Here is a 281522-nt window from a genome sequence, read left to right as displayed (position 1 = left end):
ACAAGGGGTTCAGTCTTCTCCAACCTGAAGCCTTCTGCAGCAAAACCTGATGAGACTACAGAGGGCAAGGAGCCAAGCTGGGGTCCTCAGGGAGTTGCTTTGTGTGTAATTTTAGGGGGATGAGCCCATGAGGGTAGGATGTCTCTAACATCCTAAGAAAACCCTGGACAGGTGCATGCCTGTACATACATGTACACACATTTGGAATGGACAGCTGCACATATGGCTTAAGCCACTCTCTGTACAGTTCCTCCCTCTGCTGGTAAAGCTGAGGAGGAGACCCACCACTCCAACCCTGCTCCAGGTGGTCTGCTAGCCTCTCAGAGAGGTGAGAACAAATCCCGAGCTGTGGGAGGCCAGCCCCTCCCTCCTCAGCTTCGTGTCCAATTCAGAGACCTGACTGGATCAGCGAAGACAAGTTTAATTGCCACTCAAGGCCAATTTGCCGCTTCACGGGCCAGCAGTTCATAGGGAAGTGCTGGAGGGAAAGTTAGTGAGGTAGTAGGGAAGAGTTAGGGAATTAGGTGGCTCATCTGTAACTACCAGGATCGTGGCCGAACTCCTAAATGTCTCACGCCTGGCCCTCTCTGAGACAGAACCCTGGGCTGGTGGGTTAGTGGTCTGACCCAGAAATGGCCTGATTCTGGGGCTTACTCTTTGTAGAGGCTGACCAGTCTGGCTGTACCCTGCAGAAGCCTATGCTGGAGATTGTCACAAGTATCAGGTCACTCCTCGGGCTGCCTTCTGGCAGTCAATCAATGGTGTTTCCCCACAACTCTGCCACTTTCAAGGTCCCCCCTGATGAGAAGGCCTTCTCCAGCTGGGCAGTTCCAACCCCCACTACGCAGTACAATCTCTCTCATCTCCTACCTCCTCCCCTCACCTGGAGCTTTGGGAGCCCCAAACTCTCTCGAAGGATTCAGACAACTTCCACCAGGCCCCTAGCTTCCCCCATATCTCAGGAAAGAAGCAGAAGGGGGTAGGGGGAAGAGGGCTGAGAGGGAAGGTGAGGTTGGTGAGGGAGGGGGCAGAGAAACTGTTGGCTTCACCTGCATTAAGTGACTCAATCTGTTCAATTTCCTATTTTCACATCACCTCTGGTGCCCGGGGGGAAATTCAGCTTTTAATAGGCTTAATCCTTGAGCAATTCATTTAATAACACTTAGCATTTATCAGGCACTTTACACTCATTAAGCAATTAATCCACAGGAGCCAGGTCAGTCAGTCTCTCCAACCTGCAAGGGGACTGAGCGAGGTTGGGGGTGGGACACAGGTACCCCAAGCCCAGACCCCTATCAACAAGGGGTGATAGTCCCCAAGTCTGGTCTGTTTCCATCTCTTCTCTTCCTCTCTGGACTCAGAGAGCTCATCCTAAACTCTAACCTCAATCCCTCTTGCTGTAACCTCCGAACTCCTGTTTTCTGAGTCACTCAGCATTTTCCCGGACTAAGATAGACCAATCCTCCCCGCCCCCACTAGCTGCTGGGAACAGTCTTCGGCGGTGGTGGTTGGGGTTTGGGGGTCTGAATCAACGAGTTGGTTGGGATTTCCGCTGACTTGGCTCTTTAATTTCAGAAAGGGGAGGGGTGGGCAGCTGGATTCTCCCTCTCCCTGGGTACCTCTCCGTACCGAGGGCTTCCCTTCCTTGGGATATCCTGGTGGTCTTCCCTCTTTTTGGCAGGGGCTGGTGGGATCTTCAGCCTTTCTCCTGTCAGCACTGTCTCCTTGTGCTAGACATGAACAGGAGGGAGAAGGCACGGTACCTGCATTCAAATCGTTGACAGTTTAATCGCAGGGAAGCACGGTTACGGACAGGCTCCAACTATCAGGTGAAACTCAAACAGGCAGAGAACACAATCCAGGCATAAGGAACATACCTACCCAAGCTATATTACAGAAGCATTCTCAATGCTTGGGGAAGAAGAGGAGGGAGGGCGGAAATTCCAGGCACAGGGAATGACATGAGAAATGGCTTGGCAGAGGAGAGTAACATGTGAAGACTGTGAGTGGGACTCCTCGGCTGGAGTGAAGAACAAGAGTAGAAGAGGAGCAGGAGGTGGGACAGTTAAGAATGGGTTATCGTGAGCGAAAGCCATAATAATGCCCCCTCTCCAGAAGGGGAGGAGGCACTTTTGATGCCACAGCCACACAGTACCACCCCAATTTGCCACTGCTTCCTTCTTCCTGTGGTATCTGTTTCTCCTCTGTCAGCAGGGCTGCTGCCCTCTCCAGCCTGGGGTGGTATGGTGCCAGTATACCTGGGAACTGTCTACCTCTTTCTATCCATTCCGTCCTGGAGCCCCAACAGCTGAAATACTCCTGACTTGGATTCCACCCGCTGCTTCCCTAGTGCCAAGCAGGATCACAGTTACTGCCTTGGGAATGTGTCTGATGTTATACTGTACTCTCCCAAATGCTTAGTACAGTGCTCAATAAATACAGTTGAATGAAGGAACACCGGTAGGCTCACCTGCCCCTCTCCAGCCCAGGGCTCCCGCAGGGCTCTACCGGATCCCCTTTGTGCACCCAGGCCTACAGAGAAGCAGCATGGCATAGTGGATAGAGACGGGGCTGAGAGTCAGAAGGTCATGGGTTCTAATTCCTACTCTGCCACTTGTCTGCTGTGTGACCTCAGGCAAGTCACTTAACTTCTCTATGCCTCAGCTACCTCATCTGTAAAAGGGGGAATCGAGACCGTGAGCCCCATATGGGACAGGGACTGTGTCCAACCCGATTTGCTTGTATCCACCCCAGTCAGTGTTTATTACAGTGCCTGGCACATAGCGCTTAACACATATCATAATAATAATGATAATAATAATTATTATTGTGCTCAGACCCCCTTCTCTGCTTTCTCGCTATTCTGCTCAGAGGCAGGGGAATGTCCCAGATGATGTTTCAGTTTACTCGGGGAGGGGCAGGGGGTCTGGGCTCTCTTCCAAATCGAACTCAAGTGACTTGCAGGTCCGAGAAAGCTTCAGGTTTTCCCCCAGCTCTTCCGGTCGACCCTCCATCCCGCCTGCTGCAGGGGATGACTCGATCAGCGCCGGGGGAGGGGGCTTCTGGGGAAGAAAGAGGTTAACCCCAAAAGAGCGGGAGGGAGCCGCTATCCAGGAAGCTCCGGTCTCCCCGGAGCGACGAAGCCTGAGGCTTTGGAGAAGAAGGAGTTTGTGGTCAAGGAGCTGAGAGGTCGGAAAATACCAGACCACCGGGGTTTGGGCGGCGGCCACGTCACGGGGCGCCACCCCCAAAGCCGGGGGAGGGGGAGGCTCTGCAATATCTTCTCTTAAACGGTCACCGCGTTCTTTTGGGACCTCTCCCCACAAAGTTTCATCCTCTAGGCTTTAAAGGGCCAGAGCCCCCCTCCTGCCCACGCATACCGTGGGACTCAGCAGTGTGGATTGCGCCGTGCTCCGCGACTCCCCCAAAGCCCCCCACCTGGGCGGGAGGAATTGGGGGAGGGCTGACTCGGGACCGGAGAGGAGACAGGGGGTGACAGGGCGGTGGAAATTGGGAGGGGACCTCGTCTAACCGAGCCTGGAGTGGTGGTGGTGGTGGAAGGGGGCGATTCCCACTTTTTCCCCCCGCTAGTTCTTCCAACTGTCCCCCACCACACACACATCCCCGTTCCCCCGCCCCCAGCTCACACCCCCGGTCTGTCCCGGCCCGCCGCCGCAGCTGCCTTTGATTACATTGCCCCGTCTGCGCTCCGCCGGGGCGGGGGGTTGGTCCTGGCAGCGCCCCAAGCCTCTCTCCGAGGCTCAGCCCCTTCTCGCTTCTCTCTCCCGTCAGTCTCGGGCGCGGCGGGAACGGGCCAGGCCGGGCCGGGCAGGACAGAGCAGCGCCATCGGGGCTTTGGGAAACCGAGGCCCCGCTCCGGCCTTCTCTCTCTCCCCTGGACCGGGGCAGGATGAACCGGGCGGCCCAGAGGGACCCCGGGTGGATTGGGGTGTCTGCCTGAATTTGGGGTCCGACAGGTAAGCTGGGGACTAGTTTCCCACTCCCCGCCTGCCCCCCCAGGGGGTCTTCTTCCCGCCCTCCATCCCCGAAGCTGGGCCTCGGATCGCTCTCTTCGTCCACCCCGGGGGCCCTAGAGGGGACTCCAGAGTCTAGGGTGGTGAGGAGGGTAGGGGTTAGGCTGGCACTGCTCTCCAAGGAGCTCGGAGAGGCGCCAGGGGAAACCAGATGTTTGGGGGTGGGGATCTGGGCTGCCAGAGGACAGGAAGACAAGCATGTTGGCTGCCACATGTACACACATGTTCGTACCTCCACACGTATCCACATTGCCCCCCGGGGTTTACAGTCCAACCGTAAGGCGGGCCTCTATTGGCCGGGCCTCTATTGGCCAGGACCCTGGCCAGAAGCCTGGGGCCCCATTCTGGATTCTGCAGTTTTGTGGGGATAGGGAGGTGGAGGATTAGGGTAAGAGGAGAGGCAGGGAAAGGAGTCAAGCAAGGCTGGGCTGGGAGAAAGCAGAAAGGGATCTTGGGTTACTTGGAGAAAAGTTACCTGATGTCTTCTATCTCAACTGAGGGAAGACCAGGAGAAAATCGCCCAAGGTGCAAGCAAGATGGATTTAGGTGAGACCTAAGGAAGGTAAACAAAAGAGGCAGACAAATCCCCTCCCCTTTAAACTCTCTTACTGACTGAATTGAGTGTTAGGAGGCAAGGTGGTGGGCAAAATGACCTCCAGAGCCTTCCAGGGGTCAGGCCAAGAGGGGATTCGGCTCACGACCACTCTCCCCTGGCCTTGTGCACGTAGGACCGCAGGGTGCCAGGGGTGGCCCACGAGGGGCCTCTAGAGATGGAGTCCTGGTTGATTCTGGGTTGGTCAAGCAGGTGAGGAAATGGTGATATATTTATTTTATCGCTGGGCATCAATCAAGGTTTAATAAAACTAAAGAGGTTCATATATCAGGGTGAGAGGGCTGGTAGTGGGGCCTGGCGCCTTCAAGTAGTCTCCCCTCCCCTTCTCACTGCAGGCTGGTTCTTTGTATGCCCTCAGCCCTGGCGCCTGGCCCCAGTGTTCTTGAGGCCAATGCTTGTTGGGCAGTCAGCACTGGGCCCTGGGCAGTGGTGGTCATGGAGCCCCTCTGCCCAAACCCTCAACTCTTTCCAGAAGGCCCTGAAGTGGAGAGCATCCAGTGGGTGGCAGAAACTTGCCAGGGGTCCAACAGGATATAGCCAACCCAGTGCCCTCTCTGGATCCTCTGGGAGAGGCTCCCTGCTGTAGATGGGTTCAGAGGGCCAGGAAGGCAACAGAGTGGAGGGGTGGGGCAAGTGGAGGATCAGAGCAGCAGGTGCCCGGCCTGGCTCCCATGCTGACTTCTGATCCGGGCTTCTGGGATCCCAAGGGTTCTGGGGTTTCTGCCTGATGTTGGCCCGTGTGTGGAATCATGCTGGGCTGCCCGTGTGGGTGAAGCCGGGTACATGTGGCACATGTGCACATACATGTTAGCATGAGGCTGGGTTTGAGTTGGTCTTTCTCTGTCACAGGCCATTCAGGATAGTCTCTGGGCCACCCAGGACAACATGTGGGCCCCGTGGGCACTGGGCCTCTGGCTGACAGGGCTGTGGGGCTGTTGCAGGGCTGAGTCGGCGGTGGCAGCAGCAGCAGCAGGTAAGTGAACAAGCCAACTAGGCCCATCCTCTGCTTTTCTTCTTGAAATGTCTGGTGGAATGTCCTCCCTCCTCATATCTGACAGACAGTTATACTCTGCCCCCATTCAAAGTCTTATCATAAGGCACATCTCCTCCAAGAGGCCTTCTCTGACTAAGCCCTCCTTTCCTCTCCTCCCACTTTATTCTGCATCACCCTGACTTGCTCCCTTTATTCATCCCTACCTCCCAGCCCCACAGCACTTATGCACCTATCTGTAATTATTTATATTTACATCTCTCTCCCCCTCTAGACTGTAAGCTCATGGTGGGCAGGGAACATGTCTGTTTTTTGTTGTATTGTACTTTCCCAAATGCTTAGTACAATGCTCTGCACATAGTGAGTGCTCAATAAAGATGACTGACTGATTGGTTGGTGGCAGGCATGGACTGAAGAGGAAGGTGGGGTGGGGGGCAGGAGAGGGGACTTTTGTCCATTTCCTTGGCCCAGCTGCCAAGGACCGGGCTTAATCTTCAGGAGAGAGACAGAGAGAGAGAGAGAGAGAGAGAGAGAGAGAGAGAGAGAGAGAGAGAATATGAAAATGAATATACATATATCTGGTAGCTTGCATGTATGTCCACAAATGTGACTCCTTGATACAGACATCAATACAGGGTCTATGTATGATGGTGTACACAAATGTGCATATTTGGCAGTCGGGGGCGCTGTAAGGTCTCTGTATGTCGTACACCTTCGACCCAAGAGCCGAATGAATGAAGGGGTGTGTGTGAGATGGAATGCATTTAACAGGGTGTGTGTGTGTGTGTGTGTGTGTGTGTGTGTATGAGGGTGTGTGTGCGTGGCAGAGTGGAAGTGTTCTTGCCCATCCCAGCCTCCTCTGCAGCATATGCCGTTGGTGCCAACAGGATCTGAGCCACCACACATTTTCTTGGGTGGGAGGGGTAGGGAATCTGGGAGGGTTGGAGAGATGTGGGCATTCTCTCTTCTCCCACCAACTCCCTCCCCAGCTTTCACTGGATAGGGGGGCTCCCACCTGACCCTAGGTGGTCACGCCTATGGGTTTCAACAGGGTCCAGTAGCCTAGCACAGAGTCGGAGAGGTTCATGTTGCCAGTATGTTTGGGACTGGGGGAGGGGGCCCAGGGGCTCACCTTCAGCCCCTTGGGCACCAGGGATGGGCCAGCAGAGGGTTAAGCAGTGTCTGGGCACAGTGCCTGGGGAGATAAGATCGGAAGCAGTGCCCACAGGTACTGGAAGTAAGCCACCCCATCCTGTCAGCTTCCCAGATGCCAGTGTAAATGCTTGATTTTTCTGCCTTGCCCGTAGGGTAGGTCTTCAAGTTGCCCTCCTGGGAGGCCAAGAATCTGGAGTCCCGGGTGGGTGCTCTGAGGACCGGGAAGTTGAGCGTATGCCGATGCATCTCTGCCTTGCTCTCTCCTCCCTTACCCGGTCCCCCCAAGGCCCAGAGCCGCTCATTCCCACATCTGTAAAGAATCCGGGCAGCAGGCCAGCCGTGACTCATGCCCCCACACCGCTGACGCCAGCCACTGAGGGGGCGGCACTAGGCCTGGGCCTTGTTCTGGGGCTCCCTCTGATTTCCCCTAGTCATATGGACCCAAGAGACCTCTGCCCAGAGACGAACAGGTCATCACATCCTCTGTTTTCCCCTTGTCCCCCCTCCACTCCTGCCATCTGGGCAGGACCTCACCTGTGGCAGCCCTTATGTGACTTGCCTCTCCTTTTTCTCCAATTCCCTACTGAGTCATTCACCCCCAAGCTCCACTCAATCGGGGTCATCCCTTAAAAAGAGGAAGTCCTATCTGAAGTCTAACCCAGATCCCTTTTGCTGCCGGCAAAGCCCACAGTCCCTTTATCGTATCCTAAAATGGAAATGGAGGAAAGTTGATCTTGGCCTCCCCCTCTGTCGCTGCTCATCCTTTGGTAGGCTGAGGTTAGCTCCCTGCCTGCCGGACATCTCCTCCCCACATGAATGCCCAGAGCCTCCCTGTCCTGGAGCCAGTTGGCTCCACCTCCTTCTTATCCTCCTTTGCCTGACCACAGGCTGGGAAAGCCCAGAAGGAATGATTGGCTCCGGGCCCCAAATAGAGGCAAGCACACAGACAGACAGACACACACACACACACACTCACACAGTGACATGCACACATAGAGATACCAAGAGATGCAGAGAGGATCAAGCAGAGAGAGAGAGAGGACAATGAGGGCTAGAGTAGGAGGAGAAGAGGGGAAGAGAGGGCCAATAAGACAGACACATATCTGGAGAGAGGCTGTGAGGGCTGACTGGGATCTTGGAGGAGGGCATACATGCATGCGTGTGTGTGTGTGTGTGTGTGTGTGTGTGTGTGTGTTTATGTGCTTGGGTGCATGTGCCCTGGGAAGTGGTCTGCAGGAGGGAGTGGTAGGGTCTCCCACCTATGGCCTTAAGGCTTAAAGGTAAAGGCCCTCCTGCAGGCTGGGTTAGGGTGGCCAAGAGCCACTGGACACCTCAGGACCAGGACTGGGCCTCAGGAGCTCCCCTGGTTGGGAAGGGGAGAGGGCTCATTAGGTCCCACCAGAACAGCCCCTGAGAGACTGTCCAGGGCTCTGCAGAGTGGCCCCAGCCAGAGGGCACCCGCCGCACAGAGTGGGATCCCCAAGGGCTTCTCTACCAGAGGGTACCCTGGTCCCCTTCCCTGTTCCCCACCCAGGAAAGGTTTTCCATGAGCCTCGCTACCTCCACCGCCATGGAGATAATAATAATAATAATGGTATTTATTAAGCGCTCACTGCGTGCAAAGCACTGTTCTGAGCACTGGGGAGGTTACAAGGTGATCAGGTTGTCCCACATGGGGCTCACAGTCTTCATCCCCATTTTACAGATGAGGGAACTGAGGCACAGAGAAGTTAAGTGACTTGCCCAAAGTCACACAGCTGACAATTGGTGGAGTTGGGATTTGAACCCATGACCTCTGACTCCAAAGCCCGCGCTCTTTTCACTGAGCCACGCTGCTTCTCTCCTGCTTAGGATCTCCTGCTTAGGCTCTTCTCCCTGCCGGGAGCCTTCCTCACCCCCATGGGGCTGGCGGGGAGGAAGCTGGGGTGGAATATACTTGAGCATCCTGAGAGGAGACCTGGGAAGTTGGTCGTCAATGCCAGCAGGACCCAGGTGGGACAGAAGCTGGCGAGGGATCTTCCAGGGGTGGAGGGGAAGCGGCAATAACAGGAGGAACACATGGCCTTCACGCTGAGGCTGAGTCCTCACCACCCAGGGAAGGAGAGCTGATGGTCCCCTCTGGATGCAGATGTGCACTTGGACCCATGGAGAATGAGGCCCCCTTTCTTCTTCTTCTTTCTTAATGGCATTTGTTAAGCACTTACTATGTGTCAAACACTGTTCTAAGCACTGGGGTAGGTACAAGTTAATTAGGTTGGACTCAGTCTCTGTTCTTTCTGTTCTACTTGGGGCTCACAACCCCCCACTGCCCAGGTGACCCGAACCAGCCGATGTCCATGGGATGCACACACACATTTTGGCCTTCTTCTTAGGGTCAGGGTCTTTAGGATATTAGTGAACAGAATAATAATAATAATAATTATTATTATTATTAATAAAAGGTAATAATAATAGTGATGGCATTTGTTAAGTGCTTACTATGTGCAAAGCACTGTTCTAAGCGCTGGGGAGGTTACAAGGTGATCAGGTTGTCCCACGGAGCCTCACAGTCTTCATCCCCATTTTACAGATGAGGTAACTGAGGCCCAGAGAAGTTAAGTGACTCACCCAAAGTCACACAGCTGAAAATTGGCAGAGTGGGGATTCGAACCCATGACCTCTGACTCCAAAGCCCGGGCTCTTTCCACTGAGCCATGCAATAATAATAATGAGTGGCATTTATTATGAGTCTATCTGTGTTGAATGCTATAGTAAATTCAGTTATCATATCAGACACAGTCTCACAGTCCCAGTCTATTTTATCCCCATTGTACATATGAAGAAACCTAGTCCCAGAGAGGTTAAGTGACTTGTCGAGGGTCACACAGTAGTCCAGAGGTTTTGCTGAGACTCAAGCCTTGGGTCTGCTTACTCTTTTCATTAAGCCAGGACAGGATGCAAACAAGCCTGGAGCTCATCCCCTGAAGAAGGATGGGCTCAGGTCCAGAGTCCTGCTTCCTCCAGGTCTGTGTGGAAGGCCTGCGGGGGCTCTGGGCATGGGCTGGTTGTGGCACTCTGGCACTCCTGACATTCCCCATCCTGCTTCTTTGGTGGAAACTGAGTTTCTGGGATTGAGCCTGCAGCTCCGGGTCCTTTACCTTGGCTCCAGTTCTCTCAGCTTTTCCAGCCCTTCAGCAGTTTTAGCAGCTCCCTCCTCCACTCCAGTCCCCAATCCCTAACTGTATCTCCAAACCCCATGCCCATGCCCACAGACCCAGTCCCTCCCCCAGCATCCATTCTCATACCCCTAGTCCCAGCCCCCAGCCCCTTTCCTCAGCAAGGAGATGAGGGAGTTAAAGAAGATGAGAAAGTGTCCACCCCTCTTTCCTGTTTGCTTCCCCAAATCTCAGTGACCTTGTTCTGTGTTGCCCTTAGTGTCCCATTGGGTGTGCCCATGGCCCTCTGATCTGCCCTGAAGAAGGGGCAGAGGCTGATGTCCACACTGGCTATTTTCCAGGAGAGCGGTGCCCAAGCTCACAGAAGGAAGGATTGAAGTTGGAGCACAGTAGCGATCCCTTGGCCAATGTGACAGGTGAGTGGTCCCTGCTCTCTCAGGTCCTGTGCTACTTCAGCCCTGGCTATGCCTACTGTAGGGAGCAGAAGCGAGGTGCACTTGGGGGGCTGGCCGTATGGTTTCCCCTCCTTTTCTCTTCCCACAGGCTTCAATCTCATCAAGCGGTTTGCCCTCATGAAGACCTCGGCCATCAAGAAAATCCGAAACCCCAAAGGCCCCCTCATCCTTCGGCTGGGCAGTGCCCCGCTGGCACAGCCGACAGAGTGAGTGCCCTTAGGCACACCCAAATGAGGGATCTTTCATGATCCTCGTGTCTGGAGGGGTCATTTTAGCTGTTCCACTGCCTCAGCGCCAGGCAGCCAACCCTCCCTTCCCAAGCCTGCAGCTCCTCTCCTCAAATAAGGGGTGGGGTCAGACTCTCAAACTGGGAATGGAAGGGCACTCAAAGGGGTGCTGGGTGGCTATAGATCTTCTTTTTTATGATAGTTTTTGTGGTCTTGTGGTTGTTGGGGGGCTCCCCCAGGAGCTGGTCACTGAGGGGCTGTGCCTGATTTGAGTGTGGGGTTGAGAGCTGGGAGCCAGATAAACACGAAGCTGCATGCCCATCCCTGACACACCATTCCTGGCCTACCAGGGCCACTGGGAAGGGCAGGCCGGGGTCCCAGTGTGGGCGTCTCCGGGAGTCATTCCCCTGGCAGTGGGGCCCTGACACCACCTGCTGGGCCGCCCGCAGGTGTCCTGTGCCCGGGTCAGTGTCCAGGGGAGTCTGTGGAGGCGGGAGAGGAAACACTACCCCGGTGGCTGGGCCAGGGGCCAGGGGTTTGTGTAAGAGCATCCGGGTGGCTGTGGAGTGTTGGGCCGCCCCCGCCCTGCCCCCAGGGGCCATCGACTCCAGACTTGGCCCAACTCAGGGGTGTCTACACAGTGGAACCTCCACTGTGCCGACCCCAACTCCCTGGGGGCTCTCCTCAACCCCTCCTCCCCCTGCCTCCTGCCCCCCAGCCTGGGATGGAGAGGTCCAGGGGACAGGGCTGCTAGGAGCATTTTTTTTTTTATCACTTCAGGAGCTGAAGAGATTCAAGTGAATCTCTGAGGGTGGGCGTTCCCTCCTGCATGCTGGTGTGTGTGTGTGTGTGTGTTTGTGAATGAACATGGGAGTGTGAGTAATTGTGATTGTAAGGGGACTTCAGCATCCAGATGTGGGTCAGGCTGTGCTTTTGTTTTTCTGGGTGTGGGCTGGCCATGTTGTGGATCCAAGTTTTTGGGCACCAAGAGATGTGTATGTGTCAGTGTCTGTGTGTCTGATTTTATGTGTGTTAGATAATCATCACCATAGTGATGGCATTTATTGAACATTTACCATGTGATAAGCGCTGCATGCAGTGCTGAGGGGAGGTGCAGGAGAACTAGAGAGGACACAGTCCCTGACTACATGGGTCTCAGTGTGAGAGGTTGAGAAGCAGGCATCTCGACTCCATTTTACAGGTGAGGAAACTGAGACTCAGAGACAGTAAAGACATAGTACACCAGGGGCAGGGCTTGGGCTAGAACCCAGATCTCTCGATTCTCATGCCTGCACTGGCTTTGGATTTATATCATTATCATTGTCACCGTCAGTGATATTTATTGAGCACTTACTGTGTGCAGAGCACTGTACTAAATGCTTGGAAGAGTACAGTACAACAGAGTTGGTAGATATGTTCCTGGCGTACTATGAGCTTGTAGTCTAGAGGGAGAGACAGACGTTAAAACCAATTAAAGATGCATAGATAAATAGTGCTGTGGAGCGGGGAGAAAGAGAGAGAGAACACAAACAAAATGACATTTTGATACCTCGGAGTGGGGACCATAGGATGGTATCATATAGTCCTACAAACTTCCTCTCCAGCCAGCCCGGGCTTCCAGAACCTTCTGATACCCTTCTGGGGCTGCTGGGAGCTCTTGCCTGGAAGGGCTAGCTGGGCCACTCTTCACTATGCCCACCCTTCTTCTGCCAGAGGTTGGGGAGGCAGGCAAACTCGGCTCACTGGAGCATTCCTATCCCGCTCACATCTCCTGTCGCCTCATCCTCAAGTGTCCAGCTTTCCAACCAAGGGCAGGATGCAGCAGCTTGGAGCAAAGGTGTCAGGAGGTGGGAGGGTCCAGGACAGTGTGGGCTTCAGGCACAGGCTTGGGGTTATGGGTGGACCTTTAAGAGTCCTACCTTCCCCCCGCCCCCAATAAGCCATCATAGACCTGTCACCCTAGTCTTTCTGCCTTGCCTCTCTCCTCTTCTTCCCTCAATCTCTCTTTCCCTCCTTCCCTCATTCTCTTCCCTCGTTCTTTCCTACCCTCATTCTCTTCTTCCCTTGTTCTTGCCTTCCCTCTTTCTCTCCTTCCCTTGTTCACTCCTGCCCTCCCTCCTTCTCTCCCTCCCCGGCTGGTGCTGAGGTCAAGGGCCTCTCCAGCAGTATAAATCCAGAGTCGTGTCCAGCCTGAGGCCAGTGAGTGGAATTTCCTATCTGCATCGTAGTGATGGATGGGGCTGGGAGAGGTTGACTCCGATAAGAGGCTTCATATCCTCTGCCTGTCACTGGCCTGGCTCACTGCCAGAACCTTCTCCAGGATTCTCCAACTTTGCCATCAGGAGATCCCTGGGGGCCCTGGCTGGAGCTGGGGTGGGGACTGAGGGGGAGGGGGCTCCTTCATCTCCAACCTGGCACTGAGCAGCGTCCAGTGGTCCGCACTTTCTTACTGCCCCCCCCCCCCCCCCCCACCCCGGGCATTTGCTAGATTGCCTGGGAAACTTTGCCTGGCATCTGGGGAAAGCTGAAAGGAAGGGAGCAGAAGGAACAGCCCCAGGGCAGAACAAAAGGGATTAGCTGGAGTTGCAGTGGGAGGGATGGAGGTTAGGCTCCTGGAGGAGACCTGGGGCACTGGGGATCTCAGCCTATATCCTGGTCCCTCCTGCTCCTAGGCAGGTGTTCCCCGAGGGGCTCCCGACTGAGTTTGTCCTGGTGCTGACGCTGCTGCTGAAGAGGCAGACGAGCAAGGAGACTTGGTACCTGTTCCAGGTGACGGACAAGCAGGGCTACCCCCAGGTGAGGCTGGCAGACCCCCTTGTTCCCCCTTCTCATCACCCCACTGTTTTCCCCACTCCGTCTCCCTCTCTCCTCATCCCTCTATCCTCTACACCCCCAGGTACAGAACTGGGAACTCTGACTGGCACAGAGACCTCTCCCCCACATCAGCCTCACCCACCCCCAAGCCCATCTCCCCAAGCCCAGGCCCTGGCTGGCACAGTTGGCAGCCAGGAGGTACCTGTGCTGGAAGGAAGTCAAGGCAGCAGCGTGGGAAGCTTCATGGCCTAGTGGAAAGAGCACAGGCCTGGGAGTTCGAGGACCAGGTTTCCAATCTGTGCTCCATCACTTACCTGCTTTGTGGCCTTGGGAAAGTCTTTTAACTTCTCTGTGCCTCAGTCTTCTCAAATTTAAAATGGAGATTCAATACCTACCCTCTCTCCAACTTAGACTGTGACTCCAATGTGGGACAGGGACTCTGTCCAACCTGATCGATTAGTATCTACCCCAGTATTTGGAACAGTGCTTGACCCATAGTAAGTGCTTAACAAATACCATTGGTAAAAAAAAAAAAAAAGGCCATCTCTGAGGCTGGGTATGCCTAGAGACCAACCCGATAATGTGATGCAGCATAATCTTATGGGGACAGGTAAGGGGAAGCTGCAGGTCCCCTAGCTGGGATACCACCCCAATTTCCCAAGGACCCTCTCCCCAGGGCTAGGCTCCCCAGACTGGTGGGCTTCACCTTCCTGCCTCTGGGTCTTGGCTTTTGCCTCCTTAGTTGTCAGTCAGCTTGCCCTCTCTCGCTGAATCCTGTGCAGGACTGTGACATAAGGCCCCAGGGGGCAGGGGAGGACAGATAGACAGACAGAGAGACAGACAAACAGACCTCCCCCTTGATCTGGCAGAAGCCCTCAGACCCGCCAGTAGCCGGTCGCTGTCGGGAACAGCTAATCTCCTGAATCAAATATCTGAAGTCGTCGGCCGAATCCACCAGCAGTTCCAAAACTCAAACCCAACCTGTCAATAGTTTCAGTTGCTATGGGGCTTGAGGCTAGGGTCAGGGACAGAGATGTGCTATTAACTAAACACTCATGCACCAAGCACTGCACTAAGCAATGGGGTAGGTGCAAGAAAATCGGATCGGCCGCTGTCCCTGTCCCTCATGAACCACAGCCTAAAAAGTAGGGAGAGCAGGTCTATTATCTTTAGTTTTCTTTCGAGGAAACTGAGGCACGGAGAAGTAGAGCAGCCTGCCCATGGTCATGCAGCAGGCTATTGGCAGAGCTGGGGTTAGAATCCAGGTGTTCTGACTCCCAGTTTTGTGCTCTCTCCACAAGATCATGCTACGCTCCCTACAGCTGGGTTCAGAATTGGGGATGGGTTTGTTTTTTTTTTTTATAATGGCATTTATTAAGCGCTTACTATGTGCAAAGCCCTGTTCTAAGTGCTGGATGATGATGAAACATGAGATAAGAATAGTTGGCTCATTGGTTAACTTATTTGTGTCCAAAAAGATCTGGTAAAGATATGATTGAGTCTAAGGGGAGGTGTGAGTCATGGATTGTGCTGGTTTGTTGGAGAATGGGAGTGGTTAATTCAGGAAGATTTCTTGGGGAGGTGTCTGGGTGGTTGATTATTAAAGGGAAGGAGGAGGAAGGTTGTTCCTTGTGCAGAGGGTTAGTGGGGAAAGAGCAGGAAACCAGACAGATTAAAGAACAGGACATCAGAGATGAGGAGACCAGAGCAGCAGAGATCAGAGACCAGGAGATCAAAGACCAAGAGACCAGAGAGTACAGAGATCAGAAAAGCAGAGAGTAGGAGGCCAAAGATATCAGAAAGCAGAGCAGCAGAGAGCAAGAGGCCAGAGAGATTAGAAACGAGGAGACCCAGGAGATCAAAGACCAAGAGAAGCAGCATAATGTAGTGGATAAAGCACAGCTCTTGGAGCCAGGAGGTCATGAGTTCTAATCCTGGCTCTGCCACTTCTCTGCTGTGTGACCTTGGGCAAGTCACTCCACCTCTCTATGCCTGTTACCTCATCTGTAAAATGGGGATTGAGACTGTGAGCCCCACGTGGGACAGGGACTGTGTCCAACCTGATTTGCTTGTATTCATCCCAGTGCTTAGTACAGTGCCTGGCACATAGTAAGCGCTTAACAAATACCACAATTATTATTTTTATTATTAAAGGTCCAGAGAGTACAGAGATCAGGGAAGCAGAGAGCAGGAGACCAGCAATATCAGGGGCCAGAGATGCAGAGAGCAGGAGACCAGAGAAGTCTGGGAGAGCAGGGATTAGGGAGAGGAGAGAGGCAAGGGGCTGGTAAGAAGGCCCCTGTTGGAAGCTGTGTTAGCAGTGAGGAGAGAAGGTGAAATCTCTCTCCTTCTTCCCTTACCCCACCCCTCCCTGATGCCTCCTTCAACCCATCTTCCCTTTGTCTCCTAGATCTCCCTAGAGGTGAACGGCAAGGAGCGGACCCTGGAGCTCCGGGCACGGGGCCAGGATGGGGACTACACGTCGGCTGTCTTTTCCGGAAAGGGTGTGGCCTCTCTGTTCGACCTGCGGTGGCACAAGCTGATACTGAGCATGGCAGGGCGCGTGGCCTCGGCCCACGTGGACTGCAAATCCGTCTCCTCCAGGCCCCTGGGGCCGCGGAAAGGCCTGCTGCTGGAGGGCCATGTGCTTCTGGGTGTAGATGCTGAACGTGGCACTCCCGTGCCTGTGAGTGCCCAGCGGGTGTCTTGATCCATCCCCCTACTCTGAACTCATGGGTTGGGTTGGTATCTCTCCAGTCGGGGGGTGAGGGGCCTACTTCATTTCTGGGGAGGACTGCTGCCTGTGGGCCATGTGCTCCTGGGCATGGACACTGAGTGTGGCACTCCGGTGCCCAAGAATGCCCAGTAGGTGTCCCAATCCATGCCCGTGCTCTGAGCCCTTGGTCTGGCTTGTCATCTACCCAGTCGTGGGATGAGGGGCCTGTTTCCTTTAGGGGTAGTCCCTGGTCCAGTGCTCCTCAATGGGCACATCTGCTCAGGTCCTCTCCTCCCTCCTCATCTCTCACCTCTTCTCCAGTTTGACCTGCAGCAAGCTCACATCTACTGCGATGCTGCCCTGGTGGTGGATGAAGGCTGCTGCGAGATCTCGCCTGCTGGGGTGAGGGTGCATGAGGGCACACGCTGGCAAAGCGAAGCTGCTGGGAGAGGGGGAGAAGTAGTAGTGGTAGTACTAGTAGTACCAGTAGCAGAAGGAGGAGTGGTCAATATTGAGTGCCCGCTGGGGACAGCACTCTGTACCATGCTCTCCCTTCTGCATCATCTATGCACTTCAATCTGTGACCTTTGGACACTTGATGTTCTCTCCATCCCCAACTCCACGGCACTTACGTAAATATCTTTAGATTATATATTATAAATGACCTATTTATTCATATACGATTGAATGAATGAATATCAATGTCTGTCTGCCCCTCTAGACTATGGGCAGTGAGTGTGTCTGCCAATTCTGTTGTATTGTACTCTTACAAGGGCTTAGGACAGTGTTCTGCACATAGTAAGCACTCAATAAAAATGATTTACTAATTGATCGATTGATTAACATTTGGGAAGTACAAAATCAGAAAGCAACACGTCCCCAGCCCACATGGAGCTTCCACTATTGGAAGTTGATTCGGAGGAGATGAGTTGGGGCATCAGAAGGGCCCCAGATCCAGGTAGGTGCCAAGTAGGGATTATACCACCCCAAGTAGGGATTATACCACCTTTCCCACCTTTGGCACTGTGAGGGGAAAGGTTCAGTGAGGGGAGAGGACAGAGGTCCTGGAGAGGCCTAGGAAGTAACTGCTGCAAATCCTGGCCTCTTTGCCCCTCTTCCCCTCCTTAGTGCCCCCCAGAATCCTCCAAGGCTCGACGGGACACAGAAAACAACGAACTCATCGAGATCAACCCTCAGACGACGGGAAAGGTCTATACCCGCTGCTTCTGCCTCGAGGAGTCGCAGGTTGGGAAGGTGAGATGCCCTGTTGAGGAGGCAGGGAGGTGCCCGGGGCTATATGGAGCTCCTGATTAGGGTGGGTGGGCCCTGGGCAGGGGGAACATACCCTAGCAGCAGAAGTGGGGTGGGGTAATTGTATTCTGTGGGGTCTTAGCAGAGTGGGCAGGGTGCACATGGCCCCGCCAGGGGTAGGGGGGATGGGATGTGCTTTCTGTGGGCTTGTGGCAGGGGGTCGGAGGGACCCCAGCTGGTCTCTTTCTTCAGGAGTCGGGAGATCCAGGGAGGCTGGAGTGGGAAGGGAGGGACCAGAGCGATTGCTCCCTTAAGAGGAGGAATGTGGTCACTTCAGTGTGCTGCAACCTTTCTGCAGCCAAGGCGGAAGGACTAGCGGCCGGTGGGACGGAGGCCCAGCCCATCAGAGTTGGGACTCCTCCCAAGCCCGGCTACTGGAGCAGGAGCAGGGAATCCATTGGCAGCCCCTGGCAGGGTGATGCTGCCTTGGGAGGGATTTTGGATAAACAGCAGGAAGGACTGCTCTTGGCTGGGAAAGGGGGAGCAGAGGAGCAGACGGGGTGGGAGGGAGAGTCTGTAGAATCCTTCTCTCTGCAGAGTCTAGTTGAATTGGGTTAGGAGAGGGTGAGCCAGGAGGCAGAGGAATGGATGTGATGACCTCTAAAGGTCCCTTCTTTCTTCCTGATTCTACTTTCTTGTCTTGTTCAGAGTCCCCGCTCCCTGCCCTTTCCCCCTTCTGCTGGAACAGAATGAAGGCAGGAGTCGGATTGGGGAGGGCATGGTGGAGGCAAGCTGAGTAAGTGTTGACTCAGTTGTGCCTTGGAGAATCTCTGGCATTTAATAATAATAATAATAATAATAATAATTATGGTATTTGTTAAGCACTTACTATGTGCCAGATGCTGTACTAAGCACCGGGGTGGATACAAGAAAATTGGGTTGGACACAATCCCTGTAATGGGGTTCAAAATCTCAATCCTCATTTTCCATTTGTCCTCCCACCAGACCTCTACCCTCCTCTTACCTTGGCTGGGAAGGGTGGGCACATGTGAAGCTCCAACATCTATGGTGACATCTGAGAGGCTGGCACCTTAAAGAACTGGCCCAGGTGTCTCAGACCTAGCCTGGACGCTGGGGCAGAGGGATGGGCAAGATGGCTCAGCTGTGCCAGACTATGCCAGGCATCGTATTCCACTGGGAGAGGTGGGACTGGATCTAGAGGCTAACCAGTACCCATTTTCATGTGGGTACCAACCTGCCCAGCTCTGAATGCAGGCTGGCCTCCTTGGCTACCCCTGGCAGCCTGGCTCTGCCCAGTTAAGTCATCAGGAAGCCAGTTCCAGGAGCTGAAACCAAGAGCCAATTTGTGCCCATGAGGGAGCCGGGGTCAGTGCCAGAGCTGCAGGGTGCTCTTTGGACTGAGGTTGGTGCCAGGGCATTCCCTGTACCATCCAAGCACTTCCTCCGGCCCATCTGGGACCAAAGGTGCCAGAGCTGTTGACTCAAGGCAGATGGGAGCCCGAGAGCCTCTCGTTGGCTTTCCCAAATTGCCCAAGGGCCCCCGGGATTCCACTGAACTGGTTGTCAGTGCCCAGGAAGCCAGCTGTGCCTGGGTAGGGGAGGCTGAGGGGTAAGCCCTTGCTGTCTTGGGTTGGAGCAGGTAGGTGTGGGAATGAAAAGAGCTGGAGCTAGACTCTCCCCAAGCCTCAGGACGTGGGTTTGGGGGCCACGGAGAGGAACGTCCAAGAGGAGACTCGAGCCCCTTGACTCGCCCCTGCCTTGCCTGGGCAACACTCCCTCGTCTCCAGCCCCAGCCCCCAGGCACTGTGCCCAGCCTCTCTCTCCCGACAACACAGCCTCTTTGATTCCTCTCCTTGGATGGCTCATTTTTTCCGCTTTGGAATGGAGACATCACGTGGGTGGGGAGGGGAGTGGTGGGGGGTGGCGGGGGATGGGGGGGAGGAGGAGGAGGAAGAGGAGGGGCGAATGTATCCTCAGGAACAGAAGAGGAGAGAGATTGTTCTTGCCCAAGAGTTGGGGGTGGGGAGTGACTGGAAGAGAAGCAGGAAAGGCAAAGGGGATAGTCAGCAGTCGGCCTGAGCTTCGCTATTTTGGCCAATGGTGTAGGCACTGCTCTGGCATGACTGCCAGGTGTCCAACATCCCTGCCTGCTTGGCCAGTAGGGTGGACACTGTCCTTGTGTGACTGCCAGGTGCCCAGTATCACTATCTGCTTGAACAATGGGATAGACACTTTGTGTGGCTACGAGGGGCCTAGGATCCCTACCCGCTTGGCCAAAGAGGTGGGCATTATCCTGGCTTGACTACAAGGTGCCCAGCATCCCTGTCTGCGGCGTTACCAAATTCCTCTTTCCCAAAGACTTGCTGACCAGCAGTGGTGAAGGGTTAGAAATGGCATCAATTCAAGAGACATCAAGTTGGTCCAGACCTATCTCACCCCAGTCCTGCCCTCTCTCCTAACTGACCTTATTCTTTCTCTGCCCAGGAGGTTGCCAAGATGTCGGGGAAAGCTGGAGTGAAGGGAGAGCAGGGTGACAAGGTAAAGGCCCCAAGTCCTGGGCTTGGGCTCCTTTAAGCCTGGTAGCCAGGCCTGGTATTCCTCCAGGTCGGTTTCTCTGCCCTCTCAGCGGTGTTCAGGCTTGCCGCCTCTTCTCCCTCCTTTCCCTTGGCTCTGCTGGCTGCTGCCAGATTTCTGGCTGCAGTGCTGACTTCTCCTGCCCAGGTGCCTCTGGGAGTTCCTGTCAGAGCTGCTGTCAGATGGGGGTGGCCCCACTCAGGGCCTTCTGAGTCCCCACCTCAGCCTTAGTTTCTAGGACTCAGAGCCATCGCCCCATGGCCAACCTACTCCTGCACACCCCCTCCCCTCACCCTGCCAAGTTCCCAGACTGCAAATGGGATTCAAACTCGGGACCAGAAGGTCAAAGATTGGTTCCCTGTCCTCCATCTCTAGCTGTTTGGGCCCCAGGGCCTGGATCCCCCTCCCTCTTACCCCTTCACCCTTCCCTGACCCCCGGGATTGCCTGTGGGTCCAGCTTCTTCTCCTGGTCTCCCACCTACCTGGGCAGGACTGGACCTGACCCATGCCTCTCTCCCCTCCCTCTTGTTTTGCAGGCATCCCAGGGTGCTTGGAGACAACGGGGCTCCCAGGATGATGAGGTAAGGTCCCCTGGGCCATCAGGAGAAGGAGAGTCCTTCATCATCTCAAGGGCACTGGCCCTTTAACACCCCCGCCCCTCCAGAGGAGAGGGTGGGAGGTGGAGCTGGGGCGGGGGGGGGGCGTGGTGGGGAAATCGGAGGGGAAAGCTGCTGGAGGGAGGGCAGACAGACGGGAGCCGCCCAGGCAGTGGAGAGAACGGATGCCCACGTTGGCCTGGCCAGGCTCCCGGGTTCCTGGAGAGCCGCTGTGAGAGTCATGAACCACACCAGGACTTGTTGGTTTGGCCAGGGGCCGGGAGGCTAGTGGGGGCCAAGGCAAGGGGAGGGAACCGCAGGGTTATGGCTCAGAAGGAAGAGCGAGGAAGTGGCTATCACAGCATCACCTGGGGTGCCCTTTCCAACCCTGTTACCCTGAGAGGAAATCTAGTCAGAAGAAGGGGTGGGAAATGAGGCTGAGAACCCTGGAGTGAGGGGGTGAGGGGAGAGCCCGGGATGGGTAGAGGTCCTGGCCCCAGAAATCAACGGTCCACCAGAGAAGACACCCTGAGCAGGAATCGACAATAGGATTGTCTTGGTTTTAGTTGTTTTCATGGAATCAATGAGACCTGAGACCTGGAGAGGGAGGAGAGGGGGGCTTGTTATTTACACACACACACACACACACACACACACACACACACACACACACACACACACACACACACACACACACACACACACACACCACCCCCCACCCCAACCCCCGACCCGGCAGTGCTGTGTTGGTCTTGGGGTATATTTAAGAAGGGAGGTTGGCATGAGGGGAAGGAAGAGTCACTGAGAGTTCCAGGTGGGCATACCAGACAAGTTTCTATTGCCAAAGGGTGGGCACAGGCTAGGCACACAGGGAAATCAGCCCTCAAACACAGCACCTCTCAAAGTAGAGGAAGGAGAGAGGTGCAGGGCACTAGGGGTGGTAAGGAGCAGTGAGCCCAGGCTGCGGTGCCAGGAAAATGGAGAAACTTTTAACTTCTTCCTGACAATGCTGACCTTTGACTTGGTGGTTCTCTTTCAGTGTCCACCCTGTGCCAGTCACGCCCGGGAGAAGAATGTAAGTGTGTATGAGGGTGTCTGGGAGCATGGAAGGGAGAGGTGGTAGCTGGGAGGGGGATGGCCTCCAAGTCACATCTCACCTTCCTTTACCAGTTGGGAATCTCCCTCTCCCTTCCATCCCCCTCCCCTATCTCACCAGTCATCAATGAATGAAATTTATTGAGCTCTTACTTTGTGTAGAACACTGTAATAAGCATGTGAGAGTACAGTAAAATTGGGAGACATGATCTCCGTCTTAAAGGGGCTTACAGTCCAACAGTCTCCCCACATCCCCAGAGAAGCTGCGTGGCTCAGTGGAAAGATCATGGGCTTTGGAATCAGAGGTCATGGGTTCAAATCCAGGCTCCACCAATTGTCAGCTGTGTGACTTTGGGCAAGTCACTTAACTTCTCTGGGCCTCAGTGACCTTATCTGTAAAATGGGGATTAAGACTGTGAGCCCCACGTGGGACAACCTGATCACCTTGTATCCTCCCCAACGTTTAGAACAGTGCTTTGCACATAGTAAGTGCTTAACAAATGTCATCATTATTATTATCCCCATCCCCACCATCCACCCAAACCCTCTGTCTACAATCTCACTGACCCTCATCCCTTCACCATCTCCTTCCCTACCTCCATCTCCCATTCAGCAACATCTGGCAAGTGGATGGATTCCAGATGTGCTTGAGATTACCATGACAATTTTCCTGGCCGGGGAGTAGTGGGAAAGGGGGGCAGAGAAGCTGGATCGAGGAATTTTGGGAGATCAGTGGGGAAGGGAAGGACTTCCAGAAGGAGAGGAGGGAGCCCAATCTGGTTTGGTGAGGCGTGCAGTGGGCTGGGAGCCCAGACACCTAGTTCCTTTGCCATACTCATTGCCAGCATGCTGGATGTCCATAGGTAGGTTCCCGCCCTTCTCTGGGCCTCAGTTGCCTCCCTCAAGAAAGGGCAGTCTTGTCTCTCCTCCTTCAGCTCTCTCCTGGCCTTTTTTCAGGTGCCCCCATTCCTTCCCCACTCCCTACTCACCCCAACTCGGTCCCTATCCTCATGGTGGTTCCTTTGCCCCCTCCAGGTCACCCTGGGTCCAACCGGCCCGAAGGTGAGTGGTGGGAGCCAGAGCCTTGGGGTCCCTGGGGCTCCCTCCCCAGCTTATGTGCCCCCCACCCCTTTGCCAGACCTCCAGGCTGGACTGGGGTCAGCCTCCAGGAGAGGGAGAAGAGAGGGAGCAGACCCCCTTCTACCTCTTCTACCTCCCCTATTCTCTCCCCACACCCTGCGAGGCTCTGCCCTTCCATCCTCTCCTCTGCTGTGGGGAGTGGGATAGGGGATGGGGAAGAAGGATTGTGAGTCCCAAGCCTCCAGCAACCCCCCCCCCCCCAAAAAAAAAAACCTTCAGGGCATGCTCTGTCCGAGGAGAGGGAGGGACAGAAGGGACATGCTCACTGAATGGGGGAGACTATCTCTCTCTCACACGCACACGCGCGCACACACACACAGTCCATTGTGTTTGCATGTGCATGTGTGGGTGTTCCCTAGAAGGAAGAGGGTGGGTTTTTTGCAGGCATGTGCAGGCGTGTGTGCGGCTGGCCCGTGGCTGGGCCGCCCCATGGCTGGTCCGCCCCGGCTGCACTGTGTTGCTTGCTTTGGCTGGGCCTTGGTTTCCACAGCGCCTGAACCATGGCTCTGCTGTCGTCCCGCAGGGTGGGAAAGGAGAACGTGGCCTGCCTGGCTCCACAGGGACCAAGGGAGAGAAAGGTGCCCGTGTGAGTGCCCTGTGCTCCTGATCTGTCTCCCCAATCACTGCCCCTGATCCATGCCCCCCAGGTCCAGTTCCTCAAGTCTCTGATTCCCAGCACCCCAAGTTCCGGCCCTTGGGCCTGGGGCCCAGGTTTGTTACCCTGGATCCCTTCCCTCGGGTCTGTGCCCCCTGGGGTTCACACCCACAGATAAGTGTTGCCTGCATCTTTGCCTCTAGAGGTGGAAGCATTCTGATCTGTGCCTGCTGCTGGGAGCCTGAGAACGGGAGGATCCATTTCCAGACCCTCACACGACAAGGGTGGGGGCCTGGTGGTGGTGCAACTGGTGCCCCCTCAGCCCCCGGGCACTTGGCACCCTCTCCCAGGGTTCAGGAGCCAGAGGGGCGGGAGACAGAGGGTAGGATGGTGGCTGGGAATTCAGCATGCCTGGGTTTTGAGTTCTGATCCCAGCCTCTGGGTTTCACCTGGAGTCCTCCCTGGGCACGAATCTCAGTGAATGGGGATGGGTGGGCCTGCTTCAATCTCTGGTGTATTCCCTACCCCTGTTGCCCAGGTCCTTTCCAGATCCACCAGGGACCTTGACTTCTGATCCCATTTCTTGCTGACCTCCTTTCTTCCCCCAGGGCACTGACTGCATCCGAGCCGCTCCAGATGCTCCTCTCCAGGTGACCCTCCAAACTGACCAGGGAAGGGAGGGGTTCTCCTGGTTGGGGTGTAGTGGGCAGAGACATTCAGTGTCCACTTGGACCCTGCCCAGCACCCCATGGTGGGCACTGCTCCTCTCTCACCCCTACTCTTCCCACCAAGCAGTGTGCTGAAGGCCCCAAGGGAGAGAAAGGAGAGCAAGGGAGCCTGGTGAGTAGAGAAGGCAGGGCCCGGAAGCCAGGCGTGTGTTCTGGGGTGGGGCAGGGAGTGCCCGGGAGGGCAGAGATGGGGCAGCAGGGCCTGCTGTCTGTATTACCCAGCCAGGGGCCTGCCCCACCGGTGCTTAGTGGCCACACCTCCAGCTCCCTGGCCGAGTACCCAGGGAGCAAGCCTCCCTCATTGCATCTCTCATTGCCCCACAGGGACCCACCGGAGTCACTGGCTCAACTGGGCAAAAGGTAACTGAGGTGGGCCAGGCGGGCAGGTCTTTGAGAAGGGTGGAGGGCCATGGGGCCAGGGCACTGGGGCACAGTCCCTCTCCAGGAGAGGGGGGGACAGAATTCCAGGCTAGGCCAGGCGAGGGTCCACCTGTCTACCCTCTGCCTCCAGGCAGGTCTCTGCCCAACACCTCCCTCCAGGTAAGGAGATTCCTCAGCCTCCCTTGGTGATCTGTTCCAGGCTGTTATGCTCTGCACAGTCAGGAAATCCTTCCTCTTGTCTTACCTCAATCCCTTCTGCTGCAGTTGAAGTCCATTCCCTCTGGTTCTGCCCTTCTTGGAGATGGAGAAAATCGGGTTCCTTTCCTCTCCCCAAAAGCTCAAAGACCAAGGCTCTGTCTCCTCTTCTCTCTCTTCTCAGTTCCTTCCCTTCCCCTACCCTGCCAGTCTGCCACTTCTCTCCCTAGGGTCAGAAAGGCGAGAGAGGAGACGGCGGCCTCAAGGGTTCAGCGGGGATCCCGGGTCGTGATGTAAGACACATGGGATGACCCCACCTTTGACCCCACCCTTGACTCTGCCCTTGACCCCACCCTTCTCCTGGTGGAGAACTGGGTCCTTCCCTGGAGCCAGGCCAGGGGAGCCAGACAGGCCTCTCAGCAGAGGCTGCCAACCTTGGGGATGCCCCATCTGAGTGGGCATGAGGGTGGGGCCCGGGGGCGGGCAGGGCCAAGGCGAGCCAGTGAAGCAGATGGTCCCAGCCTGAAGGGATGACCTGTTGCCTTACTGCTCCTCCCTCTCCTCACAGGGCCGGCCTGGAGAGATCTGTGTCATAGGCCCCAAGGGGCAGAAGGTAAGGAGCCAGAAGTGGGCATAGTGGGTAGGAGATGGCAGTGGAAGCATGGTTTAGTGGATAGAGCACGAGCCTAGGAGTCAGAAGAACCTGGGTTCTAATCCTGGCTCTGCCACATATCTGCTGTGCAACCTTGGGCAAATCACTTCACTTCTCTGGCCCTCAGTTATGTCATCTGTAAAATGGGGATTAAGACTGTGAGCTCCATTTGGGAGAAGGGACTGTGTCCAACCTGATTAACTCATATCTACCCCAGCACTTAAAACAGTGCTTGGCACATAGTAGGTGTTTAAAAAGTATCATTATTATTGTTATTATTATTATTAGAGGGGGCTGGGCCCTCATGACTCTTTGTCCATGTCCCAGGGAGACCCAGGCTTTGTCGGACCCGAGGGACTGTCTGGGGAGCCAGGTCCCCCGGGACGGCCTGGACTCCCAGGGATTGGACTTCCAGGAACACCGGTGAGTGCTCCACCCTGTGCCCATGGCTGCCCTCCTTCCTACCTCCTCCTCCACCCCCCGCTGACCCCTCATTGGCCTCTTCTGTTCCCCACTTCTCTGGGCTCCCACTCTGGCTCACCTCCACACTGCTGCCCTCATCTGCTGAGCTTGAAGAAGGGGGAAATGGACAAATGGTTAATTTTTTCAGCTGTTTCGGCAGGGATTAAACACAGGGTTGCTTTAGGGAGGAGATGGAGGGCCGAGGTGTGGGCTTCCAAATCCCCCTAACCCCACTCCCTGCCCTCTGTGCCTGTCTCAGGGTGACCCCGGCGGACCTCCTGGCCCCAAAGGAGACAAGGTAAGCAGCTGCATTTCATAACACTCTCTTGATTCCTGAACACACATTCGTGCACACGCACACAAACACACACCCACACACACACGTTTGCTTTTCATTCCGGGGGGCTGGTTGGAGAGGAACTGGATGAATTTTTAATACAAGGGGAAGATGGATTTTTCTCTCCATCTGGGCTTTCATCTTTTTCCAGCTTGCGGCCAACATCTCTTCCTGGCCCCCGCCTCCTCATCCTTCCACTTCCTCCCCTCCCCCCTACCTATCCTCCCTCATCACCCAGAAGGTGGACTCCTGGGCCCATTTTCTTTAGAGCGGTGAGCTCCCAGGATGTAGTGGGCAGGTGGGCAGCACTGTAGGCCTCAGGTTGGATTGGTGGAATGAATGGGCAGAAAGCCATCCCATCAAGAATCAGTTTGGCTCCATTGGCTGCCACGGCCTGAATAATTCAGCATCCGTGTTCATTCTGGCTTCCTGGGACTGGGAATTCAGGGCTACAAGGGCAGGGGGAATCAGCAAAGCCGCCCCCATCCATCTGTCTGTACAGCTGGGGTGCCACCTCTCCCAGTGCCAACTTGGCTCCTCTAAGCGGGCACTGGAGGCTGATCCAGGTGCCCTCCTAGGAGAGGCTGGGATCACCTAAGCTCCATATTGGGAAGGGGAAACAGGTCGGGCATCTCTAAGTCATCCCAGTCCCCAGGGCTGCTCAGGGTGAGTGGCAGCTACGGATGCTACCTGTTTAAAAGATATCTTGGCATCAGTCATGTTAAAGTTGGAGGTGCTGCCACCCCCTCCCCAGCTGGGCTCCCATCAACTCATCGACCAGGAAGGCAATTTGGGGCAGAAATGTTGGGGAGGAGAAAGAGGAGGAAGGGATAGGCTGGAGAGATGGAAAGTTTCTGGAAGTGAATCAAGGAAGGCAGGTTTCCCCCAAACTGAGCAGCACCCCCTGAGCGGGCTTTCCTCTCCTCTTCCCCTCTCCCTTCTCTCCCCTCCCTCTCCACTCCCGTCTGCCTTGGCAATGGCTCCTGGAGTTTACTGAACCAAGCCGACTGAAGCACTTGTGGCTTTTGCCTCCTTCCCTCATTACTCTCTGCCTCTGTCTTTGCGGGCCTGTGGAGGGGCTTAAACCGCTGCAGCAGGAGGTCCTGAAGGTAGATATCAGGTGGGACTTTCTAGCAATGAGGGTTGTTAGACAGCAGAACAGAGAACCAGGGAGGCTGTGAATTCTCCAACCTTCTCCAGAAGGGCAGGGTGGGTGGGGTGGGGGCTCTTCTCATAAATGCTTAATTCAGGGGTGCAAGAGCAGGGAGCAGGAAGTGAAGTGCAAGTCCTCTCCAATCCTGGGGCACCAGTAGTGCTTTCTGGAGGTGGGAGACTTAGGCAGCTGGAGTGACCTGAGACTCAGCCAGTGTTTGCTCCATCCGGGTGCCCTTTGGTTGCCATCACTCCCTCCCTGACTGTGGGTAGTGGGAAGGTGGGGGACAGAGGTGAATGGGTTGCCATTAACCCCTTCTCTTATGGTGCTCTTCTGCCTGCAGGGTAACTCGGGGACTCCAGGCACGGACGGCTCAGTAGGGAAACCCGTGAGTGCCATCCACAGCCCAAGTTCCAGCCTGACCAGTGTGGCAGCTGGGAATTGGGGGAAAAAATTGGCCAGCCTTGAGGAGGGACCCTTGGAGGTTGGGTGGCTTTCCACAGGCCCTTCCTGACTTCCTCTACACTGACTCTGACTCTCTTCTCAACAGGGGAAGCCAGGAAGCCCAGGGCTGAAAGGAGAGAAGGTGAGTCCCAGGCAGCTGGAGAGTCTGGAGCCTAGAACTCTCTCTGGGGATGGGGGAGAAGGAGGGAGGAAGGTCCATAAGCTCCTCTGGAGCTCCTCCTCCACCTCTCTAAAATAACCCCCTTTGCCCTCCTGGCAATGCCCTGGATGGGAACTCCTGACATCTCTTGCCCAGAAAGGAATATCGAGCTGACACTCCCAGGGTAGCAGGGGTAGGTGAAGGGGCCTATCAAAGGCCCAGAGCTGCATCCTCCCGCCAACCACCTTCCACCATCACAGGGATGGAAGCAGTGGGGAGGGGAAGGAGCTATGGGGCCCAGGTACATAGCGTGCCCCCTGGCCCTCCCCTCATGGTTTCTCTTCTCTCCCCCAGGGTGACCCCTGTGAAGTGTGCCCCACTTTCGCCGAGGGCTATAAGGACTTTGTTGGACTCCCAGGAAAGCCAGGGCCCAAGGGGGAGCCAGGGGTCCCTGGTCTGGCCAAGGTTGGTACCTAGGGTGGGCTGGGCATGGGCTAGGGCAGGTCTGAGGGTAGAATCATTGAGTTGGGGACAAGCTAGAGGACCTAACCAGGTGGCCATGGTGCCCAGAATCTCTAGCTTCACAAGAAGTCCCACCCTCCTTTAGGACTATGAATTAGGATTGGCTGTGGTTCGCACTAGCCAACAGGCACCATCTAATGAGCCCTGCAGTCCTCTCTCAGGCTTGGGGGAGGGGTCATGTGGGCATATGGGTGGGGGGAAGGGCACCTCTTTGGCTTTTTTCCATTCCTGGGACATGGGCACAGGAAGGTGGCACTTCCAAAGTCCTATTAGGGACAGAAGAGGGGGACCCATGGCCATCTTGGGTCTGGGGAGATGGTGCCTAGGAAGTTTGGTGCCAAAATTGGTGAGCTCTGGGCTTGTGAGCTGGGGCTGCCACACACATGACTTCCCCATTCTCTTGTAGGATCTGTTAGGTGGTGTTGGGCACAAGGGAGACCGGGTAAGTGGCGAGGAGTGGGATGGAAAGGATGGGGAATGGAAGAATCCTTGGCTCTGTTCATCCCCTGCTCTTTCTCTCTGCACAGGGAGACCCTGGCATCAATGGAATTAAAGGCGAGAAGGTTAGCAGGGTCATCCCACGCAGTCCTGCCCCAGCCCCAACCCCCTGAGTTCACTCTATTCCAGCCCCCTTGAACTTCTGGATCCCATCCCCAAGGTGGTCTCTCTGATGCCTACCTTGGCTTCCTCCCACAGGGCGAGCCCTGCCTGGCCTGCAGTCCAGTACTGGAAGCCCAGCTCCACGGAAACAATGGAGGCTACAGAGCCACAGGAATCAGCCAGCCTGGCCTGCCTGTGAGTAACTCCAAGGAGGGAATTTTGACTTCCTGCCCCTGCTGTTTTTACAAAACCCCAGGTCACCCAGGGTTAAGGCAATGGGGCCTAGCCAGAGTCGGGGGGAAGTCAAGACCTGATTCTATTCTTGCTATGCTGTGTGACCTTGGGAACATCATTCACCCTCTCTGAGCCTCTGTTTTGCCATCCAACAGGGAAAATTCCCCCAAGCCAATCCCAAACTCTGGCCAATGGAGAGTTCCCAGGATCTTTTGGGGACTCGTATTTCCTCCATAACAGCAGGACCAGAAAACTTTGGAAGAGCCTTGGGAGAAAGAAGGGAAAGAGGGGGGGAGGGAGGAAAGGATGGAAGGAAGGAAGGAAGGAAGGAAATGACCCAGGGAAACTGGTCCTGCCTTGCTCACTGCCTCCACTGGTCAGGCAGTCCAGGAACCAGTCTCTCTTGGTATCTTGCAGGGAAAAACTGGCACCCCAGGACCAACAGGGCTAAAGGGGGAGAAGGTAAGAACTGTTGGGGCAGGGTGGGGTGGGTAGAGATGCCAGCTCTGAGCTGGAATTTCCAGGGAACATGCATGGGTGACCTCTGGAATGCCCACCTGGGGAGGGGGTGGGGGGGAAGGGCACAGCTGCACTTTGCCACAACATCCCCTACACAGCCCTGGATTGCCTGCTCTCCTTTCTCTTCCAGGGTAATTTTGGAGACATGGGGCCCACTGGGAACCCGGTGAGTGTAACTGGCTTGGCTGTCTGCAGGGGTGGGGAGGGATCGTCGCCTGTCCTGAGCCTGTGGGGTTCGGGGTGACGGAGGGGAGCAGATGGAACTGCAGTTCTGGACCCTGAGAGCCATGAGATTCGTAATACACATTTGTGTGTATATATGAATGCATGCCGATGTCAGGTGCATGCCTGCAGCCATGGATTCATTTGGAACATGTGTTCTCATAGCAAGTACAAATACATGTGTGTCAGTGAGAGAAATGATGTGTGCATGGAACATCAACATTGTACACACACATACACATGCACATAAGTACATTGTGAACTTATGGGTTGCCGTTGGATGTGTAGGTGCAGGAATGAGTTTAGAGTTGCTTATTTGTGTTTGGGAGTGTCTGCAAACGTGTGCCTAGATGAAGGTGTGCACAAGTATATTTGGCATATTGAGTTGCCGGTATGTGGACACATGTGTTTGTGGGCCTTGAAGTTGATTTCACCTTAATGACTGGCTTCTTTTCAGGGAATTCCAGGGATACCTGGGGCCACAGGGCCATCTGGACTCAAAGGAGAGAAGGTAAGGCTACAGGCGGAGGGCTTTAGAGGAGGGCCATGGCGGAGGATCCGGGGGTGGGGCCCCTGACTGAGGGGAGGGGGTATGGGGAGCTCCAGGAGTTGGCAGTCTTCATCTGGGCTGGGGCTGTCCTGTCCTGAGGTTGTCTCCCAGGAGGGAGCCTGGCTGATCACCACATGGGCAGAGTCTCCCTAGATGCCCCCATGAATGGGTGATAGCCATCCCTAGGGATATCACTATGGGAAAAGAATTCATCCTTGACACAGTCCAGGAGAAACCTGGGAAGCAGCCTGGCAGCCCTGTCCAGGCTCCATAAACAAGAGCCCCCCCAGGCCAGCCTGGACCCTCTGATGCCAGCCCTTTGCCAGTGATGGCAAGAGCCATCCCCAGGGATTTACTATTCCACATTTTTGTGAGTTACCTGGCTCCTAGAAACCCTCTTAGAAGTCAGGAAAAGAGGGTAATATACTGGTGTCCACCTGACCACAGCCCATGCTTGGCAGGGGGAGCCGTGTGAGCAGTGCCTGAGCCCACTGGAGGCTCGTGAAGGAGACCGGAGAGTTGTGTCTCTGCCAGGGGCCCCTGGAGAGAAGGGGGAGCCGGGGCAGCCAGGCATTGGCCACCCAGGGAAAACCGTGAGTAAACCAGCCCCTGAGCAACCCCTCTCTGGCCCATTGGCATGCCCAGACACTGAGGCAGAATGGGCATCCCCAGTGCCCCCTATGGGGGCCGGCCAAGCACCAGTGTTGCAGAACTGCCCAGTGAGCTGAGGTAAATGGGAACTGACCCAGTAAGGGCCCCTCTGCCCCGGCACTAGGAGGCCACAGCCAAAGAGGTTGGCATCTCCTCACCTCAGGTAATGTTCCTGCCTCTTCCTCTACACACTGAGTTTCTTTCTTTTTGCAGGGCAAAGTTGGAGAGCCAGGCTTGAAGGGGCAGAAGGTGAGAGAGGGGATCTCAGGCAGCATGTGGTGGAGAGGTCATGATTGGCATGGCAGGTCTGACCCAGCCCTGTTCATTCCCTCAGCACCCTCTCCAGCCCTAGTGGGGGTATCCTAAGCTGGCACCTCATCCTCAGCTCCTCCTTCCTTCCATCCACTTCTGTGTCCCCCTCTCCTTCCACTCCACCCTCCCAAAGCCATCGCTCTGTGGGCAAAGCCGAGGATGCCCAGGGAAGGTAGGTGAGCCACCATGGGTGCTCTTGTATTTTTGCCATCCCACAGGGTGACGCAGGAAACCCAGGAGATGCAGGACAGCCGGGAGCCACGGGGCAGCCAGGGCTGGCGGGAGAGCCCGGGGTCCGAGGCCCCTTGGGACCCAAGGGGGAAAAGGTAAGTGGATGACACCACCAGCCATTCAGACAGTTGGTATGGTGCCAGCCAGCAGAGGATGACCGGGTCTCAGGGAGTCCGGTGCCTGCTGACCCCTCGGTGGGTTCCCCCCAGGCCCAAGCGGCTGCCTTCCCACAGTGTCTGGATGCCAGTCACCCCGACAAATTGGCCCTACAAATTTACCTATAACCAAAATCAGGCAGGAGGGCCTAACCAAAATTAGGCAATGCAGCAGAAAGACAAGGAACACCCACCCCCAGCCTGCGCTGACCATGCGGTTGCCTGGGGCTCTATTCCTCGGGATGGGGAGAGGTGGGGCAGGGCCGACATTGGGTGAAGGGAAGGAGGCACCGCCTCGACCTTGCTGCCCACTGAGGTCTCCACCTGCCATGCCCTCAGGGAGACGCCTGCGACACCTGCCCCACACTCCAGGGAGAGTTTGCTGATGTCATCGGGATCCCGGGAAAGCCTGGAGCCAAGGGAGATCGTGGCCCCGAGGGTGTCGGCCAGCGAGGCAAAGCGGTGAGTCTCCCCTCATCCATCTGAGGCCTCCCACCCCTGCTTCCACCACCTCTTTTGACCTCCCCTCTATCCACTTTGTTCTCCCCTCCCTCCCACTCGGGCCCTGGGGTAATGGAGAGTGTGTGTGTGTCTTGCAGGGCCAGCCGGGCCTGCCGGGGGTACAGGGGCCCCCTGGCCTGAAGGGGCTACAGGTGAGAAAGGGGAGAAGTGCGGGTGGGGGTGCTGTGATTAGAGGTCGGGGGAGTCCAGTCCAACTACTTCTGCTGTGTCTTCAGGGTGAACCAGGGACCCCAGGGATTGGAAACCAGGGACCACAGGTGAGTGTACCCCACCCCCACCCCTCCTCCCATCCTTTCTGAGTTGCAATTCTTTGCAGTGTCCATGAGTGATTAGATCGGTGAAGCTAAGAGACCTAGGTTCTAATCCTGCCTTCGAAATGCTCTTTGACCTTGGGTAGATCAGTCATCTCTTCAGGGCCTCCTTTCTCCATCCAGCGGGTTGAATCATCCTGCCCATTCCCTCTGTCAGGACACTCAGAGGATGAATGAAATCAGACAGGGGAAAGAGCTTGGGTTGGGGCTTGGAAACTCCAGGGTTAAGTGTTCAAATCCTGTCATCTTCACTAATGCACTGTGTGACCCAAGCCCAGTCCCCATCCTTTTGTGAGCCTCACATCCCCTTGGGGAAGTCTCTTGATAGGGATGTGGAGGAGGCAAAGACCTCAGACCAAGGATGGGGGAGGGGACTGGGCCTGAGGCTACTCCCTGCTGACTGACCCGTTCTCTCTCTGTTGCAGGGAGAGCCTGGAGACCGGGGTTTTCCTGGCACCCCTGTAAGTCCGCCCCATTGGGCTTAAGGGCAGGGCTTTTTTGGGCAGAATGAGCTGGGGAGGGGCAGGCAGGATGACAGGAACACTATGCTTCTGGTTTGCAGGGACCTCCAGGACCCCGGGGACCACCTGGATTCACTGGTGAGAAAGGTGCCAAGGTAAGCCAACACTCCCATCCCCAGTGCCCATCATATTCCTGGGGCCTCCGAAGCTGACTCCTGGGGCCAGAGGCCTGCCTCTCCTACTTTTCCCGGGCACCAAGGGCCCAAGGACAGACTGGCACCTGGCAAAGAGGTGCCTTGGGAATCTGAATCCAACTCTGCCATCTTAGGCAGGGCATGGAGATGGCCCCATCTTGCCCCAGTCCAGGAGGAATGATCGTCAATGCTTGACCCTTGAACTCTGCTCTTTATTTCCCACAGGGCTCCACTGGGGTGAAAGGTGCCATAGGGCCAATGGGGCCATCTGGACTCAGTATCACTGGTCCTCCGGTAAGAGCCTTGCTTTTGCCTCCTCCAGGGTTGGCCAGTGCCAAATGGACACAAGAGGGGCACAGATTTTGTCCTGTGCCTTATCTGCTGTCAGAAAGAGCATGGCACCAGCCTCCCCAGTTGGCTCATCTGCTCTCTCTTCACAGGGACGTGATGGGCAGCGAGGACAGACTGGGATGCCTGGAGCCAATGGGATGCCGGTATGTACGATGCCACCCTGGGCATCTCCCAGGCAGGGGACACCCAGCTCTGTGCCGGGGCCCGGACCCCCAGGCATCAGTGGGATTCAGAAATGGACTGGTCATGGCTTATGCTCCTAGGGGGAGAGTTTGAATGTCATTGAAGAGGTCCCCTCTGCCTCTAACTTATATCTCACTGTTTCCCTCCTCCAGGGTGAGAAAGGAGCCCAGGGAGAGAAGGTGAGTCCCCTGGGTGGGGCTGGATTGTACAGGGTTAATCTGCTCCCAGGGAGCTGAGCTGATGGTGCCCACAGAGCCTGCTGCCATCCGTGGTGATCAGTAGGTGCCCAGCGCCAAGTGCCCAGAGGGTTGTTCAGAGGGGTCATAGCAGCATGCACTGGGAGGGCGAGATCTACACCCAACCCAGACCTACTCTCTTCCAGACCTACCCCCGCAGGGCTGAAGGCTTCTTTCAGATTGGCCAGAGTAGATGGGGGAGGGCGCTTGGGCCAGGGAGCCTAAGAGGGGAGAGGAGGGGGATGGGGATGCATGACAAAGGTGGGAAGAGGGAGAGGGTGGTTGGTTTGGGGGCAGAAGGGGGATGAAAGTGATGGGTTCTAAGCTGGGGTTGTGGGTCCTCCCTGCATATTCCACGCCCCCTTGCATTTCCAGGGCGACCCTGGAGAGTGCTCCTGTGCCCCTGGCTCCCGGGGGGAGCCCACCTTCTCTGGCATGCCGGTAAGTGAAACCCCCAGGAGGCTGTGAGCTGCTGTGTCCACCCCACCCGCCCGCCGCACCTGCCACCAGAAGGGGGGCACTGGGCTTTGCGCTCTCGCCAGCCACCTCCTCCTCCTCCTTCCACCCTCCCTGCTCTGCTTGGTGTGTGGACATCTCTGACTCTTCCCTTCCTTTGCCTCTCTGCCTCCCTCCCATCCCTCGTCCCCCACCAGGGTGCCCCAGGACTGTGGATCGGAAGCTCCTGGCAGCCGGGTCCGCAGGTGTGTCTGCTTATCCGCTTTTCTGTATGCTCGCGGCCCACCCAGCCCCGTGCAGCCGGGCTCAGCTTCAGCCTCCCGCTGCCCCTTCCGCTGACTTTTCCTTTTCCTTCCAGGGACCCCCTGGTGCCCCCGGACCTCCAGGGCCCCCTGGGATGCCCGGACGCCAGGTAAAGGGGGAAAAGATGGGGCTTGGGTGGGCATACTGGGAGGCTGGCAGGCAGTACTCCCTGCTGGCCACTGACTGGGCTGTGGTGCATCTGGGACTTAGTTTCCCCTGCCTCTCAAGGGTCCCATGCCCCCAGTAACCCTGAGATGGGTCACATCTGCAGCAGGTACCCTATGGCGCTGTCTCCTGGGGCAGCCGGAGGGGCTGGTGGTAGGCTGCAATAGGAAAAGCATCTGCCCAGGCCAGGGAGATGGAGCCAGCGACTTCCCAGGTTCCTTCCAACTGAACTCTGAGGCTTGAGGCGGGTTACGGCCCTGTGAGACCTCGGGTCAGAGCTAGGCTCCTCTGCGGCTCCTTCTAAAGGACCACCAGAATCAACTTCTTCCTGGGGCTTTGGATGGACGATCCCCCCCTCCCACCACTCTGACAACTGCCCACATCTTCCCGGACATGCCCCCCACTGCTGTCTGAAAAAAGGAAAAATGCTCTCTTGTGTACTTGTATCTCATTAACCTTCTACTCCAACCCCTGCTCTTTCCCTGCAAACTCTGCTGTTTCCTCAGCCGCACCTCTGGGCTTCCGCTTCTCCTGGGCTTTGGAGGTCAGAGATTGGGAGGGCCGGCAACTCTGGGGCCAGTGGTTCCCAGGATGGGATCGGAGGGTCTCCGTATCCCCTGCCCCCACGGATCTCCTTGCCCTCAGGTGGAGCGGAAAGGAGAAAGAGAACTCGTGTGCAAGGGGCAGCCAGCTGGCAGTGCGAGGGGGGTGGAGGGGGCGTGTATTCAAGCTTTCTCCTTGGCTCTAGGGAATCCCCGGACACAACGGTCTGCCGGGACTGCCCGGGCCAGCCGGAGACTTGGTAGGTACGGGGCCGGTCCCCGCCGCCTGTCCGCCTCTGTGTCCATCCTGCCCAGAGCTGCGCTTGCTGTGTTGGTCCTTGTCTGCCGGGGGCTCCGCCCCTGCGCCCGGCCGTCGGCTCTCCAGTGCAGGGGGAAGAGGCTCGGACTCGAGGGAGCAGCCTGTTGGACTCTCCGTCACGCTTCTCACGGCTTCCGCGGTCACCCACAGCTCCCCCTGGGCCTCCTGCTCTCCCCTCTCTGGGCCAGGCCTGACTCCACCTCCCTCCGTTTCCTCCCACAGGGTCCCCTGTCGATGGTAGCTGAGAGGAACATCCAGGTCCTCAAGGTGAGAGGATCAGGAAGCCTGCTGGGAGAAGCAGCAATTGGCATCTGGACCCTAATTATGGTTTTGCCACTTGCCTGCTGTGTGACCTTGGGCAAATCACTTGACTTCTCTGGGCCTCAGTTTCCTCGTCTGTAAAATAGGGTCACCTTCTCTTTCTCCCTCTTTATGGGCTAAAGACAGCATCCCATCTGAGTTTCTTTACCCCAACATTTAGCACTATGCTGGGTATAGAGTAAGCACTTAACAAATACCTCAATGTATTATTATTCTTAATACTACTACATGATCCCTGCCCTCAAGGATTTTATAATCTGATAGTAACATCATTATGATTAGGAGAAATGGAAGGAAATGATATAGATGTTTGAGTTTCAAGATTCCTCCAGTTGATCATAGAGACTGAGGAAGAGGATCTCACAATAGGTGTGAATTGCTGAGGGCTAACTCTAGAGCAGATAAGCAGGCATTAGTCAGGAGCCCAGCGTGAAGTAGAAAGAAAGTGAAGTCAGGCCATTTGCAAGCAATAATTGGAGTCTGGTGAGACAAAGGCTGAGGGAACAAAGTCATTCCAGATTTCAAATTAGAGAAAGATTACTGGGTCGCTCCGGTGGCCACTGAAACAAGAAAGGGGTTTGTGGTAAAGGGAGAGAGACTGAAGAAGTATGGCAAGGACTTCCTGGCCAGGTGAATCAATCAATCAATCGTATTTATTGAGCGCTTACTGTGTGCAGAGCACTGTACTAAGCGCTTGGGAAGTGAATGTGAAGGAGGGAGGAGTCAGTTGCCTTCCCTCGGCGGCTGGCAGGGTGGGTTGGAAGACAAAGAGAGAAGCTATGATGGAAAGGGAGTGTGGGGTCTGGGTTTTGGGAGCCCTCAGACTTCACGCTCCCCCCACCTCCCTCTCTCCCTAACCCTAACCACCACCTCCCTGTCTCGATTAGAACATCTGCGGGGACTGCGCCCAAGGCCAGACAGGGCTATCAGCCCACAGCGTGGTAAAAGGGGAGAAGGGTGACCAGGGCATGCCCGGCGTGCCCGGCTCCGACAACTGTGCCAGGGTAAGTGGGCCACTGGTGCCTTAGGGAAGGCGAGCCCCTGGGCCCGGCTGTGTGGATGCCCCAGGTGTGCACTATCCAGATGGGCATTGTCTACCCGGGCCCTGTCTTGATGTACACTTTTCCTCAACAGTGCCTCACTGAGTATCCTAGAGAGGAGGAGGCACGGGTGAGTCAGATGTTCTTCCCCTCCGTCCACCCTCTGGGGCTGCGCTGACAGGCTCCCGGTCCCCTTGGTTGTGGCCACTTGTTACTGTCTCTGGTGACCCCAGGGAGGGGCTCCTGGTCAGGGAGGGAGGTGGGGAGATGGTTTGGGAAGCAGTACCTTGCCCAGCTGAGCCTCTTCTTGCTCCCTAGGGGGACAACAATGAAAACGAGCAAGGCTGCATGGGGACACCAGGCCATCCAGGGCCCCCAGGGCTACCAGGACAGAGAGGAGAAGAGGTAAGCTGGGGCCTGGATCCCACTAGTGGCCAGGGCCCAGTCCATCAGGCAACAGCCTTGGACTGGGTGGTTGGGAGTCAATGGGAGAGAATGGCTCTGGGCCCTACCTTCAGGGAGCACCCCAGTCTCTCGGGGCGCTCCCCGGAAGGCCAGGGCAGATGGGCATGGGCAACCCACAGAGATGGGTCTGTTTAGGTGTGGTGAGGATTGAGGAGAAGGAGCGGGTTGCAGGCTACAGGAAGGGTAGGAGCGGGGGAGCTAATCAAGGTCAGCTTCCTGGAGGAGGTGACTGATTTTGGAGGGAGGGAGGGAAGGACAGAGGAACGGAAGGAGAAGGAGGAGGGCTGGAGGATGAGGAAGGCTTTTCCTTATGTGGTGGGTGGCTTGGACGAAGACTTGGGGCATAAGAGGGAAGAGGGAAGCCTCAGGCTGCAAAGAGGCAGCTTGGCTGGAAGGGCGAGAGTAGGAAGTAGAGCAGGCAGAGAGAATTAAGTTCCACTGTGCCAGCTGAGCCCAGCAAGCCCTGGTTGGGTTCAGGGGCTGATACCCTCACCATCCTTCTCTCTGATTCCTTTTCAGGGTCCACCTGGGCTGAGGGGCTCCCCGGGCCCTCCGGGTCCTATTGTAAGTACCCCTATGCAGGACCAGATGGAGCTGGTGTTGATGGGCCTCAGTTGGGGTTGGGGAGGGATGGGCAACTTACCCCAGTGCCCAGCCCTGGAGTGGCTGCATCTCATGAGAGCTCTACTTGGGCCGTGCCCAGTGGTGGGGCTGGCGTGGTTGGGCTGGCATGGTGGAGCCAGTAGGGTGGTCTGTCGTGGTGGAGTTGGCAGAGTGGGGCTGGCTGGCTGGAGCCTGCAGCCCTGCTGGAGATCTCATGGGGGGCTCAAGGTGTTCCTGAGAACCACAGGCCCCCAGTCAGGGTGAGATGGGGGCAAAAATCACTCCAGCTGGCAGGAAAAGTACCTGAATCGGGGAGAAGTACCCCAAGCTAGAGAGCGGGAGGGCTAGAACTGTGTTCTGAGCATTGGATGTGAAGTAGTAGTAATAGTAGAGAAGCAGCGTTGCCTAGTGGATAGAGCCTGGACCTGTGAGTCAGAAGGACCTGGGTTGTAATCCCAGCTCCACCTCATGTCTGCTGTGTGACGTTGGGCAAGTCACTTCACTGGGCCTCAGTTACCTCATCTGTAAAATGGGGATTAAGGGTGTGATCCCCATGAGGGACAGAGACTGTGTCCAACCTGATTGACTTGTATCTACCAAGGTGTTTAGAACAGTGCTTGGCACATAGTTAGTGCTTAACAAGTACAATTGTCATGTGCAGAGCACTGTACTAAACACTGGGGAAGAGTACATAGAGAGCAAAGTGGCCCATGCTCCGACCACCATCTTCTTCCCATCCTCTGCTGAGATTCCAGAGGGCAGGGCTTCAAGGCCCCAGGCCCAGGAGCTGGACCCTGAGCCGTTCAGCCTTGGGATTGGGGGGCAGGGTTTGACTGCAGTGATGAAGCCAGGGATCAGGACCAGAGGATGAGGAAACTGGAGTCCTTCAAGTTTGGTCAAGAGAAAGCTAAGAGGGGACTTCAGAGCAGTCTTCAGGGAGCTGGGGTATGGAGTGGGACTGATTGGCCTTCATCCCCTCTGAGGTCCAAGTGAGGAGAAATGGACTTCCCCTGCAGCTGGAGGGATGAAAGGTTAGACATCAGGAAGAACTTTCCCGTGGTTCAGGCACCAGATGGGTCATTGTGGAACTTCCTGTCCCAGAACTTGTTACAAGCAGGAAGGGCATCCAAGTATGCTGGTGGAGGGGCCTACCCGGAAGCGGGAGGATGGATGACTTGACCCCCCCACCCCTGTCCTCTCCAGATCTCTTTAGGCCAGAGGAGTCCGAGATGTTCTCCTTCTTGGCTGCGGCCCCCCACCCCCAACCTCCTGGCCCAGCTGTCTGACATGTGACTGACCTGTTTCTCCCCCCAGGGCCCCCCGGGTTTTCCTGGTGCCATTGGCTCCCCCGGATTGCCCGTAAGAACCCATGCTGCCCTCACCCCGGCAGTGGTCTGTTGCACTTGCTTGTCTGGCTTCTTTGTCCCCCGTGACTCTCGTCGTTCGCTCCCCAGGCACTGTAGCTAACGACACAGCCCCCTCCCCTACTCCACGCACCCCAGCTTCCTAAACTGGGGCTGCCCAGCTGATCCTGTCCAGGTCTCTCTCAGGCCCTTCCCCTTCCGGTCCCTCGTCACCGTCACCATCACCTCATTCCACATGTCCGTCCTGCTGCATCTGCCTTCAAATCCATTCCACCTCCCACCTACATTCACACCCCTCATCTGTTGGTTCCCCTGGGGTCTCCTGTTCCCTCTCCACTGCCTCCCATCATTCTACCTTGACATCCCACCTGCTTGACATCCCACCTGGTCATCTTTCCCCTTGTCATCCCACCTGGTCATCCTCTGTTCTCTTTTGGTTTTCCTTAAAGATTCCTCAAGGTGGCCCTAGGGACCCCCACCAGGTCTCGGACTGCAAGCCTGGCAGAGGTGCCAAGCTCTTGGGGTGAAAGCTGATGGCTGGCACTAACCTTGTGTCCAGAAATCTCTGGATGTCCTCTTCAGAGGTGCCTAGGGATGCCTCTTTCATCAGGGTGATATGTTCATCATCCATTTTCTCTGCTCTCTCTCTGTTATCCATCTTTTCCCATCTCACCTTCATCCTTGCCTCCTCAGATGAGGGGAAAATTAACAGCTTGGATCTCTTGGGTCTGCTTTTAACACATTTGATATCAGGGAAGGCCTCGGGCCCAGGAACTATTAAAAGCAACTGCTGTCAGGTACACATGATGGCCCTTAATGTGATTGGTTGGTGCCACCTCCCTTCAAATCACACACCCTCCAGGTGAGGGATTCCTTGTCTCCCCAAGCTGGGTGTCGTACTCTGCTCTGCCTTTGGTTGGATGACAAAGTCACGGGAGAATTGAGCACCGGCTTCTGTTGTCCTTTGTTGACTCCTGGAAACTAATCCAAGCTTGTTCAGGTTCACCTTGCTGGAGGGATCCACCCTGTTGATTTGGAATGGAAGATCAGGGGCGCTGGCCCCTGTCTCTAGCCATGCATCTTCTCCAGCAAGAGAGGCCCCCTTGCTTTCACCTTGTCTGTTCCCGCTTGCTTGGGTGAGAGGGTCTGTCTGTAACTACCGCTCGTCTTGTTTCGTCCTGTGTTGTGGAGATGTGTTGGTACCGTATGGTTGGGGCGATGCAGGAAAGGAGGAGGAGGAGGAGGAAGAAAGGGCTGAATGGAGGATCTCATTAACTCTATGCTGGAGCCAGCTGTAGGCGAGGGCAGTTGGGGAGCACCCATGACTCAAGTGCTTGAGGCCGACACCATCCAGAATGCTCTTCCTCCTGTGAAGTGTCAAGTCATCGGGCTGGAACCTTGGTCTGTTTCTGGGTTGGAGGCTGCTCCTGGGGCTAACTCTCCTCCACCCTCTGGTATCCTTTCCCTCCAAAATCACACCCTGCTTTGGTATGGAGATGGGTCAGGTAAGTTCTTCCCTGAGGTGATGTACCCACATGCATGTTGATGACCTTTCTGCCTATTCTTGATTATCTGGGGGTAGTCTCTTCAGGGGCAGGGTATTCAGGCTCCTTTGCCTCTCCTCCTCCCTCTGTCTTCTGCATTTTCACTGTTCTCCAGCACAGTGAATAGATGGGGAAACTGAAATCACTCTGAGGCAGAAGATTGACCTGAGGTAAAATCAACCGTTCGGTGGAAATTTAACAGGGAGTAGGTCGGAACTTTTGTTGACGACAAGTTCAGTGATCCAGGCAGTCCCTATTCTCGCCACCCTGCCCAGGGTCTCCTCCTGAGCTGAGAATAAACCAGAGTTGGTACAGAAACCTTTGTTGTCCAAGAGCCCTGAGGAGCCAATTACAGGCTAATAGAGGGGAAAGATGTGGAATGTGAGATGGCACAGATGGTGGAGGGGCCAAAGGAGGACCCAAGGTGGCCAGCTGAGACTATAGGGGGACTCCTCAGTTTTAGAGCTGCCCTCCAGTCCTTAAGGCCTATTAGTAACGACTGCAAAAACTCCCACTCCCACCTCACAAGGCTCATGTTCAACCCAGTCTGCCGGCATGAGGGGGCCTGGTGTCTGACATAGGAGGCAAAGGGGGTGGGAGGCCTAATCCATTCCCAACGAGTCTTCTGTTTTCTCCTCAAGGGCCTTCAGGGGGAGCGAGGACTCACAGGACTCACGGGAGAAAAAGGGGAAATGGTGAGTGGGGGCCAGGGCAGGGGGAAATAAAGCAGGGAGTGGTGATGGTTTCACAGAACTTGGAGTCCCCATGGTGCTGCAGGCCTGGCCCAGACCTATACAGGCCGACGAGGTCCTACCCTCTTGGGGCCCTGAGGAAGAAGGGTGATCCAAGGTAAAATTAGCTGTCAGCCACCCATGGACTGATAATCCATTTTGTGGATTATCTACAATGTTGCATTTAAACTCTACCCTGGGGCCAAGAGCCTGTCTCCTCTCCAACCCCTGACCTCATCCTGGCTCCCGTAAGCCACAGCATAGGGTCACTTCTGGGGGTTGCCTGTTTGCATTTTCCAGGCCACATCTCCCCTCTGTGAATCCAGTGGCATAAGCGCAGAGTTTTGAGGTGTAGGAATGAGAGAGATTCTAAGATCCCTGAGGGCAGGGATTGTGTTTATCAAGTCTATTGTATTTTACTCTCCCAAGCCCCCTTAGTACTGAGTGCACTCAGTAAGTACTCAATAGATGACATGGATTGATGTGATTAACTGGTGGAAGGGTGATCCCAGTGAATTGGCAGTGGACATGAGCTCCTAGAGAGGGGACAGTCGAGGGTGTACTGGACAGTGACCTTGTCTGAGTTGCTCCCTTTGTGTCTTAAGACTCAGAGTTGGAGGATGGTCATTTGACAGAAAACATTGTGGGCAGGTTGGGATCTGTTCTCCAGCCTTCTTGCCTCTGTCCACCCCAACTCACCTCAGCTCACCCCCACTCAGCTCTGGGGGCCCAACCCCTCTCCCTCCAGGGAGCCTGTTATCCTGCAACTGAGCTAGCCTGAGGCTCTGAGGGTCTCCAACTGGAAACAGAGGTGGCCAGATGGCAGGGGCTTCCACAGGTCTCGGGGACCCTTGCAACACTGATTTCAAACCTGCCTGCCCTCTGGCAGCCAAGACCATGGGCTCTGTTTCTGTGGGTTCCCAGAGAAGGGGACACTTGGCCCGGGACAGTATGAGTGATTTGTGTCTTTTCTCTCTTGTCAGGGTCCTCCAGGGCAGCCAGGCTACCCAGGCTCCATGGGGCCTCCTGGATTGCCCGTGAGTATAAGCAACGATGACCCTTGGTAGCTGGGTTGGGGGAAGTCGGGCCAGGGTAGGTCCTGGACCACCAGACGGATGGGCAACAAGCTTGGGCCCAGAAGAGGGGCAGCTGGAATCTCAACCTCATTTTCCTGTCCAAGTCCAGTTTTGGGCATGGGGCGGAGTTGGGGTGAACACTCATCACCACCCCTGACTGCTACAGCCCCCTTCCCTTAACCTTCACCCCCAAAACACACACACACACACACACACACACACACACACACACACAGAGTCTCTCTCTCTCTCTCTCTCTCTCTCTCTCTCTCTCTCTAACCAGTCCCCTTGCCGGGGACAACAGGTTGTACTCCCACTTCCGCTTCTCCAGCTGGCTTGGGGAGAACTCAGCTCAGTGCCACTCTCCCCTGGTGGGGGGACTTGGGTTTTGCCAGGTTAGGTCAGCAGTGCCCAGAGACCCAAGCAGGAGAGTTCTCCTTTCGAGATGGCTGCTGGGACCAGTTCATTCATTCATTCACTCGTATTTATTGAGTGCTTACTGTGTGCAGAGCACTGTACTAAGCGCTTGGCAAGTTGGCAACATATAGAGACGGTCCCTACCCAACAATGGGCTCACAGTCTAGAAGGGGGAGATAGACAACAAAACAAAACATGTGGACAGGTGTCAAGTTGTCAGAACAAATAGAATTAAAGCTAAATGCTAAGGTGACACCTCTCCTCCCTCCATACCCAGCACCCTTATCTACTCCCATCCCCTATCTCCCATTATGGGTTATCTCCTTTCCCCTGCCCTGGCATGAGTGCTTGGATCTGCCAGTGGGATAATTCTACTTTCTCTACTTGTTCAACCAGGGCATCAAGGGGGAGCGTGGGTACACGGGACCCTCTGGAGAGAAGGGAGAGTCGGTGAGTACTGGCATGTAGGAGTCACAGGTGGCTGGGGGCATCACTCCTGCTGGGTTGCAGCAGCCTGTGCCAAGCAGGGGATGCCTGGCAGCCCAGGAGCTGGTGGCTTAGTCGATCTAGCTGGGCCTCAAGCTGGGGGCACAGTTAGGTCTTTGCCGCTGCCCTGAGGGCAAACACTTCTATGTGGGTAATGGAATCCTCCTGGCCATGGCTGGGGGGTGGCAAAGAGGGGGCTCTCAGTGCTTGGATCCCTGGTGGAAAGAGGGAGAAAGGACTAAGGGGAGGATGAAGGTCAGGGGGAAGAAGGGATGCAGGGGAGGGGAGGAGGAGGAATGGTTCTTTTTCTGCCTCTGAATGGACTGGACTAGCCTTCGATGGGATTGTGCGGGTTGTCCCCATCCTTCTGGATGCTCCCACGAGTCCCTGGTGCTCCAGCCGTAGCCCACTGCTGAGTCGATTGTCTCTGTTTCTCCAGGGCCCCCCGGGTACTGAAGGCCTCCCTGGCCCCATCGGCCCAGCGGTAAGTGGGGGTTTGACCCAGAGAAGTGGGGTGAGAAAGGCCGGGTGGTAAAGGGCACACTGCGAGGGGTGGTGGGGGTGGGGGTGTCCAGGACCTCTCCTGGGCACTGCCCAAGTGGAGGGGCAGGGAGGATGGGGTGCGAGCTACTATGTTCTATGTTGGTGGCAGGGCCCAAGAGGAGAGCGTGGAAGCCAAGGCAGTTCCGGCGAGAAGGGAGACCAGGTGGGTGACAGGGCCTGACGGGTTGGGGGTCCCCCTGCTTTGTCCTTGTTGCTCCAGGGAAGGCGGGGAATATGGGAACACCGGTTATGAGGGAGCCCATCAGTGCTCCAACATCCAGATCCCTCCAGCTGGCCAGTGTCTCCAGCCCGAGCCGGCTGCTCCCCCGGTGGACCATCCCCAACCAACCTCTGTTTGCTTTCTCTCGCAGGGTTTCCAAGGACAGCCAGGCTTCCCAGGCCCCCCCGTGAGTCCAGGATGAAACTAAGGTCCAGCTGATTTCCAGCTGGCTTCCAGCTGGTTTGGACAAGGAGTGGGCTGGAACTCATCTGGGGACTGGGGGAAGGGGCAGCTTCCAAGGGTCCAGGAGAAGGATGGGGCCATGGAAGGGGGAAGCAGATCTTGTAGGGGTTGGGGATTGATGAAGCTGGGGCCAATGCCACCCGCCTGGGATGCAATGTGGGCACCAGTGACCAGTCCTCACTCCAAGGAAAAATGGGCCTAGGTCTATAGCCCCCCAAGGCCTTGGGGAGCAGGGCTGAAATCTAACAGCTGGCTTCACCCCACAGGGCCCCCCAGGATTCCCAGGCAAAGCTGGGCCAGCTGGTCCCCCTGGGCCTGCAGCAGAGAAGGTGAGTGGAATCCCCGGAGGCTGGAAGAGGCTGTGGCAGCCCCCAGGGGCTGTAGGAGTGATGAATGGGACTCCTTTTAACCCCTTCCCCTCCCCATCTCTCCCCATACTCCTCCTTCCCCCACCACCTGCCTTCCATGCCAGCTTTTCCCCACTTCTGCCCCACTGGCCTCTAAAGTCCATCATGCAATAGTATTGATCGAATGCCTGCTGCATGCAAAACACTGTCCTAAGCGCTGGGGAGAGAAGGGTAGACTTAGTGGAGGCGGTCCCTGCCCTCTGGTCTAGCAGAGGAGCCAGAGAGGAGAATCTGGGTATGGAGTTCTTTGTTCCCCCCATTCATTCATCCATTCAATCGTATTTATTGAGCGCTTACTGTGTGCAGAGCACCGTACTAAGCACTTGGGAAGTACAAGTTGGCAACATAAGGATGGTCACAGGTGTCAGGCCTGGAGGGGTCCGCCCAAGGTAGCAGGGTGGGGGCCCAGGCCAGGGGGTGTGGCTAGTCCCCAGCAGGAAAAGATGCCGAGGAGTCCTGGGACTTCGTGCTCCATCCGCCGCCGACCAGAGTTTGGCTGGCATTCCTAGAGCTGTCCTGGCCCCTTGTGTTTACTATAAGCATTACCACTGGCGAAATGCCATCCTCCCTGGATGGATCGAGAACCCGTTCCGACCGGCCTGGAGGCTGAAGGAGAGGAGAGAGGACATCATCATCATCAATCGTATTTATTGAGCGCTTACTGTGTGCAGAGCACTGTACTAAGCGCTTGGGAAGTACAACATATAGAGACAGTCCCTACCCAACAGTGGGCTCACAGTCTAAAAGGGGGAGACAGAGAACAAAACCAAACATACCGACAAAATAAAATAAATAGAATAGATAGGTACAAGTAAAATAGATAAATAAATAAATAGAGTAACAAATATGTACAAACATATATACATATATACAGGATATACATATATACAAGACATCTCGGGCCATACATAGTGGACCCGTGGCCCAGAGAGGCCCGGGCTATTTACTCTGGCCCCATTTCCCAAGTGGGCCAGCGCGGCCTCCTTGAGAAGCAGTACAGCCTAGTGGTTAGAAGATGGACCTGGAAATCAGAAGGACCTGGGTTCTAATTCCAGCTCCCCCACTTGTCTGCTGTGTGACCTTGGGCAAATCATTTCACTTCTCAGTGCCTCAGTTACCTCAACTGGAAAGTGGAGATTGAGGCTGTGAGCCCCCTGTGGGACAGGGACTTATCAATCTAATAATAATTCACAACTGTGGTATTTGTTAAGTATTTTCTACTTGTCAAACACTGCTCTAAGCACTGGGGTAGACACAAGGTAATCAGGTCAGACACAGACCTTGTCCCACACGGAGCTCACAGTCTTAATCCCCACCTTCTCTCTGCCTCATTCACCTCATCTGTAAAATGGGGATTAAGACTGTGAGCCCTACGTGGGGCAACCTGATAACCTTGTGTTTGCCCCAGCACTTATAACAGTGCTTGGCACATAGTAAGTGCTTAAGAAAAACCGTCATCATCATCTCAGGGGCCTTGGCTCCCAGCACCTCCCCCTGCTCTAGCCACCGAACCCCATGGGCCCTCCCCTCTAAGAGGCCAACTGACTGGCTGTTGCCGTTAGCTCCTTCCTTCCTCACCTGTTGGCAGCAAGGGGGAGAGATCAGAGGCTGATGGGCCGCAGCAGGCTGACACTTCTTCGTGCTCCTTTGTTGCTTTCCAGTAGTAGGAGACAAACCCCTGGCCACCTAGGGGCAGGGGTGAGGGGGAGGCATATTGCTCAGAGTCCAGGATGTCCCGGGCCCCACTACCACCCGCTCAGACAGTGGAATTCAAGAAGAAGGAACTGGACCCTTCTCCTTTCCCCTTCTTCTGGGCCGACAGCTCCACGTGGCATCCAGCTACCCCTGGCCGGGTGTCTGGTTGAGAGCTGCGAACTGGGGGAACAGCCGGTCCCTGGGTCTGTTTCCTTGGGTGGGAAGCTGGGAGGGAGGTCAGACTGTTTGGCCTTGCTGACCTGGGCCTTGTTTCTGCAGGGCAGCGAAGGGGTGAGAGGAGCATCCGGAATGCCTGGACCCCCAGGATCCCCGGGGCCTCCTGGAATACAGGTATGTTTTTGTGCTGCTGGGGTGAGAGGCGGGATATGATGAGATCTGGGACCCAAGCAGTTTGCTCATCCTGCCCATCAAAATGCCAGATGAGGTGGGGATGGACTGCTCATTGCTCTGCTCTTCCAGGGTCCTGCTGGCTTGGAGGGTCTGGACGGGAAAGATGGGAAGCCTGGAATCCGGGTAAGACAGGGAGCTGCGGGATGGGGCGTCGGGGAGGGAAGGATGGCTTGTTTTAGGAACCCCTATTTGGTCCCCTAAAACCAAGCCCCAGAGCAGGTGACTGGTGTCTCAAAGTGTCGGTCAATGAGGAGGAGGTGTGAGGTCACATGCTGGAGGGATCCCACTGCCCGGCTGTTCTACCAGGAAAGGACCACCAGGCAAATTTAAGGCTAAAAGAAAGCAAGCAGTGGACCTAAGGGAAATCAGGTGGTGGGGTTTAACCCTCTGGATTTTCGGGGTCCCTGGTCTGTGACAGGAAGTCGGGGAGGGGAAGTGTTGATTGCCCTTGCTGCAGATAGGCCCACAGAGCTCCAAACTGAATGACTCTGGGAACCAAAAGCGGGGAGGTTGGACAGTGGGGAGGGTGTGCTGGGAAGGGCGATATGCTGCAGGGCCTGGGGGGACCTGGTTTGGGGAGGACCAGACCTGGCGAGAGAGGGTCCTGGGGGCAGGGGGGACCAGGCCCAGGCTTTGACTCTCTCAACTTCTTCCTCAGGGAGATCCCGGTCCCCCTGGTCCACCGGGACTCATGGGATTGCCGGTGAGTTCAGACCACATCCAGGATTATGCTATCCATCTCATCTTCCCTCTAGGATCCCGGGAAAGGGGACTCCCTCCTCTATCTTGTCCCCCGACTCAGACTGCTGGGCTGCTGTAAGCTGGCTCAGCACCCCTCAGTTCAGAGTGAGGGATGCAGGCTGAAGTTTTCTTGGACTTTCAGAATTCTTGCCCTGTTTTCCTTCCTAGTAATGACACCTTGAATTTGTATAACCCTGTTATTTTCCCGAAGTGCTCTCACATCAGTCATCTCATTGTATCTTCACGACATCCTTGGAGGCAGGTCAAAGCAAGCAACCATCTCTCCATATAATGAATAAGGTCCACAGAGGTTGAGTTTCTGAGGTCTAGTGGCAGAGCTGGGATCAGAACCCAGATCTCCTGACCCCCAGGAGCGTGTTCTTGCCACTAGGCAATATTACCTCCTTAAGAACCTTCCTTGTCTATCTTCCCATTTCTGTCCCAAACATTCCTGGAGGATCAGAGGGGAGGACAGGAATCCCACTTTCCAGAAGGGGAAACTGAGACCCAGGGCAGTTAGGTTACTTGCCCAAGATCACCCAGCATGTAATTGGAGAAAGCGGAACTTGAGCTCAGGATTCCTGGGTTCTCGGTCTAATGGCAGCTCTGCCCAGGCCTGTGATGCAAGGGAGAGGGAGGAGGGGCAGCTCCCAATAAGAGGGAAGATCGACTCTAGGTGGCTGTGGGTGCTCAGGACATTTGAGTGGCTGCCTGCCTTCTTGCCATGGGATTATCAACCCCCTCTGGGCTTGGCAGGGACCCCCATTGACTCTGATGGGGCACCAGGAGAGGTGTGAGGATTGAATGGGTCTTTGGAAGAAGGAGGGAGGATGAGGGTGGGAGAGGGCAGGGAAGCTCAAGCTCAGCCCATAGCTGGTCAGGACTGGAAGGAGTCTCTGTCCTGCAGGGCTTCAAGGGGAAGACGGGACACCCAGGCCTCCCGGGACCCAAGGTGAGTGGATCTCTTCTGCCAAGTGGCAGGGTCCAGGCCACAGGCACTGACTCCAACCCAAGGTACCTGGGCACCGATACCAATCCAAGCTCCTGGGAGGGAGTGGCCAACCTCTCGTGCCCTGGCTGGGAGGTCTCAGTCACTGTCATCTAGATGTGGTGTCATGCAGGCAGCTGGGATCCCATTGGCTGGGTCTGGAGTTGGGGCTGGGACCTCATTGTCTGGGGCTGGAGCTGGGGCCCCAGGGGATGCTCGGAGTGTGCAACCTGCACCCAGCTGCTCCTCTTCCTCCTCCTAGGGTGACTGTGGCAAGCCAGGGCCTCCTGGGAGCAGTGGCAGGCCAGGAACAGAGGTGAGCCCCACAGCACAGACACTGGCCATTCCAGGAGCCTGAAGGGTTGGTGTTGACAGCAGGTTCTTGGGTTCCCAGGCAGGATGTCCCCCGTCCTCTGGGTGCCAGATTCTGCTGTCCCCAGGGCAGTCCTCAGCCTCTCCCAGGGCAAGGAGGACTGTTCTCCCTCCTCTCTGCTAATGCCAGTTCACCCGGAACCCCCTTCCTGAGGGGGCAGCCTAGCCCTTTCATGGACCCTCCACCCCTGAAGCCCTCTGTCCCCCTCCTGGTCCCTGGGCCTTGGCCCTCTCCCCTGCAGCCGTAAGGTCCCTGGGCCCCTCCATCTGATCTGCTCTTTGCCTTCCCAGGGAGAACCTGGCCCCATGGGACCACCAGGAAGGTTGGGTCCTCCTGGCAATGCGGTGAGTTGAACCTGCTGCCTGTTTGGGAGAAGGACTCCAGGGGCCAGTCGTCTGCCTGATCAGGGTCTCATGGCCAAGCTGGGGCCAGGCAGATCTTTTCATCCGCTGCCCCGTCGAAATGGTCAGGACCTGAGCCTTGAGCTCTCCGGATCTCTGCCTCTTCCTGCCTCCTTCAGGCTTAAGAGTGACTCGCTGGGGGCTGGGTATCTCCTGCTGCTGCCCCTGAATTAGGGTCTGCTCTGAACCTCCTTATTAACCCAGGCAAGGACCCCTGCTCCCCTCTTCACAGTTACTCCTGGGCCCCCATCCAAGCTCTCACTTTGCTCTTGTTCTTCCTAGGGCCCACCTGGGTCCCCTGGTCAACCTGGCCCAGCTGGCATCGCTGGAATCGTAAGTACCAGCCCAAGCTCTCTCGCGCCAGTCCTGCCTCCCTGGTACCCCCAACGTGGGAGGGATGTGCTGGAGTGAGATGCTGATTTGCCAGGCTTCTGGCCTAGTGCCACCTAACCGATGAGCTCCTGAAGGCTTCCTGATTAAGCCCTCCTTTTCTCTTCTCCCACCACTTTCTGCTTCACCCTGACTTGCTCCTTTTATTCATCCCCACTCTGAGACCCACAGCAGTTGTGTACATATCTGTAATCTATTTATTTATGTTAATGTCTGTCTCCCCCTCTAGATTGCAGGTTCGTTGTAGACTGGGAATATCTGTGTTTAGTTGTATTGTACTCTCCCAAGCGCTTAGTACAGTGCTTTGCACACAGTGAGCGCTCAATAAATACAATTGACTGACTAAGGTCAGCACCCAGCCTGGGGAAAATCCTCTCTAGGCGGGGAGGGAACCCGATTGCTCCCTGGGGTTGGCACCGGGGTGGAGGGCTGGAAGTGTGGGGGTCCTTGGGGAGGGGATGGTGTTGGCATACCCATGGCTTTGAAATCTGAATTACAGACTGGAGCCAATGGCTTCCTGCTCTCTTTTCTCCTTTCCCCACCCTCCAGGGATTGAAAGGAGAACGAGGAGCCACAGGAGAACGGGGACTCGGAGGGCTCCCTGGACAACCAGGGTCACCAGGACACCCCGGCCCACCGGTAAGTTCAACTGAGGGGTGGGACCGATTCCCACTATAATAGTCACTAATAATGAAGATGGTGTTTATTAACTGCTTACTATATGCCAACCACTAAGATCATCAGATTGGACACAGTCACTGGCCCACAGTAGAATAGGGAGGGAGAGCTGGTATTCCCAATGCACAGAGGAGAAAACTCCAGCCCAGAGGGATGAAGTGACTTACCCAAGTTCTCACGGCAGGCCAGTGGCAGAGCTGGGTCTGGGAGTGGAGTCTCCTGATTCCCCATCCTGGTGGACTCTTTCCACTGGACCACACTTCCCCAGTCAGGAAGAGGCACAGGGAGCCTGGAGCTTGGCTGAACCTGGCCAGCAGCTGGATCCCGGCCCCTCTGCCCTGCTGACCCACCCTCCTGCTGGAACTTGATTATGGGAGGGGAGCAGGCGAGTAGGCACCTGAGCAAAGGGACTGTCCAGCCTGGCATCTGTGTGAGTGGGCGGGTGTCTGTTTCAATGGACTTGGGGCTACGGGAGAGTGGGAAGCATCCAGGAGAGTTGGAGCTACCCAGGAGGTGGGTGCCAGGTACAGGGGAGGGACCAGATCCTGAATGTTGCTGTGCCACGTGGAAGGCACTGAGGGCATAAGGGGTGCGGGGATGCAGAGGCATGGGTCCAGCAAGACACCAGTGCACCTCTTGTCTCCTCCCTCATCTTCTCAGGGCGAGCCGGGAGCAGATGGATCAACAGGAAAAGAGGTTCGCCATGGGGGTCACGTTTCCCCCTTCTCTGAGAAGAACTTCTGGCTCACTTGCTCTACTGTGTCCCCCCCACCAATCCTCCTCCCTTCCATGCCCAGCATCCTTGTACCATGGCTAACAGCTAGGACTTCCCCTGGGGCCTGGGGTGTACCCCTGTCATTGAGACTCAGAGCCCAAATTCAGCCCTCCTGTTCCCTTCTCTCCCTCTCCCCTCCCTTCACAGTTTAAGATCTTGTAGCCGGGCAATTCTCCCCTCTCACCCCACGGCTTTGGTGCCAGAGCCCCCTGCCAGGAGGTGGGGCACACCTGGGAGGGAGAATGAGAGGCAGTCACCTTGGGGTCAATCTCCTATGCTAACTTGGATTCTTCTTTTCCTTAGGGAGCCCCAGGGAAACAAGGCCCTTACGGACCAGCGGGGCAGAAGGTGAGGGTGGACCAGCCACGCTGTGGGGCCCATCGGGAGGAGGGGGAGGAATAGGGGGAGGTAGAGGGAACTCTCTGGGAAAGAAATCAGCCCAACATGAATGCTAGTTCTGCATTCTGAGTCCTCTATCGGGTACCAGAGTACTGCAGCCAGGAGGAGCTGGGGGTCAGTCAGTCAATTGTATTTATTAGTGCTTACTGTGTGCTGAGCACTTTACTGAGAGCTTGGGAGAGTACAATATAACACTAAACAGAGGCATTCCCTGCCCACAACGAGTTTACAGTCTAAAGGTTGGAGCCCAAGGAGGGGAACAGAGAGGCTTTGGCCCTATGGATGAAGGAAGCTGAAAGTGGGAGCACAGCCCCAGGCTCAGTTTCTAGAACTCAGCTAGAGTTCCTGCCTGCAAAGAACCGTCAATCAAGGGGGGAAATGCATCATACAGAGATGACCCATGTTCATCTGGGCAGTTGATTCCATCATTGAAAGAGGGTGTTGGTGTGACTAGTGACAACAACAATAATAATAATCAATCTATCAATCAACAGTCAGTATTTCCTGAGCGCTTTACTGCATGCAGAACACTGTACTAAGCACATGGGGGTACAGTAGAGTCAGTAGACACAATATCTACCCTCAAGGAGTTTCTAGTCTAGGCAGGGAGACAGACATTAAAATAAATTACAGGTAGGGGAAGCCACAGGGGAAGCTGTGGGACTTGGGGTGGGGGTGGGGGTACCAAAATTGCTTAGGAGGAATGGATTTAAATGTAAAGGCAACATAGAAGGGATGGAGAATAGGGTGAGGAGATGAGAGGTTAATCAGGGAAGGCTTCCTGGAGAAGATATGATTTTAATAGGGCTTCAGGGATGGAGAAGGTGGTGATCTGTTGGCTATGAAAAGGGAGGGACTTTCAGGCAGGAGGGCAGGCGTGAGCAATGTGTTGATGGAGAGAGAGATGAGAGTGAGGCACCATGGATAGGTTGGCATTGTGTGGCTGGGACTACCGATGTCGACATTGCAAATTGAGCACTGGCTATGTGTAAGGCCCTGTACGGCAGGATCTGGAGAACAAAAAGTGGAGGAAGTTTGAGACTTGGCTCCTCCCCTCGAGTGTCTTCCCATCGAGAATGACAGCTATGCCCACGCTGAGAATGAGAGCAGAGGGAACGTAGCTGCACAAGTACATATCCAGGGTGGATGCCAGGGGCAGATCAGAGGTTGGAAGGGAAAGGTGTCAGACGGGAGGAAGGGTGTCAGACGGGAGCCCTGGAAAATAGTCGCTGCCTCAGTTGCCCCATTGCAATTTTCGGATTCCACACCAGCCCAAGGTTCAGAGAGGAGCAGGGCCCTGGCTTGCTTGGTTACAGGACATCTTCTTGTTTTTCCAGGGTGATGTGGGCCCCACAGGCCTAAGAGGCCAGCCCGGAGAGAAGGGGAGAGCTGGCATGCCAGGGGGGCCTGGCAAGAGTGGCTCCATGGGTCCCATCGGGCCTCCTGGCCCCGCTGGAGAAAGAGGCCACCCAGGGTCCCAGGGGCCCGCTGGCAACCCAGGACTCCCAGGACTGCCCGGCACCATGGTAAGGATGGTGGTCAACAGCCTCAGAGCCTGGTGATGGAGTCAGAAAAAAGGCAGTGCCTGAGCCCCCTGCCCTCCACCCCCCTGCCTCAATCACCCCAAACTTGCCTGCCTGGGGAAAGAGAATGGCTTAGATCACTGCATTTCAACAGTGGTCTAAGAAGAGAAGCCCCTTCCTTCCTCTCCCCCTCGTCCCCCTCTCCATCCCCCCATCTTACCTCCTTCCCTTCCCCACAGCACCTGTTTATATGTATATATGTTTGTACATATTTGTTACTCTATTTTACTTGTACATATCTATTCTATTTATTTTATTTTGTTAGTATGTTTGGTTTTGTTCTCTGTCTCCCCCTTTTGGACTGTGAGCCCACTGTTTGGTAGGGACTGTCTCTATATGTTGCCAACTTGTACTTCCCAAGCGCTTAGTACAGTGTTCTGCACACAGTAAGCGCTCAATAAATACGATTGATGATGATGATGGTGAAGAGAAGCTGTTCACTGCTAAAATTCATGGGGTTGAGTCCCCTCAAGCACCTGAGCCAAGAAGGAAAGGATGGAGCTGGGGTGGAGTCTCCAGGGCCATACTGAGGGTAGGATGGGATCCTACAGCATTAAGGTGGAAAGCCTGGATGCTCACAGTTGGAATTCTTGTGTCCCCTTCTCTATCCCTGCCTTAGAAATTACTAGATAAGATCACTGGGTTGGGAAGGTAATCGAGACCTAATGGTAATGGAGTTGGGGTTTTCTCTCTTTTCCTCAGGGAGACATGGTGAATTATGATGAGATCAAGAGATTCATCAGACAAGAGATCATCAAAATGTTTGATGGTAGCTTGTACACTCCTGCATGTTGTGCGTGTCTTGCCCTACCCCTTCCTCCTTGATGGGATCAGCCCCTAGCTACCCTAAGCAATTATCTAGATGCCCCTGCTGTTCAAGACGTCGGGGAAGGAGGTTTTTCAGCCCCCCAGAATGCATCACTCAATTCCTGGCAGTTCTGCATGACTCTCTGCTGCTGCATTTAAAGACCGTTTTTTCCTTTCTTGGCCCCAGTGGAGATGAATAAAGCTGGGGCCTAAGAAAAGTCCAGGAGGAGATGGGGGAGAGCAAGTGCCAATCTGGTACCGGCATCTTGGCCCTCATCTTTCCAGGGAGGCTTCTTCCCCGTGTTTTCTTCCAATCTCAAGATGCCCCGACTTTAATTCTTGTTTTCCCTTGGGGCTTTCTGGAAAGGCACTCAACGCTGGCCAAAGACTGCGGGGCAGCTGGAGTGACCACTGCCTCTGACCTTCCCTCTTCTTCCCGCTCAGAGAGGATGGTGTACTACACTTCCAGGATGCAGTTCCCCGTAGAGATGGCAGCGACTCCAGGGAGACCGGGGCCCCCGGGCAAGGATGGCTCCCCAGGCAGACCAGGGGCTCCGGGGTCCCCCGGACTCCCGGGACAGATTGGGAGAGAAGGACGGCAAGGCTTGCCCGGAATGAGAGGTAGGACAGCTTGGTGGTGGAGTCCCTCTGGCCATTCTGGAGAGGTTGAAGGATGATTTCCTGTTTCTGACGAGGCCTGGCACTGGGTGGGGGTGGTGACAGGGGCATTCTGGAAGATGGACAATGAGAACCGTGAGTTTGGGAAGTCTCTGATGATTAGATGCCCTACTGGGTTTGTTTTGAAGTGGCTTCTGGTGCCATGTTTTGGCATATTGGGTTTCTTCAGGCTCCCAGCTCTCCCACAACAAATGTGCTGGGAAACTCTTCCCAGGTGCCGATCCTTGGGGGAGTGCCGAGCCCATGCCAAACAGGCCACCTGGGCTTGTGGTAGCCCACCTGGGTGGGTGGGTGTCTTCCACCAGGCCCTTCTGCTCCAGGTTTTCTCACTTCCATGTCCCCTGTGACAGGTTTGCCAGGTACCAGAGGGGAAAAGGGAGACACTGGCATTGGAATTTCAGGAGAGAGCGGCTTGCCAGGCCCCCCAGGTAAGGGTTTGAGCCTGCTGGCGCTTGAGCTACCTTAACCCGTGATACCCCCAGACACAGAATCACCCCTCTAATTTACCTGGCCCTTTGCTTTTTCCAAAGCACCTTCACATCACCCATCTGGTTCTGTCCTCTCCGTGGTAGGGAAAGGCAGATATTATCATCCCCACTCCAAAGGTAACCAGAGAGGTTAAGTGACTTCCCTGAGGTCACACAGCAGGTGTGTGTGGGGCGGAGTGGGATTAGAACCCAGCTCATGTGATTTCCCGGCCCTTTCTGCACAACTACAACCTTGTGTTTTGTCCTACTAATGGAATAGACTGAGCACCCAATGAGTGCACAGCACTGCACCAAGCAGTGGGAAGAGGACAGCAGAAGCTGGACACCGGGTTCCCTGCCCATAAGCCACTTACATTCTAATGTGGGGGGACGGGTTGGTTTTCAGCAGGCCAACAGCTCTGCCCCTTGCCTCCCTTCCATGCATACTGACCTGTCTTCCCTCAACCCCCGCTCCAGGTCCCCAAGGACCTCCTGGATATGGGAAGCTGGGTCCCCCCGGGCCAATGGGCCAGCAGGGCATCCCGGGGATTCCTGGGTCCCCCGGTGCCACTGGACAGCCTGGCAAGACTGGCCACTGTAACCCATCGGATTGCTTTGGGGCAATGCCCATGGAGCAGCAGTACCCCCCAATGAAGAGCATGAAGGGCCCCTTTGGCTGAGCGGCTGCCCCGACCTGGGACCCCATCAGAAAAGCCATGGCTAAGTGGTTTCTTGTTGGATTGATGTTGATATTTGGTTTGGTTTGTTTTTTTTAAAAAAAGAAAAACTCCCAGTGGGTTTTACCTCTTGGGACAGAGTTTCGGTTTGTACTTGTCTTCTTTTTGCCCCTCCGTCCTGCATTTGGAAAGGGAAATTTCTGTTGTCATCTGTGGCCCAAGCAGCAAACGTTTTTTGTCTTGTCAGTGCTCCCTAGACTGGCCAGCCCTCCGTGTCCCAGACTAGCCTCTTCTCTGTCTGCCTTTCAGCTTCCATTGGGCCATCTAGAAGCTTTCCTGGGTCTCCCCTTAACTACTCTGGTTCTGGAGGTCCAAGATGCCACCTCAAACATTTAAAGAAAAGTCCTTCCTCTTCCCCTCCCTGTGGGAGCTGGTCAGCTGCATGCTATGGGGGCCAAGGCCGCACTGTCCTGAGGACAGAGTTGACATCAGACTCCTTGGAGGTTTGCATCAGCTGCTTTCTTGTCTGGTGACTCTCAAATGATCAAGAGTGCAGGCGAATGGGGAGCTCTGTGCCTTTGGCCTCTCCTCTGTGAGGAGAGGAGATGGCCCCTCCCTCCTCAAAAGGCCTCTGGACCTGTCATCTGTGCACCATCGGTGACTCCCCTCCTGATCAGTGGTGTCTACTGGGCTTCCGTGGCTCATTGCAGGGGTCTCCGTGCCCCAGCCCAGATCCGGTTAGAATGCCAGCCTTCGAGGAGTCCATTCCCTCTCAGAACTACCGGATCATTCCAAGCACCAGGACTCATTGCTTGGATGCTCCTGGAACAGTCCAGCCCCAGATTTGCATGGGACCAGCAGGCTGGCATTCTGAGAGATGAACTGGAGGGAGGCTCCTGGGGCGGGGGGATTTATTGGGAAAACCACATCGAAAGATTTATCTGGAATAGGTGGACTTGAAAGGGATCAGAGGGACTGGGTTGTTCAAGCTTCCCCAGACTCCAGTGCCTCTTTCACCCCCTGGGGACCGCCAAGTTGGCTCTCTGTCACCTGAGAAAGTGATTCTCAAGAAATTTCTGAAGCATCCCAATGAGAACAGCTGTCTTGTTAGTTTTCCAGTCTCCCACCCATTGGTTTTTTCCTGTCAGGAGCAACGGACCACCCACGGCCAGACGACGGAGGTCCATCAACCCTTTCAGAGAGCTGGAGGGCTTCGTTTGATCTCTGGATTAAGATCTAGTTGGTGCTCATTTCACCCCACTTAACCCAAAAGTAATACAGCACATTGCCGCCTAAACACATCATCTCTGCATCTGAGCACAGGCCTTACTCACAGGCAGGCTGAACGGAGAGAACAGATGTTAAAGGGCTCCCATTGTAGGGCAAGCCTCTCCTTGCCAGCGGAGGCTTATGGTCTGCCGACTGAGGATTTAGCAGAAACGGGAATAGAGGGATTTGGGTACCAGCTGCTGCTGCATCCAGGAAGTTAGCAGAGATGTTATGGGCAGAAAATCTCCCGGTTCCATCCAGTCCAACCCTTTAGTGGGGTGAGTAGAGAGAAAATATATTGGTTCTTGGCTTCATGAATCAGGTCCCTTATTAAGTGATTAAACCAGCAGTCTTCACGTTTAAGATTTGGTGATCTGGCGATCACATCCCTAATATCTGTAAAAATCCCTGCCTTTGAACCAAGTGGGACCGTAATTGGAAACAAACCCCAAGGGCCATTCGGCTAAAACATACAAAATGTTCGGGTTAAAAACAGCAGCAAATTGCATCCTTTGTCTTGTGGGACAGCCATCCGAGCTCCAGATAGGTGGTAGTGGGCACCGGTGGAGTTGGGGAAATCCTAAGAGCACCTTGATCCCTAATCTCTTCATGGCAGCTCAGGTTGAACTGTGGCATCCACGCTCGCTTTCTGCTTTGTTCTTCGTCCAATGCCCTGTCACGAGTTTTAAGGAGGTGGACACGTTACCAAGGGAAAGAGCCCCGCTGTTTGTTCCAGTGGATGGAGCACTGCTCTGAGAACCAGGAGACCTGGATTCTAGTCCCAGTTCAACCTGAAGCTGGCTACTGTGGACATAAATGGCACAAGCACTTGGCAATATACTGCGCTCCTGCCTGCCAACTCTTTCGCCGCACCCTGGCTGATCACAACAAACAGGGACAAGAGAGTGTAAGCAGAGCTGAGCATGCCACTAGTACTAGAATCAACTCCTCCGTGCAGGTTCTCGGCCCAGAGGTTTTAGGATTGAGATTCATCAGCAGTTCCTGGCAGGCGACTCCATCTCAGAGGGGTAGGCCAGTCTGCTTTTGTTTATCCATCATGCTCTCTGGCAGAGGGCTTTGCTCCTTAAAATTTGAGACACCCAAATTTCTCCTAATGCTCAAAAAAAATGGAAGAAAGACCGACAGCTGGGTCATGGCCTTTTTGGAGAAAGATATTGAACCTGATGTCTTGTGACAGCAGCCTTCTCCATGGGAGCAGGAATCATTTTCACGGTCATTTGGAACCAAAAGTGTTTCTTAAGCTTTGTTCCCACCTTTTGTCTGTTAACTTCTTGCATGTCTATCATCTCTACTGGATCTATGATTTTTGCCATAACAATTTTTTGTCAGGGAGAACTGCATAAATTTCCTTTCCATTCCCTTTCTTTGTGGAAACGTATAAATTTGCTTTCCACTCCCTTTCTTTGCAGAAATGGAGTTTTGTGAAATTGACAACTACCTTATGTCATTGTAATCAGATTAGAACAGTAGACCCGCTATTCAATCCAATCAATAGCATTTATTGAGCACTTACTGTGTGCAGAGCACTGTGCCAAGCCCCTGGGAGGGTACAACACAGCAGATTCGGTAGACATATTCCCTGTCCAAAAGGAGCTTACAATCTAGGCACATACCCTCCCTTTTGAATCCCTCACTCCAACTTAAGGAATTTGATCTTTCATTCTTGAACTAAATTTAAGAGCTGGCTGGGTAATCGTATTTCCTTCTCAGAAAGAAATGCTGAGAGAAGGAGCTTAGCCAAAAGGGTTATTGTGGGCTCAGCAACAGTGATGGATCTCTAAGGGCTGGCAGTAATTTCCAGATGGTGAAGCTTCCATCATGAAGCAGGGACTGACCTGCAGTGGGGGTCGACGATGAAGCCCTCAGTATGCCTAAAGCATTCTCTAAGCTATAATAGATTTAACTGCTAAAACATGCTCTAGCCATAAACTACTGGCAAAATCGGGGGGTGAGCACTGGGAGTCTCACTGTTTTCCACCTTTAAATGTCTCCTCCTTGCCTTCGATTCCTGTGGAAATGAGTTGATCTTTTCCCAACCTGCCATGAATGCCAACTGGCCCTCACAGTCATTGCCCAGTGTTCATCCTACACCTGGGCTACCCGCGGAGCCATTTCTGCCTCCAGAACTGAGGAGATGGTGGGTGAACCTGGGGCCTAGGGTTTACAGAATCCCCCGTCTGGAATGGTGGATGGGCATGCAATTCTAATGGCTTTCACAGCACGTCACACTCTCCCATCTTGGCCTGTTCCATTCCCAATGAGGCCCAGAGCATAGTGAGTGGGTAGGGGAGCAGGGGGGCAGCACATGTGGAAGCAGCATGGCCTAGTGGAAAGACGATGGGCCTTGGACTCAGATAACCTGGGTTTTAATACTAGTTCTTCCACTTGCCGGCTGTGTGACCTTGGGCAGGTCATTTAACTTCTCTTGCCTCAGTTTCCTCAGCTATAAAATGAGACTTTAGTACCTGTTCTCCCTCCTACTTAGACTTTGAGCATCACATGGGATAGGGACCATTTCGAGCCTTATTAATTTGTGTCTAGCCAAGTACTTAAAACAGTGCTTGACACCTAGTAAGTGCCAAATACCATTATTATATTATTATGCTCCCTGCTCCAGATAGTCTCTGGCTTGGTCAACTTCCGCAAGGAGCTCCATATCATCGATCGTCCTTTCTCCTGATTAATTGTGTCCTCTAAGATTTCCAAGCCCTATCCCCCTATCCCTTTGCTAACCTGGTGCCCTCCCAAGGCCACCTTATTATGAATAATAACAATAATAATGTTATTAAGTGCTTACCATATACCAAGCACTGTACTAATTTGGTCAGGTACAGTCCTTGTCCCACATAGGGCTCACCATCTGAGTGGGAGGGAGAACAGTATTGAAATCCCATTTTAGAAATGAGGAAACTGAGGCACAGAGAAGTCAAGTGACTTGCACCAGATCACCCAGCAGGCAAGTGGCAGAGCTGGAATTAGAACCCAGGTCATCTGAGTCCCAGGTTTGGGCTCTTTTTACTAGTCCATACTGCTTCTCCAGATTCCAGAACAGGCAGGCAGCAGCATGAGAAGGGCAAGACAGAACCAACAGTGCTCTCAGTTTTGAGTTGAGTGGACTCTCAGCCTAAGTGAATGACTTGTAAAAGAACACAATCACCCAACACCAAGTCTCAGTGATCATGGGCTGAGCCCCAGTTTGGTGCTGAAGTATTTGAACTAAATTTACTATCTGCTAATCCCCTTTCGATCTGAGTGAAAAGGAAATTTGTCATAGCTGCAACGCATAGTTTCAGGACTTGTTTTGGGAACAAGGTGGATTTTGAGCAGATTTCACTTCTGGGTAAGTATCTTCATTTTAGTGGCCACCTCAGGACATGCAGATGCCACCAGAGTCCTTTGCCCTCAAGAGCCAAGACCATTTGCCTTGCCATTCTTCTTCAGCAAGTGACCTTCTTTCTCTTCACCACCCATTCCTCAGTGAGTTCTATCTACCCAATAAATGAACTGACATTTTCCAAGGTCTACAGAGGACAGAACACAGGCTTTAATGGCATTTATTATGTTTACTATGCACTAAGCACAGGGATAGATAGAAGATAGCCAATTTGGACGCAGTGCCTGTCCCACAGGGGCTCACAGTCTAAGAGGGAAGGAGAGAAGTTATCATCTCTCCTTTTTTAAAATGAGTCAGATAAACTCTCATCAGGTAAATGCAACACAAGGGTGCCCTGGTGGGACATTAGAGAGGAGAGATGATGATGATGGCATTTATTAAGCGCTTACTACAAGCAAAGCACTGTTCTAAGTGCTGGGGAGGTTATAAGGTGATCAGGTTGTCCCACAGGGGGCTCACAGTCTTAATCCCCATTTTACAGATGAGGTAACTGAGGCACAGAGAAGTTAAGTGACCTGCCCAAAATCACACAGCAGACGAGTGGTGGAGCCAGGATTTGAACCCATGACCTCTGACTCCAAAGTCCGAGCTCTTTCCACTGAGCCACGCTGATGGAGGTCAGACCCAGGGCTGACTCGGGCCATTCTGGTGCTTTGTGTAAAATGGACAAGGACGGCAGTTTAACCTCTACGTGAGAAGCGGAAACTGGATAGAGGAAAGGGGCACCCCTGGCCAAATAGCACTGTAATAATAATAATAATAATAATGTTGGTATTTGTTAAGTGCTTACTACATGCAAAGCACTGTTCTAAGCGCTGGGGGGAATACAAGGAGATGAGGTTGTCCCATGTGGGGCTCACAGTCTTAATTCCCATTTTACAGATGAGGGAACTGAGGCACAGAGAAGTGAAGTGACTTGCTCAAGGTCACACAGCAGACATGTGCGGGAGGTGGGAGGCATATGCAAAGTTGTCCGTATTGTTGTAAGCAGGGAACGTGCCTACCGACTCTGCCATATGGTTATACTGTACTCTCCCAAGCACTTAGTACAGTGCTTTGTATACAGCGAGCTCAATAAATACAGCTGATTGATTATATGTTAAGGACAGCCTTGGTTGGGACACAAGACCATGAGCAAGGCCATTACTGGGCTGGACAAGTGGTCCGTCCAACCCAGTGTTCTGGCTAAGGCGGTGGCACAGGGGCTTAGGGAGGGCTAGGTGCCTTTTTGAATATCGGAGGACATCAGGATAATAATAATAATGGCATTTATTAAGCGCTTACTATGTGCAAAGCACTGTTCTAAGCGCCGGGGAGGTTACAAGGTGATCAGGTTGTCCCACGGTGGGCTCACAGTCTTCATCCCCATTTTACAGATGAGGGAACTGAGGCTCAGAGAAGTTAAGTGACTTGCCCAAAGTCACACAGCAGACACTTGGCGGAATCGGGATTTGAACCCGCAACCTCTGACGCCAAAGCCCGGCCTCTTTCCACTGAACCACGCTGCTTCTCTAACCGAACCAAACCCTCAACCCGCCCGCGCTTCGGGACCCGTTGTCATGACAACTCCGGGGGGCGGAAGTGACGTCAGCGTCCCTTTTGCCAGGATCCAACATGGCCGCCGAGGCGACGCCCAACGTCGGTGTCCATTTGCAGCTTCCTTTCGCCCGATCCCACTTCGGGAAGGAGAAGGAGGGGCTTGGGGCCTGGGGCAGAGGGCAAAGTCTCCATTCCTAAAGGGTGGTCAGAACCCGGACAGTGACCCGCCCCCTCCATCTCCGGGCGGCGCCTGCCCGCGCTATGGCGTCACGTCCTCCGGCCGCTCCCGCGATTGACGGCCGCTCGCGGCCAATGGGCATCCGGCCCCGCCCCTGCGCGGACCAATAGGCAGCGGCTCGGGGGGAGGGAAGGGAGGCTTTCCCGCCCCCCTGCCGGCGTGTGACGTCAGAGGCGCCATGGCCAGCTATCCGTACGGCCAGGTGAGTGAGACGGGGGCCGCGCCCCCGGAGGAGGGGGTCCGGCGGAGGTCGGGGCCTTGTCGCCATCTCCGTCCTGCCCTGCCTCAGTTTCCCTCTCGAGCAGAGGGTGGGGACTGAGCGGGAAGTTCGCGGGGGGGGAGAGAGGGGCCGAGAGACACGCCCCGCGAATGACGTCATACCACGACGCCCCCGTGCGTCGCGGTGACGTCACGGCCTGATGCCACGCAAAGCAGGCTGCAGGCGTTTAGGGGGCATCGCTGCCACGAGAAAAACGTTAAGCATCTGCCCCCCCGGAGAGTCGGCTCGGTGCCCCCCATGCCTAAAGGAAACCACAGGGTTGGCATCTAGACCGTGAGCCCGCTGTTGGGTAGGGACCGCCTCTAGATGTTGTCAACTTGGACTTCCCAGGCGCTTAGTACAGTGCTCTGCACACCGTAAGCGCCCAATAAATACGATTGAATGAATAGACTGTGAATGAATGAATAGTCTTTTAGACTGTGAGCCCACTGTTGGGTAGGGACTGTCTCTATATGTTGCCAATTTGTACTTCCCAAGCGCTTAGTACAGTGCTCTGCACATAGTAAGCGCTCAATAAATACGATTGATGATGAATAATGGTGGTATTTGTTAAGCGCTTACTATGTGCAAAGCACTGTTCTAAGCGCTGCGGGGGATACAAGGTGATCAGGTTGTCCCACTTGGGGCTCACGGTCTTAATTCCCATTTGACAGATGAGGTCACTGAGGCACAGAGAAGTTGAGTGGCTCGCCCAAGGTCACACGGCTGACAAGTGGCGGAGCCGGGATTCGAACCCAGGACCTCTGACTCCCAAGCCCGCACTCTTTCCACTGAGCCACGCTGCTTCCCGGAATGAATGAACTTGTACTTCCCAAGCGCTTAGTACAGTGCTCTGCACACAGTAAGCGCCCAGTAAATACGATTGAATGAATGAACTCGTACTTCCCAAGCGCTTAGTACAGTGCTCTGCACACAGTAAGCGCTCAGTAAATACGATTGAATGAATGAATCGGGGGGAAAGAGACGTCTGCTGCTGAGCCAGTGTAAAGACCACGGGGAATCAGGGGATCAAAAAAATAAATAATGGTTAAGCGCTTACTAAGTTCAAAGCACTGTTCTAAGTGCTGGGGGGATACAAGGTGATCAGGTTGTCCCGCGTGGGGCTCATAGTCTTAGTCCCCATTTTACAGATGAGGGAACTGAGGCACAGAGAATAATAATAATAATAATGATGATGTCATTTATTAGGTGCTTACTATGTGCAAAACACTGTTCTAAGCCCTGGGGGGGATACAAGGTGATCAGGTTGTCCTGCGTGGGGCTCACAGTCTTAACCCCATTTTGCAGATGAGGGAACTGAGGCACAGAGAATAATAATGATGGCATTTATTAAGTGCTTACTATGTGCAAAGCACTGTTCTAAGCACTGGGGGGGGATACAAGGTGATCAGGTTGTCCCGCGTAGGGCTCACAATCTTAATCCCCATTTTACAGATGAGGGAACTGAAGCACAGAGAATAATAGTAATAATGATGGCATTTATTAAGTACTTACTATGTGCCAAGCACTGTTCTAAGCTCTGGGGGGGAAACAAGGTGATCAGGTTGTCCCACATGGGGCTCACAGTCTTAATCCCCATTTTACAGATGAGGGAACTGAGGCACAGAGAATAATAATAGTAATAATAATGGCATTTATTAAGCACTTACTATGTGCAAAGCACTGCTCTAAGTGCTGGGGGGGATACAAGGTGATCAGGTTGTCCCGAGTGGGGCTCACAGTCTTAATCCCCATTTTACAGATGAGGGAACTGAGGCACAGATAATAATAATGATGGTATTTATTAAGCACTTACTATGTGCAAAGCACTGTTCTAAGCGCCGGGGAGGTTACAAGGTGATCAGGTTGTCCCCTGGGGGGGGCTCACAGTCTTCATCCCGATTTTCCAGATGAGGTCACTGAGGCCCAGAGAAGTTAAGTGGCTTGCCCAAGGTCACACAGCTGACAAGTGGCAGAGCCGGCATTCTAACCCACGACCTCTGACTCCCAAGCCGCGCTTTTTCCACTGAGCCACGCTGCTTCTGGGCCCGCTTGTCCGGAGGACCTGCTTTATAATCCTGGCCCCGCCACTTGTCTGCTGAGTGACCTTAGGCAAGTCACTTCACTTCTCTGGGCCTCAGGTACCTCATCCATAAAATGGGGATTGACTGTGAGCCCCATGTCGAAGCGGAACTGTATCCAATGTGACTATATCTACCCCAGTGTGCTTAACAAATACCATTTAAAAAACAAAAAAAAGATTTTGCAGGTGAGAAAACGGAGATACCAAGAAGTTATTTACTTGCCCAAGGTCACGTAGCAGGAAAGGGCCAGAGCAGGAATTAGTCCTCTAGACTATGAGCTCATTGTGGGCAGGGATTGTCGCTCTTTATTGTGGTACTGTACATTCCCAAGCGCTTAGTACAGTGCTCTGCACACAGCGCTTAATAAAAATGATTGAATGAATGAACCCAGGCTAGTTGAAAGAATTGTTGGTTGAATGGACTCCAGGCTGGCACCCTTCCCACTGGGCCATGCTGCAAATGTCTGCCAGGCGCTTTGGCACAAAGTGGACACTGTGCTATGGATACATTGGCCATGAAAGATCCCTGTGTGTATTTTTCAGTGTGTTGCACCCCTGTCCGCCTACTCCTTTGTTGAACTCTGCCACAGTGGGATCGCAATAAGTGCTTAGTACAGTGTTTTGCAAACAGGAAGCGCTCAATCAGTATGATTAAACGAATGAACGAACTGGCAGTAACGAAGGCATGAGTGGTGGTACACCAACCTCTAGCATTAGAATGATTTCCTGTGCACAGGTCTCAGTCCTGGAGTCTGAGAGCTGAGTGTGGTGTGGTGGGGGAGTGGGAGGAGAGAGAGAAAAAGAAATAATGATTGACTGACGCTGGGAAGTCTAGGGGCTGGGAAGGCTGAGCCAGTGGAGTAGCCCAGAAGCTGATTTTCTTTGCAGCAGCAGTGTCCTTTCCAGTCAGTCGATCAATGAATGTTATTTATAGAGTGTTCTATTAAGCACTTGGGAGAGTACAATAAAACAGAGTTTGGTAGGCATGTTCCTTGTCCACACGGAGCTTACAGTCTAGAGGGGGAGACAGACAGTAAGGTAAATTATTGTTATGGGCATAAGCCCATAATGAGGGCTTAGTTGGGAAAGGCCTTTGGAGGAGATGTGATTTTAATTAGGCTTTGAAAGTGGGGAGAGTGGTGGTCTGAAGGGGAAGGATGTGGACAAGAGGTCAGCAGTAAGATGAACCTGCTATTAGCATTCAATTTGGTGGACTTGCTACCTGCTAGGAAGAGCACAGAGTCCATTACAGTCCCTATCTCAGGAGCTAGGTATGATCATGGGTATGATCATGAAGAAAGGGCAAACGGAGTGATAGTGGTGAGGTTATCTGTGCTGCTTTATTCCTCAACTATGCCTGTGGGTCTTGGAGAATCCTGCAGCGGTGAGCTGAGGAGTTGAAGTGAAGAGGTTACGATTGCTAACCCTGGTTTACAGAGTTTTCTGTTATTGGGAGCATGCTGGAGTGAGTGCATTTGGAGAGCGTGACTTGTGTCCCCATTGTGCAAGAGGAAACTTTATCCTGGAATTGCAAGATGGGGAACAAAAGAATAAATGATTTGCTTTTCTTCGCAGTGGCTGCTCATTGTCTCCACTACTCGGTAGCTTTTGGCGTCCAACACATGAATGCCGTTGTTTCAAACCCCACTTAATCACAGTCACTGTCCCCTGGGGCAGAGTGTGGTCTTGATGGAGAATTCCAGTGTACTGCTGCTGCTGTTGATGCTCTGGCCAGAAGCTACTCTGTTCTCCCTGGAAGTTTCCACTCCTCAAACCTGGAAACTGCCCTGGACGATAGGGCAGTGGGGTTCGCCCTCCTCCAGACGTGGGAGTGGCTTTGCCACTTGTCGCTGTGTGACCTTGGCCTAATTACTTAACTTCTCCGGGCCTCAGTTACCTCTTCTCTAAAAAGGGGAGTAAGACTGTGAGCCCCATGTGGGACCTGGACTATGTCCAACCTGATTAGCTCGTTTCTACCTCAGGACTTAGTACAATGCCTGGCACACAGTAAGCACTTGATACCATTAAACATCTCTGTGTTCAGTTACCGCATCTGTAAACTGGAGATTAAGACTGTGGGCCCCATGTGGGACCTGGATTATGTCCAACATGATTAACTTGTATCTACCTCAGTGCTTAGTACAGTGCCCAGCACATAGTAAGAGCTTAACAAATAACATTAAAAAAAAAATATCCAGGGAGTTCATAGGGGGAAGGCTGGTAACAGGTGGAGAGTTGGGGACTTGGGGCGATGATGTGACAGGATGAGAGATTTAGGGGGTTCACCCTCCCCGACCACTGCCCTCTGTGCTTGGAATCTCTGATTTTTATTTTGACCAGTGCCGTGAGTCTGATTACCAGAGCTGCAGCAGCCCAGAATTGAGTGCCTTGAGGTATATGCAAGGTACAAAACACTGGGGTGGGGTTAGAGACTAGAACAGGCTCATTTTACAGATGAAGTAACTGAGGCCCAGAGACATGAAGTGACTTGCCCAAAGTCACACAACAGACATGTGGTGGAGCTGGGATTAGAACCCAGGTCCTTCTGACTCCCGTGCCCATGCTCTATCCACTAAGCCATGCTGTGGGAAGAGCTGGAGGAGGAAGAGGAGGAGAGTAGAAGGATGTTATTGGCTGCCCTAGTGTGTGAGGGAGGCACAGGTGGGCTTAACTCGGAGGTTCACAGTAGCAAATCAGGGTGAGCTCTGCTGAGGGAAATCCAGTCCGTGGCCCTGGATGGTAGCTTCTTTTGGATCCTTTGGCTTTCCAGCACCTTGCAGCTTGCTCCCCCAGCCCTCAAGGAGGGCCAGCCACAGCCCAGTAGCCATGAACACCCTCGCCTCCCAACAAGCTGAAATTTGGGCAGAGAGCGAGGCTGCCCAGACTGTGTGGCTGCTGCTGCTCTCAAGACCCCACCCTTGAGGGGCGGGGGGAAGCAGAGTTTCTTTCCAGGCCCTCGAAAGAGGAGAATTTGCCACTGCCCACGTCAGAGTTAGGGAAATTCTTCCCTAAGCCTTCCAGCTTCAGGGGAAGTCCACTTCCTCATGCCCAGCCCCTGGCAGGGCACTGGGCCTAACATGCATTCCTCTGGGATGCTTGGGTCATGAAGAGCTTGGGAAGAGCCTGGGTCGATTGCATTCTGACCATCACTTGCCCTGTGCTTGCCTCTGCAGGGTTACCCAGGATCTGCCGGACAGGCCCCCGGTGCCCCCCAAGGCAGCTACTACCCGGGGCATCCGCACTCCGGGGGGCAATATGGAGGGGGACTACCACCCGGCGGCTCATACGGAGGCCCCGCCCCCGGAGGGCCCTACGGACCACCGACTGGCGGAGGGGCATATGGACACCCAGCCCCAGGAGGCCTGCCCTTGGGGGCTCCCGGAGGACCTTATGGGGGTGCCGCTCCAGGTGGCCCCTATGGGCAGCCAGCCACAAATCCATATGGGGCCCCTCAGCCTGGTCCCTATGCACAGGGCCCACCCGCTGGTGAGTACAGGCGCTGGTGGGTAGGCGGGCGGGCGAGAGCAGTGGATCGTGGAGCTGGTGGCCTAGAACAGCGGGCCGGGGTGGTCATCCTGGGTTCTGTCCCTGGCTCCAGCCTTGGTTTGGTGAAATGGGCACACAGCCCTGGCCTGGGGTGGCCTCCCCTGAGCTAGGCACTGAACAGAATGGATGGGCACGCCATCCCTCTCCCGTGGAAGCCGACTAACCGAATCTCCCCTCATGCTTCCATTGCAAAGCCTGCTGGGAACCCCTCAGCTGAGGGCAGTCAGACCCAGCCCCACACTGTGCCGTGTCTCTCCTGTCTCAGAACGGCATCACCTTATGCCCCACCTTGTGTCCCACACTCTCCCCTCAGGCAGCATCCCTCCCGGCGTGGACCCGGAAGCCTTCTCCTGGTTCCAGACCGTGGACACGGACCGCAGTGGCTACATCTCCATGAAGGAGCTCAAACAGGCCCTAGTCAACTCCAACTGGTCTTCTTTCAACGATGAGACCTGCCTCTTGATGATAAGTGCGTCCCCGGGGGGTTCTTGGCTCCCCCCATCTCTGCACCCTCCCCCTTCGTGTCCTGTTCTGAGCCTCTCCTCTCTGCCTCCTGCCCCCCACCACGAGCTGCTCTGCTGCTCAGGCCCTGCTGGTGGGGGTTGGGACAAATGTGCCAGTATGCAACCAGTCTAGGGGTTGCCGAGGAAGCAAAGCAACTCTGAATTCCCTCCTGAACACCCTGCAAGCTTCTTAGTGGTAGAGTCCAAGGCTGGGCTCCCGGGCTCCTGGACTTCTGTCTGGAATGAGTTCCTGCTGCCCATCTAGTGGAGGGAGGGTGGTCAGTGTCACTTGAGTACCTTGGGGGTGAAACGAGTTTCCCTGGTGGATTCCCTGTGACAAGAGGGGCTGTTTGGGTTGTGAGAGAGCCCTAAGGCAATGGAACCAGGATTGTGAGAGGGAAAGGGCAGAAGGGAAGAGGGGCTGAGGACTAAGTTGAAAGAGCAGCAGGTTAGCGGTGGCATTGGGTGACTGGGAATCAGACCTTCTGATCCTCTCTGCCAAGAGGGGTTTGGGGGAAGAGGTCACCACTGTTCCTGGACTCCCTGGGGACCCTGCCAGGGCTCTGGGGTTCAGGGGGTGATGCCCCCCTCCCCAGCTCTCTGTCCACCCGCCCACCATTCCTTTCCAGACATGTTTGACAAGACCAAGTCCGGGCGGATTGACCTATTTGGCTTCTCGGCCCTGTGGCGGTTCATCCAGCAGTGGAAGGGCCTCTTCCAACAGTACGACCGGGACCGCTCCGGCTCCATCAACTACAGTGAGTTGCACCAAGGTGAGGAGGTCGCTAGCATGTGCACAGACATGCACATGTGTTCATATTATCTCCCCCTCTAGATGTAAGCTTACTATGGGCAGGGAATGTGTCTGTTATATTGTTATTATTGTCCTCTCCCAAGCACTTAGTACAGTGGTCTGCACACAGTAAGTGCTCATTAAATACAATTGACTGGCTGGCACCCCTCACCCCCCACCCCAGGCTTCCATGGGCTCCCTTGGCACTGCCAGACCACATGGTTATAAGAAAGCCCCCACCCACAGGGACTGAGCAGATCCAGTACCAGTTGACCCGGGGTCGCCGGCATCTTGGGCCACCCCCTTAACTAGGTGAGGAACGGACTGGGCTCCAGTTTGGTTTCCTCCTCCCCTGGCCCCATGCTTCTGGTTCATTTCCTGTCCTGGCCACCATGGGGCAACCCCAAGGCTATTTTTTTAAAAATTGGTATTGTACTAAGGGGAGGGGTAAGTACAAGGCAGTCAGATTGGACACAGTCCCTGTCCCACACGGGGGAAGGGAGAACAAATATTTAATCTCCATTTTACAGATGAGGAAAGTGGGGCACCTAGAAGTTAAAGTGACTTGCCCAAGATTAACAGCAAGCAAGTGGAGGAGCCAGGATTAGAATTCCAGTCCCCTGACACCCACGCCCATGCTCTTTCCTCTAGGCCACAGAGCTTTGTGCTCTGCCCGCTTATTGCCCTGAGGCCCAGTACTCCAGCCACTGGTGGGCAATCCCTGGGGAGAGTTGGTTGGCTTTGCCAGCCTGGGCCCTGCCACCGTTATAATGATTTTATGTGTTACAAGCTTACTGTGTGCCAACCACCATATTAAGCACTGGGCTAGGTACAAGACAGGTACAGGAGGCCCACATAGGCCTCACAAGTCTAGGTAGGAGGGAGTAGGATTTAATCCCCATTTTACAGATTAGAAACAGAGGCACAGAGAAGTTGTCACTTGCCCGAGGTCACACAGAAGAGAAGTTGCAGAGCCGGGATTAGAACCCAGGTCCTCTGACTCCCAAGCCTGTGTGCTTTTCACCAGGCCCCACTACTTCTTCCCTCCACTTATCTCTCCCCTAGGAGGACCCCTGATAGCTCGGGGAGCTAAGCAGAGAAGAGGGGTAGGAGGCAACAGTGACGTGAGTGGCAACAGTGATGCGAGTTTAGAGCCCTCCTGATAGAGGCAGGTGGTCCACTCAAGCCAGGCTCGGGCCCGTGACGCAGACAGAAAGGAGATGTTCCCCTACACCCTCCCCCCTGCCCTCTCCCCCAGCACCGAGAAAGATGTTCTCTGTGGAAGACAACCGATTGGCATTCGGTCACAAGGCAATGACTAGGGAGTTTGTCTTGTCTCTCCTGTCCCTCCAGCTCTGTCCCAGATGGGCTACAACCTGAGCCCCCAGTTTACCCAGCTCCTGTTGTCCCGGTACTGCCCCCGGGCCGCCAACCCCACCATCCAGCTGGACCGCTTCATCCACATCTGCACCCAGCTCCAGGTGCTGACCGAGGCCTTCCGGGAGAAAGACACGAGCATGCAGGGGAACGTCCGGCTCAGCTTCGAAGACTTCGTCACCATGACCGTGTCCCGTGTGCTGTGATTCTGCTGCGCCGGGCACCCCCTTCCCCAAAACAGAAGTAGAATCTCCCTGTGCTCACGCACTACCGTCCTCCCAGGTGTGTGTGGTGGGTGGACCGGACCTGGGACGGGACTGGGCGGGTGAGAATCGAGCCAGCGAGGAGGCGCCGAGCCGGAATCCCAGTGCCCCCACCACCCCCTCCATTTTGGGGCTCAGGGAAGCCAACCCTTCAGTCCTGCTCCCACTTCCTTCCCTCCAAGCCATTCAAAGCACCACCTATGCTTACGCTCACCCCAGAGTGAGTTCCTGGGGCCTGTTGCCGAGGATGGTGCCAGACGCCAACGTGTTTCTCTTTGGGCCCAAGCTGCCCAGGCTAGTGAGAGCAGTTGTTTAGTTCCTCCAAAAGCAGAAACTACGCCAAGGGAGAAAATGGTGCATGGAGCCAGCAAAGGCGAGTTTGCACAGGGTCATGCTCCCATGTCCCCTGCCGGCCTGTGCCAGGGCAAGACCAGCCATCCCTGTTTTGCTACGGGGCCTGGTTATTTTGGGGTGGGGGCCGACCAGACCCCCGTCAGCCCCCAACACCTCACTCCACCGACCAGACGCCTCCTTACTGCCAATGTATCCATTTTAACCTAAAGGGCCAAACCTCCTATGTGGTTGTAAGCTTCAATAAAGGGGTTCTACCTCAGGGTGCTGGAACCAAGTGTCGTCTTTGTGCCCGGAAGGGGGTCCTCTAGGAAAGGGGACTTAATGAGCATCCAAGAGAGGGGGGGCCCCAGACAACTGGCTGAGCTAATGCTCTGGCTCAAAAGTCCATGCCAAAGGGAATGGGAGACCATGTTGTGCTGTGGGAAATAGCAGTTTAGAGTAGTGAAATGTCAGCCCAGACCCCAACTCCACTCTTTGCCTTATCCCAGGAAAATGCTGTGCAACTCAACCCCTTTCATTTTCCCCAGGGGCCGATCCCTCTGTCTCAGCTGAATCATAGGGACCATCTAACCTTGGTGGCCTTGCTACCTTTCTGCTTCCGAGATTTTATGCTGGGGCCATAGTGGACAGGACACTGAAGTCTGAGAACAGAGACTACGGGGAAGCTTTTGGCAGCATGTCCAGCAAGGGCCTTTGAGAAAGAAAGAGCCGATGGGAGAGAAAGGCACTTCATTGAGCCTCTAAGTAATGAGTCACCCCTACTTCCCACCGTTCTCGATAACACCGATTCCCTGTGCTGGTTGGAAATGAGAGCAGAAAGCAGAACTTACCGAGCCTTCATTTACAAAGTTTAGCGAGGCGCAGGGCATGGAACCGTCCCTTTCTCTCACTCCACTGGGAACCTGCTGGTCCCTTACTCTGGATCCCCAGCTCGAGGGGGTGGCAGGAGTAGGGTCGGGGGGTAGTGGACCAGTAACCCTTCCAGGTGGAACCAAGGAGGCTGGGGCCCTGTGGGGCAGGGGCTTATGTCCCCCTTTGCTACTACTACTTTAATTGGCTGCCCATTCACGGGTGGGGAAGGTGATCCGTTCCCCCAGACTGGACCCCACTCTGGGCTCCCACTGACTGCTCACAGTTTCCATGACTCAGACAAGTCCTCAGTTTCTTCAATTGTAAAACAGAGATAAAATGGAGATTAAACCTGTTCTCTCTCCTACTTAAGACTATGAGCCCCATGCAGGACAGGAACTACACCTGACCCAATTAACCTGTACCTACCCCAGCGCTTAGGAAAGTGTTTGATAGTAAGCACTGAAGAGCAGCGTGGCCTAGTGGATCTGGGAGGCTGAAGGACCTGGGATCTAATCCTGCCTCCGCCACTTGTCTCCTGGAGCGCCTTGGGCCGGACGCTTCACTTTTCCGTACCTCAGTTACCTCACTGGTAAAATGGGGGTGAAGACCGAGTCTTCTGCGGGACAAGGGACTGTGTCCAACCTGATTAGCTCGAATCTACCCCCGTGCTTAGAACAGTGCTTGGCACATAGTAAGCACTTAACAAATGCCAGTAAAACAACAACAACAACAAAAAAGACCCTGTCGGGGGAAGGAGTCAGCAGCACTGCCCGATGAGGAGGACTGCGCTCTGTGGGGTGCCTGCTTCACAGCCTCTACAACCTGCAAGGTGACTCAGGCCCGGATCTGAGCCCCTGCCTGCTCCCCCGCTCCTGGTCTCTACAGGGCCTGGGGGACGGGGAACGTTCTGTACCGCCCGTGGATTAGGAAATGGTTGGCTTCTAATTAAAATCACATTGGGCCGGTGGCCAACAGTCTAGCGCCAGGGTTGGGAAGAAGTTTTATCTCACTCACCGTTCATATCCTGAGCTTGTGTCGAGGTTTCGTAACCTGGTGGAGGGTGGGAGGATATGAAGGTATCTTCATGGAAACGCATCTGAGGGCAATGCCGTTCCTGGAAGAGGTTCGGGTCCGAACTTATCAGGCGCGTGTCATTTCGGCATAAGGTTTGGCACACTTTTGAGATGCAAGAACACGATGATGCAACTTTATTCCTCCTTGGACCTTCCAGCCCACCCCCGGAAGCCCCCCATAAATCACCTTAATGGTCATCGGCTGTTGCTGTTGCTTTTAGAACAAAGCCAAAGGCGGCTGTTTCTTCAGATTGTTCAGTTCTAGAAAGTTGTCCTACCTCCAGAAACCCGGTAGGACACAAGGGTTCGGTGGCAGGAAGATTCAGCTTGGAGCAGATCAGGGGATCCTAGAACTGGAAGGGACTTTAGTGGGATCAGGTGGGCCAGCCCCCTGCCTCAGACCTGGGTTAGAGAGAGATGCCACAAGGTCCCAGTTCTGGTGTTTTCCTACCCTGACGTCTAACTACGGCTTCCTGTTGTCTCACTGTTTAGGGTCTCGGTGAGGCGGTGAAGAGGGGGAGGCCCCTCCAGTTGCCTGAAGATGGCTACTGTTCACCTGAGCCATTTTCTTTGCAATCACAACACCCCCAGCCCCCACCCCATTCCTTCCAAATTTGGGCATTTTGACTGCCCCTCCCTAGCCTTCCTTCTCCTCCTCCTTTGGCTTGGAGAGGTATATCCAGTTGTAAAGAGGGGGGGTATCAAAAGGACAAAGGAGAAGGCCCAGGGTCAGGGGTGGGGGCCAGGCAGGGATGGGAAGAGGGGAGGTGGTGGTGTCGAGCTGCAGCTCTCTCTAGGGCAGCACGGTGGTAACGCTGGTGAGCACCACGTGCTCAGAGACTTTGGAAACAGTGAACTTGCTTTGCAGGGACAGGGACTTCTGACTGGTGGAGCGGGAGCTGGGCGTCTGAAAGGAGCCAAAGGTAGGGAGGCAGCAGGAGAAAGCGGCTTTAAACTGTTCTCGGAACTTGCCTTAGGGAGAGAAAACACACACACACACATACATACGTGTGCATACCTAAGCGCAAGACATCACAAATGGGTGGGCACACGCATGCCATCACACATTCATGGGCATGCACACCTGACAGTTGGGCTGCACACATCATCACACACATTGACGAAAACACACAATTTCATGCTGAATCAACAAGAAGCCAGTCGGCTGTGAACAATTCTTTGATTTTTCTCCCAATCCCCTCCCCCGCCACCTCCCCCCAAAACCCTGACCCCCCCAAACCCCAGCTCCCCCCACCCCAGCCCCCTGAGGGAGCCCCCCGCCCCCCCTGGAAACGAAGCTCTGAAAACATCGTTGCTGCCGCGGCAGAACCAAAGAATAAAGCAACTTCCCCTGATCAGGTTTCCCCAGACCACTGCAATTTCCATCTGATTTCCTGGCCGCCGCTAGCTTCTCTCCGGCCCCGGCTCAAATCTCATGGTAGGACGTGTTGTCTGGACCTGAAGACTTCAGGAATGACCCCTCCCCCTCCCTCCACAGGTCCCTCTCCCCTCCACCCTGGGTGGACAGTTTGCAGAGCAGACAGGGAGGTGGGAGGAGGGAGCTTTCCTGCAACTGATGTCTGGAGTTCCCCTACCCTGGCTGATTTCCCTGTGAACATTCCTAGGGACTGGAAAGGACTTAAGTAGGTCATCTTGGGCAGTCCCCGGTTTCCAGACATGATGGGCAAGTGGATTTTGTGTTTAAGAACTCCAAAAGGAGATATCTCATTTCAGAAACTTACTAAAGCATCCCTCCCCCTTCTCATCCTACTTCTATTAAGGGCTCTGTCCCTCCATTCTCCAGTGGTCATCCCAGGAAGTCTTAAGCTGTTTTGACCCAATCAGTCATAGTGCAGACTAACCACTATCCAGGCAGTGGGAGGGAGGGAGGCAGTTTCTAAATCCAGCTTCCTTTTTGATACCAAGGGAGTGAATCAGTCAAGGTTGGCTTTGTCCTATGAGACCCAAACCTTTGGGCTTCCAAATTCATCCTGTTGGGAGTCAGGACACTGGGGCTCGAGTCCCAGTTCTGCTGCGGTGAGTGACTTTGGGCAAGTCACCTAACCCCTCCAAGCCTCCATTTCCCCATCTATTAAATGGGGAAAATAATCCTCCCCCAACTAACAAGTATTTGTTAAGCGCTTACTTTGTGTCAAAGTCTGTTCTAAGTGATGGGGTATTTAGATATTAATTAGGTTGGATTCAGTCCCTGTCCTTCATGGGGATCACAGTCTAAGTAAGAGGGAGAACGAGTATTTAATTCCCATTTTACAGTTGAGGAGACAGGCACAGAGAAGTTAAGAGATTTGGTCAAGGACACACAGCAAGCAGTTGGCAGAGGTGGGATTAGAACCTAGGTCTTCTGACTCCCATGCTCTATCCACTAGACCACACCGCTTCTCCGAGACATTTGAGGACCAATGAAGGAAACGATATGAAAGCATTTTAGGGAAATTCCAGGCACTGTCATCTCACCAGGCCCAGAGAATCCAACCCCTCTCCCAGGAGACCACCTTTCCTGCCCAGCGAAGTGCCCGCTTACCACTTAGGAAGTTGTAGATGATGGGATTGGCAGCGCTGTTGGCGTAGACCAGCCAGTGGGAGAAGGTAAACCAGGCATAGATGGACTCCCGGTCACTGGTGTTGGCAAACATTCCAAACACCCTGCAAGGAGGAGAGGGCTGGTTAGACAGGCCCTGGCCTTCACCTCGCTCCAGCTCCAAGGTTCAGATCCTAGAGCTGAGGGCAAGTGGGAGCTGATATTCAAATACTAGGACGAGGGGCAAGTGGCAAATCCCTAGCTCTAGCACTGAGATTCAAGTACTAGAGCCAAGAGCGAGGAGGTAGACCCGGCTCTACCACTGAGATGGAGATACTAGAGCTGGAGGTGAGTGACCAGTCCTTGGCTCTAGCACCGAGATTCATTCATTCAATCGTATTTATTGAGTGCTTACTGTGTGCAGAGCACTGTACTAAGCACTTGGGAAGGACAAGTTGGCAACATACAGAGACGGTCCCTACCCAACAATGGGCTCACAGTCTAGAAGGGGGAGACAGACGACAAAACAAAACATGTGGACAGGTGTCAAGTCGTCAGAATAAATAGAAATAAATACTAGAGACTGGGGAGAATAGCTGGTTCTTGCTCCAGCACCAAGATTCTGATTCTAGAGTTAGGGGCAAGTAGCCAGTTTTTAAGCTTGTTGTGGGCAGGGAATGTGTCTGTTTATGCTTGTACTGTATTCTCTCCAACACCTAGTACAGTGCTCTGTACAATGTAAGTGCTCAATAAATGATTGACTGCTCAAGTTTTTGAAATTATTATCATTAATTACTATTATCATAAATAGTAAGAGTGGTATTTGTTAAGCGCTTACTATGTACCAAGCACTGTATTAAGTGCTGAGGTAAATACAAGATAGTCAGGTCCTACAGTCTAACTAGGAAAGAGGACAAGTACTGACTCCCCATTTTGCAGGTAAAGGAACTGAGGCACAAATGACTTGCCCATCATCACACAGCAGAAAAGTGGCAGGGGCGGAAGTAATAATAATGATAATAATGATAATGATGGCATTTATTAAGTGCTTACTATGTGCAAAGCACCGTTCTAGGCGCTGGGGAGGTTATAAGGTGATCAGGTTGTCCCTCGGGGGGCTCACAGTCTTAATCCCCATTTTACAGATGAGGTAACAGGCCCAGAGAAGTTAAGTGACTTGCCCAAAGTCACACAGCTGACAAGTGGCAGAGCTGGGGTTTGAACCCATGACCTCTGACTCCAAAGCCTGGGCTCTTTCCATTGAGCCACGCTGCTTCTCATGAACCCATGAAATAGAACCCAGGTCTTCTGACTCCCTACTCTACCTACTAGGCTGTGCTGCTATTTTAACAGGAGAGTTGCGCTGGCAATGAGACAGGAACTCCGGCAGACTAGGGGTCGTGCCGTCATCCTGGTCAATGTGGGGACAGAAACACTCTCAGTTTCTGCACATAAAGCAGCATGGCCTAGTGGAGAGAGTATGGACCCGGGAGCCAGAAGGGCCTGGGTTCTAATCCCGCCTCTGCCACTTGCCTGCTTTGTGCAAGTCATTTAACTTCTCTGGGTCTCAGTTACCTCATCTGGAAAATGGGGATTAAGACAATGAGCGCCAGGAGGGAAAGGGGACTGTGTCCAGCCCAATTTGTTTGTATCCACCCCAGAGCTTAGTTCAGTGCCTGGCACATAGTAAGTGCTTAACAAATACCACAGTTATTATTATCCTCCATTGGCATTCTCTTTGAGCCCTGACCCTTCCCCAGTGGCCACAGAGGATGCAACATGGGAAGAGTCTTACCGTTTAAGGACATTGAGCACGCTGATGGGCAGGTAGCAGAGCGCGAACACGGTCAACACCACCATAAGCATCTTGGCCGTCTTCCTCCGCGCTCGCATCTGCTTGACCTCGGCCAGGAAAGCGCTGGCCCGAGCAGGGGCCGGGGGTCCCGGGAGCTGCACTGAGCTGCACTTCCAGTTCCGGACCAGGGCGGAGGTGGTCCCAGGAATCTGAAGCCAGCAGTGGGGCCCAGGGAAGTGGGGTCGGGGAGGGAGAAGGGAGGAAAGAAAGAGCTTGGATCTCAGTGTGGAGTCCTTAAATCAAGAGAGATGGCACGGCTGCCCTTTAAGAAGCAGCCTAACCATGATGCCCCGGGGCCCAAGTGCCTCCTGCTGCCCCTCATGCCCACCAGTGGACCCCAACATCCTCCACCCTCCAAAACCCCATCAGGGCTTTTGTTTCTCTCCCTCAACGGGCCCTTTCTTCACCCCATCCCCCTGCCTCGGGCGTCCCTTTGCCACCACTGAGTCATTGCCCAGCTGCCCCGTATGCTTGGGACAGTGCCTGCGCCTCCCCACTGCCTTTAGAAGCCACAGTCTAATGCTGCCACCGCCTCCAGGAAGCCTTCCCAGGTAACCCCCAGCCTTACTCTTATATCAGTATCCTTCCCCTACCCCAATCCATTCTTCTTCTAATGTACTACTTAAGTGCTTACTACGTACCAAGCACTGTGTTAAGCACTGGGGTAAATTCAAGATAATCAGGTCAGATTCAATCCCTTTCCCACATGGGACTTACAGTCTAAGTAGGAGGAGAACAGGTATTTAATCCCCCGTTCTATAGATGAGGAAACTGAGGCACAGAGAAGTTAAATGACTTGTCTAAAGTCACAGAGCTGGTAAGTGGCAGAGCTGGGATTAGAACCCAGATTCACTGACTCCCAGGCTCATTTTCTTTCCACTAGGCACGCTGCTTCTAATTATTCCTGTCATTTCTGTCTATACCCCTGGGGTGAATAAAGTAGAGTGGGGGTTTGTGTGTCTCTCTTCATCCCCCTGTTAGACTGGCAGCCCACTTGAGGACAAGAATCGGGTCTGTTCTTCCACCTGGGCTGAGCACACTTTAATGTATGTCTCCCCTATAGAATAATGGCCCGACTGCCTGCCCATTTGCCCACCCATCCACCTGACGGCCTTCATCACACCCTCCTGCCCTCACCTGGTGCCCCCAGAGCTTCCTGAAGATCTGGAAGTAAGCCATGAACATGAGGCCGAGCGGGGCCAGGTATGTGACGATGAAGAAGCAGCTGTGGTAAATCTTGGGATACAAGTCATCTACAGCAGAGACCGGGGGATGGGAAAGAGAACCCCCGAGCCCTTAATCAGGAGGAGCAGCCAGAGGAGAGGGCCTTTGGCTCCCCCGGGGTCTGGGGCAGTGTTATCTGGGCTGGGGGAGAGGAGAGTGATTGTAGGGAGGTTGTTTTGGTTGGCATGGACAGATGGGCTACTTATGCAGGGCTGGGAAAGAGGGAAAAGCTGCACGTTCCCGAAGGGGCAAGGGAAAGGAGTCAAACGTCACCCAGGGCCAGCGTGGTCCACCCGCCCGCTGACAGAGGGAGCCCCTGTGAGGTGCCCGCTCCCGGTACCTGCCCAGCGTTCATCACAGACGGAGAAGAGGAGGGTGCGGTTGGCCAGCTCGGGCAGGATCGTGCTGCGCTCCATCACCACGGCCTGGGGCACCATGATGGCCAGTGAGACGGCCCAGATGCCCAGGATGCTGCCACGGGCACGCTGGGCCGTGCTCTTGAACAGCAGCGGGTGGCAGATGGCATACCAGCGGTCCAGTGCGATGAAGCTGAGGGTCAGCACGGACACGGACACGGACACCGTCTGCAGAGAAGGCAGAGGTGGGTGGGGAGAGACTCCAAGTGGCCCCTCCGGACAACCTCTCTGTGTCCTATGGCAGGCAGTGTGGGGGACTGTTGGGTGGATTTGCCCCAGGACTGGGAATCAGACCCCCTGGTTTCCCTGACCTGGCTTCCTGCCTGGCCTCGGTACCACGGGAAACCCAGCCAGGTCAGAGAGGGGCAATTGTGCTTGTTTGTATCCATCCCAGCGCTTAGTACAGTGCATGGCAAATACCATAATTAACATTATTATTATTATTATTACCTGTGATGCTCACCTGCAAATAGGGGATGATCTTGCAGAGGGTTTGGCCAAAGAACCAGGACTCTGTGATGTCTACAAGCAGGCTGGCCGGCAGGCAGATGGCCGTGACCAGGACGTCGGCCAACGACAGGTTGACGATGAAGTAGTTAGTGACTGACCTCATGTGGTGATTACGCCACACAGCTAAGCACACTGCGAGTTAAGAGTGGTTAGGGGGCTGAGAACCATTATCTCCTCTCCCCTCCTGCCCCCATCGCCAACCCGCTGGAAGGACAAGCTCTCAACTGTTGGGCAGGGAAGGGGGAGAGCATGTTCCAAGGAATTCTGGGAACTGTGCTCCCTCCTCACAGCTGATCAGAAGTCCTGAGTAAGTATTCCATATCCCAGAGAAGGATTGATTTTTTTCAGCCCTCTCTCTTGTCCTCCCCTAGTCTGCCCACCATCATCAAGGTAGACCAACAAGTCAGACCAGTAGACACTAGCCCCACCAGACTACTATTAGCAGTTAGTCCTGGCCCAGGAGCACTGGCTTATAGCCTCAGATCCTTTTCTCCTGCCCCTTGCCATCTCATCTGTAGCTGAGTTGATTTTTTTTAACATTGACCCTCCGAGGCTGGGTCTACACGACACCAATAATTCACTGCGGGGCCACTGAAGTGACCCGAGTGGTTAAACAGCCAAAGGGAGTTTATACCCTGTAGTCTGTACACTCCTGTTGGGTAGGTATCTCAACTACCAACTATTGTATTGAACTTTCCCAAGCACTTAATACATACAGTCCTCTGCACACAGTAAGCACTCCGTAAATACCACTGACTCATTGATTACAATTAATCATGTATTAAATCAGACTACTTCTCTGGAGCCAACAAGGCCCTTGTTGGGTCTGGCCTTCTGCCCCTGCCCCATCTGTTGTACTGTTACTACTACTACTGTTGGAGAGGGAGGAGGATCTAACCAGCAGCTGTGCCTCATGCCCTTTCCATTAAGACTACTTTGCCAAAAGGTATTTGGCAAATTGGGGTGATCCCCACAGGCAAAATGTTTACTGCCCTGAGGACCCCCAGAAGAGTCCTCGTTGGATTTATTCTCAAGGCACAGACCTGGCAATGATTACCCTGCTCTCTGGCCCTGGTGAGCCAGGCTTTAAAGCAGGCAGGGCTACCACGAAGGCTTCTATCTCTCTGCTGGGACTTGTGAATCTCCCCAGTGGGCTCCCAGGGAGCAGGGGCTTCCCAGGAAGCACAACCCCCTCCCACGGCTCCAGGAAGGGCAGACTGGGCAAGCACAGACTGGTGGGAAGGACCCCGCAGGGACCAGGAAAGAAGAGTGGGTCAGGGTGGGGAAGCTTTGGGCCTGGGCCCAGGAGGACACCTACCCAGCACGTTGCCCACTAGGGCCACAAGGAAGACAGCCACGTAGGCCACGATGAGGGCCCACTCGTACTGCTTCGGGTAGAGGTAGTCACGCCAGAGGTAGCGCAGGAACTCATCATCGTAGTCATCTGGGGAGAAGGGGCCGCCGGGGGCTCGTGGCCTTCCGCTGCTGTTGGCTGGGAGCGCCTCCATCGGGGTCATTCAGGGGCTGCTTCCGGAGGGCATCGTGGGCCAGGGTGAGGAGCAGAGGCTTCGAGAGGAGCTAGCAGCTGGCAAGGGGGGACGGGGAGCCTGGGAAAGGAGCAGGTTTAATGCAACATCTAAGGCAGGGTCAGGGAGCAGGACTTCCGGCTCTCTGCTCAACATGCCCCTGTCCCCAGGGACCCCTCCAACCATGCCCCTGAGATGCATGGATGGAGGGATGAGGTCTGGAAAAATGGCAACAAAAACACAAGAGAGAAAAGCAGTGTGGTCTAGTGGAAAGGGCCTGGGAATCGGAAGACCTGGGTTCTAATCCTGACTCTCATTTGACTGCTGTGTGCTACTCTGTGCTTCAGTTTCCTCATCTGTAAAATGGGGATTAATTCCCTTTTAAGCACTTGATATTCACCCCAACTGTAGCTCAACAGCACATAGCTACATATCTGTACTGTATTTATTTTAATGGCTGTCTCCCCTACACAAGCAAGTTCTTTTTGGACAGGGAATGCGTCTACCAACTCTGTTGTACTGTACTCTCCCAAGTGCTTAGTACAGTGCTCTGCACACAGCAAGCACTCAATAAATACCATTGCTTGACTGAATTGCACTGTGAGCCCCACTCAGGACAGGGACCGTGCCTGACCTGAGTATCTTGTATCTACCCTAGGGCTTAGTACAGTACTTACTAAATATTAAGCTCTTAACAAATACCACTATTATTATTGAGCCTGTTCCCATCAGCCATCCCCTAAGTCACAACGCGGCCACTTCCTCCAGAAAGCGTTCCATGTTTAGGCCCCTTTCCAGCCCTCCTTCTCCTCCCCCTTTCAATCCAATCCTTCCTGCCATGTCCTTGTCTACGTGGTATCGGGGTGGCTGGCCCGTCCCCTCTCTCCCCGCAGCAATTGGACTGGAAACTGCCCAAGAGCGGACTCCACTGGGCTCTCCCTTCCTGGTTCAGCACAAGGCAGGGAAGAGAGATTGGGCCGATTCAAGGAGCATCTCCAGGGTTGTTCTCTCCCTGGCTCTGCTGAACCAGGGGTGTTCTCATCCCTCCATGTGGAGAGGGTACTGGGGAGTGGGCGAGCCAGTCCTCGCTGCCAGAGGTGGCCCATACCAGACGACTCGGTCTAGGCAAGTGTATGTGTTGGAAGGACCGAGGGCAGCTGCCAGGGTGGGGGGTTGGGGGGCACGGTCCCTCGCCCTCGCCCACCCCGGAGACCCCCGAAGCAGTGTTTGCAGCGCTCTCGGTACCACGTCCAGGGCTGCCGTGACGTGTCGTTCCCACGAGGGGGCGTGGCATCTCTCCATGAATGAACCACGTTCCCATTCATAAAGCTGGGGCCCGCCAGGGAGGAGGAGGAGGAGCAGCCTCAGACCTCCCCGGGGCGGGAACTGGACACAGGACACCCCAGTTTTCCAGTCTCCTCAGCCCCCCGACTCACAGAGAGATGGGGACGGACCCTACTCCTCCCCGAGCCTTTGTTTCCCACTCCCTCCCGCGGGGTTGAGGGAGGGTAAAAAAAGGAATATGCAGAGGGCTTCGAAGTCCTTCTGGTTAAGGACAGTAAAAATGATCCCCGTTATTAACAACAGTTTATTATCAATTATATATTATTAAAGTGTCGTCTCAAGAGCACTAAGTCAAGCCTCCAGGGTGGAGGTCGGGTTCCTGGTTGCCATTAATAATAGTGATAAAGCATCATTATTAACAAAGCAGGCGGTGGAGATGTGGGAGAGAAACGGCAAAGTAAAGACCCGCGACCGGCTCGGTGACCTGGAATCATACATTGCACTGAAGAAATGGTGGCGGGGGGAGGAGGGGGGGGGCTCTCTGGCGATCTCAATTGAATTAGGCGGAATTCTCTGGATACCTGTCACAGGCGGTTATTTTCATCTCCCCAGGAGATGGCTGGGATGCTTTTGGTGGTATGGTCCGGCTTGCTTTCACATACAAAGACCACATGAACCGGAGAAATGGTTGGTGATGATAATGATGGTGGTGATGAGGCGGATGATGGTGAGCGGGAGGAGACCAGAGAGGACCTGAAAGGCTTCGGAGAAAGACCCACGGCCTCTAAGTGTAGCCTAGGAGGGAGTTGCCGCCCCACTTGAAGGGACCCATCCTTTCTCAGAGCCGACAAGCCGGCAGAGGATCTGGTGGTCGGGGAGATCTGGGGTCTCCCAGCTCCTTCCTTCCCACGGAGTGAGAGAGAGAGAGAGTGTGTGTGTGATTGTTCTAGTCTGCAAGGTCGCTGAGGTGGTCACTTTGGGGACCCAGGAGAAGGGTGGGGGGGAGGCACTGGAGTCAGACAAGGGCTAAAATCTGGTCGAATTGGGCAGAGACAGACACCTGTTCCCGGAACCTGCCCCTCCTCGCTCTCCTTCCCGCCGCCTTAGGTCTTTTCCCAGAGACCACTCATTTCTCCCCGTCCCCGGCCCGGGTCCTAGAGAGACCCCCGCCTCCCACCACCACCACCACCACCACCACACACAGACAGACACCCAGAGCCCTCCCGCCCAGTCCCCATCTCCCGGCGAGGTGTCTGCCGAGAAGGGGGGCGGGCGGACCCTCCCCAATCTCCCTGCCCGCCCGGAGTCAAAGATGAGAAGTCACCGCCTACCTGCCGGGGCGGGGGGAGGCCTGCAGGCCAAAGCGGTCCCGGCCCGGGGAGCCGCGGCCACCGGAATGACAAAGGGGGCCAGCGAGTCCCGGGGTGAATGGAGCGGGCGGGACGGGGGCGGGGGCGGGCACAAAAGGAGCCACGCGATTGGCCGGCGCCGGCTGCCCGCCGACGCTCATTGGCTTAGGCCCGGGGGAGCCGGGCTTCTCAACGGCCCGACCACCGGACCCAACCGTCCTGCGGGGCTCAGGGCTCCCCCGCTCAGCTCCTGCAAATAATAATCACAACAACTGTGCTATTTGCCAAGCGCTCACCATGTCCCAGGCCCCGTACTAAGCGCTGGGGTGGATACGAGCAGGTCAGGTTGGACAAAGTCCCTGACCCACACGGGGCTCACAGTTTCAATCAGGATAATAGCCGTGATCCAATCACACTTGGATTTGTGCCCCCTATTCGCCCCTCCCTCAGCCCCACAACACTTAAGTACATATACTTAATTTATTTATACTGATGTCTGCCTCCCCCTCTAGATTGTAAGTTTCTTGTGGGCAGGGAACGTGTCCACCAACTCCGTTATACTGTATTCTGTGTGACCTTGGGCAAGTCACTTCACTTCTCTGAGCCTCAGTTATCTCATCTGTAAAATGGGGATTAGGACTGTGAGCCCCACGTGGGTCAACTTGATCACCTTGTATCCCCCCCAGCGCTTAGAACAGTGCTCTGCACATAGTAAGCGCTTAACAAATGCCATCATCATCATTATTATTATTATTATTCTAAGCGCTTGGTGGAGTGCTCCGCACAAGTAAGCGTTCCATAAATACAATTGAATGAATACGCTTTCTACCAACTCTGTTATATTGTACTTTCCTAAGCGCTTAGTAAGTTCTCCGCACACAATAGGCGCTCAATACAATAAAATGAATAGAACGTTTCTACCAACTGTTATATTGTACTCTCCTGAGCGCTTAGAGAAGCAGCGTGGCTCGGTGGAAAGAGCACGGGCTTTGGAGTCAGAAGCTATGGGTTCGAATGCCGACTCTGCCAATTGTCAGCTGTGTGACTTTGGGCAAGTCACTTAACTTCTCTGTGCCTCAGTTCCCTCATCTGTAAAATGGGGATTAAGACTGTGAGCCCCCTGTGGGACAATCTGATCACTTTGTAACCTCCCCAGCGCTTAGAACAGTGCTTTGCACATAGTAAGCACTTAATAAATATCATTATTATTATTATTATTATTATCACAGTGCTCAGCAGGCAGTAAGCACTCAATAAATAAAACTGATTGATTGATACTATGTGCTAAACGCTGGGGTAGATGCAATACAATCAGATTAGTCACAGTCCCTATCCCGGATGGGACTCACTGTCAAAGTGGGAGGGAGAACGGGAATCTAATACCCATTTTGCTAGTATTCATATATACATTTTACTTATGTACATATCCATAATTAATTTTAAAGTCTGTCTCTCCCTCTAGACCATAAGTGCTTGTTAAGTGCTTACTGGGTACCAGGCACTGTTCTAAGCGCTGGGATAGATACAACATAATCCAGGTGAACACAGCTCCTGTTCCACATAGGGCTCACAGTCCTAATTTTACAGATGAGGGAACTGAGGCACAGAGAATTTAAGTGACTTGCCCAAGGCCACACAGCAGACAAGTAGCTTCAGTGGCTACAGTTCAGGGGTAAGGTCCAGCCAGGAGAGAAAACCCCTAATCCAAGGACATCAGGGCCCATAGTTTTTGCCACGAAGGACCCTACCTTAGACCCAAGGAGTCAGATTCCTCTAGATTGTAAACTTCTCCACTATTTTAATGTCCATTGTCCTCTCTAGACTGTAAGCGCCTGGAGGGCAGGGAATGTGTCTGCCAACACTGTTGTATTGTACTCTCCCACATCCCAGTCAATCCCACGTGCTTTATACAGTGCTGGGCTGGACACACAGTAAGCACTCAGTAAATATCATTGACTGTAAGCTCCTGGAAAGCAGGGATCATGTCCACCAACTCTATTGCTGTGCTCACCCAAGTGCTTAGTACAATGCCCTGCATACAAGGGGCACTGAATATCATTGATTTATTGATTGATGTCCTCCACCAGGTGCAAATCAACATGCCCATCTCTCAGTCTGTCATACTTCTCTCCAAATATATCTAACCTCAAGCCTACCTATAGTATCTCAAACCTGTTTTCTTTTTTCCTTCCTCAGTGGAAATGAACAGCAGCAGAGCCCCATCCACTGAAAATTATCTCTAAGGACTTAATTCCTTTCTCCCCAATCCTTGGCACTTCCCCATCCTGCCTTCAGTCTTCTCTTCTCTGATTAATTCTGGCATGTAATAATTATTGCCAGCATCTACTAAGCATTTACAATATGCTAAGAGCTGGAATAGATACAAGATAATCACATCAGACAGGGTGTCCCACAAGAGGCTCCCTGCCTAAGAGGGAGGAAGAGCAAGAAAGAACTGAGGCACAGCAAGGTTTAGTAACTTGTCCAACATCACACAGCAGGCTAGTGGCAGAGCTAGGATAGAACCCAGGACTTCTGATTCTCTCTCTTCAAGGGCACTATGCCACCTTTACCCTTGCCTCCTGATTCTCAGCCCTTTTGTTATCACCAACTCTCCCTGCTCAGGGCTTGGGGAAGGGCAACAGCTTGGCACAGAGAGAGCAGTGTTTGAGGAGAAACAGTTGCCAGTTTACAGAGCCGAAATGTCTGTCCATCCAAAAGCTCCCTAGGTGGGCAGGTATGTCTGTGGGGGTGCCCTGGCCAAACGCTCATTAAGAGTGTGTGCCAACCACTCCCCCAGCACAAGAAATGGCACAAATAGTTTTTTATGGCATTTGTTAAGGGCTTACTCTGTGCCAGGCACTGTACTGAGCACCAGAGTAGAGATAGTTGATAATCAGGTCAGATACAGTCCATATCTCACATAGGGCTCACAGTCCTAATCCCCATTTTACAGACGAGGGAACTGAGGCACAGAGTAATGAAGTGATTTGCCCAATATTACACAGCAGACAAGTGGCAGAGAGTGTGGCAGAGCTAGCGCTTAGAACAGTGCTTGGCACATGGTAAGTGCTTAACAAATAGCATTATTATTATAACTGGAACCTAGGTTCTCTGATTCCCAGACTTGTGCTCTTTCCAGGAGGCCATGCTGCTTCCCGCTACCTTTTCTCGAAGGCATTGGGAGGCAGGAGATGACTCAGCTGCCAATGACCTTTTCAGTCAGCCTAACATCAGCTCTTCCCTGTCTGAGGAAGAACCTGCCCCAGCCCACCAGCAAAGAAGAGAAAGTCCAAAAGATGGGCAGGTGGCAGGAACTACTTCAGCAAGGTTAAAGGACCTGGGATTATTTAGGTGAGAGAAGAGAAAGCTGAGGGGAGAAATCTTTAAGCCTGTAACCCACTCTCCTCCCTCCCCAGGGGACAGCTTACAAGCTGGATCCAAGGCGGTTAGCCCACTAGCCCTGGGGTGTTGGGTATGAGCACTTGTGAAAAAGACCAGAGAGGATTCAATCCATAAATTTGGGTGAATTCTCCCCTCTGCTCCCTTAGAATAGACCTGGCCTGAACCTAAACCAGGGCCCTGGGACAGCTGCTTGGCTTCAAGTTGTGCTGCAGGGTTCCATTGGAAGAGGAGAGCATAGTGGAAAATTAATTAATTGCGCTATTTGTTAAGCACTCACTAAGTACACCAGGCACTGTTCTAAGTGCTGGGATAGGTACAAGATAATCAAAAAAGGCCTGAGATTTGTAGACTGGGAACCCCATGTGAGAGAGAGATTGTATTGGACCTGATTATCCCTTCTACCCCAGTGCAAGCAGAGTGCTTGGCAAATAGTAAGCACAAATACCACAATTATTATTTCTACATGCTTGACTTTATCAAGGTTTTGCTTTGATGTACTTTCCCTTTGCCTCATGCAGACCTATGCTTCATGTCCTTCCCCCTGCCTGGAAATCCGTTCCACTTCAAATTCCCCAGACCTCAGCCCTCCCCATCTTCAAAGTTCTTCTTAAATCACATTTCCAGGAGGACTTTTTGTACATATTTACTATTCTATTTATTTTATTTTGTTAATATGTTTTGTTTTGTTGTCTGTCTCCCCCTTCTAGACTGTGAGCCCGCTGTTAGGGACCGTCTGTATATGTTGCCAACTTGTACTTCCCAAGCGCTTAGTACAGTGCTCTGCACACAGTAAGCGCTCAATAAATATGACAATGAATGAATGACTTCTCTGATTAGTTATTAAAATTTTCCACTTTTATCTCCCCATCTGCCATTTCAGCACTTCTACAAATAATAATAGTATTTACTAAGTGCTTACTATGTCCCAGGCACTGGACTAAGTGCCGGGGAAAGTACAAATTAATTTGGGTACATACAGCCCCTATCCCATTTGAGACTTACAGTCCTAAGTAGGAGGGAGTGTAGGTAATAATACTAATATAATAATTGTGATATTTGTTAAGCATTTACTATGTGCCAGGCACTGTTCTAAGCTGGGATAGATTCAAGGTAATTGGGTTGGACACAGTCCCTGTCCCAGATGGGGCTCACAGTCTTGATCCCCATTTTACAGATGAGGAAACTGAGGCCCAGAGAAGTTGTGACTTGCCCAAGGACTCACACAGTAGGCAAGGGGCAGAGCCGGGATCAGAACTCAAGACTTCTGACTCACAGGCCTGTGCTCTTTCCATTAGGCCACGCTGCTTCTCACCCATATATAGCTCTCCTTGCTGTTAGAAGATGCCACTGATGGTGAAATTCACCTCCCTGGGCTTTTGTGGCTGAAAAGGCCACAGTCCTGGCCATACTGTGTGCCCAAAAAGACTTTCCTCTGTTGAGTGGTCATGTTTGATGTTTGCAGCACTTGGCACTGTTTTCACTTTCCCCTCCTTGTTTCTCGGTCCTCTCAAAGCTTTTGCTCAACAATCATCAATCTGGCTTAGAGAGGACCAGGGAAGGGGGGCCCGGGCATTGGATCAAAACAAGCTGTGGTTTTGTGCAGTCCTTGTGGTTTTCTGAGCTGGGAGCTGACAAGGAGTGAGGTGGGGAGAAGGAAAAAAGTTCCCCTCCTCCCTCCCCTAGTGCGGACTGGAGAACATCAGAGAGAGAGAGAGGAGCAACAGTTGGGAAGGACTTGCGGCTGTTTGGCCTCAGATGAACCAAGTGCAAATGAGGCTGTTTCTTCCTGCTTCCTGGAAATAGCGACAGGAAACACAACTTCATTGGGGTGAGAATGCTCATTAGATGGTAAGTTGTTCGAGGGCAGAAACGGTGCCTCATGCTTCTCTTGCACTTTCTCAAGGTCTGAGTACTTTGCATTGCATTGGGTAGGTGCTAAATCAATCCCAGTACTTCTACTAATAGAATTGAGAAGCAAGATGGCCCCGTGGGTAGTGGATGTTTACTGTTTATTGTTGTATTGTACTATCCAAAGTGCTTAGTACAGTGCTCTGCACCCAATAAATACGACTGAATGAATGGGAAACGGAAGTGCCTGGGCATCAGAGAACCTGGGTCCTAGTCTCAGCTCTGCCTCTTGGGTAAGTGATTTATCCTCTCTTTGCCTGTTTCCTCAGTTGTAAAGTGAGAATTCAACACCTGTTCTCCCCTCTTCTTAGACTGTGAGCCCCATGTGGGTCAGAACTTGTGCCTAACCTTAATATCTTGCTTCTCCTCCAGCACTAAGCATAGTGCTTGTCGCACAGCAAGTGCCTAACAAATACCACATTTATTATTATTTCTTCTGATGTGAACCCCTATGCCAATTCAAGCTATTTATTAATCAATGATATTTACTGAGTGCTTACTGTGTGTAGAGCACTGTGCTAAACCCTGGGAGAGTGCATCGCAATAGAGTTGGTGGATACAGTCCCAGCTTCTCTGTTCATTTCTCTGATAACTAAGGTAGGAATAGCTGGGCAGAACACTGAGCACTGGGACAACAGGATGCTTGGAGGAATCATGATATGGTGGCCTTCCTGGACCCCCGTCCTCATGGTTAGGAGGCACAGGTGGCAGCCAGTCTAGCCCTTCCTTTATCGCTGGCTTTCCTAGAATTATTATTATTAATCATTATTATTATTATTAATCATTATTATTATTATTATATTAAACACTTGTGTCAAGAACTGTTTTAAGCCCTGGGGTAGAAACGAGTTGGGCAGGGATTGTCTCTTTATTGCTGAATTGTACTTTCCAAGCGCTTAGTACAGTGCTCTGCACACAGTAAGCACTCAAATACAATTGAATGATCAGGTTAGACACAGTCCTTGGCCTACATGGGCCTCACAATCTAAACAGGGGGTATAACAGGTAGTGAATCCCCATTTTACAGATGAGGAAATTAAGGCACAGAGAAGGGACTTACCCAAGGTCGCATAGCAGACAAATGGCAGAGCAGATTAGAACCCAGGTTCTTTGACTCCCGGGTCCAGTTTCTTTCCACTAGGTAATGCTGCTCTTCAATCCAATCAACTCATTACCATCCCATCGCTACACCCATCAAGTCTCTTCCTAAATGCCAGTCAACAATGGGGCAGGGCGTGAGGAGGAGGAGTGAGGATCTAGGTGGGGATTAAGGGGAGGAGGGGAGCAAGGAATGAGAGGGAAGAGAGGAAAGGTAACCCCTTTGTCCTGGAGGAAGGTGGCACACAGACTGCACATTAGGCAGCAAGTTGGGCTGCTTTGGGGGGCATGACCTTCTCAGTCGCCCCAGTTTCCCGGAGAGCCTGAAGCCCTGTAAGTTCCTGAAATTTTATCTTATTTGAGGGGAAGCTGCAGGAGGCTGGGTTGCATTAGAGTGAGATCACCTCCTCTCCCTTCCCGCACCCTCCCTCTTTCCTTCCCCCTCTCTCCTTGCACCCTCCCTGCACCTTCCCACCTCTTCCTCCTGTGTTCCCCCTCTTCTCTCTCGCCTTCCCTTCCCGAATCCTCTCTCCATCCTACCCTCCTCCTCACTCTTGCACTTCCCCCCACCCCCCTGCTGTTTAAAGGCACAGGTCCAAAAACGCATTTAGGGAGAGGAGCCACGAGAGGTGTGACTTTTCGGGTTCAGGGCACGCACTGAGATCCATCGGGTCAGGTATCTGGGCTGGCCCCGGGACGGGGTAGGGGCTCCAAAGAGCTCCTAGGGCAGACAGGCCCAATTTAGAGGATTTCAGCCCGCTGGGAACTTTCCGAACCTTGTCTAGAGGGCTCCCAGCGCCCTTCTCTCTGCCCCGCCAAAGGGCAGGGGACCAGACAGGGCGTCTGGGAGGCCGGGGAAGGCCCTGGCTATGTCTCATCTCCCCTCCTTCCCCCAGCTCCCAGGACAAGTTCTTCCTATACCCATGCTCTCCCCCAGCCTCTGCCCATTCTGCTCCCCAAACTCTGCCCATGGCTCACCCTTTCCTCTCCCCATGGCTTCCCCACCTCTGTCCATGGCCCCCTCCGCTGCTTACATCTCCCCCCATCACTGCCCATTCCCCTCCCCCAACCCTGACCATAGCTCCCCCTCCTACGCCCTCTCTACTGCGCAGGCGCCCTCGGCCGCCCCCATTCCCCGAGGCCCAGCCGGACCCGCTGATTGAATTCCCCCGTCTCCAACGTGTCAGGCCTAACTCATCCATCTTCCTCCCTACAATGACACAGCCCCAGCCTGGCATGAGCAGAGACCGTTAGCCTGGGGGCGGGGTCCCTCCCCCAGGCTCGGAACAGGGCCAGGAGCTACCGGAGACCAAAGAAGATACTATTATCTTCTCGCCCCCTCACACTCAGACTGTCAGGAAGTTCCTCCTACTGTCTAACCCGCATCCTACATGCTGCAGCCGAAGGCCATTTCGTTTTGTTCTGCCTTCTGAGGAGATGGTAGTCAGCAAACCCTTAGATTACTGACCTTTGGGTTACTGGCACCATGAAGTAATAATAATAATAAATGCATCGTGGTATTTGTAAGGACTTACTATATGCCACGAGTATGAGGCAGATACAATATAGGCAGAACAGACACAGTCTAAGAAGGAGGGAGAACGGGCATTGAGTAGTTAACTGTTAAGTTAACTTAACAGACAGTTAAGTGACTCACCCAATAAGGCAGATCAGATACAGTCCCTGTCCCACAAGGAACTCACAATCAAAGAGGGAGGGAGAACAGGTATTGAATACCCATTTTACAGATGAGAAAACTGAGACACGGAGTAGGTAAGTGACTCGCCCATGGTCTCCCCACAGGCAAGCGATGGAACGGGAATTAGAACCCAGGCTCTGGCTCTTTCCACTAGACTACACTGCTTCTGAAGTCCTAGTGTCCCACTCAATCTCTCCTTCTTTAAGAGGATACAGCCCCTCGGCCCCTCCACTGACCCTTGACAGCCCCGGGGCACCCTCTCTCCGGCTTGGTGGGTTCGGAAGCCCTACCGCGGCTGAGGCACCACCGGCAGGCTGGAGGGGCCGGGCCGGGTTTGTTGCCGCCAGCTGTAGGAGTTTCTCCTCCATGCATTGAGCTCTGCATAATTAACAGCTGAGCGTGCATATCATTACGGCATTAGAGGATGCAAATGAGCCCGCTGCCAGGAACCTGGAAGAGGACCTCCCGCGGAGGCCGAGGGCAGGTTTGGGCAGGAGCCGAGGACTCGGGCCCCCCGGAGTCTGGGATGGGGAGGAGCTCGGTTTTAACAGCCCCGGATGAACCAGCCTGAGTGCCCCTGGGTCTGGCGATTTATTTATTCATTCAGTCGTATTTACTGAGCGCTTACTGTTGCAGAGCACTGTACTAAGCGCTTGGGAAGTACAAATCGACAATATATAAAGACGGTCCCAACCGAACAACGGGCTCACAGTCTAGCCTTGTGCCTTCCTTCTGCAAGAGAAAGAGCAGGACAGTGGAGTCCTGGAGAGGGGAAGGGAGACTGAATCTCTCTTTGGCTGCCCAGGGATTCCGATGTTGGCATTATCTGGTGGCCAAGTTGACATCGCCCCATGTCAGTGGGATAGCAGTGCAGAGAGTAACTCCAAAGGAGCTTGGCGGGAGGCACGCATCCAGAAAATGCCATGTCAAGCTGCCTGAATGGGCTCCCAAGCTTGGGGGAGTGGACACAGTCTTGGCAAAACCAGGACCGCTGCTTCCTGTGATCGTTTCCTGCTGCTTGCTTCGGTGCCAGCTGCTGCCCGGTAGCCCAGAACCCATCCATTGCCCCCACTCATATCTGCAGTGTCTCTCTCTCTCTCTCCCCCACCTCTCTGTCTCTGTCCTTGGGTCCCCTTAGGTCACTCAGGCATCAAAGATCTTTTATCTTCCTTGGACAAAAGACTGGGGGGCTATACCTGTGCCCAGAGTGCCCCCTCATGCTCAATATACAGGCTGCAGCCCAGGAAATCCAGATTCCTTCTGCTTCAGGTTTCTCTAACCCATCGAGGAAGGCGAGGGCAATGTCAGCTCTATCAATCAATCAATCAATCAATCGTATTTATTGAGCGCTTACTATGTGCAGAGCACTGTACTAAGCGCTTGGGAAGTACAAATTGGCATCACATAGAGACAGTCCCTACCCAACAGTGGGCTCACAGTCTAAAAGGGGGAGACAGAGAACAGAACCAAACATACCAACAAAATAAAATAAGTAGGATAGAAATGGACAAGTAAAATAAATAAATAAATAAATAAATAGAGTAATAAATATGTACAACCATATATACATATATACAGGTGCTGTGGGGATGGGAAGGAGGTAAGACGGGGGGATGGAGAGGGGGACGAGGGGGAGAGGAAAGAAGGGGCTCAGTCTGGGAAGGCCTCCTGGAGGAGGTGAGCTCTCAGCAGGGCCTTGAAGGGAGGAAGAGAGCTAGCTTGGCGGATGGGCAGAGGGAGGGCATTCCAGGCCCCGGGGATGACGTGGGCCGGGGGTCGATGGCGGGACAGGCGAGAGCGAGGTACAGTGAGGAGATTAGTGGTGGAGGAGTGGTGCCCACCCCCAGCGTGCACATCTCTGTCGCGGGCACCTTTGGAGTCAGAGGTCATGGGTTCAAATCCCTGCTCTGCCACTTGTCAGCTGTGTGACTTTGGGCAAGTCACTTCACTTCTCCGGGCCTCAGTTCCCTCGTTGGTAAAATGGGGATTAAGACTGTGAGCCCCCGTGGGACAACCTCATCACCTTGTTACCTCCCCAGCGCTTAGAACAGTGCTTTGCACATAGTAAGTGCTTAATAAGTGCTATTATTATTATTATTATTATTATTCCCCAACTCCCTTTACCACAAATAGTTGATTAGCTGATCTTTCCCCACTACAGTGAGAGGGAATTGGGGTAGACCCAAGGAAGGGATTCCTGACCAAGAGGTGTTAGACTTCAGAAAAAGCAAAGCAAGGAGGGTCTGAAATCCAGAGACAGAGGGATGGATAATATGATCTCTTCATGTTCCACTTCCCTGAGGAGTTTCTTTCCCATCTGAATGACCAGGTCATGGTCACGTTTGGCTTTCTTGCTTGGGAAGCAGTCTCTCGGCATTATTAGGAACCAGATCCTCAATCCACATCTCAAAGAGATCTCAGCCTGTAGCCACTCTTCACTTGCCCTGTTATGCTCATCTCCCTCCTGTACTTCTTCCTCCACTCCAAAGACACTGCTCACTGTCCCTCCACACGACTATTAAATACAATAAAAACAAAACAAACAACGACAACAATAAACAAATCCACTGACCAGCCGGACCCTAAAAGGTGTAGTGAGCATGTTTTTCCACCAAGTGGTGCTGTCCTCCTTGCTTTGCCGGCCAGGATCCCCGTTACTTTCCGCCGGACTTCAGTTTTAGCAGGAAGGTAGTTCGACTCTCCTCTCCTCGGGAATTCTCCTCGTCGTCCCTATTCTCTTTCTCTCCTTCTCCTCCAAATCCCATGCCTTGTCCTGGATTCTGGGCAGGACCCTGTCCGCCCTGGCGCACCGGGCTGGACGAGAATCGAGCCCCTCGCACAGATGGGGACAGTGACCTGCGTGGGCCTTCCCCGGGACTTGTCTTTCAGCCTCCCCTCGGTCCCCCTCCCACCAGGAGCATCTTGGCTCCGACCGGGGACATGGAGTTTTCCAGACTCGGTTCGTCCTGGCAAAACAGGAAGCAAGACAATGCGGCCCCGGTATCTCACTCCTGCATTCCTTCCAGGTGATGCTACCACGCAATGCCCTCGGGACCCGGCTGGGAGGGGAGGGAGGGTTTGGGGGTGGGCAAGATGAGGGGCAGCGGGCACTGCATACCCCAAACCCCTGGAAGGGGAAATGGGGAAGGACGCGGCTTCCCATTTAGCCTCAGCTAGACTGTCAGCTAGCCTCTAGACTGTAAGCTCGTTTTGGGCAGGGAACATGTTCGCTAATTCTGTTTGTACTGTCCTCTCCCAAGCGCTTAATGCAGTGCCCTGCACATAATAATCATCACCATAATAATAATCGTGGTATTTGTTAAGCACTTATCATGTGCCAGGCACTGTATTAAGTGCCGGAGAGGAGACAAGAGGTCACTTAATAAATACCATTGATTGACTATAATTAGAATGCTTCGCTTTGAAAAGGTTGTTTAATTCATTCCCCTGCCTCCAGGCAAGCCTGCCCCGCCCCGCGTTAGAGATGTTCAAGGAAGGAAAATTCCACTGCTTCCCTCCGGCGTCTGTCCGGGATGTCCTCCCTCGCATCTAACCTCCAACCCTCCTGCTATAGTGAGTGGTTATTCTGGCCTCTGTGTGCAAGAAGAAAAAAGCCCAAGCCGCCCTCTATCCTCGGTCCTTCAGGCTTCAAGTGACAACCCCTAGCTTTCTCTTCTCCAGGTAAACACATCCCCCAGCACTCTGACCTCTGAGGCGGCCCCTCACTCCAGCAATCAGGCTGCAAGAGGACCCCATCTTGTGTTCCCTCCCTCACGCACCTCTGTTGTCAAATTACACCTTGCTTTGGCATGGGTCAGATTGGGACTGGGGTTCTGAATGGGCAGGTGCTGGCCCTGTGAGAGTTGATTAAGGGCAGAGGATGGCTAGGGGGAGGCTGAGGTTCTATTTCCAACTTGCTAAGCTTCACCTCCCTTGGGTCCTGGCCCAGGTCCCCACCTCCTTAACTCTGGAGGTGAGGAAACCCTCCCCCTGGTTCCTAGACACCTCTCTTTGTGCCAGGGCTGCCAAGCGGGCACGAACCATTAGTGCCCTTTCCTAACCCCAGCCCTCATTGCTCTGTCCTGACCTGGAGCCCTCAACACTATGGACGAGGACGGCCCTCCCGTCGACCTGATTAATCTGGCTCTGTCTGTGGCCGTAGACCACCGGGAGGAGGTGGTACTCCTGGACCCCCATCTTCATGGATCCTCTCACTCCCCTCCCTTTTCCTCTTCTACCCTCAAATTCACTCAAACTCCTCCCGAACCCACTGTAATTACTATTAGAGAAGCAGCTTGGTGTAGTGGACAGATCATGGGGCCTGAGAGTCGGAAAGTCATGGGTTCTAATCCCGGATCTGCCACTTGTCTGCTGTGTGACCTTGGTCAAGTCACTTAACTTCTCTGTGCTTCAGTTACCTCATCTACAAAAGGGGGATTGAGACTGTGAGCCCCACGTGGGACAGGGACTGTATCCAACCCGATTTGCTTGTGCCCACCCCAGCGCTTAGTACAATGTCTGGCACATAATGAGTGCTTAACAAATACCATGATTATTAATGATTATTATTACTAACTTGCGCTGCATGGCGACGTGTGGCCTGCCAGGATGAGTCCGCCCCTGCAACCCCTGCGGCTGGCTGAAGAAGAAACGTCTCCTTGGTTTTGAACTTGTAGCCTTCCAAGTTCAATGGCCGGGGGAAGGGAGAGGGAAGCTGCGTGGGTGGGGTCGAGTTGAGATGCGGGTCTCCTCAAGGGTCCCTCCCCAACCCTGCAGCTCGCCGGCTAGAAAGCTGATTGCTAGGGACGGGTCGTGATTGGGGCAGCCGGGCCCTTAAGCCCTTCGGTTTCCTCTCTGCCCTGCATTTCTGCTGGGTCAGCTAGTTCCTGGGACGAGCAGGGGGTGATGCTGACTTTGTACTGGGACTGCCAATCATCTGGGACTTAGCCCACTTTTCCCCTTCAGAGACTCCATGCCCTCCGTCACCTGTTCCCAGGTCTCTCCCTTCTGTCCTGGTTTAGGAAGTTTTTCCGATGGTCTAACCTTCCTCCCTTCTGCTCCAGCTCCTACCAACTCTCTCCTTGCGCAGCCTCTCTGCGGTAATCGGCGCGGGTTAAAAGGAGACAGCGGGGAGTCAGAGAAGAGGTGTTTATTTCTGGAGGCACCTGGAGGTTTATTTACAAATAAATACAGAAGAATCTGACAGTACAAAGCCCCGGATCTGGGAGGGCGGGAGGGCGGGGGCTGAGGAAGCTGGGCTGCTTTAGACGACTCCTCACCCTCTCTCACGGCCACAGCCCCCGGCTCCCTCGGCCCCTGCAGCCCTAATCCCCTTGGCCTTCGCTGGGAACCTAGGCAGGGACCTGTCTCCCGTTAGAGTCCACCCTCCCTCCTGCCAACCTGAATATGGATCCTCCTGCCCTCCCTGCCCCTAATTTGGGGATGGGGGCAAAAACTTATCCGAAGAGGCTTACTGCTTACCCCTCAAGAAGTAGCCCTAGGCGGCCCTGAGGCAGGGTCGCTGACAGACTGGAACGGGGGAGGTGGGGAGGGAGGTTCTGAAGCAGAATAACCCCACGTGGAATGGGGGAGGGGAGCCCACGTGTGCCCTCTTAGGCTGATCAAGCCAAAATGCCCCAGCCTGGCACTGCCCACAGTCCTGAAACCGGCACACTTCTCCCAACGTGAGAGAGAGAAAGAGAAAGAGAGAGAGAGAGAGAGAAAGAGAGAGAGAGAAAGAGAAAGAGAGAGAGAGAGAGAGAGAGAGAGAGAGAGAGAGGGAGAGAGAGAGAGATTTGGAGAGAAGGTCCCAGCTAGGGGAGGGGAGGGCTTGGTCCCGGATCTTAATAATAATGATAATAATAATTCTGGTATTTGTTAAGGGCTTACTGTGTTCCAGGCACTGTCCTAGGCGCTGGGTGGATACAATCAAATAGGGTTGGACACAGTCCCTGTCCCACATGGAGCTCACACTCTCCATCCCCATTTTGTAGAAGCGGAAACTGAGGCACAGAGAAGTGAAGTGACTTGATCGAGGTCACACAGCAGACAAGTGGCAGACTCAGGATTAGAACTCACGACCTTCGGACTCCCAGGCTCATGCTCGCCAACCCCCAGCCCGGGGCCCCTCGTTCCCACTGAGTCGGCAGAATCGCTACAACAACAGAAGGCGGCAGACAAAGCGCCGGGGAGGATTAGGGTCTCAGCCCCCGGGGGGTTCCGTGCCGGCTCAATGCAGGTTCCATTTCTGCACCAAAGCCTAGGCGGCTTTGGGGAGGGCGGGGTGGGGGGACTCTCGTCCCCATCAGAGTGGCTCTGTCAGCAGAAACAGGGATGGGGATGGGTGGGTAGAGGGGCACTGGATGAGGGAGACCGGGGGGAGGGGAACCACACCCTGATAGTCATGGAGTTGTAGTTGACAGAGGTGGAAGCCTCGATTCTCCCCAGAGGGCTCTGTCCCAGCTCTGGACTGATCAAGTCTGGGAGCCCGAAGCCCACCCCCACCCAGGGGCCGGGGCGGTCACCCTTCTGCCCACCCCTCTGGTGGGGAGAGGTCAGGCTCCCGCCTCTGAGACTTAGCGGGGGAGGAGGGTCGGGAGTCTCTGGACCAGGCCCGGAGGGATGGAGGTAGGGGGGCGGACTTCCTTATTGTTCCCATCTCACCCCGGCAGACCCCGGACCCATCAGGAGGCCGAGAGTCATTTTCTGGAGTAGTAGCGACGGTGGTTAATGTCCTCTGACCCCACGCGGCCCCACACGCCCACCACGAAGCTCTCGATGTCACACTCGTTGCAGCCGCGCAGGATGCGGAAGGAGCCGCCCTCGCCCCAGGCTGGGCCCCAGGAGTTGGCCGCCCTCTGGAAGCGGAGGAAGAGAGGTGACCATCGGAGAGATGGGCTCAGGTCAGCCCTGCCCCGCCCCACGCCCCCGAAGACCCCTGCCCGAGGACGAGCGTGGAGGAGCCCACGGCTGGACTTACCCAGAACTTGACTTTCTGCCCATTGGGCTGCAACTCCTCCCCCCACCTGCGGCAGGAGAGAAAAGGCGGTCAAGCAGGGGACAGACAGGGGGATGGTCAATAGGAGTGGGGGGACCACCCTCTCGGGCCTGGGCTCTCTCTGCCTTGCCCCGGCCCCGCCACCGTTGGAGCGGTTCCCACGGCAATCCCGTGTTGCTTGCTTGCTTTGAGTCCAGCTGTGGCGGCCGGGCCGAGTGGGGGCTTTGCACGGCTCCATTCCCTGCTGGAATGTTCTCTGACCCGCACTCCCAGCCCTCTCCAGAATGGCCTCACCCCTCCCTCCACCACCCTGAAAACCGAGAGTGGGAGAGGGCCAGATGCCAACTCCTCCCTAGACTGTTCATGTGCTAGTTCACTGCCCAGTCTGCCTAGCCCTCCATCCCTAATAATAATAATACTAACTATAATTACCATAGTCCCAGGCCCGTGGCTCTTTCCACTAGGCCGCGTTGCTTTTCCTTCTGGAGGCCCAATCCCCTTCTCCCCAAAGCAGTTCCTCCTGTCTGTCCCCTCTCTCAACCCACCCCTCACCCACTCATTCATTCATTCAATTGTATTTTTTGAGCACTTACATGTGCAGAGCACTGTACTAAGTGCTCTGGAGAGTACAATACAACAATAGACACATTACCTGCCCACAATGAGCTTACAGTCTAGAGCAGGAGGAGACAAGACAGTAATATGAATAAGTAAATTACAGATATGTTCATAAGTGCTGTGGGGTTGGGGGGGGAACAAAAGGAGCAAGTCAAGGTGACGCAGAAGGGAGTGGGAGAAAAGGAAAGGGGGGGCTTAGTCAGGGAAGGCCTCCTGAAGGAGATGTGCCACGCAGTGCCCCCAAGCCCTGCTTACCCGGTAATCTTCACCGAATGGGTCCCACGGCGGCGGAACTGTGGGGGCTTGCCGTTGCTGGCAGGCGTATGATGGTAGACCCCATTCTTGTACAGGAAGAAATCCTCGTGGACTTCCATCAGGGCTGGAGGCACAGAGAGAGGAGAGTGGGGAAAGGAGCCATGAGCATGAGACTGTAAACTCGTTGTGGGCAGGGAACGCATCTACCAAATCTGTTGTGTTGTACTCTCCCAAGCCCTTAGTACAGCACTCTGCACACAGTAAGCACTCAACAAATACCACTGATTGAGTCTCAGGTAGGCAGAGTGGGGCTGGCAGAGTCCTGAGCAATTCACCAGGCTAGGGACCAGGCTTACCCAAGCCCAAAAGGAATGGGCCCTTTATGTCCCCTTCCTTCCAGGCTGCCAAGATACCAGGTTTGCCCCAGCAGACTCAACAAAGAGGGAAGAAGGGACTAGAATTCCTTGAAGGGGCTCTGACTACACCCACCCTACTGGCTTTGCTTTTCTTGGCTCTTCTGCCTGTAGTTGGTGCCCGGGGTGATGTTGAATAAGGTGCCAGCCACACCTGGGCAGCGTGGGTGAGAGGCGTGAGGCCCTGGGCCATTCGACAGTTTGCCTGGAGTTTCTCACTTCAGTCCTGGCCAAGCTGCCAGAATCTGGTGTTGAATAGTAATAGGTTTGTTGGGTGGGGCCAGGAATGTGTCTGTTTACTGTTGTATCCTACTCTCCCAAGCACTTAGTACAGTGCTCTGCACACAGTAAACACTCAATAAATATGATTGAATGAATGAATAAATTCATGCATGCTTCCCAGTTCCTTCCACACCTCCTCCACCCCTCTCTCAGGACCACCCGACCCCACTCTGGGCAAGGGCTGGCTCCTCGGGACTCTGGAATTTCCAGAAGGCCTGGTAGCTCTGGCAGGACAGGGAGGAAGAGGAAGATGGGGTGGGAGATCCATAAGCTGGTTAGAAAGAGGAGACTAAATGGGTGTGACCATCTAGGGAGGTCGGGCCTGCCGAGCTAGAGGCCCACCAGGCTTCAGGAAAGCAGCAGGGGCAGTGCATTGCCTGAACTCCATGAAAATAGTGTGCCAGATAATTTGAATAAAGTTCCACTGGCTTCTTCAGGACACGGGAACTCTGGACACTTCTAAGGAAATGGGGGAGAAGGACTCTGTTCCCATTGGCACTGCCAACCCCTTGTCATCACCCCCACCCCCCCTGCCCAAACACACACACCACTGCCTTCCCCATCATCCCTTACCTTGCACGGGCCCATTCTCCATTATCTCCTTCATTATCTCCTTTTCCTAGGGGAGATTTGGGGAGAAGTGAGAGACACCCCCACTGGTCTGGCCCCAAGTCAAATGGCATTAACCCACTTGGCAGCTGAATGCCATTTCCTGGACAGGGAGTCCCCGGGGGCACTGGGGGCGAGAAGAGCTGCCTCCCTCCCCGTCTCTCTCCCTCCTACTCCCACCATTCCCCAGCTCGAGTGTCACATGCCGGAAGCTGTTGCTGGCAGCTGAGGAGAGAGACTGGCTGGGTGCCAGGGCACAGTTTGGGGACTGAGGAGGGACAGCAGGGAGATTCCACCATCTGCCTGGTGAGCAGGGGACTCAGTTCTGGCCAGACAAACCAGATCATGGATTCTCCCTTTGCTTGCCACCAACCAGCCCCCCCACCCCGACCCCCACCCTTTCCTCTCTTGCCCAGTTCTCCCCTCCCAGTGCCCCTCAGGACCCGGGACGTAGCTCTTGCTCTTACGTTGGAGGAGAGGCGGTAGGGAGGTGTGGACTGGTAGATGTGGTTGGATTGGCTGAAGCTGTTGGGGCAGGGGGCGGTGGCCTGGCGCTTGCCTCGCCCCATGGGGCGGCTGTACATCAAGCAGGGCTCCGCAATCGTGTTTTGGTTGGCCAAGGGGTAGCAGTTGTTGGAAACCAACCTGTGAAGTTGGGACAAGAAGGAGCGTGGTGAGGCCTGAGGGAAGGGGGCACCTGCCAAAAGTACCCCCATCGTATCCCTGGGTTCTAATCCTGGCTCTGTCACTTGTCTGCGGTGTGACCTTGGGCAAGTCACTTCATTCTCTTTGCCTCAGTTACCTCATCTGTAAAATGGGGAGTAAGACTGTGAGCCCCATGTGGTGCGGGAACTACGTCTAACCTGATTAGCTCGTATCTACCCCAGCGCTTAGAACAGTGCTTGACGCATAGTAAGCACATAGTAAGTAATAATAAAACAATCATAATTATGGTGTTTGTTAAGTGTTTAACAAACACCATAATTATGATTGTTTTATTGTTATCCCAAGCTGAGGGCACATCACCAATCACAAGAGGGAGGGAAAACCAGGGTTTCATGCGTCTCCCGCCCCCCCCCCCCACCCCCCACCCCACAAACCACACCAATCCCCAGAGGACTGGCAGGGTCAGAGCCTGGGGGTCCCTTCCCCACTCACCCCCTCCGCCGCAGGAAAGACCAGGCCCTATCCAGACGCCCACCATTGCAGCCCTGCTGGTTCCGGGTGTTACAGGAGAGAAGGTTCTGGGGGGACAGCAAGGGGGTCATGTGGCCCATGGAGTGGATGGAGATTCGGTCCGATGCCACAGCTGCAGGAGAGGGCAGAAGGCAGGGGAGGAGATGAGGGAGAGAGACTCCTGGTAGGGGAGGGGAGGCCTAGGGTCTTCCACACCCGGTTCTCCTGCCCCAGGGTGGACCTACCTGCCGTGGAGAAGGCCCACGAGCCAGCACAGTTGCCCTGGTCTAAGGGTTCATGGATCAGGCCCGGCCACTTCTGAGCTGCATCAAAGCTACGGGGCAACACCACGTTGGGGCCCATGTTCATCTGCAGAGACAGTGGAAGGTGCAGTGTCATCTTGGCCCTTCCCCTGCCTCTGTCCCTCTAGATTGCAAGTTCACTGGGAGCAAGGAACATGTCTACCAACTCTGTTAGATTGTACTCTTCCGAGCACTTAATTTGGTGCTCTGTACACAGTAAGCACTCAATAAATGTGATGGATTGATTGAGCCTGGTGACCTTCTCCTCTGTCCTAGGCTGCAGGAAGTCCTTCCTCCAGTCTAACCTCCCTCCCTCCTGCTCCAGTGAAGCCTATGTACAATAGGTAAGGGAAGGCGGGTGGGGGGGAAGGGCCACTCTGAGTGCACTGGTCTGAGCTCTTCTGCTGCCCCTTTTTCTTTTTCTAAATGGTACTCATCAAACACTTTCTATATGCCAAGCTTTGTACTAAACACTGGCATGGATACAAAATAAGCAGTTGGACACAACCCCTGTCCCACAGCCTAAGTAGGAGGGAGTAGGATTTAATTCCCATTCTACAGATGAAGGAACTGAGGTAAAGAGAAGTTAAGTGACTTGCCCAAGGTCACACAGCAGACCAGTGGCAGAACTCCCAGGCCTGTGCTCCTTCCACTGGGTCACGCTGCTTCCCCTTAAGGGCCTGTCCCTTTGTGCTTTGCTTTTCCTTCTTCCCTGCTCCTTATGGTCCCTTCTTGGCCCTGTGCCGGCCCTTGACCCCATCCGAACCCACCAGGGGCTCCGGTTTAAAAATACTCCGAGGCCAACCTGACCTTAGCCTTTGGAGAGTCGGGTGACGGGAGGGGCAAGGGGCGGTGGGGCGACAGGGGTGGAAGAGGGATGTCGGGGGACTGGGCTGCTGGCCAAGACAAACAAAGGGAGGCAGAAATAGCCACCTCCTCCTCTCTTCCCCCAAGCCTGGCTGGGCCTGGGAGAACAGGAGAAGGGGAGGAACTGCCCTGCCAGGGTCATCAAGCCTGAGATTAGGGCACAGATCAGACCCGAGGGTCACTTTATCCATCTCCCCATCTCGCACCCTCCCAGCTCTGCTGGGCTACAAGGAGACCCCGCAGTTTTCCTGGACTCCCCAGTCCAGGGATTTTCAGTAGAAAGTCCCCTCCGGAGTCCTGCCTAAATCCCTCACACTGCAATGCTGGAGACAAGTTGGCCAGTCAGGGGGAATCAGTTGGCAGAAGTGGGGTGCTCTTCTCTGAAATCATCAGGAACCATATTGCCAACATCTGCCCCCAACAATCTACTCGCTCTTTCCTCAGAGGGTCCCGTGGGGTTGGGTACTGCCCAGAAGATTCCTATCGAGCCCTTCCACATGTGCCCATGCTTGCTTCCCTCCTGGATCGTGTTCCTCTCCCATTCTGCCCTCTCTCGCCCTCTCCCCCAGAAAGCAGCCATTGGGTGCTTCCCCCGATCCGCTCAGCCCTTGAGGGAACAAGACGTCCCACTCTTAAGACTGATCCGGATCTCCGGACCCACCCTGCCCGCCGCCCCGACCCTGAAACCCTGGCTGCTCTCTGCTCCAGCCCAGCCGCTTTGATGCGAGAGGCAGGCACGGCCTGTAGCCGGGGCCCCAGAGGGGCCGGGTTTCCGACGGGAAAGGAACATTCCCAGTTTCCTGGATGGATCCGCTGAGCCTGTATTTCCAAGAAAAGCAGGCGCTCCAGCTCCCGGGATACAACCTCCCCCAATATCCACCTGGCCCGGCCCGCCTCTCAGACCCTAGGGGTTTGTGGCCCGGAATGCAAGTCCTGTCTGGTGGGGAGGGTCTCCCCGAGCCTGCCCCCTTGGTTCTTCCCAGGTGGGGCCAGATGACTGATGAGTTGGGAGCTCGAGTGGGGGAGCAGTGTGGCCTAGTGGATAGAGCATGCCTGGGATTCAGAAGGACCTGGGTTCTAATTCCAGCTCCACCACTTGTCTGCTGTGTGACCTTGGGCAAGTCACTTCACTTCTCTGTACCTCAGTTCCCTCATCTGTAAAAATGAGGATTAAGACTGTGAGCCCCATGGGGTACATGGACTGCGACCAACTTGATTAGCTTGAATCTACCCCAGCACAGAGTACAGTGCCTGGCACATAGTAAGCACTTAACAAATACCATTAGAAAAAAGAAAAATAAAAATGAGGGGGCCCTCCCGGCCATGGTATGGAAATGATATGGAAATGAACATCTGTGTCAACAGCTTTGGCATTTGGGGTTGGGTGGGGGTGTGTGTGGAGCGGGAAAGGGGACCCTGAGACCTGAGACTCACGTGCATCTTGTTCATGTTCATGACGGTGGGCGAGGGCCGGATGGTGCCTAGCCGGTGGCGGATTCCTTCTTCCAGCGTCATTCCCCAGAAGGAGCTGTGGTTCCCAGCTCTCCAGCTGCGGAAGGATGCGGTGCTGGACACGGGGCCGAGACCCTGGCCCGCCCCACCCCCCCGGGGCCCCCACACTCCCCACCTCTCCTCCCTAGAAGGTGGGGTACGGGCTAGTCTTCCTCCATGTGGATCCTTTGCCCACCCTCACATACGCAAACGAACTCCAACACTCACATTCATACCCCCCGTGTCTCGGTCTCCAGCCCAAGAACCCAGCTCTGGTCCTCGCCTCGCCTCCCCCGGCAAGCCCCCTACCCGTAATTTCCCCCGTTGATGGCGTTAATCAGCTCTGTGTTCACCAGGCAGGGCTCCTGCTCACAGTCCCAAAAGTTGTCTTCCCTGCAGGTGCTGGGGAGGAGAGAAAGAGTTTATGTCCCTCAGAAAACCCCTGGGAGGGGGGGGGTCTCTGGGCTCCCTAGACTCCCTGGGACAGGTAGGAGGCACTATTGCACGCGCCCCCATGAATCCTGGCCGCTGTCCGGGAGTTCAGCCTCCTTTTAAGGTGCTGAGGCAGGGGAATGCCAATTAAGGCCACATCCCGGCTGTCCAGAGTACCCGGGCCCACAAACCTCCTCCTTAACTCTTCTCTGGCCGAGGGGAGATGGGCCTGGGGCTAAGAAGAAGGGTCCCTGTCTCTGAGAGCAAGGAGGGGATGGACAGTGCTCTGCACACAGTAAGCGCTCAATAAATACGATTGATGATGATGATGATGAGTTCAGAACTGTGCACACCCACACACACACAACCCCCTCCAGCGCTTAGAACAGTGCTTTGCACATAGTAAGCGCTTAATAAATGCCATCAAAAAAAAAAAAACCGCACATGACCACCGACTTCAGGTTCACCCATCCTATGATGCAAGCCACCTCTTGTTTTCCCCCTCCTAGACTGTAAACTCATTGTGGGTAGGGAACATGTCTATCAACACTGTTATAGAGTACTCTCCCAAGCGATTAGTACCGTGTTCTGCACACAATAAGCATTCAATAAATGCCTGACTTTTCCTCTCCATGAACATGTATAAAGCCTCATTCCTTCACAGCTGCCCTTTCTCCTCTCCCCAGGATCCCCTCCTGTAGACTGCAAGCTCGTTGTTGGCAGGGAATGCATCTGTTTATTGTTGTATTGTACTCTCCCAAGCGCTTAGTACAGTGCCCCGCACACAGTAAGCGCTCAATAAATACGGCTAAATGAATGAATGAATTGAGTGTTTGCTATGGCCTCATCAAGCAAGTGGGAGGCATCATTGTTCCTCCTATTTGCTCCCTCTGCCCCACCCCTTGCCTGGCCCCCGGCTGCAGGAACAGGTCCGAACAGGGCCTAGAGATCAGCCTGGGGAGGTCCTGCATTCCGGGGGCAGGGGACTTCATTCCCTGCCCCCTCACCCCACCCCCTCCCTTTCTCCCAGCATCACCCTGGACTGGTTCTGCTCTGGAATGGAGCACAGTGAGCCCTCAATAAATACAATTGATTGACTGATTGATTGGACAGGCAGGACAGCTAAGTCAGGCCCTGGAGCTACCAGGGCCAGGCACTGTGCTGGAATATTGGGCCCATGTCCCATCTCCCCACGGCTTCTGTTCTCCAGGAGGTTAACCCCTGGAAGCCCACTGCCCTCAGTCTGGTCCCCAGTCTGCCTGGAAGGAGAGGGCTAGGTGCCAGCGGCTGGAACAACCTGTCCGGGCACAAACACAATGACCCGTTCTCTCCGGCCCCCCCAACCCCCAGGATCAGTTTTATAGTCTTTGCTCCTTTTGACTGATCCTAATCCAACTGCTTCCTCCGCCTCCCCCCGCCCCTCCTCCCCCCACCCCCCAAACCCGGCTTCCATGAGGCAATGGAAAAAGCCAGAGTTCAAATTCCAAGAAGTTCCATCTCCCAAGTCTCTCTGCTGCTGTCTGGTCTCTCAGAGGCTGGAGAGTGTGTGACCATGTGTCCTCGCTGCCACCCCCTCCCCCCCAACCTCTACCCCCTCCCCTCCACTCCCAGTCCCAGGGATTCCTTCCATTCCAGGGGTGCAGCCCCGTGACCCGCTGCTGGGCTGGGAAAGGCTACCATCCCAGAAAACTTTGGCATCTTATTTGCATTTAACAGCAGAAGAGACAGTCATCTGGCCAGCCCTCCCCTCCTAGTAACCTCCAGCTCCTTCTTCTGCTTCCCCCACTGCCCCCAATTCCAGATTATCTCCCCTCCCCTCTGTAGTCAGCCCCAAGTTGGCTGAAGGGGTCCAACCTGGACCAATTTCTCTTTAGGCACTGCCACAGCCCCCAGCCCCACTACATACAAATCTGTCCCTGCCCCCCCCCACCCCCATTCCCGCCCCCAAGGCTGGAGGGAGAAATCAGGTATCATCTGATACTTTAATGTCCCCCAGAGATGCTGCTTCCCTGCCCCTCCCCCAAATCTCCAAACCACCAGGACATCCACCAGCAAATCTCAGCTGTGCCCTGGGCAATGCGAGTTGGAAAAAAAAAAAGGAATTTGGCAGTGACACGGGGGTGGCAGGGGTTGGGACTTGGCTGCAGGGAAAACTTCACAGGTCCTGCTGTCTTCTGGGACTCTGGGGCTTGGGACTAGCATGGATTGGAGCCAGGTCCTCCCGAGATCACATTCCAACTGAGATGGGGAAATTCCAGGGAAAGGATCTCTCCCCATCCCTCTCCCTCCCCAGAAGAGATCATTCCCTTCCAAGAGGTCAGAAAGCTTGACCTTCTGCTTCCTCTCCATCCTCTCCTTCTGGCAAAAATATACAGAAGGCTGTCTCCCCATGCCATCTGGGGCTGCTCTGGGCACTCAAGAATAAGGGGGTGGATGGAGTTGAAGAATAGCACCTGACCACCTCCAAGAGAACCCCAGCCCTTGGCACACCTGCCCCACCCATGGCCCGGGACTCACCAGTGGTTACAGTTCTCCTTGTACATCTCTGAAGGATGGTACATCCGGCCCTCATGCTGGCAACCTATGGAAGAAGGTGGTGGTGAAGAGGACAAGAGGGTTGGCACAGGGAGGGATATCTAGGCCCTGCCTATCCTAAGTGGATTTAGGGTTGCCCCTTGTGAAAGCTGACAGCTGGCTTTCCTCATCCCCCATTCCCTTCTGTGTCGCCCTGACTTGCTCCCTTTGCTCTTCCCCCCTCCCAGCCCCACAACACTTATGTACATATTTGTCACTTTATTTATTTGTATTGATGTCTGTCTCCCCTCCCTCTAGACTGCAAGGTCATTGTGGGCAGGGAATATAACTGTTTATTGTGGTACTGCACTTTCCCAAGCGCTTAGTATAGTGATCTGCACACAGTAAGCGCTCAATAAATATGATCGATGAATGAATGAATGAAGTCAGGCAATGGGCCTCTGTGGTTGGGAAGATTATTCGAGTGTCTTGGCTTCAGCAACAGGCTGGAGCCATGGGAGGGGGAGGTCTAGGAGCTGGAGGTCCAGCGCTTAGAACAATGCTTGACTCATAAGTCTTTAATAAATACCATTATTCTCACTGGCAGGAAGACTGCAGGCCGGTACAGTTTAGGAACCCGTCTGCAAGTCAAATATAAAAGGGGTTGGAGCTGAGGGAGGGAGAGTGGGCTTAGAACCTTCATCAGGAAATTTTGCCTTCGTGCCAGGGGAGTGTTAGACTGGGTTGAAGGAGTGGTCTTCCTGCAAGTGGGTGTGGGGGGAGGGTCCGGGCACTGGGTCAGCTCAAGGACTAAGGGGCAGAGGCCATTGAGACACCCACGGGTCTGGGCTGAGGCAGGAGTTGTCCTATCCAGAGGCAGGGACATTGACATGATGACATCCAGAGGTCCCTGCCAACTGGGGAATAAAGGGTTCTTTCTAAGGGGATCTGGGATATTTTAATTGCCCCCAACTCCTGTCACTGATGAACAGACAGGACCCCGATTTCCTGGGGGTATTGTGTGTGGGGGAGATTCTGAAGACGTATTTCTCCTCCAAATTCTGGTTGAGAAAGCCACTGGGGCTCCCCCAAATCCAGGCATTTTGTCAGCTGGGTAAGTTAGCAGGGCAGGACAGGGCAGTCCTAGATAGAGCTCTGGGAGAAAGGTCACAAGGGGTCATGGCCCCTGGCTATGCTGGACGTCAAAGAGCTCATTTACTTCAGCCCACCCTGCTGGGGAGAGCACCCAGGCTCAGGATCCCTCACTTCTTGAAGACAGAGTGTTTGATGGCTGGGCAGTAGGTTGCGAGGGGGGCTAAATTGGGTGGGTGGTCAGTGCAGCAAGACAAAAACCCACGGGAATGGCCCTTGCGGTCTGTTAGAACACAGAACTACCTGCAGCCATGGTTCACCTCAACAGCAGGAGAGACTGAGGTTAGACACCAGGAAGAATTTTTACAAGCCAGGTAGGGAAGAGGAGAATAGGGAAAGGTGGAGCAGCGTTTCCTCCCTCCAGAAGTTAGACAGCAAGAGAGTGATTCCTTGTATATTTAGGCTGAAGGCGGGGGAAGGATGGAGAGCCACACGCCAGGGAGGCAGAGGGATGGACTAGATGATTACTCAAAATCCTTTCCTGCCTCCAACGTCCGCTCCCCCGGTACCCTTCACTTTCTTCATTCTCCGCTTTCTCCCTCGGCCACGGGCTCCTTCCAAGCCAGACCCTGACCCAACCCTGCCCTCGCCCCCTCCCCAGCTTTCTAAAATTCTTCATTTTCATTTGGAGTTTCGCTCTTAGGACTCAGAGTCCCTCGAACCCTCGATGCGGCCCGAGGCAGGGGGATGGGCCGGTTGGTCTTCCAGTCTGCGGACGTTACTGTGCCCCTTCCCTCGGCTCCCTTCCTCCCCCCGACCCCCTCCGGGTGTTTCCAGTTGGTGGGTCGTGGACCTCCCTCCTCCTCCTCCTCAGGGAAAGTCCAGGCCGACCCGGGAGAGACGTGGAGGGGTTGGAGGGGGCGGGCTGGCGGGGGCGGGGAAGGGTAGGCGGAGTGCCAAGGGTGGCCCGCTGTCAAGGACGTGAGTGCCCGCTGGGCGAGGGAGAGGGCTGCTCCCTCTCGCAAGCTGGCCAGGGGTCCCCCCTCACCTGGGTGCGGGGGGGGACGTTTCCCGCCGCCCTGGCAGTAGTCCCAGTAGTCCGGGCAGCAGTCGGGGACCTCGCGGTTGCAGAAGATGTCGCAGTAGCACATGGTGCCCATGTAGGGCACGGCGCAGTCGTCGTCGCGATCATAGCAGCACCGTCCGTGCCTCTGGCAGTAGGAGCCCCCGACGTCCCGGATGCCCCGCACGTGCAGCGCCGGGGCCAGCTCCCGCCGTGTCCGGCCCCCGCGGACGGCCAGGGCCCCCTGGGTGGTCAGCAGCAGCAGCAGCAGCAGCGAGGGCGGCGTGCGGAGGGACGGGTCCGGATTCATGCTGGTTCTCATGCGGGGCTGGAGGGAGGTGCGGGCGGGTTGAGGCGGGGGCTGGCGCCCCGGCCGCCAGGTTCGCTGCCCTCGTCCGTCCATCCGTCCGTCCGTCCGTGGGTCCGTCCCCCCGGGCCGAGCCCGGAGCTGGGAGCACCCCCTTCGGCCTCCCCGCCGCACCTCAGTCCCGCGCTCCGGGTCCCAGCCGATTCCCCGGCCTCCGCAGCCCCTCCTGGAAAGCCCGGTTCCATGTGTGAGCCCGCTGTTGGGTAGGGACCGTCTCTTTATAATAATAATAATAATAGTAATAATGATGGCATTTGTTAAGCGCTTACTATGTGCAAAGCACTGTTCTAAGCGCTGGGGGGATACAAGGTGATCAGGGTGCCCCGCGTGGGGCTCACAGTCATCAACCCCATTTTACAGACGAGGTAACTGAGGCTCCGAGAAGTGAAGTGACTTGCCCAGGGTCACACGGCAGACACGTGGCGGAGCCGGGATTCGAACCCACGATCGCTGACTCCAAAGCCCGGGCTCTTTCCACTGAGCCATGTTGCCAACTTGTACTTCCCAAGCGCGTAGTACAGTGCTCTGCACACAGTAAGCGCTCAAGAAATACGGTTGAATGAATGAATGAATGTGGATGCGGCCCCGCCCCTGGGCACCCCCTCGGGGACCCTGAGAAGCAGCGTGGCTCAGTGGAAAGAGCCTGGGCTTTGGAGTCAGAGGCCATGGGTTCTAATCCCGGCTCTGCCAATTGTCAGCTGTGTGACTTTGGGCAAGTCGCTTCACTTCTCTGGGCCTCAGTTACCTCATCTGTAAAATGGGGATTAAGATTGTGAGCCCCCCATGGGACAACCTGATCACCTTGTAACCTCCCCAGCGCTTAGAACAGTGCTTGGCACATAGTAAGCGCTTAACAAATGCCATCATCATCATTATCATTATTATTCATTCGTTCATTCAGTCAATCGTATTTATTGAGCGCTTACTGTGTGCACAGCACTGGACTAAGCGCTTGGGAAGTACAAATCGGCAACAGAGACGGTCCCGACCCAAAAACGGGCTCACAGTCTAGAAGACGTCTTGAGAAGCAGCGTGGCTCGGAGGAAAGAGCCCGGGCTTGGGAGTCAGAGGTCATGGGTTCTAATCCCGACTCCGCCACTTGTCTGCTGTGTGACTTTGGGCAAGTCACTTCACTTCTCTGTGCCTCAGTTCCCTCATCTGGAAAATGGGGATTAAGACTGTGAGCCCCATGTGGGACAATCTGATTACCTTGTATCCCTCCAGCGCTTAGAACAGTACTTGGCACATAGTAAGTGCTTAACAAATGCCATTATTATAGAAGTGGGGGCTGGGAGTCTCCAGCGTTTAGTACAGTGCTCTGCACACAGTAAGCGCTCAATAAATACGATTGAATGGGTGAATGAATGAGGCAGGATTCCCAGGTTCGTTTCCCCGGGGGCGGCAAACAGCAGGGTCCTCAGCCGGGGTCCTAGATAACCACCTGGTATGGGACCCCAAGACCCCCAACCCCCCCAGTCCCCGCCCCACCGCAACCCAGGGCCCATGGCCAAGACCCCCTCTCCTCCCTCCCTCAGGCTCACATGCTGGGAAAAGAGTAAACAGGAACTGAAAGTGACCTGTCACCGGGAGGGCCGGATCTGGGGCGCCCCGGCTCCGGAAAGCAGACCGACCCATCCCCGGCCCTCTAACCAACCCCAGGGTTCTCCCAGCCCGCCCAGAGAGGGCGGGAGTTCCCCGGGAGCCACACAGCACCCACGGGTGACTTGAACAAGGAGGCGCCCTTTCCTGTCCCCTCCCTGCTTCCTGGGCGGGGAAGCACGAATCCAGGTGAAAAGGGAAGAGGTGCCCGGGCAGCCCAAGAACTCTGACTCCTGCTTTTTTTTTTTAATGGCATTTGTTAAGCGCTTACTAGGTGTCAAACACTATTCTAAGCGCTGGGGTAGGTACAAAATAAGTCAGACGCAGTATGGAGTAGTAAGAAACAGCAGGGTCTAGTAGATAGAGCATGGGCATGGGAGTCAGAAGGTCATGGGTTCTAATCCCGGCTCTGCCACTTAATAATAATAATAATGATGATGGCATTTATTAAGTGCTTACTATGTGCAAAGCACTGTCCTAAGCGCTGGGGAGGTTACAAGGTGATCAGGTTGTCCCACACGGGGCTCACAGTCTTCATCCCCATTTTACAGATGAGGGAACTGAGGCACAGAGAAGTTAAGTGACTTACCCAAAGTCACACAGCTGACATTTGGCAGAGCCGGGATTTGAACCCATGACCTCTGACTCCAAAGCCCGGACTCTTTCCCACTGAGCCACGCTGCTTCTCGATTGTCTGCTGTGTGACCTTGGGCAAGTCACTTCACCTCTCTGTGCCTCAGTTACCTCATCTGTAAAATGGGGATTGAGACTGTGAGCTCCACTTGGGACAGGGACTGTGTCCAACCCGATTTGCTTGTATCCACCCCAGCGCTGAGTACAGAGCCTGGCACATAGTAAGTAGTAGAGTGCCTGGCACATAGTAAGCGCTTAACAAATGCCATTTTTTACTTAAAAATACTATAATTATTATTATTATGGGGCCCACAGTCTACGTAGGAGGGAGAACAGGTATTTAATCCCTATTTTGCAGTTGAGGAAACTGAGGTACCGAGAAGTTGTGACATGCCCAAGGTCAGATCTGTCTTCCTCCCGGCACCGTCTCCCTCACTCCAGACCCCCTTCTGAAAGGTCAGCGGGAAAGCTGGGAGAGCCGGGGATCCCCCCGCACCCGCGAATACACCTTGTCATCATTCTCCAGGGATGGGGAGACGGAGGTACCAGTGGAGTGGCTGGACTCCACCTGAGATGGGCGGCGGAGGGGCTCGTTGCTGTAAGCGGGGATGATCCAGCCCAGAGCTAGCTGCATCCCTCAAGCAGAGGGAGCAAATCATCCGAGCCAGGCACCCCAGGGGCATCTCGTGGAAGAGCTTGGAAACGCTACACCCGCCCCGCCCGCCCCCATCCCTCTCTCCCAACCCTGGGCTGGCAGCAGCCCTGGCATAGAGGCTGCGATTTGCAGCCCCGAGGGTCACCCTGGGCCTGGGCCTTTTGACCAGGAATAGCCCACCGACCCCCTCCCTTCTTTCCCCCGATTCCCCCACCGTCCCTCATCTTTCCCTGGGATCAGAAGAGTTAAAGTCCCCCAGTGACCGCCTCTTGCCACAAATGAAAGTACTTGCTGCGGTGGGAGGGACTGTGCCCTCTTCGTGCCCCTTCTAGGCACCGTTCCAGTTCCTGATCGAGCCTCTATTCCTCCAGAATGGTCCCCTAGAGCCCGCCTGCCGATCCTCTGCCCCCCAAAGAAGGCAGAGGGCTCGGGGGCGCCGCCCCTCTGATGCCCAGGTGCCTAGGAAAGAATGGTACCTGGTTGAGTGGCACTAGCTTCTGAGGGGCAGCGCTGGGCAGCTCAAGCCCGGGGACCGGGCGAGTGTCCGGGCGCTCCCCCGTGAGGCTCCCTCGCCGGCCGGTCGCTTCGCTGGCTCTGGAGAGAGCGCAGGGAGGCCCCTCCTTTAAGTACCGGCTACGACCGCCTCCTCCTCCTTTTATCCTGCCTTCCAGACGGCTCCGCTCCCGATACGAAAGGCAAACAGCAGAGGGGAGGAGAGCACCTGAAATTATCTCATTTCTCCTGGCCCCCAGGCCCCCCAGCCCCCGCCCCGGCCCTTGGGGGACAGACAGGGAAGGACGGGGACAGGTTAAAAGCTTCGGGCTGAGGAGCCGCTTAGTAACTGTCTTTAGGCCTTTGAAAGGGGGGAGCAGGTGGACAGGAGCTCTGGGGCAGGCCAGGAGGAAATGGGCAGGTATGGCAGTAGGGGGGATTTGGGATAGACAGCAGGGAGAACTGGATGGACTCCATAAAGATGATGGCGGGGAGGGTGGGATGCCGCCTGGGAGAGGGAACATCCTGCTTGGGGTCTTGGAACAACCTCTTGAAAGTTGGGGGTCTCGGATGATGCTTCCCATTTTACAGATGGGGAACTGGAGGCCCAGAGAGGGTGAGTGTGTGCCCAAGGTCACACAGCACGGAATTTCAGCTCCCAGCTCAGCCCCTGATCCCTAAAGGAGGGATCAGTCTTCACCATATCTGGTCACCTGGACATGCAGCCCTGCCTTCGATATTGTCAACCAGCCCTTTCTCCTGGAAACATTATCCAACCTCGGCTTCACTGACACTGTCCTCTCCTAGTTCTCCTCCTGTCTCTCTGACCACTCATTCTCAGTCTTTTTAGAGGGTTCCTCTGCCTCCCACCCCCTAACTGTGAGGGTCCCTCAAGGCTCAGTTCTGGGTCCCCTTCTATTCTCCATCTACACTCACTCCCTTGGAGAACTCATTGGCCCACATGGCTTCAACTACCACCTGGTAGTTAGATTTGGATGACACCCAAATCTACAACTCCAGCCCTGATGTCTCTCCCTTTCTGCAGTCTCTCATTTCCTCCTGCCTTCAAGGTATCTCTACTTGGATGTTCTCCCATCACCTCAAACTTAATATGTCAAAAACAAAACTTCTAATCTTTCCACCCAAATCCTGTCCTCCCCCTAACTTTCCCAACACTGTAGATGGCACCACCATCCTTCCTGTCTCACAAGCCTATAACCTTTATCCTTCACTCCTCTCTTTCATTCAATTCACAAATTCATTCCATCACTAAATTCTGTTCATCCCACCTTCACAACATCGCTAAAATCTGCCCTTTCCTCTTCATCCAAACTGCTAGCATATTAATCCAATCTCTTATCCTATCCCATCTTGATTACAATATCTGCCTCTTTGCTGACCTCCCTGCCTCCAGGCTCTCTCTCTCCACTCTAGTCCATACTTCACTCTGCTCCCTGGATCATTTTTCTACAAAAACGTTCAGGCCATATTTCCCCACTCCTCAAGAAACTCCAGTGAAACAAAAACTCCTCACTATTGGCTTTAAAGCACTCAATCATCTTGCCCCCTCCTACCTCACATCATTGCTCTCCTACTACAACCTAGCCCACACACTTTGCTCCTCTAATACTAACCTTCTCACCATACCTCGTTCTCATCTATCTCTCCATCAACCTCTCGCCCACATCCTAACTGGACGGAATGTCCTCCCTCCTCATATCCAACAGACAATGACTCTCCCTGTGCCTCAAAGCCTTATTGAAGGCACATCTCCTCCAAGAGACCTTCCCTGACTAAAGCCTCCTTTCCTCTTCTCCCACTCCCTTCTGCGTTGCCCTGACTTGCTCCCTTTGTTCTGCCTCAACTCCCAGTCCCACAACACTAAAGTACATATCTGTAATTTATTTCTTCCTATTAATGTCTGTCTGCCTCTCTAGACTATAAGCTTGGTATGGGCAGGGAATGTGTCCGTTTATTGTTGCATTTTACTTTCCCAAGTGTTAGTAGAGCACTCTGCACACAGTAAGAGTTCAATTAACATGAAATGAATGAATGAATGAATAGTCCTCAAACCAGCCCAACCTCCACACTAGGAAAAATTGCTTCCCTTTTTTTTATGATATTTGTTAAGCACTTCCTGGGGCCATTTGAAGTTGCTCTCCTCATCTCTCTCTCTCTTTCTCTCTATCACTCGCTCATTCTGTGTGTGTGCGTGTGTGTGTATTATTTGTTTAGCACTTAGTATGTACCAAGCACTGTAGAGATTAGGACAGTACTTGGTATAATGTAAGTTCTTAATAAGTACCATAAGTATTATTACTAAGCGCCGGGGTAGATACAAGCTAAACAGGTTGGACACAGTCTACATCACACATGGGGCTCACAGTTCATCCCACATTCCCTGCCCACAAGGAGCTTACGGTCTTGAAGCGAAGACAGCAATTAAAATAAATAATTTATGGATATGTATATAAGTGCTCTGGGGTTGAGAGCGGGTGAATAACAAATCCCCAAAGGGCAGATCCGAGTGCATAGGTGACCCAGAAGGGAGAGGGAATCAGGGAAAAGACATCACTAGCAACTCCCACCCCTAGTCTCTCCTCCTCTGGCAGCTGGAGGGAGACAGCTGCAACTGGTGGCCCTTTTTGCCCTTCTGCCCCCCACTGTTGGCCTTTCCTCTTTTTCTCCCACCACAGAGCCTCCCTCCCCTTCCCGAGAGCCACAAGTATGGGGAATAGATGGACTTTGTGAAGAGCCAGAACTTCTGGGACCCCTTCTCCCACCTGCTACACCCTCCCTGCTCCCACACCCCAACTCTCTGCCTCAGTTTTCTCCTCCAGTCCCCAGGGAATACAAGCTGGAGAGAGGGGTGTGTGTATATGTGTATGTGAGTGAGTGAGCGAGAGTGTGTGTGTGTGTGTGTGTGTGTGTGTGTGTGTGTGTGTGTGTGTGTGTGTGTGTGTGTGTGTGTGTTGCAGGAAGGGTGGGAGGAGGGGGCCAAGGGTCAGGATCCAAGGGTCTGCCACCCTGTCCTGTGCATGAGCAGGTCTTTTCATTAAACTTCTCCTCCTTCTCACCCTCCTACTGAACCCAGCAGAGAAGGGATGTCCTTTATCTGCGTCACTCAATCCAGACACCATCTGGAATGGGAATCAAATTCACTCTCCTCCACCTTCCCTCTCCCATCCAGCATTCTAGGGTTCCTTGAGAAAGGCCTTCCGGTTCAAGGGCAGACCCTCTCCTACAGGCAGGGCTCATTCAAGCAGGCCTTGGGGCAGAGGTCTGGTGCAGAAGACTTGCTCTAACCAACTATTTTCAGTCATTCAATTGTATTTATTGAGTGCTTACTGTGTGCAGAGAGCACTGTACTAGGTGCTTGGGAGAGTACAATATAACAGTAAACAGATATATTCCCTGCCCACAACGACCTTACAGTCTAGAAGGAGAGACAGACATTAAATAAATAAATTATAGATATGTACATAAGTGCTGTGGGGCTGGGAAGAGGGATGAATAAAGGGAGCAAGTCAGGGTGATGTAGAAGGGAATGGGAGAAGAGAAAAGCAGGGCTTAGTCAGGGAAGGCCTCTTGAAGGAGATGTGTCTTCAATAAGGCTTTGAAGACTGGGGAGAGTCATTGTCTGCTGGAGTCGAGGAGGGAGGACATTCCCCATCAGAGGCAGGACGTGGGCGAGAGGCCGGAGGCAAGATAGATGAGAACAAGGTACAGTGAGAAGGTTAGTGTTAGAGGAGAGAAGTGTGCATGCTGGGTTGTAGCAGGAGAGTAGCAAAGTAAAGTAGGCAAGGGCAAGGTGATTGAGTGCTTTAAAGCCAATGGTGAGGAATTTTTGTTTGATGTGGGAGGTGGATGGGCAACCACTGGGGTTTATTGAGGAGTGGGAGAAACAAGTCCTGAACATTATTGAAGAAAAACGATCCGGGCAACAGCATGACCTCTCTGAGCCTCCCTCTCCATCCATAAACTTCCCTTCTGGTATTGCCCCAAAGTCAGGGGAGGGATGTCAGCCGAGGGTTCGGTGGGAGATAGAAGGAGAAGCAGCATGGTCTAGTGGAAAGAGCATGGACCTGGCAGTCAGAGGACCTGGGTTTTAATCCCAGCTCTGCCACTTGTCTGCTGTTTGAACTTGGGCAAGTCACTTAAATTTTCTGTGCCTCGGTTACCCCACTTGTGAGCTGAGAGCCCTATGTGGGACAGGAATTGCATCCAACATAATTATCTTATACCTATCCCAGAGCTTAATACATTGCCTGGCACATAATACGTCCTTAACAAATAACACACACACACACACACACACACACACACACACAGAGCAGCTTTAACTGGCCCCAGGAAGCTTTGAGGTTGGCACTGCCCTCCTCCTTGGCATCACCTCTGCCCTTGCAGTGCCATGCTAACTATTCCTGCAACTGCTCAAACCAGCCAACCCCTGTCTTGCTCCCCAGTGCCAGTTTTCATGGTAAATCAGTAGGAGTGTGGGTCGGAGGTGGTGCAGGAGAAACTACAGCTCAACCCCCTTGAGCAGAGGGGCAAGACCATCCAGGGTCAGGACTGATCAAGGGCAGGACTGACAGGGGGCAGGGCTAAACGGGGGCAGGACTGACCAGGAGCAGGACTGTCCAGGGGTAGGGCTGACCAGGGGCAGAGCCATCCAGGGGTAGGACCATCTGACATGGGACAGCCCTCAGGGCCTTGGGGGATTGTGCCAGAGACCTGGCATGCTCTGGCAGGGGAGAGGAAAGACTGGAAGCAAGACTGTAAATTCCTTGTGAGCAGGGAATGTGTCTACCAACTTTGTTATTCTGTACTCTTCCAAGTGTTTTGCAATCTGTACAGTGTTCTGCAGTCAATCAATTGTATTTATTAAGCACTTATAGTATGCAGAGCACTATATTAAGCACTTGGGAGAATACAACACAACAATGTAACAGACACATTCCCTGCCTATGTAGAGTTTACAGTCTAGGCAGGGAGACAGGCATTAACATAAATAAATAAATTGCAGATATGTACTTAAGTGCTGTGGGGCTGAGGGGGAGTGGTGAATAAAGGGAGTAAGTCAACTAGAAGAAGAAGAAGGGTGTGGGAAAAGAGTAAATGAGGGCTTGGTCAGGGAAGACCTCTTGGAGGAGATATGCCTTCAGTAAGGCTTGGAAGGTGGGGAGAATTGTCTGTCAGATATGAAAAAGCAGGGTGCTCCAGGCCAGAGGAAGGACATGGGCCAAAGGTCAGTGAGCACACAGTAATCACTCAATAAATATCACTGATTGATTGACTGATTAAAGGGGAGGGGTGGGCAAAACTCCTAGGAAATTTTGAATGGACTTTTCTCCTGGGGTCCTTGGGGCTGGTGGTCTGCTAGGTCTCTTCTGGAGATGCAGGTCCCACTTCGGGGAGCAAGGACCACCCTAACTCAGAAGCAGGCCGTAGAGGCAGAAAGGGAGTCTGGACCAAGGAAAGCTGAGGAGAAAAAGCGGCATGGCCTAGTGGAAAAAGTCCAGGGCTGGGAGCCAGAAGATTTAGGTTCTAGCCTGCCTGTGTCACTTACCTGCTGTGTAAACTTGGACAAATCACAAAGCTTCTCTGGGCCTCAGTATCCTCATCTGTAAAATGGGGTTTAAATATCTGCCTTCCCTTCCTCTTAGATTGTGAGCCCCATGTCACTCTATCTTCTATCTGTTCCAGCGTTTATCACAGCACTTGGAACTTAGCCCAAGATAAATCCCATCATTATTAGAGGGGAGAGCAGAGCCGATGACTCCCCCATGGACCCCATAGAGCTCCCCATCTCCTTCCACTGGAACACAAGTAGCTTTGCCGACTGGACTCAAGGGACCAATACACGTGGTGAGTTGGTGACCAGTGGAGAGTGCCAAGCCACAGCCTTTTCTCCTGCCTTCTCCCCTCTCTCAGCACTATGGCAGCTTGGACCAAGGGGCCTACCCCGAGGCTGACCCCAGCGGGGCGATTACCGAACAGTGGGCACAGGACACTGACTCAGGCAGAGGACACAATGGGGCATGTGTGAGTTTGGGGAGGCTGGGAGGAAAAGGGTCCCTAGGAGTTCCCGGGAACAGGGTGGCTGGGAGGAGAATGGAGGGGCACAGGGAGTGTGAATCACCGGTGCCGTGGGGAGGAGACGGGTTGTTGGTGAGTCATGGGGACGGATGAGAAAGAGGGTGACAGGCTCTGGGTGGTGGTCAGGAGGTGCCTTGTGCTCCTTGGGGACTGCCCACTCAGCACCCCAATAGGGCAGGAGCACATGACATCCCAGCCCGGGGCTCAGTGTGTGAGGGTTGAACTAGGGGGCAGTCGGAGTCTGAGGTCGGCATGAGGCCAGTCTCGAAGGTTGGGGCTGGGCCAGGCTTGGGTAGCCTCCAGCTTCAGTCAGTCATTCAATCATATTTATCGAGTGTTTACTGTGTGCAGAGCACTGTACTAAGCACTTGGGAGAGTACAGTATAACAATAAACCGACACATTCCCTGCCCACAATGAGCTTACAGTCTAGAGGGGGAGACAGACATTAATAGAGAGAAAGAAATTATAGATACGTACATAAGTGCTGTGGGGCTGGGAGAGGGGGATAAATGAAGGGAGCAAGTCAGTGCAACGCAGAAGGGAGAGGGAGAAGAGGAAAGAAGGGCTTAGGAAAAGCCTCTTGGAGATGTACCTCCAAAAGGGCTTTGAAGATGGGAGAGAGTAACTGTCGGATTTGAGGAGGGAGGGCACCCCAGGCCAGAGGTAGGGTGTGGGTGAGAGGTTGGTGGAGAGATAGATGAGAACGAGGTATAGCGAGAAGGTTAGTATTAGAGGAGCAAAGTGTGCAGGCTAGGTTGTAGTAGGAGAGTAGAGAGGTGAGGTAGGAGCAGGCAAGGCCATTGAGTGCTTTAAAGCCAATGGTGAGGAGTTTTAGTTTGATGCGGAGGTGGACGGGCACCACCTTGAGTTTCTTGAAGAGTGGGGAAACACGGCCTGAACGTTTTTGTAGAAAAATGATCCTGGGAGTAGAGTGAAGTATGGACTGGAGTGCAGAGAGACTGGAGGCAGGGAGGTCAACAAGGAGGCTGCTACAGTAATCAAGGTGGGGTAGGATGGGTGATTGGATTAATGTGGTAGCAGTTTGGTTGGAGAGGAAAGGGTGGATTTTAGTGATGTTGTAAAGGTGGAATCGACAGGATTTAGTGATGGATTGACTCTATGGGTTGAATGAAAGAGAGGAGTAAAGGATTATGCCAAGATTACAGGGTTCTGAGACAGGAAGGATGGTGGTGTCATCTACAACATTGGGAAAGTTGAGGGGTGGACAGAATTTGGGTGGGAAGATAAGAAGTTCAGTTTTAGACATATTAAGTTTGAGGTGACAGGAGGAAATCCCAGTAAAGATGTCTTGAAGGCAGAAGGAAATGCGAGACTGCAGAGTGGGAGAGAGATAAGGGCTGGAGAGCTTCCTTGAGGAGCAGCGTGGTTTAGTGAATTAAGTATTCATTCATTCAATCGTATTTATTGAGCACTTACCGTGTGCAGAGCACTGTACTAAGCGCTTGGGAAGTACAAGTCGGCAACATATCGAGACGGTCCCTACCCAACAATGGGCTGGACCTGGGAGTCAGAGGACCTGGGTTTTAATCCCAATTCTTCCACGTGTCTGCTGTGCAACCCCGGGCAAGTCGCTTAACTCCTCTGGGCCTCAGTTTCCTCATCTGTAAGATGGGGATTAAGAGTGTGAGTCCCATGTAGGACAGTGACAGTGTCCAACCTGATTAACTTGTATCTACCCCAGCACTTAGAAAAGTGGTTGGCAAATAGTAAGCACTTAGCAATTACCATAATTATTATTAATGGGAGCTCACATTGAGGGGCCTGCCCTTGGCTGGGGGCTGAAGTCACTGAAGCTTGGGAATGGGCAGCTCTGGAGAGTGAAGTTCCCCATGCCTGCCCATCTTCCCCCTTTCCTCCCTCCCCCTACCACCACCACTCCCTCCCTGCCTCCTTCTCTTTGCCCCTCTCCCTACCTCTTCTAAAATGGCCAGGATTCTGATCGTGTGATCCACATCGTGTTTCAGAAGCCTGGTGCCAAGAAATTGGCTTGGGCAGGGGGTCTGGGGGTAGAGAAGCATTGTGGCCCTCTCCCAGCAACCCTTGGGGCAACTGCATCTGCATGGTGATGGCCCTAAAGTGAATCCTGAACCTCTTTGGGTTTGGCCTGGATTTGCTTCCTATTCAGCGATTCCCCAGCCTCTTCATCAGGACTAGATTTCCAGCCCAAACAGAGTAGGATGGATCAGTCATTCAATCGTGTCTATTGAACAGTTATTGAGAGCAGAACACTGTACTAAGCATTTGGGAGAGTACAATATAAAAGAATTGATAGATACAGTCCCACCCCACAAGGAGCTTATAGTCTAGAGGGAGTTTATTCATGGCCATGACCAGGCAGATAGGAAACTCAGGTGTGTTCCATCTCTCAGGCCCTGGTACAGGTGGAACTTCTACTACAGCATGGAAGATACCTTGAGAGATCATTAGATCCAGAACCCTGACTCTGGACTGGCTTGTCCTCACTCTCTCACAGAGATGTTCTCTTGGATATAATAATAATAACAAGGATACTTCGAACAAGCTTTCCCTTGTCTTATGTTCTGATGTCTCCCCTCCAGCCTTTCTGTTTTTAGAACCTTATATGGGCCGGCTCCTTGTCCCCTCTCTGCCCATCCCCCCTAGAGGAGGCTTCAGACCAGGGCCTTTCCTAGAAATCCATGCTCCCCTGGAGGCAGGGGAATAGACGAGATGAACTCTAGAGGACCCTTCTGGCCCAAAAAGCCTCAGATTCCAAGAAACTCGAAGCTGTTCCCCACTTCCTGTCCCAGGAACCCCTGGGGCTATGACCCAGCAATCAGTTTAAATGGTTTTGGTTCAGTGTTAACACTTTGCGCTACAGTACTGCAACCCTGTCTTTTCCCCAACCCCCTCAAAAATAGGGCACAAATTGACCCTGATGAATCTGACCTGCGGGCAATTTTTATTTTAGAAAAGATCCCAGGCTGTTGTGGGGCTTGTGGTTTGATTCTATTTATTTTATTTTGTGAATATGTTTTGTTTTGTTGTCTGTCTCTCCCTTCTAGACTGTGAGCCCGCTGCTGGGTAGGGACCATCTCTATATGTTGCCAACTTGTACTTCCCAAGCACTTAGTACAGTGCTCTGCACACAGCGAGCACGCAATAAATATGATTGAATGAATGAATGAATGAGGAGCCTGGATGAGGCCCAGAGAGGGCAAGAGTTTCTCCCAAGGAGCCACTGTGAGGCAGAGCTGGAGCCAGCAGGCCCCGTCCCGTGCTCAGTACTCTCCCCAGATTGTGTCCCTCCCCACCCCGGTTCTCTGTGCTCCCAAAGAGCAAAGCTGGCAGTCATGGAAATTGGGAAGGAGGCTCCTAGCCAAGTGAAGCCCATGCAATGCCAGCCTGGCCCTGGGGGCTGGATTTGCAGCTGGGTGTCCACAGAGGTAGATTGGAGGGCAGAAGGAGGTAAGGCTATGGGTCTTGGCGGTGGCAGCCGCAGTGTAACAAAGAAACTGAAGGAGGTCTCCCAGTCCCTGCAGGGACCTCACCACATACTTTAGTGGTGACGGAGAGGGAAAGTGGAATCCGCTGTGAGTCATGGGGTCCTCATATGCCTGATCCTTCTGTCCGTACATCCGTCCATCCATCCTCCAGGAAGGAAAGGAAGCGAGCCGGACTCCACTTTCCCATTAACCCATGGGGTCCTCATGTGCCTGATCCTTCTGTCCATCCATCTGTCCATCCATCCTCCAGGAAGGAAAGGAAGTGAGCCGGACTCCACTTTCCCATTAACCCTCTCCCTGCAGCTGGCTTCGTTCCAGAGGCACATATTGGCCCAGAAAGGCTGGCTCAGGGCCACGTCCCACTGCGGCCCCAGAAGGTTGGCATCTCCATGCCCACAGGAACCTCTGGTACTCAGGACATGGGGGCATTGCCACAGTGGGTCCAAAGAGCAGGAGAGGAAATCTTCATGCAAGTGCAAGAAGCAGAAGAGAAGCAGTGTGACTTAGTGGATAGACCATGGGCCTGGGAGACAGAAGGACCTGGGTTCTAATCCCGGCTCCACCACTTGTCTGCTGTGTGACCTTGGCAAGTCATTTCACTGTCACGTGGGACAGCAGCTGTGTTCAGCCCGATTATTTGTTTACGTATTTATTTATTGATTGATTTATATTAATGTCTGTCTCCCCCTCTAGACTGTGAGCTCACTGTGAGCAGGAATGTGCCTTTCTGTTGTTATAGTGTACTCTACCAAGCGCTTAGTACAGTGCTTTGCACACAGTAAGTGATCAATAAATACGATTGAATGAATCAATCAATCAATTACTTGTATCTATCCCTGTGCTTAGAATAGTGTCTGGCACACAGTAAGAGCTTAACAAATACCATTAAAAAAGTGCAAGTGTGCACTTGGATTTGCACCCATTCTTCACCCCTCCCTCAGTCCCACAGCACTTATTTCCATATCTGTAATTTATTTATTTAGATTAATGTTTGTCTCCCCCTATAGATTGTAAGCTTGTTGTGGGCAGGGAATATATCTACCAACTGCTATACTGTACTCTCCCAAGCACTTAGTTCATTGTTCTGCACACAGCAAGTTCTCCATAAATATGACTGATTGATTGACTCATCCGCTCCGACCTCACCCTTCACCTAGCCTCCTTACTCTACAGCAAAAGGGATTTAGAATAGATCTGGGTGGGCTCTCCCCCATGCCCCATCTTTGACTGATTCAGGACAACCACCCGTAGCTCACCCTAGCTCCCTTTGGCTCACTTGTCATGCCCATCTCAAGGGCCAGATGCCCAGAGGGTGGGAAGGACTGGTAAAGAGGCAGATTGGCACCAGAGGGTGGGAGGAGTTGGGTGAGGGACTGACACTGAGGCAGAGTTAAGGGAGTGGGGAGATGGGGGCTTTGGGGAAGAGGTGAAACGGCTCCTTCAAAGGGCAGGAAGACTCACTGCGGATGTAGGTCATCCCTACTTCTTTCTGCATTTGTGCCCTACCCTACTTCATCCAGTCCACAGCTGGACTGGGATGGGGAGGGTCTGTGGTAGTCTGGTTAACCCTTCATGCATGGAACAGCCCCAGGATACTCACTCTGCCAGGGTGGTATTTTCAGGGATGGATTTGGGGCTGACAGGCCCACCTCCCTGCCTCTTCCGCAGGCACACATCAGTGGTCTAACTGCTGCCACCCAGCTGGGCTAAATCGGACACCCAAATCCCACCCCCTTTAGGCCTCTCCTAATGACTCAGGCAGCACAGCTGCCCGGGCAGCACCATACAGCCAGGTGGTGATAGGCATTGTCCGGTCTCTCCTGGCTCTGTTTCACTTTTAGTTTCCCTTTTGGGCCCAGTCCACGAGGTGCAGGGAGAGTGACTCCAGCCACTCGGGTGCAACACAAAATTGGGCATCCAATGAGCACTGAGACAGACCGCCACACCCCCACCATTGCCATGAGGTAAAAGCGAATTTCGCTTTCTACTGCCAGGACCCATCAGCAGGAGTGACCACACTCCTAGTGCACAGATAGCCCGTGGGCAGCTCCCAGATGGCCTTTGAACACTGAGGTGGGAATTGCCCTTAGTGGAGAGTTCAGGAGTGCGGGGTATCCCACTTCCTTCACTCCCCTTGGCGGGCAGACTGTGCGTAGGGCCTCTGGCACTGGACCACAGATCCTGGGCTCTTTCCCAGGCTTTCCAGGAAGCTGGCACAAGCACCCGCCAGCATGGCCCATAGCCACTCCCCCTCGGTCAGCTTCAGCGCTTTGGCCTGGTCCTGAAAAGGGGCAGGGAAAGCAGAACTGGAGGGACCAGCAGATCTGATCAGAGGGGATCACGGGCAGGGTCTTTGGCCTGACACTGGCCAGGACTCCACCGCTCGGTGTGCCCCACCTCAACCGACCAGGGAGGGTCAGTGTCCGTACTGGTCCCATCTATCAATAGCATTTACTGAGTGCCTTCAGTGCTTGGGAGAGCACAACAGAATTCCTAGAAATGCTCCCAACTCTCAAGGAGTTTGCAGTCAAGCAGGGGAGACAGACACTAAAATAAAGTATAGATAAGAGGGAGTCATAAAGAAGAAATATATCTACAAAGGGCTACGGGGGATTGTGAGTAACTTCAGTGTTTAGACTGCCCGGAAGTGTTGAAGTGGCAGTAGAAGAGAGGCATATAAGTTAGTGAAATTGATCAAGGAAGGCTTCCTAGGGGTGGTGTGAGTTCAGAAGGGCTTTAAGGATGGTGGAGAGAGCAGTGGACTGCTAGATGTGAATAGCAGGGGAGCTTCAGGCAGGAGGAAGGGCATGAGCAGGAGGTGGCTGATGCAAGTGAGTAGGTGAGACTGAATGACACAAAGCGTGTGAGCTGGGATGTAGTGGGAGAAGAGAGTGGCTAAGTAGCGGGGGCCGAGATTTACCCAGTGTTTCCCGGTGCCAGGGACTATCGTTTTGCCAGTTAGAAGGGGAGTCTAAGACGTCCCAAGTTCCCCCTCCCCTTCAGACCCACCCACTTTCCACTGTGGGCACAGCTGCTCTAGGGCACTCAGAAAGACACCATTATCCTAGCTCTTCAGGGAAAGGTCATAGTTACTCTGAACACAGGGAGCCATTGTGACTGACGCCCCCACCAAATAGCCCTGCCTCACCTCAGCCCTGGCCCAGGGGGCTGGCCAGGCCTCTGCTCTCAGAGGGGTAATGCCAACTGGGGTTTCCCTACATGAGGGACCTGGGCCAGTGGGGCTTGGGAGGGAAGAGGGCAGAGTCTGGGCTCAAGTGTCCCAGGGGCAGGGTGATAGCCTGGGGGTCTGTGGGGGTCCCCGAGGCAGGACGTTGGTCCATGGTGTAAGTTTTAGTCTGTGTGCTGAAGTGGAAGCTGGTCTATGTGGTGGCATGTGGGCCTGAAGGTCGGTATGTTGAGCTGTGTGGTTGCATATGGACTGTGTTGGTGGGGTTATTTAAAGGGCAGGCCAGGCAAGCCTCCAGGGATAGTATAGCCCAGGGGTGCCTCCCTCTTCCTCCCTCCTCCCCTTTCCCCCTGCTTGACATAGCTCCTGATGCTCTGTGCTGGGCCATTGAACCCTTTTTCATAGCCCAGAGCTGCTCTGACAGGTCCCTGGGGAGGGAAAGAGAGACCATACTAAAAGGGCAGGAATGTCCTTCGGTGAACCAGATGTTATCCTCACCCCGCCATCCCCCTCAAGTCCTGGGAATGTTGCTGATGGGGGTTTGGGCACCTCCAGCCTAGGGTTGAACACCCCCAGTAGGGTCGGTTGGAACAACTGTAATTCCACTGGCTGTGTGTCCCCCACCGAAGCTGATAGCAGGGTTGAGGGGCGGTGAGAGAGGGGGCCCAGGACACGTGGCTGATTTGGGTTTCTCAAGCAAAATCTGGGTGAGGGGCTGGGTCTGGGGGAGGGAGGGCAGAAGAGGGGCCCGACCCGCTCTGGCCTCAGTTTCTCCTTCGCCCTTGGGTCAGTGGATGCCTCATCCCCCTGCCCTGGTGAGCTCATGTCTGCACGGTTCCCAGATAAGAGTCCTGGAGCCGGGCCCAGATCCAGGACAGATAAGGGGGCCGGAGGAAGGGAGGGAAGGGAGTTGGGAACCGAAGCATTGAGCCCCACGGCTGGGGGTGTACGGGAGGTGGGCGGGGGCACAGCCAGCCAAGGGCGGGCATTACCTGGGCACTTCTTGGCACCAGCCCCCCGCATCCAAGCTTCTTGTTCCTTGGAGATGTCAGGTCTGCTGTCAGGTGTGGGCTTTGCCCAGCACTCGGAAGAAGGGGAAAACCGGGAGAAGGGGAAAACCGGGAGAAGGGGAAAACTGTAGGGTGCGAGGAGCAAGAAACGAGTCCGGGGAACCCCCAAATACCCCCGCCCCTCGCCAGGGTGATCCGAGGTGTCCGAGGGCATGGAGCGCCCTCTAGTGGCTTCTGGGAGGCAGGGCGGCCCCGCACGGGGATGGTCTCGGCCGCCTCCTATCGGAGACGAAGGGAAATGACAGCGGAGCCCAGCCAGGCCGGTGTCCCGTACTGAGGTTCGGGAAAGGGCGACCCAAAGCCCCGCAACAGGCCGGCTTGGGAGCTTCATGGGTTTCGGGGATCCCCAAGAACAGGAACCCGGATTCCTCCACTGGGGCGGCTGGATGCCCCAGAGCGCCTAACTCGAGCATCCCTCTCCTCCCTGGAGCTCCAGGCCTCTCCCGACCCTAACGTCGGGCCCGGGGCTTAGGGGAACCGAACTCTGACCCGAAAAAACAGGGACCAAATGGCCATTTGGATGCGGCTCCCAACTCTCGTCGGGCTCGTATGGGTGCCTTCTCACACTCAGGGGTTCGGCTGCTCACGTGTTAATCAATTCATCAATCAATCGTATTTATTGAGTGCTTAATAGGTGCACAGGACTGTACTGAGCCGTTGAGAGAGTGCAACATAACGGAGTTGGTACATACGTTCCCTGCCCATAGCAAGCTTACAGTTATCCAGTGCCTGGCATGTAGTAAACGCTTAACAAATATTAGTAATATTATTATTCGTCTTATATCATCATTATTATCTGGTTCTTCCATCCGTGCATGCACCCACTTTTATGGCTATTATTACACCACTTTCTAGGACATCACTTTATGTCTGCTTTTCCTCTAGACTTTAGGCACCTGGTGGGCAAGGAACCAGTTTTCCACATCTGTTTTAGTCTACTATCCCAAACGCTTAGTACAGTGCTCGGCACACAGTAAGTGCTCAATAAATACGATTAAGTGAACCCAAGGAAACCCTTCTTACCTCAAGAGGTGCTCAAACTGTGGAATTTGTTCCCACAGGCAAGTGTTCAGCAGAAGCTATGAGCTGGTTTGCAATTTTTCATGGACAAGTGCCTACAGGAGGGAAATCTAGGGCTGATAATAATAACAATGGCATTTGTTAAGCGCTTACTATGTGCAAAGCATTTTTCTAAGCACTGGGGAGGATAGAAGGTGATCTGGTTGTCCCACGTGGGGCTCACAGTCTTAATCCCCATTTTACAGATAAGGGAACTGAGGCTCAGAGAAGTTAAGTGACTTGCCCAAAGTCACACAGCTGACAAGTGGCAGAGCCAGGATTTGAACGCATGACCTCTGACTCCCATGCCCATACTCTTTCCACTGAGCCACGCTGCTTCTCCACTGAGCCACGCTGCTTCTTATCCACCCCTAAGCCTAAGGAAGGGAGGGGTGGAAGTGTCCGGGAGTAAGACAGCACACAGTCCTCATCCCCGCCCAGAGTCTCTGGGGCTCGGCGACTGAAATCCGGGCTGGGTCCGCCAGGAAGGGCGCTCTAATGATAATAATTCATTCATTCATTCAATCGTATTTATTGAGCGCTTACTGTGTTCAGAGCACTGTACTAAGCGTTTGGGAAGTACAGGTCGGCAACATATAGAGACGGTCCCTACCCAAATAATTATGGTGTTTGTTAAGCACTTACTATGTGCCAGGCACTGTACTAAGCACTGGGGTAGATACGAGCAAATCGGGTTGGATACAGTCCCTGTCCTATGTGAGGCTCACAGTCTCAATCCCCATTTTACAGATGAGGTAAATAACTGAGGCACAGAGAAGTAAAGTGACTTGCCCACGGTCACACAGCAGACAAGTGGTAGAACCCATGGCCTTATGACTCTCAGGCCCGTGCTCTCTCCACTACGCCTATTTCCTGCAGCAAAAAACCAGAGACAGGCAGCCCACCTTCTACGTAAAACTTTAATGAAACAAATAAGTTAATAAGTTAATAAAGTGAGGTACTTGCATATCTGAGACCGGGTCAGTTGGAAATCCATTGCAGGGGCGGTTGTTCTTCATTTGGTCAAAGCATCCCCCACCCCAGCTTTCCCTGCCCCGCTCCCGAGGTGGGGAGTGGGGTAGGGGAGAAGAGGGAGGGGAAGGTGTCTCGGGGCCAGTGCAGCTTGGGGCTGCGAGGAGGGGACGAGGTCTCGGTGCATACGCCGGGTCACACATGCAGAGAGCATGCAGAGCGGGGCGGCTAGGCCGGGCCCAGAAGCCTGGGCATGCAGATACTTGAGCCTGAGATGCAAGCGGCTTGGCGCCCTGCCACCCCCTTCTCTGGTGCGGGGAGGAAGACCGTCAGGTCTGGGGAGAGGGGAGGAGGGGAGCCGGTCCGCTGGGCTCTGTCCCCTGTCTTCCCAGGGGGGTCCTCCTGGACGGAGGGGGAGGCTATTCCGTGGTTGTGCTGGCTTTTGCAGAGAAGGGTGGGAGAGAGACGGGCGATGCGTTGCCAGGGTGGCAGGTACCAGTAGGGCACCGGAGGGGTGGGGGAGGAGAGAAGGGAGGGGGTGGTTTTGTCTCCTGAGAAGGAAAAGGAAGGAGGCCAGGGGCGGGGTGTGGGGGAGGAGAGAGTGAGGTCTGGGGTAAGGAGTGGGGGGGCGTTTGAGGGGTGGGGAAGTCTATGGGGATGAAAGGGACATCCCACTCCCCACACACCTGCCCATCATCCATAACGTCGAGAGGAGAGAGCTCTGGGAGGCCGCTCCCCATCAACTGACTCTCCCAAACGATGCCAACTTCCTGTCAGCTAGCATTCCCCGTTGAGTTCCCAACCAGCCCCATGGTGTGGCGGAGATCCCCTTTGGTGGGATCCGGCCTCTGAGAAAGGAAGAGAAACCTTGAGGGATAGGAAGAGCCGCCCGTCCCCATGGCAACCGGGGATCTCAACCCCCCCCCCCCCCCAACAACGGAGGCAGGCAGCAACTCTGAAGGGGGGAAAGGGCATCAAATACGGTGGTGGGGGGGGGGTGTTGTGAAACGGATTGAGGTGGCCCTGGGAGAGAGGGCAAGATATGGGCACAGCCCAAGAATGCCCAAGGCCCAGGTTGGGGGAGAGGGACAGGACAAAAAAGAGGCACAAAACCTGAGGCTAGCGGGCACAGCGCCAACCACCCCGGAGGGTGGGGGGCTAGAAGGCAGAAAGCGAGGCAGCAGGTGGGGGGGAGTAGTGGGGAGGGGGGCATCCCCTCGGGATGCTCGTGGCCTGACAGGAGGGCAGCCTGAAGCCCGCTCCAGTGACGATACAGTAGTAGCCCCCACTCCCCCAATTCTCTGGCTGGGCATGTCTCCCCCCCGGGAGTCTCTCCTTTCCCTCAAGGGTCCGGAGATTGCATATTCAATATAATTTGCATATTTGGTGTCGACAGAGTCACTGTGCTTTGAATCGCCCCCCGTTGGGGGGGAGGGTTGTGGGAAGGGCGGAGGGATGGGGCGGTTGGGGGGGGGGAGAAGGGGGGAAGGGGGGCTGCTATCGCCAGCAGACATTAGACCATCGCTTGAGTTGAGATCCTCCGAGTTTTCCTGACCCGAGAGAAAACACATTCGGCTGAAACGCAAAATGCCCCCTTGTTCTGCCGGGCAGAAGAGGGGAAACTAGAGATCGAACCTTGCATAGCTGTTGGATAAGATCTAGGCTCATGGCCCCGGGCAGCCCAGGGGTCCTATGGCTGCAGAGGGGATTGGTTTAAGGGGATCCCGACTTCCCCGACCCCCACTTCTCCCGTCTTGGCGGGTGGCGGCAAGAGTTCAGTGTCTTGGGCAGGAGGGGGCATAGATGCCCGGGAATTAAGGTCTGGGGAGCCGGCCCCTTGGCAAAGGGAGAGGCGGGGGTGGGGCACCGCCCGCCGCCCTCGCCACCCCCTGCCCAGGCCCGTTTTCCAGTGGTGGGCTAGGCGGGAGGAGGGGGAGAGGGGGTGCCCACCGCTGAGCAACGTCCTAGGGTCCCGGCCCGGGCACTCGGCTGCCCGCAGCTGTAAGCCACCCGGGCTAGGAGGTGGGTGCCGGGGTGGGCACGGCCCAATACTGCGTATGTTCTTCGTTCCCCTAAGGATGACACGTTCAAGTAAAACCAGAGTGAGGATTGGGGGGGGGGGGGGACGAGGGGGTCGACTATTCTAGTCTCTCATCCCAAGGAGGTGCTGCCCAGAGCCCCCAGCCCCTTGGGGGATGGACAGCGGGGAGCGGCCGCTCAGTCCATGTTGGCGCTGGCCGAGCGGGAGATGTTGAGCGTCTGGGCGGATACGGAGATGTCCTCAGGCTCCACGGGGCTGTGGTAGTCAGAGGTGATGTCGGGGTCAAACAGCGGGATCTGCGCGGCCCCCAGGCTGACCGAGTTGACCGAACCCTTCCGCAGGCACTGGGAGTAGAAGCCCAGCAGGAGGTCCAGCTTGTGCTCGATGGACTGTACCTGAGGGGGGCGGAGAAGCAGTGCGGCGTAATAACTGTGGTATTTGTCCAGCGCTTACTATGTGCCGGGCACTGCACTAGGCGCTGGGGTGGACGCAAGTTTGGACACAGTCCGTGCCCCACGTGGGGCTCACAGTCTCTGTGCCTCAGTTACCTCATCCGTAAAATGAGACTGTGAGCCCCAGGTAGGACAGGGACTGATCTGCTTGTATCCACCTTCTGCTCCTCTGCCGCTAACCTCCTCACTGTGCCTCGTTCTCGCCTGTCCCGTCGTTGACCCCCGGCCCACGTCCTCCCCCTGGCCTGGAATGCCCTCCCTCCGCACATCCACCAGCCTAGCTCTCTTCTTCCCTTCAAAGCCCTACTGAGAGCTCACCTCCTCCAGAAGGCCTTCCCAGACTGAGCCCCCTCCTTCCTCTCCCCCTCCTCCCCTCCCCATCCCCCCGCCTTACCTCCTTCCCCTCCCCACAGCACCTGTACATATGTATATATGTATATGTTTGTACATATTTATTACTCTATTTATTTATTTTACTTGTACATATTCATTCTATTTATTTTATTTTGTTAATATGTTTTGTTTTGTTGTCTGTCTCCCCCTTCTAGACTGTGAATCTGCTGTTGGGTAGGGACAATCTCTATATGTTGCCAACTTGTGCTTCCCAAGTGCTTAGTACAGTGCTCTGAACACAGTAAGCACTCAATAAATACAATTGAATGAGTGAATGAAAGTATCCATAATTATTATAATAATATCACTATTATTAACTTACACTTAACAAGCGTACCATTATGCTTAACAAGTACCATAATTATTATTATTAATAAATACTTTCATCCACTCTGTCCTGGCAGTGTTACTCCCCACAACTCCCCTGCCATGCTGTTTCACTTGGAAGCTAATTCTGGCTCTGGTTCCGGCCCATCCAGAACAGACTGACCCAGGCCTGGTGAATGAACCACCCCCAAGACTGTGCACCTGTCTCACTGTCACTGAATTGGACTGGACCGAAGATAAACCAATCACACTTATAAGTGGACTCCCTTGCTTCTTCCTGAAATTGATCCTCTCCCTTCAGAGAAAGATTAGCCGTCACCCCTGACGCTACAACCTCGCTGAATATAAATTGACCTTCGGTTCTGCTGCCATTCTATCCCAATGCTAAATCAACGACGCTGGGTTGATGATGAAATGTCAATATTGATGAATTGACCTTGTCACAAGACGCCAGTTAGTCTCCCCTTAGGTATCCCGGGACGGTTTGCAGGTTCTGCCCAGGAGTCTTCTCTCTCCCTCTGTCTCTCTGTCTCTCTCTCTCTCTCTTCTTCTCTCCTTCCTTCCTTCCTTCCTTCCTTCCTTCCTTCCTTCCGTCCTTCCTTCCTTCCTTCCTTCCTTCCTCCCTCCCTTCGTTCTTCCCTCCCTTCCTTCCTTTCTTCCTGTCTCTGTCTCTCTCTGTCTCTGTCTCTCTCTCTGTCTCTCTCTCTGTCTGTCTCTCTCTCTGTCTCTGTCTCTCTGTCTGTCTGTCTGTCTGTCTCTCTCTCTCTCTCTCTCTCTCTCTCTGTCTCTCTCTCTCTCTCCTAGCCAGCTTTTGTGATTGGGAAGGACCAGCTCCATCAGAGCTGGGAGGACCACTTTAGACATGAACAGTGGTTATTTTTTATCATCCACACCCCACCAAGACTCACCTGTTTCTCCACCTTGAAAACTCGCCCCATCATGCTGACCTCATCCACTGTCTCGGCTTCGACGGGTCCCTTGTCAGCCTTCTCCCGAGTCTTCTTATCCATGCCCATGCCACCCCGGCCCACGATCTGATCCACCCTGCCAGGGAGGAGAAGGAACGTAGGTTTTGAAGCTGTAAGCTCCTTATGGGCAGGGATCAAATGGACCGACTTTTGTATCTTATTCCCCCAAGTGCTTCGTACAGTGCTCTAAACATTGTAAGCACTCAATAAATACCACTGAATTCCCTGTGGCTTTCACTGAGCCTGAGCACTAGCTGAGACCAGTCCCATCCCTGCCTGACCCGGGGGGAAGCCCTGGGCTGGTGGGCAGGGGTCTGGCTCGGCTAAGTCTGGGGCAGTGGTTCAGAGGACCCCTCCTCCTTCCCCAAGACTAGGGCCCCAGCAGTGGGCAGCAGCTCACCGTGCCTGGAGGCTCTTGATCCTGCCCAGCATGTCCAGATGTCCGGCCGAATACTGCTCGATGACGTCCTTCACATCATAAGGCCTCAGCGTCTCCTTAAACTTGCGCTTCGCCACCAGGAACTTGAGGATCCTGCCGACGGGAGCCCGGGGCCTCAGAGGGAGGTGTGGACATTCTGGCCCCGCGATCCCAGTGACCCTGGTGACCCGAGTGATGCTGGCCCCATCCCAGGAGATCACTTGGTTAGGGCTTTGAGGGAATGGAAGACTCTAACACACTCTCTCTCTCTGCCTTTGGGTTTTGGTGGGGAGACGGTGCCTCTCGAGGACAAGAGGGGTCAGCACTTTGTGTTATTTGCCCCCCACTCTGCACCCCAGCAACTCACTTCGCTCCTCTAATCCCAACCTATTCACTGCACCTTGATCTCATCTATCTTGCCACTCTTTGTATCCACACCTTCAAAGCCACACCAAGAGGCCTTCCCCTACTAAATTCTCATTTCCCCTACTCCCACTCACCCATCAACCATCTGTATCCTTTAACCATTTGATATTCACCTCACCCTCAGCCCCACAGCACTTATATACATAGCCATAATTTATTTTAATATCTGTTCCCCTCTCTAGACTGTCAGCTTCTTCAGAGCAGGGAGCACATCTTCCAACTCTTGTTTTATTGTACTTTACCAAATGCTTAGTAAAGTGCTCTGTACACAGTAAGTGTTCAATAAATACCATTGATTGACTGATTAATTGATTTCTTTTTCTGTTTTCTGTGGACAAGAATGACTGGGCTGTGTTGGTAATGTTGGTAGTAAACTGCTCAAGGGCAGGGATCGTGCCCCTCAACTCTACTGTTCTACTCTCCCAGGTGCTTAGTACAGTGATCTGCACACAGCAAGCACTCAATCAATAAACTGATTATCAGTGTTCCCTTACTCTCTCTCTCTCCTCCACCCTTCCAGGCCACTGAGCTCCATTTCCCCAGAGGATGCCCAACTGGCAGCAGCAGCTCAGCCAGGCTCCCGAGCACTGGACAGCTGGACCCTTGGCTGGGGTGGGAGCAAAGCCGTCCAGCTGGAGGAAGAACAGTGGAGAGGGAGACAGGGTGGACGATTACTGGGGTCAGACAAACAGATGGGGAGGGGCCGGGGACACGCACCGAACGGAGCGGATGAGGGTCTTGATGGCGGGCATGATGTCATCGACGGTCAGCTCACACTGGTAGCTCTTCTCCTCGGGATTCTCCTCCACTGGGCCGTCTACTGACCAAAGAGGGCAGGATCATCTCAACTGGGTGCAGGGGTCCCCCTGTTTCAAGGAGGCTCCCTAAATCCTACCGATGCTGAGACCCACCCGACTCATTTCATTTCACCTAGTTACCTGCTCTCTGCTCCTGCCAACCACCCCTTCGACCAGATCAAGTCCCTCCAAAGATCTTTCCATCCCCTACTTCCCAGCCCCACTTCAGGCACAACACCGGCTTCTGTCTGGGACCTGCAGAGCTCTTTCCAGCTGCAACTCCTAAGTAAATCACGCTCTGCTTCCATTTCCCCCTCCCCAGTCTGCATCCCTCGCCCCCCCATTCCAGCTAAGCTGTTTTCCTCTCAACCCATCTTCAATCTACAAGCCTTTGAATCTTGAGGCTGGACTAACTTCCCTGATCTTTCTCTTTCCCTTTCTCTCTCCTCAGTTAATTCATAGCCCAAAGCCCCCTCCCACAGGAAGGCTGCCCTGATTAACCTCGTCCAGTCTCCAACCTGTAGATATAATCATCTCAATTTTGTTGCAACTGGATCTTTGTAAATTTAGATGGCCTGGAAGCCTGTTCCATCTCCCCTACCAACTAGGAAGCTCCGTGAATGTAGGGATCCAGCGCTTACTACAGGGCCTTGCACACAGTAAGTGCTCAATAAATATGATTGAATGAATGCCCAAGCCGGGGCTTGGTGCCTTGAGGGCTAGATAAAGTTTATGCCAATGGCCCCAGGCCCACGACCCCCACCGGACGTACCCTCTGCAGAGGCCCGGGACTTGAGCCTCAGAGAGGCCCGGAACCTGGTCCGGTCATTGAAGCTCCAGCTCTTCTGGACCTTGGTAGGGCTGGTGGCCTCATTCACGTTCTCATTGCTGGGGGAGGTGCGGAGAGGTGGGGCCAGGTGTTGCTTCCCACGGCTGCCCTGCCGCTGGGAGCTGTTCAGGCGAATCCGGTCTTTGATGCCCATTTTATTTCTGGGGGTGTCCAGGATGGGGGAGAGCCGGGAAGAACCACAGATGTTAGATAGAAAGGAGAGAGGGGAAGTCTCTTCCTCTCCCAGAGAAGAGACACTGTTGGGGGCGGCCTTTCTAGGGAGGGACTGCCAAAAGCCGGGGGAAGGGGGAGGGAATAAGGGGTCCTATACACTTCAGGTTACTGGGGACCGATTGGTTCTCAGAGGGCTGTGGGTCTTTTTCCACTGCTCCAGGCCAGACTGGCAGGGAGGGGACCTCCTGGGTCTCTCTGAGGATTCTGAGATGGGAAGAGGGGAAGGGTGATGAGTGCAGGAGGTGGAGTGGGGGCGGGAAGACCGAAGGTGCGAGTCTGAGGCCAAGTCAGCAGCTGTTGGTGGAAAGGAAGGACCGAGAAGGAGAGATAGATGTGTGGAGATGAGGAGTCAGGGCAGAGGCCAGGAGTGGAGAGGAAGAGCCCAGAGGAAAACACCAAAAGGTGAATTACAGGAGGAAACTTGGGAAGGGACAGAAAGCACTGGGCCAGGAGCCCAAGGAAGAACAGAAAACATCGACCAGGCCGGACCAGCCACCTGGACCCAGCAGGAGCCCACCAAGTGAGGGCAAATCCTCAGAGGGGAGAAGAAAGCAGGCCGCTCCTCCCCGCCAAGGAGGAGAGGGTTTGAGGGAGGTGGGGTCACAGGTGGGCTCTTAGCCCACTTCCTGTTTGTACCTTTATTCTTCCTCTGATTCCCATTATTTGGAAATGATCTGTGTCTGTCTGCTTCCTCCACCCCATTTGTTTAGAAGCTCCTTGAGGGTAGTGACCATGTCGTGTGCTTCTGTGGTGCTCTCCCATGTAGTTTATTCAGTGTTATGTACTCATTGGGCACTCAACAGATACTTTTTATTGATGGAAGACTGATCCAGAGTGGGATGGGCAGGAAGAAGAGGTTGGGTTCTAGGTCTTTCAGTTGGAGTCTGGCTGGGGCTCCAGTTCCTTCGCAGTGGGGACCAGTGAGAGAAACATCACCCACCGATATTTTCCATACATGCCCATCTCCAACACTATTCTCACTCCTGCACCCAAAAGACGCCTCTGACCAGGGAGAAGTTATGGTGTAGCGAGGATTGCGGGGGGTCCTGTAGTGTGTTTTGCTCAGAAATATGTTTGTCTCGAGCCCTCCAGGCAATTCACCCGCACCCAAGATTCCATTCTTCATAAGCTTGGACTCTCCTACCTTAGACTGAGGCAGGGACCAAATCTGAATTGATTGCAGTTCATCTACCCCAGTGCTTAACACAGTGCTTCACACATAGTAAACACCAAACACCACAGGCTGCATTCTGTGCTCAAGAACAGCTGTCTGAAAGTCATCGCTCATCTCTGTTTATCTAAGACCTACTTAAATGAAGGCTCTGTGACCACCACCCCCTTCTCACCCACCTACAGGGCTCCCTAACACAACGGTGGTTTTGTCTGATGAGGGAGAACAGAGGGCAGAGATCCAGAGAAGGGCTCAGTGCATCCCAGCCTGACCCACCACAGATTCTCCCACTCTGCACCTCTTTCAGTGCCAGCTACAAACAAGGTGGGGGGACCAGACACCCCGAGCGAGGTGTTTGGGCGGAGAGAAGGCCCCCAGACTGCGGTGGGAGAGAGATGAGCAGTGACGGGCTTGAATGCTTCTTTGTTGGGGGAGGGAAGAGGCCGGGGAGAGCATGGGGGGGTGGGGGTCTGGTTTCACCCAAGTGATGACAGGGATTCCCTTGGTGTGGGGGAAGTCCCTTGGAGGCCCTGGGGGCCAAGCGCTGGACTGGGGAGCTGAAACCAGCAGGGATCGTTGGCGGTGGTGGCCGGATGTCTTATCCCTGGGAGGCTGAGGCAGGGAGCGTGGGGTGGGTTGGAGAGTTCAGATTGGGCCCTGCTGAACTGAGAACCCGGCAGGAGCGGAGAGGCTGCCAGGCTAGGGTGAGGGAGTGGGAAGGAAGGGAGAGACGTCGGGCAGCCTCAGGACCCCCACACCAACATGCAAGTTTCCTCCATAACGCTCCTCGCTCCCCACAGAGCTCTGTTGCTCCAACAAGCTAGGAAGGTTGGGGTTGGGTGGTCCCCAAACCCTCAAACTTCTTCCGGTTCTGCCATCTGCACTGGGCTCTTCACATGCCAAGCAGCACCTCCTGCTGGAGACCATGCAACCCCTCAGGATGGGCAGGATCCCCAAACTCACCCCTACCTCTATTTACAAACCACATGGACAGGACACCCGAGGCTGGGTTGTGGCAGGCCTGTGGCTATTTCCCAGGCTATTTCCCAGGGCTTCGAGTTCTAGGTTGGGTGAAGGACCTCGAAGCTTGCCAGTCAGAGTTTGAGTGTTTGGGCTTATACTCAAATTGTGTTCTAAAAATTAACCTAGAACCTTGCAGGTGTGGAACCCAGCAGCCCAAGCACTGGCTTCGTGGGATTAAAACCACAATGGCCAATCCCTTTCATTCAATCATATTTATTGAGCACTTACTGTGTGCAGAGCACTGTACTAAGTGCTTAGCACTTAGGAGGGTCAATCTTAAGGTCAGGGGTGCAGGGCAGAGATGGAGAGTAGCCCAGAGCTGCCATACCCCTGATCCAGGGTTCTTTGGTGGGGCAGAGTCCAGACTTCCCCAGAGGTAGATTGGACCAGGTAACCAAATAAGCCTATTCCAAGATCAGGCCCATTCAGCTTGGACCCATACCAGATTGGTAATTCATTACCAGATTGTAAACTCCTTGAGGGTAGGCATCATGTCTACCAACTCTACTGTACTCTTCCAAACACTTAGTACAGTGCTATATGCACAGCAAATACATTGGAAAAATACCCCTCTAAAATACCCTCTAGACAGCATGCTCCCCTTCTAAGCTGTGAGCTCATGAGCAGGGAACGTGTCTACCAATTCTGTTATAGCATATTCTCTCTAGCATTTGGGACAGTGTTCTGCACACAGTAAGCATTCAACAGTATGATTGATTGATCGATTTGGGGGGCTCCCTGACTGTCTACACAGTAGGGCATCCCTACACTGCCAAAGTACACCTCTTTGACAGTCAAACCTCTCTGGAGTGGCTGGGGGGAGAAGAGAGGGGATAGGCTAACACCGATGGGGTAGGTTCGACCCCTCTGTACGACAGAAGACTGCAGCAGATGGTGCGGGCTCCTGCCCTGCTTCACCATCCCCTCTGCAGATTCCATTCTTTCCTTCCCCACCATCCCTAGTTCTTCACAGCATCCCCGCGGTGGATTTTCCACCCTAGTGTGTGATGGGAATTTGGTCCCCAGGTCCCTCACTCACAGGCACCAGGGTGGAGATGCACTGCTGCGACCCACGCCCACGTTTAGCATAACCGCAAAGCATTCTGGGGCTGGAGGCAGGCGACATGCACACTGCGCCTGGCACCGAAGGGACGGGGGCACTCGGCCGTGCCCTGCGAGGGAAGTGGAGGAAGAGGATGAGAGTGGGTGGGGAGAGAAGCAATTCCAAGCCTGAATACCTCGGCCTCCAGCTGGCATGGATCCGAAAGAAATTCCGCTTACTACTTAAGAGCTGGCTGGAAAGTCGAGAATGAGACACAAGAGTGATTAGTGTGGACGTTGGAGGGAGGATGCAAGTGGCTCCAGCTGAGGGTCAGAAAGAGGAGGACACCTGGGGAGCATGGCCCGATGGCCCGGCGGTCGGTAGGTGCTAATGGGCTGAGCTCATGGCTCATTCGAGCCCACATCTTGTGCCCTTCGATCCAGTGTTTCCCGTCCCAAACACGTGGCTCTCCCACCTTTAAGCCCCTGCCCACGTCATTCCTCTACCTGGAACTGCACCAAAACGCTCTGCCTTTGTTCCACCTCCTCCAGGAAGCCCTTCCGGAATAATCCCTCCAGAGCTGGTCATTCCAGTCATCCCAGCTCCCCCCTAGCCCCTACGCCTATCTTATTGATTTCCTGTATCTGGCTCTGTCCTGCCTCCCATGTTAGACTGTCACCCTCTTGAGGGCAGGGTCCAGGTCTTCTCCTTCCTCCATCTTCCCCGTCGTGATCTAGTATTTTGCCCCCAATGAACGCCTCCTCTCGGGGATGGATAATGGTCCAGCTCCTGGAGCATCCCCTGACCCAGCTACAGCACCATCCCCAAGGCAGGGGAAACAGGTACCTAGGAATGAATCTGAGCTGGGTAACGTTCAGAGCCTAAGTCAGCTTCTCTGTTCCATCTCTCCACACTCCACTTTCTCCATCAGCCTCTCTCTGCTCTCCCCCAGCTTAGACCAGTCTTCTTCAGGAGTCCCAGCTGTCCTGTCAGCCCACAGGCACCCCAAGGATGCCCTCCTCTCTACCTCTCCCCTTGCCCCTCCCCAGGAGATTCCCCTGCAATCCTCAGTGGTACAGCCCGACGTGACTTGGAGAATAACCCTAAATGGCTGGCATCTCTGGGACAGGATGTTCTCTGATCCTTCTCCTGAGGACAGTCAGGTCATCCTGCCTCTGATCTAGACCCTCAGAACATCGCAGGGCAGTTTCCCCATCCAACTCCATCTGAAGCCAGGCAAGTTCAACCACAGGCATCAGGAAGATGTTGACAGGCACCTCGGGTACCCAAAGGCTCTTGAGTACGCAAGAAAACAAGCCTTGGTGAGTCTGAATGGCAGCCATCATCATGGAGAACGATAAAAATTCTTATCATCATCTCTGGGATAGTGAAGTCACCCAATCTTTATTCCATTGTTCAATGCTTCAGAAGAACCAAAGATACAATCGCCCTCGAAGGTGACAGAGCCATGTAAGGTCAGAAATGCCCTTTAACTTCCTCCACTGCTCATCAGTGCCACCAAGCAGCATGGCTTAGTGGATGGAGCACGAACCTGGGAGTCAGAAGGTCATGGGTTCTAATTCTGCCTCTGCCACTTGTCTGCTGTGTGGCCTTAGGCAAGTCGCTTTACTTCTCTGTGCTTCAGTTCCCTCATCCATTAAATGGGAATGAAGACTGTGAGCCCCATGTGAGACAGGGTCTGTGCCCAACCCGATTTGCTTGTATCCATCCCAATGCTTAGTTCAGTGCCTAGCACATAGTAAGCACTTAACACATACCACAGTTATTGTAATTATTAAGTAGGTGAATCGTTAAAAACCTCAGTTGGATTTTGAATTGATATTCGTCCCTCCTTAAATCCCAGGACCCCAGAGCTGAAAGGCACTATAAGGGACCACCTGGTCATCTGGAGGCAGGGGATGTCTAATCCATCTGGGACTCATGGTTGTCTCTTTTAATAGCAAAGTGCCATTCCCCTGACAGGAAGTTCTTTCTTATGTCTAGCTCAATTCCTTCTTGCTGCAACTGAAACCCTTTTCCTTTGGGAAAAGAAGGAGCAGCTTGTTACAGCCCAACTAGAGACCTTTGAGAAAGTTGAAGGCAATTTTCTCTCTTCCACAAAAAATCCCCAATTCTTTCAATTTAGTCCATTAGGCCCACAGCCCATTTCTTTAAAGCCAGACTAATTTCTTCCAGGGCTCTACGCCTGGGTTGACCTTCATGGTAGCCTGTTAGGGTGTCACTAACTACATCATCACTATAAGGGGGACAGTCATGCTCCCCCTCTGGCCCCTCTCTTCTCGGATCCCAGAGGCAATTCCTTCTGGAGGTCTCAATGCACTTTAAATTAATCTCTTACCCTAATGCTCTTCCCGATGATAGGGTGGGGAAACTGAGACATAAAGATGTTTACAATGCCCAGAGAGGTTTAGCAACTATCCTTAGGTCACCCAACGCATTGGACCAGGGAAGCCAGGAGAAGGCCAGGGGAATGCAAATCCCCCTCCTGTTACTACCTGGTGCTCCCGGAAGCAGGATCGGAACCAGATGGGAGAGGGTTGGATGGGTGACAGGGATGGAAGGAGGAAAGTTTGAGGGAAAGGAGAGATGTGAGGCCAACACAGGCCAGAGGTGTGAGATGGTTGATGAATAAACAGTGAATTCCAAACCAGCTGCTCAGTGTGGACAGCACACTTAACTCTCTCCTGGCCCTCGGGCATCACTGGACTTGAAGCCCAGATGTTAGACTATAAGCTCCTTAAGGGCAGGGATTGCAACATCTACAGTGTACTCTCCCAAGTGCTTAGCACAGTGCTCTAAATACAGTAGGCTCTAAGCTCCTTGAGGGCAGGGATCATATCTACTAACTCTACTGCACTCTCCCTAGCAATTAGTGCAGTGCTCCATTCAGATTGAGAGCAATAAAAATCACTGAGTGACTGATGCATATAGAAGTCTTGGATTCAGGAAGCAGGGAGGAGCCATGATCTCCAGGGAGAGGGTCCAGGGACTGGAAGCTGTCATTCTGCCCGCTTAAGCCTCAACCTCTCTCTCCCTCTCTGCAACAAGTTTTGCACCAAGCCCCCAAGTTCTGCGTTAGGAAGAGAGATAGAAGGGGCAGTCCAGAGCATGATAAACAGTGTTGAATCTGTAAGTCCTACCTAAATCGAAGAAGCTTATTTAGTTAGCCACAGACCTCTGGACAGAAGCCTCTTTGCAACGGACGGACAGAAGGAGGGAAAATCCATCCATGTCACTGCCCCATCTGTGCCACTGAGAAGACTTTGGCAGGTCCCTGGGTCAGGGTGGGGACCCCTGAATCCAAACCCCAGTAAAAAGGGTCCGGGCTCGCAGTTACCTGAGCCGTAAGCACTTGTGAGCAGCTGCCTCCTCCTCTCTCCAGCTTCCGGGAAGGAATAAGAATGCCGTGGGGTGGGGAAAGAGGGGCGGGAGGGCGGGCGGAGAGGAGGAGAGACAGAGAGATGACATGGTGTGAACCTGATGCCGTTGGCGGGTGGGGACTGAGGACCATGAGCGTTGGAGAAGGGAGGCTGGGCACAAACTTCACCGCCCCCCACGGGGGGTGTGTGGCAGAAAGCCACCCCACCCGTGCCCACCTCAGACTCATTTGGGGAGGGTCCACCCTCCGCCGTCCTCTCTCCTGGCCTCTCGGTTGGGGACTCACTCTGACTAGCGGTTTTCATGCCCTAGTTTTTGTGGCTCCTGTCCAGTCCAACTTCAGCCCTGAGCATGACTCCCTGGGGGCACACGTGGAGCAGTTATTTCATTTGATCTAGGAGATCAGTGTGGGTCAAAGGGCAGGATTTTGCGTGGGCACAAGGCCCTCTACTGCCCAATTCCTGGCCCTCGACCCAGGCAAGACCCAGAATCCCCCAGTACCACTCCAGAAGTCCTGCCCGTCTCCTGTCCCCGACCTGCCCCCCAGCTTCCAGAGGCTGAGGTGGCACGGCCGTCACTGAGTCAGAGATGGGGTGAGCCTAGAGGTCTTCACCTCCAGGCCCGAGCTGGGGGAGGCCAGAGACCTTGGCATCGGTACCCCAGCTTGCCCACGGTGGATGGCACAGGGTCAGGAGATCCCCTTACACTGGCAAGGCCCGAGGCGTGGCGGGTTCCCCGCCGACACATGCTCAGCTCCTTGTGGTTCCTTTTCCACGCTCACCGGCGTGTGGACACGAGTGTGGGCTAGGGGTCGACGGGGCCTGTCACCCGGAGGCGGGGAGGAAGCGGGACACGCAGGCCGGCCCAGCGCCGGGGGAGAGAAGGAGCGAGAGCCACAATAGCGAGAGACGGAGCAGGAGGAGGAAGAAGAGGAGGAGGAAGAGGAGGAGGAGGAGGAGGAGAGAGCGGGAGAGAAGGCAGGACGCCAGGGCCCCGCCGGCCCCCTACCTTTCCCCGGGGCAATAGGCGGAGCTGCCTGCGCGGTGGCAGGAGGTGAAAGTCGGATAACGGGCCGGCGGTCCATCGGGCAGCTCCCTCACCTCCACGCTCCGGAGCCCCCCGTTGCGGGCGCGGTGCATGTGCTCAAAGATAAGGACCAGCTCTCTACAGGCGGGTCAGATAAAAACGGGCAGGCGTTAACCTCCCTTGCCCCCGGAGGGGCGTGGGGACGGGACCACCCGATAGGCCTCCTGGCCCTGGGGAGCAGGAACCCAGGCGCGTCCGGTCGGAGGAGGGGGCCGGGGGGTTGGGGGGGAGGGGTTTCCCTGGTTGGGGAATGCCCAATAGGGAGGGAGCGGTGGGCGGAGGGGGGAGCGGGGTGACCCTTCAGTTGAAGGCCAGTTTCCCTGGGGTCCCTAAGGGGTCACTGTCGGGACAGGGGGTGAGCTCTCCACAGGAAGACTCCTGGGTGGGGATGGGGAAGGAGGCGCTGCCCTTTCGAGGGTCCCGTTAGCCTCTACCCAGGATCCGGGGGCTCTCCCTGTTGGTGAGGAAGTTTAACAGGGCAGGCTGGTGGCCTTGTGGAGGGCGGGAAATGGGTGACCTACGGGGCACGGGACAGGACAGGGCCGGAGGGATGGATGGGATCAAGTCAAGGGGCCTCCGTCCGGATGGGCTGGACTAACGCTCTGCAGGTGCGGACGCTTTCAGAGTGTCAAAAGTAGGGTAGCAACAAGGAGCCTTGGCCTGGCTCCTTCTCCTTCCCCCTGGACCCCGGGCTCTGGACCCCCGACTCTGAGGGTTCTGGGGAGAAGCGTGGACGGGCCAGGCCTCTGGGTAGGTTGCTTGGCACCCAAGTTCTCTGGGGGCTGTAGATTGGGTACCACCGGTGGGGCAGAGAGAGAGAGAGCAGTGGGGCAGGAGGCTGGGGGGATTGAGGATGGCGTTTTCCCCCTCCCCCGACGCCTCCCCCTGGTGCCGCTCCCTGCTCGGCTCCGGGGGTCCCGCAGCCCGCCCAGGGCTGGGGAGGAGCCCCGGAGCAGCTAACGAGGTAGAAATGCCGGGCGGAGAAAGGGAGAGAGAGGGAAGGAGGGGAAGGGCGGGAGGGGAGGACGGGGTGCGAGGAAATGCTGAGAGCAGCAATCTCGGCTTAATAGCTCTGCGCCGGGGGGACTCAGCAGATGCCCTACTGTGCCAGCGCTGACCCGGCTCATGGGATGGGTGCCCCTTGGGACAGGTGCCCCGTGGCGCCATTTGCCATGAAGCTATTGATGCACCCTAGACCCGGAAGCCCCCAGCGGCCCCTCTCCGCCAGACCAACCCTTCAGCTCGTACGGACACGTTTAACCCTTAAATATCTGCCTGCAGGTCTAGTCCTCTCTGACCTGCAACTCATCCTCCAGCAGCAATCCCCCTTCCAGGCACGTGCATATTCCTGCTTGTATTTTGAGGGTACGTACCTCGAGCCGGGCTGGCCAGGCCCACTGTCTGAACATGAGCCATGGGTACCTTCCTCTCTCGGTCTCTCCTTTTTTTTTTTTTTGCACACACACACACACACACACACACACACACACATATGCACACAAACCCAAACACAGAGACAGAAATCGAGAGGCACATAAAACACAGGAAAGCTCCCACATACACCCGCTAACCAGACACATTCACACGCAGCCCAGATCCACACACATGCACAGACACCCAGGCATTCAATCACCAACCATGAAAACAACCCGGTGTCCCAGGGGTCAATATTCAGCTTCCGCAGCCCCCAGGGTCTCTCATGATGGCACCAGGTCCAGCCTCAGCTACCCACCTGGAAGCCACCTGTCTCCCCACTATGGCCCAGTCACTATATTGGGAAATACTTCCATCGCGAATGTTTTTTTTTCAGGAGCCAGAGGATTGCTGAGGCAGCTTCCACGGCTCTTGTCCTCTCGGCCACAGGGAGGCACCACCAAGCCGACCAAAGCCCATCACTACTTTAGACCTGTGCGGCCCCTCCATAGTTCTCTACCCTGAATGGGGCCAACTGACATTCTAATTCTCAGTCCATCCCAACCCAACCCAACTCAACCCAAGCTGACCCAGGCTAGAGATCAGCAGGGTTTCCGAATCTTCGAATGAAAGCCAGCTCTTAGAACAGTGCTTTGCACATAGTAAGAGCTTAATAAATGCCATCATTATTATTATTGTTAACTGGGGAAGACCAGAGGTACAACCAGTGGGATTTGGAGAAAAGGCCAGAAGTCCATTTGAGGGCTCAGCATCTCCCCCAATGAAAGCCAGCGCTTAGAACAGTGCTTTGCACATAGTAAGAGCTTAATAAATGCCATCATTATTATTATTATCAACTGGGGAAGACCAGAGGTACAACCAGTGGGATTTGGAGAAAAGGCCAGAAGCCCATTTGAGGGCTCAGCATCTCCCCCACACTTCTTCCCTGTTTCAAGATGAGGATGGCCATGCAGCTGGAGCCCTGCCACACATGAGTGATGATTCTGCACAACCCTGGTTCTACTGGAACTACAACTCCCAAAAGCCCCTGGGGGGCAACCACCCCCTTATACAAAACCAGTGCCCCTGTCTAGCCCCAGCTCCGGAGACAAATCACTTTCGCTGCAGCCCAGTCCAATGAGGAAACCACCCTGCACCCAGTTTGCGCTCACCCTATGCCACCCCTCACTCTTTTGTTCAGCCCTCAGACGGGATGATGCAATACCATCTCCACTGGTAGTTTTTGGACCCCAGTGAGCTACAGCCCGACTCAGAACTTGACAGCTGGTTGTCCAGCCCCATGCCCCCAACCCTTCCTCCTCTGAGCAGGGGGCAGGGGCTAAGGATGGGAGTCTGCAGCATACCTGAAGGATGGGAGGATACTGTCATAGTAGTACCAGGTGGCAGTCAGGTAGGACCGGCTCATGTCTGTCGAGTACAGGCGCCAGGCAGCCTACAGAAGTCGGGTGAGGGGGGGAAAAGGAGAGGTGAAGGCAGCCCCTAAGCCTTTGACCATGACATTCCCGCTCCCAGCTAGGATGCCCACCCCTATCATCCCCCAACATTTCTTTCAAAACTACTAAAACCTACTTCCTCCTGGAAGTCTTCCCAGTTTAACCCATCTCAGCTCCAGGCTTTCTTACAGCCTGTGAGCACTTGGGAATTGAGTCATGCTTACGATCGAGTTCCGGGTTTCTTTTTATGTTTGGTTAATTGTGTGTGTCCTGCTTCCTCCATTAAACTGGCAGCTCCTCAGGGACAGGGACCTGGTTTTCTTCCTTTGTCTCTGACCACGCAGCATCCAGTGAGGGCCTTACTGGAGCTAAATCAACCCCCTGCAATGCCACTGATTCATCATCAGGTAGCACAAGTCGGAGGGTTTCCGTGACTAGCTCCTGGGGCAGGATGAAAAAGGACCCACAAGAGTAAGGTTCTAGGTTCAGAAAACCCATGAAGTGTCTGTCTCAGGCTTTTCTGTCCTCCACTCCTGGCTTAGGATCTGACTCCTCTGTGACAGATAAGAGACAGTGTGGCTAATGCCCATGGTAATAATAATAATAATCTGTGGTATTTGTTAAGCCTTACTCTGTGCCAAGCATTGTACTAAGCAGAAAGATAGATACAAGTTAATCAGGTCAGATGCAGTCCCCGTTCCACGTGGGCCTCACACTCTGAGTAGGAGGGAGAACATGTATTGAATCCCCATTTTATGAGGAAACTGAGGCCCAAAGAAGTGAAGTCTCTTGCCCAAGGTCACCCAACTGGCAGAGCCGGGATTAGAACCCATGCCCTCTGATTCCTAGGCCTGTGTGCTTTCCACTAGGTCTCGCTGCTCCACCCATGTCTCGGCATCCACAACCCACACCCTAAGCCTCCTCCAGACCCTTGCAGACGAAGAGGTTGTCCTCAGCAAGGGGCTGGCAGGAAGCCACAGTCGAGCCTGGACACAATCGCTGGAGAGACCTTGGGGGCAGGAGATGAGAAGAGTGGAAGGAAGAAAGGGTTGGAAAACTGGGAGGAGATGAGAGATAAGAAAAGGCTGAGGGAGACCCATGTGGGCAGTTGGTATTCACCCCACCGTCAGTCCCACAACGTTTATGTTCATATCCGTAATTTATTTATTTATATTAATATCTGTCTCCCCCTGTAGACTGTAAATTCCTTGTGGGTAGGGGACGTGTCTACCAACTGTTATATTGTACTTTCTAAGTGCTTAGTATGGTGCTCTGCACACAGCAAGCGCTCAGTAAATGCCATTGATTGATTATTTGATTGATGCTCTGGGATTGGGGTCTGCTTTTCTCCACCTACCCTGAGGGCAGCACCACCAAAGGAAGCTAGCCTTCACTGTAGCGAGTGGGGAGGAAGTTAGACACCAGGAGTGATCTCCAGTCACTGAGGAGTGCGAATCTCTGAAACAGTCCATTGAAGGACATGCCAGAAGCTCCTGTAAATTCACCCCTCTGGGGAATTGTTGCTGCCCAGCTCGGAGGCCGCCGGGAACGGACGATGCTGGAGGGCAGAGTTGAGCCTGGGTGGAGGGAGGGGAATTTAGTGAACCTCTCTCTGGTGTCTCGTGACCTTGAACATCTGTCTTCCACCTCAAAAGTTCATCCACGGTGGGTATATTTATACGTGTACATTTTTTGTTCCGCTTCTCCCATTGTTCAGGAAAGGTTTCAGGTATCGCTCTCTGTGGCGGGGCTCATTAATTAAGGTGGAATCACAATGCCAGTGTTATCAGTGGCCGTGCCAGGCCTCGGCTCTCAAATCAATGAGTGTTCTCCTGGGAACGGGCGTGGGCCGCTGTCATTGTCTCTGGCCCAGGTCGACCAGCCGGCTCTGAGGGCGAAGTGTCGGCCGCCTGGCTCGGTTAACGTGCCTCTGGCTGTGGTAGGGGTGGGGAGAGGGGTTGGCAAGGATGGGATGGGAAGTGGAGAGAAGCTACTGAAGCAGCGTGGCTCATTGGAAAGGGCACGGGGATTAGAGTCAGAGGTCATTGGTTCAAATCCCGGCTCCGCCACTTGTCAGCTGTGTGACTTTGGGCAAGTCACTTAACTTACTCTGTGCCTCAGTTACCTCATCTGTAAAATGGGGATTAAGATTGTGAGCCCCACCTGATCACCTTGTAAATGTTCCAGCGCCTAGAACAGTGCTTTGCACATAGTAAGCACTTAATAAGTGTCATTATTATTATTACTATTATTATTATTATGGGCAGGTTGGGGGCAGGCAGGACCAGAGGAGGGCAGAGATGGGGTTGATTTGGCTCTGTGGTGGGAGGTGAGGAGTTGATGAGGGGCTGCCAGCATCAGACAAAGGGGGCGGGAGGGGCCCGGGCCTCTATCACCAGAGCTGGCAGGCTGCCCATCTCAAGTACTCCAGGCTGCCACCATACTTCCATTCTTTCATTCAATCATATTTATTGAGCACTTACTGTGTGCAGAGCATTGTACTAAGTGCTTGGGAAGTACAAGTTGGCAATATATAGAGATGGTTCCTACCCAACAACGGGCTCACATTCTAGAAGGGGGAGACAGACAACAAAACAAAATGTGTGAACAGGTGTCAAGTCGTTAGAATAAATAGAAGTAAAGCTAGATGCACATCATTAACAAAATAAATAGAATAGTAAATATGTACAAGTAAAATAAATAGAGTAATAAATCTGTACAAACATATATACAGGTGCTGTGGGGAGGGGAAGGAGGTAGGGTGGGGGGGGATGGGAGGGGGAGAGGAAAGAGGGGGCTCAGTCTGGGAAGGCCTCCTGGAGGAGGTGAGCTCTTGGTAGGGCTTTGAAGGGAGGAAGAGAGCTAGCTTGGCGGATGTGCGGAGGGAGGGCATTCCAGGCCAGGGGGAGGACATGGGCTGGGGGTCGACGGTGGGACAGGCAAGAACGAGGCACAGTGTGGCCTTGGTGGGCCTCACCTCACTTGGTGAGGTGGGGTGGGCACCCAGAGAGCTGGCAGAGAGAGGGCTTGGTCTGGGAATCAGAGGAGAAGGGTTGTCCCCAAGGCACATTTTGGGATGATGGCACCAGGACCCTCGGACATCAGAACTCTGTGCCAGAGTGGCACTTAGTGGTTTCCCCATCCTGATCCCAGTTTGAGCTCTGGATCAATCTTTGTTCCTCCCCGAGACTCTCCCTTTGGCACCCTGGGGAGTAGGAGGTACCTAGCTGGCTTTGCTGGTCCTGGTCCTTCCCCAGAGGGCATTTTTCCACTGTGGGTACTAGCCTGCTTTACAAGAATTCATCCTTTCAGCAATTCCTTTAGCAGGATTCCAGGAACAGGCCCAGGGGAAGGGGGTAGTGCCAGTGGCACCAGTGAGAATCCTCATAGCCTAGCGGAAAGAGTGCAGGACTGAGAATCAGGAGACCCAGGTTCTCAACCTGGCTCTGCCACTTGCCTGCTGGCCTTGGGTAAGTCACTTAATTTTTTTGAGCCTTAATTTCTTCATCTTTAAAAGAAGGATTAAATACCTGTTCACCTGCCTCCTTAGGACTGTGAATGTCAAGGTTGGGATAGGGACTGTGTCCAATCTGATTATCTTGTCCTACCTTAGCACTTAGTGCAATGCTCGGCACATAGTAGGCACTTAACAAATCAGCCATTAATCACTATTATTATTACTATTATTACTGCCCACCTAGCAGATGGCTACCTGGATGAGGTTGGCCGCAGGTGTCCTCCGCTTCTCGAAGTGCTTCTGTCGGTGCTGCTCTTGCACCTTCAAGGCAAAGCCGGACCCCAGGATACCCTGGCAGGGGAGGAAGGATGGGTCAATTCTCAGGCCCTGGGCCAGAGTGAGGTCAGCAGGTGGGAGCAGGGACTAAGTACCCAGGAACTTAGGTACACAGGGACTCGAGTACCCTGGGTCTTGGGCACAGAGAGCCTTAGGCACCCAGGATCTTGTGTACATGGGACTTCAGGCACCCAAGATCTTGGGTATACAGGGCCTCCGGAACATAGGGACTCAAGTACCCAGGTCTTGGGCACACAGAGACTCAGGCAACCAGGATCTTGGGTAAATAGGACTTCAGGCACCCAAGGTCTTGGGTATCCAAGGCTTCAGGGATGCAGGGCCTCAGTATCCCACGGCCTTGGCTATGCAGGGCCAAGGGTGGGGGTGAGCCAGGAGACAGAGACATCCATTAACCAGGCCTAACTGAGGGAAGAGACCCCAATCACAGTCTTCAGGAAGGAGAAGAAGGCCAAGAGAAGCAGCATGGCATAGTGGATAGAGCACGGGCATGGGAGTCTGAAGGACCTGGGTTCTAATCCTGGCTCCATCACTTGTCAGCTGTGTGATCTTGACCAAGTCATTTCATTTCTCTGTGTCTCAGTTACCTCACCTGTAAAATGGGGATTAAGACTGTGAACCCCATGAGGGACATGGACTGTGTCCAACCTGATTAGCTTGCCTCTATCCCAGCATTTAGAACAGTGCTTGACACCTAGCAAGCACTTTACAAATACCATCATCATCATTACCATTATCCTCAAGAGGATCTGGGGTCACCCATGGAGGGAAAGAGGTGCCCCCAGCAAGTCAGAGACCACTCTCAGCGGGAAAGGGGGAATGTGTAGGGATGCTCATAAAGTGTTGAAGAGAGGCCCAGGGGTCTTCACAGAAGCAAAGGGCAACACTCAGGGGTGCTCATGACAGGCAGAGGAGAGCCCTTGGGTACTCACGGCGGGCAAGGCGAAGAAGGAGATGCCCAGCAGGGCGAAGCCAGCTGCCAGCACCCGTCCCAGCCAGGTCTGCGGGGTCTTGTCACCGTAGCCGATGGTGGTGAGAGTGATCTGTGGTGGGTGGGGTGGGAGGGTGGGGGAAGAGAGGGGAGCAGTGAGTTTCCCATGGCCCCAGTCCAGGGGGCGAGCATAGGCAGGGCCAGGGCTCTGGAGGGCTGGAGGGAGGTGGCTGGAGGGATTGCTGCTGATGAACTTACTGTACCCCACCAGAGCGAGTCAGCGTACGAGGAGAACTCGGTGTTGGCGTCCTTCTCCGCCAGGTAAACGAGGAACGAGGCGAAGATGAGCACCAGGAAACCGATGTACCATGCCGTGATCAGCTCCTGATGGGAGAGGCAGGCCCAGAGGGGCAGAGGTCAGGCAGAAGGGGGCCACAGGAGGCAGCGGGAGGTGGAGACAGAAGGGAAGAGGAAGGGGGAAGAGGAGAAGAAGAGGGAGGTGGGGAAAGGGAAGAAAGGAGGGAGGGGAAGGAGGAAAGATAGAGAAGGAGAGGTGGAGGGAGGGGGAAGTAGTCTCCTCTAGACTATAAACTCCTTGTGGGCATTGTACGTGTCTACCAACTCTGTTGTACTGTGTTCTCCCAAGTGCTTTAGTACAGTGCTCTGTACACAGTAAACACTCAGAAAATACCATTGATTGAGTTATAAGAAGAGGAGGGAGTGACTTTCCCAAGTCTCTTGGATGATGGCTTGCTCCAGCTACCCAAGGGAAATGAGCTTCAGTGAGAGAGATTGGGTATAGACTGAAAGAAGGGCTACCTTTAACATTATTGCTATGTTATTGTTATAATTATTACTGGTAGTAGTAGTAGTAGTAGTAGTAGTAGTAGTAGTAGTAGTAGTAGCAGTAGTATTGATTACACTTGAACAGCAGCAAGGCCTAATGGAAAGAGACCAGGCCTCAGAGTCAGAGGATTTAGATACTATTCCGGGTTCTGCCACTTCTCTGCTCTGTGACCTTCGGCAAGTCACTTTACTTCTCTGTGCCTTAGTTACCTCATCTTTAAAATGGGGGATTACTACTGTGAGCCCCATGAGGGACATGGACTGTGTCCAACCTGATTAGCTTGTCTCTACCCCAGGGCCTAGTCAAGTGCATGGAACATAGTAAGCCCTTAACAAATGCCATGAAAAAATGTTTAACAAATACCATAATTATTATCATTAAGCACTTCCTTTGTGGAAGGGGCTCGAGCTGGGCAGGAAGGGGGAGGGGGCAGGGGGCAGGAGGCGGAGGTGAGTCCGGCGGCAGGGCCAGCCCGATTGGTGTGGCCACTTACCTTGCTGTGCGCGTAGACCACGGAGCCCAGCAGCTTCCAGGTGCCCCCGCGCCGGTCCATCCGCACCATTCGCAGGATCTGCAGGAAGCGCATGCTCCGCAGAGCCGAGGTGGCAAAGATGTTGCCCTGCGTGCCGGCCGCAATGACTGCCAGCGAGGCGATGAAGACAATGAAGTCTGAACCAGGGGAGAGGAAGAAGTGGCTCAACTCGACACCTCACCACCCCTCAGACCCTCCCACTTGGGGCCCTGCCCACAAGAGATTGGAAAAGAGTGAGGTTTTGTGGTGGGCTGGGGGGCTGGTGTGAGGATTGGGCTTGGATTTAGGGTTAGATACATTAGGCACATTGTTGGCAGGGACCATATCTACCAACTCCATTGCTGAGAAGCAGCGTGGCTTAGTGGCAACTGCAAGGGTTTGGGAGTCAGAAGGCGTGGATTCTAAACTCGGCTCTGCCACTTGTCTTCTGTGTGACCTTGGGCAAGCTACTTAACATCTTTGTGCCTCAGTTTTCCCATCTGTACAATGGGGATAAAAAACTGTGAGCCCCACGTGGGACAACCGGATTACCTTGTTTCTACTCCAGTGCTTAGAACAGGGCTTGGAACAATAGAAAGGACTTAAATAATGCCATGATTATTATTATTGTTGTGTGCTCTGCACACAGTAATCGTTCAACAAAAAAGCAGCTTGGCCTACTGGATGGAACACGTGCCTGGGAGTTAGAAGGATTTAGGTTCTAATCCCTGCTCTGCCACTTCTCCGCTGTGTAACCTAGAGCAGGTTACTTAATTTCTCTGTGGCTCAGTTACCTCATCTGCCAAATAGGGATAAGACTGTGAGCCCCAGGTGGGACAGAGACTGTTTCCAACCTAATTAGCTTATATCGAGCCGAGTGCTTAGTCCCGGCACCTACTAAGTGCTTAACAAATAGCACTAAAAAACCCCCCCAAAAACCAACAACCAAAAACACCTAATGCATTGAGTGGTTGGGTAGAGCTGGGAGTAAGATTGTAGCTAGAACTGACAATAAAGCTGTGGCTAGAGCAAGGGATAGGGTTACAGATGGAGGGAGGGAGCTAGGGTTGGTGAGGGTTTGGATAGATTAGGGTTGTGGTTGGGGCTGGGGTTACCATAAACTCATTGTGGGAGAGGAATGTGCCTGTTATATTGCTATTTTGTATTTTTCCAGAAGCTTAGTACAGCACTCTGCACATAGTAAGAGCTCAATAAATAGAATTGACTGAAGTTTATGGCAGCCTGCCAGCACCCACCTATGACGCAGAAGGGTTTCCGAGCAAAGCGGAAGCGGCCTTGCCAGCCCCGGTAGCGGCAGCAGCAGCCAGCAGCCCATATCCGGATGATATACTCCAGACCAAACACCACGATCATCACAAACTCCTGGAGAAGAGAGTCGTCCATCATCACCAGGCCCCTGTGGTCCAGCCAGCCAGCCAGCCAGCTCAGACTCAGGCCCCCGGGGGTCCAGAGACCACCAGGGTCCCCATGGGAGCCATCCTCCTTCCCCAGTCCCGAGCTTCACCAAGCCTGGGTCTCACTGAACCTGGAGCAGGGGTGATGCTTCCCTGCTTCCCATCCTTGCCTCCCACACTGAAGCCTTCTCCCTCTACCACCTTCTCCTCAGCCTGTCCAGGGGGCAAAGACTGGTCTCCCCCAGAGGCCAGATAGGGCAAGTGCTTTTCCTGAATCACACAGCATGACAGGGACAGAGATGGAGACAGGATCCAAGGCCAATGCCATCTCCCTCTACCGAATCTTGAATGAGGCTCAGCCAGGCCTACGGCCTCTCTCAGATCACTTCTCAGTTTCCAGAGACTCTAGTGGGTCCTTGACCTTTCATCTCTACCTTCTGGGTCCTGCCTGTCTAGCTTTCTTTCAGTTACTATGGCTATCTCTCAGGCCCAGGCCCTGTCTCTGGTCCTCTTTCAGTCCCTTTCTCTGGCTTTGTCTCTATCTGTAGTCTTGAAAGCTCGTTGTGGGCAGGGAATGTGTCTGTTTATAGTTATATTGTCCACTCCCAAGCTCTTAGTACAGTGCTCTGCACACAGTATGTGCTCAATAAATACAATTAAATGAATAGATGAATGAATGTCCTTGTCCCTGTCCCTGGCTCCCGTCTCTGACCATCTCCATCCCTGCAACCCAGCCAGCAGGTAGTGGGCACTCGCATTTTCTCTTTGTCTCGTTTACACCTCCCTGGAAGGACCCTGCCCCCGTCTCACTCATGGCCATGCCCATGGCCCCCCACCCACAGCCCTCCGTTCATTCGGCTCTTCTCGGCGGAGCCTGCTGGACAGAGGGCTGGGTTTTCCCCGCCGTCAGCATTGTCCTCTTCCCCGTTCCTTCCGCATAAAGTTCTGCTCCTGCTTACTCAGGAGAAAATTCCCAAGGATCTTCCTAATTTAGTCTCGCCCCCACTGGACAGGGTTTTGGAGTCAGCTGTTTCTACATGGGGAGAGCCCACGAGAAGACTGACTTAAGTTTCCTGATGGATACAGGTTCCTGCGCCCACCCACCCCTTGCCCAGGTATTCCCCCTCGGGCAGTGGGGTCCAGATCCCTGTGGACTCAATCCTGCACTTTCTCCCCTCAGCATGCCCAGAGACCCTGATCCGTCTCATTATTCTCTCTCCCCTCTTCTGATAGGCAGGAAAGGGACAGGACCCTTTGCAGGGAATGTGTCAGTTATATTGTTATATTGTACCCTCTCATGCACTTAGTACAGTGCTCTGCACACAGTAAGCACTCAATAAATACGATTGACTGACCAACTGAGTGGAGGAAACTGAACAAATGACGACCAGCAAATTGGTGGCTAAAGGCAAACTCTCTCCTACCCCTTGGGTAGTGTGATGCCCCCAGGAGATGGACACTGGGAATAGGACACTGTGGCAGCATTCCTTATGGAGGCGAGACAGGGAGAGCCTGAGGTGGGGTCTGAGGCTTTGGCATAGATGCCAACCAACAGCCAGAGATTCAGTTTACCCTGTAGCTTTCAACATTCCCCAACACACACCTAGCCTATAACCTGAGCAAAGTGGGCAAACCACTCCGGGACCCCTCACTTCTCCCTTCCCTCTGCCCTTTGAGATACCAGGGCCCATAAATTGCCTCTTGACAATGTTCCAGGTCAGGGAGCTTGGGAAACTTTGCAGATAGCGACTGGCCTGAGACCGTGGGCAAGTAAAGAAACCCCGTGGTGGCAGGTTTGTTCTTCTTTCCCAAGCTGAGTGTGCAGATCCTGAGTGTGTAGGGGGCTGGCATACTCAGTGCCCCTGCCCCTGGACCCACTCCCCACCACCCCTGCTGCCCAGGGCTCCTGCTGGCTACCCCAGACATTGCTTAATTACCAAGATCAGCAGACACTCGTTGGCAAACTCCTGATGATCTTGGATGGTAGAAAGCACAGAGAGCACCAGACAGCCGAAGACCAGCAGGAATCTGAAAGAGCAACAAGATGGAGCATGGTGAGTTGGCAGGTGGGTGGACGGGGGAGCCTGGGGGAGGGTCTTTCTCTGCCTGGTTTAGCCCTGAAGCAATTTCCAGGAAAGACAGGGTAGGATAGGGCTGGGTCCTGGGTTCTAACCCTGATTCTGCCACATACTTGCTGTGTCACATTGGGCAAATTACTTAACTTCTCTGTGCCTGAGTTCTCTCATCTGTAAAATGGGGATTCAGTGCCTGTTCCCTCTCCTACTTGAACTGTGAGCCTCCTATGGACATGTTCTCGCCTGTCCCGCCGTCGACCCCCGGCCCACGTCATCCCCCGGGCCTGGAATGCCCTCCCTCTGCCCCTCCGCCAAGCTAGCTCTCTTCCTCCCTTCAAGGCCCTGCTGAGAGCTCACCTCCTCCAGGAGGCCTTCCCAGACTGAGCCCCTTCCTTCCTCTCCCCCTCGCCCCCCTCTCCATCCCCCCATCTTACCTCCTTCCCTTCCCCACAGCACCTGTATATATGTATATATGGTTGTACATATTTATTACTCTATTTATTTATTTATTTATTTATTTTACTTGTACATTTCTATCCTATTTATTTTATTTTGTTGGTATGTTTGGTTCTGTTCTCTGTCTCCCCCTTTTAGACTGTGAGCCCACTGTTGGGTAGGGACTGTCTCTATGTGTTGCCAATTTGTACTTCCCAAGCGCTTAGTACAGTGCTCTGCACATAGTAAGCGCTCAATAAATACAATTGATTGATTGATTGATTGATTGATGATTATCTTGTATCTACCCCAGGGCTTAGTTCAGTGCCTGGCATATACTAAGCCCTTAACGAATACCACAATTATTATTAACTCAGAAAGGAAAGTCCTTCCTGTTGTCTAACCTCCTTCTGCTTGTACAACTTAGCCTCATTTCCTGAGGTGGGTGCTCTCCTCTGGGCTTGACTTCCCAGAATCCCTCAGTCTTCTCATTTCTGGGCTAAACCACCCTCAAGTCCTAGGGTCCTCAGAGCCCTGGGCCCAGACCTGTTCCCCTCTCTTGGCCCGGATGGGCATCAGTGAGCCCATTGGGTGCCCAGCTGCAGAGGAGGGTGGCGAGTGGCCAGGGGTGCGGGGTGCTGATCCAATCTGTTCCTGGTGGTCTGGAGGTGATGCTTCTGACAGATGGGTGGCACGGTGGAGCAGTACAAGAGAGAGACAGAGCAGGAAGGTGGAAGCAAAAAACCAGCCCCAGGGGCTGCAGGGGAAATCTTAGAATCAGGTGCCTTCTAGAAAAAATATCTTAAACTCAGGAGTCCACATCTCCAAAGGTCACCTTAGTTATTTCCTTCAGAGCTGCCCCTAATCACAGACTGAATTGGTGGAGCTATATGGAGGTCTGCTATTTTTATCATTTTTTGAGGGACGATTCCAACTAATAATAATAATAAATAATATGTATTAAGCATTTATTATGTACCAAGCACTATCCTCTTTGTACCACTCACACTATACTAACCAAATCCTGCATTGACTGTTGGTTCTTCTTTTTAGCTAACATAAATATTGCTTACTGAAACATGCTCTAAAAGAGATTCTATGCTCACCAGAAGCTAGGATGACAGACTAGGGAAGTTGGGATCAACTAGTCTAGAGGAGATAAGACCAAGGAGAGACCAAATGACCACTATAACATAGTCCATTCACTGCCACCTCTGTCTAAGACCGCCAGGAGAGACAGTTTCCATTGCAGTAAAATGCGTAAAAGTGAGATAGAGAAAGAACTTTCTGAATTCTGATAGGCCCTCTGGGGGAGAGGAGAGCTTCCAGGTTTGGTGGTCCTTAGGACAGACCTGCCCTCCAGCCCTCATTAGATGGATAAGAATATTGAGATTTTTTTTTTCCAGTGGCAAGGGCCTGAAGGAGTTGACTTCACAAGGTCACTACCACAAGGTCGCTTCCACCCCCTAGGATTTCCATGAGAGATCCTGCTGAAATGGTTTTCCAGAATATGCATTCAGTCCCCCAGACCACGGCTGCTCAGAGCCGGGAGAGAGGAAATGAGGGCCTGGGAATCTCGGGAAATGAAGGGGAAGCAAAGGGGAAGGGAAGAGAAAGAAGAGGGGAAATGCAGAGGAAGGAGGTGGGGAAGGGATGGACAAGATGAAGCCCTGGCCCAGAGTATCCTCCTTATCTCATTCCCAGCTCTGTTCTGCTCCTGGACCTCAGTCTCCAGGCCCCGGGGATCACATATTTTCTCCACACAGAACTGAGTGAGTTGGAGGTTGTGCTCTGCTCAAGAAACCCAGACATCCTAGTCCACCAGCAGGCTACTAGACCCTCAACTCTCCACCCTCTTTCCTGCTGAAATCTCTCTGACTTTGGCGGTGGCTAAGATGTCCCCTAGAGTCTCCCTCCAACCCTCCCTTCTTTCTTCCCCACCGTTCTTGGAAGTAAAGTCCGAGGAAACAACCACTTTGACATCCTGACCATCCACTCTTCACCCAGACTTCCACCCTGGGGGTGGGCTCCGTCCCCCCTTCTCTGGACTGCATTCACACCTATATCATCGTCAGAAGCTTTGAGAAAGTTCCCCTCGCTCACTCAGAATGCTGAATGCAAAGAAACTGGAAAAATTTAACCAGAGGAGACTCTCCAGGGTTGCAAACCAAAGGGATCCTGTTAAATATTTAAGAGCATAAGATTTGCTGCAAGAAGCCTCTAGGGAGCTCCCGGCAGTTCGGCTCACCCTCCTTCCTCCCTCCCCACCCACGCCCCTTCTTCCCTCCTGACCAGTGGCCCCAGGGAAAGATGTGAGGTTGTGAGCAGGGAGGAGAAGTGGGCCGGAGAAAATTTTTACCACCTCTGCTATCTTTGGGACTCAAAGAGCTGGAAGGGTACTCCAGAAGTCATCAAGCCCAGCCCCCTGCCTCCAGTCAGACTGGAACCTCAACTATTTTTGTCTAATAAACTCCAGGCTCCAGGCAGTATAGCATCTTGGCACGACCCAGACTCTTGGGAATCTGTAAGTCCTTCCTGATGTGTAGCTTAAATCCTTCTTGTTGCCACACAAGACCATGAAAGAGAGGAATGTAAGGAGGAAAAAATGGAGGAAGGAACTGTTTCCCAAGGGCCTTTTAGAATAATAATCGTAATAATGGTAATTAATAGTAATTAGTAATAGTGCCTATTAAGCACTTACTATGTGCCAAGCACTACGCTAAGCACTAAGGTAGATACAAGACAGTCTTATCAGACACAGTCCTGTCCCTCATGGGGCTCGAAGTCAAAGAGGGAGAGCAGGCATCTTATCAGCAGTTCACAGATGAGGAAACTGAGGCACAGAGATGTTGAGTGAGTTGTCCAGGGTAACACAGAAATCCTGTGACAGAGCTAGAACCAGAACCTGGGTCTTCTGACTCCCAAATCAATCAATCGTAGTATTGATTAAGCACTTACTCTGTGCAGCACACTAAAGTGCTTGGGACCCAGCACATTCACTGGGATTCACATTCACCACACATTCCGAAGTTCTGCTTAATACAGGGCTCAGCACCCAATAAATACTGATAATGATGATTTGGGCCTTAGTTTCCTCCTCTGCACCCCACAACTCAGGACTTTTAGGGAAGTGATGAAGGTGGGAGAGAGCAGACTATGTTTCTGCCTTGTTCCCTTCCATCACCTCCCTCCCCAGAAGTAGCTGTATTTCCCTAGGAACCAAAGGTATTTTCCAGCCATAAAGCTTGCAACTTCATGGAAAAATACCTCTAAGGGCACCATAAGGGGCTTTCTCTAGTCCCTGATTATCCTCCATCTATCTTGGAGAAGCATTTTGCTCCCTTTTTGCTGAATATCAGCATGAGTGATATAAGTTAGACCTACATTAGAGAGACTGGGAAGCTGGGACAGAAGACCCCCAAGTAGGGGAATCTCCTTCCTGGAATTTTACAAAGATATGCCCAAGGGCTGGCTGACTTCCTCTCCTCAGTCCCCTGCCCTTTAGCTCCTGTTGAGATCCCTAACCCCCCTACACCCCGAGAAGGGTCCGGGGAAGAATGAGAAGTGTCAGAGACCAGACCCGCAGTTCTCTGAATACCTGCTGGATCAGTCAGGGCAAACTACAGGTTCCAAGAACAGAGACCTGGGGTTACCCCATCTTCCTGCTACCTCAGATTTCCCCTCCTTCACTCTGCACACTTCCCCCTTCCTGCCCTCCAAATCAATCAATCAATGGGATTTACTGAGCACTTACTGCATGCAGAACACTTTCATATATGCTTGGGAGAGTATGAGACAACAGAGTTAATAGACCCCTTCTCTACCTACAAGGAAATCACAGTCCTTCTGGTAATGAGAAGCAGCATGGCTCAGTGGAAAGAGCCAGGGCTTTGGAGTCCGAGGTCGTGGGTCCTGACTCCGCCAATTGCCAGCTGAGTGACTTTGGGCAAGTCACTTCACTTCTCTGGGCCTCAGTTACCTCATCTGTAAAATGGGGATTAAGACTGTGAGCCCCCCGTGGGACAGCCTGATCACCCTGTAACCTCCCCAGTGCTTAGAACAGTGCTTTGCACATAGTAAATGCTTAATACATGCTATCATTATTATTATTATTATTAATGGCTCAGAAGTGGCAGAAGAGAAGATTGAGAGGGGGTCTGAACACATCTGTCCTTCTCTGAACAGTTGTCAGAAGCAGCGTGGCCTAATGGAAAGAGTCTGGGAGCCAGAGGATCTGGGTTCTAATCCCGGTTACACCACTTGTTGGCTGTGTGACCCTAGGCAAGTCATTTAACTTCTCTGTGGTTCAGTTTCCTCAGCTGCAAAATGGGAATTCAATACTTGCTCTCCCTTCTATTTAGACTCTGAGCCCCATATGGGACAGGGACTGTGTCAGACCTGATTAACTTGTATCTACCCCAATGCTTAGAATAGTCCTTGACTCATAGAAAGAGCTTAACAAATACCATAAAAGATAAATAAAAAAAGATGGAGTGCCTTGACCATCCTGGAGCCAAACTCGGCCTCTGTTGTACTGCATGAACTCAGGCATTTTCTTAACCTCTCTGATCCTCACATGTGGAGCAGAAGTAACCAACCTGGTCCCACCCCCTGCCCCCAAGGCTGATGGAATGCCCAATGAGGTCAGAGCCAGAAAAGGACTTTGAGTTTTCTGGGAGAAGGAGTTGGGGGAAGACATGCTTTTGCTATTCTAATCCCTCTGATTAATAATTATTATTTATTCATGAATGGCTATTGATTTGAAATAACATGAATTATTAGCAGCAGCCGCTGCAAGATGGGGGTTCTAGGTTGGAGATTAGCCAGTGTTGGGGTCAGGGGGAGCCACAGTTCAAATAAACAATGTGCTTCAAGTCTGATAGGTGTGTTTTTTCAATCAGATTATACCATCAGCAGACTCAGTTGCCAACATTGGAGTTAAAAAACAGGGCCAGGGCCTGGGCTAGGATTGGATTCAGAATCAGAGTAAGAGTTAATATTAGTGATGGTTTAAGGGAACATCTTAGCTGGGAGAGGAAGGGGTTCTACCTGTCCCTCCTCCTCCAGCCCACCCACCCTCTTGCCATCGCTCTTCCCCAGCAGGGCGTCCTGAGAGGAAGGAGCCAGGAGCGCACACTCTAGAAATACGTGTGTGAGTGTGTGTGTTTGTGAGAATGTGTGTGTGCGTGTATGTGTGTGCGTATATGTGTGAATGTGTGTGAGTGGGTATGAGAGTGGTGATGATGATGGCATTTGTTAAGCGCTTACTATGTGCCAAGCACTGTTCTAAGCGCTGGGATAAATACAAGGTTATCAGGTTGTCCCATGTGGGGCTTATAGTCTTAAGCCCCATTTCACAGATGAGGTAACTGAGGCACAGAGAAGCTAAGTGACTTGCCCAAAGTCACACAGCTGACAAGTGGAGGGGGTCAGGATCAGAACCGGCAACCTCTGACTCCCAAGCCTGTGCTCTTTCCACTAAACCACGCTGCTTCTCCTGTGGGTGTAAGGGAGAGTGTGTGTGAATGTAAGTGTGTGTGTGTGTATTTTTCCCCTAATCCAGCAATTCTAAATATGGAAAGCTCGAACCAAGCACTGGGGGGGAGGGGGAAGGCTCACGTGACTTCAGACAAGGCGTCTGTCAATGCGTCTCCCTGGTGGGAAGACAGGATGGGAATATTGGATGGAGCTGGGCGGCAGCTCTGGTTTCCATCAGGGGGCAGCTTGGTGGGGCAGAGGCAGCTCTGCAGGGATGAGCAGCTCGCAGCCGGGCCAGGGCAGTTTGACCTGGTAGGGTGGGACAGGGGCATGGGCAAGGGCAGGGGCTGGGCTCTCCTAAACCTGGGACAGACTGTGTCCCTGAGCTGCTCCTTCAGCTCACTCCCTCTTTCCTCCCCCAGATCCCAGCCGGGCCCCGGTTGACCCCAGCCTCATCATCATCATCATCATCATAATAATAATAGCATTTATTAAGCACTTACTATGTGCAAAACACTGTTCTAAGCGCTGGGGAGGTTACAAAGTGACCTCATGTCATCCAGGCTCCAGGGACCCCGGTCGCACACTGACCATGCCCCCGTGACAACTGGTACCCATATTATTACCAACTTGGGCAGAGTTGGGGGCCAAAGTCCCTCCTCTCCCAGCTTTCTCCCTCACCCCCGTCACTCTCCCTGGTCCCCGGGGGTCTCCTTTCCCAGGAGCAGAGAGAAGCCTGAAAGGAATTGGGATACATTTGCCAGAAGAAGAGAGGATTGAGGGGGCCAGAGGAGGCCTCTCACAAAGGTCATTATGTCTCTGCGAGACTCTTGAGGAACTTGGAGTTTAGTGGGGTTCAGGGGACAGGGCACCCTCTCACACTAACAGATAGACAAAACTAGGGAAGAAATACTTATACATGTGAAAAATCAAGACAAACAGGAATGGAGAGATCTATTATTTAAGGGAATAGATGCAGTCCAGGAGGGATTCCTGAGGAATCCTTTGACCACACTGAGTCAAAGGAGGGAAGGTAAGGGACTTGGGGAAGATGAGTGGAGAGGTCGTTCTGAGTAGGGGGAATGTTATGGGTAATGGGGTATGAGTAGGACTAGGAATGGGGTCTATTTGTACTTCCCAAGCGCTTAGTACAGTACTCTGCACTCGATAAATATGATTGAATGAATGAATGGGGGTGATGAGTGTGAGCCCGTTGTTGGGTAGGCATCATCTCTATATGTTGCCAACTTGTACTTTCCAAGCGCTTAGTACAGTGCTCTGCACACAGTAAGCACTCAATAAGTACGATTGAATGAATGAATGATGAGAGCAGCTGCTAATGGGGCCTTGGAGCTTTTAATGATCAGGGAAGTCCGGGAGGAGATGGAAGGAAGGTGCCAGGACCCAAATTTCCACTTCTAAACCCTCCCCTGAAGCCCCAGAATTAAGTGCCACCAGGAACTCCGGTGGATGAATAGAGACACGTCTCTGCCGACCCGAAATTAGCAGGTGAATGGGCCTTCCTGGAAGATATACAAGTTCTAGAACACTTAATGAAACTATGCAAAACCTAAAGCATTTTTTCAGGGGCACCCCAGACCTCCCCATTCATTTCAGAGTCAGTGTGCCCCGCTACTGGGTCCCCAAGAATGCCAAGGCTGAGGGAGGCCAGTTGTTGAAAATGAGAAAATCCATACCATCAAGGGACAGACTAGCTGGGAAGCCAGACAGATGCTTTCCGGGAGATGCAGCCGGAAATGCCTCAGGGCTCTAGGTGCGAGGTTTAACTCCTTGGCCAAAGATGCTGCTACCTTGAGCCTTGCAGAGGTCAAGGCCGGGCCCGCGTCAAGATCCTGGTGCCAGCCTTCCCAGCCTGTCATTGGAACATGGACCTGAGGCCTCCTGAGGCCTCCCTCAGGGGCCTGAGGGAGGTGGGGAAAGGAGTCGACCAAGGGGGTGGGGTGGGCCTGGGGGAGGGTTTACAAACAACGCCGAATAGGTGGGGAAAAGTGGGAAACTTTTTTTCTTTCTTGTCCTCTGTTCTTAAGAAATCGAACGCCGAGTGCTGACGGTGGGGAAAGTGAGCAGGAGCTGGGGGAAGGGAATAAGAAGAGCTCAGCAGAGAGGCTTGTTGCAAGGAGGTGAAACCCCAATCGAGGTTTTCTTTCACAGGCTGGCCCAGAGGCAGTTAGGGAAGAGGGGTGGACAAGGCTGGTGGGCTTCCAGCTCCTGCTCATCCAAGGGCTGAGCTCAGGGCACTGCACCTGAAGGCCCTCCGTCAATTTGGTGGATGATGACGACAATGTGATGTAAATGCTTCGCAAGCCCACACTCGTTAGCTGCCACTCCTATGGAATCAGCTGTGCGGGCGCTTTTCTGCCAATCACTTCCCAGGCTCAACTGGGCCCTGGAGCCGGGGGTTGTCCTGAGCTTGCTTGGCCATGGGGTTGGCAGGAGAACCCAGGCATCCTACCCTTCAGTGGGTAGGCTCCATCCTCCCTGCCTTGGCACCAGCCTTCAGCTCTTCTGCCTCCCAGAAGCCCTGGCCAACCCGGGCCAGTCCTGCCCAGGAGCCCAGGGCAGGCATATACAGGGGGCGAGGAATGGAGTAGGGGCGTTGCTGGGGGTCCGTGTTGGTGTTCGGCCTATGGCAGCAACATCTTTGTGGTCAGAAAACGTGTCTGCCAACTCTGTTCTATTGTCCTCAGTTGAGGATGTTAGTACAGTGCTCCACATGTAGTAAGCACTCAATAAATATGATTAATAATAATAAATATCATTGGTGATGGTGATCTCTGAGTACAGTATGGTCCCTATAAAGAGCCAGATGAAGGATCCCTCTCAACTTCAGCCTGGGGTCACTGGGATAATTTTTCCAGGGGCTGGGGGGTGGGGGGAGTTGCTGAAAACATCACCAGAAGATATCAGAAAGTGGATACCCATGACGTGTGCCCTGAGTGGACAAAGCAAAGAGGAACCCTTGGCCAGATCAGTTGAGCCCTGAGCATGCTTGCTTTAAACTTTTTTTTTAATGGTATAAGTGCTTTCTATGTGCCAGAAACTGTACTAAGGGCTGGGATAGACACAAGCTGATCTGGTTGGACACAGTCTGTGTTCCACATGAGGCTCACAATCTTCATCCCCACTTTACAGATGAGGTAACTGAGGCACAGAGAAGCTAAGTGACTTTCCCAAAGTCACAGAGCAGACACGTGACAGATCAGGATTAGAACCCAGAGAAAATTTCCAAAGCAAATGACCCCAGTTTGCCTAAAAAGACCCAGGATTAACAGGAGACCTGACTATTATTTAAAGCAATCGACAGAGCAAAAAGATTACCTTCCTCCTCCCTTAGTCCACACCCCTTAAAACGGACTTCCTAAATTTCTTGGGCAGAGAACCAGCCCGTGAGTGCATCTTCTCCCACCGGCTGAAAGGGTCATCGGAATTTGGGCACTTGTTGGGGGGGCAAGGTAACCTCTCTTCAATACCCATTCTCCCCAGTTGATGAAGGTGGGGGAGATATTGACTACGTGGTCCCCTCCCCTGGCTTTCCTCCACCCTCCAACCCTGTCCTGGCTTAATACTTTGTTTTCTCCCTGGAATGAAAAGACAATCTCTTCCTCCATGAATTATTAACCACCGTCCTTTCTCACCATTCAGCATTTCATGGCAGGAGGTTAAATCGGCCCTACTGCCCCCCATCCCAGAGAGAGCCAGGGGTCAGTGCCCACTTACTGTGATTCTCTCCCTGGACTGGGTACCCCAGGCCATGGTCTGGTACACCCAAGTCTCACCCAAAGCGGCAGAACCCGTCATTCTCCCTGCTCGGCCTGGGCCGGCTCCTCCTCTGCCCCCCTGGGTGGCTTTGGGACTCACATGTTTGGCCATAGGGACTGGGCTGGGGCTCTGGTCCTGCCTCTCCAGCTCCATTCCAGATGGAAGAAGAGGTCAACAGAGCCCGTTCCAACCCAAAAAAATGGAGGAAGGGGGACACGGAGCCTTGGAAATCAGCGTGGCTTGGTGGCAAGATCCCAGGCTTGGGAGTCAGAGGATGTGAGTTCTAATCCCGGATCTGCCACTTTACTGCCGTGTGACCTTGGGCAAGTCACTTTACTTCTTGTGCTTCAGTTACCTCATCTGTAAAATGGGTTTAATAGTGTGAGTCCCACGTGGGACAGGGACTGTGTCCAACCTGATTAACTTGTATCTGCCCCAACGTTTAGAACAGTGCTTGGCACATAGCGTTTAACAAGTACCTTAATTATTATTATTGGCTCCAGCACTACAGAAGGCAAGCCAAGCCCCTCCGGGCTACCTGGATCTACTCCTACGGCTTTGAACTCCAGAGGAAGGATGGACCAGGGTGGAGCTGTGACCAATCAAAAGCTCCCTAGAGGTGTACTTACAACTCCAACCAATCCCTAGCATCCCTGCTGGCTCAGAGAAGAAATGCCTTATTTACACACTGTTTGCATCTAATTTGCATTAGTACCTACAAACCTCCCCAGCCCCCTCTTTTCTCTGTGACTTTAGCCTCTGCCCCTCTCCTATCTATGCCCTCAATCCAGGCTCCTTTCTTCCTTGTCTCCAGAAGGATTATAGAGCTATCCTGATCCTGGTCCTTCTGAGCTTATGGGTCCATCCCAGCCTAGAAAAGCTTCTCTCTCAGCTCCCTATGCTCTGACAGGGTAGTGACAGTCCCTTCCCCAGGCAGTCTCCTGCTTTCTTCCTCCTTTCTCTCCCTGTTCCCTTCCAGTTTGCTCTCCACTTCCACCCCAGCCAGGCAAAAGTGTCCATTTGCAGGGAGTGGGATCTGAGTTAGATTTGAGGAAGACCTTCCAGCCAGGAAAACAGCAAAACAGACTAGAGACTGAGGACCTTCCTTTCCTGGGGACCTGCAACCCCGGTCTGCCTGGCGTGGGGTAAGGGCAACCTGCTCTGAGGCTGGGGGAGAGGTTTGATGATCCCCAGAGGGCCCTGCCAAACAGAGGGGTGGAGAAACAAGCTGACTACCGGCCCAGGGGGTGAAGGGACCCATGGAGGAGGGCAAGCCAGGAGAAACTGTTTTGTGGTCACAGTGAGGAAGGTGGGGGCCTGTCACGGAAAGGGCAGACAAGCTCCAGGTCTTGCCCTCCATCCTCCAGCTCCCTCTCCCCTTCCCCTCCTCATTCTTCATCCCAGCCAAGCTCCAGACCTCTGTGCCAACCCAGACTCCCCAGCTTCTCTCTCTCTCCCTTTCCATCCTCTCTCCCTTTGGAGCAGCCTAGGTCACCAATGAGCCCCCTCACAGGAAGAACTCGTGGATCTCAACCACCTCAAAATGATCACGTGCTTAGTATAGTGCTCTGCACACAGTAAGCGCTCAATAAATACGATTGAATAAATGAATGAATGAATGAATCAAGCATTCCACACTCCTCCCTTCACCAGTCTCAGTCAGGAAGGTCTGGAGGCAATGTGGCCAAATGGAAAGAGATCAGGACTGGGGCAGAGTCCCAGTTTGGGCCACTGGCTATCAAGTGACTTTGGGCATGTTATCTAACCTCTCTGGACCTCAGTTTCTTCTTCTGTAAAAGAGAGATAAGATAGAACGGGAGCCCCACATGGGACAGAGACTGGGTCCAATCTCATAACTTTAAGCACTGAATAAATGCCATAATAAGAGTTATAATTATCCTAACCCACCTAGGTACTTCTTGCTGCAGTCCAAAAACTCATTTCTGCTTGTTCTTTCACTGGGGGAGACAGGAGCCGGTTAGGCAGTTTTCTCCAAGATGCTAACTAGAGACCCACCCGAGAATTTCTCTTCTCCAGGCTGAACTTCCCAATCCTGGTGGCTCCCGCACCCATTCTCCGGGGATGGGGTAGGGGAGTGCCTAGGGCATTATGAGGACCCAGACAACAGCCAATGGGAGGCCATAGTAGGTGAGGAGGGACCACCTGCTGGGGCCTGGGGGAGAGGAGGCTCAGAAGGAAGAGCCCGGGATTTGGAGTCAGAGGTCATGGGTTCAAATCTCAGCTCCTCCAGTTGTCAGCTGTGTGACTTTGGGCAAGTCACTTAACTTCTCTGTGCCTCAGTTACCTCATCTGTAAAATGGGGAGTAAAACTGTGAGCCCCCCGTGAGACAACCTGATCACCTTGTAACCTCTCCAGTGCTTAGAACAGTGCTTTGCACATAGTAAGCGCTTAATAAATGCCATTAAAAAAAAGAAGAGGCCTCAGAGGGCTGAGAGCCCCCTTCCTCCCCTGGCCAATCACAGCCAGTACAGACCCCTGCTCTAGGCATCCACCTCACCCAGCTTCTCTGGGCTCCCCGTGACCCTTGACACAGTGCCTGAAGGCTGGAGAGGCCACTTTCTGGATCCCCGGCTCCGGAAATCGGGAGCTCACAGTCCCAGACGAGCTAATATCATACCAAAAGAGGTTCGCCCCTATCCCTTTCCCCCTACCTCCCCCGTACTCCCCATCCCCAGAATTGGCCCTGGGGAGGCTTGGCTGATTCATTCTTTCATTCTATCTTATTTATTGAGCGATTATTGTGTGCAGAGCACTGTATTAAGCGCTTGGAAGAGTACAATACAACAATAAACAGTCACATTCCCTGCCCATAACGAGTTCACAGTCTAGAGATATCACGTGGAACTGCGGCTTGGTGAACCCCAGCCCCTCTCCGTTTCCCCGACCTGCCCAGGTGGCTTCTTTCGTCTGCGCTCCCGCGGGGACATGGGGATCAGGGTGGGGGAACGGCGGGAGAGAAATCTGGTCCCGGGATAGTCAGATGCCTGGAATTAACGGTGAAAACCGCCGGGAGGCCAAAACAACTCCAAGCTCCGGCAGACGCTAATCCGCCCCCCCCTCCCAACACCGGGGCTGGGAGGTGGGGGGTACTCAGTGACCCTGACCAGATTCTGGGATATCCAGCCGTCACAGTCCCGGGGAGCTGAGGGGCCATTGTCCCGGGGAGGGGGGCTCAGGGGTCAGTGACCCAGGAAGGGAGGGGGAGCTTCAAGGGTCACTCAGAGAGGGGGGGTCACTGTTCTGGAGAGGGGGGATTCAGTGGTCATTGATCCAAGGAACGGGGACTCAGGGGTCACTGACCCTGGAAAGGGGAATTTAGGGGGTCACTGACTCGAAGGGGGATTCAGGAACCACTGAGAGAGGGAGGGGGGCTCAAGGGTCACTGACCCACGAAGGGAGACTCAGTGTTCACCTTCCCCAGGGGGCTCAGAGTTCACTGCCCTCGAGTGAGTGGAGCTGATTGTGAATGAGGGAGCCAGATGGCCTCTCTGACGACCTCCCCCTCCTCTCCGGGCCTGGTCCCGATGCCCGCCTGGCCGTGTCTGGACCGGCAGGAGGGATGGATCCCGCACCAGGGGCGTCCGTGCTGCCTCCGCGCCCCCACCCATGCGCTGCCACCTCCCGGACCCGCAGTCCGTCCCCCCGCCCCGGCCGGGGGGTGGGGAGCGGGGGAGGGTCAGGTTTCCCCACTCCTGCCGGCTGCTTTCTTGGTTTTCCTTTTCCAAATTAACAATTGACGAAGCCCTGGGCCGCGCTTGAAAGCCGAGCGCGGAGCCAAATGGAAAGTGCAAAAAGGTCGACCGTGGGGTCCGGGGAAACGCCGGGTGGGTCGGGAGTGGGACCGAGCCCAAGGTTTGGGGGTCCAGGTCCCACTTGGACTAACTTCAGCCCCACGCCCTGCTCCCCAAGATCCGGCGCCCCAAGCGCACAGCTCTCCCCTCCCCGCCCTCGAAGAGGGATTTGTGTTACTGCCCACTGTGCTTCCCTCGCCCCTCATCGGGAGGGAGAGATTTGGAAGCAGAAAGGTGTTGGGTGTTTGCTTATCAGGGTGCTAATTCCCCCCACCCCCGCTGCCCATCGCGGACACCGATACAGTGGCGCTTGGATCCTCGCCCTGCAAAGAGCAAAGAGCCCAGCGCCGTCCCGCGCCAGCCCGGCCTCGTGGCGGGGAGAAGCCACGAGGAAGGGATCAGCTGGCCTCGACTCCTCCCTTCCCCCCTCTCCAGGGAACACTGGCACCTCCCTCCCCAGGGATCGGGCACAGAAGGAGCCTCCACGAGTCCTGTTAATCCCTGGCGAGGGCGGGGCTGGGGCCAGCAGAAGGGCAGAGGGCCTGTGGCCAGGCCCCGGGCACGTTGGAAGACAGCAGGAGGAAGGCGGGCATCTTGCAGGAGGGAGAAATACTATCCCTCTCGACTGTAAGCTCTTTGTGGGCAGGGAAAGTGTCTACCAACTCTATTATATTGTACTCTCCCAAGGCCCAGTACAGTGCTCTGCACACAATAACCGCTCAATAAATACCACTGATTGATCGACTGATTGACCCCAAGGTATTCTGTACTCCCCTGGCCTGGCATAATAATAATAATGACATTTATTAAGTGCTTACTATGTGCAAAGCACTGTTCTAAGCACTGAGGAGGTTACAAGATGATCAGGTTGTCCCACGAGGGGCTCACAGTCTTCATCCCCACTTTACAGATGAAGTAACTGAGGCCCAGAGAAGTGAAGTGACTTGCCCCCAAGGACACATACTGGTCCATACCCCAGGGGCAGGCCAGACAGTGGAGAGTGGGGGAACTGTCCCTCTAGCCCTGCATCAACCACCCCAGTCTATGATCCTGCTGGGCTAGGTGGGTGTGAATGAGGGGAATTGACACTCAGAGCCCACTAGTGGGAGGGTGGTTTAAATAAGGTGGTGGGTAATGGGGGCTGGATGCTCTGGGGATGGGGCTGATAAGGGCAGTGCAGAAAATGCCCCATGCACAGCCAACATAAGCCAACAGCTTGAGGTCCTTAAGGGCACGGTTTCTAAAGGTGAAGGAGGGGCTCAAGTTTGGAACGGGGTTTTTTTTAAGGCCTCTTCCTCCAGGTATCCGAGGGCCCCACCCCCTACCTGCCTGGCCAGTGACCAAAGGATCACACTGACTCCGGAGACGTACAGCTGAAGTGCAGGCTGTAACGGATTAGTCTCTGAGCTTCAGTCTTGGGAGTTCTCAGCCGCTGGGATAAACAACTCAGCTGGAAAGGGTTCTCTGAGTACAACTTTCAGGGAGAAAAGTGGAGGGAAAACAGGGGAGAGGGACAGAGCCAGATGGACAGACAGAGAATTAGAAAAGACAGCAAAGGAGGGAGGGGGCAGGCAGCTCCCTCTTTTTTCCCTCCCTCCCGCTTTTTCCCCTTCTTTCCTTCCCTCCCTCCCTCCTTCCCTCCATCTCTGTGGCAGGGTGAGGGGTATAAATAACCCAAGGAGAAGGACGCTGTTTGGGGCTTGGTAACCATGGCACAGGCCGGGACCGTGTTTATAGAGTGGGGAGCGAGAAGCATATGCTCTCTCTCTCTCTCGCTCCCTCTCTCTCTCTCTCTCTCTCTTTCTCTCTCCCCCTCTATCCTCACTCCCCCCCCCCCCCCCGCCCATCTTCTCTTTCTCCTCCTCTCTCCCCACCGCTTTCTCTTTCTCCCTCTTTCTCCAGGACACAGAAGAACATTGCCCTCGATTCCTGGGACTGATTCTTACAGGAAGAACAGGCTGAGGGGGGAAGCAGAAACTAATGACAAGCAAGTGCCGGAGAGTCAGGGACCAAGAGCAAGGGCTTAGCTCCCACTGCCATCCTTCCTGCCTCAGCCCCACCCCACCCCCAGCCAGAAGAGGGGCACACAGTCCCAGGTGGGCACTGCCAACCTGGAGCAGGGCAACTTGGGCTGGGACAAGTGAACTGTTCCTGAGGGGGGGCGCATCTAAGTGGGTTTACCTCATCTTCCTCTCCTCCCTGTCTCGGCCTGGAGGTGGGAACAAACCACCCCCACCTCAAAGCCACCAGATTTAAGCCTATTTCTTCTGGGCAGCACCATGATGATGGGGACAGATGCCACAATCCTAGGCTGTTCCCTCTCCTGGACCAGGGTTCTGGAATTCTAGGGAAGCCTGGACCTTGAGGAAGACTCTCACAAGCCCAGCTCACCAACGTCTCATGCCTTTTCTTCCCTGCACTGGAGGATTCCAGGGCTCAGATCCCAGAGTGCACCTGGTGTCCCTGTGCCCCTTTGTCCAGGCCAGAGAGAGAGAGGAAGGGGCAAGCTGGGTATGTCACCATCCTCTTGGGGACAGGGTGCCTCTCCCCAAGCTGTTAGTGACAGCACATCAATCAATCAGTGCAAGCAGCATGACTCAGTGAAAAGAGCAGGGACTTTGGAGTCAGAGGTCATGGGTTCAAATCCCTGCTCTGCCAATTGTCAGCTGTGTGACTTTGGGCAAGTCACTTAACTTCTCCGTACCTCAGTTACCTCATCTGTAAAATGGGGATTAAGACTGTGAGCCCCCCGTGGGACAACCTCATCACCTTGTAACCTTCCCAGCACTTAGAACAGTGCTTTGCACATAGTAAGCACTCAATAAATGCCATTATTATTATTATTATTAACAAGCACTTACTGAATACAGAACACTACTAAGCATTTGGGAGAGTGTGATAGAGTTATTAGATGTGTTCCCGACCCTCAAGGAACTTACAATCTTCTGGTCCACAGAAACCCCTCCCTTGGGCATCTGTGTCACTGACAGCCCAGAAGACCCCCTTCCTCCACTCCTTGCCCCAGGCCTCCCTCCCCCATTGCACCAGGGAACGGGTCACTGCAGGCTGGAAACAGCCTTTTTCCACCGCTCTGGGCCAGAAATTCTTTGTCTTCCTTCCCTTAGGGTTTAAGATTTCAGTGCCACTGGCCACCTGCCCCTCCTCCATCCCCTTACCACCAGGGACCTCCTTTACTTACAGAGAATACCAGGAGGAGGCAGCCCCCTGCAGCAGGATGAGCACTTAGTACAGTACTCTTCACACAGCACTCAATAAATGCCCATCAATCGATCTATCATATTTATTGGACACTCACTGTGTGCACAGCACTGCACTAAGTGCTTAAAACAGAACAGTATAACAGAACTGGTAGACAAGTTCCCTGCCCACAAGGAATTTACCATCTTGAGAGGGAGGCAGACGAATTACATATATGTACATAAGTGCTGTGGAACAGATGGGGGTGAGGGTGAATAAAGGGTACACATCCAAGTACAAGGGTGACCCAAAAAGGAGAAGGAGGTCCCTGGGTTTGCATAGCCACAGGTGCTTTCCCTATAGGGAAAATAACAGAGCCCTACCCAGTGCCAGCTGTGCCCACAGCAACTGCCGCCTACCCTGGCACCATGAGCAGCTGCTATGCCCCCGCCCCAACTTACTCCCTTGGACCCTCTTTACTCTGGGGGCTGGTGGAGAGGGGCCATACATAGCTGACCCTAGCCCCAGGCAAGGCCGGGTGATCACAATGGCTCACGGAGAGCTTATAAGACTCAGCTTAGAATTCTTCCAGTATTTTCCAGGCCCCAAGCCCCAAGTCCAGTCCCCTCCTCTCCCCTAGATCCTTTCTCTTCAAGAGGAATGACCTTCCACTGCAGCAGGCGGGATTGTGGTTAAAAACAGGGGAAATTTTTCCAACCACAAAAGGCAAAAGAAGCTGGAACAGGTGACGGAGGAGGGGGAAGTTGCCCCTCCCTCAGCCCCTCTGACCTCTCAGTCTGCCAGGCTGGGAGAATTAGGACTAATCAGAGGCAGGGGATACAGTGTCCTCTAGTCACACAGTGATTCTGAGTCCTTTTCCTAGCCTCCCATGGGATCCCGGCCCCAATGGCTCCTCCAGACCTTCCCCTCAGGAGTCCAGAAGGTGGACACTGAAGGCAAGACCCCAGTTCTCTGGGGACAGTGCCACTAGACCACTTGCTGGGGGTGGGGGGTTCTCTCGGACTCCAGACACCTTCTGAAGCTCAGCCAACTGAAGGAAAATGAACAAGAGCTAAGACATCCCCAGCCCCGGCGAGAATTGAGTACCAACTCTTGCTCCCTTCTCAGCACCTCCCCAGTGGGGAGTCAGAGGGCCCTCCTGAGGTCACCTTGACCACTCTCTTGCCTCCATAAAAAGTGACACCAAAACCAGTCCCTCTTCCCAATAATCTGTAAGGAGAGGCCATCTCCTCTGGCAAGCCCCTGCCCCAAGGCCTCATCCCCTATCAGAATTGGGAAGTTCTTCCTGATGTCTCTGTCTCTCCTACTACAGTATGAGCCTTTTATTTGGTTTTTATCCTCAGGAGAGACAGAACAGTTGGTTTCCCTCCATTACACACAGGAATCACCCTGGCACCATCTCAGCATTACACTCTCTTCTTCTTGAGTCAGTGTGGCAAGAGCCAGAGGACAGGAAGCCTGGGCCCTAGGCTTCAGCTGAAGGCCCTGGGGCAGACCAGTCCTAACCTGGGCCTCAATTTCTCCTATGCCACATGGGAAGCAGTATGGCCTAGTGGAAAGAGTATGATCCTAGGGATCAGAGTACCTGGGTTCTAATCCTGGCTCTATCACTTGTCTGCTGTCTGACCTTGGGCAAGTCACTTTACTTCTCTGTGTCTCAGTTTCCTCAACTATAAATTGGGGATTCAATACCTATTCTTCCTTCTACATAGACTGTGAGCCCCTTGTGGGACTGATTAACTTGTATCTACTCCAGCACTCAAAACAGTGCTTGACACACTGTAAGCAAATACCATAATTAATGAATTAAATGACTTCTCTGCCCAGGGTCATCCTTCCCACCAGGTTCAGCAGGGGCTTCCCAAGCCCTGCAGACTAAGAGCCTAGGACCCGGTGCCTCTGAAGAATCTTTCAAGGGTCCGGCAGGTGGGGGGTGGGTGGGGGGCGGGGGCATCTGATTTCACAAGCCCGGAGAGATCATGGCAGGACACGCCATTCCCCGGCGGCCGGAAAAAGCGTCTGAACTCTTCAGCATGCGGAAAGGTCCGGTTACAGGCCCTACCGGTCTGGGCTGCCAAGGGAAGGGGGCAGGCGCTGGGGGGCAACAACCCCCTCCCATTCCCAAGAGGCTGGTGCCCGAGAGCCTTCTCCTCTGCAGCTTGACCTCCCAGGCCTTACCGCACAGCTCCTCTCTCCCTCTGCCTCCCTCTTGCTGCAACTCGGGGAAACCCACTGGTCTCTCTGAGAGAAGAGGATGGGGAAGGGGAGCCCAACTTCAACCAGAGACCGCATGTTGAAGCTTGGGTGTGCAGTCCATCCCAGAGGGACTTCGGGGAAGAAGAGCATCCACAGAGGAGCCTGGAAGGACCACCATCCCAGGAGGAAGGGCTGCAGAGGAGAAGACTCTCGCACTAGCTGAAGAGAAACAGCAGTGAGGGGCGGGGGTGCAGTTTTTCAAGTCCCTTGGGCATGGACTTGGGAGCACCTCAGGAACACAACCCATGGTGGGGAGATGGAGAAGGAGAGTGAATTAGAAGGATCTAACCCTGTCCCTCTCTCTCGTATTTCCAGAGCTGTGGGATTATAGCAAGGGAAATAGTCTGGCCGGGGGTGGGGACAGGTGAGGGGTGTCTCTGCAGTAGTCTTCAGTGGGGGTATAGGAAGGGGGCGGCCCCAGAACCCGGCACCACGGCTCCTCGTGTTGGGGGAGAGCGCGTGAGCTGAGAGCGGATTTGGTTCGGCTGACTCAGCAGTTCCCTCTCTGCCCGGCTCTCCCGGGGGACCTCGATGGAGCAGAAAATAAAATTGTCAAATGTGACCTGGAACCATGGAGAGGAAGATGGGGGAACAGCAATGTCGGGGGGATGGGTAGGGAGGCTCCCCACAACCCCAGCTTCCTTCAGGCCCCCCCAGCAGAGATGAGGAGCAGAGACAGGAAATGGTGCGGCTGCTGTTTCAGAATCTGGATGGAGATTATGGGGTCAGGAGCGGGGGGGTACCTGCCCTGATCCCTCAGGAAGAGACCAGCAGGAAGGAGAAGACATCCTGTGGGCATCCCAGGGGCAGTTCTAAGTCCCCTCTCCTTCAATCACAGCCCCCGCTACCAGACCCAGAAGGTATCCAAGGAGTCATCTGGATGAGCCTACTGTCTCCAGGAAGGTGAAAGCCATCTGGAACATGCCTGTTCTCTTTTTAGAGATTTCCAGAAGTGGAGACTCTACAACTTTTCTCAGTCACCTGTCCCTATGTTGAATTCCCCCTTGCTGCCGGGAAGTCCCTCTGTATGTCTAACTTCACTCCTTCTTGCTGTCACCTGGAGGCCCTGTCCTGTGTTTCATCATGGGAACCGGTAGCTGGAAGTGGGGCACCCGGCTGGGCCAGGAGAAGTGGACGACAGAAGGAAGCTGTTCAGGCAGAGATCTGGGCTGCTGAGGATCAAGGGGAGGAGGTCACTCGGCGGAAGAGGAAGGTCGGGGGTAGAGATCAATTGAGGGTAACCCCTGTTGGAGAGGGGGCTCTGTTCCCTATGCTCCTTACCCCGTGCAGGTTGGGGTAAGTGGCAGTGCCCTCAGCTGGCCCAGCCACTCCAAAAACTGCCGGGGGAAGAGAGAGGTCCCTACCACAAAGTGCCGTCCAGATGTGTTTACAGTTGTTCTAATGCCCTCAAAATGCCCAGCTTCCCTCCTGGGCTTCCCCAAACTACCACTTTTCTCAGGGCTGGGGGAAGCCCGGTCTCTCCCTCAAATCTCCTTCTTAGTGTCTCACCTCCATCCCTCTTGTTGGAGCAGAAGCCATTTCCCCTAGTTCACTCTCCACCGCCCAGAGCAGGAAAGGCCCAGCCGGCCCAGGGAAAGCATTCTGAAGAGTGTGGGGGGAGAGACATAGATGCTCCACAACCCTGCTGCAGGCCCCCACCAGCCAGCCTCTCCAAGACCCCCTGTCTGCCTCCTAAAGAAAGACCAGGGCTGCATTGGGGACTGCTCTGTTGTTCACCTTCCCTCCAACCAAAGCTCCCTGCCCCAGCCCAATTAATCCAGTGCCTGCAGTCTTCTCCTCCCCGGGCTGTATCCCAGTGGGGGATGGCCTGGAATTCACCCCTGCTGTGCCCTGCAGGGCCAGAGCCTCACCTGGCAGGAGAATGGCAGTTTCCTCTCCAGGGGAAACTGAGGCCCAGGCCCAGAGAGAGCCGGAATGGGTGGCCTGGCCTCTCAGACACTTTATCCCTGTAGCCTGAACATGAACTGAGGGGAAAGGGACTGCCTTCCCTGGACTCTGAGTAGGGGAATAAAGGCTTCTCCTTGTTTGTACTTGAGCAGTCAAACATTACTGATCACTTATTGCATGCAGAGCACCGTACTAAGCACTAGGCAGAGGAGTACTATAGACACTCTTGCTTTCTTTACTGCTCTGAGCCGGGCTACCTGCTGCCCTGGAAGGAGGTGGTCAAAGCTGGCTGGGGTTCAGTCACCCCAATCCCTTGACAACCTCTCCCACCACCTCACAGCCCCCACCCCCTCAATGACCCACTATCCCAGGCCCAATCACATGGCTTGTTTTCCCACTCTGTGATCTTGCGATTCCTAGATCTGGAAGGGGTCTTTTGGGTCAGCCTCCTGCTTCCAGGGATGGGAGGCCTAAACCACCCAAAAGTGGGGCCTCTGGGCCATCAGCAGGGGGCACCCTGCCCAACAGGTTGGGTTTCTGTAAAGAGCTGGGGCAGTGCTCTAGGGTGCTAGCTGTTCCTACTGCTTCTGACCTTCTCCTCTCGGGGCCTCAGTTCTCGGCCTGGGAAATGGGCAGAAGCTTCTCCTTCCAATGCCCTGCACGGAGGCTGAGGCGTCCATTGTGCATGCCTATCACCAGATCATAGCGCCACCTTCAGGTGGAAAACTCCACCACAGCGCTCCCCTCTTTCAAAGTCCGGAACCCCTAGACCCTTCTTCCCTCTCCTCCCCATCTTTGAGCCCCTCAGACGATAAAGTCCGCACAACACCCGTCCCTCTTTCCTAGATCATCTGAGGATCTCAAAGCACCATTCAAACTCCTTCTCCCAACCTCCCTCACAGGAAAATTTCTCTACCCATCCTACAGATAAAGTCAAGTGAGGACCGCAGATATGGATCAGCGGAGAGAGGGGCTGGGGAATGACCAAAGAGTCCTGGCTCTCCCCTATCCACACCCCCCTCTCCCCAGCGGGCTGGTCTGCAGTCTTGGGGTGGGGGTGGGGGGGTTGCGTGTCCCAGCCACACAAAGCCTAAGGAGGACATTCTAAAAATAAAGAACAGCAGCTTCTTGCCTGCTCCAGCCCAAGGGCTGTCAGCTTCGATGCTGAGAAAGCCCGTGCATCGAACTTCTTCCAAGTCGGCTCCCTCCCTGCAGAGCTGCCTCAAAGCGGGGGCAGGGGCGCCTGTCCTCTGAGGAGGGGAGAGGAAGAAAGAACGAACATACGCAGAACCCCGCTTCCTGTTCCCTCCTCCCTTCTCCTCCCCATCAATTTCTTCCATTTTTTCTCTCTCCTCCTTCGCCCCTTCCCGCCAGCTCCCTGGCAGGTATAATAGAGAGGGCACAGGGCTAGAAATCCGGAGATACTATGGGTTTCAATGGCAGTTCCATCCCGAACATGCTGTGAGAGCTTGGGACACTCAACCTCTCTGGGCCTCAGTTTTCTCCATCTAGAAAATTAGGAAAATAACCCAGTGGGAAAGGTAAAGGAGATCATAGAGCAGAAGGCCTATGAGCTCTCAGAAATGGTCTTCAGAAACTGGAGGTGGTGTTAGTTTTCAATTCTGTTTTTTCAGGTAAAATACAAACTGGAACAGTGTGGTATCAGGCTAAAATAGGAGGGGCTGCAAGATGCCTGGGTTCCAGTCCTCAGGACTTCAGACAGACTGTGTGACCTAAGAAACTCTCTGGCTCTCACTGGTCCTCATTTCTAAAATGAAGAGCATATTTCCAGTCTCTTAAAGGGGAGACAGGGAGAAGGAGAAAAAGTGAGGGTAAAAGGGGGGTTGTGATAAGGGGCAGGGCTTTGGGGGAGAAGGATCAATAATAATAATAATAATGGCATTTCTTAAGTGCTTAATATGTGCAAAGCACTATTCTAAGCACTTGAGAGGTTACAAGTTGATCAGGTTGTCCCACAGGGGGCTCACAGTCTTCATCCCCATTTTACAGATGAGGGAACTGAGGCACAGAGAAGTGAAGTGACTTGCCCAAAGTCACACAGCTGACATTTGGCAGAGCTGGGATTTGAACCCATGATCTCTGACTCCAAAGCCCGGGCTCTTTTCCACTGAGCCACGCCGCTTCTCTCTATATAGACTGATCAATCAATCAGTCTATATATTGAGCAACTACTATGTGCAGAGCACTGTACTAAGCACTTGGGAGAGAACAGTATAACAGAATTGGTAGACACGTTCCCTACCTACAATGAGCTTGCAGTCTAGATGGGAAGACATTAATTAATATAAATAAATGAATTACGGATATGTACATAAGTCCTGTGAGGCTAAGGGAGGGGTGAATAAAGTGTTCAAATCCAAGTGCAAGGGTGACGCAGAAGGGAGAGGGAGAAGAGGAAATTAGGGTTTAGTCAGGGAAGGCCTCTTGGAGGCAATGTGCCTTCAAGGCTTTGAAAGTGAGGAGAGGGAGACTCGTGGCCAGAGCTGATGGGGTGTGGGAAATCTCTGTCTTGGGAGGGTATGAGTTTGGAGTCATGGGTGAGACATTTGGCACCCCTACACCCCATAATGGCCTGGGCTGCCTCATTGGAGTGGACCTGGAAAGGACCAATCAGATAAAGATGCGCACAACACAATCACACACACACACACACACACATGCACACACACACACACACAAACTCAGATCCTCAAATACACACCACCTTACATGCTGCCTGAAAGTCCACACTTACACACACCTTTGCAGAGACACTCAGGTACACAAACACACCCAGAGCCAGAGAGTACACACATACTTACATACACACAGATACACAAGCACACACAGGGCCAGAGATTGCACAAACTCACACACACCCATGCACAGGCACTTAGAAGATGATGATGGTGATGATGATCGATTTGTTAAGCTCCTATCATGTGCCAAGCGTCGAAATAAGTGCTAGTGTTAGACAAGATAATCAGGTGGGAATCCTGTCTTACGTGGCGCTCAATCTACTGGGTAGGAAACTACGGAAAAGCAGAGAGAAGGGAGAAATAGATACAGACACACGGATGTAAACACTCACTTGTGCAGAACCAAACATACATGCACAAATGCCCAGTCTACTTACCGCCCAACCCTCCTGTAGTATTTATGTCCTTATCTTTTTCTCCTCTTACCTCCTCCTAGCTGCAGTTTATTTTAGAGTCCATCTTCCCCACTACAGTGCAAGTTCCTGGAAGGCTAGGCTAGGATCATGTCAACTTTTTCTGTTGTACTCTCTCAAGTTCTTAGTATAAGGCTCTGTGCACAGTGGACTGAAAGCCAAGTGCTTAATACATTGCTCTGCACCCAGTGGGTGTTCAGTAAATGGTACTGATTGATTGATTGATTGATTGTTCAGGCCAAAGGTAAAACCAGGTTCTGCCAAAGATGCAACTGGCTGTCCCCATCCCTCTCCCACCTCAGAGAGTCCTCGAGCCCTGCTAACCTGTCCCCAACCTGGATTGCAGGCCCGCAAGTTCCCCTGGACCTCAGGGTGAAGGGCTGCAGATTCCCCTGGTCTGCAGGACTATAGATTCCCTGAGACCATAGGGTTGTAGGGCCACAGATTTCCAGGAGTGGCAGGGCTTTCAATTCCCCAAACCACCAGATACAGATTCCCCAGGTCACAGCACTGAAGGGTCATATATTTCCTGGGACTCCAGGACCTTAGGAAGGTAGATTCCCCCAGACCACGGGGCCACGGACTTCCCGGGACCACAGACTGCAGAATCCCTTGGACCAGAAGGCTGCGAGCCCACAGATTGCCTAGGAACACAGGCTGCAGATTCCCCCAGACAACAAGAAATCTGTGGCCCACAGGGCTGTATATCTCCCTAGACCACAGGGTGGGAGATTCGCCCAAACTGCTGGACTGCAGATTCCCATGGACCCCCAGACCACAGAGCTGCGGATTCCCCCAGACCGCAGGGCTGCAGGGCTGCAATGTCTGGACACTCACTTCAATAAGAGCTGTGAGTTATGGGCCTCAGTGTATAGTCAGGAGATGCTGAGAGGTGCCGGTCTCCTCCTGCCAGCCCGGGTTCAGCTGACGGGGCTCTTACCGAACACTTCTCTCCCCTCTCCCTTCCCGGGCTTCCGTCTTATATAATTTGCTCCCGTTCAAATTGCTCTTTTAATACATTGTTCCCTTTGGAAAGGCGATTGTGCTGAGCCAGGTGTTCGCTCACTGGCCGTTTCGTAACCAGAAGCGCACGCCTCCCCAGCTTCAGCCACATGGGCAGCTGTCGGCATAGGGCCCGGGGGGCCAGCGAGGGGCCTGGGGCAGACAGACCAGCCTCCAGACCAGGTTGGTTGCCTTCTGCCCACCCACAGGTGACACCAGCTTGCTTCACCCCAGGAGGTGGGTGGGTAGGGGATAAAACAGGCTAGTTATTGGGCCCATGTATAGAATTACCCCCCCTCTGATCTTCCCAAACATCCCCACGGCCAAAATCTGCTCTGAGTGGTACCCATCAGCAGCCCATTCTCAGGCCACTGAGGGCAGAGCCTGGTGCAGGGAACGTGGGCAGGGAATGTGTCTGTTTACCGTTGTACTGTCCCAAGCACTTAGTACCGTGCTCTGCACACAGTAAGTGCTCAATAAATATCATTGATTGATTGATTGTGTGCCCTCTAGACTGAAACCTCATGGTGCAGGGATCGTGTCTACCAGCTCTGTTGTATTGTACTCTCTCAAGTTCTTAATACAGTGCTCTGCACGCAGGAAGTGCTCAATAACTATGACTGATTGATTGACTGTGTCCCGTAGCAAATGGGTCAAAAGAGGGATGAAATTTCTTGCCCAGGATCTAATGCTCTCTTTGAGAAACCACCGGTAAGGAGGACAAGCCCCAGCAGGGAAGAGGGGCAGTGGGGAGGAGGAGAGTGGGATTTTTGAATTTTCTGAAGGTTCAGAGCGTTTTCAAGCTGATGTCACCGAAGAAACTACAGCAGGAAGGATGGACGTTAGACATGAGGAAGAACTTCCTGGGAATAGGTGACCATGAGAAGCTGCAGAGAACCCACGAATCTTATGACACACATACAGGCTTCTGCTTGGGCTAGGTGAGAGGCCGACTGGCTTGGAGACAAGGGGATGGATGAGTTGACCTCCAAAAGTTCCTTCTTCCTTTTCCCTTGTCATTCTCCCCTCTTCACCCATTCTCACATACCCCTGCATCTCTGTTTCTGGAGGGAATTTCCCACTGCCAATAGTCCTTAAATGGAGAATAAATGGGAGGTTTCCCAGAGTTTAGATAGGATGGCAGAAGCCCAGAGGGTAGGAGGAGCTCTCTGGGGGTCACCAAGAATCCTCATGGCTGACTCTGGTTCAGTCCCCAGTCTTCTGGTTCCTCTCCTGTCAAGTGCCTATCTCACCCTCCCTAGAATCAAAGTCAGTCCTTCTCTCAGAGCCTGCAGCTCCATGGAACCTAACCTTCCCTCCTTGGAATGAGAGTGTACAAGTTGGTTGAGTGTACAAGTGTGTGGGGCTGTTCTGTGGGGATGGTGTCCAGTTGTGCTAGGGAAGTCTGTGAGAGTGATTGTTTATATGTGTGGCTATGTGGCTTTGATAATGTGTGAGATGTGTGCGTGCGCTGTATGGTGGTGTGACTTGAAAGTGTGATTAGGAGAATGTCATCCAGTGACTTGACGATGGTGCACAGGTTTGTGGCACAGAAAGAGGGATTACTGAGCCTGTAATTGATAACACCGGGGGGCCCGCAGGAGCAGCAGGATGGTCCATGGTGGGGGTCTGCTGCTCCCGTGGGTCCAGAGCCCACCAAAAGCTTGGAGATCAAAGCCTTGTCACTTCCCACCCTAGGGAGCCTAGACACTGACCCTTTAATAGTCCACCTCTCTAACAAATCTCAAAGCAACTTGCAGCTTCAGGGTCCCCTCCCAACAGGGTCTGTCCCACCCGGGCCAAGAACACTGAAGTTCCAGGAGGATCAAGGGGAGTAAGGAGCAATACCTTCCTCTGCCAACCATCTCACCTCCTCCTGGTTATTTTTAGTGCCCAGAGCAGGGTGGGCAATGCCAGTGGGAGCCCAAGCAAGGGCCCAGGCTGTGGATGTCCTATTGTTGACCCTCTCATGCTTGCTCTCATGCCCGGATCTCTGCATGGAGGTGCGGCAGAACTGAAGGCTGAGGAGAGGGTGAGAGGTAGGGCAGCCAACAGTTGGAGTCAGCGCAGAATCTGGGTCTGATCAGCTCAGTGTCCTCCTCAGGATGGACTGAGATGCTCAGGAAGGCCTCGTTTCTCCTTACAAGCTGGGGGCACTGGTTTTTCTGACCTCTCTCCTGCCGTAGCCGGGCCCACTACGATGCCTCGAGGTCTGGTGGAAACAGGCACCCGAGCCCAAGGAAACTGGGGAGTAGAGAGGGTGAGGGCCTAAGCCAGAGACATGCAGCATGCCCTTGGCAAACTGGACCCAGGAGTCCTTCCTCCCAGGTCTTTCAGCATTGTCCTCCTTCAGCTGACACTGCCAGTGGCCTATCTGGATCGGGAAAGCAACCTAACCAGGGCCAAGAATTCTAGAACGGGATGTGACCTAGGACAGTAGCATAGGTCCTCTTCCCCTGCCCCTCCCCCATGACAGTCACCTGTGCCCACCCTGGACTCTGCTCCTCCGGCCCCGACAGGCCCTCTCAGCGGCAACGGACACTGCGACCTTGTGACCGTCCCCAAGAGCTGGAGGATTTTCAGATGTCAAGAACCCACAGGAGGGGAAGCCCAGCACCTGCTCCTTTCTGATCTCCAATTCCTCCTTTGGCATCTCCTGGAGGGCTGGGCGGATGGGCTGCACCACTTGAGCCGTCAGGAAGTCGCCCGTCAGGCATCGGGTGGCAAGGCTTGGGGGGGTCTGGGGAGCCAGGAAGGCTGGGTAATTCTTGCCTTGCCCAGTCCTGTCTCCACCGCCCCGCTGACCCCATGACCCTGCTGGAGGTGGGTGGGACAGGGTGGGACCATCCAAGACTGGTGCGGGGTGGGGGGTGGAAACAGACTCAACCACTTCCTGTGGTTCTTCTGCACCAGCCCTCCTGCCAAACGCTCCTCTTCCTCCCCTAACCCCCAACGGCTGGCAAACGGGTAACCCAGTTAGCGGTCGCGGAACACCTGCTCCCTGATTTATGGCTTTCTCTTTGGCTCAGAGAGTTGCTGTTGCAATAGTTTTCAAAGAAAACTTACAGACCAGTGAATCGGGGTGGGGGGGCGGACATCGGGGCTTGGGTCCCACGAGGCTCAGCCCTGCCTGGCGTGCACCCCCTGCCCTCGAGGGGAGTAGTGGGACCCCTTCGTCCTCCCCACTGGGGCTGCTCGTGGGTCACTCCCTGTTTTACAGGGGGAAGCGGAGCCCGGGCAAATGCCATGCCACTCGCCTCATGCTCTCCAGTACGTTCACGACCATAAGTCCATTTATTCCATGAGACGGCACTCTCCCCAGCGTGACCACTCTGGTCCAACCACCTACCTCTCTGCTCCCCTCAGCAGCCTGCTCGCCCACCTGCCCACCACTCTGGCCCATCCAAGCTCCAGCCCCATCATCACCCTACTCCCCATCCGAGACCACCACCATCATCCCTGCAAGGAAATTATATTCATCTTCCAAGCCTGGGCCTAGCGTGATAGAAGCAGCCAGAGCAGGCTAGTAGGGAAGCGAAGGGTGTTTATACAATAGGACAATTTCCTCTTTTCCTCTGTCATCCTGAAACCTCAATACCTCATTCCTCCCCAGTTACTCTGATGGTCCAGGAACAGAGAGACAGACAGATGATGGGCATTTAGCTAGCTAGATCAATCTCTCGATCGATAGCTAAATATATTAGGTGGGTAATGATGATAATAATAATAACAATAACTGTGGTGTTTGTTAAGACAGATAGGTAAATAGATATATAGCTAGGTAATAAATAGACTGCTAGTTAGATGGATAGATAAGAGAAACAGCATGGCCAAGTGAGAAGCGACATGGCCAAGTGGATAGAGAATGGGCCTGGGAGTGAGAAGGTTTTGGGTTCTAATCCCTTTCTGCCACTTGTCTGCTGTTTGACCTTGGGTAAGTCACTTCACTTATCTGTGCCTCAGTTACCTCATTTGTAAAATGGAGATTGAGACCGTGAGCCCCACATGCGGCAGGAATTGTGCTCAACCTGATTTGCTTGTATCCACCCCAGCGCTCGGCACAGTTTCTGGCATGTAGTCAGTACTTAACAAATACTATTATTATTATTATTATTATTATTATTATTATTATCGGTAGATGGATGAACAGATAGGCAGAAAATGGGCAGATGGACAGATCACCACTCAGGAAAACTTCCCTGCCTTAAGTCCCTAACCCCGCAGGGCCAAGCCTTCGTGGCTGGGTGTTTTATATTAATAGACACGACATTTCTCAGCAAGTGGGGGCCCGGACGGGACTCTCCAGGGTTTCAGCTGTGCTCGCTCAGTTCAGCATGCCGGTCCGAACCTTTGAATTGATATCTAAGGAGGGAGAGATGCGGAGAAGGCTCTCAGGTTCAATCCTGGGCCTGTTCCATCCCCTAAGACTCAGCACTCCGGGCCTGCCAAAATTCATTCTTTAAATCGAATCTGTTTTTTTCAAGTTGTAGGGAGCAGGGACGGGGGAGGGGAGAAAAGTCTCTCAAACCACAGAGCGTCAATTTTTCCAAATGAGAGTCAGTCTCTCTCGCTCGCTGGCTCTTGCTCTCAAAGGAAACAAAATAAAACGAGTGTTTCAGCAGGTTGAAGACGTTGCCTGTAAAGTTGTTACACCACGGAAGGAGAAATGCAAGGGTGAAATGGAAACCCTGACAAAACATGAAACAACTGACATACTGGTGTGTTAAGCGGCTGGGAGGTCTTGGGCGGGAAGTTAAAGGGGAAGGAACCTTTTGGGAGAAGTGGAGAAGACTCCATGTGCTAGAGTAGCCTGGCCGTCTGTGGGTCACTCTGTGGGGATCAGGCTTTGCCAGGTGGAGGAAAGATGGGTGCTCGGCAAGGGGGGAGGGGAGGGTGACCGCAGGGGCTTTGCAAGAGATGGGGGAGATGGGGAAGGGGCTGGGACAGTGGAAGGAGCTGGGACAGTGGAAGGAGCAGAGATCAAGGGGCAGAAGATCTGGGGGTGGGGAGAGGTAGTGCTGTCCGGGATCCAGGCCCTGTCCCAGAGTCTCTGGCTCCTCTTGGATCTAATCCTTGGGCCCCATGGGAAGGAAACCAAGGTTCACAGGAGGTTGGAGGTTGGGAGGCAAAGTTGATGGGGCGATGGGGTGATGGGGCACTGGGGGGTGGGGGACAATGGGGCATTGGAGCAATGGGGTGTTGAGGTGTTGGGGCAATGCGGCATTAAAACAGTGGGGTAATGGGGCATTGGGATATTGGGAGCAATGGAGTCATGGGGTGAAGGGTTGATGGGGAGATGGGGAGTCGGGATGATGGGATGTTGAGGTGATGGGTTGATGGAGCGATAGGGGAATGGGGAAGTGGGGTGATGGGGCAATGGGGCTCTGGATTGATGAGGTGTTGGGTGATGGGACAACAAGACTATCGATTTATGGGGTGTTGGGGCAATGGGGTAATGGGCAGTGGGGCGATGAGGGGATGGGGCTGAGGAGCAGGGTTGGTAAGAAAGGGAAGAGGAGGGGGTTTAGAGATGGTTGGCAGAGGAGAGGGCTGGGCCTGGGTATGGAGAGGGTGGTGTGGAATGAAGAGGATGCTAAATAGCTAGGCAGGTGGGCAAGAAGGACTGTCCATCGGGGCTGGAAGGTTGTGGGGGCTGAGAAGAGCTGAAGGGGAAAGGAGTGTTCAGGGCAGGAGCAGAGCAGAGGGGAAAGGCGGGTCCAGAAGTGGGAAGGAGGCAATGATGGTGTCCCCTTCTGAGCTGGGGGGCTGGGTAGAAAGAGTGTGTGTGTGTGTGTGTGTGTGTGTGTGTGTGTGTGTGTGTGTGTGTATGTGTGTGTGAACGCATGTGTGTCTGTGTGTAGGTGGAGGGGCAGCGGCAGGCCAGAGAGACTGTGGGAGAAGCAGGTGTAGAGGAAGGGTCGGGATGGGGAAAATCCGGGGAAAAGGGTGAGAAAAGGAGACGGCGGGATTGGGACCAGGAAGACCATGGGCAGGAGATGGGAACGGCGACGGGATGTTGGGGCACAGGAGAGGTGCGGGGGAGAGGGCACGGGAGGGGAGAGGCCAGGGAGACCCGACAACAGAGGAGGAGGAGGAGGAGGAGGAGAGACGGGAGAGGGGACAGGGAGGGGGTCGGGATTCGGGGCTACTGGGTGGAATTAGGGGTCGGGGGTGGAGTCAAGGCCGTGCCCCCCCGCCCCTGGAGCCCCCCACGGGGAGGGAGGAGGGGAAGGGTACTCACATGAAGACGTGGTAGACGAAAGCCCAGCCGCGAGGCCGCTCGAGCACGTTGTACAGACAGTTCTGCAGGCGGCGGTAGCGCTTGTGGGCGGCCGAGCTGCGCTGCCCGGAGCCGGAGCCGGGGCCGGGGCCGGGGCCGGAGCCGGGGCCGGAGCCGGGCCCGGCCGGAGAGGGCAGCGGGGTGCCCAGCAGGCCCACCCGCTGGGGGCTGCCCCCGGCCTCGCCCCGCTCCGTCTGCACGGCCGTCAGCGCCACCAGCTCGGCGCGGGGGGCGGCCCCGGGGCCCGGAGGGACCAGCCGGGACAGACACAGCCGGTCCGGCCGCTCCGGCCCGGCCATGGCGAGGGGCGGAGGGGCGGAGGGGCGGACGGGCGGAGGGGCTCCGCCGGGGCTCGGCGCTGGGGTCGGGCGGCCTCACGACATGCCGGGGGTGGGGGGCGGCGGAGGGGGCCGGCCGGCTCCGCGCCCCCTCCCCGCCGCCCCCCGACCCTCGGCCTCCCCGAGCCCGCGGCGGCGGACCCAGGCGTCCCCGGCCTCCGCCTGGCGGGGAGGGCTCCCTCCGGCCGGGGGGCGAGCTGGGGGCGGCTGCCCAGGGAGGGGGGCTCTAAGGGCCGGGCCGGGGGGCGGCGCGGGGAGGCTGGACGCCGCCGGAGTCCGCTCTATAGCCGGCCGCTTCTCCTCCTGCTACTAGGGTGGCACTTTCCGACTCCGACTCTCTTATTACCCACTCCATACTGCTCAGTTTTCCACCTGCCTGAGAGACCGCTCACATGTCACCACCCGCCCCCCTCTCCCCTCCCCCTTTCTGGTCTCCTCCTCCTCCTCTTCCTCCTTCTCCCCTCCCCTTCTTTCCCCCCCTCCCTTGCCCCCACTCTCTCTCGCTCCTCCCTCCACCTTTCCAAATCGGGAACGGAGCGCGCGGAGCCAAAGTTGGCGACTCCAACACCGAGGAAGTGGGGGGCTGTGGGGAGTGGGGGGATGGCGGGGGGAAGGGGTGGGGAGGAGAGGAAGAAGGTGCGGGTGGGGGGGGGAAAGGGCGGGAAGAGGGGGAGGACTCGAAAGCGAGAGTCCAGAATGAGTAGGTCTGTGCTCTCCTGGGTGGGTGTGGTGAGTTTGGTGGTTAGCTGTGTGAATCTGGTCTACTTGCTTTGATGCCGGTCTCCCCCCACCCTCTGGACTGCAAGCCCGTTGGGGGCAGGGATTGTCTCTCTTTAGTGCCGTATTGGACTTTCCCGGCGCTTAGTACAGTGCTCTGCACACGGTAGGCGCTCCAAAATGCGATTGAATGAATGAATGGAGTTGGGTGCTCGGTGTTGGCTGTGCGTAAGAGTGTCTGGCGGAGGGGCGGGAGTCTTGGGCGGAGGAGGAGGAGCGGGGAAGAGAAGGTATGTCTGGGTACCTGTGCTTCTGGGGAGCTCGCTGTCCGCCGGATGGGAATGTATACGCGCGTAAAGAGAAAGAAAGCGCGCCTGTCTGTCGGATGTGAATGTATACGCGCGTAAGAGAAAGAAAGCGCGCTATGTGCATATGTGGGGGGTGGGGGGATCTGGGGGGGTCTGTGAATGGGTGTAAACGTGCCCATGTGTGTCTGTCTCTGTGTGACAGGGTGGGGAAGGGGCTGTCGGTGGCGGGTAGGAAGGAGTCGTTGCAAGGTTGGCGCTGGAGAACTTCCGAGTTCCGTCCCTTCCTTCCATCTGCCCATCCGCACCGGTCCTTCTCCCTTCCCACTCCTGTCCGGGGAGGGGACGGCAGGAGGAGAGGGGAAGAAAGAGGGAAGGGGAACCCCCTCCCCGCTCCCGGAGGGGAAGGAAGCCGCCGGCTCTCTACTCGCTTTCTGTTCCCCAAATTTCTGGCCCAGATGACTTTAGGGAGGTCCCAAACTGAAGCGGGGTAAATCGCTTCGCCTCTCCTCCCTGCGCCCGACCCCTGCCCTCAGATCATCCCTCTCCTTTGGGTTCCCCTCTCGGCTTCCTTAGGCTTGAGACCCCCCCCCTCCCTAAGCTCTCTGCCCCCCGGCCCCCAGGCCTCCTCCTCCCCGCCCCCACTCCCGAGCTCCCGGATCCGGCTAACTGGAGATTGATTAAAGATCTCAGATGTATTTGGTCTCGGTCTCTGGGTCCAGCCCAACGACGGAATCAATACAGCCTCGCGGACCCATGAGGGCTGTCAGAGCTTTCAGGAAATCTTTGGAGGCTCCTCCCCCTCGCCCACCTTCTCCACCATCTAGCCCACCCCCCAACACACCGGAGAGCCCCTCCTTTCCACCCTCCACATCCATTCGGGAGTCCCCAGGGTTAGCGAGGGAGGGGGCAACCTGAGAAAACTGTTCATGGGGCTGCCGCCGAAATTGTAACTACGGGTTTTCCTGTCAGTGTGCAAGGGAGGAAATGAACCCTCAGCAAGGTGGAGGACGACGATGATAAGATCCCTGGAGGTTGTGGGGAATCAGGAGAAGGGGAGTGGGGGTGGATGTGGGATAGAGAGCAAGGTTTGCTATGGCCGGGTCTCCAGAGGATGCTTACTTTTATTGGATGCCGAAGTCATTGAATCCTAAACTCTCCAAGAGAGAGGGCCACCCCTCTGTCTCTGAGCAGGACGGTCCCTGAAACCAACGCAATCGGCTGATGAGGGTGGAGAAGCCCCTGCTGACCCTAGATCTGTCCTAAAACGCGTGCTGTCAGCAGACAGTTCTTAGTCTTGTCTAACCTGAGTCCCTCTTGCTGCAATAAAAGCCCCGCTCCCCTTGTCCCAGCTTCGGGGAGGCAGAAACTTTCCGGACCTCTCAGCCTCCCTTCTCGAGGTTAAGTGATCCCAATGCCTATTTTGACGCTTCGATTCAACCCTCTTTTCACAATTTCCCCTCCAAGTCTCCCCCTCTCCCCGCCCCAAACACACACCCCTCCACGAAGGGCTGACCTCCAAACTGGGTGCAGGGAGTTTAGGGTCATGTTAGTGCTGAGGAGAGTAGAAGAGGCCGCTGAAGCCTCAACTCCTCCCTCCTTCCTCCTCCCCCTCCCCAGGGTTTCCGTCGCCTTGGGAGGGAACGGATCAAAGCAGGCGAAGAGGAGGCGCCAGAGGCCGCGGAAGCAGCCCAGAGCCTCCGGGAGCGGCTCTCTCGGGGGACGCGAGGCTGGAGCGGGGTTAGGAGGGAGGCAGGGAGCCGGGAGCGAGCTCAGAACTGAGCTGTCAGCCCTTCTGGAGCGGAGAGAATTGATCTGCTGAGTCCGGAGAGGCGAGGAGCTGCTGGCGGCGGGCTTGGGGACTGGGGGCTGGAGGGGGAGGGGGCTGCTAGGTCTGGAAGCCCCTAGGCACGGACCCTGGGGTGAGCTGCCCCAGGGAGACGGTGGAGGGTGGGACCTCCAGAACCAGGGGAGATTCTCCCCTGGTACACTGGCTGGGGGATGGCCTGGAGGAGCAGGTCTTTTGCGGCTGAAGGATGCTGGAGGAAGGGTCACCCATCTCCAGTCGGGGCGTCTCTGGGGACCATAGGCTCTTCCCTCGGGGGTAACATTTCCTGTATCTTTTCACCTCCTCTTTTCTGCTCTGCACCCCAGGTGGGCCTCTGCCGCCTGGACCACGTTTGGGCTACTTCTGGCTTTGGCTCACCCCTCCATCCGGCCAGATAGAGAGACTACATCAGGAGCAGCAGGGGGTATACCCCCCCAACCTCTGGGAGAAGCTGCCCCAGACCCAGGCCTCTTGGGGCTGCTTCCTGGGCCCTGCAGGGGTGCTGGGGGTTGGGCCCACAGGGGAGACTTCAATCCGGGCGGAGGGGCACCTGAGTCAGGTCGCCCCATCTGCAACTAACCAGAAACCTGGAATGAGACCCCCCCCAACCCCCGCCTCGCCCCCGTCCCGTCCCAGCATCGGGACCAGGGGACGGGGGAGGGAGAGGAGCTGGCAGGACAGACATGGGGATGGATCGGGGGAAAACCGAGGGGAAAGCCGGGCCTTTTGGCCCCCCTCCACCCCGCCATCATTCCCCCGGGTCCCCCGGAGAGGGGAGCGGGTGGGGGGAAGAGGAGGAGAAGGAGGAGGGGGCGGGAGGGCGCCGACAAACAGGAACCAGAGCTTTAGATGCCTCTTAGGTCAGCAGAGTCCTCCGGCCCCCACCGCCGAAGGGACGTACTTTTCTAGGCCCTGGGAGTCATTAACTCTTCCCTCCCCCCGGGGTCCCCGATCCCCCCGTCCTCCCGGAAAGAACGACCGCCCACCCCACTTAATCCGCCTGAAAATTCGGTCCAGTCCGTGGCTCTCTCCGAGCAAGCGGCTGGTAGGGCGGGTGGGTAGAGGGGGATGTGGCTTAGCTTCCCGAGGGTCTCGGTTTTCCCCTCCCCTCCTGGGGCAGATGGAGAAGGGGATTCAGCGGCCCAAGAACTAGAGACAGGCTGGGGAGGAGGTGGGAGTGGGGAGGGTGTCGCAGCTATCCCGGCCCGGGGTGGGGGGGCTAGCTAAACCCCTCTGGAGGGTAATGCCTGCCCCTTTAACTGGGTTCCCGGCCGTGGAAACCTGGCGAGCGGACAGCCCCATCCATCTTGCCTCGGGTGGAGAGTTATTCCATGGAAGGCCCGGCTCCTCCAGGCCCCACCCCCGCCCTTGGGAGCGGCTCCACGCTCGGTTCTCCCTCCCCCCCCCCCCCCCCCCAGGGTCGCCCCCCACTGGGCACCCCCTACTCTTCAGGGCTGCGGGCGAGGGGACAGAAAGGACGGGGCCCAGCCCAACGGGAGAGGGGAAAGTTGGCCTATGATTTTTGGCTTGACTCCTGCTGCTCCGTGGGAACAAAACACACAAAGCCCTTCCGAACCCCTGCCCCTCTTTCCTCGAAAGCTACCAGCTCCCCTCCCCTCCCCCAGCTCTTCTCCCCTGCGCCCTTGTCCCCCCACCCCAAAACTCCCTCTTGCCTCCTCTCCCTCGGTTCTTTCTCCCAGTCAACTCAGCAGAACCTGAGCTCAAACCAACCAGGTACTGATTCAATCTTTAAAAAAATAACCGGGGATTGAAGGTTCAGGATCTCCCACCCTCAGAATCACAGACCAAATCGTAGACGTTGTGGCGGGGTCTCCTTGAGGTCATTCCATCTATGCCCCTGGCTCCATGCTGCACCACCTCTAACCCGTCCTGGACTGATGAGTCCCTCTCCTGTTCAAAGACCTCTGGTTGAGGAGGGCTTCCAACCTCCTTTGAACACCTATTTCAGCGTTTTGCATCCTCTTGCCACCAGGACATTCTTCTAACCACCATCCCTCCAGCTGCAATACAAACTCTCTAGTTCCATCTCTTACCTTCAGCCAGGAGAAATCATTCTCCAATCAATTCATCAATTAATCCATCATGGTACTGTTTGAGCTCCCACGGAGCACACAACACTGTACTGAACGTTTGGGAGAGTACACTACAAGGAGTACACCACAAGCACAGCACATGTTCCCTGCCCTGAAGGAGTTTACAATCTAATAGGGGCAGCTAGAAGGAGGGATAGACAGGGGTAAAGCAGGAAGCAGTACAAATATATCAGGATGAATAAATGGGAAATTGTGTGATCTAATAATGATGGTATTTGTTAAGCGCTTACTAGGTGCAAAACACTATTCTAAGCATTGGGGGGGATACAAGGTGATCAGGTTGTCCCACGTGGGGCTCACAGTCTTAATCCAAATTTTACAGATGAGGGAACTGAGGCACAGAGAAGTTAAGTCTAATGGTAGGAGCATAGGCCTGAGAGTCAGAAGACCTAGGTTCTAATCCTCAGCTCTGCCATTTGCCTGAAGTGGGAACTTGAGAAAGTCAGTTCATTCAATCTTATTTATTGAGCGCTTACTGTATGCAGAGCACTGTACTAAGCGCTTGGGAAGTCCAAGTTGGCAACATATAGAGACGGTCCCAGCCCAACAGTGGGCTCACAGTCTAGAAGGGGAAGACAGAGAACAAAACAAAACATATTAACAAAATAAAATAAATAGAATAAATATGTACAAATAAGAGTAGTAGATACATACAAACATATATACATATATACAGGTGCTGTGGGGAGGGAGGGAGGTAAGGCAGAGGGGATGGGGAGGGGGAGGAGGGGGAGAGGACGGAGGGGGCTCAGTCTGGGAAGGCCTCCTGGAGGAGGTGAGCTCTCAGTAGGGCTTTGAAGGGAATAAGAGAGCTAGCTTGGTGGATGTGCTAGCTTGGTGGAGGGCATTCCAGGCCAGGGGGATGACGTAGGCTGGGGGTCGACGGCGGGACAGCCTCAGTTTCCTCATCTGTAAAATGGGATACCTGAAAGCAGAGGTTAGTGGGGTTTTGGAGGAGTGGGGGATTTCTGCATACCCACGAGTGCCTTGAGAAAAAAGAGCCCATTTGCCTTGCCCTGCAATGAGACCTCTCCCAGTCGCCATTCCAGTGTCACCTGAGCCCTTGGGCACCCACCCTCTCCTTCCCCCTCACTGCACTCAAACCCTAATTTTTAATATGGGGAGGCAGCATGGCACAGTGGAAGAGCCACGGGCCTCAAAGACGGAGGTCCCGGGTTTGAGTCTCAGATCTGACACCCGTTGGCTGTGTGGCTTTGGGAAAGTCACATAACCTTTCCATGCCCAGTTTCCCCAGGTGTAAATTGTGGGTAATAACACCTGAACCCTACCTTGCAGGGGAGTTATGAGGAGTAAATAACTAAAATTAATATGTTGCTTTGGTAATAAAAGCACCACCTAGAAACATGGGTTTTTAGGGGGTTTTTTGCATTGGTGGTTCAGTGGTAGAATTCTCGCCTCCCAAGCGGGAGACCCGGGTTAGATTCCCGGCCAATGCAGAATCTGTATTGAAGCAGCGTGGCTTAGTGGTAAGAGCATGGGTTTGGGAGTCAGAGGTCATGGGTTCTAATCCTGCTCCACCACTTGTCAGCTGTGTGACTTTGAGAAAGTCACAACTTCTCTGTGCCTCAGTTACCTCATCTGTAAAATGGGAATTAAGACTGTGAGCCCCACGTGGGACAACCTGATTACCTTGTATCTATCCCAGTGCTTAGAATAATGTTTATGTAGTAAGTGCATAACAAATGGCATTATTGTTATTAATAATAGCAATAGTAACATTTATTAAGTGCTTACCACATGCCAAGCACTGCACTAAGTACTTGGGTAGATACAAAGACAGTCAAGTTGGACACAGTCTCTATATTTACACTGTATTACCTCCTCCGATCTTTAATCTATTTTAGTGTCTGCCTCAGGGAACATGTCTACTAACTCTATCGCAACCCCTTAGTACAGCGCTCTGCACAGAAAAAGCGCTCAATAAATTTTATTGATCGATGAAACTTACTTTGCTTTTTGAAAATGTAAACCAAGCACTTTCCCATCCTCTGTGTCAGTCAATACCGTATGCAAAGCACTATACTGAACACTTGGGAGAGTACAATATAACAATAAACAGACAAGCCCCAAAATGAGCTCACAGTCTGAAGGACTCTTACAAAATCCCCGTGAGGTATGGAAAAGCAGGTATCTTTCCCATTCTATAGATGAGAAACTGAGGCCCAGAGGAGTTAACTACCTTGCCTGAGGTGGATCACACAGGTGACCAAAGATGGGGTCAGGTACAGGTCTATGTCACGTGACTCTCTCAGGTAGGGGCTCATCCTGGTAGGCAGAAGCGGTGTGTGTGAGTGTGAGAGTGGGAGAGATAGAGATAAATCTGGGATCCTTTAGGATTTTATGAGAAGGGTTAGAGGAAGGGCCGGGCTAGGACTGCTCTAAAGATAGCACCTAAAGATACACATAGGAATACCCGAGGCCTGACAGTATTCCCCGCCAGCACCCCAGAGGCCCCACAGCCAACTTGTCCAGGAAACCCTTGGCATCCTTTCCCCCTCCTCGGTTTTCCCAGGCTGGCAGCACCCGGAGTGGCCCCAGGCACCTTCTCCATCCCAGTTCCTGCCCTTTGCTTCCCCTTCTTCCATGCTCCCAGCTGTCGCAGCCCAGCCCCTCTGGGCCGAACTCAATCAGGTGAGACGGCGTTCCCTCTCTGCCACTTACCTCCGCTCGCCTCAATTACATGCTCCCTGGCCAGCTTGGGGCTGCTGGCAGAACCGCCTGGACCACAGCTGGGGCGAGCATTGCTCTGGCTAGGGCCTCACCTTCCGGCAGCCACTCAATGAGACCTGCTGGCAGGTAGTAAGGTCATCTCATCCCTGCCCCTGCCTCAGAGGAGGGCCACCCATTGGATGGGCTTGCAAAGTTTAAGTCAATCGAATTTACTGAGTGCTTACTTTGTGCAGAGCACTGTACTAAGCATTTGGGAGAGTACAACCTGACAAGAGACACATTCCCTGCCCACGAGTTTACAGTCTAGAGGGGGAGACAAACATTAATAGAAATAAATTGTAGATATAAAGTGCTGTCCAATAACAATTTACCCAAGGGAGTGGTGCAGCGCACCTTTTCTGGGAAAAAGGCAAGTAGGGAGGGCTGGGCTGAGCTTCTGGGGTCTACTTTTCTTTAAAAATCACTACAGGAGGGCCACCCACTTGGAGTCTCCCACTTGATCCTCTCCCTCTTGGCCCTGGGCTAGACTTTCAGCCTCGCTCATTACAGGTGGAGCGAGTCTGGAGGGGTTCTGAGAGGGGGCTGAAAAGAACCCCACGATCTGGCCCTTCAGACTGGGGCACCAGCCCCACCCAACCCCAAACCCCCCAGCTGCCCTGGAAGCCCCCACCCTCCACCCTCGAAGTTTGCACGGGGGAGGCTGGATGCATTCCAAGCTAAGAATGTTTCCGACCCCCTACCCGGAAAAGTCTGGCATCCTACAAAGTCTGAGAACCACTGTCCCCCACGTGGGATAAATTTCAAGGTCAATTTCCACCAAGATGCCAGGGGAGCTGGTTGAGGGCTCGTGCGTGGGTGAACTGTTTCGCACTGCCCCCTAGTGGCCGCTCATCGGAACTGAACTGCTGATGTTCCCGTCTCGAACAAAAGACCGAAGCCAACTTTTTTATTTAAAAAAAGTAGTATTTGTTACGGGTTTACTACGTGCCAGGCATGCCAGGCACTGTACTAAGAACTGAGGTAGGCGCTAACCAGGTTGTACGTAGTCTATACCCAACATGGGGCTTACAGGCCTAATCTACATTTTCCAGATGAGGCACAGAAAGTGAAGTGACTCACCCAGTGTCATACAGCATACAAGTCGCAGAGCTAGGATTAGAAGCCAGGTCCATTTGGTCCCAGGCCCGTGCTCTATCCACTAGGACACACTGCTTCTTAACTTCCCCTTCCATTCTGCTAAGTCTTACCTTCTTTTCAGTAATATTTTGCCCACATCCAGTATCTGGCCTGGAATGCCCTCCTTCTTCACATCCAACAGACTTACTCTCCCCACCTTCAAGCCCTTACTGAAGGCACATCTCCAAGAGGCCGCCCCTGACTAAGCACTCATTTTCTTTTCTCCCACTCCCTTCTGTGCCACCCCTGCCCTTATATTTGCACCCTTTATTCACCACTCCCTCAGCCCCAGAGCTCTTACATACATATTTGTAGTCTATTTATATTGTTGTCTGTCTCCCATTCTAGACTGAACGCTAGCTGTGGGTTGGGAACATGTCTACCAACTGTTATATGGTACTCTCCCAAGTACTTAGTTCAGTGTTCTGCACACAGTAAGCACTCAAATTCATTCAATGCAATAGTATTTATTGGGTGCTTACTGTGTGTAGAGCACTGTTCTATGCACTTGGAAGAATACAAAATAACAATAAGCAGGTACATTCTCTGCCCACAAGCCTACAGTCTAGAGGGGGAGACAAATATTAAAATAAATGAGTTACATTTATGTACATAAGTGCTGTGGGGCTGGGAGGAGGGGTTAATAAAGGGAACAAGTCAGGGCAACACAGAAAGGAACGGGACAAGAGGAAAGGAGGGCCTAGTCAGGTAAGGCCTCTTGGATGAGATGTGCCTTCAATAAGGCATAGAAGTTGGAGGAGAGTAACTGCCCGTCGAATTTGAGGAGGGCAGCATTCCACGCCAAAGGCAGGATGTGGGCGAGGGGTCGATGGTGAGATAGATGACACCACAGTACAGTGAGAAAGTTAGCATCAGAAGAGGGAAGTGTGTGGGCTGGGTTGTAGTGGGAGAGTAGCGAGGTGAGGTAGAAAGATGCAAGGTGGTTAACTACTTTGAAGCCAATGGTGAGGAGTTTATATTTGATGCCGAGGTGGATGATCGATCACTGGAGTTTCTTGAGGGGCAGGGAAACATGTCCCGAACGTTTTTGTAGAAAAATGACCCGGGTGGCAGAGTGAAGTATGGACGGGAGTGGGGAGAGACAGGAAGTTGGTAGGTCAGCAAGGAGGCTGAAACAGTAATCAGGGCAGGATAGGATAAGTGCCTATATTAACGTGGTAGCAATTTGGATGGAGAGGAAAGGGCAGATTTTAGCGATGTCATGAAGATGGAACCAACAAGATTTAGTGATGGATTGATCGTGAGCCCCATGTGGGACAGGAACTATGTCCAACTTACTCTGTATCTATCCCAATATTTAGAATAGTGCTTGACATAGTAAGTGCTCAACAAACGCCCAACTAGTAATAATAATGATGAGCAGTTAGAGAATCGAAGAGTTACTTAAAAGCAAGGGATATTCAGAGTGGTTCTTTTCAAGCACAAGGTTCGAAAGGATGGTGAGAGAGCGACAAAAACGAAAATAGCACCAGGCACTCCGATCCACAGACCCATCCGTCGGCCAGCCTCGCTCACACCCCATGGGCTAACTTCCCATCTGGGTCAACCTTGGTTGGTGGTCCCAGATGGTGATGTCACCACCACCAAGTTCATGTTGTGGATTCCCAGAACCTAAGGTGCCCAAACCAGCACCCCTTCCCATCCCAGCGCCAACTCTTCCCCTAGCTTGCCCTTCTTCCCCACCTGACCCACATCACGACATGGTCTTGTCTGTATCTGTACAAGGCCAGTCAAATAAAATGAATACAGGATATCTAAAAATGAGATTTATTGCATTTCATGCAGTTTGAAGTACATGCAGCGTTGGGGACTAGCATACAAGGTCATTTATAAAATAAAACCTAAAAGAAAAAAAAGTCAAACACAGGGCAGAAAGTTCCGGGCTGGCCCCCTGTGGATGGGAGGTAAGGGTCTTGGGAGTCCAGCATGGGCTAGGACATGGCTGGGCCTAACCAGGGGAAATTCACTCATGTAACATAAGGAATGCTTTTTGCAGAGGATGAAAAGACCCAACATTAAACATGGGGGGAGTCAGAGAACAGAAGGGGAGAAGGGCCAGAAACATCAGACTCGCAGGATGAGACGTGTTTACCTAATTCCAGCCAGGGGGTGATGAGGTGTTGGGGGAGAGGGGTGGGTGAGGTTCAGTCAGAGAGAGAGTCCTGGGGAGGGTGATGGAAAGACATCTCACCAGCCACCGTGTTCAATAAAATGCCAGAACAGTTTTTTATTATTATTATTAACAATGCTCCCCATTTTACCACACTGGACAAACCGCTCGATGGGTTGGAATTCTTGGAATCGCAAATCAAAAATATGGCACCTTTCGGTTGGAGAGATACCCTCTCCCCTGCTGGGCTGGGCACTGCCCCGGGGTTCCGACCGGCCTGCGGGGGCCCTGGGCGAGGCCAGGCGCCGCGGCTGGAGAGGGTGAGTGCGTGGCGCCGGGCTGCTGTGGCCAAGGCCAGCTGGGCTGGCTCAACTCTTCACGCTCCCGCAGCACAGGCTCCCGCCCTGCTCAGTCCCCCGTGACCTGGGGGGTCTGTCCGTCAGCGGGCTGGCTGGCGGACTGGATGAACATGGGCTGGGCGATGTCCTGGCCGGCGGGCATGGTCACTTGCTGGATCTGGTAGAGCTGCTGTTGAGGGAGGAGAGGAGGAGTCGCACGGTCAGGCCCCCGTGCCTGGTCAGGGGGTGGCCGCCGAGGGGGCTGTCAACAAGGGCCGTGGCCGGGCAGAGAAAGGGAAATGCGAATGAAACCGCACGAGCTAGTTGGGCTAGATGTGAAGAAGGACTTTCTGGTCACCAGTGGAGAGGAACTTTGGAGGAGGGGAGAGGCTGCAGGGTCTCCGTTCCACAGGGTCCATAAGGGGAGAACAGATGCCCCTTTGTCCTGGGTGGGCTAGTTGCTGGGCTACCTGGGGGCAGGAGGCTGGACTAGATGCCTCCCAAGGTCTCTTACCCAAAGTGGGAAGCCCAGAGGATGAGACACCTCCTGGGACCTGATTCCGGAGACAAGCCCAATCCCGGCGGTCCCAGAGTCTCCCAACAAGCTGGCCCACTTTTGCTTTCCCCCAGGCATCTCATCCCAGAGGGCGCCCGCCTTGCTCTTGATTCAGGAGCCACAGAGAGGAGACTGTGCTGGGGTGGTCCCCGCCATGACCTGAAGCTCCCGGCTCAGGCCGGCGGGGGCCTGAAAGCATGGCCAGAGGGGACTTGTCTGACTGTGGGATGGGTTTAAGGGGAAGGACCCTGGATTGGCTGGGGTGCTGGGGGAGGGGCCACGCTGGAGCCCGAAGGGTGTTGAGGATACCTGACCATCCGTGAACTGGCTGAACTGCTGCTGACCCTGCTGTACTTCCGTCTGTGTGATCTGCAGGGAGCAAGGAGAGCATGGTTGAGGGTGGTGCCCGACCTGACGCCGATAGCAGGAGAGACTGGGGCCACGGAGGCCCCATGGAGGTCAGGAGAGGCTCCCCAGGAATCTGGCTCCTGAGGAAGAAACAGTCCTCCCCACCGGACTCCTACCCTGAATCCCCAGCCAAGTCTCATCATTGCCTGGGCCCACAGAGCCGGGGTTTGTGCTGTACAATTAGGCCAGGGAGCCTGGGGGTTGGGGCGGGCTGATGGACTCGCCCCAGCTGAAGCCGGTTGTGGAATTAACACCAAGTGAGATGGGCAGCCCTTCCACTCTCCGGTGGTTGGGGAGAGAGAGAGAGAGCGGTTTTCCACCGCTTGTCTGACGAGAATCTGAAACAGCTTGGCAGGTGTGGTGGTGCTGGCTGGGCAGCCATGGTGGCAAACGCAGAACACTGTCCGGGCCAAACCTAGGAGGGGTGGGGGTGGGAGGGCAAGGGGCGGGGCAGGGGCCCAAAGAGCTAGGGGTGGGGTGCGTGGACATTGTCACAGGGCACAGAGCAGGCAGGGTGCCCACCAGACTCTATCCCCAGTGGTCACTTGCTCAACCTCTCGCTCCTCTCCCCGCTGAGGATCTCGGCTCTCATAACTACTGTGAGTGGAGACCACCCTGCTTGGCATCGGGTAGAGAAGGGCACCAGCGGGCACTTCTCTAGTCTGAGGACGGAGGGGGGAGAACCTGCTACCCACACCAGGGCCTTGTGAGGACAGGAGGAGGAGAGGGCAAGACTCCCAGAATGCAAAGGGGGAAGTAACGTTTCAGAAGAAACATCAGGGAAGCCTGCCAAAGCTCTGCTGGCTCACGGCTTACGGCTCCTCATTTTCTGCCTCTGATGCCCAAGAAAGTTCCCGCCTTCCCTTGTCTGTCTAAGAGCAAACAAGACCTGCACACTGAACACGAAGCCTGCCCCAGGATGTGTGGAAACCCACCGAGAAAGGGGGGAGGGCTACCACTGGAGACAAAACCCTGGGCTGGCCGGGCGGAGATGAGGAAGGTAGGAGGACTGGCTGGTCAGCCTGTGGGTGCCACGGCACATACCTGTTGTGCGTTGGTGGCGAGTGTCTGGATCTGCCCCTGGACGACCTGGGTGCCCGAGACGGGCTGTGCAAGGCGGATGTACTGCAGCTGACCGGCATTAAGTTGGACCTGTCAGGGGAGAACCCATGGGAAATGCTGTTCGCCTCAAACCCGGACCCTTCCTGTACAAGAAGGGGGCTCCCTGCCTGCTTTCCTCACCCCGACTCTATCACTGTCTGGTGGCCCCCAGGAAGTGGGGTAGGCAAGGAAACAGGGGGCTTCATAGATAGAATTGCTGCTAACACACCTGCTGGAAGCCTAAGTGAGGCCCTGGACTTCCCTGCAACTGCACTGTTCCTCAACTTGGGACTCTTGGGGCACCCAGAAAGCCTTAAGGTGGAGCAGATGCCAATGCCTGGAAGCAGGCCCTTTACAGGGCATCCTGCCCCCATGTCTGTCCAAGTGCCTGCCTACCAACCGGGGGCTGCCAGCTGCTTTCCAAAAGGGATGGGTTCAGGAGTAGCGTGGGCATTGCTTCCGGACTGGGCCAAAGGTGGCCATCGCAGCCTCTGGTGATCCAAGTTCCGCTTGACCAGGATTTCACTTAAGGAGGCTGGCACAGTGGGTCACCGCCCTCAGGCTAGGCCGCTGGAAAGGGAAGCCCAGGCTGAGGTCAGAGGGCCTGGGTCTGGGGTTCCAAGTGAAATTGCCATGGGTTCTCTGGACCGGACAGAATTACTTCCCAAATACCCTCCCGGCTCTGAGCCCAGATGAATTCATTAGGACTAGCGCCAGAAAACAATGAAGGCACCATTGCCTTCCCCGTACCACTGGATGAAGGCCCAGGGAGGGCGAGGACAGAGTCCCAGAGTCCATTCCCAACCTTCCTAGCCAGCCACTCTTTGCGAAACCAAACCCCACCGCTACCCTTGAGGGGTGTGGAGGGGGGCTCTGTGATGGGCACACTGGCACCTGTGGGCTCCCACCATGCCAACACTCCTGAGCTTATCACCTAAGAGCCCCACCAGTGACCGAGTGCAGATACTGCTGCCCACCGTCTCCCAGAGGGCCTCGCTCTCCTGCCGAGAGGGAGCCTCACTTCCCCAGAGCTCTCTACATCAAGCCAACGTTTGGCAAGAAAAATGCTGATATGGCACTAGGCTTCCAAGTGTGACAATGATATTGAGGGGACATGGGGGGAGATGGGGTGGAGAGAGAGAGCGGGAGAAAGGGAAAGAAAAAGAGAAAGGAGAGACTTCCTCAAGGCAGTAGCAATGTGGTCTAGATGAACCCACAGAAGGAAGCTTGGTGGGACAAAGTGAGGAAAAAGCAGTGGGTGGAAAGTGGAGAGATAAGGAAAGGAAATCAGCAAGATTAAAATGGAGACTGGGAAGACAAACTCTCTTCAAAACCCCGAATCCCACGGTTTCTAGCTGAGTGATGCACAGCTTCAGCAAGGCTCCTATGAAGAACATGACCCCAGGGGCTCGATAAAGAGGGCCTATCATTTTCTACTGGCCTATGTGCCATGAGGCAGGGCAGCTGGGGCAAGAGTGGGCCAACCCCATGGTGTGCTCCCCTCCAGTGGCAGTGCTGCCTGTGGGAAAGGAGGGGCAAATCCCACCTACTTGACCTACTACTTGTGGCGGTCATCTTGGCTCCAAGCAAGGGGCTGCCCAGTGGAGAAGAGGTGGAAGTCGGTCAGACCGGGGGGGGGGGAGGGGGATCAGAGGCCCTTAAAGAAAGCTGGCAGTGCTCTGTGTGCGACCGGAAGCCTCAAGCCAAACACCGATCTGACATTCAATGGATGGACAGGATGAAGGGGAGGGTTGGGAGGGAGGGATGCTGAGCATTTGCCTGTTTCTGCACCGGCCTCTCTCCAGCTTCTGGAGGGATGAATTGTTGGGGCTGCTCGGCTCCTGTTTCTGGGCTACCGTCATCCCTGGCAGAAGCAGCAAAATCTCTGGCTTGGGGAGGAGGCTGACCCAGAAAGACAGAAGGCAACTTATGGAGCGGGATGCAGTGCTTGATTGGCGGGGAGTGGGCGGAGGGGCAGGCGAAAAGAACCTTTCCAGGACTTTCCTGGCATGAGGGGCATCTTTCAGGCTCCCGGCAGGGAAAACCACCAATTGCCAATTACTCCAAGAGACAGCAGCCCTCACCTTCCCCAGGGGAACTGCCCCACCACCCCCCAGAAGGAAGGAACCGGTTCATTCCAAGTCATAAACACCCTTTGCTGCAGGCCCAACTGAGAACGGGCTTGAGTATAAGTTGTCTGTGGCTTTCTTGGCACTCATCTCTGCATCTCAAACCCCTCTGCTGGTTGTCTGGGCCCCTCCTCATCTGTCCCAAGCCCCTCCCGATGCACTTTGAGGCCCTGTGCTAACAGCCCACCTCACATCTCTGCTCTCCTCACCCACTCCTCCCAAACCCACTCACTCTGGCCCTCCCACGTGCACTTCCCCCAAGTGCTCAGGACAGTGTCCAATAAATGACTACTACTATTTGTCCACATCCTCCTCCTGGCCTGGAACTCCTTCTGCTTTCGTATCTGACAGATCACTACCCTCCCCAGTTAATAATAATAATAATGGCATTTATTAAGCGCTTACTATGTGCAAAGTAGTTATGAAGCCCTACTTAAATCATTTCTCTTCCAAGAGGTCTTCCCTGCCTAACCTCCTTCCTTGCCCACGCACTTGGGCCCATGTCCCTTAAGCACTTTGATTTTCACTGCCACTGCATTTATGTACTTATGCTAAACACCCTCTCACTTGTGGGCAGGGATCGTGTCTACCAATTTCACTGGACTGTCCTCTCCCAGAGGCTTAATACAGTGCTCTGCACCCAGTAAGCGCTCAATCGCTACCACAGGTTGACAGGCTGACGACTGCTCTCGCAGTTAGGGTGCCGGATGTGCTCTTACTGGTATCTGCTGGATCTCCCCCGTGTTGGTGATGATCTGCTGCATGACCTGCATGGTCTGTCCGGTTCCGCTCTGTGCCTGCTGCGTCTGGCCCTGTGGCTGCGCCTGGACGATCTGCACCTGCTGCCCTTCGCCCACTTGCATGGTCACCGGGGTGGTCTGCGGGTAGAGGCAAGGCAGGGTGTCAGGGCTGGGGGCCAGGGGCAGGGGCACTGTGGCCCACGGGTGAGAGCCTGAGTGGCAGAGACTGTCCGTGGCTACCTACGTTCATCAGCTCCTCAGCTGGTGCCGTGGGAACCGAGCACGGGATACTGGGAATAGTTGAGGGGACCGGGGATGGCTCTTAGGTTTGGGGAACCATATCTGAGCAGGCCCGCTTTACCCTGCAAAGCTCGTTGGCTGAAGTAATCCAAGAGGAACCAGCCCCACTCCCACCCTGCCCAATGCAATCCTGAATTTGACATCTGGAGGCACGGGGCCCTATTTCACAGGGAGCAGGGGTGCCCCCACGGATCCCAGACCCACCTGTCCCATCTCCCTGCCAAGACTACAGAGCTCCCCGTCAGGGTGATAAAGACCCAATCCGGAGACTTCCTGGCTCCTTGAAGCCCCGAGTCCAGGGCCCCTAAAATCCCTGTGTCCAATCTCAACACAAGATGGAAATGCTTACTCTCCACCCTGAGGGAAACGGAGTCCAGATTCCCCTTTCTTTTCATTTCCCTGAGGCAGATGGCACAGGGAATGGGACCAATGAGGTGAGCTGAGGCGGGCATGTTTCCCGAGACCACTTCCTCCCTTCATGGGGCAAAACTGTCTGATGGCTCTGGAAACAGAATGCTTTCCTGCTGAATCTTGCCTCTACCGTTTTGGGATTCAATCTCCTTGGGGTTTCCAAACGAAGCATGTGATGGGCATAGCATCTGCCTGGGCCTGCGACCGTCTGGAAGGGCTAGCCCTCTGCCCCTCTTACTAGGCTACTGGGCTGCAGCAGGCAGAGAGAGAGAAATGAGGAATGGGGCTCCAAAGAGTGACCTTCAGCAGGGGCCCTGAGCCCCTGAGACCCCCGCCTCCCTCCTGAAAGCTGAACATCGCCAGGGTTCTCAATGAAAACAAGGAGACCGAGCTGGTCAGGTACCAGCTGATGCTGTTGGGGAGAAAGGATACTAGCAGACCACCAGAGTAACTTTCCTGGGAGTGGTTTCCAAGTGTTTCTGACTCCTTTAGGGAACAGTGGTTTGGGTGATCACCAGTGCTGGGGAGGTCCGAGGAGCCAATCGGAAACCTTCCTGGACCTCTCAGTAAAAGAAGGTCCGGAGTGGGCACTGAGCCCCTGCTGGGGTATCGACCCTCTCAACTGGCACCTGTGTTTGTCGGGAAGGTTTCTGAGATAAAGAACATCTCCCTACCTCCGCTAAAGGATTTCTGAACTAGAGGCTCCCTAGAATGGAAATTCCTTGAAAGCAGGGATTGGATCTGCCAACTCCATTGGATTGTTCTCTCCCAAGCATTCAGTACAGGGCTCTACATCCAGCAGACTGTAAGCTCCTTGAGGCTAGGGTCATGTGTGGTAATGACTGAAATTCTTCCAAGCATGTAGTTCATTGCTCTGGCAGAGCAGATTGATTGCAAACTCCCTAAGGGCAGGAATTGGGTCCCCCCCATTTCTACTGTACTACACTCTCCCAAGCGCTTAAATACAGTGCTCTGCACCCAGTAGGTGCTCAATAAATACCACTGATTGAGCGCCTGAGTGATCCCGAGCAGACCCCATCAGTTTGTAGAAGGCTGGGAGGACCTTTGGGTTCCCCATGCCAAGCACGGAGGCCAGGGACACCGCCTCTGCCTCTTCCACAAAGCCCTCCGGGCTCACCTGTCCCTGCTGGGGCTGGGCGATGATGATCTGTCCGGGCTGGATGGTGGTGGTGGTGGTGGAAGTCGTGGTCTGCTGCCCCGGCTGCTGCCCCTGGACCTGGACCGCGGTAGGCTGTTGGGCCAGGGTGAAGTAGTACTGGACGGGCTCGGCCGGAGTCACGGCCTGGCGTACTTCTTCCTGCCGGGCGGGTGGGAGAAGAAGGAAAGGACCAACTTCTCAGCTGTGGCGACGGTGAATTTCCACTCCCCTCAACCCCGCCTCCCGCTCCCACCGAGCGCTGAGCTCTCCACATCTGAAGCCAAGGAGAAAGTGGCATGTGCGGAGTTCAGTTGTGCTACGGCCAGCCAAACAAAACAGATTTCCAGAGGCGCCGGAAAACCGGCCCCCAAAGTTCTGCAGCCCCAGGGCCACCCCCTGGTTCGTGATGAGTTGCAAACAGGCAAATAATTACTGCAGCGAAAACCCGTGCAACATCAGGGCTTGGCAGGAAGCTCCGTCACAGCCGGTTACTGGAGCCCGGCACTAATTGCCGGAGCGCTGGGAAGATGCTAACGAAGCATCGTGTCAGCGGAGCTGCCTCCTTATCCCCCAGTGCTGGGCCCTGGGGGGCTGCCAACGGCAGCCAAAGCCAGAGAGGAAGAAGGAAAACCCATTTCTTTCCCAATGACCCGATGCTGGAATCGGGATGGGAAATGACCGTGGGAGTAAGTCAACTGTTGTCACTGTCTGGCTCATAGGTGGGAGTGGAGGGTGGGAAGGGAGGCTACTCCTCCACATCTTTCCAAGTCCACAGAACTGACCCTATAGGCCACTGTGGCTTCCAACCTGAAAGGGTGTGGTGGCACGTTTCCTAGCTGGTTAGAGAGTGACTCGGGGCCCTGGAGAGTGGGCTGATGAGTGGTTATCCAGACCTTGGGGAGAGGTGGGGAAAGACACTTTCAGAAAACCACTGGGCTCGGGGTGGAGGGGGTGGGTGGAGGTGGGGGGGGGGCGGTGGACGTGGCAGAGTCCCTTCCGTTGGACTTGGCTGAAGTTCTCCATGGCGGAAGGAGTAAACAACCCTCTCCCAGCCTCCTTGACTTGACAGCTGAGAGTGTAGGATGTTTACACCCCCCACGGCACGGGTCCTCAATGGATCAGGAATTGCTGGGCTCCCCGGAGCCACATGGAGCAGGGCAGCAGGGAGGCCGGCGATGGGGCTTTGTCCCCTGGGACCTCCCTTTAGAGCTCAATGAGAGTCCCCGCGGGGATGACCAAACCCAACAGAAGCCAAAGAAGAAACCCTACCCAATCACGGCTCCATGCTGAATTCTGTAGTCTAATAAATTCACTTTCTGGATTTTGGACTTAATGGGGGCAGCAGGGGGGGAGAAAAAAATGACGTCTCTGAAAACATGAAAGAAATAGCTCCTTTGAGGTGTGAGAGGAGTGGCCTAACCCGCCCCCAACCCGTCCTCCTCCCCGTTCAACTGCATGCCCGGCTGGGGTAAGCTGTAAAGCAGAGAATAAAACTCAAATCTCAGAGTGGCAAACTTGGCTGAGGCTGGCAAACGCCCACGCTCAGATCGGCAGCCACCTAAGCTCGGCCCATGCTGGACACTTCTGGCACACTGCTTCTGGGAGGATGGGGGTGGCACTGCAAGCTACAGTAGCAAGGAGGGTCCTATGTGCTCGCTTGAGATGAGAGGACCGGCCACTTGGAAGACCTGGGAATGGCTCTCTGTGAGGCGGGGCCCAGGGCCAGAGGTGATCCAGCTGGCAGAGAAGCAGCTCTGGTCCTTCTCTAAAAAACAAGCTAGCCTGCACCCCAAAACGAGACCCAGTGAGCGCCTCCCTGGAGCCGGCGCCCAAGGTTGGGGGACTCACTCTTCCTGCGTCGGCAAGGCGGGACCCCGGAGCTTTTCTGAGGCAGCTGGGAAATCTCAATTAGTTTACTTTGCCACACAGTGATCCCGCCTGGGCACGTGAACCTGCAGGGCAGTGGGCCGTGGACCAAGGAGTGGAGGCACAGCTCCGAGGGGAGGCTTCCGGGAGCGGATGGGCTGGAGAGATGGCTGCTCCCAGTAAACCACTGGGTCGGGGATGGGAACTGCCAACCCTTTCCCAATCCTGCTTTGGTTCCTGATGGCTGAAAGAGACTCAGTGATACGGAGGCGTGGGTGAGAGGGCAGTGATGGCCTCTACCTGCTACAGGATTTTGAAGCACCAGGTGGGGAGGAGAGACGTTTGACCCAATTTCTGAGGGAAGCTGGGAAGCTCACTTAGAAGAACGCCCCGCCCGGGGAAATGACAGGAGGACTCCGGCAGGAGTGAAGCCCGACAAGTGACTCCACAGCCTCTTTGTCGCTAGGGTTTGCTCCCTGGCCCTGGCTTGAGGGCCGAGGTCGGCCAGAGGGATGAGAGATTGAGAAATCGACATTAACCCCCAAAGGCCATCCCTGCCGCCAGAGCAGGAGTACATGCTGCCACGTCCCTCCCAAGCCAAGGGGCGGGGGAGAGAGAGTGAGTGTGTGTTTTGCGCCCTCAGAAGTGTGGTGGCAGTGGTCCCACAAGGGTCAGAGAAGGTCCACAGTACCCTTGTAAGAGTGGGCCGATGCCAAGGAGATACCGGGACTCAGGGCATTCTTAAAGAGGCCATCCAGAGTCTCCCTAGAGCTGGCACTGGGCTGGACAGAGAGTCCCAAATGGGGCCATTTTTTTGGGGGGGGTTGGAGGGCAGGGAGTAGTGGACATACGATGCCCCATCCCAGTGGCCTCCAGGTAAAGGGATGAAAAACCTAGCAAAAAAAGATGGACTCAGGGCTCGGTTCACTCAGAAGCAGGCAAACTAACCCGGCTGCAGCCAGTGGGGACCCGAAGGGGAGGAAGTTCTGGCATTCTGGGCCTCTCCCTGCACAAGCTGGGGGCATTTTGGCGCAGGCTGGTGGGTCGGGCCGAATGTGGCAGCCTGCCGCTGTAAACATCCGACTGAAAGCTCCTTCGGCACCTTCCAGCTTCCAGTCAAGGATGTTTACAGTGGCAAAGACTGTCAAGGATGCACGGGGTAAGGCACTTGGTCCCTGGGGAACAAGCTTCGCTCCGTCTCGCTGGCTCCCGAGCGAAAGTGGTGGAGATGGCAGGAGGGGCCCTCTCCAGCCGCCCATCTCTGGGCTCGCTAACAACACACTGTCCACTCCAAGAGTACCAAAACGAGGCCCCTGTGCTCACCTTCTACAATCAATTCTCCTTATCTGCCAACCTTGGACAAGTCAGTAAGACTCTCTGGGTCTTGGTTTCTTCTCCTCTAAAATGGGGATAAGACATTCGTTCCCCCAGCCTCACACCCTGAGCGGCACAGGGATTGGGTCCAACCTGGTGATCTGTATCCTCCCCAGTACTTAACATGCTGCCTGGCCACTCATGTTTAATAAATGTCCTAAGTACAAGCAACGTGGGGGAGGGGTGGGGAGGGATCGGTATCTTGAAGTTGCAGGACAAAACTGGCAAAGTCCAACTGAACTCACAGGTGCCAGCACAACCCACCGACTCACTGGAGCTGCATTCCCCCAACATCCAGTGTCAGGTACCGTGTTGTTTAGGAAGCAGGCGAGGCGGATGGGGGTGCCGCCACCTGCCACACCATGTGTTCGGCTGCCTGTTTTTCCTGGAGCCTCCCAGAGGGGGAAGAGCCGAGGACAGGGGTTGTGATGTGACGGGCCATGAGGCAGTTGAAAAGGTGGGAGTGGTGCACGGTGGTAGGAAGGTACTACCTGGATCCCTAATGCCATCCCTTTAGGGGTCTGTTTGGCTCTTGTTCCTGGTTACTCTACCTTGAGAGGCAGTGTGGCCCAGTGCACAGAGCATGGGGCTGAGAGTCATGAGACCTGGTTTCCATTCCCCGGCTGTGTGACCTTAGGGGAGTCACATATTTCTCTTGGCCCTCAGTTTCTTCAACTGGACAATGGGGATTAGATTAGATTTCTGCCTCCCTTCCTCTTAGATTATGAACCTCGTGTGAGGTGGGGGCTAGGTCCATTCAGATTGGGCTCATACCTACGAGTGTTTGGTGCACCAGTATGTGTCTAATAAATATGGCCACAAGAGTAATTACTATGACTGCTCCACAACTCTGAAGCTAGCAACGGTCACCCTGCAATCAGTTCCTAGGAATGTGGAGCTCGCGTTGGAAATAGCCCCGCCCACAAACAGCTCAACTGTTGGGCAGAGAGCCTAGCGCCTGCAGCCCTGGCTGAGTAAAAAACACTAGACCTTTGACCTGAAGAAGCCAGGGTGAGGGTCGCCAGGGGACAATTCCCTCTCTTCCCCATCTGATAATGTGAACAAAACAGCGATTAAGTGCCAGTTCCCTGTGGGCAAGGGTCAAGTTTACCAACTCCATTTGTGTTGTATTTTCTCAGGCACTTGGTACACTGCTCTGCACTCCATAAGCGCTCAAGGAATACCACCACCTGACTGACGGTTTGCTGGGGTTTCAGAAGGACCGTTCCACCAATTCACCTTTCCTGCCCCTGAGCAATCCCCCATCTGTGCTCCCTCTAACTCTGAGCCAGGACTGGTCACAAGCTTCCTGGGAAAATGTGTATCCCACCCCTTCCCTCCTCTGTCTCTTACTAATCTCCGGCATAACAGGGGCCAGTGGGGCTGGAGCTGGTTTAGGGAAAGAGGAGGGAGAAGAACATTTAGTAGGCTGGGGCTGGAAGAGAAGGTGAGCCTAATAAGAGTAATAATAATTATGGTACATGTTAAGCACTTACTACATGCCAAGCACCATTCCAAGCACTGGGGTTAATCAGGTTGGACACAGTTCCTTGTCCCACATGGGGCTCACACTCTTTAAACCCCATTTTACAGATGAGGTAACTGAGGCCCAGAAAAGTGGCAGAGCCAGTATTAGAACCCAGGTCCTTCTGACCTCCAAGCCCGTGCCCTGTCCATAAACCACCCTGCTTCTCCAACGATGGTGCAGGGGTACTAGTGATGGCACTCTCTGCTCACGGGCACTGGCAGCACCCACCCAACTCACCTGGCGCTTCGGGGGTTTGAGTTCATCCCGGGGAACGATGTCGATGAGGAAATCGAACTGGTCAAATTTGGTGATTGCCATAGCGATGTCATTCCGCTGAAATGGAAACCAGAAGGGCATTCAGGCTGGGGGCAAGAGTCCCCAAGCCCCTATGTGTTTGATGAGAGACACTGATGGGATGCTGGCATCCGCCTGGTGCATCCACTGGCATTCGCCCAGAGAGCTGCCGAATGGTCTGACGGGGCAACCTCACATAAAGAGGGAGGCCTGACCCCCAAGCAATGTGGAGGAGACTGGAGGGCGCAGCCGCTGTTGGAAACAGTACAGGAGGCGACGACAGTTCAGGCCGGTTAACAGACGTTAACTATGTCAGGAATTGGCTTCTCAACTGCCAGAGACTGAAACCGGAGGCAAAACCAGCAATATGGAAGCGGGCTGGTTCCTTTGTTTCTAGCTCTCCACTGTCCTTCAAAGGGCCCAAATCACCACCCAGTGAACATAGTAAGCGCTCAATAAATATCACTGATAGATCGATCTAGGTCTCCTTGAGGGACTGCCTTAAATCCCATAGGGGGCAATCCTGCTGCTTGCAGGCAGAGGCTGGGCTCATCGCCACCTCCCAGACCAAGTCTTTCCTCAATGCTCTGCCTTAAACCTTGATAGCTTGGAGACCTGGGTTTTAATCCCAGTCGTCTCTCATCTGCTGTGTGGCGTCATGAAAGTCTATCTATCCTGGTACTTGGCCCACAGTAGGCGCTGAAGAAATACTACAATTATTAGATCTTCCTGAAATGAGGCCATGACCCGAGAGGTCCAGTGAGCACTTGGAGCTCGGGGTGGTTCTACTTGAGGGTGTGAGAGAGGGCCCGGTAATTTGGCTTTCACCAAGCGCGAAGCTGCCTGTCTCCGGGCAGTGACATGAAAACAGGGTCAAAACCTCAGATGATCCCAAACTTCACGGCATTATGCATGCTGGTTCTTTGGACAAAACAGCAGGTGGATGGAAAATTTCCGTTTCTTCCTTCCGTTGATGCCGTAATGGCCCCAGGCCACTGAAATGCAAAACTCCAGCCCAACGATCCTGCCAACTGTGCTCTTGATAAGATAGCTGTTGGCTTGAATATTACACAGCCGCTCCCCAAACCTGAGGCTGGCCATGACTGGACTCTGACAGAGCTCATGAAGGTGAGAGAAAAGGGCCGGGGGGTGGGGGAGGTTCTCAAATTCTCCATGACGTCAACTGCTCATATAAAAACCGCTCACCCAGGCAGGAGGAAACAGGGGCAAAAACAACAACAACAAACTACAGGAGAGAAAACAAAACGGCAGGACAGGGCAGGACTTCGGCTCTGGATGCTCTCCCGTAAGCATGAAGGGTGCTAGGACTGGTCCTCATCACACCAGAGCTGGACGACCATCACAGAGGGGATGGGGATTTGGCCATTAAACAATGCAAAAGCTGCTTTACTTTTTTATGGTGTTAAGCTCCTACTATGTGCCAGGCACTGATTAAGCACTGGGGTAGATACACACTAATTAGGATGGACACAGTCCCTGTCCAAAATAGGATTCACAGTTCCAATCCCCATTTTACAGATGAGGTAACTGAGGCACGGGAGTTAAGTGGCTTGCCCAAGGTCACAAGTAGTGGAGCTGGGATTAGAACCCAGGTCCCTCTGACTCACTCCCAGGACTGTGCTCTATCCACTAGACCACACTGTTTTTCTGAATGAAAAAAAAAAAAACAGAAGGGCAGGGTGAGGTGGGACAGGTCCGAGAAGTCTGAGACCCTCGGGTGACGGCATGCTCCATCGGGTCTGGGACTGAAAGGCTGCTGGGTTTCCACCGGCCTCCCCTCCGGGGGGGTGTCGGTCCTGGCTTCACTATGGAGACGCTAGGCTCCAACCCAGCACTGCCTCCTTCCTGGGATCACATAAATGGAAGGACAAGCTTTTGCGTTTTGGTTCTCAGTAACTGGAGGGAGCGGGTCCAGGAACCCTGTGGGAATTGGAGCCTCTAAGTCACGGGGGCCAGCGGAATGACAATTATGTCTCTTCAAGAGCCTGAGGACATTACAATGATCCATGGCCAGAGAGGAATGGTAGGGAGACGGGGAAGCCAGTTACCATCCGTCTGCATGACATATCAGAACATTTCTAGCCCTAGCTAACGTGTCCCGCACCCTTACAAGACCCCAGGAAGGGGAAGTGAGCCCCCCTCTGGTTCCCCAGCATTTCCATGCCCTCGCCACTGGCCGCCCCCATCAAACCCCAGGTACCTGGAGCGTTCTGCGCTTGTTGTCTTCTGTGTGTATCCACGCCCGCAAGGTCAGCTCTGTGATGAAAATCTGGGCAGCCTTGGCAAACAGGACAGGGGCTTCGGCACTGATCATCTGCAACAGAAACCAGGCATTGCCCTCAACTGCCGCTGGCCAGGGCAGGCCCCCATCAACTCTCAACTAAATTCCACCCCAAGCAGCCCCTGTCCCTCATGCTGGATCGGGCTGGATCAGACTGGACCGGGCTACAGACGGAGTGGCTCTGAGACCATCCGGGCTGGGGGCCCGGGCCTTAAAGGAGCCCCACTATCCTTCCCAACAGCAGTTTGGGGGCAGAAGACCGCCAGAGGTGGGGTGGGGGTTCCACCCATTTGGTATTCGCCCCACTCCCCAACTCCACATACCTTTAAATTATTACTACAAATTACTTATTCATTAATGCCTGTCGTCCCCCTTAGACCGTAAGGTCATTATGGGCAGGAGCATGTCTGCTAATTGTGCTGTACAATTAGCAGAAATGTTCCCTGCCCATAATGAGCTTATTTTATTGTACCCTCCCAAGTGCTTAGTACAGTGCTCTGCATGTAGTAAGCACTCAATAAACACCACTGATTGACTGGGGGTAGGGAAAGAAAGCAGCGAAAGACTCTTCCCCCTACAAGAAGATCCATCCTACTGGAGTGAGAACCGTGGGGGACACAGAGGACCAAGTTTCCTAACTCCCTCCTCGCCAGGGCTTGAGACCCAAGCACTGAGAGAGGGGGTCTTTGGCTGCGCAATCTGAAGTGTCGAAGACTTTGGGGACGAGCTCAAGCCCCAGCAAGCTGCTGGAGCTACAGAAATGGTTAGCCAGCGTCTTCCTGACTACCTAGAACTGTCCAGACTCCAGCCTCTCAGGGCCTGGCGGGTCTCAGCTGTTTTCCGATCATCAGCGGCTCTTTAGGGCCTCCAGGAAAAGAGACACTATCCCTCACTCACCGGGGAGGAGCAGGGCACTCCCCACCCCCAAATGCAATCATAATCACTCATTTCAGCTCAAGGGACACCTTCATTTCTGAACCAGTTTGTTGGGTTGATTCCACCTCGGGCTCTGGGGAGAAGGGAGGAGTGATACCCACTGGTAAGGTTTTAGGGGGCTGTCATTTCGGGTTCCCCGGGGTCCTGTTGGAAACCAAATCTCAATTTTACCTTCACGTCTTCATCCAGTTTCATGATCTTCTTAATACGGGCCAGTGGGAGCTCCTGCACACGGAAGTCTTTCTGCAATGACCAACGGGAGAGGCATAAACACCCGGGCAGGCCGGCCGGGAGATTTCGACGGCCTTAGCTTTTCTCGGTAGGGGAAGCGGGGAGGAGGAAGGAGCAAAGGAAACCAGGAATTGCAGTAGAATTAGCCTTTGGTGAACCCGCCCAAAGTTCCTAAACTGTCTACATGTCTCAGGGGCCCACTAGACTGAGACAGGGTCTCACTGGAGATGGGTTGGGGGGGAGGAGGGAATAAAAAAAGTCCATCTAGGGAGCATTTCTTTGCTCTCTCCTGGAGGTAGCCCCAGCCCTGGGAAAGCCTAAGTTCCCAAGGAGAGTCTGATTCAAATACCAAGGACGCTTCACTAGGCAGCCACCCCCGGAGTTTGGGGCTGAGTGGCTACTTTGGCAGCAGACGGCCCAACTCATCGGTGGGCGGCTTGGGAAGTCAGTGCTCCCAGCCCAGGCCATTTCCGGGCTCTGTCCCCTCCCAGTCACAGAGCTTGAGGGTTGGGGGAAGCTTCCAAATGCACTGCCACTTGGCTCATAGATCCTCTGGCGCAGCTTTGCCTCTTGCTTCCTGGAGGCGGGTCTGACAGTGGGAGTCAGCGTTGACTTTCGGAGAACACTGTGAGGCCTGGTCCCTGACTTTTGCTCAAAAAGTGAGGCGGAAAAGAGGAATCTCTGCTCTAGATTGGGGCTAGGGGCAGTGGGAGGGGGTTGGGGAAGAAAGCGGCTCTCTTTACTGACCTGGGCTGCTCAATCACTTGAGGTAAAAGGTTTTGGTGCTCAAGAGAAAGACATTTGTGCACGAGCCTGATGGAGGCGATTCTAGAACACGACCATTGCCACAGTGAGGGTCGTGGTTGGGGGCGGTACTGGAAGCTGACCCTCACAGACCCCAGGGGAAATCAGGATGATTGTCCTGGGGGTGAGGTGCCCACACAATGACTCCCTAGGTTGTGGGGCGCTGACTCTGGAATTCTCATTTTTTGTCTCATGGGACAGTGGCTATTGTTTTGAACCCAGTGTCATTAACTGGGGCGGGGGGCGGCAGGAAGCACTTCCTCTGAGCCGCTGGGAAATCACAGCTCGGTGTTGGTGAAAGACAAGTGACTCGTTTCTTATAACACTGCAGACTCTCCCCTCCACAAGTCCTGGAGAAAAATAGAAATGAGCGCCTCCGCCGCTTGACTTCTGCATGTCTTGTGGGGGAATTTTGGACCAAGGGCAAACCCAGCGTGCTGCCTGGCTACCGTCCAGCTGAGCGAACTTTAAACATCAATTCTTCATCTTTTCCTTTCCCAAATTAGGTAGCAACGTTTTCTACGAGACCGCCGGCTAACCCCAGAGAGGCAGAGGCACCGAAAGTCTGGTTCTGGCTACTTCACTGAGGGGAGATGGTTTGGGGGCGTTTTCATCAATTAATAATCACTCCTATGTTTTGTAGAACAGGCTGCACCAGCTCTGGGAGAAACCAACATAACTGGAGGGCTCCACGTATGGCCACGATGACCTGTAGCTTTGGGATAACAGGCACACTCCGGTCGGCTGTTTTGGCACGAATGGACGGAGCAGAGGCGTCGGGGAGAACACAAAAACGTGGAAGGTCCCTGGCTGAACCAGGGACCACATGCTGGTGGGAGGTGACCCTGCTCTTGTTGGCTACAGTGGACTGGGGGCAAGTGGTCAGCTGTTGGTAATTTAAAATCTGATGCTGGGATCAAACGGATAATCCTCTCACGGAGGAGGGCTGGCTTCCTAAGCCATGCCAAATGTACATTGATTTTTTACAGGTGCTAGAGTATATTGTGTTCCTCATTCATTCATTCAATTGTATTTATTGAGCACTTCCTGTGTGCAGGGCACTGTACTAAGAGCTTGGGAGAGAACAATATAACAATAAACAGGGGAAGCAGCGTGGCTCAGTGGAAAGAGCACGGGTTTTGGAGTCAGAGGCCATCGGTTCAAATCCCGGCTCCGCCACTTGTCAGTTGTGTGACTTTGGGCAAGTCACTTAACTTCTCTGTGCCTCAGTTACCTCATCTGTAAAATGTGGATTAAGACTGTGAGCCCCACGTGGGACAACCTGGTCACCTTTTAAACTCCCCAGTGCTTAGAACAGTGCTTTGCACATAGTAAGCGCTTAGTTCATGCCATCATTATATTATATTATTATTATTAAACAGACATATTGCCTGCCCCCAATGAGTTTACCTCCTATTCTAAGCTTCTCCACCCACCCCAAGTAAAGAGCGGTAGTTTTATAGGCATTTGCTGGTGGCCACTGCTGCTTAGTTGTAGGATAAGCTTAACACCAATTAGAGATCAAATCACTTGACTTCCATGACAGGTAATTGCCTGCCTTGGGGAACAGGCCTGGCCACTGCACTTCAACCCTAGTTTTTCTCCAGGTCGGGGGGTGTGCAAAGAAAAATTAAATTCTAGGTTTTTGGAGTTTTCTGGTCTCTAACACTTTTGGGGCATTTTCATAAGCTTCATCTCTGCTTGGGCAGTTCCGAATCACTTCATTTTTTGAATGTCTGAAAGAAATGTTGATTTGTGAGCCCAAACGCCTTTGATAGATCTAAAGAAGTTTGGTTTAGAAATGATGTTGTGAAGGTTTTTTTTGGCGGGGGGCGGGAGGTGCAAAAGTGCACAAAGACCCCAAACCACATGATTATGCACTATTGACATAAGTTCTGACTGTTTTCTAAAAGCTCTGCTTGGTGATGGGGACCAATTTTGAGGAGAAAGCCAAGACTTTAAATTGCTACATTTTATGTGGTCAAGGGGCATGGGACAAGACAGGTAAAATTTATGACCACTTGTCTCTCATGTTAGACTGCAAGCTCTTTGAGGGCAGAGAACACATCTGTTAAATCTACTGTATGCTCCCAAGTGCTTAGTACAGTGCTCTGCACACAATAAGTGCAGTGGATGATGATGAAGAGGGAAATTCAGGTCAATTTTCCTCAGAAGAATGTTCAAGGATATCTTTTTTCCTCCGCTGCCAAATATACAGAAGTCTGGGTCTTCAGAAAAAAGTATTTTTTTAAAACATCTGTTAGAGCCCATCCACCTAAAGATAGACTGGCCCGATGCCTGAATCCTAACAGGCTGTCCGAATCTGCTGGGTCAGCAAACCCGCTTGACAGAATGACAAATCAAAACTCCGCTGGTTGGGAGGGAGACAGTTAAGTGGCCAAGACCACACTCCTGGAGTTTATTCGATCCAAATAATATCACACTCACAAGTTGGCTAATGCTTGGTAGATGTCACTGTACAGCAGAAAAGTGCCAAGCCGGAAAACAGGCGGCCCTGGAGGGCCCAACGGACTGGATTCTAGGATGTTAAGCAATACTGCTGGCAATTAATAAAATAAAGTTTCCTGCATCAAAAGCATTGTGTAGGACTCAGTGGACAGGGCTGGAGCCTGGGAGCCAGAGAACCTGGGTTCTAATCTTGGCTCTGCCAATTGCTTGTTGTGCACCTCTCTGTGCCTCAGTTACCTTCATCTGTAAAATGGGGATTAAATCATACTCCCTCCTACTTAGGCTGTGTGCCCCATGGGAGACTGTGCCCACCCTGGTAAACTTGTATCTATCCCTGTGCTTAGAACAGTGCTTGACACATAGTAAGTGCTTAACAAATACCATAAAAAATGGGGAGATCACCCATGAAACTATTTTTATCCATTGCCCCTTACCTATAATTTATTTTAATGTCTATCTCCCCCACTAGACTTTAAGCTCCCTGAGGACAGGAATCATGTCTACCAACTCTACTGCATTCTCCCAAGCCCTTAATACAGTGTTCTGCACACAATATGGGCTTAATAAATACCACTGACTGATTATGCATTACTTCAGTCTTCTTCTTTGGGACATGCCTGAAGAGAGGGCTACCCCAGCTTTTTTGTCAAGCAAGGGCCAGGGCAAATCACCAAGTCTGCTTCCTAATTTCAATCATCAACAATCATCAATGCAAGTAAGATGTTGGTTGGATTTTAGGTGCTCCTGGGTGTGCGTCAGGAGTCTGAACAATCTAAAACCATCTCACCCGCCACCCCCACCAGGAGGAGAAACAGAAGGGCCGGGGGAAGGAGAGAGTAGAAACAGAGACAGAAGGCAGACACAGAGAGAGAGTGTCAGTCTAGAGAGTGTTGGAGAGGAGGGCTCATTGTGGGCACGGAACATGTCTACCAACTCTCGATACTGTACTCTCCCAAGTGCTTAGTACAGTGCTCTGCACAGGGGAAGAGCTCAATAAATACCATTCACTGATTATGGGGCACAGCTCCAGGGAGATGTGTGACAATCCAGGTTCCCCTCTAGTGGATCTTTCCAGGTCCTTCCCCCCAACCTCCTCCCCACCGGCTGGCTCTCTCCTGCCACTGTCCCCCATCACTGGATAGCATGGTAATACATGACCATAGGCTTAGTAGCCCCAGCCGACAGATCCTACCAGGTGGACCCTGAGTTACCTGAGTCCCTGGGTCACTCTCAGAGCCAGAGATTGCTTCAAATGGGGAGAAATTTGTCCGGGTCATGGAGACCATCGGTGGAAGATCACTGAGGGCTCCAGGGCCCTTAATCCCTGTCTGAAGGAGACCGGACTCTTAGCTCCTCCCCGAATTGCCCTTCCCAAGAGATGGGCCTGCAGGAAGATGGCCACCGAGGCAACTCTGCTCCCATGTGATCCTCTGCTTCTGGGGAATCCAGCCACCTCCCTGACTTGGGCAACGAAGGCTTTTAATTTTTCCTCCTCAAAGCCAGGCCTGAGGGACTTTCCTCTTTCATGGGGCTTTGTTTTGGGAAGCAGGCGTGACACTGAGGAAAAACCTCACACCAACTACTGCCTTCTAGATAGTCCCCTTCGAGATGTTACTTCTTTCCTCAGTTCGTCTCCCCCTGCCTCCCCCCCCCGACTCGGTCTTACCACTGTCAGATTCCGGATTTCTTCCATGACTCGGGGCCAGAAGGACTGCAAGCTTTGCTGGGCATCACTGCTGCCGGCTCCGCCAAACCCGCCGTCTGTGGACATTCTGACAGCTGAGGAAGAAACAACAGAGTGGATTCGTGAGACCATGGGTGTCAACACCAGGGATGGCCCTTGGTCCTGGGGGCCCGGCCTCGCTCAGTTCAGATCTCTGATAGGATCAGAGTGGTGCCAGTTACAGCTGGAAAGATCCCTGATGGTGGCCTAGCCTGTCCCCTCCTGATATCCATCCCCCCTAGACTCTCTACCCCCTCTTGCACCCCCTACACTCAAAGTGAAGAGTTTGGAGGAGACCCCCTTGGCGGTGCAAGTTCTGTGGGGGTTCTTGCCTCATATCCTTATCCTCTGCCGCTTCCCCCACCTGTAATTCATTTAAATGTCTGCCTCCCCCATTAGATGGTAAGCTCCTTGAAGACAGGGGGTGTGCTTACCAGATCTACCCTATTGTGCTTTCCCAAGTGCTTAGTACAGTAGTCCGTACACAGTAAGCACTCAATAAATACGAGCGATTAATAGATTGATTGAAAAGGACATCACAAGCTTCCAGTAGCATTTCCAATGCTTAAACCTCCACAGAACAACCCATATTTTTCCCACATGCTCAAAAGCTACCACTCACCTGTCTCCCTTCCCTCTAAGGCCGCAAAACCATTGGCCTCCACCGGCTACTATCACACCCTAAAAGCTCGTGGAAGAGCAAGAGTTTTGTTCACTTCCATCAGGCCGACTGACTCCTCTCCTCTACGGTCAGCAAACTCTTTCAGACTCTGGGATGAATTTGCTAGATGCCCCAAAAGATCGGGAAGGCCTGAATGCAGGAGGAAAAGTGGGCTGCGGGAAGGAGGAAACCCAAAAAATCATTTTCCACTTTTATAACAACCGGAGGCTTGCTGCCAGGCAGAAGCCAGCTTGGGAAACAGTGTGGTCTAGTGGACAGAGCACAGGCCTGGGAATCAGAAGGACCTAGATTCTAATCCTGGATCCACCACTTGTCTGCTGCGTAACCTTGGGCAAGTCACTTCACTTATCCGTGCCTCAGTTACCTCATTTGTAAAATGGGGATTAAGACTAGGGGCCCTATGTGGGACAGGGACTGTGTCCTCCCTGGGCAGCTTGTATGCACCCCAGCGCTTAGTACAGTGCCTGGCAGATAGAAAGCGCTTAAATACGGAGCCGGGTTTCGAGAGATCACTTTTGGTTGGGGGTGACTGGAAGGGTGCAAAAAGACTGGCTTCGCGTTGTCTGTGTGCTGCTGAGAGTTCTGCGGTCCTGAGGAGAGAAAAGCGAACTTTTCCAGGTGGCCAGAAGTGCTTACCTGGCAGAAAATAGGGCTGCAAAGGAACAGCTTAATTAAACACTAAAGGGTGGGAGAGAGGGGGACCATGAGGGGGCTCCCCACGGAATTCCTGGATTGGGGAGGGATTTGGAAAGCTCAAACGTGCTGGTGACAGAATGCTGGCAAACAGCTGGCTAGCTAGTTAGGAACGGCCTGATCCTGATGGGACGCAAAGAATAAAGCAAATCGCAGCATGACAGGACTTGTTACTCTCCAGGCCTAAGAAGCATTTGTGTGAGGGCTGGGAAGAATCGCCGGCCACCTCTGGTCCGCACAAAGCCAAACAAAGCCAGGGCTGAACTGGGAGAATTACTAAATCACTCTAAATCCTTTCTTGGGATTGGTGGGAGGTAAATGGGGGGGGAGGGGTGTTCCCCAAGATTTCTTTGATGTTTTTGTTTAAAAGCAAACCTAACCAGCGTGTATATATTACATAGTTCAAGGAGAGGAGGGAGGGAAAAGAGGAGGGGCTAGAGCGAGATCTTTAAAAAAATGATTTCAACATGGGTGTCATGGCATTAGTGTGTGGTGATGTAATGGGAAAAGGCGAGTAGCCAATTTCTGCTCCAGGAGCTGCAGGCCTAGCCTCTTTGGAGTTAATGGGAGCTGGGTGTGAATCCCTGAGGGCAGAGGGGGTTCAAACATTGCTGGGCGGGAAGAGGATGGCAAGGCAGCAGCATGGCCTAGTGGATAGAGCATGTGCCTGAGAGTCAGAAGGACCTAGGTTCTAGTCCCACCTCCACGTCTGCTGTGTGACCTTGGGCAAGTCATTTAACATCTCTGTGCTTCAGTTACCTCATCTGTAAAATGGTTATGAAGACTGTGAGCTCCATACTGGGATGGACTGTGTCCAACCTGATTAGCACCCCAGTGCTTAGTACAGCACCTGGCCCATAGTAAGTGCTTAACAAATACCATTAAAAAAAGGAGGGGTGGCGGGAAATGACTTGTTGTGGGCAAGGACTGATCCACTGGCTTTCATCTTTTAGTAACAAGTTTTAGCGAGGAGCAAAGGTGCTCGGGGGTGGGGGTTACCAAGGGAGTCCTGGAAGGACAGAAGGGATGGAGGGGGGCTTAAGCATTGCCCCCCATGTGTTCAGAGTATGGCTCTAAGGCAAGTCCAGACCTTTCATGGGAGGTTTCTTCCCCCCCCATGACATTTGTTAAGTGCCTACTATGTGCCAGGCACTAGGCACTGGGGTAGATACAAGATAATCAGGTTGGACGTGGTCCATGTCTCCCATGGGGCTCAGTTTTAATCCTCACTTCACAGATGAGGGAACTGAGGCACAGAAAAGTTAAGTGACTTGCTCAAAGTCACACAGAAGATATGTGGTGGAGCTGGCAACAGAACCCAGGTCTTCTGACTCCTAGGCCTATGCTCTTTCTACTACGCCACACCCTCTGGAGTTACCAATTAATCATGTTCACCAAGTGCTTACTGTATGCTATGTGGAGCACAGTGCTAAGCACCTGGGAGAGTACAATACAACAGAGTAGGTAGACACATTCCCTGTCTACAATGAGCTTACAGTCAAGGGGGAGCTATTCATTAACAGTGCAAAGGCCCACAGAGGAGCGGTGCCCTCCCCAAGGTCACAGAGCAAGCCAGTGGGCAGGGATGGAAATTCAGGTGTGAAGATTCCTAGTCCTGGGTTCTATTTTCCCCAAGAATGTGTGGAAATAGAGTGTCTCACTGGCTCTCCCCCGCAATTCTAGTCCTCTTAAAAAAACAACATGATGATAATGGTATTGGTGGTTACTAAGCATTTACTATGTGCCAAGTGCTGTCCTAAGTACTGGCACGGTTGCAAGATCATCAGGTCCCACATGGGGGCTCAGAGTCTAAGGAGGAGTGAGAACAGGTACTGAATTTACCATTTTACACATGAGGGAACTGAGGCCCAGAGAAGTGAAGTGACTCGCCCAAGGTCACACAGCAGACAAGTGACGGGACGGGGATCAGAACCCAGGTCCTTTGACTCCCCAGGCCCACCCTGTTTCCACTAGGCCACACTGCTTCTCTGACCTGAACCTGTACGCCCAATGGCAGACGTGCTGCTCATCCCACTGAGGCCAGGGAGGAAAATTTGACTGTTTCTTAAAGGGTGATGTCCTCACTGTGCCTCGGAGAGGTGGCCAGTGCATAGACTCTAGTGCAGTGGGGTTTAGGATTCTGGGAGCCGAGTTTACAAACATTTTGTGATGACTGTTTCCCAGGTGTTGGCATGCCCCAGAGATGCCAAGTAGAAATCCTGCCACCCACCTTGAGCCGGGTCCCCAGTTGGCCCACGGCGGAGAGACTTTCAGAGCCCACTCTGTGAGCTGCACCCTTTCCCCTGAATTTCACCGAAAGGGACTGGCAGCAGCAGGACATCTGTAAAGATGAGCCTGCACGAGCATGAATGAATCCCTAAAATGGTTGGCTTGGAGCCACGAGCTGTTGCAATATGGGTCACATGTAAGAAAGTTACTAAAGCTTTTTGGAAACAGGAAAGAGTTGCTGCACTTAAAAAAGAAAAAAAACACCCCCCAAAACAAAACTTGGTTTGACAGGCTCATCTGCTCAGGCAGACAGCATTAGTGTGAAAAACCCAAGCCCGTTTTCTTTCATTTCAGATTTCTGACAAAAATTCTTTGTGAACTTTAGCTTTTGCTCTCTGATAACTTTCCCTAGCACCCCTCATGGATACTTGGAGAAGAAAGGGGTCAACTTCGCCACAAGGAAGGGGAGGATTGGAACTTGATCTTCCCATACCTTTGCTCAGAAATGAACAGTCCAATATCCTAGACTAGCCCCTACGGATAATAGGTAACAACCACTGGAAAAGTCTCAGTTCCCTGAGGTGAGTGTAGAGCAGCGTGGCCTTAGGGGAAGCCGTGTGGCCTCGTGGCAGGAGCACGTGGCTGGGAATCTGAAGTCCTGGCTTCCAATCCTAGCTTTACCCCCTGCCTCCCTCTCAAGACTGCAAACTTGTAGTGGACAGGGAATATGTCTACCCACTCTTTTGTATTGTATTCTCCCAAGCACTTTGGTTAATAAATACCACTGATTAACAATACTGCAGTTGTCATTATTATTATAGCATGAAACAGTTTTTTCTGCCCCCGCCAAAACAGTGTGGTTCCTCTTGGAGCAGACCTGGGGGGATGACGATCAAACGGTTAAAGAACCAAGACCGCGAAGCAGGAAATCCTAATGGAGAATCCAGATGACTTCATTCTGCTCTCCAAACAAGTGAGCTAACAAAGCAAACAGGAGACGGCATGAAGTGCAGGCAGAGCGCTGTGTCCCTGAGCGTTTTGGCTTTAAGGTGCAGGATTCAGGGATAATTTGTCTGGTTCCATGGGACTATGGGGAAAGGAGAGCTGTGGTTTCGAAAGAGGTGGCTTGGGGGCTAGAGTCCCTGAAAGTGGGATTGGGTGAGGCCCCAACCACCTTCTACTAGGAGAATTGGGTATACGTACTGTCCCTCGAAAGCAACTTCAATCGGAAGTGAGAAGCAGCGTGGACTGATAGAAAGAGCCAGGCCCTGGGAGTCAGAGGACAGGGATTCTAAACTGGCTCTGCCAGTTGCCTTCTGTGTGAATTTAGGCAAGTCCCTACACATCTCTGGTCCTCAGTTACCTCATCTGTAAAATGGGAATTGAATACCTGGTTCTCCCTCCTATTTGGACTAGGAGCCCCATGTGGGCCAGGGACTGTGTTCCACCTGATTGACCTGTATCTATCCCAGCGCTTAGATAAGTGTTTGACACACAGTAAGCGCTTACCAAATTTCATTAAAAAAAAAAAAATCTTGGGAATCACAGATTTTGGCCCCATCTGGTCCTGGAGGGACCTAATATTGCTTTGCTTTGTTGGTTTCGGTTAAATGCCAGAAGGACTCAAAGCCATGACCCCTTCCTAACCCCGGTGAAATCACCACTGGTGCCAAAATAGCCAAAGGTGAGGATGACCAGGCTTGGACAGAGTCACTGTTCACGCTACATTTGCTAAGATTAATTCAATGGGAGACCTTCTTGGATTTGTTTTATTATTCAGCCCACCAGCTGAAATATTTATCATTTGTATTAACTGAATTACTTAACATACATCTCAATGCTAGGACCTGGACAACAGGAAAAGATATTGCTTTTAATAAAAATCCTCAGGGCCGGAGAGGAGGCTGAGAGGCTGATTGAGAAACCAGACCAACCATGGTGAGAATAATAATAATAATAATAATAATGGCATTTGTTAAGCACTTACTATGTGCGAAGCACTGCTCTACGCGCTGGGGGGGATACAAGGTGATCAGGTTGTCTCACGTGGGGCTCAGAGTCTTAATCCCCATTTTACAGATGGGGTAACTGAGGCACAGAGAAGTGACTTGCCCAAAGTTACACAGCTGACAAGTGGCAGAGCCGGGCTTAGAACCCATGACCTCTGGCTCCCAAGTCCGTGCTCTTTCCATTGAGCCATGCTGCTTCTCTTACAGGCCTGGAAGTCAGAGGATCTGGGTTCTAATTCCGGTTCCACCATTTGCCTGCTATGTGACCTTGGGTAACTCACTTAACTTCTCAGTTTTCTCAACTGTAAAATGGGGAACAAATATTTGTTCTCCCTTCCCCTTAGCCCCATGTGGGTCAGGGGCTGTGTTCTACCTCTTTAACTTGTATTTACCCTAGCATTTAGAACAGTGCTTAATGCATATTAAGCGCTTATGAAATACCAAAAAGACCAACAACAAAAAAAACCCCTTTACTCTATGTCTCCTTAGGGTGGGCCAATTTAGGCAAATCCCACTCTGGGCCCAGTTCAATCCAAATTGAGAGTGCTCTTAAAACAAATGAAAATGGTTTACTTTCAAAAACAGTTACCGCATCTGTAAAATGGGGGTTGAAACTGTGAGCTCTACATGGAAGAGGAACTGTGTCCAACCCAATTTGTGTCCACCCCAGCACTTAGTACAGTGCCTGGCACATAGTAAGTGCTTAACAAACACCACGATTATCATTATTATATATAATTATTAATAGAAACCAGACTTAAGCCTAGTATACAAAAATGCAAAACTGCCAGTTCACGTAGTCATAGAGCCTTGTTTTTTTCCTGGCTTACAAATATTCAGCAGACTGAGGAGCAAGAAAGAGAGCTACTGAAATAGGACAACTAACAGTAGAGGTGAAACCAGTCCAAGGGTCTGTCTGACCATAATAAGCGGACCGGGACTGCTCGGTGGAGACCCAGTTTGGGGATGACGATGAGATCCATCAATCAATAGTATTTACTGAGTGCTTATCGTGTGCCACACAAGACAGCATGTTAGCTAATCACAGGGACTTAAGAGGCCTCTCCCACACTGCATATCAGAGTCCGGAAGAGAGCCGGCCCCCTGAAGCTCCCCACCCATCCTGCAGGACTTGGGCAAGTCATTTAACTTCTCTAAGCCTCAGATGCCGTATCTGGAAAATGGGGATAAGATAGAGCCCTGCAAGGGTCAGGGACCATGTTTGACCTATCTTTGTATCTTTTTTTATGGTATTTGTTAAGCGTTTACTATGCGTCAGGAACTATGAGCTAATCAGGTTGGACACAGTCCATGTCCCACATGGGGCTTGCAGTATTAATCCCTATTTTACAGATGAGGCAACTGAGGCACAGAGAAGTAAAGTAATTTGCCCAAGGTCACAAAGCAAACAAGTGGAGAAGTCAGGATTAGGACCTAGCTCCCTGTGACTCTCAAGCCCATGCTCTATCCACTAGACCATGCTGCTTCACCATGTACCTGTCACCGTGTTCATTACAGAGTAACTGCTTAATACACTCTGCCAATATCCTTAGGAGGATTGGGCGGGGGGCAAATATTAGAATGGCTTTGGGGCAGAAGAAAATGAAAAAGACAGATATCCTCTCTGCCCAACAGGAAGAATGGGCCTTTAGGTGACATCAAGAAAGCGGGTTCCTTTTGAAAGCAATTCAAGATGATTGCTAGTGGCCTCTCACCAAAGGCAAGCCTGAGAGGAATGGATTTCTCACCGAGGGCAATCTTTTAGCTGGAGGCTCGTGCCAGTTACCCAGTGCTGAATTCTGTGCCTGTGGCACAGGGCTAGCTTACCTAAGAGAGCATGAGTGGGAGACCAAACCTCTGACCCGATCCTATGTGGGCGTCCAAGGCAGGTTAGCTCAATCGGGGGTGGGGAAAGAACCCATCACCAACAAATACGCTTGGCCTCCAAAATCTGTTCGTGCAAGGCAAGGAAAGATCACTGGGGAAGAAGCAGTAAAATGGGGATTAAGACTGTGAGCCCTATGTGGGATGGGGACTGTTTCCAACCCGATTATTCTGAATGTACCGCAGCACTTGGTACAGTGCCTGGCATAGAGTAAGTGCTTAACAGATGGCACAAAAAAATAAAAAAAAGGAGGCTTAGGCACAAAGTTCGGACTTAGAAGAAACTGCTGCCCCTGACTGGATGGAGGGCATTTCTGGTTTTGGACACTGCACTTGTATCGAGGATGGAGAGACAGCCGGCCCGACCCCCCAGCTCCTGCACCTGGAGAGAGCCGAGGGCACCGAACACAATTAAAGGGATAGAAAAAGGAGAGCCAGCCAGCCCCTTGAATCACCCTAACCACCCTGCCTGACCTTGGGAAAGTAACGTCACCTCTCTAGGCCTCACTTACCCCACCTGTAAAATGGAGATCACATAGATTGTGAATCCAGGGTGGGCCATATAAGGAACTCTCAGGAACTGGCATATTTAGTCTCAAGAACTGAAGAATAAGGGGAAACAACTATCTTTAAGGCTACAGAGGGCTTTTAATAAATAATGGTATTAAGTACAAACACTGTACTAAGTGCTGGAGTAGATAGAAGATAATCAGGTTAGACCCAATCCCTGTCCCACATAGGCAGGGAATGTGCTCATTACGTTGTTATACTGTGCTCTCCCAAGCGCTTATTACAGAGCTCTGCACACAGTAAGCGCTCAATAAATACGATTGACTGACAAGGCATAGACAAGTCACCTGGAGAGCTGACTTACTCGCCTACCTGGTACCAATGGCTTCAACAAGAACAATCAAATCTGCAGGCAGGCTGCATGGTTCTCTGCTACCATATCATTTGCCCTCTACAATCAAAAGCTGGGTGAGTTGCAGGTGAGGTTTCAATTTTTACGATATTGTATTCCTGGAAAGGAGCGACTTATAAAACTCTCTCTTAACCGTGAGCAATTCCAACTCCACTTTCGTACCCTGGGGAGGCATTGGGAAGATGGAAAATGAAGTCAAGTGACTTGCCCACAGGCTAATCGGGCATGGGAGTTTTGGCTTGCGGATTTAAGGAAAAAGGACCTTCAGGTGGCCCTCGGTTTCTTGGTTCACTTGTCCACCACCATGGTCTGAAGGTAGGTGAAGTGAGGAAATCACTGCAGACATTCAGCTGGATTAGTTAGGTGGGTGTTTTCTATTTTTTTTAATGGTCTGCTTTAAGTGGTTACTATATGCCAGGCACTGTTCTAAGCACAGGGGTAGATACAACTAATCAAGTTGGACATAGTCCCTGTCCCACATGGGGCTCACAATCTCAATCCCCATTTTACAGATGAGGTACCTGAGGCCCAGGGAAGTGGAATGTCTTGCCCAAGGTCTCACAGCAGACAAGTGGCGGAGCCGGGGTTAGAACCCAGGTCCCCCTGACTGCCAAGACCGTGCCCTATCCACTAGGCCACATGGCGTCTCTGGGTGGTGCCCCGTGGCTCCCATTCCCTTTCCTAAAGTCGTGCCTAACCTGAGCATCCAAGTTTTCCGGAGAAACAATATTCTGTTTCCAAAATCTCTGCTGGTAAACCTTGGCCTGGTGTCGGCCGGGGGACAAGGTTACATAAATCCAAGAGTGTTCTGGCAGCCGGGAGCGCAGGCTGAGTTTGTTGAGCCACCTGAAATCTTTTCTGAGCACTTCTGCACCTTTCCAGTGCCTCCTAGCCTCATTTTCCATTGCTTTTTCCACTCGTGTTATTGCCTAGTCTCCCTCCATTATGACATGACACACTTGCTCCTTCCGCTGACATTTGATTTCTGATAGGACATTGATTCGGCCTTTGGGAATGACTTCATCTTCTCTTTTCCCACTGCCAAGAACCAATCTAATCATTATATTCCAAGGGACAGGAGGGTAGGGTTGGCCACCCAATTGATTGTCTCAAAGTCAGGGGCATGGAATATTGTACCTGCATTGACAATTGGGGGTGCCACTTTCTCCTATGCCCTGAGAGTGTGTACACACACACACACACACACACACACACACACACACAGAAAATCTCTGCCCTCTTCTTTCCCTCTCTCCCACTCTATCTTCTCTCTCTCTCCCTAGACATACACACACACAAAAAACAAACAAAAAAAACCTCTCTGTTAATAAAGTGCCCAAACAAGAAAGCTCAGTTTGCCATAGGTGACTGCAGGAATACCACATCCTGGACCTGCCAAACTCACAATAAGGTCTTTCTGATCAAAAGGGACGAGAAGCTCATCCATATTTCGATTCTTTAGACCCTGCTCTTCGGCACCATGTACCGAAAAGAGCAAACCAGAACTGCAGGCCAGGAGAATTAAAAACATAACTCTTCAGCCAACATAAAAAGAGGGAACAAAATACCAAAAGAGAGATGAGCACTGCCCTTTAGTAGAACATTGCTCTTCTATGACAAATGTTCTTGGGAAGTACCTGGTAATTAATCACACCAAACAAACATTGAGTCTTAATACAAGATGCTGGAACCACCCCCAGCATCCAGTTGACAAAAGTGGGCTGCCCTCCTACTTGGGTGAACCTTCAAATAATTTCCCAGCTATCATGTCAGATTTGGATCTAGCTTCTTGGGCAAGTCACAACGTCCCTGTGCCTCAGTTACCTCATCTGTAAAATGAGGATTACGACTGTGAGCCCCGTGTGCAACAGGGAATGTGTCCAACCCGATCTGCTTGTATCTATCCCGGCGCTTAGTACGGTGCCTGACACATAGTAAGGGCTTGACAAATTCCACAGTTATGATTGTTCAAATCAATGGTATCCAGTACATCCTTACTGTGTACAGAGCACTGAACTAAGCATCTGGGAGAGCAAAATATTATATAATACAATATACGCGACCCAGGCCCTCACGGACCTACAGCTCCACTCAAGTAATTTGCTCGAAGTTGGGTAGGAGGGAAGTAACGCAGCCTAGTCAGTCAATTGCACTTATTGAGCACTTACTGTGTGTGCACAGTACTGTATTAAGCACTTGGTAAGTACAATATAACAAAATAAGTGACACATTCTTTGCCCACAGTGAAAGAGCAGGGTTCTGGGAGACAGAGAACCTGGGATCTAATCCTGAATGTCACTTGCTTGCCTGTGGGACCTGGGGCAAATCACTTCACTTCTCTGTGCCTCAGTTATCTCATCTATAAAATGGGGATTAAATCCTAACCAGTCCTATTTAGGCCGTGGGCTCCATGTGGGACAGGGACTGTGGCTAACGTGATTATCTTATATTTATCCCAGCACTTAGTACAGAACTGGGTACAGAGTAAGCACTTAATGAGTAGTACTTTAAAAAAAAGGGGGGGGGGGGGGCGAAGGAATGTGGTCCCCCAGTGGCTGAATAAAAGACCTGAATATTATTTTACACTGCAATAAGCAGGCAATTAGGGAACAAGCAGGCCCCCATAGCCCGTAGGGCGACAACCCAACGACATTGAAAATCGAGCCACCAAGCCTGATGATGAAGAACAGGGTCCTTTTCTACAATCGGTCAGTGTTATCTACGAAGCGCTTCCTGTGTGCACAGCACTGCACTAAGCACTTGGGAGAGCACAATACAACAGGGTTGGTAGATGTGTTCCCTGCCCACCAATCAATCCATCAACGGTATTTATTGAGTGCTTCCTATAGGCAGAGCACTGCACTAAGCGCTTGGGAGAGCACAATGTAACAGAGATGGTAGACACATTCCCTGCCCAACAGTCTCTCAATCAATCAGTGATATCTATTGAATACTTACTACATGCAGAGCACTGTACTAAGTACTTGGGAGAGAACAATGCAATAGAATTAGCAGACACTTTCCCTGTCCATAACAAGCTTACAGTCTAGAGGGAGAAATGGACATCATTAAAAATAAAATTACGGTTAGGTACCTGAGAGCTGTGGGGCTGAGGTTGGGTCAGACAGTTAATCGTGTTTGTTAAATGCTTACTGTATGCAAAGCACTATAGTAAGCACTGAGGAGAGTAAGATATAACAATAAAACTGACATATTCCCTGCCCACAATGAGCTTGAATGGCTAGTGCTTACAGGATACAGGTCCAAGTGCAAGGGCGACACAGAAGGGAACGAGCCGTGTTTTTTGACATCTGTCTCAGACCACCAAGCAGCTGAGTGACAACTCGACTTGCTTGCCTAGAAGATACTCAGCCATCAGAACCACCTAGCAGCACAGCCTAATGGACAGAGCATGGGCCTGGTTGTAAGAAGGACCTGGGTCCTAATCCTGGCTCTGCCACTTGTCCACTGACCTTGGACAAGCCACTTCACATCTCTGTGTCTCAGTTACCTCATCTGTAAAATGAGGATTAAGACTGCGAGCCCCACATGGGACATATACAGTGTCCAATCTAATTAGCTTGTATCTACCCCAGCCCTTACAACAGTGCCTGGCACTGAGTAAGCACTTAAAAAATATCATACAAAAAACCAAACTAAAACCAAAAACACCAGAAGTGAAGACCGCTTTCTCCACCCCTGATGGATGTGGCTTGTTTTCCGTGGGACAGTGCTCGGCTCTAGTCCCCAGGGCCCAGCTGTGAGACCACTTTGAAGCCGACTTCTGAGAAACCATTCCCAAACACGGCTTCCCAAGAGGCTGCTGCCGCCTGAACTTGTTCGGCTTAAAGGCCAGCTAAACTTTCAAACTGGCAGCTGACCCACCTTTGCTGGGGGGGAAAAAAGCGCCTGAGCATTGAACGTGTTCCACTTACTATACAAGATGGGGAGAGGGGGGAGAGGATGATGCAAGAGCAGCTACCCTCAACTGGGTACTCTTATCAATCAGTGGTATTTATTGAGTGCTTACTGCGTGCACAGCATTGTACTAAGCGCTTGGGAGACTACAATACAGCAGAATTAGCAGATACATTCCCTTCCCATAACAAGCTTCCACATTCCCCTGTGGCAGGCTTGCTGACTGAAATGGGAAAAAAATAGGTGCCCATAATAGTAAAAATGATGATCAATAATTGTCGTATTTCCTAAGCACTTACTGTGTGCCAAGCACTCTACTAAGCCCTTGGGTAGATACACCAAAAGCAGGTCCCACATGGGAATCACACTGTAAGCAGGAAGGTACTGAATCCCCATTTTACAGGTAAGGGCACTGAAGAATGCAGACTGTAAGCTCCTTATTGATCAATCAATGCTATTAATTGAGCGTTTACTATGTGTAGAGCACTTTTCTACGCACTTGGGAGAGTGCAATGAATTAGCAGATATGTTCCCCGCCCATAACAAGCTTACATTCTACAGGGGGAGACCGACATTAACAGAATAAATAATTTATAATGGGCAGGATCATGCCTACCAACTCTATCAAACTGTACTTTCCCAAGTACTTAGTACAGTGCTCTGCACCCAGAAAGTACTCAATAAGTACTGCTGATTGATCGACTAAGAAGGCAGACTACTTCTTTGGTCCCAGAGCCGATTCAACTCTAACAGCAAAGAACAGCTCTGCCTCTTACCAGGGCCCACATTCACTAGCATCAAGGGCTTTGAAAGCCAGGTGTTCACCATGCTTCCTGAAAAACAACTTGTTTTGGGTACATTAGAAAACTGGAGAAATGTTTATGTTGGCTAGAAGGGGTCCGTTCTGTTTCAACCCCATGGTACCAACTGAGTGTGTATGCTGTGCAGAGCATTATACTTGTGGGTCTTTGGGAAAATACAGAAGAGGTCAAGAGCCTGCTCTTGAGAAGTTTACACTGTAATGTTTCATTCCCACAGGAAGCAGCGTGGAAAGAGCATGAGTCTACCAGAGGACCTGGGTTCTAATCCCAACTCCATCACTTGCCTGCTGTGTGACCCTGGGCAAGCGACTTTGCTTCTCTGGACCTAAGTTTCCTCAACTGTCAAATGAGGATTCAATACCTGTTCTTCCTGTGAGCCCCATGTGGGACAGAGACTATGTTCAACCTGCCTAACTTGTACCTACCAGTGTTTGACATTTAGTAGGCACTTACCAAATACCATTAAAAAACAAAGCAAAAAAAAAAACCCCAACCAAAAACATTCCCAACCTCTCCTTCAAGTCCTTTGGCCCCCAGACGCAACATCATCATTCCCTGTCTAGGATGGCCTTCATTCAGACTTCTGGTGAAATGCCTGATTTTGGGCTATTCCATACCCTGTCCAGCACCGGGTGGGTTGGAGGGAAGACGACAAGTGACCAGCAAAGGGGAGACCACTATTCTTGGGTTGACTTCCCCTGTAGAGTGGAAGCTCCTTGTGGGCAAAGTGTCACTTTGTTATTCTGTACTTCCCAAGGGCCTAGTTCAGTGCACCACCCTGCAAATGAGCACTAGTTAAATTCACTCAATCATGGATATTGAACGCTTACTATGCGCAAAGCAATAAATGCTAACGAATACCAAGATACCTATTAGGGGCAGGGGCTGTGTCTGGCCTGATTATCTGATATCTACCTAGTGCTTAGTACAGTGCAGTATAATAATAATAATACAATTATAATTATTACCACCAGTGAAGCAAACCACTTAGGAGGAGTGTATTGAAAGGAAAGAGATGGTAGACAGATCCTTGGAACTCAGTAAACTTTGAAAGCTTTCAATGGCTTGGATTATTGGCTCAGAAGACCAGCAAAAAACTTGACATTCAGAGAATCTTGCTTGAAGTTTGATTTGAATCAAAGCTGGAGTTATACCACAATAATAACTGTGCTGTTTGTTCAGTGCTTCCTATATGCTGAGCTTACTATATACTAAACGCTGGGGTAGATACAAGAAGATCAGATCCCACATGAGGTTCACGGTCTAAGTACGAGGGAGAACCACAAAGAAATGCAGACTGCTAGACAATCAATGGTTTTTATTGAGTGCTTCCTGTGTGCAGAGCACTGTACTGAGCCCTTGGGAGCGTGCAATAGTTATTAGACGTGATCCCTGCCATCAAGGAGCCTATTTTGCAGAATCCAAATCCTTAATTAGAATGACTGTCCATTTGTCTATGTGTGACCTTGGTCAGGTCACTTCACTTTGCCCTGCCTCAGTTACTTCATCTGTTATGGACAGGGAACATGTCTGCTAATTCTGTTGGACTGTATTCTCCCAAGTTCTAAGTACTGCACTCTGCACATAGTAAGCACTTAATATCATTGATTGATTGATCTTTAAAATGGGGATTAAGACTGTGAACCCTATGTGGGTCATGAACTGTTTCCAACCTGATTAGCTTGTATCTACCTCAGTGCTTAGTATAGTGCCGGGTACATAGTAAGCGCATTACTGTAAAAAACAAGAACAAAAACAAAAAACAACCATCAAGATCAACCTTCTTATCTCCAAGCAAGCCCATAGCTCAATGTGACCAGACAATAATAATAATGGTATTTGTTAAGCGCTTACTATGTTCCAGGTACTGTACTAAGCGCTGGGGTGGATATAAATTGGGTTGGACACAGTTACTATCGTGCATAGGGCTCACAGTCTTATTCTCCACTTTACAAGTGAGTTAACTGAGGCACAGAGAAATGAAGTGACTTGCCTGAGGTCACAGCAGACAATTGGCGGGGCAGGGATTAGAAACTATGACCTTCTGACACCCAGGCTCACACTCTATCCACAACACTATGCTGCTTCCCACTAGGCCATGCAGGTAGAGGACCACCTGCTATTAAACTGTTTTCAGTCCAACATAAGTGACAAAGAGAGATTAAGAATGGAAGATTTTGGGACTTGTATCTGTATCAAACCCTTCTCACTTTCCTAATGGTGAAATCTGCAAAGCAAAGGCAGGCCCAAGAACTTGAAAAGATTTGTTAGAAGTCACGCTACCCTAAACCCCTTTGGGGATTAGAGCAGGTGACCCAATGGCTTTACTCCATCTCTAATTTCAGTGATTTGTGTTGACATGTTTAAAAAAGGGGGAAGGAAGGGAGAAAAAAAAAAATCTTGGGCCAGAGGCATGGAAATATGGTATTTTAAAAATTGGAAGACTGTCTTATCCCCCCTATTTATAAAATAGGGAGTCATTTTTGCCGTCCTTTGAATCTGTTAAATTGGCAAACAAGGAAATACCTCCAAATTAGTGCAGGAAACTGCTAGGAAAGCAAGGGTAGTATGTGTCAGTCCTTCTGGCTGGGAAGGTCACAGTGAGGGTTTTGGGTATTCGCCTCCAGATCATGACATCCTGCATTTCTGTTCTCCCAGGTGCAGTTCCTTCATCACTGCAGTCTCCCCCGATGCAGTTACCTCTAGACTGTAAGCTCGGCATGGGCAGGGAAGGTGTCTGCTAATTTCTCTTTTACTCTAATAATAATAATGGCATTTATTAAGCGCTTACTATGCGCAAAGCACTGTTCTAAGCGCTAGGGAGGTTACAAGGTGATCAGGTTGTCCCACGGGGGGCTCACAGTCTTAATCCCCATTTTACAGATGAGGTAAAAGGCACAGAGAAGTTGAGTGACTTGCCCAAAGTCACACAGCTCACAACTGGCGGAGCCGGGATCTCCCAACCACTTAGGATAGTGCTCTGCAAGTAGTAAGTGCTCAATAAATACCACTGATTGATTAAATGCCCTTGATTGACACCTCAGACCATGGTAGCACGGGGAGTTTGCAGCCTACGGGTCTCCACAGAAAGGATCATGGGAGCAGACGCCGGAGCCGGCAGAAATGCTGTCTCTGGGGAAGGAAGCAGTTGGGCTTTGGCTGGGCTGGGCCTCTCTGTCTACAGCCCTGAGCAGGGCAAAGTTGACCAGAGGCATATGGCAGAAACCTAAATATTAGTGGTAATGGGAGTTGGGGTGTGGGGAGACAGGCTGGAAGTTCTTGAGGATCCCAGGCATCCATCTAGAAGGGGCTTTTCAAGGAATTTTCACCTTGATTTGTAAAAGGGGAAAGGGCAGAGTTTATGTGACTGCATCCCTATTTCCCTATACAGTCACTGATCTGGAATTCCCTGTCCTCTTTTCCACCCGCCCCAGCTTCTTAGTTTGGGCCACCTTGTCTCTGCTTCAGAGGCCTCCCACAAGCCCTTGGCTCTCTCTCCACTTGACCCCCTTCGGCAAAACAACCCTAATCAGAAACCTGCTGGCCCAGAGGATCCCATGTAGTATCAGAGCTACACCACAAAGACTCTGTAGCTCTTTTCCACAGCCTGGCCAACTCCCTGTGGACAAACCTGAGGAAATATTTGAAGGATGAGAGAAATTAGTAAATGAACAAACAAAACTTCTCTCAACTTCTCAACAGAACTTATTTCCTTGTTTTGTTGTCCTGGCAAGTGAGATGTTTTTTGGTTTAAGTGAAACCTCACCTGTGTTAATTTACGTCCATTTCCTCTTGCTTATCCACTATAACTGAAAACTCCTTGAGGGCAGGGACAGTGTCTACTAACTCTACTGAACTCTCCCAAGTGCTTAATGCCAAGAAGGTATTCAAAAACTTCCTTTGATAGATTGATGAACCACTGGTCAGAGTTCCCCACCCAGACAGCCATCAGATATTCAAAAATGTATTTACCTTTTGGCCTGTTTTCAAGTTGAGCAATGCCAGATGGTCTCATCCTTCTCCCAAGGACTCATTCTCTGGGGGCCTCCTAACTTTCTCTCCCATCAGTCTGACAATACACCTGCCTAGAACGTGATTGTTGGGGGCTGGATGAGAACAGATGACCGTGTTTTTACCAAACCTCAAGTGAGGGAAGACATGCTGCAGAACTCGCCCATTTTAATGTCACGCACGCCAAAAGTCTCTCTGGGGATGTGGCCCACTGAGTCCAGAGACGCATGAGCTGCTGCCAGAAGGTTACGCTCCCCAATTCCCTCCTCCCATTCAGGCTGAAACACGTGGCAATAACGCACATTGCGGCGGGCTGGAGTACGCAGAATCCAGAACTGAACACAACAAAGAAATGAAAATTGTGGTATTAGCAAAATGCTTACGATGTGCTAGGCTCTGGGGCAGGTACAAGATAATAAAAGACAGACACAGCCCCTGTCCCTCAGGGGGCTCAGCATCAAAGAGGGAGAGAGAACCATATTGAATCCCCTCTTATGGCATCCTATGGAAGAGGAAACGAGTCGAGAAGTGACTGGCCCAAGGTCACACAGCAGGCGGGTGGCAGAACCAGAATGAGAAACTGGGTTCTCGGACTCCCAAGTCTGTGCTCTTTCCACTAGGCTACTAGATCTTACCGGTGCCAAGTCAAATGGAAGGAAGGATGACCTGAAATTCTTGCAAGTCATACCCCTGTTTATAGATCTCAGTATTGCCAATGATCTAAACCTGGGCTCTATTTTAGGAGAGGGGATTATGCCCGGGGACTAATCCATGTGAAATTGCGGTGGCATTTAAATCTCAACACTGAACATCTTGGCCTGTTGACTTGAATCGACACAATGAAAATAGCCCACAATGTGAGGTGAAGCAGCCAATACAGGCTGAGTTAAAAGGATTCTGCTGACTTATATATCTATGGACACTGCTGCCTTTTGCCCCTTCCTCTAAAATCGGAGATGTGTTATATCATTATCCTTCCTCCTCGGACACACTACGGGTGGTGACATTAGAGATTTTAGTCATGTAGGAAAGGATTGATTGGAAAACCCAATTAAACACCAGCTCCTCAAAAACATAGAGCCCTCTCCCTAGTTGCAATTTGATTTTCTAGCCTGTCTTCCCTGTTAGACTGGAAATTCCTTGTAGGCAGGGATTGTGTCTATCAACTTTTACTGTATTGGACTTGCCCAAGCACTCAGTACAGTGCTATGCACATGGCAGGTGCTCAGCAGATGCTCTTGATGACAAAAGTAGTTGACTGTCACCTGTAGACAGTCTATAGGACTACTTCAAAATCTCCTTGGTCAGAAGTTTTTTTTTGGGGGGGGGGAGGTGTGAAGAGAGACAAACCTTGGGTTTTCACTATCCGAGACTGGTGGCAGCAACAGAGGACAAGAAAAAGACAACAACAAAAGAACAGAGCCACTTTCTACATTCCCTCTTTCTTTCTTCAGATCACTAATTCAAATAGACTATGGTCCAGATCCTCATACTGACCAGTTGGAAAAGTTCTGCAAACTTGCTAGGAGGTTTGTTGTGACCCGTAGTGACGATGAGGATGGTGGCATTTGGTAAGCGCTTACTATGTGCCCAGCACTGTTCTAAGTGATTTCCAGCTGGAGGTGGGGGAGGAGAGGAAGGGGCTTGACATGGTCAAGTCCCCTGAAGCTGCAGAGAATCCTTCAGAGGGTTTCATTCCCTGGCCAGTGTGAGCGGGTCTGAGCCGTGGGGAATGTTAGCATGTGAACACGTGTGAGGCGGAGAGGGGCGGGGCTGGGGAGATCCTGTCTTCTCTCTGGTGGTGAGGTGAGGGGAAGCAGTTTTTTTTTTAAATGGCATTTATTAAGCGCTTACTATGTGCAAAGCACTGTTCTAAGTGCTGGGGAGGTTACAAGGTGATCAGGTTGTCCCATGGGGGGCTCACAGTCTTAATCCCCATTTTACAGATGAGGTAACTGAGGCACAGAGAAGTTAAGTGACTTGCCCAAAGTCACACAGCTGACAATTGGCAGAGCCGGGATTTGAACCCATGACCTCTGACTCCAAAACCGGTGCTCTTTCCACTGAGTCACGTTGGTGCCTTCTGCCTTTATCGCCCTGTCGAATTTGCCATCCCAGGCTATCGAATCCATTTCTACGGCTCCTCTTGAGGGGTTCCCAGGCTAAGTCCCTTTCAAGGGGCTGAGTTTTTCCTCTCGAGTTTCCACGCGACTGAGGCTTCTTCAACCGGTCCGGTTCCCTACCCTCCTCCTATCTCGATAGCAATGGGAGAAGGTGGGTGACGGACACTCGGTACTTCCGGACCACTGGGCAGTGCCACGTGTTGGCAGTTGGAGCGTGATGCCCCCCACCCCCCGCCCAGACTCTCATACAAAAATTTAATGAATACTCTAGCCTAATGGACAGTCACAATGGTAGTGGAAAGAAGATGATTCTGGGGTCAGGCCTGCCACTGGCTTGCTGTGGAGTCTTGGGCATGTCCCTACACCTCTTTATGCCACAGTTTCCGCATCTGTAAAATGGGGATAATCCCCGCCTTTCCTTACCTCGCAGGGATGTTGTGAGGACAAAAATGAGGTACGTAATGAATGCTTTGGGAAACCACGTGCTATGTGAAAATTAAGACATTATTATAAACCACCTATAAAACAGCCTAGAGCAGTTTGGGAGATGCCCAACCTAATCCAATTCTTGGCAGGAAGATTATTTTCTGAAGTTACTGAGGGGGCTGTGGCTAAATTGTCCAACGATGCTTTGAAAGGCATCCGACAAATCAGATAAATAAATCTCTGGGAAGTCAGAAGGCACTGGGTTCTAATCCCAGCTCCACCACTTATCTGCTGTGTGACCTTGGACAGGTCCCTTCTCTGAGCCTCAGTTACCTCAACTGTAAAATGGGTATTAAGACTGACCCATGCGGGTCAGGGACTGCATCCAATTTGATAACCTTGTATCTACCCCAGTGCTTAGTACTTTAACACTTTTAATAAACACTTATACCATAAAAAAAACCCAAAAACAAACCTGACAACTCCTTCTGACAAGAGAGCCCGCTTGGGCTTTTTCTAATACCCATTACCCATTTCCCAGGTAACTTCAAAGCAGCTAGCTGTGTAAAAGTGAACTGCCCAAAATTTACACGCAAGAAAATGCTTCCCAATGTCACTTAGTTGATGAAGGCCATGTATCAATAATAATAATAATAATGGCATTTGTTAAGCACTTACTATATGCAAAGCACTGTTCTAAGCACTTGGGTGGATACAAGCTGATCAGGTTGTCCCACATGGGGCTCACAGTCTTAATCCCCATTTTACAGATGAGGTAACTGAGGCACAGAGAAGTTAACTGACTTGCCCAAAGTCACACGGCTGACAAGCGGCGGAGCCAGGATTAGAACCCATGACCCCCGACTCCCAAGCCTGTGCTGTTTCCACTGAGCCACGCTATATGGCCCCCAGAGATCTTGAGGAGTTTCCAGGAAACAAGGCAGCCCGGCGGAGCCTCGGCCCAACCGCACCTTGACTCAGCCCCATGATGGCCAAAATCACCTGGCAAAGGCAAAATGGGCCGCATTTTGGTCTTTTCTCAAAGGTCCGGGGACCCTAGCAGCAATTACCCAGACCATCAGGGGAAGACCTTCAGTCCACCAGAGAAACAGCGAGGCCTAGTGGATAGAGCCCGGACTTGGGAGTCAGAAGGTCCTGGGTTCTAATCCTGGCTCTGTCACTTGTCTGTGTGACCTTGGGCAAATCATTTCACTTCTTTGGGCCTCAGGTCCCTCATCTGTACAGTGGAGATAAAGACTAGAAGCCCTATGTGGGACAGGGACTATGTCCAACCCAATTACATTGAACAGTGCCTGGCACATATTAAGCACTTAAATACCACAATTATTTATTATTATTATTATTCAAAAAACCCACTTTCTCTGGGAGCTGAATTATGAGGGCCTCAGCACTGATGCAGACCTGATGGAAGTCGTGATATTTCTGCAGGAGTAAAGAGCAAATGATTGGACCTGCCGTGATTTAATTATGAGTCCCCTTTCTTCCTCTGAACCAGAGAGCTCAAGGTCACAAGTTAAGTTATGCTATTTTTAAAAAGTTAAACATTCGCTAAGATTTCTTTTATAGCTCTCCCTTTCTAGGGGAAATCAGCCTCCATTCTAACTCTTACTCCCTCACGCCTAGCTGCTTCAGCTAGTGCAGAATTAATTTCATTGACAGAGAATGAACTGAAAACTGGCTGGCAGCAGAATTTACTCCTGAGACACCTACTTTGGTTGCATTTGGGTGGGAGCTTGTGGATTCTTTGGGGGCTGCTACGATGTAAGATCTCTGAGGCCCAGGATCATGTCAACTCACTGTATTGTACTCTTCCAAGCCCTCAGGACAGTGCTCTGCCCAGAGTAAGTACTCAATCTTACCCAATGAATGCTTCTCAACAACCTAGCAATTCTAAAGGAGTTAAGGGCAGGGGGTGAAGGAAGGTGTAACAATAAAACCACTCGAACAAAATGAATTTCTAAAAACCGTGGGTTCTCTGATGCATTCCATTCAACTATCCTCAACTACAACTTGTAGATGCAGGGCTGTTAAGTGCTGAATAACTGAATCAATTCCCCCAAACGTAGAAGAACAAGGGATCATTACTCAGCTGCAGGAAAACACCTAATCAGAAATGAAGTTAATCAGGTTCACTTGACCACAGGTAGTCCAGGTGGAATTCAATGCTCTGAAAATCTCTCTAAAAACCTGCACGAGGTAGGACCCGATTCGATTTAAAACACATCGGGTCCTACCTCGTTTCGATTTAAAACACACATCGGCATTTGCGGGAGAAAAACCGGCCTGGGCAAACTACCGTTTTGTGATTGCAAGTACTTATGCTACTCACCTCACTGCCCAGCCCCACAGCACTTATGTTCGTATTTTTATACTCAGTGGCTTCCTCCTCTTAGTAATGTGTCAATGTCCGTCTACTCCTGATAGATTGCAAGCTCCTTAAGGGGAGGGCTCGTGTCTACCTACTCTATCGTACTCTCCCAAATGTTTAGTTCAGGGCCCTGGAAAGAGTAGGTGCACAATAAATACCACTGATTGATTGCATGAACTCCACTATTTACTTGATGGTTGCCATTTCCGTCTCCTCTGTTTTAAAATTAAGCACCCTTTTGCCCCTCCAACCAATCAATCAAGGGTACTTATTCAGTGCTTGCTGTGTGCAGGGCACTGCACTAGGTGCTTGGGAGAGGACAACACAAGAGTTGGAAGACAGGTTCATTCTCCCTCCTAGTCAGTCCCACTTATGAACATATCTGTAATTTGATTTATTTATATTAACGTCCACCTCTCACTCTAGACTGTAAGTTCGTTGTAGACATGGAATGTCCCAAGCACTCAGTTCAGTTCTCTGCACAACAGTAAGCCCTCAATAAATACGACTGACTGGACACAAGAGTGTACAGGGGAGACTGACATAAAATAAATTAAGTATACACGTACATACGCGCTGTGGGGCTGAAGAGTGTCTTATGAAACCAAGCCCAATCCTTCTGGAAAACCAGCTGGCCTTGGGTTTATGCTAAACAGAAAATTTGCTCAAGTCTGGGGCAATATGAGAGTTGATTCAGATTCTGTGGCTGCAAAACCCAGAAAAGCCCTCAGGCCTACCTAGGCCAGGTGTGGACCATTAGCTTCTGAACTGATGGAAAGCTTTTTGGAGTACGCAGTTGGCAGATACGGGACACTCACAAACTGCGCTAAAGGCTAAGTGTGCTGCTGCAGCATATTTTATGATAAACAGACTCCATATTTGAGACATTTTAACTTATCCCATGCCCCACTTCCTAGCTCTGCGGCAGCAATTTAGCAGAGAGGAGGGGGAAGCGGACACCAACCCCGTGAAAAGTAACGAAAGAGGGAAAACTCGAATGAATAAACACACAACGAGTGGCTGTCGCTTCCAGTGGGGTGGGGGGGGGGAGGGAAATGGAAGGATGTACGGACATAGACACTAACTCTTGAAAACAACATTCCTTCGAGACGATGGAAGAGAAGTTATCTGAACCAAAAGCATTCAGTTCAAGAAGAAGAAGAAAAAAATGAAACACACACAAGACACTTAGAGGCTGGGACCCCTTTGGGTAGTGAACTTGAGTGTGGAGGGAGGAGGGTTTCTGTGAAAGAGCAACATTGTTTACATATTTCTAACTGGGTATGGCATCTAGCGGGCTCTGTAATAATAATAATAATAGTATTTGTTAAGCGCTTAGTATGTGCAAAGCACTGTTCTAAGCACTGGGGAGTTTACAAGGTGATCAGGTTGTCCCACAGGGGGCTCACAGTCTTAATCCCCATTTTACAGATGGGGTAACTGAGGTCCAGAGAAGTGAAGTGACTTGCCCAAAGTCACACAGCTGACAGTTGGCGGAGCCGGGATTTGAACCCATGACCTCTGGCTCCAAAGCCCGGGCTCTTTCCACTGAGCCACACTGCTTCCCACGCTGCTTCTATAAACAACGGTGGGATGAAACAAGTACACGGGAAAAACTTTTTTAGATGGGGCTCCTATGTTTGTAAAGAAAAGGCTGTGCTGACCGTGGCTACTACAGTCGGGCGGGGGAGGCAAGTACCTCCCTTCGTTTCGGCTCCTGGGAAGCTCTGGGACTCTTAGTAAACTTGGCCTCTACACGAGTACATCTTTGTTGCTCTATTCATTTATTTATTTATTTTACTTGTACATATCTATTCTATTTATTTTATTTTGTTAGTATGTTTGGTTTTGTTCTCTGTCTCCCCCTTTTAGACTGTGAGCCCACTGTTGGGTAGGGACTGTCTCTGTATGTTGCCAACTTGTACTTCCCAAGCGCTTAGTACAGTGCTCTGCACACAATAAGCGCTCAATAAATACGATTGATGATGATGATGATGAGGCCCAGGCCCAATCCGCTTGGGGAAAGGAGGCCCAGTGTCGGGCTCGCCTGGGCTTTAGAGGAAGTGACCTAATAAGATGGGAAGTTATAAACAGATGACGAAATTCCCATCCCCCAGGACCAACATATACATTTATAAAAATAGATGCCTTGAGACCTGTACAGAGAGGGTAAAGACGCCCCTCCCACCAAGGAATTCCCAGCCCTTTTTCCTGGGAAAATGGTCTGGTGGCAGGTGTTGAGTGCCCTTGGAGATTTTGTGCAGATTTTAAACAGAGAGAGAGAGAGAGCGCGAGGGGCCCACTCTAAAAATTTCCACTTCCAGTAATCCAAGGTGATGACCGCTATTAGCGCTCAAGCTCAACTACTGGCCAAGATCAGATCATATGACTCCATTGGCCAAAATAGAGGCATCAGGCCCAAGTAAAATAAATAAATAACCAGCAGCAGGAGCTTAGAGTTAAAACGATTGGCCCGTTTGCTTCAAAAGTGACCTCTGCCAGGCAACCATTATAACCTATGGAGCAAGAGTTTTCCATCGCAGGGCTCAATGCTAATAGATTTACAAGTTTTCCCTCTTAGGAGAGACCCATGACTTGTAGCAAGGGCAAAGAGCAGGGACACTGGGTCCAGGGGAAACTGGCCTGAAAACACACATACATGGAAAAAAGTGTTACTTTCACCCTAAGCTTTTGTACCCAGAGTAAAACAAGGTACAACTTCATCTCCTCGGCCTTCCTGGAGGTGGAGAAAAGGGAAAGGGTAAATGGGAAGGAGGTCACCACCAACAGTATTGACTGAGGGTTTTGTGGAAAGGAAAGTGACGTGGCCTAGAGGCAACAGCACAGGCCCGGGACTCAGAAGACCTGGGTTCTAATCCCGGCTTTGCCACTTGCCAGCTGTGTGACCTTGGGCAAGTCACTAAACATCTCCATGCCCCAGTCTCCTCAGTCTGTGAGTCCCAAATGGGACAGGGACTGTGTCCAACCTGATTATCCTGCATTTATCCCAGAGCTTAGTACAGTGCTTGGCACATCGTATGCAATTAAATACCATAATTACTATTACTAATAGGGACTTGGGTGCCCGATCCAGAACTCCCCTGCCACCGCCCTCAAGTCTTCACAGACTTTTTTTTTCCCCCTGGCCTTCCTGAGGGAAGCCAGGCCAAGCCCTACCTATTTTAACCCTAGAAGTGGTTTAGAATTCCTAATAGCTCCAGGGCCTGATAGTCCCCAAACTTCCAGCAACCAACCCTGAGAATCTGTCTTCCCAAGTTCTTTTCCTTTTGGCTTTTGAGACCGAGAGCTCCCAGGTTGGTTCTCTGCAAATTCATCTTCACTTTTCTGGGAAAGGACCCGGGAAGAGCTTTAACAAGGTCACTCTCCAACCCATCTAACTACACGAGGAAGCACTTTAGCCGCTCCGAACTTCTTCAACCTGTCTAGTTCCTCCTGAAGTTTAAACTCGGTGGTTCTCACTCTCTACAAACATCCCTGTCCACAGCTCAGGTTAGGACCCCTACTTCTCCCTGCCCACACCCCTAAAGCCAGCAGTTACTAGCACTCTTGCCCAGAATTCCCAATCAGTTTTAAATCATGAACAAAATTCTCTGGAGCTGGTATGGCCCACCACGGATGCATTATTTTAAGAAAAAATAAACAACTCTACAGGTTTCTTGGCAAAGTTTAACCTTAGCAAACACTCCTTACCAGTTTGTTACTTAACTTCCCAGAACAATGAGCATTTTCTGAAGTGCAGATAAGCGTTCCAAACACCCCTGTCCCTTCACCCCCGCCCCCCCCCCCCCACAAAGTTTCACAAACACAATTTACTTTGAACTCTTGAAATACCATTCCCAGGCCAAGAACTCTATAGATTACAAAGACCCGAACAGCAGATGAGGAATGCTGAATCTATGTCAGGCAGTTGGCTGGACTGTCATACCAAAGAGATTTAAAATCTTTTTGGCAGGGGGAAGGAAGTGGGGAGCGGGAGAGATTGAGAGCAATACTATTGTCTCCCTGTCGAAAATGCCTTCTCATTCGAATCTATAATCTGTGCTCACTAACCACTGCGTACCAGACATCAGAAGTACATTCCCCTTTCATCTCTGGGGCAGCTATTCAGTCCGAAGCTGTATAAACAAACTTTGCCCTTCATTCTCTAAACTCTCGCAGCAGCGTTTCAAGGTCACTCTTGCTAACGACGGAGGCCTGCTTCTGGCAACTTTTACTGCAGTACCACTCCGAACTGACGAGCCCCATATCCAAACCCTTCTTCGTCAGACTCGGAAAACCCCTTTCACGGGAGAGGGGGACCCTTGCCGACTCCCCGAAAAGACTTCTAAGCGAAAAGGAGCCGTTCTTCTCCTAATTCCAGGACTGTCCTTCGCTGGCTCCCGCTTCCCTTTGGAGCCTGTCTGCTGCGGGAACATTCCAATGACCTTCAATTCTTATTTGCAAGTAAGAAAAAAAAAAAAGAAAGCCCAAGGATGGCTTCCATTTAGGAAGTGTTTGGGGGAACGTTGGGCCAAAAGATGAAAGGCTTTCTTACCTTCTTCTCTGCTCTCGCCCCCCCCCGCCCTGACTGGCTTCTAATAATAATAATAATGATGGCATTTGTTAAGCACTTACTACGTGCGAAGCACTGTTCTAAGCGCTAATTAGCAACCTGTACTATATCCCCCCCGGATCGCAGGACCCCATAAAAACAAACTAACCATTACCTGTAAGGGCATAGGGTGATCATGGCTAACTTTCCTACTCGATAAACTGCGGCCCTCATCCTTGGTCTTTAATAAATCTGTCAAACTGAACAGGAGAGGCGTCTCGCAGATAAAAGAAAGGAATGATCCGAGAGAAATGTGTGAAATTCGTGGGATACATTTCCTTCCAACACTCGAGACCTTGGCGGTTTGGAGGGGAAGCGTGTTCTGGGCCGGCATTCTTAACATTAATGGGCACATCCAAACCGCAATATCATCCCCTACAACAACTGGTGCCCACCCAAAATTGGGGAACGGGTGGGGAGAGCAAAGTTAATGGCAGAATTTAACTTTATGATCTGGGGCCTTCGGTAGGGCAACCTACTTTCCAAGTGCCAATCGCATTTTCACACCAATTCCGAACGGTACGTCAGCGACCTCCTGTCCCCTCTGCAAACACATCTGTCTACAGACATCATCAGGAAACCCCAAACTCCTACACCGTCCCCCTCCCCCAACCGGCTTATTTCTGGAGGAAAGCTTCACTGCCCTTGAACAAAGGAAGATTATTTGAAAAAATAGTTTAGCACTCTGACTGTGTGCCCACCACGCGAAGAGCGAAGTGCTTTTCCGCTGTGTTTTCCTCGAAAATGATTCATTCATTCATTCAATCGCATTTATTGAGCGCTTACTGTGTGCAGCGCACTGTACTAAGCGCTTGGGAAGTACAAGTTGGCAACATATAGAGACGGTCCCTACCCAACAGTGGGCTCACAGTCTAGAAGGGGGAGACACACAACAAAACAGAGAAGCAGCGTGGCTCAGTGGGAAGGGCCCGGGCTTTGGAGTCAGAGGTCATGGGTTCCAATCCCGGCTCCGCCACTTGTCAGCTGTGTGACTTTGGGCGAGTCACTTCACTTCTCTGGGCCTCAGTTGCCCTCATCTGCAAAATGGGGATGAAGACTGTGAGCCCCCCGTGGGACAACCTGATCACCTTGTAACCTCCCCAGCGCTTAGAACACAGTAAGCGCTTAACGAATGCTATCATTAAAACAAACCATATTAACAAAACAACATACTAACAAAATAATTTAACCTTCCCTTCTGGAACCTGCCCTTATCGCTCCTGAACTTAAAAAAGAAAAAACCCCAACAAACCCAAACCTCCCCCCCCGCCGCCGGAAAACAACCACCACCCCACCACCAACCGAAGGGCGTGCAAACCCCAGACGGAGCAAGGTACTGTAGGTGCACCCGAAGGTATGCCCGGAATGTCAAGTGGCCATTTTCTGAAACAGTGCAACTTGTCTCCCCTCCCTGCAGCGAAGCAGTTTCCAACGGCAAACAAAGAATGAAACTTACCGGGGACTGCGTTAATTTTACATGGGGTTATTTACACCTCCTCGGACAGGGAGAATTGAAGTCACTCTCAGCCGCCCCCCACCACCACAAAAGGCGAACAAAAGGCGGCAGGAGAGGCGGAAACACGGTTCAGGCGTGTGCACTGGCGTCGGCAACGGAGAGGCTGCCCTCCCCGCCAACTATTCGCCATTTTTCTTTGTCTTTGAGCTGACCCCTGCCTCGGTCCCAAACTCCGAGGCTCCCAATGCAGCCCCGCAGCCTCCTTCCACTTTAACAGGCAAAGGCATGCAATCTAGCCTGCTATTGGACGCCGAGCCCCGCCCCCGGCGCCTCCCGATTGGCCGAGCGGCGGGAGCGGCGGCCCAGGCCGGGCGCCCATTGGCCGGCCACGTCACCGCGGGCCGCCTCGCTCCACTTCCTGTGTTAAAGTTACCTTGAGAGGCGGAGTAGGGGTCAGACGGCGAGGCGGCCGGTTGAAGGCCGCTCCGCCATGAGGCCTCCCTCCCTCCCTCCCTGGACCATTTTGCCGAAGTCCCCCCCACCCCACCGGGGGCCTCCTTATTGGCCGCCGGAGTTCCGTTGCCCCCCCCCAAAAAAAATTTAAGGTCATTTAGGCTTTTAGACTGTGAGCCCACTGTTGGGTAGGGCTCTATATGTTGCCAATTTGTACTTCCCAAGCGCTTAGTACAGCGCTCTGCACATAGTAAGCGCTCAATAAATACGATTGATTGATTTAGGCGCTCCCCACTGGCCGCCCAAAATGTCCGCATGACATCAGTACTGTACCCTCCGGCCGCTCGTCGGGGAGCGCACGTCGGAAAGTTACTATAGGGGCTTCAACTGATCCGTATCATGATAATGATGGCATTTGTGGAGCGCTTACTATGTGCGAAGCACTGTTCATTCAATCGGAAGGTTACTATATGGGCTTCAACTGATCCGTATCATGATAGTGATGGCATTTGTTGTGCTTCGCACATAGTAAGCACTCTGCTCATGCAATCAGAAAGTTACTATATGGGCTTCAACTGATCCGTATCATGATAGTGATGGCATTTGTTGAGCGCTTACTACGTACACTGTTCATTCAATCGGAAAGTTACTATATGGGCTTCAACTGATCTGTATCGTGATAATGATGGAATTTGTTGAGCGCTATGTGCGAGGCACTGTTCATTCAATCGGAAAGTTACTATATGGGCTTCAACTGATCCATATCATGATAGTGATGGCATTTGTTGAGCGCTTACTATGTGCGAAGCACTGTTCAATCGGAAAGTTACTATATGGGCTTCAACTGATCCGTATCATGATAGTGATGGCATTTGTTGAGCGCTTACTATGTGCGAAGCAATGTTCATTCAATCGGAAAGTTACTATATGGGCTTCAACTGATCCATATCATGATAGTCATTCAATCGGAAAGTTACTATATGGGCTTCAACTGATCCGTATCATGATAATGATGGAATTTGTTGAGCACTTACTATATGCAAAGCACTGTTCATTCAATAGGAAAGTTACTATACGGGCTTCAACTGATCCGTATCATGATAGTGATGGCATTTGTTGAGCACTTACTACGTACACTGTTCATTCAATCGGAAAGTTACTATATGGGCTTCAACTGATCCGTATCATAATAATGATGGAATTTGTTGAGCGCTTACTATATGCAAAGCACTGTTCATTCAATCAGAAAGTTACTATATGGGCTTCAACTGATCCGTATCATGATAGTGTCATTCAATCGGTAAGTTACTATATGGGCTTCAACTGATCCGTATCATGATAATGATGGAATTTGTTGAGCGCTTACTATGTGTGAGGCACTGGTCATTCAATCAGAAAGTTACTATATGGGCTTCAACTGATCCGTATCATGATAGTGATGGCATTTGTTGAGCACTTACTATCATCATCAATCGTATTTATTGAGCACTTACTGTGTGCAGAGCACTGTACTTAGCGCTTGGGAAGTACAAGTTGGCAACATATAGAGACGGTCCCTACCCAACAGTGGGCTCACAGTCTAAAAGGGGGAGACAGAGAACAAAACCAAACATACTAACAAAACTTACTATGTGCGAAGCACTGTTCATTCAATAGGAAAGTTACTATATGGGCTTCAACTGATCTGTATCATAATGATGGAATTTGTTGAGTGCTTACTATGTGCAAAGCACTGTTCATTCAATCGGAAAGTTACTATATGGGCTTCAACTGATCCGTATCATGATAATGATGGCATTTGTTGAGCGCTTACTATGTGCGAAGCACTGTTCATTCAATCGGAAAGTTACTATATGGGCTTCAACTGATCCGTATCATGATAATGATGGAATTTGTTGAGCGCTTACTGTGTGCGAAGCACTGTTCATTCAATCGGAAAGTTACTATATGGGCTTCAACTGATCCGTATCATGACAGTGATGGCATTTGTTGAGCGCTTACTATGTGCAAAGCACTGTTCATTCAATCAGAAAGTTACTATATGGGCTTCAACTGATCCGTATCATGATAGTGATGGCATTTGTTGAGCGCTTACTATGTGCAAAGCACCGTTCATTCAATCGGAAAGTTACTATATGGGCTTCAACTGATCCGTATCATGATAATGATGGAATTTGTTGAGCGCTTACTATGTGCAAAGCACTGTTCATTCAATCGGAAAGTTACTATATGGGCTTCAACTGATCCGTATCATGATAATAATGGAATTTGTTGAGCACTTACTATGTGCAAAGCACTGTTCATTCAATAGGAAAGTTACTATATGGGCTTCAACTGATCCGTATCATGATAGTGATGGCATTTGTTGAGCGCTTACTATGTGCAAAGCACTGTTCATTCAATCGGAAAGTTACTATATGGGCTTCAACTGGTCCGTATCACGATAATGATAGAATTTGTTGAGCTCTTACTATGTGCAAAGCACTGTTCATTCAATCGGAAAATTACTATATGGGCTTCAACTGATCCGTATCATGATAATGATGGCATCTGTTGAGCGCTTACTATGTGCAAAGCGCTGTTCATTCAATCGTATTTATTGAGCGCTTGCTGTGTGCAGAGCACTGTACTAAGCGCTTGGGAGGTCCAAGTTGGCAACATACAGAGACGGTCCCAACCCAACAGTGGGTTCACAGTCTAGAAACTGGCTCACAGCACTGTTCTAAGTACTGGGGGGATTCAAGGTGATCAAGTTGTCCCACGTGGGGCTCGTGGTCTTAATCCCCATTTTACAGATGAGGTCACTGAGGCTCAGAGAATAATAATAATAATGGCATTTATTAAGCGCTTACTATGTGCAAAGCACTGTTTTAAGCACTGGGGAGGTTACAAGGTAATCAGGTTGTCCCACCGGGGGCTGACAGTCTTAATCCCCATTTTACAGATGAGGTCACTGAGGCTCAGAGAATAATAATAATTATGGCATTTATTAAGTGCTTACTATGTGCAAAGCACTGTTCTAAGTGCTGGGGAGGTTACAAGGTGATCAGGTTGTCCCACGGGGAGCTCACGGTCTTAATCCCCATTTTACAGATGAGGTCCCTGAAGCTCAGAGAAGTTAAGTGACTTTCCCAAGGTCACACGGCAGACGTGGCGGAGCCGGGATTAGAACCCATGACCTCTGACTTCAAAGCCCGTGCTCTTTCCACTGAGCCAAGGCAGCAAAAAACCAACTTGGGGGGCCAGAGGTGGGGGAGCGAGCATCCGATGGCCCCACGAGGATGAAGTGGATGGAGCAGAATAGAGGCAAAACTACTTGGAGTCCGGGCCCCGTGGGTTTTGTAGAGACCTCAGAGGGGACTGAGCATAAGTGGGAGGGGGTGTCTTCCCAAACACGGATCTGTCTCTCATTCAATCGTATTTATTGAGCGCTTACTGTGTGCAGAGCACTCTACTGAGCGCTTATTATCCCACTACAGTGCTACTAAATCAAGAGCCAGCAAACCAGGCAGGGTTCTCGGTGACACTTTAAAAGCACTTTAAAAGCACTGGGATATGAAGATGATGATGGTATTTGTTAAGCGCTTACTATGTGCAAATCACTGTTCTAAGCGCTGGGGAAGTTACAAGGTGATCAGGTTGTCCCACGTGGGGCTCACAGTCTTAATCCCCATTTTACAGATGAGGTAATTTAGGCACAGAGATAGGATGTTCTGAGAGATCCTTTAATTTGGGGGGCATGGGAGTAGGCGCCCCCCTCCCAAATAACTGCTCAACAGAGCTTCCTTTGGGACAGTTTAGGATGCTGAAAGAAAATCCAATGAGAAATCAGGGCGGAGGGGGCAGAGAAACGAGAGGAGCCTCTCAAAGGGAGAAGGAACGCTACCTACCACATGATTCCTGAGCTATTAAAAAAAAATGCATTGCGGAAAGTTTCTTTTAAGCCGGACAGATGGAAATATCTGGGCTTCAAGCGCTCAGCTAGAAGATGTTATTGATTGGCTTTTAAAGATTGACCATCTAAGACTTTTTGTTCTGTGATCTCCTCTTTCAGTCCAACTTGCAAATACAAACAGAATCCAAATGGTCTTGCTGCGGGGAGGAGATAGGGGATACGTCTTCTGCTTGCTATTTTGAACTTCTGAGATGTTTGGAGAGCCATATTGTGGCGGGGGGGGGAGATCAGGTCACAGATTTGTTTACTGACTTTATACCTGCTCAAGTTTTAGTGGGCAGGCGCAAACCAGGATCCGCCCAATATATCTGACAGCTGGGCGACACTCCCACTACAGTAAAGTTTAAATCGTGCCAGTTAAAAACAAAACCACACTTTGTTCCCTGAGCTTCAACAACCAATGGTCCCGCAGCAACTCGCAGGAGGAGAGGAGGTCAAAAGATCCCGCTAAGCCGCCCCCAAGCAGAGAAGGGCTGGATCTGGAGTCCAAGATGAAAGGAACTGTTTTTAACCAACCCCTCTAACCTCCCCAAACAGAAGTAAGATGGTAAGTGGGTTCTCCTCTTACGGCTGACAGCTGAAAAAGAACGACATTGCTTCTTGAAATTCTTCAGAGCACAGCCATGAGCCGTCACCCTGGGCCTCCGGAGAGATCAAACTAGAGACCCTGGAATCCGATCCCTTAACCAAAGACTCTTTCTCCACGACCCCCGGGGCGTTGGACACAAAATGCTGTAGAGCCCTGGGGATACAAAAGCCACTCCAAAAGGTAGGGCCTTCAATACAGATGAAAAGGAGGAAGGAAGCGAGAGATTTGTACAACAGTAATAATAAATAGTAATTGTGGTATTTCTTAAGTGCTTACTATATACAGACACTATACTAAGCGCTGGGGTGGATAGAAACCAATTGGCTTGGCACACGGGTTCACAGTCTCAACCCCCACTTTATAGATGAGTAACAGGCCCATTCATTCAATCGTATTTATTGAGCGCTTACTGTGTGCAGAGCACTGTACTAAGCGCTTGGGAAGTCCAAGTTGGCAACATATAGAGACGGCCCCTACCCAACAACGGGCTCACAGTCTAGAAGGCGGAGACAGACAACAAAACAAAACATATTAACAAAATAAAATAAATAGAATATGTAAAAATAGAGTAATAAATATGTACAAACATTTACATATATACAGGTGCTGTGGGGAGGGGAAGGAGGTAAGGCGGGGGGGGAGGGGGAGGAGGGGGATAGGAAGGAGGGGGCTCAGTCTGGGGCCCAGGGAAGTGAAGTGATTTGCCCAAGGTCATACAGCAGACAAGTGGCGGTGTCGGGATTAGAACCCACAACCTTCTGACTCCCAATCCGGGCTCTACCCATTCTGCCCTCAGCAAGTGGTGATTTCAGCACTTTAAAAAGAGCAGACCTGCTAACCTGCATTTGCCCTGACACTTCCACTTATATTTCGGGGCCAGTGGATATGTGGGGTGGGGGTGGGGGTGGGGGTGGGGGCGCGACTAGAAGCAGCGTGGCCTACTGGAAAGACCCCAGCCCTGGGAGTCAGAGGACCTGGGTTCAAATCCTGACTCCGCCACTTGTCCGTTGTGTGACTTTGGGTAAGTCACTTCACTTCTCTGGGCCCTGGGTTCTCTCATCTGCAAAATGGGGGGTTGATATGTTTTCCCTCCTATTTAGACTAAGCCCCATGTGGGACCTGCTGACCTTGAATCTACCCCAGCGCTTAGTACAGTGCTTGGCACATAATAAGCATTCAACAAACACCACAATTACTATTAAAAGTCGAGGGGATGAGAAACCATTTCTTCTGAACTACACAGTCATGAATTCAAACCATTATTCCTCATCAAAAATCCTGAGTACCCTTAGGGATGAAGTCACTGAGCAGCACAAGCGTCCTGTCCAAAGTCACAAACTGAACGAGAATAAACGAGTCCTCTTTGGGTTCCGGGCAGCTGCTTGGTCCAAGCTATCATGTCTGGGGTTTTCTCTTTTCCCACCTTGATACATCGTCATCTGCCAGGGACCAAAAAATCCCCTAGGATGGGGAAGAAAAGGAGAGGGAAGGCTTCACAGATATTTCAGAGGGTCTCAGCTCCCTGTCCTGAGAGACCCCCGTGTTCCACATGACACTTTCCCCTGGCCTTGGGTGCCAGCTGTGTTGGAAGGCAAAACTGCCCAACTGGTGGGTCCTGGCAGCCTCAAATGCCAGAAATTATTATTATTATTATATTATCATCATCATCATCATCATTATGGTATTTGTTATGCATCATCATCATCATGGTATTTGTTATGCACCAAGCACTGTTCTGGGGTAGATACAAGGTAACCAGTTGTCCCATGTGGAGCTCATAGTCTTAATCCCCATTTTACAGATGAGGTACCTGAGACACAGAGAAGCCAAGTGACTTGCCCAAGGTCACACAGCAGGCAAGTGGTGGAGCTGGGATTTGAACTCACGTCCTCTGATTCCCAAGACCAAGCTCTTGCCACTACTAAGCGCTAGGGTGGATACAAGCTAACCTGGTTGGACATAGTTCATATCCCTCATGGTGCTCACAGTCTTAATCCCCAATTTACAGATGAAGGAACTGAGGTCCAGATAAGTGAAGTAACTTGCCCAAGGGCACGCAGCGGACAAGTGGCAACTCCCAGCCCTGTGCTCTATCCACTAGGCCACGCTGCTTCTCCAAAATTTTACTGGATGGCTGAGACCCAGTACTAGCTGAGGGAGCACTCCAGCATGGTTCAGAGATGGTTTACAGTCCCTACAGTTCATCTAATAATAACAATAATAATAATTATTATTATGATATTTGTTAAGCGCTTACTGTTTGCCAGGCACTGTACTAAGTGCTGGGGTGAACACAAGCCAATGAGGCTGGACACAGTCCCTGTCCCACCTGGGGCTCAGTCTCAATACTGTAGACTGTAAACTCATCCTCTAAACCGTCAGTTCGTTTTGGGCAGGGAATGTGTCTGCTAATTCTGTTGTATTATAATGTAATAATGTAATGTAATAATGGCATTTGTTAAGCGCTTACTATGTGCAAAGCACTGTTCTAAGCGCTGGGGGGGGGGGGGTACAAGGTGATCGTGGCTCAGTGGGAAGAGCCCGGGCTTTGGAGTCAGAGGTCGCAGGTTCAAATCCCGGCTCTGCCAATTGTCAGCTGTGTGACTTTGGGCAAGTCACTTCACTTCTCTGTGCCTCAGTTACCTCATCTGTAAAATGGGGATTAAGACTGTGAGCCCCCTGTGGGACAACCTGATCACCTTGTAACCTCCCCAGCGCTTAGAACAGTGCTTTGCACATAGTAAGCGCTTAATAAATGCCATTATTATTATTATTATTATTATTATCAGGTTGTCCCACATATTCTACAATCAACTCCCACACAACAGTGGAAACAGCCCTGCATTCTAACGGCTTTCCACAATGAAAACGTCCAATGACTTTGTCAATGTAGGTTATTCTCCTTTTCCATTTAGATTTAAATGTCATGGTAAATAGTCAACCTCTACCTCAAAAGCTTGTCAATACAGCAGCCTCACCCTCCAAAATTCCCAACTTTACATTTGATAATGGCTGCGTCCGCTGCCAATTGACTTCAGGGTGCATCCCTTAGAGAAGCAGCGTTTCCCAGTGGAAAGAGCCTTGGCCTGGGTTCTAATCTCGGCTCTGCCACCTGTCTGCTGTGTGACCTTGGGGAAGTCGCTCCACTTCTCCATGCCTCAGTTACCTCATCGGTAAAATGGGGATTAAATTCTATTCCCTCCTATTAAGACTGAGCCCCACGTGGGACAGGGACTATGTCCTATCTGCTTAACTTGTATCTACCCTAGGGCTTAGAACAGTGCTTGGCACATAATAAGTACTGAACAAGTACCATAATTATTATTATTCTTATCCTGATTGGAAAAAATACTGAATGAGAAATCCCCCAGGGAATTTACTTCCCAAAACTCCTCACTATTGGCTTTAAAGCTCTCCATCATACCTTGCCCCCTCCCACCTCACCTCCTTTCTCTCCTTCTACATCCCAGCCCGCACACTCCACTCCTCTGGTGCTAACCTTCTCACTGGGCCTCCATCTCGCCTGTCTCGCTGCCAACCCTTGGCCCACGTTCTACCTCTGGCCTTCTAAACTGTGAGTCCGTTGTTGGGTAGGGACTGTCTCTATATGTTGCCGATGTGTACTTCCCAACTGCTTAGTACACTGCTCTGCATGTTGTAAGTGCTCAATAAATGCGACTGAATGAATAAATGGAACACCCTCCCTCCTCAAATCCGCCAAACAATCACGCTTCACACCTTCAAAGCCCTCCTGAAGGCACCCCCCCTCCAAGAGGCCTTCCCATACTAAGCCCCCTTTTCCTCAGCTCCCCTTCCTTTCCGCGCTACCTCGACTTGCTCTCTTTGCTCTTCTCCCCCTCTCCGCCCCACAGCACTTACGTATATAGCGATAATTCCATTTATTTATATTGATGCCTGTTTACTTCTATTGATGTCCGTCTCTCCCCACCTCTATAGTGTGAGCCCACTGTGGGCAGGGATTGTCTCTCAATTGCTGTATTGTACTTTCCAAGCATTTAGTATAGTGCTCTGCACACAGTAAATGCTCGATAAATATGAGTGAATGAATGGACTTCCAAGGCTGCAGATTCTACAATCTCTTTGCTCCTCACTTTTAAAATGGGCAGCTAGGTCAGCAGGGAGCATGACCCCCTGAGCCCTGGACAGAGACCCTCGAGGCCCAGGGGATAAAGCCCAGGCCTAGAAGTTGGAAGTACCTGGATTCTAATCCCGGCTCTGCCACTTGTCTGCTGTGTGACCTTGGGCAAGTAGTTTCACTTTCCTGGGCCTCAGTTACCTCATCTGTAAAGTGGGATTTTTAAGACTGCGAGTCCCATGTGGGGCAGGGCCTATGTCCAACCTGACTTGCTTCTATCTACCCCAGTGCTTAGTACAGTGCCTGCACATAGTAACCACTTAAACACCATTATTATTTTGCACAGGGTGGCAAGGGGCAAGGGCAGGCCAAACATTAACTAACGGTGGCAGCAACTTTCTCGAACTAGCCTCCGCTGATGGGTTTGAACCGGCGATCCAACGCACCAGTATCTCGATATCGCTACCCATGAGTCATTCTGCTCCTCTCTCTGCAGCACAGCTAAGGATTGGCTATTTATGGCCTAGGCTCATGAATATGTGTTCAGGAATAGAATAATTCTCTAATCTGATTCGAAGCCCTCCGGTGTTAACTGTAAATAGGGAACGCGTATTAAATTGTGCCATTCCAGGATCCTAGTGGAAGACCCTCAAATATAGTGGGGTAGGGGTGCGGTCACTCTAACACTCTCCGCAACTGAAGCTCTTAAAGGAGGCTATGCAAATCAGCATAGCTGCTCAGGGCCCAGAGCCTGAAATAAATTGAGCTGAGCCGGCTAAAAACTCAAACCGTAGGCGAGTAGGAGTTTTAACAGAAATTGAAAACAAACTCACAGAACTAGGACTTGTGCTGCCACTTTAAGTAATTGACGCTCACTGCCACCCTGAAGTGTGAAACAGGTCAAGGAGATGTTGGCACGGTGGTAGAAATCTTTTTGTGGGCACAGATTAGTTAGACCCATTCTGCAACTCGCCTTCTTGGTCAAAGAACAGCATGTCTACCGAATGATGCAGTGTACTCTTCCCAAGTACTTGGTACAGTGCCCCGCTCAATAAGTGCCACTGATGATAATGATATCAAAGGAAAGGTTACCCAGATGATTACAAGGTTTGATGCAGATGTTTCTGAGTTTTGTTTGGACTCATTAGGAGAGGAAAAAGATAATGATCATTTCATTGACTGTAGTCTCCCAAGTGCTTAATACAGTGTTCTGCACGTAGTAAGCGCTCAACAATTATGATTGATTAATTTTTCCTCCTAAAAGGCCTGGGGACTCTGGTTTCTTCAATCCAAGGAAGTTATGACAAGAGTTTGGCCGTAGGGGGACCAGAGTTCTAATCCCAGCTCTGTCACTGACCTGCTGTGTGACTTCCGGGAAATCATTTAAACTCAAATCCCTTAACTGTAAACTGTGGATAAAATCCCTATTTTCCCTCCCTAAACCCTTAGTATAATGCTCCTAATGGGCAAATAAATACCACTGATTGATTGAGATTGAGCCATGTGAGAGATAGAGATCCAATCTGATCTGATTGTTTCTACCAGCACTTAGCACATCATGAATGCTTCTATTAGAAGAGTAAAAGTACCCCTCTTTTCCGCAAATGCCCTTGCCACTCTTCATTGACATTCTACTCATTAACCAGGTCAAAATTCATTATGAATTCAGATCTACACAATGCCGGTACAAGTAAATCAGAAGGTTATTTCTTCTACTGGAACTGGTCAGTCCATACTATTGACCTCTTCCTGGGAGATAAACGGGATAGAAAATAGAGAGCATACAAAGCCCATTTCAAAAAGTGATCCTAAACTAAATGTCAGAATAGGTTAAACCAGGTCTGAAGGAAAAGGCATTGTATTCTTACCTGATACATACCTTTAAGGGAAAAAACCTGCTTAATCTGATTCCTGTTTGGGTACTTTATGCAGTGGGATGGGGAGTGAACAGGTGCTTTGTGAGTCTAGAAAAAACGCTCAAATGACCTTGTAGCCTTCTTAACTTGATGACAGTAAACAGGGGAAAAACTGCAGAAACAAACGCAGAGGTGATCCTCTCGGATCCGAGCCCGAGGGCCACTCTGAACCTTCCGGAAGGTCATTTGTGACCTTACCCAGGGTTCTCTGCTCTTCCGCCTGCTGTGAACAAGGCAAAGCAGGAAACTCTTAAAAAAGCACTTTCGACCTTTCCATCTTTGCTTTCCTAGTCCCGGGGCTGGTTACTTTTAAACAAAAGACAAAACTATAAACTGATCTTTGGGCGAGGAGAGGGAGCTAAAGTTGATCGTTTTGTGACCAAGGAGGAGACATTGCCTCGATCTGATCTGAGGGTCAGGCCACCCAAGTTCTGATTCTGAGAGAAAGAGAGTAAGAGAGAAAGAAAGACAGACAGAAAGAGAGAGAGGGAATTAACCCCCTTGGGGCTTCCATTTGTCTGTCTAGAAATTGTGGATAATAAAATTAGACCCCTCTCTAGGAAGTTGTGGAACATGAATCAGACAACTTTGCTCTTGGCCTGGCTTAGAGGAAGCAGGCTGCCTATTTGAAGGACAACAGTACTTATCAGTGACTTCAGCTCACAGAGCACTGCACCGCACTGCACTGTGGGGCCCGGCAGAGGAAGCAGCAGCCCTGGCCTTTGAGATTATAAATTTAATCTTGGTGTGGAGGCTGGAAAAGGCACCAATCAACATTAAGCCAAAAGTAAGAGCAGCATAAAAAGCAGGAGATACTCCACCTTCAAAGCCTTATTAAAACTGCATCTCCTCCAAAGGTCTTAGCCGACTAAACCCTCATTTCCTCTCCTCTCACTCCCTTCTGCATGGCCCTTGCACTTGGATTTGCATCCTTTATTCACCCCACAGCACTTGGGAACATGTCTGAAATGTATTTATTTATATGAATGTTTGTCCCCGCCCTCCCCGCCCCAAGTCTGTAAACTCACTGTGGGCAGGGAACGTGACTACCAACTCTCTAATACTGGGCTCTCCAAAGTGCTCTGCACTCAGTAAGCGCTCAATAAATAACATTGGTTGATTGACTGAAAGAGATACAATCTAGTCCCAATACACAGATTTCCACAGGAAAGAATATCCACTAAGGCAGACCCGGGATGACACTACCAACAAAGAAATAACAGCAACTCAAAGACTTGAGAGAAGTTCCTTCACTCAGCAGCATTTTCTGGAGCAGTGAATTGAGGTGTGACGCATTCTTTCCTTCAAGGAGTCTCAGTGAGCAGGACTTAAAAGGCTACTAGCCTGTGAGAGGGGGAGCGCTACAAACAGCTCCATTTGAGGGCTTCAATCTCACTAACTCAGGGTGCCTCGAGCCAAACGTAATTAATAAATCAAAGGCATTTCTGGAGCGCTCACTGTGCGCAGAGCACTGTACTAAGCACCTGGGAGAGTACAATACAATCAAGTTGGTAGACACGGTCCCTGCTCATAATGAAACACTGAAATATCTGGGGTCCCAACCTTCCAAACCTCTATACGTTTAAAAAAAAAAAGTTTGCCTGCCTGGCAATCAGTGGAATCTATTGAGTACCTTCTGGAGATGAAGCACTAAACTACCCTCTCTGGGGGAGTTCAATAGCAGCAAGATCCATCAACCAAAGCTACTAATGGAGCGCTTACTGTGTGCAGAGCACTGTGCTAAATGCTTGAGGGAGGAGACTACAATAGGGTTGGTAGACGTGATCCTTGCGCACAAGAAGTTTACAGTCTAGCAAGGGAATCAATCAATCAATCAATCAATCGTATTTATTGAGCGCTTACTATGTGCAGAGCACTGTACTAAGCGCTTGGGAAGTACAAATTGGCATCACATAGAGACAGTCCCTACCCAACAGTGGGCTCACAGTCTAAAAGGGGGGAGACAGAGAACAGAACCAAACATACCAACAAAATAAAATAAGTAGGATAGAAATGTACAAGTAAAATAAATAAATAAATAGATAAATAGAGTAATAAATATGTACAACCATATATACATATATACAGGTGCTGTGGGGAAGGGAAGGAGGTAAGACGGGAGGATGGAGAGGGGGACGAGGGGGAGAGGAAAGAAGGGGCTCAGTCTGGGAAGGCCTCCTGGAGGAGGTGAGCTCTCAGCAGGGCCTTGAAGGGAGGAAGAGAGCTAGCTTGGCGGATGGGCAGAGGGAGGGCATTCCAGGCCCGGGGGATGACGTGGCCCGGGGGTCGATGGCGGGACAGGCGAGAGCGAGGTACAGTGAGGAGATTAGTGGTGGAGGAGCGGAGGGTGCGGGCTGGGCAGTAGAAGGAGAGAAGGGAGGTGAGGTAGGAGGGGGCGAGGTGATGGAGAGCCTTGAAGCCCAGGGTGAGGAGTTTCTGCTTGATGCGCAGATTGATCGGTAGCCATTGGAGGTTTTTGAGGAGGGGAGTAATATGTCCAGAGCGTTTCTGGACAAAGATAATCCGGGCAGCAGCATGAAGTATGGATTGAAGTGGAGAGAGACACGAGGATGGGAGATCAGAGAGAAGGCTAGTGCAGTAGTCCAGACGGGATAGGATGAGAGCTTGAATTAGCAGGGTAGCGGTTTGGTTGGAGAGGAAAGGGCGGATCTTGGCAATGTTGCGGAGCTGAGACCGGCAGGTTTTGGTGACGGCTTGGATGTGAGGGGTGAATGAGAGAGCGGAGTCGAGGATGACACCAAGGTTGCGGGCTTGTGAGACGGGAAGGATGGTAGTGCCGTCAACAGAGATGGGAAAGTCAGGGAGAGGACAAGGTTTGGGAGGGAAGACAAGGAGCTCAGTCTTCGACATGTTGAGCTTTAGGTGGCGGGCGGACATCCAGATGGAGATGTCCTGAAGGCAGGAGGAGATGCGAGCCTGGAGGGAGGGGGAGAGAGCAGGGGCAGAGATGTAGATCTGGGTGTCATCAGCGTAGAGATGATAGTTGAAGCCGTGGGAGCGAATGAGGGAAGACACATGGTGCCTGTTGTCATGGAGTTTACACTCCAATGGGGGAGACAGCACAGACAGTTAAAAATGATTTACAAATAGTGGGAGCAGTAGGAAGTCATAGAGCTAAAATGGGAACTTGTACGGATATGTCAGCTTGAAAAAGGATCTGGGCTCTAATCCCAGCTCCATCACTTGTCTACTGTGTGACCTTGGGGAAGTCACTTCACTTCTCTGTGCCTCAGTTACCTCATCTTTAAAATGGGGACTTAGTTTGTGAGCCCCATAGGGAACATGGACTGTGTCCAACCTGACTAGTTTGCATCTACCCAGAGTTTAGTATAATGCCTGACACACTGTAAGCACTTAAATCTAGAGGAATAAACAACTGAATATACCAGTGAATATACTTAAGTGCCGAAGATAAGAATTAGATACCTTAAAAGCTAAGGGCAGCTGTTTGGTCGACCCAAGGAGGGAGTTGTGGATTAAATAAAGAAGGCTTCCTGGAGGAGGTGGGACATGAGGCGTTTTAAGTATCATGGTGTGATGGATAGAGCATGGGCCTGGGATTCAGATCATGGGTTTTACTCCTGGCTCCACCACTTCTCTGCTGTGTGGTCTTGGGCAAGCCATTTCACTTCTATGTGCCACAGTTACCTCTTCTGTAAAATGGGGTTCGGGACTGTGAACCCCACATGGGACAGGGACTGTATCCAACTTGAACTGCTTCTATCTACCCCAGCGTTTAGTACAGTGCCTGGCACATAGTAACCGTTTAACAAATACCACAATCATTATTAATCTGGAGGAGTGAGGTAGATGATTGAGCCTCAAACTGACTGACACAATAACAATAGCTAAAACTCCCACCCAACAGTCCTTCATTTTTCACTAGTAGTAACAGTACTCATTCATTCAATTGTATTTATTGAGCACTTACTGTGTACAGAGCACTGTACTAAGCACTTGGAAAGTACAATTCAGCAATAGAGACAATCACTGCCCACAGTCTAGAAGGGGGGGGGGGGGGGGGGGAGACAGACAGCAAAACAAGAAAACGGGCATCAATATAAACATAATTATAATAGATATGTACATATATACACAAGTCCTGTGGGGCAGCAAGGGGGGCAGAGCAAAGGGAGCGAGTCGGAGTGATGGTGAGGGGAGGGGGACCTGAGGAAAATAGGAGGCTTAGTCTGGGAAGGCCTCTTAGAGGAGGTGAGCCTTCAGGAGGGCTTTGAGGGGGAGGAAGTGTGGTTGTTTGGCAGATTTGAGGAGGGAGGGCGTGCCAGGCCAGAAGTAGGGTGTGGGTCGGGGTCGACGGCGGGACAAACGAGAACTAGGCAAAGTGATTAGCACCAGAGGAGCGGAGTGTGCGGGCTGGGATGTAGAAGGAGAGAAGGGAGGTGAGGTAAGAGGGGGCGAGGTGATGAAGAGCTTTGAAGCCAAGAGTGAGGAGTTTTTGCTTGATACAGAGGTTGATAGGCAACCACTGGAGATTTTTTAGGAGGGAGGTGACATGCCCAGAATGTTTCTGTAAAAACGTAATCCGGACAGCAGAGTGAAGTATAGATTGAAGTGGGGAGAGACAGGAGGTTGGGCGGTCAGAAAGGAGGATGATGCAGTAATCCAGTAGGGACAGGATGAGTGACTGTAGTAACATGGTAGTGGTTTGGATGGAGAAGAAAGGGCAGATCTTGGCAATGTTGTGCAGGTGAGACTGGCAGGCACTGGTGACGGACTGGACAGTGGGGTGAATGAGAGCGGAGTCAAGGATGACACCGAGGCTGGGGGCTTGTGAGACAGAAAGGATGGTTGTGCCATCCACAGTGGTGGGAAAATCAAGGAGAGGACAGGGTTTGGGAGGGAAGATAAGGAGGTCTGTCTTGGACATGTTGAGTTTTAAGTGGCGGGAAGACATCCAAGTAGAGATTTTTTGAAGGCAGGAGGAGATGTGAGCCTGGAGGGAGGGAGAGAGAACAGAGGAGGAGGATACAGATTTGGGTGTCATCTGCATAGAGATGATAGTTGAAGCCGTGGGAGCAAATGAGTTCACGAAGGGAGTGAGTGTAGATGGAGAAGACGGAGAATAGAAGGGGACCAAGCACTGACCCTTGAGGATCCCCTACCATTAGGGGGTGGGAGGGAGAGCAGGAGCCCGTGAAGAAGACTTAGATTTATTAAGTGCTTACTGTGCGCAGAGCACTGTACTAAGCGCTGGGAGAGAATACATGGGTGGGATTAGACACGGTCCCAGTCCCTCGGGGGGGCTCACTATCCAATAATTTAAGTGAGGGGGACAGACACATGAAGAGTGATGAAACATTAGAACACGACACAAACAAATCTACGAAATAGGTTCAGGGGGCTTTCTTTTACACAACTCTTACTTTTTGTGGGGGCAAGGGAAGAGGGGATTGTTAGATGGTAAACTCCTGGAGGGCAGGGATTGCATCTACCAACTCTCTTGCATTTAACTAATCAATCGGTGGTACCTATTGAGTGCTTCTTGTGTACAGATCACTCTACTAAGCACTTGGGTAAGTACAATACAGCAGAGTTGGTAGACAAGATCCCTGGCCACAGGGAGCTTGTAATTTACAGGGGAAACAGATAGTACAATGAATTACATTAGGGGAAAGAGGAGAGTAAAAGGCTATGGACATTGAGTGCTGTGGGGTTGGGGGGAGCATCAAAGCACCTAAAAAGTCCACAGCCAAATGCACGGATGACGCAGAGGAGAGGGAAATTAGGGCTTAATCAGGGAAGGCCTTCTGAAGGAGATGTGACCGTACCGCACTCTTGCAAACGCTACAGTACTCTGCCCACATTAAGAGCTCAGTACATACCCCTGGATTTATTTTACCTCATCAAAACAAGTTACTTTACAAAGATTCATTCCAAGCTGCTGTTTTCTCCCCTTATAGGGCAACGAAACTACACTCATCTGTCTTAGAGGCAACCACTGCCCTTGGCCTCTGAACGTCACTTGTGAATAGAAAGGACCCGAGGCAGTCCTATTTTTGAAAGGACCCTTCTTGCCTCAGACTGTGGCTTGGAGAAGTGACCCTGAACGTGCCCTCTTTCCATACTAAGCCCGTGCACCGCTTGCATAAAAAGCCTTTTCCCATTCAGGGTTGAAACTCTCTCACTCCTCGGCAGGCCACCTGGAAAATTTATCCTAGTCAAGTCGAGACGGCAAAGTCTGCAAAAGGTTTCTGTTCCTGTGGCTTCCCTGACACTTGAATTCTTGGAAGATTTCTATGTAGTTCACAAATGGAAAGCACTTTTTTGGGGGGGAAGATGGAAAGGGAAACTGGAGCGGGTACAGAGTCCACCTTGGTCCTCTAGACTGTAAGCTCATTGTGGACAGGGAATGTGTCCGTTTATAGTTGTATTGGACTCTCCCAGGCGTTTAGCACAGTGCTCTGCACACAGTAAACACTCAGTACAATCTAATAATAATAATGGCATTTGTTAAGCGCTTACTATGTGCCAAGCACTGTTCTAAGCACTGGGGGAGATACAAGGTAATCAGGTTGTCCCACATGGGGCTCACAGTCTTAATTCCCATTTTACAGATGAGGTAACAGGCACAGAGAAGTTAAGTGACTTGCCCAAAGTCACACAGCTGACAAGTGGCAGAGGCGGTATTAAAACCCATGACCTCTGACTCCCAAGCCTGGGCTCCTTCCACTGAGCCATGCTGATTGACTGAATGAATGTTACCGTATCCTTAAAGTGGACTCTAATGGGCCTCAAATCATCTGGGTCGGGACAGGCTCCGGTATCTGAACTGAAAGGCCGGGTACCATGTGTGCTCGGTAAACTATCACCTAGCGACAATCATATGGGGCAGTTTCTCTTCCTCAGAATGCAGCTTTGGTGTCAGGGATCCAAACTTCCCGGTGTCAGACAACCCCCCTGGCTTCAGGAAAAGGCTAAATGGCATGAGCTCCAAATATTTCTATCCATAGCAGAAATGCTCAAAGCTCCTTGTGGGGTGGGAGTAGACTTTGGGGGCGGGTGTGTGTGTGTACTGGGGGAAACTGAGGAAGGACAATGCCATTCTAGAAACAAAACAGTTTCAAAACAGTACTTGGAGACAGCGCTTTGGTCCTGGTGTGACAGAAGGTTCAACCTGATCCTCACTTCCCAGGAAATCCCAGCAACGCATGAACCTCTTAATTGGCTTTCTGTATGGATTTGTTCGTGCCCCTCCTCAGCAGTTTAGCAAATATGCATATCTGATATTCTCTGTCTGTCTCCCCGGCTTCAGTATAACGCCTTATGAGCGGGAAATGTGAGTTGGGCTTCTGTTGTATCGCCCCAGGCTGAATACAGGGCACCACATTCAATGGGTAACCAATAAATATCACCCTGTATCTATTATGTAGTTAACCATCCAAAACAGGCGAGGGCAAAGGAAAACCCCATTTTACGGCTGGAGAACAAGTTGGTCCATTCATTTTCAAGGACACGTTTTTTGTACATCAGTTATTATAACAGTAATAATAACGGTATTTGTTGAGCGCTTACTATGTGCCAGGCACTGTACTAAGCACTGGGGTTGTTCAAGCAAATCGAATTGGACACAGTCCTTGTCCTAAACGGGGCTCAGGGTCTCAATCTCCATTTTACAGATTAGGGAACTGAGGCCCAGAGAAGTGAAGTGACATGCCCAAGTTCACACAGCAGATAAGTGATGAAGCTGGGATCAGATAGAACCCATGACCCTCTCTCAGGCCCAGGCTACATCCACTACACCATGCTGCTTTTCGTGCTTCCACACTGCCATTTTGAAACTCCCAAATGGGTTCCCATCCAACCCAAACTCCCTCGAAAACTCTGGGAAACAGCACGAAAGCAAAGACTTCAGAGAAACCCTAAACCCTACCGCAGGTGTGAGGTCATTCTCCTGGGCTATGACCCCAGTCCTTTTAAACCAACCCAAGCCATTATTCATTCAATCATATTTAGTGAGCGCTTACTGTGTGCTGAGCACCGAACTAAGTGCTTGGGAAAGTACAATACAACAATAAACAGTGACATTCCCTGCCCCCAACGATGGGATAGGACTATGCCCCCAAACTGGCTGAGTCCGAGGACTGGGGATCGGAAGAGGAGTTTAGTCATGTTTCAGACTTGAAATATGAACCAAAACCTTGACCCATTATGTAAAGCTGAGATGAGTTGCCAGATTATTTTCATTTGAACTGCTAAAGAAAGAGAAAGCGAACCAGACTTTTATAAAAGAAGCTTGCCATGCCCCGGGCCTCTCCCACTCCCCCTCTGTTCCAACTGGTTGGCTCACAAGGGCTCTGAGGAGACTCTCTGTCTGGTTTTGCTTACTTTTGTCTTGAGCAATTGTATCTGTTTTCCCTCTTGTTCGTGCAGCAGCAATGGTCTCTTGTTTCCCTCAATAGGCTAAAGGCTTCTTAAAGGCAGGGCTGCATCTTCTGTTCTCTGTGTGCACTCCCAAATCCTTAGAATATTTTTTTTTGTGATATGTGTTAAGTGCTTACTATGTGTGCCAGGAACTGTAATAAGCACTGGGGACGATACATGATAATTGGGTTGGATCCAGGAACTGTCCCACCTAGGGATTAAAGTCTTAATCCCCATTTTACAGATGAGGTAACTGGCACAGAGAAGTTAAGTGACTTGCCGAAGGTCACACTGCAAACAAATGGCGGAGTGGTGGTGTTTTGTTTTGTTGTCTGTCTCCCCCTTCTAGACTGTGAGCCCATTGTTGGGTAGGGACCGTCTCTATATGTTGCCGACTTGTACTTCGCAAGCGCTTAGTACAGTGCTCTGCACACAGTAAGCGCTCAATAAATACGATTGAATGAATTAATTAAAACCCATGACCTTCTGACACCCAGGCCCGTGCTCTATCATTAGACCATGCTACTTCACGCAAGTTGTTCTTCCTATTGGAAGACGGCCTGGAATTCAGTGAATGGCTGAAAAGGCAAATGGGGTCACACTGGGTACACAAAAAGGTTATACCTTGTTGTGTTATATGCAATGTTTGCAGCACCTGGCACTGTTTACTCTTTCGCCTCCTTGTCTCTTGTTCCTATAAGGCATTAGCTCAAATTTCTTTTGATAGTATTTAAGTGCTTACTACATGTCAGCACTGTATTAACAGCAGGGGTAGATACAAGTTAACCAGGTTGGACACAGTCCGTGTCCCACATGGGGCCCACAGTCTTAATCCCCATTTTACAGGTAACTGAGGCACAGAGAAGTGACTTGCCCAAGGTCACACAGCAGACAGTGATAGGGCCGGGATTAGAACCCAGGTCCTTCTGACTCTCAGGCCCATGCCCTATCCACTGGGCCACACTGTCTCTCCTCCTAATAATCACTGTGGTACTTCAATCAATCAATCAATCGTATTTATTGAGTGCTTACTGTGGGCAGAGCACTGTACTAAGCGCTTGGGAAGTACAAAATGGCAACATATAGAGACAGTCCCTACCCAACAGTGGGCTCACAGTGGGTACTTGTTAAGCACTTACTATCTGCAAGGCACAGTACCAGGATTCTATTTCATTCATTCATTCAATTGTATTTATTGAGCGCTTACTGTGCACAGAGCACTGTACTAAGCTCTTAGAAAGTACAATTAAGCAAGAGAGAGACAATTGCTGCCCACACCGGGCTTACAGTATAGAAGGGGGGAGACAGACATCAAAACAAGTAAATAGGCATCAATATAAATAAATAGAATTACAAATATATACACATCAAAACAAATAAACTGGCATCAATAGGCATCAATCTACTTCAATAGTGGCTTGGTGAAACAACATCATGGCTACACATGAGCAAAAATCCATAGCTTTTCAAATGATACTCCGAGGGCTTATTGTGGACTGAAATCTTCCCAAACCAACATCCTTAGCCTTCCCTCTAATAACCCCTCCGTGGCAACTCTCCCCTTTCTAGAGAATCAGCGTGGCTTAGTGGAAAGAGCCCGGGCTTGGGAGTCAGAGGACGTGAGTTCCAATCCCGCCTCCAACCACTGTCTGCTGTGTGATCTTGGGCAAATCACTTAACTTCTTTGGCTTAGTGGAAAGAGGCCAGGCTTGGGAGTCAGAGATCATGGGTTCTAATCCCATCTCTGTAACTTGTCTGCTGTGTGACCTTGAAGTCACTTAACTTCTCTGGGCCTCAGTTACCTCACCTGTAAAACGAGGATGAAGACTGTGAACCCCACGAGGACAACCTGATTACCTTGTATCTACCCCAGAGCTTCAGTGCTTGGCACATAATAAGCGCATAACAAATACCATTATTATTATTCTCTGTGCCTGTTACCTCATCTGTAAAATGGGGATTAAAAGGGTGAGCCCCACGTGGGACAAACTGATTACTGTGTATCTACCTTAGTGCTTAGAAGAGTGCTTGGCACATAGTAAGTGCTACCGTGGCTCTATGGAAAGAGCATGGTCTTTGGAGTCAGAGGTCATGGGTTAAAATCCCGGCTCCCCCAACTGTCAGCTGGGTGACTTTGGGCAAGTCACTTAACTTCTCCGTTCCTCAGTCCCCTCATCTGGAAAATGGGGATTAAAACTGTGAGCCCACCATGGGACAACCTGATCACCTTGTAACCTCCCCAGTGCTTAGAACAGTGCTTTGCACATAGTAAGCACTTAACAAAGACCATCATTATTACTATTAACAATACTATTATTACCCCACTTCAGACACCGTGCTGCCCACCCAGTCTTTACCCTAATGCCCTTTTCCTGAACCAGGCCCTCTGGAAGCAGCATGGCTCAGTGGAAAGAGCATGGACTTTGGAGTCAGAGGTCATAGGTTCAAAACCAGACTCTGCCAATTTTCAGCTGTGTGACTTTGGGCAAATCACTTAACTTCTCTGTGCCTGTTACCTCATCTGTAAAATGGGAATGAAGACTGTGAGCCCCACGTGGGACAACCTGATTACCTTGTACCCCCAGTGCTTAGAACAGTGCTTGGCACATAGTAAGCACTTAAATGCCATCATCATTATGATTACGATTATTATTATTATTTACAACACATATATGGTGAAGGCAAGTCACTTAACTTCTCTGTGCCACTGTGACCTCATCTGTAAAATGGGGATTAAGACTCTGAGCCCCCCGTGAGACAACCTGATCACCTTCTAGACTGTGAGCCCGTTCTTGGGGAGGGACCGTCCCTATATGTTGCCGACTTGTACTTCCCAAGCGCTTAGTACAGTGTTCTGCACACAGTTAACGCTCCTTCCACAGCCCAGCCCGCACCCTCCGCTCCTCTGCCGCTAATCTCCTCACCGTTCCTCGTTCTCGCCTGTCCCGTCGTCGACCCCCGGCCCACGTCCTCCCCCTGGCCTGGAATGCCCTCCCTCCCCACATCCACCAAACTAGCTCTCTTCCTCCCTTCAAGGCCCTAATAATAATAATAATAATGTTGGCATTTGTTAAGCGCTATGTGCAAAGCATTGTTCTAAGCGCTGGGGGGCATACAAAGTGATCAGGCTGTCCCATGTGGGGTTCACAGTCTTAATCCCCATTTTACAGATGAGGTAACTGAGGCTCAGAGAAGTTAAGTTTCCTCCCTTCAAGGCCCTGCTGAGAGCTCACCTCCTCCAGGAGGCCTTCCCAGACTGAGCCCCGTCCTTCCTCTCCCCCTCGTCTCCCTCTCCATCCCCCCATCTTACCTCCTTCCCTTCCCCACAGCACCTGTTTATATGCATATATATTTGTACATATTTATTACTCTGTTTATTTTACTTGTACATATCTATCCTATTTATTCTATTTTGTTAGTATGTTTGGTTTTGTTCTGTCTCCCCCTTTTAGACTGTGAGCCCACTGTTGGGTAGGGACTGTCTCTATATATTGCCAACTTGTACTTCCCAAGCGCTTAGTACAGTGCTCTGCACAAAGTAAGCGCTCAATAAATACGATTGATTGATTAAGTGACTTGCCCAAGGTCACACTGAGAGCTCACCTCCTCCAGGAGGCCTTCCTAGGCTGAGCCCCCTCCTTCCTCTCCCCACAGCACCTGTATATATGTTTGTACGTATTTATTACTCTGTTTATTTTACTTGCGCATATTTCTTCTATTTTGTTACTATGTTTTGTTGTGGTGTCTGTCTCCCCCTTCTAGACTGTGAGCCCGCTGTTGGGTGGGGACCGTCTCTAGATGTTGCCAGCTTGGACTTCCCAAGCGCTTAGTACAGTGCTCTGCACACAGTAAGCGCTCAATAAATACGATTGATTGATTGACGCCCTTTTCCAGAACAGGGCCCCCTCAAGCCCCTCCCGACCCCAGTGCGCCTGCGCCAAAGGACCCGCCTCGCGCCCCCTCAGCCCTTCCCCGAACGAGGGGCCGAACCCCCCCCCTCCCGGCCCAATCGCGGCTGTTCCCGAACCCCCCGCGACCAATGAGGCGCCAGGTCTGCGGCCTCCTCCCCACCGACCAATCACAGACAACCCTCCCGCCGCCCTCCGCCAATGGGAGAGGGGCCCGGGGCCGGCGGCGCGCGCGGACGGCCCCGGCTCGCGCCACCGCCAACCCCGCGAGGGCACAACATGGCGGCGGGGCGGGCCGGGCCGCACCATCTAAGGGGGTCTTGAGGACCGCGGGTGGGGGGGGGGGGCGGCTGAAGTAATGGCGGGAAAATCAGCCTCCCCTCCGTCACCTCCGCCCTTCGCTCGGCCCCTCACTCACCGGCTGCTCGCTGGTCGGGGCCGTGGGGAGGGATGAGCCGCCGCTGCGGTGTCCGGGTGCAATGGAGGCCCGGTGGGGGGAGAGGGACGACGGGCGGGCCGAGGGGGGGGGGGTGTGTGACGGAAAACGGAGAGCGCGCGCGCGGAGCGGGGGCGCAAACAAGATGGCGGCCGCGCCGCTCGCGCCCTCCCCCTCCCCCTCCTCTCCTTTGGCGCCTTAGCGCCGGGGGGTCGCCAGTGCGCAGGCGTCGGGGAGGCGAGCAGTCCTAAAGTATCGCGAGAACTGCAGCGCGGGCTACGTGAGGGCGGCCGGTGAGGCGGGGCCTAAAGGGCCATAGTCATTCATTCATTCATTCAATCGTACTTATTGAGCGCTGTACTAAGCGCTTGAGAAGTCCAAGTTCATTAATTCATTCATTCAATCGTACTTATTGAGCGCTTACTGTGTGCAGAGCACTGTACTAAGCGCTTGAGAAGTCCAAGTTCATTCATTCATTCATTCAATCGTACTTATTGAGCGCTTACTGTGTGCAGAGCACTGTACTAAGCGCTTGAGAAGTCCAAGTTCATTCATTCATTCATTCAATCGTATTTATGGAGCGCTTACTGTGTGCAGAGCACCGTACTAAGCGCTTGAGAAGTCCAAGTTCATTCATTCAATCGTACTTATTGAGCGCTTGCTGTGTGCAGAGCAGTGTACTAAGCGCTTGGGAAGTCCAAGTTCATTCATTCGTTCATTCAATCGTATTTAATGAGCGCTTACTGTGTACAGAGCACTACTAAGCGCTTGGGAAGTCCAAGTTCATTCATTCAATCGTATTTATTGAGCGCTTACTGTGCAGAGCACTGTACTAAGCGCCTGGGAAGTCCAAGTTCATTCATTCGTTCATTCAATCGTATTTATTGAGCACCTACTGTGTACAGAACACTGTACTAAGCGCTTGAGAAGTCCAAGTTCATTCATTCATTCAATCGTATTTATTGAGCGCTTACTGTGTGCAGAGCACTGTACTAAGCGCTTGGGAAATCCAAGTTCATTCATTCAATCACATTTATTGAGCGCTTACTGTGTGCAGAGCGCTGTACTAAGCGCTTGGGAAGTCCAATCGTACTGAGCGCTTACTGTGTACAGAGCACTGTACTGAGCGCTTGGGAAGTCCAAGTTCATTCATTCAATCGTATTTGTTGAGCACTTACTGTGTACAGAACACTACTAAGCGCTTGGGAAGTCCAAGTTCATTCATTCATTCAATCGTATTTATTGAGTGCTTACTGTGCAGAGCACTGTACTAAGCACTTGGGAAGTCCAAGTTCATTCGTTCATTCAATTGTATTTATTGAGCGCCTACTGTGTACAGAACACTGTACTAAGCGCTTGAGAAGTCCAAGTTCATTCATTCATTCAATCGTATTTATTGAGCGCTTACTGTGCAGAGCACTGTACTAAGCTCTTGGGAAGTCCAAGTTCATTCAATCGTATTTATTGAGCGCTTACTGTGTGCAGAACACTGTACTAAGCGCTTGGGAAGTCCAAGTTCATTCGTTCATTCAATCGTATTTATTGAGCGCCTACTGTGTACAGAACACTGTACTAAGCGCTTGCGAAGTCCAAGTTCATTCAATCGTATTTATTGAGCGCTTACTGTGTACAGAGCGCTGTACTAAGCGCTTGGGAAGTCCAAGTTCATTCATTCATTCAATTGTATTGAGCGCTTACTGTGTACAGAGCACTACTAGGCACTTGGGAAGTCCAAGTTCATTCATTCAATCGTATTTATTGAGCACTTGCTGTGTACAGAGCACTGTACTAAGCGCTTGGGAAGTCCAAGTTAGCAGCATATAGAGACGGTCCCTACCCAACAGCAGGCTCACAGTCTAGAGGGGGGAGACAGACAACAAAACAAAACATATTAACAAAATGAAATAAATGGTATCCGCGATGCCAGGCTCCCTATAGGGGAATTCATCGGGAAAAGTTAGAGGCCACGGCTCCCTTCAGGAGAAGGTGCCTTGGGATATTTTTAGTGGCGAGGACCCCTGCCCCCCTGCAGAATGTTAATATCTTGCCTCCCCCACTTCTAGACTGTAAGCCCAGTGTGGGTAGGGATCGTCTCTTTATTTCTGAGTTGTACTTTCCAAGCGCTTAGTACAGTGCTCTGCACACAGTATGCGCTCAATAAATACGATTGAATGAATGATTCACCTTGCGCTCTTCCCCGCATTCAAGTCCCACCCCAAATCCCACCTCTTCCAACAGACCTTCCCCATTTCTCATAACCTCGAGGCATTTCATCCCCTCAGCCAACTCTTCCAACACTTCTGAATTTATTTTCACCTTCCTTAGGCTTCACGTATATATTTTACACCTTGTTTATGATCTCTTTAATTCTAAGGATTTTTTTGTTTGCCTCCCCCTTTGGAGCGTAAACTCCTTGTGGGCAGGCAATGTGTCACTTTCTTGTTCTGAACATCCCAAGCGCACCGCACCCAATGAGTGCTCAGTAAATACTGCTACGACCATTTGTGCAGGCCACTCTCTGGGCCTCAGTTTCCCCATCTTTTGTATGGAAAAGAGCCAGCAGTCCCACGTGAGATTATGATATTTAATGGCGAAGGCTGGCTTTTAATCACACCATTGCTCAGAATGATAAGACATTCTGGGATAAGGTGACATCATCATCAATCGTATTTATCGAGCGCTTACTGTGTGCAGAGCACTGTACTAAGCGCTTGGGAAGTACAAATTGGCAACATATAGAGACAGTCCCTACCCAACAGTGGGCTCACACAATATACTTGGAAAGCTGATGAAATAAAGGATGTTTTAGGGGTCATACCTAGTATACTTACAGCTCAAAAATGAAGGCATAATCATAACAATATCATAATTATATCACTACAAACATTCACATTATAATAATAGGATTTATTAAGTGTTTACAATGAGCCAAGCCCTGTGCTAAGCAAGGGAGGAGGTACAAAATAATCAGATTGGACACAGTCCCCGTTTCCCAGGGAGCTCACAGTGTAAGAGGGAAGGATGAGAGATCCACAGCAGGTTACTGGAGGGGCAGTTTGGGATGTTGAGTATTCCCAAATCCACCTCAATCTTGGAGGTGGATGTCAAAGCGTTTAGCACACAGTAGGCACTCGATAAATATCATTGATTCGTTGTTTGATCGATTGCCTCTGAGTTCAGAGACAGAATATTGGGTGGATGGACTGTTGGGCCAACCCTGAAATGACAGTGCATTTCTGGGTTTTTTTTTCTACTTGCTAGCGCTCCCACCAAAACTATAGGGGGAGAAAGAAACATCTATTTTATCCCTTGTTATCACCTCTGTTGGTTACTTGTTAGGGTGAAAGTTTCAAAATATGGCTAAAACAAGGGAAAGAGGTTTATCTGTAGATTTCAATGATTGAAATCTACAGATTTCTAGACTGTGAGCCCACTGTTGGGTAGGGACCGTCTCTATATGTTGCCAACTTGTACTTCCCAAGCGCTTAGTACAGTGCTCTGCACACAGTAAGCGCTCAATAAATATGATTGATCGATTGATTAACACCATGCAAGGCTTTATTATCTTTTGTTTGCCTAGTGTGAAGAGCACAGGCTTGGGAGTCAGAGGACCCGAGTTCTAATCCCAGCTCACCACTTGCCTTGCTGTGGGACTTTGGGCAAGTCACTTCTCTGTAAAATTGTGTTTATTGAGTGCTCACTGTGTGCAGAGCACTGTTTGAGAGAGTACTGTTGGGTAGGGACTGTCTCTATATGTTGCCAACTTGTACTTCCCAAGTGCTTAGTACAGTGCTCTGCACACAGTAAGCGCTCAATAAATACAATTGATTGATACAACAGAGTTGGCAGACACATTCCCTGCCATTAAGAAACTTCAACAAGTACCATTAATTGATTGATCCATTCCTTGCCTTGGAGGAGCTCACAATCTGACCTCACCTCCATCTTCTCTCTTTTTTTATGGTTTTTGTTAAGCACATGGACTATGTCCAACCAGATTATTTTATTACCTACCCTGGTTTAGAGAACAGTGCCTGGCACCTGGTAAGTGCTTTAACAAATACCAAAATATTTTTTTTAAAAAGCACAATTGCCAGGCACTGTCCTATGAGCTGGGGCAACCTAGTCCCGTTGGACACAGTGCATGTCCCACAGGAGGCTCACAGTATTAATCCCTATTTTACAGATGAAGTAACTGAGGCCCAGAGAAGTGAAGTGACTTGCCCAAGGCCACAGAGCAGGCGAGGGGTGGATGAGGGATTAGAACCCAGGTCCTTCTGACTCCCAGGCCTGTCCAGCCAAGGGCAAGACCTCTGGTCACTTTCAGAAAGAGGATTTGGGGCCAAAAACTCGGGACACAACAGCCAACCCAGTATTTCTGGTCCTCACCAGATGCTCCCATCACTATCTTCCTCAAGGTTCTCCCTCAACACCTCCTGTCTGCCCCATCCCCAGTCCGACTCTCTACATCCTCTCTTTTGCAGAAGGAGAAGGAAAAGCCCAGAGAGGGGAATCTGGCTGCCCAAGGTCACCCAGCACGTTGATGCCAGCTCTGGGAACAGGACATCTGTCCTGAAGATCCCCCGGGTCAGCATTGTAGCTTCTCACCTGGGCTGCTTCTCTCTTCCTCCAGGCACCAAGCTGGGAACCCAGAGAACTCAGTAAATTAAGCTGCCCAGAACCAACCAGAGCTGGCCAACATCCCCATCCTTATCAGGAGCTTGGTTCCTTTGTCAATTCCAGGGGAAGTGGACCCCACCTCTCTGGCCGCTGCTGCTTCCTCTGCTCCACTGAACAATGCCGGACCAGCCCCTGATAGGAGGAGTGGGGGAAGGGTGGGTCCTGGCAGTAGGGGGGTCCTTTATGTCCAGCCGTTGGCATCTGGATGGCCAACAGCAGCCCACAGTCTGACACGCCTCAACCGGCTACTCTCCCTGCGGGGACAGGGAGACCGGGGCAGCGGCTGTGTGGCGATGGCCAAGCTGCCCATGAAGTCGCCCTCCCCCTAGCCCTGCAACCAAGAACCCCCATCTCCTCCTTTCCTGGCCCACCCCTCTTATCTCCTAGGCCCCTGTGGCCCGTCTTTCCATCCCCACCACTTCCCCTGCCCCTCCCTGTTTGCCCTCAGTAGGGTGGGGAGGGAGGGGTATGGGATTTAAAGATCAAAAATTCTGCCATCCACCCCTGTGACGCTGAGAACTAAAACCGGAATGGATGAGCACCAAGCCCTGGCTGCCGCGGACCTTGAACCCCGGACCGTGCCAGATCAGGACAGGGCCAAACTCAGAAACGTTTGTAAGCCTTTCTAACACCCCTGCTCTTCCACTGGTTCAGGCCTGTGGGAATTCCCGATTAATTTCCTTCTACCTAGAGCACACCCAACCACCGCCTCAACGCTGCCGTATTCAGAACTGCCCAGAGCATCTATGAATGCATCAATTTACACACTCTACTACTTAAGCACTTAGTTATTCACTTATCCATCTTTCCATCTTAACCATCGTTCACTATGCAGCAAGACCTAGAGGGAAGGGGAGGGGGCCGACGGTCAGCCTAAAGCCCTTGGGTGAAACCAGGAGGGACAGAGCACTTCCTCATGTTGCCCCCTCCCTTTTTTTCAACTTTCGAGTCTTCTACCTCTCCTCCTGCTCACACTGGATTTCCTGGGTGAGGACCCGATGTGGCTGTGGAGGCATAAGGGAGAGAAGCACAAAAATGAGGGCCATGAGAAGCAGCGTGGCCTAGTTGGTAGAGCCTGGGTCTGGAATGCAGAAGGACTAGGGTTCTAATCCTGATGACTGCTTTTCTGCTGGGTGACCTTGGGCAAGTCACTTCACTTCTCTGTGCCTCAGTTACCTCATCTGTAAAATGGGGATGAAGACTGTGAACCCCACATGGGACAACCTGATGACCTTGTATCCTCCCCAGCGCTTAGAACAGTGATTTGCACATAATAAGCGCTTAACCAATGCCATTATTATTATTCTAATCCTAATGACTGCTTTTCTGCTGGGTGACCTTGGACAAGTCACTTCACTTCTCTGGGCCTCAGTTGCCTCATCCGTGTTGTATAAAAGGAGAGAAGGTTAGCACTCCCCTTGAGAAGGATGGAAGAGGTCCCGGCTCCTCCACTTGTCAGCTGTGTGACTTTAGGCAAGTCACTTAACTTCTCTGTGCCTCAGTTACCTCATCTGTAAAATGGGGATGAAGACTGTGAGCCCCACGTGGGACAACCTGATTACCTTGTACCCCCAGTGCTTAGAACAGTGCTTGGCACATAGTAAGCACTTAACAAATGCCATCACCATTATTATTATTACTATTCTTCTTATTATTTTCAACACATATATGGTTAAGGCAGTGCCACCTACTTCGTGGCATCTAACCAAGTTTATTTTCCAGCGTTTAGAACAGTGCTTGGCCCACAGCAAGCGCCTAATCAATCAATCAATCAATCGTATTTATTGAGCGCTTACTGTGTGCAGAGCACTATACTAAGCGCTTGGGAAGTACAAGCTGGCAACATATAGAGACAGTCCCTACCCAACAGTGGGCTCACAGACTTTGTTGGATTGTAGTAGGAAATTGGCAAGATAAGATAGAAGGGGGCAGACGGTGAGTGACAAATACCATTATTATTATTATCTGTAAAATGGGGATTGGAGACTGAGAGCCCCACGCAGGACGGGGACTGTGTCCAACCTGATTTGCTTGTATGCACCCCAGCGCTTAGTACAGTGCCTGGCACATAGTAAGCGATTAACAAATATCAACTTGTACTTCCCAAGCGCTTAGTACAGTGCTCTGCACACAGTAAGCGCTCAATAAATTCGATTGATTGATTGATTGATTGATGGGGGGGCGGTCCCAGCCGAGGTCTGCAGTACCACTTTTGTCCCGAAGAGGGAGACGGAGAGCGACGTGCCTGCTCAGATAAACACCTGCTACAATCAATCAATCAATCGTATTTATTGAGCGCTTACTGTGTGCAGAGCACTGTACTAAGCGCTTAAAAAATATCAGCACAATATACAGACACCGGCCCCTTGAAGCCGTAAATTCCCAGGACTCCGACAGATAAAATACAGTGGCGCCGTCTCCAGTGAAAGGAAAAGGGCTCATGCGACTCAGGCAAAAATCAAAACAGCCCTCAGACCCCCAACGGAGACGTCGTTATAGCTATATAACGATATGTATCGTTCATTCATTCAATGATATTTATTTATTGAGCGCTTACCGTGTGTAGAGCACTGTACTAAGCGCTTGGACTAGGACAGTATATAGTGCATTACAGTATAGTACAGTGACTTTGGGCAAGTCACTTAACTTCTCTGTGCCTCAGTTACCTCATCTGTAAAATGGGGATTGACTGTGAGCCCCACGTAGGACAACCTGATCACCTTGTAGCCTACCCGGCGCTTAGAACAGTGCTTTGCACATAGTAAGCGCTTAATAAATGCCATTATTATTATTATTATTATAGAGAAGCAGTGTGGTTCAGTGGCAAGAGCCCGGGCTTTGGAGTCAGAGGTCAGGGGTTGAAATCCCGGCTCCACCGCTTGTCAGCTGTGTGACCTTGGGCAAGTCACTTCACTTCTCTGGGCCTCAGTTCCATCTGTAAAATGGGGATGAAGACTGTGAGCCCCGCGGGGGGCAACCTGATCACCTTGTAACCCCCCAGCGCTTAGAACAGTGCTTCATTCATTCATTCATTCCGTCGTATTTATTGGGCGCTTGCTGTGTGCAGAGCACTGTACTAAGCGCTTGGGAAGTAGGGAAGCAGCGTGGCTCAGTGGAAAGAGCCCGGGCTGTGAAGTCAGAGGTCATCGGTTCAAATCCCGGCTCTGCCACTTGTCAGCTGTGTGACTTTGGGCAAGTCACTTCACTTCTCTGGGCCTCAGTTACCTCCTCTGTAAAATGGGGATTAAGACTGTGAGCCCCACGTGGGACAACCTGATCACCTTGTAAATTCCCCAGCGCTTAGAGCAGTGCTTTGCACATAATAAGCGCTTAATAAATGTCATTATTATTATTATTACTATATATAGCTAGAATTATAGCTAGAATTCTATTTATTCTGACGGTTTTGACACCTGTCTACCTGTTTTATTTTGTTGTCTGTCTCCCCCTTCTAGACTGTGAGCCCGTTGTTGGGTAGGGACTATTTGTTACCGACTTGTACTTCCCAAGCGCTTAGTACAATGCTGTGCACACAGTAAGCGCTCAATAAATACGATTGAATGAATGAATGAAAGCAGCGGCGGAGGCGAACAAAGCAGATGCTTGCAATAACGGGCTCCTTCGCTTTCCCCTCGTTCCCGGCTCAGCGAAAAAGCAGCTTGTTGCTGAGATCAGCCGGATCGAGGAGGTTTGCGGGGGTGGAGGGACTGCCCTGCTGCATGCAGTGTCTGACACAGTAAGCGCTTAACAAATACCATAATTATTAATTATTATTTTATGCGATCGGGGCGGTCCGCAGGGCCGTGGGGAAGCGCTGACAGAGGGAGTGGTCAGACAGTTAACTCTTTAATTAGCTAGTCCGTTATAGCGTTTAACTAACGCCACCGTTCTGCTACCATCTAAGCCGACCGTGGGGGCAGCT

The 281522-nt window shown here is 52.6% G+C and overlaps 6 protein-coding genes, 1 non-coding gene and 2 pseudogenes across 12 annotated transcripts; 5 read left to right on the top strand and 4 right to left on the bottom strand.

The window, feature by feature from the left end:
- Positions 1-3737: 3737 nt before the first annotated feature.
- Positions 3738-56647, top strand: COL16A1 (collagen type XVI alpha 1 chain). 4 transcript variants are annotated; one of them, XM_038757801.1, is made up of 72 exons: positions 3738-3977; positions 5497-5620; positions 10290-10364; positions 10492-10609; positions 13303-13426; positions 15855-16130; positions 16482-16562; positions 17289-17414; positions 19917-19970; positions 20543-20587; positions 21642-21677; positions 22733-22759; positions 23361-23423; positions 24041-24082; positions 24228-24272; positions 24485-24520; positions 24967-25029; positions 25305-25349; positions 25716-25811; positions 26110-26148; positions 27684-27728; positions 27891-27926; positions 28299-28409; positions 28873-28908; positions 28994-29029; positions 29163-29261; positions 29718-29762; positions 29950-29985; positions 30499-30552; positions 31053-31184; positions 31456-31491; positions 31773-31880; positions 32280-32402; positions 32540-32593; positions 32678-32719; positions 33199-33234; positions 33336-33389; positions 33654-33722; positions 33869-33922; positions 34115-34141; positions 34574-34639; positions 34852-34899; positions 35013-35066; positions 35871-35924; positions 36206-36250; positions 37192-37308; positions 37439-37474; positions 37663-37749; positions 38329-38373; positions 39727-39771; positions 41962-42015; positions 43035-43088; positions 43941-43994; positions 44470-44514; positions 44683-44736; positions 44945-44980; positions 45303-45365; positions 47418-47489; positions 47619-47672; positions 48208-48252; positions 49198-49242; positions 49541-49594; positions 49942-49995; positions 50335-50385; positions 50992-51081; positions 51781-51816; positions 52199-52243; positions 53632-53820; positions 54580-54646; positions 55129-55305; positions 55713-55790; positions 56307-56647. In XM_038757801.1, exons 2-72 carry the CDS (start codon positions 5533-5535, stop codon positions 56507-56509), a joined length of 4929 nt encoding a protein of 1642 aa, XP_038613729.1. In that variant the 5' UTR covers positions 3738-3977; positions 5497-5532; the 3' UTR covers positions 56510-56647. The 4 variants fall into 4 exon arrangements, with proteins under 4 accessions (XP_038613729.1, XP_038613730.1, XP_038613732.1 ...); XM_038757802.1 differs by lacking the exon at positions 39727-39771; XM_038757803.1 differs by lacking the exon at positions 34852-34899 and having other exon boundaries at positions 3739-3977.
- Positions 56648-62906: 6259 nt separating this feature from the next.
- Positions 62907-72415, top strand: PEF1 (penta-EF-hand domain containing 1). Its single transcript, XM_038758675.1, has 5 exons — positions 62907-63169; positions 68483-68795; positions 69169-69324; positions 69988-70131; positions 71505-72415. The coding sequence occupies exons 1-5, from the start codon at positions 63146-63148 to the stop codon at positions 71732-71734; spliced, it is 867 nt and encodes a 288-aa protein (XP_038614603.1). The 5' UTR covers positions 62907-63145; the 3' UTR covers positions 71735-72415.
- A 1864-nt stretch (positions 72416-74279) lies between these two features.
- Positions 74280-84837, bottom strand: HCRTR1 (hypocretin receptor 1). The gene is made up of 9 exons (XM_038758229.1): positions 84756-84837; positions 84006-84185; positions 81933-82221; positions 80568-80746; positions 80029-80272; positions 79602-79717; positions 78405-78613; positions 76613-76734; positions 74280-75042 (listed from the first exon to the last, which is right to left on the bottom strand). Exons 3-9 carry the CDS (start codon positions 82129-82131, stop codon positions 74864-74866), a joined length of 1248 nt encoding a protein of 415 aa, XP_038614157.1. The 5' UTR covers positions 82132-82221; positions 84006-84185; positions 84756-84837; the 3' UTR covers positions 74280-74863.
- A 14079-nt stretch (positions 84838-98916) lies between these two features.
- TINAGL1 (tubulointerstitial nephritis antigen like 1) lies at positions 98917-120241 on the bottom strand. The gene is made up of 13 exons (XM_038758640.1): positions 120175-120241; positions 114725-115023; positions 110980-111322; positions 108843-108906; positions 106203-106295; positions 105837-105951; positions 103479-103602; positions 103216-103366; positions 102525-102702; positions 102022-102067; positions 100754-100877; positions 99863-99908; positions 98917-99740 (listed from the first exon to the last, which is right to left on the bottom strand). Exons 1-13 carry the CDS (start codon positions 120239-120241, stop codon positions 99582-99584), a joined length of 1809 nt encoding a protein of 602 aa, XP_038614568.1. The 3' UTR covers positions 98917-99581.
- Positions 120242-132831: 12590 nt separating this feature from the next.
- KCNQ4 (potassium voltage-gated channel subfamily Q member 4) lies at positions 132832-196607 on the bottom strand. The gene is made up of 17 exons (XM_038758639.1): positions 196523-196607; positions 193195-193319; positions 192664-192710; positions 188982-189269; positions 157540-157630; positions 155444-155570; positions 154170-154345; positions 153088-153213; positions 152831-152941; positions 151800-151895; positions 147998-148086; positions 145143-145298; positions 137209-137426; positions 136357-136456; positions 135196-135327; positions 134736-134871; positions 132832-133050 (listed from the first exon to the last, which is right to left on the bottom strand). The coding sequence occupies exons 1-17, from the start codon at positions 196605-196607 to the stop codon at positions 132832-132834; spliced, it is 2322 nt and encodes a 773-aa protein (XP_038614567.1).
- On the top strand, positions 195709-195779 carry TRNAG-CCC. Its single transcript has one exon. It is a non-coding gene; the product is annotated as a tRNA-Gly (tRNA).
- Positions 196608-199961: 3354 nt separating the features above from the next.
- NFYC (nuclear transcription factor Y subunit gamma) lies at positions 199962-273000 on the bottom strand. Of its 3 annotated transcripts, none has more exons than XM_038757740.1 (10): positions 272903-273000; positions 220933-221045; positions 215934-216005; positions 214746-214859; positions 212468-212563; positions 207442-207621; positions 205572-205730; positions 202667-202774; positions 201524-201583; positions 199962-200848 (listed from the first exon to the last, which is right to left on the bottom strand). In XM_038757740.1, exons 2-10 carry the CDS (start codon positions 221035-221037, stop codon positions 200729-200731), a joined length of 1014 nt encoding a protein of 337 aa, XP_038613668.1. In that variant the 5' UTR covers positions 221038-221045; positions 272903-273000; the 3' UTR covers positions 199962-200728. The 3 variants fall into 3 exon arrangements, with proteins under 3 accessions (XP_038613668.1, XP_038613666.1, XP_038613667.1); XM_038757738.1 differs by lacking the exon at positions 272903-273000 and adding an exon at positions 249165-249418; XM_038757739.1 differs by lacking the exons at positions 202667-202774; positions 272903-273000 and adding an exon at positions 249165-249419.
- Positions 273001-278983: 5983 nt separating this feature from the next.
- On the top strand, positions 278984-279095 carry LOC119938909 (annotated as a pseudogene).
- Positions 279096-279238: 143 nt separating this feature from the next.
- LOC119938911 lies at positions 279239-279317 on the top strand (annotated as a pseudogene).
- Positions 279318-281522: the final 2205 nt, after the last annotated feature.

The sequence above is a fragment of the Tachyglossus aculeatus genome, chromosome 16, assembly GCF_015852505.1.
Source record: "Tachyglossus aculeatus isolate mTacAcu1 chromosome 16, mTacAcu1.pri, whole genome shotgun sequence".
Lineage (NCBI taxonomy): Eukaryota > Metazoa > Chordata > Mammalia > Monotremata > Tachyglossidae > Tachyglossus > Tachyglossus aculeatus.
The sequence above is the reverse complement of the archived record's forward strand: the minus strand, read 5'-3'. Positions and strand labels throughout refer to the sequence as shown.

Bases quoted from the DNA above. Each gene is read 5' to 3' on its own strand.
- COL16A1 (XM_038757801.1), top strand. From the start codon at position 5,533: ATGTGGGCCCCGTGGGCACTGGGCCTCTGGCTGACAGGGCTGTGGGGC. The intron at 48,253-49,197 runs GTGAGTTCAGAC...TCTGTCCTGCAG, and splicing joins CGGGACTCATGGGATTGCCG to GGCTTCAAGGGGAAGACGGG. The intron at 50,386-50,991 runs GTAAGTACCAGC...CCCACCCTCCAG, and splicing joins CAGCTGGCATCGCTGGAATC to GGATTGAAAGGAGAACGAGG.
- PEF1 (XM_038758675.1), top strand. From the start codon at position 63,146: ATGGCCAGCTATCCGTACGGCCAG. The intron at 69,325-69,987 runs GTGCGTCCCCGG...ATTCCTTTCCAG, and splicing joins GACCTGCCTCTTGATGATAA to ACATGTTTGACAAGACCAAG. The intron at 70,132-71,504 runs GTGAGGAGGTCG...CTGTCCCTCCAG, and splicing joins CTACAGTGAGTTGCACCAAG to CTCTGTCCCAGATGGGCTAC.
- HCRTR1 (XM_038758229.1), bottom strand. From the start codon at position 82,131: ATGACCCCGATGGAGGCGCTCCCAGCCAACAGCAGCGGAAGGCCACGA. The intron at 80,747-81,932 runs GTAGGTGTCCTC...CTTAACTCGCAG, and splicing joins CCTAGTGGGCAACGTGCTGG to TGTGCTTAGCTGTGTGGCGT. The intron at 80,273-80,567 runs GTGAGCATCACA...CCTTCTCTGCAG, and splicing joins AGATCATCCCCTATTTGCAG to ACGGTGTCCGTGTCCGTGTC.
- TINAGL1 (XM_038758640.1), bottom strand. From the start codon at position 120,241: ATGCCGCTTTTTCTCCTCAGCTTTCCTTGGTCCAGACTCCCTTTCTGC. The intron at 106,296-108,842 runs GTGAGTCCCGGG...TCTCCTCCCCAG, and splicing joins AAGGAGAACTGTAACCACTG to CACCTGCAGGGAAGACAACT. The intron at 99,741-99,862 runs GTAAGTCCAGCC...CTCCGCTTCCAG, and splicing joins GGCAGAAAGTCAAGTTCTGG to AGGGCGGCCAACTCCTGGGG.
- KCNQ4 (XM_038758639.1), bottom strand. From the start codon at position 196,607: ATGAGCCCCTACCTGAGAGAGTCACGTGACATAGACCTGTACCTGACC. The intron at 193,320-196,522 runs GTAGTTAACTCC...CATCTGCCCCAG, and splicing joins TGTGATCCACCTCAGGCAAG to GAGGGGAGGGGAAAACCGAG. The intron at 148,087-151,799 runs GTAGCCATCTGC...CGACTTCTGTAG, and splicing joins CTGCGGCCAACCTCATCCAG to GCTGCCTGGCGCCTGTACTC.
- NFYC (XM_038757740.1), bottom strand. From the start codon at position 221,037: ATGTCCACAGACGGCGGGTTTGGCGGAGCCGGCAGCAGTGATGCCCAG. The intron at 214,860-215,933 runs GTAAAATTGAGA...TTTCTGTTGCAG, and splicing joins AACTGGATGAAGACGTGAAG to ATGATCAGTGCCGAAGCCCC. The intron at 202,775-205,571 runs GTAAGAGCACAT...CTCCCCTGACAG, and splicing joins GGGAGATCCAGCAGATACCA to GTCCAACTTAATGCCGGTCA.